The sequence below is a fragment of the Ctenopharyngodon idella genome, chromosome 13 (genome assembly GCF_019924925.1).
Source record: "Ctenopharyngodon idella isolate HZGC_01 chromosome 13, HZGC01, whole genome shotgun sequence".
Lineage (NCBI taxonomy): Eukaryota > Metazoa > Chordata > Actinopteri > Cypriniformes > Xenocyprididae > Ctenopharyngodon > Ctenopharyngodon idella.
In genome coordinates this window covers 32,444,013-32,708,089 of record NC_067232.1, presented here as the reverse complement: position 1 = coordinate 32,708,089, position 264,077 = coordinate 32,444,013, and the positions used below count along the sequence as shown (strand labels likewise).

Below are 264,077 nucleotides of genomic sequence, written 5' to 3'. Positions count from 1 at the left end.
GCCATCCTCATGCCCCCTTTTCAGTTCCGCCCCTCCAAGCAATCTGGGCACTAATCCAGGCACTTCTCAATTTGTCAATTCCACATCTTACATACCACAGTCCAGGGGCGATTCCAAAAGCCGCAATTTCAGGTTCACTTCAGGCAGACAAGTGTGTAATAATTTCAATCAGTTTGGCTGTACTAGACAACGCTGCAAATATCTACATGTGTGTAATTTCTGTGGCGGAGCTCATGCTCGCTCTGTATGCCCTGTCTATCGCTCCTCAGCAAACTCCAATAAAGTATCTGTCTTCACCTATCATTGTCTCCTCTTTAGCACACGAACTGGCGAATCACCCAGACCAAAACTTCACACAGTATCTACTTACAGGTTTAAAGGAAGGTTTTAATCCTGGTTTGGAAATCTTACCTACTACTAGCCTTATTTGCAAAAACCTACAGTCTGCAATAGCTGAACCTGAAGCAGTTGACACCTTAATAGCCAAAGAGCTAGAGTCTGGATTCATGATTGGCCCCTTTGTTTCCCCTCCTTTCAAATTATTTCGGATAAGTCCCATCTGTGTAGCCACAAGGAAATTTTCAGGGGAAAAACGAATAATCATTGGTCTCTCTGCTCCCCACAACAGCACTCATCCAAGCATAAACAGCCTCATCCCACTAGAAGAATTCTGCTTGTGCTACCATAACATAGACCAAGCCATTCATCTAATCAAAAATGCTGGTTACGGAGCCTGGTTAGCAAAAGTTGACATTACTTCAGCATTCAAAGTCATGCCCATACATCCAGATTTTTGGCACCTTTTTAGCATTCGCTGGAAAGGAAAATTCTATTTTGCAGTGTGTTTAACTTTTGGCTGCAAAAGTAGTCCAAAAAGTTTTGACATGCTGTCAGAAGCGCTTTGCTGGATCCTGCAAAACAACTATGCAGTCCCTTGCCTGGTGCATCTTCTGGATGACTTTCTCACCATTTCCCCAAGATTTTTCCCTCCACCTGCTTACTTTTCTACCGTTCAGGAAGTTTTTTCTAAATTGGGAGTTCCACTGTCCCCAGAGAAAATATCAAGCCCTACCACATCTCTAGAGTTACTTGGAATTAACCTTGACTCTGTTAAATTCCAAGCTTCCCTTCCCAAAGACAAAATAGACAGGATAATCGCCATCTCCTCCAATCTGTTTGAAGCTCCTCAGTGCAGCAAACAAGATTGGCTATCCCTGCTAGGCCACTTAAACTACGCCATGCGTATAGTGCCTCAAGGACGGCCCTTTCATCTCCCACTTGCTGTCTCTTGCATCCTCCATTCAGGAATTAGATAATACCATATCTCTAACCCCGTCTTGCCTCGCCAATCTGAATCTATGGATCATGTTTCTAAAACAATGGAATGGCCTTACTTTCTTTTACGATGACATTCAATCTCATCCTAGTGATCTCCCTCTGTTTACAGATGCCACTCCCTCAGTAGGCTTTGGAGGTTTTTACAAGAGTCATTGGTTCGCTTCAACCTGGCCTCCTGAGCTCTCCATGTCAAATCAATGTGCCGCATCCTCAGCTCTTTTTGAGTTATATCCGATTATATATATTATCGTTATAGCTGCCTTTTTGTGGGGTCACGAATGGTCTTCTAAAAGCATAGAATTCCACTGTTCACTGCATTAACAAAGGCCTTTCAAATTCCTCTGAAATCATGCCCGTCTTGAGACGCCTCACCTGGTTATCCGCCTGTAAACAGTTCATCTTCAAAGCCGTTCATATTCCAGGCCATCAAAACCAAATCGCTGATGCACTCTCTCGTTTTCTGTTTCAGAAATTCAGAGCATTAGCCCCGGAGGCGGATCCAGACCCAACCCCACATGCCCCCGATGCAGCAAGAACTCTGGATGCTATGTTTACCCTGGCCTTTTTTGGATTCCTTAGAGTTTCTGAAATTACAACCAATTCTAAATTCAACCCAGCCATCCACCCAACCTTCTCCAACCTACAAATTTTAGACAAGGACACCATCCGTTTCCTCTGATCAACTGATCAATTAAAAAATGGCCATTTCATCCATATCTTCAATCTTCCGACACCCATCCAGCCATATCAATCTCCTTCTTTCTTGCACACAGGAAGGTTCAGATCTGCTCAACCAGCTTTTCATTGACAAGAACAACCTTCCAGTCATTAGGCATTGGCTCCATAAAAAGCTTAAACACATCCTCACCCACTCTGGTATCCAAGCTCACTTGTATTCACCTCACTCCTTCCGCATTGGAGCAGCCACCACCGCAGCCCAAAAAGGTCTGCCAGACCATCAAATTAAGCTATTGGGTCGTTTGGGTCAGTCATACATTCGTTCCAACCTCAGCTTCATCAAACAAGCCCATCTAACTCTCGCTTCTTTTTAAGATAGCTGCCCCACGAAACTCAATCCAACCTATGCCTGCCAAACCTCGCTTAACTTGATACTGCTGCTGCAGTGCTCCGCCTATTTTTGATACTGCCGCTGCAGTGCTCCACATAATTTTGATACTGCCGCCGCAGCGCCTCACCTAATTTAAAACTGCCGCAGCAGTGACCTGCCTATCTCAATACTACCGCAGCAGTGCCGTCTTCCATTCCTGCTTTTCTCCAAGTTTGGGGGGTCTTCTGGATTATTGAAATAATTTCACATGCTGATTCCTTCAATAATCATGAGCTGTTCAAATCCAATAATTCTCACTTGCTGTTAATTCTGCATTTATGTTTTTTGGGGGGCAATCGGAGCTCGAGTAGAATATCCCCTCCGAGCCCCTCTATAGCAGACAGTAAGCCAAATCTGTTTACCACTTACACAAAGATTATATGGACACACAAACTCATGAAGTGAAGTTATTGAACATAATTTCGGGAGGAGTACGCCCATCTAATCTTCCAATTAATACCAAGGTATAAAACCAGCATCTTACCTCTTCTTGTTGTTAGTTCTTTCGGCATCCCTCCTCCTCCCATTCTCCTCATTTTTGTACAGTTTTGCCTGTTATAGGGGGGCAATCGGAGCTCGAGTAGAATATCCTCTCCGAGCCCCTCTATAGCAGACAGCAAGCCAAATCTGTTTACCACTTACGTGAAGATTATATGGGCGCACAAGCTCGTGAAATGTTGTAGTATTATACCAACTGTATAATAGTTCTCACAGAAAATTTGTGTATAAACATGGAGATGTTAAGCTTTGTTTTCCATAGATGGGAAGTGGATGGTTATTTGTTTTGGAAAAAAAGCAGTCCAAATGGCTATATCGCTAAGACTTTCAAAGTCATATGATATAGCTTTGTGTGTGAAATGACACACAATTATGTTTGATAATCTTCCATTCCACCAGAGTGCTCAGATCTCATTTGTAGTCATGATTGTTAAACTTATCACAACACTGTTGGTCACGTGACACATGAGTGGGGTTTGGTGATAGTGACATCAATGGTGGGCACATTTTTTAATTTCAACACAAGTGTGAATGACATTTGAGATCTAATGCCCTTCACTTTCCTTGTACAGAAAGTCCAAAGCACAGACATTCTCATTTTCATCTCACGGAATACTGTAAATAATACAGGGGTAAAATGACATGAGGATTAGGGAATGATGAACTATTTCGGCTGAATTTCTTTAAATCTAGTTTAGATATTATTTATGACTCAGAGAAGCTGTAGGCGTGTATGTGGATAGTGAAATGTTAATGCTTCAGAGAAATTCAAAGATGCATTGGCTCATGGGATATTGTTTCACAGGAGCATGTGTTGGGAATAGGATATGCAGATAGTCTGCAAGAAGAATTTCTTGCTGAGAAGGAGAGAAACAGAATAATAGACGTTCTGCCCCTGGGTAATGATTAGTGAATAATACAGAAAGCATTTGTTATAATATTAAAGTCATTTCCCTCATGATCCCAAAATGATTCATTATAAGCTCATTTGTGAAGCACGTCACAGTTGTAATTAACAGGTAGCACAGGTATTGTCAGTGCAGTATAGGCTACAAAACAGCTCTGCAATAAGGGTCAGCTTGACAATACTGCAGTTTCATTGGCTAAAATTCTCTCTTCATTCTTATATATGTAAACCTCAAAATATAGCTACTTAAAGTGCCCCTATTATGCTATTTTAAAGGTTCCTACTTTTGTTTTTAAGGTCTCCTACAATAGGTTTACATGCATTAAGGTCAAAAACACTTTAATTTTCTCATCATATCCATTGCAGCATCAGCACTTTTCTCACAGTGTCAGAAATGGTTTGATCAAGGATTCAGCTCTACTCTGATTGGTCAGATGGCCCAGTCTGTTGTGATTGGTCGACTACTTACAGCTTGTGGCGGAAACTTAACACACATTACTATATCTGAATTTCAGTTCTGGCTTTTCCTCAGCACTTGATACACAATGATATGAACAGTAACGATGGCGTTGATTTTACCGTATCAATTCCAGTGCAAGTCCTCATCCTTTGGAAGTGCATTTGCTTTCACAGAGCAGAAAACAGCATCTTCTCGACAGGTCGACAACACAAACCAAACTCTTCCAGTCTCAGATACAACTACAGTGTTTGAGGGTCAAAGTAGGTGTTGTTCATGGACAGCCAATGAAGACCGTTAAATTGTTACGTAGGTATGAAACAGGAAGTGAGACTGGAATTACTGACAGCTCATTTCTGCAGTTCAGAATCGCTTCTTTCTTTTGGGAGACAAAAACTCCATTTATCTGCATTTTGATCTTTGAAACTTTGCAGACCTTTTACATTCACAAACAGCTATATTACACACTACATGAAAGGTAATAAAATTTATTCCTTTTTATAGAAAATCAGTTGTGTCATGATTACTTCAGAGAATTGCAATGAGATATATTGCTTATTATAGAATTCATTCAATACTGTAAATTATCAATAACAATTGTTAAGTCTAAAACCCAAGTATGCTTCATTTTTTTTATGTGTACACTAGTGTAAGCTCACAGTAGAACGCACAGCCTTGCAAAGCATACTTCACTTGACTCGTACGCATACACAGGCGTTCGATGCATGCGCAGTTTTGAGCAATGAGTTACAACCCATGTAAATATCTTTGTATTCTTTCATGCTAGCGTTGTACAAATGAGGGTCCTTTCTAACCTCTTCACACAATCTCTCATCTATGTAGGCCTCCACTGTCGCTGTAGCTTGCATGTGTTCTGGTCTGTTCTGTTTATGCAGATTTTCTTTGACTACCTTGTGAATCATCGCCCCCAGGGCACGGTTGTCACCTTGTGGATAAACTAATTACTGCAAAAATAAACTAATTACCTGCACGTGCAGTAATCACATACTCTTCTAATGACAAAATTAGCACCATGTGCGCTGTACGTTGACCCTCGCGTAAGCGTAAAAAGTGTTTTAGTACCGTTAGTAGGCTACCTTTCTTGACCTCAAAAGGTGCAATGTCGTTGCTGCCTATGATACCCTCAGATTTCATCAAAAATATCTTAATTCGTGTTCTGAAGATGAACAAAGGTCTTACGGTTTGGAACGACATGAGGGAGAGTAACTTATGACAGAAATTTCAATATCAACCTGTTACCTATATTTGTGTGTGCTATGTTTATGTATAGAATATCATGCTAGCTTATCAATACACTAACACCCAATGCTATTCTCTTGAGTGCTTCACACGAGGAGCTCTAGAGAGTTTCAAATCAGTCACGTATGAGGTTCTGTTCCTTAGAAGGCAGATCAGTCATTGCTCATGGTACTGTACCTTTAACTAACTGTAATGCCATCACAACATAATTGCAGTATTAAGATTTCATTGAATAGCATAATAATATTTCCACAAGGCAAACACACTGTTAATTCTCTAAATGACTGCATGAATTAGTGTGAGAGGGCATGTTTACTTAAAATTTCCTACCAGTTTTCCCAATATTGATCTTTCCTGCCATCTTCTGGCTAAAAAAAATATCATTGCCACAGTCCACCAGTCTTTGCTGCTGCATCTTTCCCCATGTACTTTGAGCTACAGATTCCCCTATAGCATCATTTTGCTCATTTCATGGGAAATCTGGTGTGCTGTTTGATTCATTTAGGCTATTCACTTAGCAGACACTTTTATTTAAAGTGTCTCAGATGATGAAGTTCATTTCATGCTTTCAAAAATAAATTGATACTGGTAAAACACCTACTATACTGTGTTATTCAGTACTATGTTGCAGAATATCACTTCTGAATGGCCTTCAATGGAGAGCAATGCCTTTCACCAGCAGAATGCGTAGGCCTTTCTTTTGTATGGTTTTATTTTATTTATTTTGTCTCTTTATATTTCAAGTGCAAAAGAAGGTGCAGGGTAGAGTCAAAGACACAGACTTTATTTAACAAGCTTCAGTCATAGTTCATTTGCAGGATTATTGTACATGTGTGTATCATTTAAACCCAACTTGTTATTCTTTCTGATCATTGGCTGATGATTTTCCAATGGTAACTTACAACCATTTAGTCTTAATATCCATGCCATCTGCTCATTTAGATAAAAATAAAAATGGTTTGACTTAAGCATATAAAATGAAGTATGAATTATGTACTTTTTTATTGATATACATCTATGTGACATTTATCTGATTTAGAGTGGGCAGAGTTTGCGTACTCTGTGGTTTGATGACAGGCTAGTACACAGGGAAATCCTCTCTCTGAGACATGCAGAAATCAGGCTGCAGGCTTTCGATGGTACAGTCGGACGTGTCCATGGTGCAAAGGCTGCAGTCGCAGCTGAGAGCCACCGGGTAGGTGATATGGGGGTCCACCCCGGGGGGACAGTCTGGCAAGCGGACCGTCTCATAGCGGACGTCCCGGTAAGTGCACACGTGTTGGTAGACAGTGGAAAATGGGCTCTTGTATACAGGCTCCTAGAAGATAATACACTGTATGTCACCACTGGAAATACTGATGCTTGTATAATATATTATATAATATAATAATATATAATATAGTATAATATAATAGTATAATATAATATAAATGCAAACTAAAAATGGTTTCCATGCAAATAAAACGGAAGTACGCACCTTTGTTAGGCAGTGGCCACTGCAGATGGTGGTCTGAAACACCAGACATTTTGGACAGCCCTCTTTTTCCACCGCGACAGTCTCATTAACCGGCTCACATGGTGGAAGAAAAGAGCTTTGAGCAAATACTAGTAGAACAACTAAACAGAATAAGAGAAGGAGGATGTTTCGAACGACTAGCATCCTGTGGAAGCAAAGGAAGGAAAGCAATTTAATTTTCCTTGAAGCCACACTGAAGCTTTCCCAAGCAAAAAAAATATTACTGCATTAAAAATGTATTGGACTTACTTGACAGGTGTCCCCGTTGCTCAGCAGGCTGTTCGATGTGTTCAGTCACAGAGCATTTATAAAGGCACTGAAACTGAAGCGGTAACCAACAATTAAACTAAAATCTGACCTTAAATTAATCACTCTGATCTCAAGTGGATTATGTGTTTCCATTCTCATGTAACAACTATTTAAATTTGCCAGGTCAGCATGAACAGATAAAAGACACCTGCTGTGCATTCAGTGTCGCTTTGGACAGTTTCATGTACTTTATCTAATCTAAAATGGAGTATTAGTTGGAGCTAAATTCGGTTCCATGGCCTCTGTGTTCAACGCAGGTCAGGAAATGATCAAGGTCTAAGGCCCTGCTCTCAGATTTCACTGTAAGCGAGTTCATTAGTGTTTGCAAGGCAGTAAACACTCAAACATCATATACACTCTTAAAAATAAAGGTTCTTTATTGTCATCTATGGTTCCATGAAGAACCTTTAACATTCCATTCCATTTTCCATTTCCAAAGGTTCTTTATAGTGGAAAAAGATTCTAGATTTTGTTCTTCACACCAAGAAACAGCAACAAAAAAAAGTTCCTTTAAGAACTATGTGCTGAAAGGATTCAGTTCAATTCACATTTATTTGTATAGCACTTTTTCACAATACAGATTGTTTCAAAGCAGCTTTACAGAAAATGCATGTCAACATTACAGGATCTTTGGGGAACAAAAATGGTTATTCTATGGCACTGCTGTGAAAACCACTTTTTGGAGCCTATTTTTAAAAGAGTGTAGCGCCCTTTAAAAATGTTCTCACAGTTACAGTATGATTTCACTGTAGGCTGCCAACTTTTAAGCTCAGCTTGGAGTGAGAATTACTCATATTGAGGTGGGTTGCTGATTTTGCGATTACAAGGCATGGTACATCTACATTTCAGTAAGTTGTACTGTATCTTTCAACATACATGTGTATTTGAAGCAGTGGCGTGCAGTGGTGTTCTGAAATGAGGAGGCATTTTTTATTTATTTATGAATCAAATAAATTCATGTGCATTACTCTTAACGTTGACACATCTTCCTTGTTAAATGAACATTAGATTATATCAAAAAAAAAAAAAAAGAAACCAAATACAATTCTATTTTGTAATTTTACATTAACAATATATTGTAATAAATGTTGTTTAAATCAAAACCAAGTCAATCTCATCAAGTTAGTGTTTTAAGCATTTCTACATTCACTCCAAAATAATAACTAAAGGCAATAATAATTTAAACAATATATTTTATTTGTGTATTGATGTTTTTCTTTTTAATAGTCAACTTAGGCTATTTAGGATCATCAGTCATGCTCCGTAAACACCGTCTGTCACAGACACGAATTGTATTTTTAATTTCACCAAGCTGATTGCACTAAAAATCATGTTTTCAGTCCATTTCAAGTTTGATTTTGACGTGACATAAAGCGGTGATATCTAACTGGGTGATCTGTTTACTTACTTTTCAATTAGTCTTCCCATTGACGCCATTATTTGTTCATTCAAACTGACGCGCGGAACGCGCACATAAACAAGACGCGGGATTTATCGCACAAACCAATCATATCCAATCATAACGCGATGGAGACATTGCCTCCTCTCACGTGACTTTCCCCCATTCATTCTCAATTACCCCCCACAAAACCCACCGCACGCTATAGGGGGTCTAATGGTTTTCTATCGTTTCCTATGACAACAAGGGAGGCATGACTCCTGCTGTAACTTTACCTGCGGGTGTCGCTGTTGGGCAGTGTTTCTTAAGAAATACGAGTGACTTGCGCTCTTTTTAATGTCATAATAATTTGTAATATTTGTGTTTTATATGTAATATTATATCCTATGTAATATCCTTTTTTTTTTTTTTTTTTTTTTTTTTGAGGAGGCACTGCCTCCCTTGCCTCCTCGGAGGAAACGCCCCTGATTTGAAGTGACATGTGGCCAAGTATGGTGACCCATACTAGGAATTTGTGCTCTGCATTTAACCCATTCAAGTGCACACACACAGCAGTGAACACACACACACCGTGAACACACACCCGGAGCAATGGGCAGCCATTGCTACGGCGCCGGGGAGCAGTTGGGGGTACGGTGCCTTGCTCAAGGGTCTCACCTCAGTCGTGATATTGAGGGTGGAGAGAGCGCTGGGAGAGCGCTGGACATTCAGAGCACTGGACATTCAAGAGCGCTGGACATTCATTTTGTGCTGTAACTAGTAGTATAAAGAATGATCGGTTCACGTGTCGCTTGAACTAAGGCGCTACAGTGATCTGTCACGTCATATTAAGGAGCGCCAAAACCACATTCATTGTTTGAATTTTGTAATAAAATAGACAATTTTAAAGCTGAGATTTGTTCCTTTGCTCTATGATGTAGGCTATCTGTGTGGGAAAATTGACGTGTGGCATGAGAATGGTGTGAAAAGTGAAAGGGAAAGTTCACCCAAAAATGAACATTCTGTCATCATTTACTAACCCTCAAGTTGTTCCAAACCTGGATAAATTTCTTTGTTCTGATGAACACAAAAGAAGATATTTTGAAGAATGTTGGTATTCAAACAGTTGATGGACCCCATTGACTTGTATGAAAAAAATACTATGGAAGTCAATGGGGTCCATCAGCTGTTTGAATACCAACATTCTTCAAAATATCTTCTTTTGTGTTCATCAGAACAAAAATTTTTTTTTACAGGTTTGGAACAACTTGAGGGTGAGTAAATGATGACAAAATGTTCATTTTTCTCTGTTGTGCATAGCCTATTTCAAAAATGTCTTCCAAAATATATATTTTTAAAAATTGGATTTGGAATTTGGAAACGGAAAATTATTTATTTTACACTATTTTACATTTTGCCAATTTACCACAGTCACAGTCAGAGATTGTACTGCCACAGTACCGGGCCTCTAAACACCGGAACCAACAATCGCCAGCTAAAGTGTTCCGTCAGGAAGGATTTATCGGTGCAACACAAATGTATTTTTTTATATAACACATATGAACTTGTTTGAATGGTTGTGTTGAAAATTCATCTTGAACATGACTGAGGATGGCGGTAAGAGTCAAGTGAGTGTTATTTTATTCAAGAATTTTAGTTAGATATTTACGCTGTTTATAAGAAAAGGTCATATAATACGCTGCCCACAATTACCTTAACGAAAAGTAACCATGGTTTTATTATAGTAAAATTTTAGTAACCATGTTTTTTTTGTTTGTTTCTTTGTTTGACGGATTGATTACCATATGTATAACCACAGTTTACTACAAATACCATGTTAAACTGTGTAGCTAAACCATGGTTAATTTGAGGTTACCATGAATTCACTACAATAACCATGTTTTTTTTTGTTTTTTTTTTTAATATAATTGTTTTATTTGTAGTAAATCCATGGTGGATACAGAGCATTGAGCCTTATTATACTACATTGTTATGGTCACGTTCACCTTGTCTAGCAACAAAAATGTAACATGGTATTACCATGTTTCTTGTACATGGTACTATGGTATTACTATATGATACTGTAACATGGTACCACTGTACTTTGTTGTAATGGTTATAAGCTCCAGATACTCATATAAACAAGCTGTTAAGTGTACTTTTTGAGTTTTTCAGGATGTCATGTTAATACTATTTCTATTTATTCAGTGAACCCAGAAGTGTAGTGAATGAGAGGCAGAGATACACATTGTAGTTTTCTAATCAGTGGCATTTTATAAAAATGAATTAAAAGAATGTTCAGCCATTAATTCAACCCTAACATTATAACACCCACAGGGCTCGAAGGTCCAGAGTATCCTGGATATCCAGAACACACCGTGTGCTCGGGAATCTATCCTACATGGAGCAGGTGGTTCACTGGTGGCAGGATTGGTGCACTTTTTGGCAACAAGTAAGGGCATGATTCAATTGATCTTGTTGATGATGATGTATCTGTTATATGTCTTTAATGTAATGCTCAGCTTGTCATTCACAGGTCGAGTAAAGAGGTCGTTTGATGTGGGTGTCGCAGGATTCATGCTCACAACGCTGGGCTCATGGTGTGTGTCTCAAAAACAGGCAGGGAAACTGCATATGACGCGCTCATTATAATTGTGTGCAACAAATATTACCTTGATTTATTCATGCTTTTCTAGTAAAATAAAGAAGTTGTCCCTTACAGATATGTAAATATGAAAATGTGCATTAGAATGGGGAAAATTATAATCAATTGTCATTTTAAATGTTAAAAAAATAATCTATAATCAGGAGGTAGGTTTCATGAGGTTCAGCTGTTTATCTCATGCTTTTGTTTTCCAGGTTCTACTGCAGATATAATAATGCCAAGCTGCGTGTTCAGCAGAGAATCATTCAGGACGGCATAAAGAATAAAGTCATGTATGAAGGCACAAATTTAGATCCCACACGGAAAAAGACAGAGGATGAGTAGAAGTTCCTTGTCTGATGCCTTTAATGTGAATGCCACTTTATTTATTGCATAATCAAATATGTCAAATGTTTGTAATAAAAAATTATTTTTTAAATAAAACAAATGCTTTTTATTTTCATTTTGAGAATATGTTGTAGGCAGACTGTCTCTGAAACGCAGAGAAACTAAGTCAAAGTACTATTTGTTAATTTGCAACAGCAAGCAGCACTTTTTTTGACAATGAAATATATTTTCACCGAGCTCTGATTTGAAGGAAAAATACAAAATAAAAGGAGAACACACTAAATAAATAATAGACTTATCCTTTTCCTGCTTGTCAGGTGTTTTAATAGCTGCAGTTCCAGCGTTTAAACACACGATGGCGCACACTTGAATGAATAATGTCACTGCAGGAGGTATTGAAGCAGGATCCATTTGAAAAGATGTTGATTTTGTTTTGTTGAAGCTGCAAAACAGAAAGCTTGACTTTTAAAGGAGTAACATTTATAGTCCACAGAATACAACATACTTTCCTACTTCCTGTGTTATGGTGTCCTATATAATTAGTCTTGAGACGTCTAGTTATGTCACTGCCATATAATGCCATTCAAAAACACTCTGGTTTGAGGTTGATGTGGGGCTGCATGGGACTGAAAAAAAAAAAAACATTGGAAATTGCATTATGAAAAAATATGAGTGGCATTTAAAGAAATATAGCACAATCACATTTTTCAAGCAAGAATTTTACAAAGTTTGTCGGGTAGAAATGACAATATGGATTTTGTTCAAAATTAAGAGACTCTTTCTGGTAACTGACATCGTACCTCACTAAAACATCCTTTCATAACAACTGGTTAAAAGTCATTGCCAAAAAATGGTGTAGAAAAGTGAAATTAGTTCTAAAATAATCTGAAGCAAGTTTGACTGAAGTACTTCAGTCTGCTATAGTTTCTGGTGTCTTAGTAGGTGCCATTTCTTTCGAGTGTGTGTTCACACACTCATTACAGGCACAGTTCTCTTCAAGAGACTTACCTTAATGCTGAAGGTACAACAGTGACAGCAGGAATATCATTTGCTCTCTTTGCACCTACAGTACTTTATTAGTGATCTCAGCACTGTATTGATATACTGTTCTGAACACCCTAACCCTAAACTAAGGCAGTTCATTTAGTCCTTTCAAACTTTCATTTAAACTTTGTTTTGTAGATAACAGCACTTACATTTATGAAAGACTTGCATATCTATGCATCTATATATGTATGATGAATTGTGAGTGGTCTTGTCTTCCTGGCATACAATTTAGTCACCTTTGCTCAGTAACTATTTATGTTACAGTTTGGGTTAATGGCTACTTTTACTGTGAATATGGTGTAAATAGCGTGTCTTATATACTGTAGAAATTTCTAATATGTGGTATACCCTGTGTATCTCAGTGCTGACTTTTGTTTGCTAATGAACTTCAGTTTATCTGTGGATTCTCATGTGCAACAGTGAGAAATCAAGGCATCTGTTGAGTGTAACGGTAAAGGCACGGGCCTCATGGTATGACTTGACAAGTGACGTGGTAATGCAATTTAATTTTATTACACTTTGTTTGCAGGTGAATTTAATTTTAAAACAGAATCACATAATGTGGCAAAAGAGATGTGCTTGCACATTAAAAAAAGAGAAAGAGTTATTATTAGCCTCTGTGTGACCAATGGAATAATGATGGGGAAAAATTATTTTACAAAAAACAGAACTATCTTTAAAAATGTTGCAAAACTAATTACCATTTAACATGTTGTGAAAAAAGACTATTTTATACACTATACATACTTTATTATATACAATACTACTAGAATTCAAAATCACTGCATCATGGTGAAGTTAATAAAAATGCAAATCGTGCTATTTTGATTAATACATAGGCTATTTGTAGTTTCATAGATCATAAAGATTCAAAAACAAAGCTGGCACTACTTCCTTACAAACCCTGCTGTGCTGGTACCATGGTAAAGTGATGGTATTAGATAGCACTGTGGTACATTGGTATAGTGTTAGTGAATTATTACCATATTCACGCCTTTACATGGGATTCCAAAGTACTTAATAGAAAATAATGATACTACCATACCATAATACCGTGTACTTTTTGTTAGTGTTCATGCATTATGCGGATCGATACGTGCTTTACATTGAGGGGTTATGAAGTTTAAATGATCACTCTTGAACAGTGGAGTTCTCTGTGTCTAATTCCACAATCTCCACGCCATTGTGGGAGCTGGAAGTGCTGGCGGCGCGCGCTATCTTCGTGAGGGTCTTCTCGTATGGGGCCGGTAGATAAACCATCAGAAAAACCCCGTCATTCCCATTTTCAGCGCCGTCTTCTTCCTCCAAAGTGGACAGGAATTCAGCTGTGCCGTTAGCGTCGTCAAAATCCAGTGTTATTACTTTGGTCGTGTTCTCTTTGACCCTGAAACATCTTTTGTAAACGAACAAGGCAATTCCGATGAGGAAGAGCAACGAGCCCGTTATTATGACAACACAGAGCGTCACCTCCGCTCTCTCCTCGACCTTGTTTGAAGCCAGCTCGTTCCAGTAACCCTGACAACACATGAGAATAGAAACATAAGAAATCACATGATGATCACAGAGGTCTGTTCTTGAAAGTCACCATTAAATCAAAACTGACCGTTATTATTTTTATGGATTATTGCAGTGATTATTATAAATGATTTATCCATGCACATTATTATTTTTATTTAATTTTAATTCATGTGCCTCATAATCTTTAATCACAATAACCTCCCCTGCCTCTCAGCGACATCTTCCGAAGGAAGCTTCGGAGCGTTATGAATCAGCGTTATGAATCAGCGGTTCGGATCGCGTGTCAAACCGCCAAACTGCTGAAATCACGTGACTTTGGCGCTCCAAACCGCTGATTCGACACGCTGATTGATAACGCTCCGAAGCTTCATGAAGCAGTGTTTTGAAATCGGCCATCACTATATCCGCTTGTTAAGTCGTGACGTAAGGAACGCCGTTTCTGGGTCCAAGCCTCGACTTTCACTTGAGAATGGCATCTCCACGGCCGTTTATGAGCACTATTTATTCATATGAAACATTTAACATTTTAAAGTTAAACATTTTAAAAATACTTACAATCTACACAATAGTCTCTGTGCTCACAGCATCACAGACATTAATATTTTAACGATTTATAAAAGAATCACTGTCTGGCCGTCTGGGATTTTGGTATGGAGATAAAGGTTATGATTATAATTTTTTGGAAGTATTACACCACAATGGTGTGTGTATATTAGCACCATTTTGTTGTTTTCTTGTGGCATGAGATAGAGCGTTTGAACCCGGAAGCGCTGCAGCGTGACGTCAGACTTAACAACCGAATAAGTCGTTATTTTGGTTTTTTTGGCACACAAAAAATATTCTCATTGCTTTATAATATTAATATTGAACCACTGTACTCACGTGAACTGATTAAAATATGTTTTTAGTACATTAATGGATCTTGAGAGACGAAATGTCATTGCTGGCTATGCAGGCCTCACTGAGCCATCGGATTTCAACAAAAATATCTTGAACGGCATGAGGGTGAGTAAATGACATTATTTTCATTTTTGGACTAACCCTTTAATGTGCCCTTACAGTCATATGGACTTACAATGGCTGCCATGTGCACGTGTCTGTTAAGTCCATGAGACCGTAGGGTGTCCCGTTTGTCATTTTAGGTTTTAGAAGGGTGCTCGTGAGCGCCCCCTTTGCGGCTGATATGCACCCTTGATGCACACTTTGCTGAGCCAGTGAGCTCCACAGCAGACTTTTACCCGACAGTCAAAGCACCAATACTGTACGTCACAAAAGCGTGGACTTAGGGTTCCATTTGGGACAGGGCCAAAGTAGTCCACTTTCACAATCTCATTGTTTTCATAGTCGTGCTCTACAAACTATTTTCACTCAAACTTATTTGTTAAACAACAACTGAAAGAGTTGTCAGAAGCTTGGTGAAGGTGACATTAGCCAAGCTTCCATCCACTTTTTGCGCTGTTTTGTTATTGACAAAGTGAACATGCGTAAAAAAAAAAAAAAGATTGAAAATTAGCTGTCTTCCATCCAACTGACCTTTTACCGATAAACTGGTGTGCATAATGACGTCATCCCTAAACAAACGCATTGTCACATAAGTTTTGTTGTATTGCTAAAAAAATCTTCCCTCGAGTCATTCCGTATACATAATTTTACATAAGCTATATCACAAATTATATCGCATCTTTCGCATCCCAAATATTTGTAAAATGCAGAGAGTAATGAGACACTTGGAATTCGCCAGCTTACTATGTTCACAAATAATAAGACTATTACTATATTAGGAAATCAAGGCAGCTCATTTCCTGTAGGCTATGCCAAATTTTAGGTTCCATAAAAAAGATTGGTAGCCTATAAAGTGAAAAGAAACAATCTTGTTCAATGAAACAATCTTTAACGTAAGCCTTGAACATGCAGTCAAGCCAGTCGCAGTTTGACGTGGCCAAGAATGCGTACTACATTCAGATCATTCAAACAAAAAAAGTTATTCTTTCTTGTTTCAGAGTTCAGTAACATCAAATCGATCAAAAACATAAAATCGCTGATTTTTTTTTTTTTTTCAGAGACAGATGCAGCTTTTATTTGTGTATTGTTACAATTAGCTATCAGAACTTAAAAATTAGCATCAGAATATCTTTCCCGGATTTAACTTAAGATAACTCAAATATCCAACTTGTTGCCTAATACAACTTCACATTTAAGTTGACTAAACTTTTTTTTTTTTTTTTTTTTTTTAACTTTTTGACTAAACACTTTAGGTTGAAACAACATTTTTTAAGTTTACAAAATGCAGTTTGACTTTTTCATGTTCAGAACAAAATGAATACATTTTTAACTTGTTAGTCTATAAAATATAAGGAACATCAAATTAAGTTGTGTAATCAAGAAAAAACTGATAAAATTACAAAAATAAGGATGAATGAGAGATAACACGTCTTCCTACCAATAGTAATAAAATCATTTATAGGCCTATACAATTAAATAATATGTATAAAATAGATTTAATGCGCCTTTGAATATTACAGAGAAATGGTGCTTTAACGGGAGCAACACCACAAACGCGGACGCTGCATATAGGCTAATTCTGTCATGTGACACCACATTTATTTGCGTTAAAGCTCCTTTTCTCTACTTGTTTTCCAAACTATTTTTTTTTTTTTTGCAACAAGTATCGACATTATGCTCTAAAGCTAAATGGAAAAATATTGTCGACATTTGCAAAAAAATTATCGATAATTGGCATTTCCATCAGCTATATTGGTAAACATTTTGATGCGCTAAAACTTTTTTTGCAAAAAAAAAAAATAAATTGGATGGAAACCTGGCTATTGAAAAAGCAATTCCTTGAGAAATTGCTTTTGATCCTCTCTAGTGATAAAAATGTTTGTTAAATTTGTAAATGAAGGTGCGACATGTTGTAATTATGAGATTCCAACTTGTAAAAAACATTCACGTCCTCGTTAAGCTCGTAATTACAGCTTGTAAACTGGGAATTTTCTGAAAGCTTCAACTCCACCTGACCACTGCAGATTTCTTTTAGGCGTTGATAGTGTTGCCATAGAAGCACATAATTATGAGTATGAGGATGTGAACGTCATGGGTTGTCATCTCGAAACTACGGTAATTATATGGCGTGAACACAGCATGTAAATGTAAAATGAAGTGTGGTAACCATAGTGTGAATGGATTAATTGACAGTCTGTTGAATTTTTGAAAAATAACGTTCCGCTTTGCATCATGTCTGCATTACCACCTCAGTTGTGCATTATTTTTCTGTAATTCAACAGGTCATCATCAATTGTTCTTTACATATTGCATTCCTGCTTGTGTGATATTGCTCAGATATTATATTACACATATTATATTATTATTGTTATTATAACATTAGTTCCAGCATTAGTTCAGATCTGTTTGAGCCATCAGCATTCAACAGCACTGAGACTTACACCGTATCACTGCTTGTCTGTGTGTGTGAGTGATGGTGACAGATGATGACAGATACTAAATGATTACGATATGAGCCGTGGAATGAATGATCATGCTGTAACTTCTAAATGAAAGCTGTCATATCGAAATGTGATAGGCTACCCCTGGAGGGATGGGTGCAGTTACAAGAAAACATGGTTGATTTACCCCATCTGCTTAGTCTTTAAGCAAAGAAAAGAGTTTTACCTTAAGACGGTTCTCAGTTGATGGCGGTGCGGATGCACCTGCGACCCAGTCATATGAGCCCCGTCCTGCCGGGCCAAACTGTATCCAGCTGCTATCCATAAGCACACGCATGATTGCTCTGTCAGCTCTGCCAGTGAGTGCTGATTATACACTGCTGCATCATCTAGCATTAATGGCTTAGCCTGTGGCCGTCATATGCAAGTAGAAGCTGTTTGACACAAGCAGGGATCAAGAATTGTGCCAGAGCATCCAATCAAAGGGAACTGCTGAACCCAGAGTCTTAACACAACTGGCCTACATACATTACACAGCTGTGGGGTCATCTGGGTCCAGTGCAATGGCTTTGGAAATAGACCTAACTTGTGCTTGCTGCTGAGTTATTTTCCCCAACGACTGACTTTCTTTAGCAAAGAACCAAACACATGTATCACTGAACTTCATGACTTGAGCCACATATGGTCATATACGTGACAAGAATACTTTTTGTGCGCAAAAACAAAACAAAAATAACGACTTTATTCAACAATATCTTCTCTTCTGTGTCATGATCTTATGCTGTTTACGTTTAGCACTTCCAGGTTCTGCATCAGAACGCCGGCTCAGTATTGGCAGATGCTGTTCACGTGAACAGCACAACGCATGTGTGATGCTGATGCAGGAGCCGGACGATAATGAACCGGCGTTCGGATGTAAACTTGGAAGAGCTGCACTGCGTTCACTGTGTCAACTGCGTACGAGACTGACAGGGTAGAGAAGAAATTGTTGAATAAAGTCGTTATTATTGTTTTGTATTTGCATAAAAAAGTATTCTTGTTGCTTCATAACATTAAGGTTGAACCACTGCAGTCACGTCAACTATTTTAACCATGTCTTTAGTACCTTTCTGGACCTTGAAAGTGGTGGTTAAATTGGACGAGTCATATACCTCTCGGATTTCATCAAAAATTTCTTAATTTGTGTTCTGAAGATGAACAAAGGTATTACAGGTGTGGAACGACATGAGGGTGAGTAATTAATGACAGAAATTTCATTTTTGGGTGAACTAACCCTTTAACAATATTACCTCATATTTCACTCGTAATAGTCTATTTATTTATAAATGCATTTTATCCATGCATTCTATCTCTTTAAACATAATGAAATCATACTTTTAAATATGAAACTAAACCACCAGTAGGTGGCGGCAAATCATTGTCTCAATGAGTGAGTCATTGAATCATTCAGTCAAACGATTTGATCAAAACAGCTGATACATTCAGGGTCAAAGCAAGTGGTCAAAGTGGTCATCAAAGTACCGTGAGTATGATTAAAAGGGGCTCCGTATGCTTTCTGCGCAGTACTGTCGAACACACCTACCATCTTTATGAGTAAGTCAGTAAGGCATTCATTAAAAAGATTTGTTCAAAAATGTGAATTCATTCAGTAACGAAACATCACAATGTTGCTTGCTTGGATAAATTCTTGTTTATTGAACTGTTGTATAAAATCAATATGCCATCAATATGGGGCGGGGTGGGTATTGGGGGCCTTCTGTTGCGAGATGGTTGAAACATAGCAAAGGCCGCTACAATGGTTTAAAAAGAAGAAATTGTGTTTTGCTGAATTCTGACCTTAAAGGTATAGTTCACCCAAAAATGAAAATTTACTCTGCCTCAAGCCATCCTAGGTGTATATGACTTTCCTCTTTCAGACGAATACAATCAACGTTATATTTAATAATGTCCTGGCTCTTCCAAGCTTTATAGCAGTGAATAGAGAATGAGATTTTGAAAAGTGCAACCCAAAAAAGCCCAAAAAAGTGCAACCATTCATCATAAAAGATATCCACAGAGCTCCAGGGGGTTAATAAAGGCCTTCTGAAGTGAAGCAATGGGTTTGTGTAAGAAAAATATCCATATCTGAAACTTTATAAACTAAAATAACTAGCTTCTGGCTGTAGCAAATAAGCTCAAAAGGGAAATATGAATAATTATTCATAACTCGTTATGATTAATTATAAATATTTGGATCAGTTAATCGAATTAACTTGAATTAATATTACAATCAATTAATCTGTTTGGCCAGCGAAAACTCAGTATTGATTGTCTCTCAACTCTTCAGAAAGTATATTTTCCATGTCCACAGAAAAATAATGCTTTGTTAGCATATACAGGTGCTGGTCATATAATTAGAATATCATCAAAAAGTTGATTTATTTCACTAATTCCATTCAAAAAGTGAAACTTGTAAACTATATTCATTCATTACACACAGACTGATATATTTCAAATGTTTATTTCTTTTAATTTTGATGATTATAACTGACAACTAAGGAAAATCCCAAATTCAGTATCTCAGAAAATTTGAATATTGTGAAAAGGTTCAATATTGAAGACACCTGGTGTTACACTCTAATCAGCTAATTAACTCAAAACACCTGCAAAGGCCTTTAAATGGTCTCTCAGTCTAGTTCTGTAGGCTACACAATCATGGGGAAGACTGCTGACTTGACAGTTGTCCAAAAGACAACCATTGACACCTTGCACAAGGAAGGCAAGACACAAAAGGTCATTGCAAAAGAGGCTGGCTGTTCACAGAGCTCTGTGTCCAAGCACATTAATAGAGAGGCGAAGGGAAGGAAAAGATGTGGTAAAAAAAAGTGTACAAGCAATAGGGATAACCGCACCCTGGAGAGGATTGTGAAACAAAACCCATTCAAAAATGTGGGGGAGATTCACAAAGAGTGGACTGCAGCTGGAGTCAGTGCTTCAAGAACCACTACACACAGACGTATGCAAGACATGGGTTTCAGTTGTCACAGACAGCGTCAGAAGCGTCTCGCCTGGGCTAAAGACAAAAAGGACTGGACTGCTGTTGAGTGGTCCAAAGTTATGTTCTCTGATGAAAGTAAATTTTGCATTTCCTTTGCAAATCAGGGTCCCAGAGTCTGGAGGAAGAGAGGAGAGGCACACAATCCACGTTGCTTGAGGTCCAGTGAAAAGTTTCCACAGTCAGTGATGGTTTGAGGTGACATGTCATCTGCTGGTGTTGGTCCACTGTGTTTTCTGAGGTCCAAGGTCAACGCAGCCGTATACCAGGAAGTTTTAGAGCACTTCATGCTTCCTGCTGCCGACCAACTTTATGGAGATGCAGATTTCATTTTCCAACAGGACTTGAAGTTCAGTACCTGGTTTAAGGACCATGGTATCCCTGTTCTTAATTGGCCAGCAAACTCGCCTGACCTTAACCCCATAGAAAATATATGGGGTATTGTGAAGAGGAAGATGCGATATGCCAGACCCAACAATGCAGAAGAGCTGAAGGCCACTATCAGAGCAACCTGGGCTCTTATAACACCTGAGCAGTGCCACAGACTGATCGACTCCATGCCACGCCGCATTGCTGCAGTAATTCAGGCAAAAGGAGCCCCAACTAAGTATTGAGTGCTGTACATGCTCATACTTTTCATGTTCATACTTTTCAGTTGGCCAAGATTTCTAAAAATTCTTTCTTTGTATTGGTCTTAAGTAATATTCTAATTTTCTGAGATACTGAATTTGGGATTTTCCTTAGTTGTCAGTTATAATCATCAAAATTAAAAGAAATAAACATTTGAAATATATCAGTCTGTGTGTAATGAATGAATATAGTTTACAAGTTTCACTTTTTGAATGGAATTAGTGAAATAAATCAACTTTTTGATGATATTCTAATTATATGACCAGCACCTGTAATCATTAAATTGACATTGGTTTATAAGCAGATCAGAATCAACTTGCAAGAATGTGCACAAAAGTGTTATTTAACTAAATCACAAACACATAAATAAACTAACAGACACATACACACAAATCACGCATACCTAGGAAATGAGAAAGTGGAAGTGAATGAAACCGTAGAATGACAGAGGAATGGAGCTATGAAAAGAGTCATTTAACGAGCTGGAAGAACCATCAGTTTCTCACTATAAAGCACCTTTGTTAACAAAGGGGTTCACAACTTAATAGTAAATCGCCATTTAGTGTTCAAATGTAAGATACATGCAAATGCCTTAGCTAATCAATATCTTCTGTGTTGAATGAAGAAATGGTAACAAACTTGCGTTGTTAATTTTACTCTGTGGTCGAGGAAGTTGCGCATGACTTGAAGTGAATGGGGCCTGCCAGGTCGGGGGCCGGGTGAGCTCTCACGCGAACAGCTGTCAGTAGAAGCAGCAAGAGCTAGGATGGAACTTTGTGTTGGCCTTTAAGTTCCAATTAGGTCACACCTTTGAGTTTTGGCTTGACCAACGAGAAAGGTGCAGTTTCCAAGCGGGAAAGTTCCTTTGTTTGAAAGTAAACTCATTTGTATGAGGAGAGTAAGCTGGCAGTTTGTGTCCATTTATACTCTGATAAATATAACAAACATACACTGCATTCTATGAGATGGTGATGTCCACCAAAGTGTGAGTCATTAAACAAGGAATATTTTGATAGGAGACACCACCTACATGGGCTACATTATCTAGTAGTTTTATCATCAGGCATGCATAACACTATACAATATACAAACAGTAATAATACACAAAATGTACTGGGGAAATGCATGTTTATTAATTTAGGCAGATCTGTCAATGAATTAGTGGAAAGGATTCCATTTCTATGGACTGCATGTCTGCTTCTTGTAGCCTGTACTTTTCTGTGCAGACACTCTCTCCCAAGTGTCTTTGAAATGTATGAGGGGAGCAAATGGTGATAGATCTCAGTGGGGTAACCAGACAGAGTCTGCATGGGTGAAGAGTTGTAAAGATTAACTTTTACAATTGTATGTTCGATTGATCCAGATGGTGTGGCATAACCTAAAGAGGGCTGTTCTATCAAGACAACCCAGAAATACAGATAAACTAAAAATAGATTTGTGAGGAGGGATGGTCCAAAATGTTATATCACAGTGCATTAACTACTGTTAACAGATACAACTTTTGATCTTGAAAAATTAAAAATGTATTAGTAAATGTTGAGATTAACATTAACTAAAAAAATGATAAATGCTGCAGACGTGTTGATCATTGTTAGTTCATGTTAACTAATGCAGTTAACTAATGTTAAGAAATGAAACCTTATTGTAAAGAGTTACCCATTAATGCATTTGTTAATATCAAGTTCTGGGGAGCATCTAAGTATTATGTATATCTATTGTTTTTAATGATATTTCAGCATTGTATTGCTTTTCAGCATCTGCTTGGTTACAGAAAAACCTGTCTCCTAACAAAAGAAAAAAATTCAAGGCATAAATGAATCCACTCATAAGAGAAGCTCTGTTCTTTTTTCAAATCAGTTTGCAGTGTATGTGCATGTGATTTAAGTAAGCAAGGCTAGTGTCACGTCGAACCTAACAACGCCCTTCAGCCGTCACTTATTCACGACACAGCACAGCCTCGAGTACCTTATAGCTTTTATAAGACAGTTACCACACAATACAAATATTAAAGCCAAAAAAAAAATGTAACAATGCAAATTTCATGAAGTAAACTCTTACTAAAGCCTTCCTTCCACCAGAAAAAATAGTCCCTGACCGTGAACAGCAACAGAAGTTACATTATTACGCCATTAGATGATGGCAAAGACTGTCTTTATGAGTGTGTCAGTCAGTAGCGAAGACTTTTACATTGAAAAGACTGAATTGTTGTAAACACGGAACAAGACGCAACTGAAAAATGCTTTGAATAGTGACTGTCAGTCACGGGAAAACCCCTTAACTGTTAAAAGGACAAGATAATACATCAGACATTTAAACAGATTTTTTATTATGAACACAGGACTGACCTGAAGGAAAATGCTAAATCTGAATGCAGGTAATAAACTCACTCACTCAATCTTTTTCCTACAATACTCTTCTACAGTAAGCTTCAATGAACAATATCAATTGAGAACGAACAGTTTACGTTGCTAAGAGTGGTTGCTAAGGGTGTTGTGTAGTGATACACAGAACCGTTGGGTGAAGCGGTCATAGCCATGTTTTATCGTGAATAAAACACAGCTATTGACCAATCAGAATCAAGGACAGGAACTAACCATTTCATAATAATAAACAGAATAAAGTGGCTAGTCACTCTTGCCAATAAAAAACACACACACACACAGTTTGTAACTCTGCTTATTTATTCTACAACACTTACAACATAAACGATCGTCTAATAAACACTTCAGAAGACATTCAGCATAACGCACATACTGCAGTTGATTGATAGAAGTTTAATAATAAACAGCATGTAGTAAAGTATAAGTACGAGCGCACTCCGTCCAAACATCCACACTAACATATCCTGGCCATAGTATTTAAAATAATGTATGTGTGGTACATTATGAGATCATTACTAGTAGTGCACTGGAAATGGAGATTATGAATTAAACATACGTTAGCAGAGCTAAAATTAAGACATGTTTTGAGTATTACACAGAAATATGCTGTAGCTTGCATTTTTAGGTTTAGCTTAAGTCTGCACAACATAAACCATAGTGTTTTCCTATGGATTTAGACCAAGGTCTCAAATCAATCATTTACAGAAAAAATCCTCTAAAAATATCCCTTGGAGTTTATAAAGTCTGAACATTTTTCACAATCTGTTCAAAGAGAACTTTGTGCTTCCGACTACTTACAAAACCAACACAAATGTAAACTGTACTTCAATTTGTACCTACCTGGAGGAAAAAAAAGAGGAAAAAGTAATAAAGAATAATAAAAAAACCTGAACTCTAGATAAATCAGGCTTTCAACAAAAAAATAAAAAAAATAAAACACCTTTGTTTTGCTAAAAATAAAGTACTTAGTAATAGTTTTTCAGAATTCAATCTCATATTGAATATAAATTTGTCATAAATTTGTCTTTGGTCCCTTTCAACATCCTGTTTAATCTCCCCCTGTTGTTTACGCCAAGCAGTTGCCATAAACTCAACAGAATATGAGCAAATAGAGCCAAGGATTATACATTCTGATTATGATTATGCAACACAGGCTGTGTGCACTGGATATATGTAAAGAATATCTGTATATGGGTCCAGATCTTCCTATAGATCCCATTTCACATATTGAAGTACAGCACAGTAGCCTTTTTTGAAATAACTGTATATGAATTACATTCCATTTCTTTGTAGCTTGTCATATGTGTTGAGCAAATTCCTCTTGATAACACTAAGCATCACAAAATAAATAAAATGCATATCCTTTTTCACACGCACACATACAAATCAACATATACATGATACATGCAGATGATTGAAGACAAAAAATAATATTCAAACAACTGCAGTTCTAGATCAAGGAATAAAGCATATTTGGGATAAAGCATTAAAATTGTATGCATCTAAAAGTGCAAAGATATCCAATTTTAATAAATACAGATTGCAAATAGTCTCCAGTTAAAACTGTCCTTAAATTTCAACCGTTTGAAATAATAGTTTCAGCGAGTGGCTTTTAGACTTTTAAGACAACATACGGTGCAGCTATGAAAAGTATACTATTGTAAATATTTTATTTCTCACTATTTTATTCAAGTTTAGTCAGATGTAATGTTGTTTGGTGAACTCTAAAACTAGTATCTGATATTTAAACCATAGATTCCCATTGGATTTTGGGTAGTGGAATCTATGGTGCACAGTTTCTGGCTGACTGGATGGACGGACATTGGATATTAAACAGAATAATGAGGTTTGAGAACTAGTGCAGTGTTTGTGGATCAGCTTTCGTGTGAATGCGACTCCAATGTTTCCAGATTTACAGACAAAAACAAACTGAGATGAAGCCAACACATCTGGACTACTGATTTTAAACTATAGCTGATATTCTATGAGTATTATACAGACTACAAAAGGACATAATGTCCTGTACAGTGTTTTTGTTCAGAATAAAATAGAAGTCAGAGGAATTGTCTTGAGTTAGATATTTAAAGGCATTGTATATTATGGACATGAAATGTGTTGTCATAATACTACAGTAGCAACATAAAACTGCATTTAAAAAGCACAAGTTCATGCTTTAGATATATTATTCAAAGCATTAACAAAAGTGCAATAAGTTCCACATATCATTGTGCAATGACTTTAACTGGTTGCAATGTTCAGGGGAGTTTAAAGTTGAAGTTTTAAAGGGTTAAATGAGAGAAAAACACCCTGGAAAACAACATACTTCTGTTTATGGCACATGTACATTTAAAGCCAATAAACTTTCAGAGATATAAATAAATAAAAATATAGATTCTGAATATAACAGCATGAATATTGAAGAACATCCACAAAAGGGATTGTATTACACAGAGATCACTGTGCACTACAATAAAAATAGTTAGCAAAGTTAGACAGGTAACAGCGTCAGAATATATGAGCATATGCTGAGGCGAAGAGTAAAGCACATGAAAAAGGCTGGTCATCACAGGATGATGTCATAAACGCGCCCCACCCGCCCGAGCCACTCACGCACCGCCTGCCGCACTCTGAGGTCAGTCACGTGACAGGTCAGCTGACTGATGCAGGGGAACACCGCTGGCTGGAGGCCAATGAATGTGGGGTCCGGCAAGAGCTGGATCTGATTCAGGACTGTGAGGACCATGTTGGTCCAGGCCTGGGCAGGAAAATGGACAAATCCAAGTTTGCATAAAATAATATCAGTCCTATATACAAGAAATCTGCAATTCCAGAAAAAGACTTTTTCATTTAATCACAATTACTTGAAGGTTCTGTAATTTTTTGTAACTTTCTGTAATTTTAAGTGAGTTTATGCTTAAAACAAGAACAAATATCGGTCAATCTGAGCCCATTGGCAGATATTTGTTCTTGTTTTAATCATAAACTGCATTTTGATCAATTTCACAGAAAACAAGACTACATATTTTGTCATTTTGCATCTCAAATAAATGTATCATGATTTAAGAATCATTTGTACTGGAAAAAAGAGAAATACTGAGGAAAAACATCACTTTTTTGCAGTATGATCAGAAGGTACAGTTAAAGTTATTTCCATATTGTAGTGGTTTTGAGCAGAACGATTCAAGCTTTTTTTTTTTGTAAAATGAATTAAAAAGTAATGGATATCTGTTGGAAGTTGTATTTTCAGACTCTGAAGTGCTGCTACAAGTCATTGTGTTTCTCCCTTTTTCCATATAGAGAACATATTGACTTACTGTGTTATCTTAAATTTATTCCTTAAATTTTCTTTACTTGGTCTTAAAAAGATCTTAAATAAGTCTTAGATTTACTTTCATAAAACCTGCAGAAACCCCTAAAGTAGTTATTTTCATTTAAATATTACTATTTAGCTTTAATTCATTATTATTTCTCTTTTAGTCAGTTTAGTATTTAAACTTAAACTTATTTTATTTCATTTAGTTGCCATGGCAACATTTCTAATTTTCATTTAAGTTTAAGTTTCTCATCTAATATTTATATATTATTTTAGCTTTGTTTCAATTAACAAAAATTATTTTTAATAGCTTTAGTTAACAATAACACCACTGGTCGCATCTGGGTTTGTTACATAAAATGGAAGTTATTCTAATTTGTAATCCTGAACCAGAATAACTTCCCCTCCCCCTTGAAGTTCATCTCTTCTCTTCTCTGATGACGAGGGTGGGGCAACCTGTCACTCACATGAGATCCACCAATAGCAAACCACAACCATCCAATCAATTCCCCACAGAAAAAAATGAAGCCCCGCTCTACATTTTTTCTTGTTCAAGAAGCGTTTTACTCGGACAAACGTCACAATAGGGTAGAAAAGACTAGCGCAACTTCCATTTTATGTTGACTTTAATGTCAACTTTGGTAAATGCATTATTCATGATTTTAAAATGATTCATCCACATTGACGTTAGAGGTTTTAGTTTGCTCATGTGATACTGGTAAGTGTACTTCATTTCCGGTCCTGTCTTTCACTCTAAAAAGTAATTCATGGTTGCAAGTTAAAAATTCTCATTTATTGTTATATTTAAACCTTTTAAGTTGCAAACATTATTTTGTAGAGTTCTGTTGACATAATAATATTGATCATAACTTAATATCGTCTGTAATTTAAACTCAAATTTCTGTGTTAATTGGCTTTTTAAAAAAATTAAGTTGTAGTAACGTAATGAATTTGTCTTGATAAAGCAGTGGATTTCTAGTTCCCAGCATGCTTTGCATAGGACTAGAAAATGAGAATAAATGTTGAAATGAAATGTGTTTTTAATGGCTAAATGGTTATATTTTGTCCTGTTTTTAATTGTGTTTATTGCTATGCACTACTTTATTTTATTTCTATAGCCTACAGATTAACTTAATACACTTAAAAATCCAGTTATGGACGACAAGGATAAAATATTTTCAAGTTTTTCAACTTCGAATCTCTTGTTGTCAATTTCTGGCCTCCTAGTGATGGGAAATATGAGCGGGAGTCTACATAGCGTGATTATTTTGACTTTATTTTGTATTTGAACTGCGTGGCTTGGACGCGGCGTCCGTCAAAAATAGACTTGGCGCCTATCTTCAGCGAAGCTGGTGTAAACACAAGCATTGACTAGAGTGGCAGCGATCGACTCCGATGGCCGTGTCGGAGCCGTAACGCGCCGCAGACGTGTGCAGTGTAAATAATGGGGTTAGTGTTTAATGCTGTTATGTTAGACATTTAAAAGAGTTTCTGTAATGTTGAAGTGTTTGTGGTTATCAATGTGCTGAAGAGTACATGAAGGTAAACACTATTGACTCTATAAGCAATGACTGCGCTAATGCCAGTGATGAGTAATATCTTACTTGTTCTTTAAATGTATGTTAATTAAGTTATGTTAGCTTGTGCTATGATAGCTGTGGATTTGAACTGAAATAGAAAAGATTAATTGTTTACAGGGCTACAACTCTGGTAGTTGGAGTGACTTAATTTTTTTGAGTAATCAGCTTAAAAATATGTGTTTATGCTACAAATTATTAAGTTCCTCTAACTCAGTGTAGCTTGTTGTTGGAAAGTAAATTCACTCAAAGTTGTCATAACTCAAAAAAAATGATGCAAACTGTTGCAACACATTATTATTTAGAGTGTACCTGTATCTGTGCCTCAGAGTCTCTGAGTGAGATGTTGTGTGAACTGGCCGTGGAGCCCGATCGAGGTCTCTTCTCTTGCCGCAGTAGCTCGGGCCCCGCGCTGAAGGAGTGACGCATGGGCCCCTGCTCTACTAGTTGCTGGGGCCTCTGGGGTCCTGGGGAGTCCGGGCCACGCAGGGTCACCGCCTCGCCCCTCTTCTCTCCCGGTTTGGCATCTTTGGCATACGTGGTGTGATTGTGCTGCTGCTTGCGTTTCTTGTACTCGATCATAAGCTTGGTGATGGTCTTGTCGGTGGCGATGGTGTACAGCTTGTTTCCCGCACTCTCCCACCATTCCTTCTTACGGGCCCCGTCCCTCCTTTCTCCTCTCAGTTGTGGGAGGGTCGCACTCAACCCACCGGGACTGTGGACCTCCTCTGAGGGTGTCTCGTCAAGGTGCAGGCGGAAGCTGTCCTCTGTGGGTGTCCCGTGGCCCGACAGGCCCCCGGTAGAGGGTGTGGAGGTCTCCGAATTAAAAAGCGGCAAGAAAAAGAGTGGGTCGGCCCGGTGGGTAGGCTGTTCTCCTAGACTACTCTCCAGGTCCAGGTGCATCTGAATGTAGTTGTTGCACAAGTCCATGCAGAGTTTGTGCAGACGTTTGACCAGCCATGCCCAGTCCACGCCGCTGGCGGGCTGCGTGCTCAGAGACGGGATGCGAGTGTGCCACTGCCGCTTCTCACGTGCACGCGGAGGACTCACCTGGGCCATCTCCTCAAAGATATCTTCATCCTCGGAGGAGCACTGCTGTGAAGAGTCAGAGCCGCCCTCCTCTTCCTCACTCAGGATCTTCTTCACCTGCTCCACCGTGATGTTCTCCTGGTTTGTCAGCATTGCACACAGCAAAGCCTAAACACCGGACAGGAAAGCATATTGAGATGGTCCATCATGAACAAAAATATTTACCAGTTAAATCATTCGATTTCATTTTCGCATCCTTACGCTTAAACGTAAACACAAATGAACATAGTAAGGTTTCACACATCTAGAGTGTCAAAACAGCAGCAGCAGCAGAACTGCAACGCCAGAAAAATGTTGGGCTTTCACAGCTTTCTGTTGTGAAAGTAAAAGTGATTACTGTTACTATGCAAAATATCAGAAATTCATAATTCATTAGTACTCATTTATACATATACTATAATATATTACTGTACATTAGAGCTGGGGCAATAAATCGATAGATCGAGAAATGATTCTGGAGATTTTCCGAATCCATCGCGTTTCTCGAATCGATTCTGAGCTTAGTTTTAACAGCAGATGGCACTGCGTGCTTTAGAAACAGCCGTACTCTGCTCTCTTCCAATTCCTTACACACACCACTTCAACCTTTTATAAAATAATTATTCATAAAGTTCAAAAAGGCTGAAGCGAATTACAAGGGTGTTTGCGGTAGGCTGTTTACATTCATCTCACGTCATAAAATCATTCTGAGATACAAGTACATTCTCAGACTCAGCTGAATGCATGAGCGCTCTTCTTCATGAGCATTTGAGCGTGTGGTTCAAAACTAGCCTAGAGCGCCATCTGCTGTTAAATATTAAGCTCAGAATCGATTAGAGAGAAAATCAGGATGCATTTGGAAAATATCCAAATCGATCCACGAATCGCGATACATTGATATATTGACCCAGCCCTACTATACATATATTAATATATACACTGCCCGGCCAAAAAAAAATAAAAAAAATTGCTGTTTGGATTTAAACAGTCAAATGTTTAAGAGTCTATGATTGATCATTATCACAGTATTTATTATGTTTCTAGTATGTTTCTAGCAGTTCTTCTAACCCTAATTGATTTCTTAAACAACCATGTAAGAAGACACATCATGGCCATATTCCAGGATGACAATGTCAAGATTCATCAGGTTCAAATTGTGAAAGAATGGTTGGGAGGGAGGATGAAGAATCATTTTCACACATAAATTGGCACCTCTGAGTCCTCACCTTAAGCATTTGCCTATTTAAATCCAAACAGGGACTTTTTTTTTTCTTTTTTTTTGGCCGGGCAGTGTATACTGTATATACATACATACAGTACTACCGGTCAAGTTTGGAATTAATTTTATGTTTTCGAAAGAAGTCTTCTGCTCATTAAGGCTGTATCTATTTGAACAAAAATACAGTAAAAACAGTAATATTGTGAAATATTTTTTTATAATTTAGAATAAATGTTTTCTATGTGAATATATTGTAAAATGTAATTTATTCATGTGATTAAAGCTGAATTTTCAGCATCATTACTCCAGTCTTCAGTGTCACATGATCCTTCAGAAATCATTCTAATATACTCAAGAAACATTTCTTATTATTACCTTTTTAAAATACATTTACTATGTTGAAAACAGTTTTTGCTGCTTAATATGTTTGTGGAAACTATGATACATTTATTAAATAAAAAGTTCAAAGAACTACTTTTAACATTTGCTAATGTATTTTTGAGAACCTGTTAATTATTGATCATCAATACACACACACACACACACACACACACACATATGTACAGGGGTTGGACAAAATGTGAACACCCATTATTATAAGGTTAATATCATTTGTTGTAGGCTACAGTAAAAAAAAAAAAAAAATACTGATTATCTTTTATATATCTTTGTTGTTTATATTCTCTAGTGTGTATATCAGTGCAGTATAAGTGGTTTTTCAGCAGTGTTTAGTACAAGCCATGAGTGAAATGGGCAAATTGTTAGACGTGCAAAAAGGGCCAATCATTGGCGCCTGTTTAACAAGAACATCTGTAACCTTAACCGCCCAATTGTTGTGTGTTTTAAGAACATCTGTCTTCATGATTATGACTGTGAACACAAAGCATGGCAAGACTTCATCAGGGAAGAAGAATAGAGGGCAAAAACCGAAAGTGAATGACAGGGACCGTTGAACACTAAGGATTGTGTCCAAACAACACAGAACAACTGCGGCAAAGTAATGGCAAATCTCAATATTCACCCTGAAGAGCATGTTTCCACAAAACCTGACCACAGAAAACTTCACAGAGCCAATATCAGTGAAAGAGCTGCAAGTGCTAAAAATCTAATCTCAAAGATGATGTTATGATCATAAAACCTGGACAGCTGGAGCACAAGGATGAACTTCATCATCTGCCTTGGTCAGCTTATATTTATATTTATATTATTAAACTACTGTGGGCAGTTTTGGAGGGAACAGTGAGAAGCAGATTCCCTCCTTCAACATCTCTGAAGCAACTGGCAGATGTTCTGAAAGACTTTCAAAAGTTGTATTAATCTATTGTAATAAAGTTGGAAGCTGTATTAAAGGCAAATTTTGGTAAAACACCTTGTGATGATGAACACATAGGTAATCATCACGTGAACATCAATTCACAGTGTTATTGTGTATATTTATTTATTGGTTATGTTATGATTATGATTTGATATGGGTATAGAGAAAACGTCAATGTCTAGTGTTCAAATTGTTTTGTAGCTGAGTACAAGAAGTGAACAGAGACTTAGGAAGGTTGCATATTTCTTTTATTTTGTACATGTTTATTGTTTAACACATTTCATGGTCTAACTTACCTGTCTGGTCCTGTGTTTGGGAGCATCATGATGACGTGAATATCACCGATTACTCTTAATTAGTGGTTATACCATTTACTGGGACAGAGATTGATTTGAATGCTTTGAAATGGCCATTGTCTTATTTGTAATGTGTATGGGTTATATTTGATCAAAGATAATATTTATGATCATGTTTACATGTTGACATGTGTATGTGATAACACTGTTGCTTTACTAAAGGTGTATTTCTTGTCATGGGTGTTAATCGACCCCTATAGTTGGTAGAATCCGCTAGTGTTCAGCGGGAAGATTGGATATACAAACTTGGTGTTTGGGGGGAAGGGGGCTGGTCGGGCCATGGACATCCAAGGGCTGTTGCTAGTCAAGCCAAATGCTGGATTATGTCTTATTTTGCTGCTCTCAGTATGTGTATGTTTTGTACAGTTTAATTTGAGTACTTTTGTTGGTTTATTTTTATTCATTTGGAACTTTGGGTTGGAGGAGCACGTGTGACGAGACCGCTGTCTGAAATAAAACCACTTGGACTTGAATGATTGCCTAAGTTGTACTCTATTCATTCCATCTTTTCCGGCCTCACGGCAAAAATACATTAAACAACTCAGGTTAGCTGTAAAACCAACAGACACCCGACCACTGGTGGCAGCAGTATTCCGACTAAAGGTGGCAGTGGTTGTAGCAGTTTTCCGACACACCTTAATAAAGAAACATTACCCATTTCCCAGGTGTTCACATTATTTTGTCAAACCACTGCACATACTGAGGTAAGAATGTAACTGTACCTGAAAGTAGATATTGAAGCTCATGGCAGATTGGCGGTATAAGTTAGCAGCTCCACACACCCCTGACACCTTCATGAGCAGATACTTGAGGCCCGGACGGGTGTCAAACTCCCGCGCTGTGCGGTACGAGTCCAGCAGCAGGTCAAAGATGATGGCCAGGTTCTGCATTGAGATGTAGCGGAGGAAGCCTGCGGCTTTTGGCTCTGACACTGCCGTGATTCTGCCCTGGCCCTCAGAGCTCCCAGAACCTTTGACAAACTCTTCTAAGAGGATGTCATACAGGTTCTGCAGGAGTACCTGATGGGACAGCAGACTCACCACCAGAGTCCTGAAGGGAATCCTGCACAGAACAGAATAAAACGATTCATTCAGTTTGATTTAAACAGATTCTTTAGGATCAGAATTTCATTTAGGATCAGGAGTAGTAGTATATGTGTAAAACAGATGTTTTAAACTTTGTAACATAGAATTTAAAGGGTTAGTTCACCCAAAAATGAAAATTATCCCATGATTTATTCACCCTCAAGCCATCCTAGGTGAATATGACTATCTTCTTTCAGACAAACACAATCAGAGTTATATTAAAAAAATATCCTGGCCCTTCCGAGCTTGATAATGGTAGTAAATGGTAACCAACATTTTGAAGCCCAAAAAAGTGCATCCATTCATCTTCTGAAGTGAAGTGATGGGTTTTTGTAAGAAAAATATTCATAGTTACAACTTTATAAACTATAATAACCAGCTTCTGACAAACATCCATACGCAAGTCGACTTACAGCGGAAGAGAAACCTCTGACGCGATGCAAGTCGACTTGTGTAGGCCGTTTGCCGGAAGCTAGTTATTATAGTTAATAAAGTTTTAAATATGGATATTTTTGTCACAAAAAAGCATCGCTTCGCTTCAGAAGGCCTTTATTAACCCCTGGAGTCATGTGGAGTACGTTTATGATGGATAGATGCACTTTTTTGGGCTTCAAAATAGTGAGCGCCATTCTAAAGCTTGGAAGAGCCAGGATATATTTTAACATAACTCAGATTGTGTTCGTCTGACAAAAGATCATATACACTTAGGATAACATGAGAATAAATTATGGGCTAATTTTCATTTTTGGGTGAACTAACTTTAAAAATGAAGTTTCTTTGTTTCTACTCCATGCATACTTTGTATAGAAAAACAAAACAAATGCAGCGTCATGCAGTGTACAACCCTGTTCTGTAAGCAAACAGATCACTTAAAAAGTATTAAACATTACATTAAAATGGAAGTACAGTAAGGCATGCAGATTTTGTTTGCAGTGGCCTTACCCAATTTTTCTGTCAAGCATGCAAAAGAGAATAAGAAAACATACACATGTTACTGTATGATTAAAACATCAGTTCAGTTTTAATCTGTAATTTAACTATTTCATTTTACTTAAAAGGGTCATGAAACCCTAAACCAAATTTTGGATTTTAACAGAGTTGTGTGTGTTGAACATCACAGAAGTATGAGAAAACTAGTTAATTTTAATTTTTGTCTTTGTGTCAACATCACAGAATGTGACGTTTTCTCGTACTATAGTAAGGTGATGACTTATAGGTGTCTCAAAATTATTCATGAGACTGTGTGTCCTTATCCTATGAGAAGATGCCTTAATTATTCACAACAGCATGCGTTGATTTCCTATGACAGGCGCTTCAAACAGTGAGATCGCATACAGTATGAGAGAGATGTATTAATGGATCAAAAATGAGTGTTTATTTTTGCTTTGTAAGAGTTTCTGCCTCGCACAAGTTCTCTTCAAAAACGCAATTCATCCACACTGTGAGTGTAACCGGTCTATACGGCTCTTTAACCAATCAAATGGCTTATAAAAACGCAGCAAAATAAGTCTCAAAAGTTATCAAAGATGCAACGGCGAGTTCAAATATGTATTCGATGCAGAGAACAAAATGTGAATGGTTGTGCATTTATTTGTGCATTAAATTATAGTGTATATTGTGTTGCATCTAATGGTAATTTGCAGCGTGCATTTGTGGGAAGCTTTGATGCTTTTAATGAGAGCAAAATCAGATTCAGAAGCCGTATCTGTGTTGTCAGTCTCCCCTCATCCCCCTCCACTCCACAGCTTAACCACGCCCACTTCTGTAGCATTTTTCTGAACTGTGGTGAGAACTGACTGCTGCTGAAACAGGGTTTCATGACGCTTTAACATTTTATATTGGAGGTTATAAAACTTGGCTCTTTAATATCTGGTCTATGGATTAATTTTACGAATCAGTCACTGAAACCAATATTGATGAACCACTAAACTGAATATTGGGAGTGACGCGTCCCCTCACGTTCTTGCAGTTCTGTATCACGTCATGATATATACACTGCTATTAAAATAATAAATATCATCAGTCTGAGTTTAAATGTCCATCCTCTCACCTCTTCTGAGCTTGACCATTGGACTGCTGATCAGCAGGAAGCTCAATAATCAGCACACAGGACTGAGCATGCTCAAACCCTTCCTTGCTGCTCGGGGTTTTAGGTGAGCACTGTGTATCTAGCATGAAGACCTGGAAGAAGAAAAAAATAATCCAACCATTATAAACAATGGATTATACACACAATAATTAAAGAGCCCATATTATGCTTTTTTACAAAGTCTTGATGATGTTTTTGGTCTCTACTAGCACAGGTTTTCCTGCTTGAATGTTCATTATTTTCCTCATATTCTCCATTGTTGCAGCTCCTCTCTTCCCAGTCTGTCAGTAACGCTCTGTTTAGTTCCTGTCTATATGAAGCCCCTCCTTCTGAAAAGCACAATGTGCTCTGATTGGTCGGCTAAAGCAGTGTGTTGTGATTGGTGTTTGGGAAATGTCCCGCCCCTTACCATAACCGCCAGTTTCAACACACTACTAACTAACTCAACCAGGCCCCGCCCCTTTATTCTGCGTATGAATTATTTAAATAAGGAATATTGTGAAGAAAACTCAAGACTGCAATGGAGGCGTTTCAGGGTGTTCAGAAACACTGACACTGATATAGAGAAGAACTCCTGCTGGAGAGACTTTGTGCTTTGGAACTTTGCAGAGATTTTTCATGCTCAACAACAACAACATTACACAGATGAACATTAAAAAAACATAATGGTCGTCTTTAATGCAATATGCTACATGAGGCTGTGCATTACACTGACTTCACCATGAGTAAAGCAGGGCTGCAACTGAAATTTACATTAAGCTGTACACTACCCCTCAAAATAGTTTAGTGGTCAACCACTACAGGGTTTTCAACTGGCAGATTACAACATTTTAACCTTTGGTCTCATCACAATCTTGAAAATTCAGTTACATCCTTGGGTTGTTGGGCACAACAAGCAAAGCGCGCATGGCAACATGTGATTTATCGCTTTAATAAAACACCAGCTACTCTAATGCTACAGAAATAATTTAATATTTTGCTTCAAGATAATGAAGCCTACTGTATTGTCAGGAACATTCTTTGCATTGTGGCATTTTCATGACTACTTTTAGTACTATTTATTTCTATAGTATAATAAAATATAGTATAGTATAATATTTTCAATGGCAGTGTTGATTCTTGTTCTCACTGAATGTGTGCAGAGCAATATTGTTTTCCAAAGGATTATTTTTTCCAAGGTTTAAGTGTCTTTTGGGGCCCTTAACATACATGTAACACATACAGCAGACTTTGAAATTGTCCAATAAATTTATAACTGAAATGATTGATTCCTGATTGAAGAAATTTTTGCTGTTTTCCTGTTTACTGCTTTGAATCAATCGCTATTGTTTAAAGCGCTATATAAATAAACTTGACTTGTCTTCAAATGTGGCTCATCAAAGCAGATTTTAAAGCCAGAACTATCCATTTTTATACCTGTAGCTTTATTTTCTGACAGTATCAGTATGTTCTAGCAGTTTGAGTTGGTCACTCTACAGGTGTAAATGAGGTGAGGTGCGCGGATGTACCTGTTGAGCCATGGCCCGGATCCTCATGTACTCGGCCTCTGCTGAAGGGGAGTGTGACGGGGCCGCTACTTTCACTTCACACGCATCTCCTGTGAAACTGTCCGAACCGCTCCGGAAACAAGCCAGCAGATTCTACCAGAGAGAAGAGAAGGGATTTAGGAAACAATAACAAAGAAAGACTTGTCTCTTCATGATTTTATAACACTTTTTTTATTAAAAGGGAATGTATGTATATAAATACACACACACACACACACACATACATTACGCTTAATTCAAATATTATTGCAAATTTGTTAAAGATTTTGTAAGCATATTGTGCAGTTGTGCTTGGAGTCAATTGGTTTATTTGTGATGGCAACACAATGAATCATGCCAAATTGTGCGACATCATTTTTGGCCATGCTGTCATACAAAAAAGTTATGAACACATGCAAAAATAAGAGAACTAACAAAATTTTAATAATTGATTATATTGTAGTAAATTTTTTGCTTTTTCCTGTGAACTTTTTAGTTTTTCATAGTGAAATAAAACCTGTAGCTGTAGTTTGCCTTCTTTTGCCAAATAAATACTTTAACCTAGTTTAGTGTTTTGTTCTTCCCTCATTTTGAAAATATTAAAACAAATATAAAATATTTTCCACATATTTTAATGGCTTAATTGAACTTGTAGAGTCATTAAAAACAAATATCCCCTCTGGACATCACTTTTGGCCAATACTGTATATTATATATTAAATACATATAAATTAAATACATTTCTTCTTTTTTGTTTTCCCACTTTTTGGATGCAACTTGCAGAGCAAATAAAACTTGCACTGGTTTATACACACACGTGATACATTAATCCTCTCCCCGTTAAAAACGCTGTACAGAGCAAGCTCTTTAAGTGCTTGCATGAATAAAGCTCTTGCACGTCAGTACTCTGTGCTTGACCTATATCAACATTTCTTATAGCAGCAGTTATATAACTGCAAAAGAGCATCAGCATGTAAGCAGGATATGTGTGTAAGTGAAAGTCTTAGTGAAACTATGAAAGGAAAACCTTTCATTCAGTACACCAGATAGGTCTAGGGTTGGATGATATAGCTTCAGCCTTTTGCCAATATTCAATGTAAACGTATTAGTTTTAATATGGCTTAAAAGGTGAATGAGCTGAACCATCATTTTAACCACAAAGCCATTGTAGTCAAGTAGATTCCCAATGTTTACAGCATGAATGAACTGATTCTTGGAAATGAATCAATCCCCCTCTGTCTTTGATCCTTTTCACTGTTTTAAGGTCTATAATTTTTCTGCCATCTGCAGCCCCAAATGAAATGCAAAAAATAATTAAATAAAAATTTCATCATTGTTTGATGCAATGTTGTTTTTGAAGCAAAACAATGGCTTACTGGCATAGTCTTTAGGAAACTTAATTGCCAAATAAAAAGGAAAATTATTACAATCTAAAGTCTCATTATCACAAAGCATTAAGTTTACACATGTGTATTCAAATTACTGACAGTAGCACCATTTTACTTCTTTCCAGAAAATAGCACAACACTAATCCTCAAAGAAGATTACTCCCTGGATATTAGTTGAGACAGCAAAGACCACATGTGGCCGAAAACTAAGCATGAAGTCTCATCTATTGTCGTAAACAACGACAGAACATGTGTTTAAAAATACTGTGACAATGAATTTTCATGTTCAAAACGATGTAGCTGGCATGTGATTTTACGGAGGCAAAACTTTCCATTACTCTTGTTTTCATTTGTACTCATTGTTTTCATTTTCGTCAGCTTAGAAACAGCTTGTGTGAACCTCAGGGTGCTCACAAAGTCTAGACGCCTGAGAGGCTGATGTAGAGAGCTCAAGAAACGGTTTAGTTTATAGCTTATGGACCATTCTTAATTTTTCACTTTTAACTTCATGAATAGTCATGACAGATAAACTGGTTAGTGGTTAACAGGTAGTTCTGCTAGGCATGCAGAATATATCAGTGAACAACACACTCACTCATCGGCAAATGTAAGACCTCTTAAAAAGATAATTAAGACATTTGTTACACCATTTAAGATATTTAAGACTTTTTACAGCCTTAAATTTCTCCTGGTGTCAAACTCAGCTCCTGGAGGGCCACAACCCAGCTCCAACACACATACCTGTAGCTTTCTAATAAGCCTGAAGGAGCTTAACTCTGCAGGTCTGAGAGTTTGACACCCCTGCCTTAGCAGCTGTTTCCACGAAAATGATTTTGCACTGACACTGGTTACAAAGAACAGCTTTTTGTCAAAGCTCATGCAAGATGTTTGGACAGTGGAGGCTTCAGTAAATGTTATAATGACAGTCACCTTCACAGGCTCCAGGGTAGCTGAGAAAGCGTCCTGCAGGGCACAGCATGCTAACCGCCACATCTCCTCAGTGAAGACAGGCCCTGCTGTTACCAGAACATACCTGGAAATCAAACATAACACATCAAAACTTATTATGTCCACTGCTACTATACTGGAGACATAATAAACTAATCTAATCATATTTTGCAGCATAAATTCAAATTCAAGCCTTCTTTCATTCCTGAATTTTTATCTTGAAAATAACCTGATAAGCACCTGAGTATGGAGTTAATATTGTGCCATAATTAAACAAACAAATCCAGCATTTTGCAAACAAACACAATCTGCTTTGCAAAGGAAAACTCGACTCACAAACAAACAAAGTGATGTGCAAATACAAGGTCAGTTTGAGCGAAAATGCAGAGGAGTAACAAATATATGTATTGTGTTTTACAAATATAAATAAATGAGTCTACATCATATTTCACAAATAAATACAAATCATCCTACAAATGACATGTGACCTTTGAACAAATACCAAATCTAGTGCATACAACACACACCTGTCTGTTACGATTGTAAGACACTTGCCTTTTTCTGAGATCTCTCGGCTTGATTTTCTCACAAATGCAGTTGAGCAACTTCCTCTTCCAAAACAGCAGATGGCGCTTTGCTATGGGTCAATTTACACTAGTCTCCTGAGAGAAGCCCCAAAACATGCGTTTATAATAATAATAATAAACTTTGTTTTATAGTGCCTTTAAAAGTTGCACCTCAAAGCGCTTTACAAGAACATACAAATAAAATACAATGGAATAGGAGAAATAAAAGATAGAAACATACATCAGAACACCTTTCAAGACATTCATAGTTATATATAAAACAAAATAATCATGTAAAGAAAAAAGTTTACAAGGCGTTTACAGCTGACGAAAATGAGTGGTGAACAGGTGAGTGGGGCGTTTCTCAATACCAAGTACGCAAAGTTTGGTAATTCTACATTATCTGCAAAATGCAACAGCAGCAATCTTGATAACATCACTCGACTCGCTCTGGCTACTCCGGTTATCTCTGTATGTATAACCGCCAGAAACATGTTATACAAAACATGTTTTAAAACACCAATCTGCCTCTTTTCATTTTCATTTAAACATATTAATAATAGCCACACAAATTTGGTTCAGGCAACGCTTACATTGATTATCTTCACTGCATGTACAGTACCGGTCAAAAGTTTGTAAACATTAAGGTTTTTTGAATGTTTTGAATGTAGTCTCTTAATCTCACCAAGGCTGTATTTATTTGATCAAAAATACAGTAAAAACAGTAATACTGTGAAATATTGCAAATTAACTGGTTTCTGTTGTAACTTATTCCTGTGATCAAAGCTGAATTTTCAGCATCATTACTGCAGTCTTCAGTGTCACATGATCCTTCAGAAATCATCATACCTGTTCACCACTTATTTTCATCAGCTGAAAACTTCAAGTAAACTTTTTTTCAGGTTAGCCTATATGTAATATATATACAGTAGTCAACATTTGAAGTGGATCAAAACTTGAATTTGAAGTGGACCTTGTTCATAGGACAACTTTGATTAACTTTTTTGATCCACTTTAAATGTTGACTATTGTATATATATATACACATACACACACACACATATATATATATATATATATATATATATGTTTTGAAATGTGTTTGGATGCATGTTTCTATCTTTTATTTCCCCTATTCCATTGTATTTGTATGTTCTTGTAAAGCGCTTTGAGGTGCAACTTTTAAAGGCACTATAAAACAAAGTTTATTATTATTATTATTATTGTTATTATTATTATAAACGCATGTTTCGGGCTTCTGTTGAGAAACTAGTGTAAATTGACCTATAGAAAAGCGCCATCTGCTGTTTTGGAAGAGGAAGTTGCTTAACTGCATTTGTGAGAAAATCAAGCTGAGAGATCTCATAAAAAGGCAAGTGTCAAACAAACACGATCTGCTTTGCAAAGGAAAACTCGACTCACAAACAAACAAAGTGATGTGCAAATACAAGGTCAGTTTGAGCGAAAATGCAGAGGAGTCAAATATATGTATTGTGTTTTACAAATATAAATAAATGAGTCTACATCATATTTCACAAATAAATACAAATCATCCTACAAATGACATGTGACCTTTGAACAAATACCAAATCTAGTGCATACAAACGCACACCTGTCTGTTACGATTGTAAGACACTTGCCTTTTTATGAGATCTCTCGGCTTGATTTTCTCACAAATGCAGTTGAGCAACTTCCTCTTCCAAAACAGCAGATGGCGCTTTGCTCTGGGTCAATTTACACTAGTCTCCTGAGAGAAGCCCCGAAACATGCGTTTATAATAATAATAATAATAATAATAATAATAATAAGTGTCTTACAATCTTACAATCTTACAAGTGTCTTACAATCGTAACAGACAGGTGTGTGTTTGCATGCACTAGATTTGGTATTTGTTCAAACGTTACATGCCATTTGTAGGATGATTTGTATTTATTTGTGAAATATGATGTAGACTCATTTATTTATATTTGTAAAACACAATACATATATTTGTGACTCCTCTGCGTTTTCGCTCAAATCGACGATTGTATTTGCACATCACTTTCTGTTTGTTTGCGAGTCGAGTTTTCCTTTGCAAAGCAGATCGTGTTTGTTTGCAAAATGCTGGATTTGTTTGTTTAATTATGGCACAATATTAACTCCATACCTGAGATACACAGTGATTGTCACATGGTAGAGTGGACTCAAAATTGATTTGATGAGTAGAGTTTGACATCAGCATGTTAAGCTAATGATGCTTGGTGGACATTTCATCCATCACCTTGGATGGATTTTCTCACTGAGCTTGCAAGGTATTTTAAGATGCTGCCTTACAATTTGTCCAAAAGAATAATCATGCTGTCTAACATTTTGAACAACCTTTGCATCAAGAGCTTGCCTACAATGCTGCAGTTCAATATGTTTTGGAACACACACACACACACACACACACACACACACACACACACACACACACACGTTTGTTTTTGTGAATTGTGAGGACATTCCATAGGCGTAATAGTTTTTATACTGTACAAACCGTATTTTCTATCCCTACACTACCCCTACCCCTAAACCTACCCATCACATTTATAAGCCTTTTGAAAAATGGGGACATGGGGTAATGTCCTCATAAGTCACCCTCTCCTTGTAATACCTACGTCATACCCATGTCATTATACAAATTTGTGTCCTGATATGTCACAAAAACACACACACATACACACACAAACACACACACACACACCTAATACAGGAGCAGCCCACTCTGGAAATGGTCTCGGCTGGTTCTGCCACACAGGACACCAGCAGTTTGAAGAGATCTTTCAGCATCAGGTTAATCAGATTCTCATAGCCAATATCTACAAAAACATAAAGTCATACAATTTATATTCACATACACACACATCCTAATTTCACACTTCAAAGTCATCACCAACTTAACCCTCCTGTTACATGTAAATTTCAGCAATGTTTTTGTGTGGGGTCAAAACTCTGTAACACAATATGAACATGTTTAAATACAATTAGCATATTTTTAAGAGATGTCAAAGCTGTTTTGACCCCAGATATTACAGGAGGTTTAAAACTCCTGCACATATCTGTATTAAATATCATGGCACATATTGCACACATCAGGTAGTAGGCTGAATATCATGAAATTGAAATAAGACTCTATATAAACATATATGAACTGTAATTATTGATTTGAGAGTTTTACCTGAATGGATGAAGCTGTGAATATGTTCCACCACCAGTTCACAGGACAGTCCGATGGCATGCTTGAAGTTTGCCGCAGCGATGTCCCAGTACGAGTGGTCGCCATGGCTTCGTTGTAGCCACAGTGACATGACAGGGAGAAGGAGCTGGATGACAGAGAAGATGGCAAAGCCAGGCCCTATGGAGGAGGAAGATGACTGTATGGGTTTGTTTTTGTATCTGCAGCAGTGTGATTGTGACTAGTGTTATTCACAGGTGTCTGACCTGGTATCTTGGTGACCTCACGCAGAAGTTCAAACAGTAGCTCAAGTGTAGGTGGCTGATGCTGACGAGGACAGTTTGACACGGCTGCCGTTAGCTGCTCCAACAGAAGAATCCACACCTGGATCAGACCTGCACATACAAACCAACCACCTTTATGCACCAGTAATACAATGCAAGGTAAGATCTAAGAAATTGTTAGTAGATAATGAGGTAACACTTTACAATAAGGTCTCGTTTGTTAACATTAGTTAATGCATTAACCAACATGAACTAACAGTTGTCACAAATTTTCTCTAATATACATTACAGCATCAGCTCTTTTCTCACAGTGTCTGAAATGGTTCAATAAAGGATTCAGTCTCTCTAAACCCCGCCTTTCCAAAAGAGACGACTCTGCTCTGATTGGTCAGATGGCCCAGTCTGTTGTGATTGGCCGACCACTTTCAGCATGTATTGGAAACTAAAGCCCATTACCATATCTGAATTTCAGCTCTTCCTCAGCACTTGATACACAGTGGTACCAACATAACTCTGGCGTTGGTTTTACCGTATCAATTCCAACACGAGTCTTCATCCCTTGGAAGTGCATGCAAAGTGGATTTGCTTTGGCAGCAGAAAACAGCATTTAAAGTGCATATAAATGCATAAACTCCATTTATATGCACTTTGATCTTTGAAACTTTGCGGACATTTTACAATCACAAACAGCTGCTATAGTACACACTACATGAAATGTAATATCCGAAAAAGCATAATAGGGGCACTTTAAATTCCTAAACCTACACTTCACCATATACTGCAAGTCAATCCGTATCATTTGTGCTATCTTGATATGAATGATACCTCAAACATTAGGTAAAATAAATCACCTGTATCATCGTCAAACTCTGCTAAAACACAGTCCATGCCATCCTCGCTGCTCACGGATCTCTCCTGAGCTCTCATTGGGAGGCTGGCCAGCCGCGCACCCAAGAAAACCGGCTTGGATGGCATCTTATAGATTTTGGCAAGCAGCTGCAAAATAATTCATAATAAACACCAAACTACTTGTGATTCTTTTCGTATGCAAAACTCGTTCTTTGACCCAAATCCACATTACAAAAACATTTGAAAGTGTGTAAATCGTTTATGGACAGAAATCCGTTCATCTTGCCCACCTGTGAACATTTCCTCAAATAGTCCAGGGCAGGCAGGCACAGATCTGTTGAGCTGTATCCACTGACATGAACACAGTCACCAATCTCCTTATAGTCCACTTCTCCTACAAATAATCACACAGCAAGTCTAATTTATACTATATAGAGACTGATAATCAGTTTGAGCTCTATTTTATTTACCCATATTCACATTTTTCTACTTAATCAGATATGTCTGCATCAAAAATTAGGACTAAAACAATAATTAAACATTGGTTCTGCATATTGTGTATATGTTGTGTATATGTTATCGGAAAAAAAATCAGTATCCCTTGTAAAGAAAAAAGTTGAAGTTGAACAATATCTAATATAAAGTGCAATTCTAATTTGAAGGTGCAATATGTAAAATTTTCTGTCCGCTAGAGGTCTATTCAAAACAAAGGCGTAGCTTGATGATGCCAAGTTTGAGCGCGGAATCTTGGGACATGTGGTCTTCACCTCAACGGATGGTTGAAAAGAATAGGGATAGGACTCGGGAAAAAGTCATGTTCATGGATGAGATTATTAACGTTATTGTAGTATGAAGCAGAGCAGGACCAAGTGTTGTGGGAGCTGAACGAGGCCGCTGGAGCGATTGTGCAACACACGCATCACAAGCAGTGGGACTTTTATTATGCCACAGTCACCGGCGCCGCTTCCGCTTTTCCGGTCATGAGTATGAGGTAACGCAGCTCTGTTTATCATATTAGTTACATTTGAGAGTGTTGAAAATGATGTTATAACGTTATTCTGTGCGTTCGCTCGGTGGCTGCTGTGAGACACTTGTTACCGTGCGTTCACACTCCGAACTCCGGAGAGAGCGGCGCGGCGCGTCTTGGACGGTGAGAGCGTCGAGGAGAGTTGAAGTCAGGTCAACTTTATGGTAATGAGCTATGACGCGGTTCAGCAGCAACCAATCGGAATGTAGAGGTCCTCGCTTGAGAGGATACCGATTGTTTGCCACAACTTGTCATTTACATTGACCCTCCTGTCAGTGGCATTTCGAACGCACTGTACAGTGTTGTTGGCAGGGCAGCCAAGGCGCATTTTGAGGCTCTTGCCGGCGGCAGTGTGAACGCATGGTTACACACTGCAGTACGTTAAGCTAAATCGACTTTAGAATATCATAATAATAATTGCTGGATGGCTTGTGTTGATACATGGCATGGAATTAATTTTAAAACGCATTGTATGATGGAGAAAATGCTGTATTACTGTTACTAAAAATGAAGCTGCATCTGATTATGCTATGTTAGCTACTTGACAAAATAGTGTTTTTCTCTGAGGGCTGGTAAATCATGGTACTCGCACAAAAAAAAAAAAAAAAAAAAAAAAAAAATCAAGAAAATTATATTTAAACAATAAGACTAACCATGTTGAGCTATATAACAACAATTAGTTTTCTGTCTATATATTCTGTCAAATATATCAAAACAGTTTTTCCCTTGTCTATTAAAATGTAATATATTAAAGCTTCATTGGTGTTTCCATGGTTTCTACAAAATAAAACCGGAAACCGAGGGTAACGCGGGTATGACGCAATTGATAGGCGACTCCTCACATGTCCCGGAGCATTGGTTAAAACTGCTATTTTCTCAAGATTTACAAATAGTTGGAAACATTTGGCATATTGTAAGTACTCAAGTGAACAAAATATATAACACTGGCCTAGTGGTTTTTGGATATTTTACTGCAAAATTCTTACATATTGCACCTTTAAAGTGAACAATTAACTGGAAATCAATAGAAGCAAAACACACTGTGGTTGATATTGTTTAAAAGAGCAGCTCACCTAAACCTTTCACAAACTTCATAAGGCACATGATGTAGTCAGTGGCCGCGTTGGCAAACACCTGAATGTTGTCTGTGTTGATGAAGGCTTCAAAGACATCAAACACGGGTGCCTGTGACTTCCCTGTATATATGAAGAATGAAGCAGGAATGCATTTCAGATTGATTCACGGTTGATTTTTCTCGTTCGTTGTGACAAACTCCCACTCCATATATGCGCCACAGTTGCCGGAGCTATTTTTCTGACATGACAAGCATGGCGAATGACTTATGTATGCTCTAAAATATTAATCATTATTATAGGTTTATCAAAGTGTATTTGGGTAAAGAATTGGTTTAGAAGATGACTTTTTATGAACAACATTTATCAAAAACCAAACTACATAGTAAAGTTTCTTCCTGGATAAGCTGTGTTTGAAGTTGAACCCGTAACCATGAAGTCTATATTACTGCGCTGCTATTGCTGTGTTGCTTTGCAATCATAAGCCTACAATTATGCTAATGAGCAAGATTACTTGGTGAAATAATTGTCTGTTCAATTAATATTATAAATAAATGTAATTATTGAACTATCTTTTTAGATGTATGATTTGTTGTTTTCGTCTAAATGTGCTGTAGAAATAGGCATGATGACTCCTTTATCCTAACGCTGTTATTGATGCTCATTGCTATAAAAGCAATAATGAGAGGCTGTGCACTACAGTTAAAGGGGGTTACAAGAACAAGTGTGCATACAAGAACATTGTTAGGTAAATGCATGTTCTGAATTAATGCAGGATATATGAAAATAATCAGAGAAAAAACAGATTCTTTGCACAAATAAGTAACAATAAAGTAAACTTCACAGACCCATAGAATATTCTCCTATCAGGTAATCCTTCACATCTGTTTTGTTTCCATGCACAGTTCGGAGAGCACTGAACAGCGGCCTCCAGCCGGACTGGATCTGAGCTGAACACATCTCCACCAGCTCTCCAATGGATGTTATCACCTGTATACCATAACAGACAGATGCATGAGACGCTGCAATTAACCCACTGTAGGGTTTACTACAAGCAGAACATGAAGCACTGTTGAACAAGGGTTTGATTAATCCATCCTTCAGCTTGGCCGTGTGATTTGTCAGAATGTCAGACCTGATCTTGGACGTCTTCGTCGCAGAGCTCCAGCTGCATGATGTGCTCAAAAGGTCTGAAGAGAGCTTCATTAAAATGAAAGTGTGGCAGCTCTGCCCAGCTGCTCAGAACCTCCATCAGAACATCATGGATGAAGGACACGGCCTTCTGGGATACGTGCCGCTCCTTATGACAGGCCGCCTGTGGGGAAAAGGTCAAAAAAAGGGCTGATATTTGAAGTCCTGAACTATATATATATATATATATATATATATATATATATATATATATATATATTACTGCTGTCAATCAATTAAAAAAAAAAAAACTAATTAAAATCACACATTTTTCCGTAATTAATCACACCTAACATTAAATTTTTAATATATTTTTATATTGTAATAATTTCACAATCTCCAAATTAATGTAGAAACAACATAAAGGCAGTATATTTAAAATATTTGATCTAACAGGTAGGAAATATCCAGAATCAAAGCCGCTATCAAACACTTCACAGTACCGCACCACATTCTCTTTTGTGTCTTGTCACGCTTGAATGGTTTAAAAGCATTTGCATGAATAAGAGCGTGATCATATAATGTAACGCTAGCAAATGATGATGGAAAAAATTATGACTTCCTAAAAAGTAACTAATTGTGTTACTTTATATATATATATATATATATATATTTATATAAACTATTAAAGGGTTAGTTCACCTGTTTCAAAACACTGCTTCATTAAGCTTCGGAGCGTTATGAATCTTTTGTGTCGAATCATGATTCGGATCGCGTGTCAATATTTTTTCTTTTTCGATAATCTGTTACACTCTGATGTAAGTCACAATATGGAAAAAAGTATCTGATGCCACTTCTGTTTCATCACAAATTTAAGGATGTATTAGCCACACAAGTTTTTTTTGTTTAGTTTCATACCTCCACCAGGTGGGGCGCCACCACACTCCAGGCTCTCATCATGTGCAGCAGTGGTCTACTCTTGTTCTTCACAATGCGAAGCATGGCCTCTCCCAGCCGGAAGAGGTGGAGGGCGCTGCGCTTGTCCTGGGTTGACTTTGCCTCCCCTTTAATGAAAACACAATGAGGTGAAGGAAAAAAGGGGTTTTAATTAAAACTCCTAAAAAAGTCTAAGGTGCATGACCAAAATCTAGAACTTGTCTGAATACTGTTCTGAAAACCCTGATTTTTTCTGACTTCATGATTTTATAGCAATAAACATAAAAAAACAACAAAAAAAAAAAACATAAAAATAAATGATATTGATAAAACAAAAAATGGCAGCACAGAGTTGCATGTAACAGCATTGCAAATTTAGGCTAAATTAAGGTATTTCTGTGTATTCAATATTTTTTGGGTACCTGGCATGGCTAAGGAATAGTCTCCGGTTTCTGTGACCGAATCAAAGAGTTGCGACTGTGAGGCTTTTCTGAGCTGATGCAGGAATCCCACAAGACCCACTAGGTTGAGTTTACTGACGGCATCCTCAAACAACCTGCAGGACATACACAACAATTACATGTTAAACATGCAAAAATAAACAGACATATACAACGTGGCATATAACACCACTGCGAAATGAAGAGTTCTAGTCTTGGATACTGATCACTCAATACATTGTTACAGCCATGGTAAAATTCACTATATACATGCTGCATAGATCATATTACAATAATTGTAATTGTGAGTTTCCATTTTGTAGAAAATGTTCACATCTGTGTCAAACTAATTTTACAGTTTATATAAATTTGATAAGAAACTAAAACTTGCTTGGTTTCTGAAGTGGATCCACTGGGCTGTTCATTCTAGAAATATCTGTCAGTGGCCGTCTTATTGTCCAGCACAGAGTCAAATCACTTATTTAACAAAGCTTAACTGATCACTAGGAAGTGGTAAACAAATAGACTTTGCAATTTAATGGGTTTTCCTCAGTATGAGATACTGAACATCCTACAGTATATTTCTTAAAGGGGACCTATAAAGCCCTTTTACAAGATGTAATATAAGTCTCTGGTGTCCCCAGAATGTGTCTGTGAAGTTTCAGCTCAAAATACCTCACAGATCATTTATTATAGCTTGTCAAATTTGCCCCTATTTGGGTGTGAGCAGAAACACACCGTTTTTGTGTGTGTCCCTTTAAATGCAAATGAGCTGCTGCTCCTGGCCCCCTTTCCAGAAGAGGGCGGAGCTTTAACAGCTCACGCTTCTGTTGCTCAACAACAACAAAGCTGGAGAATCTCATGCAGCCAAAATGAGGATTGTCAGTAACGGTGTTCAGCCTTACATTGTTCAAACCGGAGTCGACACTGATGGAGAGACTCAGGAAGAAGTTACAACTTTTAGAATGAAACTGGACGTTTCTGAACGGTTAGTGGATAAATTTATGTAGTTGCTGTGGAGTTGATTCAACTCATCGACTAGCATGTGCCGTCATGTTAATCTTTAGTGCAAATCCAGTGTTGAATTGACCCTCGTTTGTGAAGCAGTCCGGCGTAAAATGACAGCAACACTCTACTACAACAACTCTTCCTCTTCTCTAAAGCAGCCCAACATGGCCTCACCCCCTTTGTTGTGTGTTCTCGGGGGTGGGGTTTATGTAAATTTTAGGGTTAGTGATGTCACCAACCCGGGAAGAAGCTCGTTGTAGTCCCTGTATGTTCAAACAGCAACATTACACACTAACTAAAGTTAAAAAAGTGAAATCATAATCAAAGACCCCTTTAATCCTTCTTTTAAAGGCTTTATGCAACTTATTCAATTGTAGCCTTCACAATGTAATTTCTACAACATATAAAAAGGAAGTTACAAGCTCTGCAAAGTGTTGAACTTGCTGTGCCTTTTAAGATCATGTCTTAATTTTCCCGTAGCTCAATGCCAATGTCATGGTTTTGATTCCCATGAATGCATTGTGAATGTAAAAGGTCTGCAAAGTTTCAAAGATCAAAGTGCAGATAAATGGAGTTTTTATCTCCTAAAAGAAAGAAGTGATTCTGAACTGCCTGAAACAAGTTGTCAGTAATTCCAGTCTCACTTCCTGCTGAACCTACAAAGGTTTGTAATAAATTTGCATAATTTCAGCCTATGGTTTTCATTGGTTGCCCACGAACAGTCTACTTTGACCCTCAAACACTGTAGTTGTCGTGTTGCACTGTGTGTACCAGTGTTGATGAAGATCTGAAGCTGAAATTCAGATATGGTAAAGGCCATTTGGTTTCCAACATGCACTGTAAATGGTAGACCAATCACCACAGACTGGGCCATCTGAACAATCAGAGCAGAGTCGGCTCTCAGAAAGGAGTTTAGAGAGACCGAATCCTTGATTGAACCATTTCAGACACTGTGAGAAAAGAGCTAATGCTGCAATGATTATTATAAGAATATTAAAGTGTTCTTGACCTTGGATGAATGTAAACCTATTGTAGGAGACCTTATAAACAAAATTAGGAACTTTTAAAAATAGCATAAATGGGGTGCTTTAAAACAGACGCTACATTTACTTGCCCTAACACAGAGAGCTCTATGGAAAAGACATTAAAAATTCCTACCAAAATATGACCTTACTGGTCCCCCTACTGGCCATTTTCAACATAACTCCAGATAGAAATCAAATGTTTGAAAGATATTTGGAGTTTTTTTAACTGGAAAACCATGAACAGAGCCACATGTTGCACTTCGTTTGAGTTATTCATGTAAAATAGTCATTGATTATTACTTTTGGGTGAACACAAAGTCTGATTACACAAAGTATATCAACATTATCCCATGTTGTTGATAAAACATTCCATTTAACTTAAAAACAAAATGAAAAATGAAGGTGGGGAGAAATAAACAATCTTTGCTTGGTACCTGTCAGCTTGTGTGGAGAGAGTGCAGACGGCTTTGGCCGCACTGGTGCCCGTGAGCAGACTGCCTCCCCGCAGATCCAGTCCTTTACCACGACTGCTTTCCCTCAAGAGTTCCTGAATGGAAAGCGGCTGGATAACTGGATGGCTAAGGCCCAGTTCCAGCTCTGGACTGGCCTCTCCGCTCAACTCCAGCTCCAGGTCCACTGCCACGGCCTGCTGCGCCTGCGTGATGGCGATCGGAGGCTGGGAGCCGCCGTCACTGAAGTGTGTGTGTTCCAGTGAACTGACATACTCAATCACTCTGAGGAATATTAAAACAAACTTTTCCAGTTTCCAGTTATAGCTCAATCATTCTCATCCTTCATTATTTTAATACATAACTCTATATTTATGCATTTGCTCTGAAATGCCTTTTTTCAATAACAAACAAGTACAGTAAATTTAGAATGCTTAATGCAAGTAAAATACAGTAGAAAAACAATTCATTCATATGCACCAATATAACAATGCATATAAATAAACAGCAATATTTGTCTATATAATAAGTAATTATGATTAATTATTTTCATCTAGTTAGTGACAGGCATAAAAACAATTTTATTACTTCACTAAAGATTTGACAGTAAGATCAGATCCTGGTTCCCAAAGAATTGATCTGTGAGTGTTTTACCTGAACACGTGAGGCCAACAATCATGGTTATGGCTGCCCATTTCCAGCCCCACATTGAGTATAGCATCCATGCAGAGCACATGGGCCGTGTGAAGCCTCACGCCCTGACAGCGGCCCATCTGTTCTAGTTTCTGTTCAACACGCTGCTTAACTACAACACAGACACATGCAAAATCATCTAAGGTGAATAAACATAAGTGCAGTAGGGTTTGAACTAGTGATCTGAGGTTAGTAAGTTAAATATTTGAATGAACTGTTAATTCTGCTATTAATAACTCACTAATAATAATCACCAAGGCACCATATATCCAAATATGGCATTTACCCATCGATGCTTCTGTTAGCGCTCATACTGGCAATGAATTTTTTTCTGCTGCCAGTTTATGCCAGCTATTTATGCAACAAAAGTTGTACATATGCTGCACGGTATCAAACAGAGCACAAACACAGTAATGGACTAAATACAAGTATGTTATCAGTGCATTCCTTCACATGACTCTGAATACAGTATGATCATGTTAAATGTGTGTGAGTACCTTGAGCAATGGCATCTCCAGTCTCCCCCAATTCTTTCTCCTCTTTCTCTTCCTGAACACATGATGCTGCTGCCATCTGGGCAAGTGCTGAGGCACAGTTGGCTGCCACACCTAAATGACAGAGAATTAAGGCCCAGCAGACACACCATTTTCATTATTGTCCTATAATGGGAACACTATAACTGAACTGAAATGAAAATGAAGGATTTGTGATGTTACCCAGAGCACAGCTGAGTGCCGCAGCCTTGCGTAGACCATCCAGGCTGAGGCAGATGGTGTCTCTCTCCCTCTGGGTTTGCTCTTTAACTCCCTCTGCTCCTAGAATAAAGGCGAGACCCCTAGAGCTTCCAGCCATGCGCCCTGTGAGCGGCATGGACAGAGTGTCGATCAGATTTTTCCAGCAGCCGGTCAGGATAAAGCGGGCAAATACCACACCTGTCAGAAACAAGGCCATGATAAGAGAATGACAGCTTGACCTTGTGCTGTCAAAGCTTGTGATTTGACACAATTTCCCAATGGATTTAGATTCTCACAATCTGTTCAAGACATTCCCATCTGTCCTCTTCATATGAGAGAGAGCAACATCCTATATAAGTCAGGCTACAAGGGCAGACTACCTTGCTATCCGTCACTGAAGATTACGCGTACTCATTCTGCTGGACTTTTCTGTAGAATTATACATAATATATCACCAGATCCACTAGTTTTCCCTCTGGTTTAAGTACTCACAACTAGATCTTTCAGTGTATCTTAGTGTCTAAGTCACATCAACTAGCTTCTGGAGTACCTCAGGGTTCGGTGCTTGGCCCCCTCTTCTTTTTGAAACACACAACATCACTAAGCACATGGATTTTCCTACCACTGCTATGCTGACAATATGCAGCTCTTCTTGTCATTTCAGAGAGAAGATCCCACAGTGTTAGCATGGATTTCAGTTTGCCTGATAGACATCTCGGCCTGTATGAAAGAATACCCCCTCCAACCTAGCAAATACAGAACTTCTTGTCTTCCCAGCCAGTTCAGTAATTCGACACAACATCACTGTTCAGCTATGCTTTAAAAGGTGATTTTTCACAGACAAGTACAGTAAATTTAGAATGCTTAATGCAATACAGTAGGAAAAAAAAAAACATTTTTATTCATATGCACCAATATAACAAAGCATATAAATAAACAGCAATATTTACCTATATTTTATTAAATTATCTTAGTGTCTAAGTCACTAACTTCAACTAACTTCTTGAGTACCTCAGGGTTCGGTGCTTGGCCCCCTCTTCTTTTTGAAATACACAACATCACTAGGCACATTTTTCCAACCACTGCTATGCTAACAATATGCAGCTTTCTTGTCATTTCAGAGAGAAAATCCCACAGTGTTAGCATGGATTTCGGTTTGCCTGATAGACATCTGGGCCTGTATGAAAGAATACCCTCTTCAACCTAGCAAATACAGAACTTCTTGTCTTCCCAGCCAGTTCAGTAATTCGACACAACATCACTGTTCAGCTACGTTGGTCACAGATAATGCTAACTATGTGAGCCAGGTACTTGTGTTTGACAACCAGATGAACTTAACTGACTACATTGCAAAGGTCACCTGGTCAGACAGTCTCTGTCAAGAAAATGAGACCGTTCCTATCTGAGCATGCTGCAAAACGTGTAATCTCTAGACTGAACTTTAAATATGATAATGAGTTTCAGGTAGTCCCTCCATTGATATGAACTGCATAAATAATAAAGGCTGCGATATTCTATAAGCCAAATCGAAGAACGAACTGGTATTATGTAATTTTAAACAAAATCAGGCCAAAGCGAAGTTTGTTTTGGGAGTTCAAAACAGTTTGCCAAAGTGAACATTCCAGAAAGGTTTACTCTGGCTCGTAAACACCTTCGAACTAGCATTAGTCCACGGTGATAAAAAAACTTTGCCTTCAGTATATCAGGGTCTTAATTATGCAAAAAAGTTGTTTAAAATAGTTTTTATAGTTTATCATATCAAATGTCAAATCAGTGCATTTGTTTTGAGAGCTGACAAAGAAAAGAAACCTCTGTAACCTCTTTACAAATGTGTTTGTGCAAGTGGATATGCATTTAAGCAGTTTCTCACACTGTACCTGCCACCAAGTTGTCACTGCCATTCTTGTCACAGGTAAAGGGCGACTGTGTTGAGGCCTTTCTGATCAGCTGACCACCAATAGCGCTGCTGCCCAGTCCATCAATGTCTGACAATTCACAATATACAAATATGTGTTATACATTTAATCCTTCACACCATAGATTTGTACCAATAATTGCTCATCTGAGACCTCTACAGTTCATAACACACAAAGGAGTATTACCAGTGAGCATGGTGATGAGAGGTAAGGACTGCTCCTCTGCCGAGCCCCAGTATCCCGCCTCTCCCAGCAGGTTTCTCTCCAACACCTGGTTGTAGAGCTCCTCGATCCAGGCCTGAGACAGAACCACCAGAACCCCACTGCTCTGGATCTGACGCACAAACTCCTTCTGCACACACAGACACAGCTCATTCAACATCACCATCAGACTGTGGGGGCTGGGCTTCTGTTAATTCAGAGATGCCTCAGATATTTCAAATTTATGGTAAATTAATGCAGGTTTGCATGAATACCAAAGACACCAGAGCACACGTGGGTTTTCTGTGGTAGTAGTCACAGCAGCATAGTTTGAGGTTCAACAGTAAAGCATAATAGGAAACCAGGTACAATCCATCTGCATTCATCAGAGCCTGACAACTCAGGTTTTCACTGCCCTCAAAACCTGGAGAATGAACCCCACCTATAAGACCACACAATAACATCATATTACTTGCAAATGCACTTATACAAACACCTTTACAGTAAACTTAAAGTGTCTCTAAGGACCTGCTTACACCTGGTATTAAGATACATTTTGGCTGATCGACTCACAAGTAGACAACAGAGACACATACCCATTTACACCTGGTATTTTAATCTTACTTTCAACTTTTGTCTACTTTCAACCACTTCTGTCTGATTCTGAGGGGAGGGTCTATGGGTGGTAAATGTATGTTTTTTTTTTTTTTTTATATATATATATCTTTTGACCTAATGGACAAAATAAGCTTGTGCTATTTACATATGAACAGAAAGACATATGGAGAGCAGCAGCTTTCGTTTCTGCTCTGACAGCCACAAGACCAGCCAGACGGTGTGAATGTGTGTTAGAAATCAGGAATGGTGAGAGAACATTGTGCTTGGTGCATTTTTCATCTAACTTGGGTCTTCAGCCGACAAAGTTTAAATCCCATCTGGCTAGTGCGCTTCCCATAATTACACATTAGGTCAGTAGGCGGAGAGTAGACGGTCTTTTTTGGTTGTTCGAACAAATGTGTTTTCGACTACCTCTGGAATTGGTCAAAAGTGGCCGAAGAGACCTGTATTCAGCATTGTCCACTTGTGATCCGATCAACGAAAATGCATCTTAATACCAGGTGTAAACATGGCCTATTAGTCTGATCTGATGCATGTGGACAACAACAATAATAGTATTTGGTTTCAGTGTTCAATACATGTGAACAAGGTACAATGTACAAACCTCATTGGTTCTTGTGAGTCAAACAAGCATGTTTGAGCTTCTGTTTACCAGATTTGATGAGCTTTATGTATGTGTGTTGATCAATGTTTATGTGAGTAATGGCCTAAATTATACCTCGAAATTATATCTTATCTAACGAAAGACTTATGGGGTTGGAACAACAATGAAAAAAAAGATGACAGAATTTTCATTTTTGGGAGAACTATCCCTTTAAGGGGGGAATGCACTAAACAGTTTCCCAACTTCAGAATTCCTTAAAAAGTGTGTTCGACTTCATGCGGTGCTGCACAGATCGATCGGCGTTTGGCATGAAGCAGTGCATGCCGGTTAGAATCTGTTTTTGTCCGACTTGAGACGGTGCAGACGCCATGTCACTATGATCGATTTGAGATCAGTCGGCTGAGTCTCCAGTGTGGCTGCACGAGCTCTGATGACGACAGCTGCTGTTTCAAGATAGGCCGGATTCACTGATCATGTGTGTTTCATGTTTATTCTGAAACCTTCAGTTCTGCTAATGCTCACAAATCCGTGTTTTTATAACAGTAAAAACTCTTTTCATGTAATCTTAATGTTATATTGTGTCCTTTTTATCAAAATTAACCTGATAAAAAAATGTATTGGTGTTTAAATAGTATTGGCTCATGTTGAACTCGCTGATTGGTTAAATCCAGCCACAGCCGAAGTCAACACACCTAAACTCTACAGGATAGTGGCCCTCCAGGAGCAGGATGGGACACCCCTGGTCTATAAAATGTGGTATAGGTCAGCAGTCTATAAACAGACTATCAGTTCATTATTGTATACAACATTCGGCATGTTACCCGCTTGCAGACCCGAACAGAAGGTGGAAGAGAAGTTCTGCAGTGTCACGTCTACATCCGTGGTGCTGTGCAGTCCCAGCAGGCGTGGCAGCAGAGCAGCTAGAGACTGCACAAAGAGCCGGGCGCTCTGTTGATCCGCTTCCTGGTTCTTCAGCAGTTTTAGGGACAGAGCAGCTGTCCGTAGCGTTCGGTGCCCAGGACAGTCCCGTGGCGTCTGCTCCTCGTCAGCCAGAGAGCAGTTATCAGACCCCATGTCGGACACGTCGGAGCGTCCCGAGTCCTTTTCTGCAGCCATCGAGTACTGGTCACAAGAATCGAACTCTGTGCGCGACATCTCCTGCTCGTCCGCACTGAAGTTACTTTCGCTGTAGCGTGAGCCATGTGAGCGTGTGCGAGACTCCACAGAGAGGAAGTTGGTGATGTCAGGATAGGCCAGGCCGTGGCTGCGCTGCACTACATCAGGAGGGGCCGTACTGGACGGGGCTTCTGGGGCGCCACTTTCTCGCACACATTCTGGCAGGTCCGGGCGAGTTCCCACCGCGGCCCGGCAGGAAGAAGGCGATGGTAGACGCGGTTCCTCCCCACTGTCCTCTGGAGTGGTGTGGCCCATTTCCCCTTCCAGAGTGGTCTGACCCACGTCCCCCTCTAAAGTGGTCTGGCCAGTGTCAGTGGTGACACTGATGCTGATGTCAGGGCTGCGTTCAGTGATGCTGGTCTCCCAGGCGGCGTTCTCAGACGAAAGCACGCGCCGCTGCCAGCGGAAGTCAGCTTCGTTGAGTTCTACAGACTCACGCATTGATTCCGCCCCTTCCTTAAGCTCATCCAATCGCCGCAGCAGCATGCGAAACTGGTCTTGTAGCAGGCCACGCCCTTGACTGAGCTCATCTAAAGCACCCAATAGGGCACAAGCGCAGGAGACGGAGGAGTAGCAGGCCTCAATCCCACCCTTCATGCATGCTTCGGTTATACCATCCATTACCCTGAGAAAATAGGAAAGACGGTGACATTCACTGGTAAAAAGTACTTAAGGAACAAATTTTGCATCAACACTGAAATGAATCAAAATTTAAATGACTCAAGCTGAATAACATCACTACTGTCATCTGTAGAGCTGCTAACATCAATTTCATAATTGATTAATTAATTTGAGTAAAATAATAACACTATGTCTTTTTAGAGCTTCTATACAGCAGAATTTGAATATGTCTCATATTTGATGAAGTTTGCATCATTGATTCTGATATTTCCGTTTATTAATGTGAAGCTGCTTTGAAACAATCTGTATTGTATAAAGCACTACAGAAATAAAGGTGAATTGACTTAAGATACACTTTTAAGGCCAATTACACTGCATCGACATGGTTTTCGTCTGTTGGCGTTTCGTGTTTGTCGGGTTTGAGAAGTGACGTACTGTAATCTGGTGATTGATGACTTTGGTCGGCGTCTGTCGGTGCAGTGTGAATATGCCTTAAAATGTCTGGTTGTCATTGAATTAGAAACAAAATATCTTACAGTTTGAGAAGATCAAGATGTGACTTCCTTTTTGAGAAAGACCTCTTTCTTGTCTCATGCTCAATGACGCATGGACCAGCCAGGTCAAACAAGCGCTGGGGGCTTCCCACAATCTGGAGGTGGCGAGAGGAACAACAGCATGCTTATTAGGACAGAAAACCTCAGTACTCAAGGGGGCAGTAAAGATACATTCAAATGTCTGTGGCATAAAATGAGATGCTTTTGTAATGCCTTTCACATTTCTGGGGTTCTTAGAGAGTCATCATATTTGGGTATACTTCTCTGGTGGAAAAATCTTAGTCCTAGTCTGCTACGGATAGGCTTGACCAGAGTCAAATACCCCCTTGCTTTAGGAGGAAATACTTCTTAGCAAACTTTTAGTCACAATGTCGACTTGTATTGTTCTTGGTTGCAAGAATTCAAAGACTAAACATTTAGTTGGAGTGAGTTATTTTCAGTTTCCAGTGAAGGATCCAGCGTGTTTTAGGCAGCATCTAAAGGCTGCAAATAATTGTAAATATGAAAAAAACATGCTACGGAAAATGTGAAAAACCTCTGTGTTTGTAGTCAACATTTAAACCTGAATGAATATGGACACATTGTTTTATCTAGAGGTCTCCGCAGGATTATGTACCGCTTCCACCCACTCCCACCAAAAATATGTTATATTTTATCCCAGTTTCTGCCCGAAACTTTCATGTTTTGTCCCATTCCTGCCCGCAAAAGCCTGAATGAAGAGGTCTACATATATTTTTCAGTCCTGGTCCGGTTAGATTCTGTCTCATTCCAGTGTCTATAGGCTATTTTTTCCCCAATTTCCACACACACAACACTTCAGCTCTCCAGTTGCAGACATCTGCATGCTGTCATTATTAGATAATTATATTTTGTGGGAGCCCAAGCCCATGAGACATTTCTTTCTCCCGCTTCCTGCACACAAATCAGAATCTTCCCTCCTGTCCAACCCCCTGAAGCAAAACGTCGTCACGTACAGGTAAGAAAGCTGTTGGCATAGTGTTCCATTTTTACCATAATGCTGTTTAAAGAGTAGACATAGTACGAGGCAATTTTCAGTGATAAACCTACACTTACAATGACTGTTTTGTTAATAATCCTCTGTCGATCTGACTGTTCGTGGGTGGGGATACAAACATGCGGAAGTACAATCTGCTGTCAAAAGTCTGCAGAATGACGCATTTTGCATCATTCAGTGGACTTTTGCTGACAAATAAACAGGAATTTCTCAGTCCAGGTAACACTGAGAAAGAGTAAACATTGTTCAGTTACATACACTACCGACAATGTAACTTGTCTGATTCAGCATGTTGAACCACTGTTGGGCAGTTGGTGAGACAGATCACTCTGATTGGCTTAGCTCAGCAAACCAGTGCACAAGAAGAAAAATGAAAGTAATGAAAGCGAGCAAAGTCAAGAGGGCAAACACAGAAGGCTCTTCCAATTTTACATCTTCATCTTACTGAGCATCTCAATATGCAAATATTTTTATAACAACATGTCCGTCTGGAATGAAGAAAGTGAAGACCAACTGATCAGCATGATTCATATTCAAAATGGTAAGCAAGCACAGCTTTGTATACGGTTTGTATATCCGCAGACCTAATTCTGTTTTCCTTTTTGAATTACGACTATAGACTACTGCCACCTGCTGGTATATAGACAGTTTTTTCCTCTCACACAGGTGCAGAACGTAGTTGCCAGCCGAATGCAGTATTTGTGGTGTGTTCAAGTGCAACTTTTGGCCCAGACGCTGGTGACCGTGAAGCTAGTTTTTTGATATAAGTTTAGTGTGTCACAGTCTTATTTGTGAAGATCTCACCTCCTTCATAATCTTAATGGCCTCCACTCTGTGCTGGGGTGGTGGGTAGAGCAGAATACGGTGGTACAGGGACTGCAAAACAGGCTTCATGGACTCGATACAGCCCACCAGACGGACTAACTCTGCTGCCACATAGCAGATGGTGCGAACTACTGGCCCAATCATGCCAGGAGCACTCGATGAGCAGCCAGAACCCCGGCCTTGATCCAAGACCGCCGTCCCTGGTGCCCCATCTGAGTCCTGAGATTGCCCACCATGGGCAGAGGTGATGGTTTTATCACTCGCTGGGTTTCCCATAATCACCACCAGAGTTGGACACAGCTGCTTCCTGTGTATAGACAGTACACACTGATGATGTATAATTGCACCATGTTACTCTCAGAATCATAATAATCACTTTGTAAGACCAATGACGAGGGCGGGGCAATCTGTCACTCACATGAGATCCACCAATAGCAAACCACAACAATCCAATCAATTCCCCATGGACATAATCAAGTCCCGCCCTACATTTTTTTTTCTCATTCCAGAAGCTGTTTCACTTGTATGTAAGTCACTATATGGAAGAAAGACTATCGCAACTTCCATTTCTTGCCAACTTTAATATTTACATAATGTACAAATAACTGAAAATGTAATTAATGTTTTGCCTGGTTTTCTCACTTACAGTCTAAGTTCAAAACATACACATTGATTTAATCAAGTCTCACCAGATGAGGTCAGTGAAATTACGATGTAGGTGCATTGTGGGAGGACAGCTGCTCAGCATAGACAGAATACACTCCAGGTACAACAGCTGCAGCAGCTGGTTTTCACTAAAGAAAAAAAACACACATTTCTCTCATCACATTGATAAAACACTAGCCAGTTACAAAATCATGTACAGTCCTACAACACTTGATGAGGAACAAACCATTAAAAAAGTACATTCTATATAGTCCGAATGTATGTAATTAAATTAAATCCGGGTGTACTACATCTGTTGACTTTTCGTTTTATGAATACTCAAATTTAGACATACTACTCAATTCACGTACTGTTCATATATACTCTATATAGTAAGGAAGTAGGCATATTCTGACACAGAGTATGACAGATTTGAGTCTTGACTATATTATATTTTTACTAATCTTAGCGGTTTATGCAACCGGCCCCTGGTCCCAAGATATGGCTTGTGTTCCTCCTTCAATGCAAGTCAATGGGATTTTAATGCCATTTTATTGTTCATCAGGCAATAATCTTAAAACAAATTAGAAAAGTATTAGCACTCCTCCGCTCAACTAGACACATGATTCGAGGCATCATTCATGCCTTTTGCCAGAAGTTTAATACTTTGAGCGATACATGAGCATTAAGATTTTGCTCAGTAGGAGCTATAGCAAAAGTGATGTTCATCTAAGCAAACACCACTAATAATAGTAATACTAATACTAGTCTACTAATAATGACTACAATAAGTTGATGACATGTAAAGCTTACTTTGAGACAGACTCCAGTTTGTCACAGAAAACAGTGAGCACCCGAACAACATCTTCATACAGCGCATCAGTAGTAGGAGAGACATCTGAAAACATACATAAACATTTACATAACTAACTAATAATTTGCATATAAAAACTGTAAGCAAACAAATAATACAACTGGTGAACATAAACCCCTCAACCAATCACATGCTCCCTTCCTTTCTGCCATTTAAAAAAAAAAAAAAAAAAAAAAACTTTGTGAATATTAATTATAGATCTGACTATGTGCGTAAAACATTCTAGATCTGTACCTAATGAGCTGTTATCTAAACAGCAATTTAAGGCATCTATGTTTTAAAACCAAACCCATCTTTCATAGGACAGAATAGCCTAAAAGACTCCAAATTCAAGTCATGATAAAATGTGTAGTTACTGCATTTTGTCTTTGTATTTCAGCACACTCCCAACAACATAAGTATGCTTCCTTCTAAGATACCTTAAAGGTGCAGTAAGTAATTTCTGAGAAACACTGATGAAAGTGGATTGAACCGAGCACCAAAACACATTAGTAGCCAATCAGCAGTAAGGGGTGTGTCCACTCATGATGGGGGAGGTTCCTGTGTCGCAAAGTGCGTTTGTGGATTTGGGGCGGGGCTATGAAGATAGGGGTGTGATCGTTTGGGGTAGGGGCGTGTTTGTTTTGGTGATTTTAAATATCAACAGAATTTCTCAGAAATTGCTTACTGCACCTTTAATTCGGCTCAGTTCAAGACAGCATTGCATGTATCCCTCACAGAGATGGAAAACACCATTTATAACAAGTCTCAGTTAAAATAAATAAATAAATGACTAACATAATAATAATTATAATATTACATAGAAGATGGTGAATGAGACTAAAGAAATGTTGCTTATATATGTAATTCATTACATACTGAAAAGGATTTTAACAAGAAAATCTTTAAATTTAAAATTGACTATATTTGTGACTGTGATGTATTTTTATGCTTCTTAGATTACTGTGTTATTATCTTAGCAACACACTCATAAGGACTATGACTTGTAAAAAAGGATCCTCTCAGAAAAAGTAGAAACTTTGTATGTAGATTCCAGAACAGAGCTGTGATGGTTTTACTGGCAGCTGTTATCATTAGTAAATGCAATATACTGAACTATGAAAATGGTTGTGGTTTATCAGTAAAATGAAAATTATAAAACGGATAGTTCAATGGATAAGCCATGATGAAAACCTCGTCTTTGTGTGCTTTGTGTGTACCTTTGCGCTGGTGCACAGGTATGCAGCGTTCCTCGCCGTCAACACCCTGTAAGAATCAAACCAGACTCATAACAATGACATTTTCATAACAGCAAATCATGCTTAACATTCTAGAAATGATTGAGAAGTCTTAAAATAAAAAATTAGAGTGTACATCACAAGAGAACTTGTGCACAAAATGCTGTACTGTACAATATCCAGCTTATTACACGCCTACTTAACAAAAAATAAATCTTGGTTTGAGTTGAAATTACTATATTAGAAAAAGAGCACATGATACATATATAAAATGCTCAGCGTAAATGAGTACACCCCCTTTGAAAAGTAACATTTTAAACAATATCTCAATGAACACAAAAACAATTTCCAAAATGTTGACTAGACTAAGTTTAATATAACATCTGTTTAACTTATAACACGAAAGTAAAGTTAATAATATAACTTAGATTACACATTTTTCAGTTTTACTCAAATTAGGGTGATGCAAAAATGAGTACACCCCACACCAAAAACTACTACATCTAGTACTTTGTATGGCCTCCATGATTTTTAATGACAGCACCAAGTCTTCTAGGCATGAAATGAACAAGTTGGCGAAAATTTCCAACATCTATCTTTTTCCATTCTTCAAGAATGAGCTCTTTTAGAGACTGGATGCTGGATGGAGAGTGATGCTCAACTTGTCTCTTCAGAATTCCCCATAGGTGTTCGATTGGGTTCAGATCAGGAGCCACCGAATCACTTTCACCCTGTTCTTCTTCAGAAATGTGTTTAGGATCATTGTCATGTTGGAAAAGTGCACGACGACCAAGGGCACGGAGTGATGGTAGCATCTTCTCTTTCAGTATAGAGCAGTACATCTGTGAATTCATGATGCCATCAATGAAATGCAGCTCCCCGACAGCAGCAGCACTCATGCAGCCCCACATAAGGACACTGCCACCACCATGTTTCACTGTAGGCACCATGCAGTTTTCTTTGTATTCCTCACCTTTGTGACGCCATACAGTTTTGAAGCCATCAGTTCCAAAAACATTTATCTTGGTCTCATCACTCCAGAGTATAGAGTCCCAGTAGTCTTCATCTTTGTCAGCACGGGCCCTGGCAAACTCTAGGAGGGCTTTTTTTGTGACTGGGCTTTAGGAGAGGCTTCTTTCGTGGACGGCACCCATGCATGCCATTCCTCTGCAGTGTACGCCGTATTGTGTCACGGGAAATAGTCACCCCAGTTTGGCTTTCTACTTCTTTAGATAACTGCAGTGAACTTGCATGCCGATTTTCTTCAACCCTTCTCATCAGAAGACGCTCCTGTCGAGGTGTTAACTTCTGTGGATGACCTGGACGTCTCTGTGAGATGGTTGCAGTTCCATCTTTTTTAAATTTTTGTACCACTTTTGCTACAGTATTCTGACTGATAAGTAAAGCTTTGCTGATCTTCTTGTAGCCTTCACCTTTCTGCTGTAAAGAAATTATTTTCTTTCTCAGGTCTCTTCTCTTCCATGTGGTGCCATTGCTGACAGCATGAAATGTGAAGGGGTTTTAACACCCTTTTATAGTCAACTGTCTGCTGGACACCTGTGTAATGAATAATTAGACTCACCTGTGGTTGAATTATTGTTAAATTAGACATTTGTAGTCTAAAATGTAGCTTTGCTCCAGAGACTTTCAGTGGATGTACTCATTTTTGCATCACCCTAATTTGAGTAAAACTGAAAATTTTGTTCTGTAAGTTATATTATTAACCTTACTTTCATGTTATAAGTTAAACAGATGTTATATTAAACTTAGTCTTGTCAACATTTTGGAAATTGTTTTTGTGTTCATTGAGATTTTGTTTAAAATGTTACTTTCAAAGTGGGTGTACTCTTTTACACTGAGCACTGTATATAAATATATATATATATATATGTCAGTCAATGCATTAACTAATGTTAACAAATGAGACCTTATTGTAAAGCGTTACCAAAATATTTGACTACAGAGTTCCACCACTGACCAATCACACAAGCATATTTCAGAGGGCTGTGTAATAAGAGGTTATAGACATGTGACTGATAATCTCTGTAAACGGCTGTGACTCACTGTGTTTTCTTGTCTATGGCGTAGTTGTAGGGTGAGGTCTCCAAGGATCTGGCTGAGAGTGGCCCTGACCGCTGTGTTGATACTGCGTTGATGACAACTCGATATGTACGTCTCGATACACACCTGGAGACACACAAAGATGCAGCAGAGATTTTGAGCAACTTCTAATACCCACCATGACAAACTGCCTTTGTTCTGCTGTGGCAATGAAAGTTACCATCATTCTCGTTGAAAGCCGCTGTAGATATTTTGCACGCCAAATGTGATTATTCCTCTGGTGCTCTTTGGCCATTATTAACAGGAAAATTTTACGGTTTTTTTTTGTTTTGTTTTTTTATTTCACTGCAATGGTACGAAACTTGGTAACGGTTTTGGCACTTGCTATGTGAACACACACAAAAAAATCATGGACATGATTCGAAAAGGTTAAATGGTTCTGAAAAAAAAAAGTCACACTTGTACTGTTCGTGGTCAAAAACGACTGCATTGGAAATGAATGTGAAACAAATTTAATCTAGTGGAAACATCTGGTACTTCGCCTAAACAAATTCTTACTGAAAGCTCATATTTTGAGATATCAACCTCAAATTTGGAGCACAGCTTGTTTAGATCGCCCACACACACGGAAGTACGCGTGACGCTCGTGGTGTTTTCAGTGTCTGCCATATCACTATATGAGGACATGAACACATTAACTTTATTTCCAGAGCCGCTCTGAGAGTCTCTTCAACAGGAGACAGATTAGGGCTGTCGCGATAACCGCAATATCGTAATACCGCGCTATTGACAAGCCAACCGCAGAGGACTGCAAAAACCGCAGCAACCACGATATTTGTTTTCTATTTTTTGAAGGATTATGTCCTTCTCGTTTTACGCTTAATGCATGTGTACTAAATATTAAATAAGTTAATAATGATAGCTTAATGTGTACCATAGTGATTTGTACAGAGGCTCCGTAGATTTGCACTAAAAAAGCCTAATCAGAATGTGAGAGAGATTGACTGAGCGCGTGCGATTACCTGCGTCTGTCCTTCAGGCCGAGACATTCGTGAAAAAGGTTGTGTCCAAAGATAGCAAAATCTCTGCCTTTGCATCGATGTATTACTAGTCAGCTGAGCCTTAAGTGGCGCTCAAACTTAAAATTATTTCAACAGCTTGTTTCTTTATATCTCTCTTTGAATGAATCAGCGTTTTTGAACGTGCAGTTATATATATATATATATATAAGTAAACAGAACAGAATGTCAAAATAAGGGTCTTACATGCATACATATATACATATATATATATATATGGCGGTAATAATCGGTAATCGCGCTATTGAGCCACTCAAAAATACCGCAAGGGAAATTCCTTAACCGCGACAGCCCTAAGACAGATACACACAGAAACCCATTGCTCTTCACTACAACACATCAATATAAAAAAAACTGTGACAGAAACATATTACTATTGTACAGTATATACAGTATTTCTATTATTATTATTATTATTATTTTATTAATAATAATAATAATAATAATACTACAATTATTATAAATATATTTTGTAGTGCAGCTTTGTGTTTGCCAAAAATAAAATGAGTTGTTCATTTTCATTTGATTACATTTTAAAAGTTTTATTAAATTGTTACTGCTTCATGCCTTCATTTGATTACCATTTTATACATTTGTATTAAATCATCAAGCCAGGAAAATTAAAATAGACAACACAGAATTTCTGAAAAAAAATAAAAAAATAAATAACACATTTCATAGGGCCTTATTATTGTAAAAAAAAGAAAGAAAAAAAAAAGAAAAAAGAGAGTAATTATTCAAATGCTTAGACATGAATTTTGATTATCAAAATGTAATTAAACCGAAATCAGGAAAAGGAAAATGGAAAACACAGAATTTTGAAAAAAATACAACAGATTTTTTTTGTTGTTGTTGCATTCATTTAGAAATGCATTTAGATAAGGGAATTTTTATTTCATGACAACTTGGACCCAAGGGCACTAAAACAGTTGGCCATCAATCTATAAGAAAGAAAGAAAGAAAGAAAGAATAATTAAAGATAATTAAAGCTGCAAGCAGTGATGAAAGGGCCCTCGCACCCGTGCCACCGCCACCCGGTGGCTTTAGGAAAACAGAGCACGGTTGGCAATATGCATTTAAATATATAAATATAGGAGGACTACACCAGTCATTTGTATTTGCCACACTTCCTGCTACCAGCTGGTGGCGCTATAACTATAACTAAATTTTGGCATGCAGATGTCTTCAGGCCAGGACACTTATCAAACATGAAGCTTGAGGCAGATTGGACATTGTATGCTTGAGTTACAACACCTTCCTGTTTCATGACGATAATAGCATGCTTTAGCACTCAGCTAGATGTTGCTAGCATGTTTTAGAATGTTTCTAGCATGTTTAGCACTCATTTGCATATTTTAGTATGTTGCTAGAAGTGCATCACAGTGTTAAACATGTCACTTCCTGTTGGCAGTGGGTGGCGCTATTACTATAACTGAATATTGTCATGTAGATATGTTCAGGGCAGGACTCTTCTCACACATGTGAAGTTTGGGGCAGATCGGACATTGTATGCCTGACTTACAACAACTTCCTCTTTCATGACGAAACGTCAAACTTTGTCAGGCCGTCACGGACACGCCCTTCAACGAAAACTCTAGATCTTCACAATTTAACATCGCTAAGGCCTTAAGATTAGACTGACCAAATATGATGTTGTTCTGGTTAAATCTCTATGAGGAGTTAATCACAGTGTAAAACATGACATTTCCTGTTGCCCGCAGGTGGCGCTATGACTGTAACTGAATATTGGCATGTCTTCAGGCCAGGACTCTAATAAAACATGTGAAGTATGGGGCAGATCCGGGGCAGTTTGGGGCAGATTCATGGTGAAACATCGAATTTTGTTTAGGCCCTCAAAAATGCGATTAATTTCGGAGAAGAAGAAGAATTGACCGAGCAATTACAATAGGGTCCTCACACCATCGGTGCTCGGCCTTAATAATCCTGCTGAGCATGTGTTTATTATGTGGAAAGGTCTCTGTTAAGCCTGTCTCTGATCAACAAAGTGACCCTGAAGTGGAATCTTTCATTAAGCAAACAGAAAGACTGACTGCAGAGCATCTGCTGTTGTGTGACTCTGTCATGCTTGGTCGTGGAAAAAGGATCTAAGACGTGGCATCTGTGACCACGATTACCTGTAACCACAGCAACGAATGACACACTGTTGGAAAATTTGTTTCATGACAGAAGTGAGATGTTGGGGGTGAGGGCTTCATCGTGTGATACTGTGACATTCTAGACACGTAATAAAAAACAACTACCTTACATAAAATCAAAACGCTCAGTCAAACTCATTTAGAGGCCCCAAAATAATATCTGGACACAAACATTTGCATGTCTTTGCATTAAATAGAATATATCAAACCAAGTGCCATCTGCAAACAAACACAGCTAGAGCTTTTCTCAGAACTAAATTCATATTTCTAACCCATTTTGCAATGTCTTTTAATCAAATGATGTCAAGGGGGTTTTTAGTGGATGTATGAAGTGGGAGTAACCACAGGCGTAGTTTATCACATTAACTCTGGACAAGTTCCATTTACGTTTGGCAACCATAAATCATACAAACAGCATTTGTCTTTACTTAGATCAGTAGCTATATCAATTGTTTTATTATTTATACCTTACAAACTAACTTTTGTGAAATGCACAATTGTGTTGTAATTATGTTGTTATCTTGTGATACTCTGTAAACCATGGTCTGTCATGGTTTAAAACCGTTTATAAAATGGTTAGTTCCTGTCCTTGATTCTGATTGTTCAATAGCTGTTTTATTCACGATAAAACACGGCTATGACCGCTTCACCCAACGGTTCTGTGTATCACTACACAACACTCTTAACAACCACTCTTAGCAACATAAACTGTTCGTTCTCAATTGATATTGTTCATTGAAGCTTACTGTAGAAGAGTATTGTGAGAAAGAGATCGAGTGAGCGAGTTTATTACCTGCATTCAGATTTAGCATTTTCCTTCAGGTCAGTCCTATGTTCATAATAAAACATCTGTTTAAATGTCCGCTGCAATATCTTATCCTTTTAACAGTTAAGGGGTTTTCCGTGACTGACAGTCACTACTCAAAGCATTTGTCAGTTGCAATTCAGTCTTTTCAATATAAAAGTCTTCGCTACTGACTGACTCACTCATAAAGACAGTCTTTGCTGCCATCTAATGGCATGAAACTGTAACTTCTGTTGCTGTTCACGGTCAGGGACTATTTTTTCCGGTGGAAGGAAGGTTTTTAGGAAAAGTTTACTTCATGAAAGTTGCATTGATATTTCTGGCTTTAATATTTGTATTGTGTGGTAACTGTTTTATAAAAGCAATAAGGTACTCGAGGCTAGTGCTGTATTATGAAGAAGTCACGGCTGAAGGGGTTACTCCGCTTCGCGTCGTACCTAACAACACCCTTCAGCCGTGACTTATTCACGATACAGCACAGCCTCTCGTACCTTATTACTTACTTAATGCACAGATAGTTCCAGTCAGTTTAATCACTGTTTTATTTTAATGTGCTGTTTTCATTGAAACACACACACACACATTTCACTCACACACAGAGATCGGAGATCACGCTGCACACACAGAAACATTCAGGAGCACAGAAACTTGTTATCATCATCACTGCCCCATGACTTATATTAATAACATAGCTTTGCTACTGAATGGCTACATTACATTTCTCAGCAGTGAGGGAGTAGCATTGCTGTTTTTCATTAAACTCACAGCTTCAATGTGTGTAGAGACACTGCACAGACACAGGTAATTCACACACACATCTGTCTCGATAATTAATTCAAATAAATGTAATTTTACAGCAATAATTTATCTTTGTGTCTGATTTAAAGCAGAAAGAATATTAGATCTAATGAGCCATAACTCACGAAAATAACTGCCATTTTAACCCTTCCAGTCAAATTTAGTGCTGCAAACATCAATAACAGCTTTAAAGGAGACCTATTATGCCCCTTTTTACAAGATGTAATATAAGTCTCTGGTGTCCCCAGAATGTGTCTGTGAAATTTCAGCTCAAAATACCCCCCAGATCATTTATTATACCATGCTTTAAATCCACATTTTTGAGTGGAAGGAAAAACATGCTGTCTTTAAATGCAAATGAGCTGCTGCTCCCCGCCCGCTTTCCAGGAAAGCGATTCCTTCAACATCTCCTGCCTGCATCGGATACTCTGCCAAATACTAACAAAACATCTGTTTGGTTTTGATTATCATCTATATTGCGATCACTCTCATGAACATTGCAGTTCTTCATCATAATGAAAGTTTATTATCTGCATGCGTTTTAAAGCTATATCAGTTTAAATTTCTAATTTATCGTTTTCTGAACGTACACGCACAGAAAGCTGGCTGTCAGACGGCACGTCTTGTGAGTATTAAACTAAGTTCTCTTTCATGTCTTATTGTGTTTAAACTGTCAAATACACACAAAGTTCACAAACACAGTCAGTTATGTCTGTTAATGTAAACAGCGGGACAGAAATCCCATGTGTATATTAGATCTGTGGCGCATTCCCTTCAAAAACAAAACTAATCCACTGCGTTCAGCGGCTCTGATGTCGGGAGTACATGAAGACTGTTATGTTCACTCTTACATTCATCAACAAAACACCTCAATCGCTTAGCAGACATTCTTGTTGCTACAGCTGTTGAGACAATGGCGGACAGTGTACAACTCGCTCAGGGCAGAAACTATGCTAATAAGGAAGAGTCCATCAGCAGTTGTGGGCGGGGCCTGGGCAACGTGACGTCACATTGCTCAAAAAATCTATCAGACTGTTGAGGTTTTATGGGGATTAAAAAAAGGAGTGGATGGATTTTTTATCATTATAGGGTGCTAATACACATTTATGTTTAAACACCATGTAAAAGTGGATTTTGCATAATAGGTCCCATTTAACTTTAAATTTACATTAAACTTACATTAGGTCCCGTTTAACTTGTACATTAAACCATTTGAATTTAACTTGTACATTGGACCATTTGAACCGCTTCATGTCCGGTGGTTCTTTGCCTCCACTTCACGCATTACAATTGCAGAGGAATATCCCTTTCTAAAAATAAGCACACTTGCTTTGATATTCTTTTATCAAATGCAGTGTCCAAATACTTTGAGTCTGACGTATGACTGCACATACTTTATTTCAGCCTCGTTCTGTATGGCCGGCTCCCTGGGGCTCCTCAGAACAGTCCTGTGTGAAAATAAGAGACGTCTGGCACTACCAGACCCATTTACACATGATGATGTGCTTTTATGAGCTGTTTATGGCCAACCAGGGGCAAGATAATAAAGTTAGACACACAAAGGAGGGGGAGAAACCCAGTCTACACAGACAGGCAGTGTGAGATCTGATCACTTAGCATGCAACTCTTTGATAGTCTTTGAATTTGCATAATGCATAAAATCTGCATGCATTGTTCATATCTAAAATTTCTCTTAAAATTACAATTAGTGGGGGAAAAAACAGTGGTGTGAAGCAACAAGTGCACTCACAGCATTATGGGGTTAAAAATGTGACAAAGACACAACCACCCTCAATAACTATTTATACACTGAAAAAATATTGTTCAATAAAAAATTACTAGTAAATTTCACAATTAAAGGGTTAGTTCACCCAAAAAATGAAAACTGACTGTGCACTGAAGTGCCACCATAACAATGGCAAAGATTTAAAGCTGTGATTCAGATTCAGATAGACAGAACCAGAGCCGTCTCTGATACTAGGCGGGTCAGATGGGTCAGATTCAGCTTCATTTAGTCTTACATCTTTTTCAGCTTATTTTGCCTCTCAGGTAAACAAAAAACTAGGGTCGTTAAAGGGATAGTTCACCCAAAAATAAAAGTTCTGTCATTATTTATTCACAAATTTCTTTCTTCAGCAAAACACGAAAAAAGATATATTGAATAATTTTTCAACTGTTTATGTCCATAATAGAGGTCTTCACGGGTACACTTGGATCCGAAAACCCGAGGTTCGACCCAAAACCAGAGCAGGTTCGGGTCCAAAACTTTGATGAGTGCCTCGGACACGGGTCAGGTTCAGTATTAGTGGTCTCGGGTAATTTAAAATAAATGTGCTTTTTCCGAACAGAACTGAGAAGACCCGAATTATTTTAAACTATGCTGGGCAATTAACAAAATTTTATTATTTAAAACAATTCTATGACAACATTATCACACAAGTTCTCTCTGGATCCACCCTGCAATTGATTATATGCAAGGTTGCTTCCACATTTGCACTCAGTTGCTCCACATTATTGCCTACCGTTTCAACAAGCACAGTCAGTATGGATTAAAATAAACTTTAATCATCTTATGGTCAGGTAAATAACATTAAGCCAAAAGTTATAGGATGTAATGAGGTACTTGCAGAGTGTACTTGTGTGCTCATTTCAAGTGCATTTTTGAGAAACGCACGTTGAAAAGGAACAAACGTTTGTAACCTCGTACACAGAAATTAATCTTATAGCTATGAGATCCATCAGGAAAAGCCACTTGCTTCATTATGCTGTTTATTCATGCAGGCTTTTCTTTTTTGTGTGCAGAAGCCCTTCACCAGAGATGAGGTTAATGGCGTTGCAGACAACACTAGCAAATCCAAATCCACTGGTCACAATTGAAAGCCGAACTCAGAAATAACTTGTATCCACCAGGCAGGCAATAATATAAAGTAATAATAAATAAGTAAACAAATAAATGAAAGTAATGGACCAGCGGCCAGATCAGTCAGCAGGACACCAGGATTTTTCCTGATTGACTACGGAGCTGCAGGCTGTGCACACGTCAATGGCGTTTACATTCGGGTCCAGAAAATAGGCTAAATGCTGTCTGGTAGGGTCGGACTTGGTTCTAATTTTATCGGGTCTGTCTCAGATCAGTCTTTTTTTTTAAAAAGTGGTTCGGGTTGAGTACAGATTTTAGGACCCGAGAAGACCACTAGTCCATACAATGAAAGTCAATGGGGTCCAAAATGACATTTGACCCCATGTCAACACAATTTCATTGTATGGACAAAAAACACTGAGACATATTTCAATTCTTTTGTGGTCCTCAGAAGAAAGTAAGTCATACATGTCTGGAATGACATGAGGGTGAATAAATAATGACATAACTTTAATTTTGTGGTGAACTATCCATTTAAATCAGCAAAATAGATAGAGATACAAATTAAATAAATACGTCTTCAAGGTATTTTAGGCTACTGTCACTTTAAGACCGAATGCTTGGATCTAATACACTGACACGTGTCTCTTTCATGGATCTGTATCTATAGCCTTTGCACATATCCGGTTTTCACCAAGCTGTTTGCGTTCTCTTAAGCCATAGCCGATTGTATTTACGTGAGATACTCCACATGAGGGGCATTTTGAGAACTGTGTCTGTATTTGACCATTCAGGCGCAAAGAGAACTGAATTCGGTATTTCGCCCTGTCTGAGAGAGCGCTTCTGGTGTGTCATTCTGTGCGATAACACATTGAGTTGTTTTTTCACAACTTACTGTGCATAATAACTTCATAAACTTTTTGAAGATCCTTGTTAAATGTACACACAGGCTTCTTTGACATCTTTGCGTCTGTGATCTCTTCCGCGGTCTCTAATATCCTGCCTTCACTAACTGTAAGTTAACGATAACAAATTGTGATTGGATGGTAATTTTGTTCTCCATAATATAGTATGACGAGATTGGCTACATTTGTTTAGGCTATTCTCGCATGGCAGAAGAATAATACTCGCTTTTATGATCACCTAGCAATGAAGACAATATAGAAAAGAAGAAATACGGGACAAAACATGATTTTTTCATAATAATTGGGGACACTAAAAATGTAGCTGAAATATGGGACTTTCCCGGGACATCTGGTCACCCTAAGTGAAGCGCAACCGTTTTGTGGAACACCACTGTACCAGTTTGACCCAAAACGCTGAAGTAGTGACCAAACTGCTGCATCGTCCTCATTAAACAGCTTCACAGAGCAGCAGTCTTTAATAGTCCTTTGACAAGGACTTCAATGAGAGGGGTGCCAGATTCACTTTAGATTAGCAATTTGCGATTCGCTGCCTCATTCTGTCAGTCAAACGTCAATAAAGCATGTCTTACCTCAGCAATTCTCAAGATGTTGTGCCCATTGATCTCAAAGGTAGAGGAGTAGGTGACACAAAGCAGGACCTACAACACAAGGAACTACAAAACATTAGCCGTTTAATATAACAGCCACTTTGGCATCAGCTTTACCTAAAATGATTCAACACTTCAGTATTAGAAACAGGAGATGAGGAACACAGTGTATCTAGAGACACATGTGTGCCAGTAATGCTGCAAATCCATCCAATTACACAACGCGTGCAGAGCAGACACCGAATTGATTAAGCCTGCTAAGCAACACAATATTTTTTGACACGGACTATTTGAGCTCGGTGCTGGGCAAATCTTTTCTCCACAAACCACATCACACACACTCATGATGAAGGTACAGAGAAACACGGACCTTCATGACCTCCACCTGCAGGTCTTCATGTAGAGCGGGCGTCACCCTGATGGCTTCCAGGATCTGACTCAACAACTGCTTCTCTGGAACCTCCGTTTCCACAGCAACAAAGCAATCCTCACACAGGATCTTCTGTCAAAGCCACAGGACAACAGCAAAACATGAAAATGGCTGAGAAGAGCATGAACTAACAAACATTTTTAAAAAAATGAACACTGGTCATCTTGCCATGTTTGTAAGCTGAATTATAAATGTATCAAATGTGAGTGGTTGCATGCAAAACTTGCCACCACAATGCTAGGCACTCACTGTAAAAACAATGATCATAATTTTAGAAGCTGTTAAAATGTAAAAACCTTTTAATTGGTTAAAGGTAAGTTCAGATCTACTGTAGTAGATCCAATGAGACATATCATGTCATTTTACAGTAAAATACTGTTAAATGTACAGTTTTTGGAAGTGAAAAAGATCACCTTCAGCTTTGTAGGAAAAAACAGATTTTAGACATTTTCTATATTAACATTACTTAAGTTAAAGGTGCAGTAAGTGATTTCTGAGAAACACTGCTGAAAGTGGATTGGACCGAGCACCATAACAAACTTGTAGCCAATCAGCAGTAGGGGGAGTGTCCACTCATGATGAAGGAGGAGAGAGAGTGAGCCAATCAGGAGTAGGGGGTGTGTCAACTCATGATGAGGGAGAAGAGTGAGCCAATCAACAGTAGAGGGCGTGAACACTCATGATGGGGGAGGAGAGAGAGCCAATCAGCAGTAGGGGGCGTGAACACTCATGATGGGGGAGGAGAGATAGTGAGTCGATCAGCAGTATGGGGAATGTCCATTCATGACGGGGGAGGAGAGATAGTGAGCCAATCAGCAATAGGGTCATTTCCACTCATGAAGGGGGAGGAGAGAGAGTGAGCCAATCAGCAGTAGGGGACGTGTCCATTCATGATGAAGGAGGAGGGACAGTGAGCCAATCATCAGTATGGAGCGTGTCCATTCATGATGGGGGAGGAAAGATAGTGAGGCAATCAGCAGTAAGAGGCATGTCAACTCATGATGGGGGAGGAGAGTAAACCAATCAGCAGTAGGGGGCGTGTCCACTCATGATGGGGGAGGAGAGATAGTGAGCCAATCAGCAGTATGGGGCATGTCAATTCATGACGGGGGAGGACAGATAGTGAGCCAATCAGCAGTAGGGGGCATGTCAACTCATGATGGGGGAGGAGAGATAGTGAGTCGATCAGCAGTAGGGGGCATGTCAACTCATGATGGGGGAGGAGAGATAGTGAGTCGATCAGCAGTAGGGGGCATGTCAACTCATGATGGGGGAGGAGAGTGAACCAATCAGCAGTAGGGGGGTGTCCACTCATGATGGGGGAGGAGAGATAGTGAGCCAATCAGCAATAGGGTCATTTCCGCTCATGAAGGGGGAGGAGAGAGAGAGTGAGCCAATCAGCAGTAGGGGACGTGTCCATTCATGATGAGGGAGGAGGGACAGTGAGCCAATCAGCAGTATGGGGCATGTCCATTCATGACAGGGGAGGAGAGATAGTGAGCCAATCAACAGTAGGGGGCATGTCAACTCATAATGGGGGAGGAGACTGAGTGAGCCAATCAGCAGTAGGGGGGTGTCCACTCACAATGGGGGAGGAGAGATAGTGCGCCAATCAGCAGTAGGGGGCGTGTCCATTCATGATGAGGGAGGAGGGACATTGAGCCAATCAGCAGTAGGGAGCGTGAACACATGATGAGGGAGGAGAGACAGTGAGCCAATCAGCAGTAGGGGGCGTGTCCACTCATGAGGGGGGAGGAGAGAGTGAGCCAATCAGCAGTTGGGAGCGTGAACAATTATGATGGGGGAGGATAGAGAGTGAGCCAATCAGCAGTAGGGGAGTGTCAACTTATGATGGGGGAGGAGAGTGTGTGAGCCAATCAGCAGTAGGGGGCGTGTCAACTCATGATGGGGGAGGAGAGTGAGTGAGCCAATCAGCAGTAGGGGGCATGCCCACTCAAGATGGGGGAGGAGACAGAGTGAGCCAATCAGCAGTAGGGGAGTGTCAACTCATGATGGGGGAGGATAGTGAGCCAATCAGCAGTAGGGGAGTGTCAACTCATGATGGCGGAGGAGAGTGAGTGAGCCAATCAGCAGTAGGGGGCGTGTCAACTCATGATGGGGGAGGAGAGTGAGTGAGCCAATCAGCAGTAGGGGGTGTATCCACTTGTAATGGAGGAGGAGAGAGAGTGAGCCAATCAGCAGTAGGGGGCATGTCCACTCATGATGGGGGGGACCTGGGCCCTTTTGGGCTCGTTGACAAACAACCAGCTCTTGCTTGTATATACTCTTGTGTACTGTATGTTCATTTTTTGTTCTTCCTTGTCGTTCATTCGTCATCTTTGTATTATTTTTCGTGAAGGATTATTTTGCTTTACTTCAGCTATGATAAAAAGTTATCCACTCTTCTATTGCGTGTTTGTGCATTTTTGGGCAGAGCAATGAAGGGAGGGGTGTGTTTGTTTGGCTTGATTTCAAATAGCAACAGGGTTTCTCAGAAATCACTTACTGCACCTTTAATTAAATATACACTATGCTATGTGGCTTCAGGGGTGTTATGGATAGTTGTTAGCACGTTGCTATGCAGTTGGTAAGGTGTTCTGGGAGGTTGCTTACTGGCCCGAAACAAAAGATGGCGAGATTCTGCGAGATTCTGGTCCCAAGATATGGTCCATTCATGTCCATGTACAAACATTGCGAAATGAGTTATAAGTTTAACATGCTTTGCTTGGCTTAGCAAATATCATTAAACAAACCAGAGACAAAATATATTGGGTCCTGCTTTATCTTAAGCATACCTAAATAATTTCATATGTCTTTAAACATTAAGTGTTTAGTAATGCACACACCTGCATTCCAGTGAGGGCCGTCTGAGCCAGTTTAGTGTTTTTAGACTCCAGTGCCAATTGAAGAGGGAAGAAACACTTCTCTCTGCAACAAAAATAGTTCACACTTTACACTCCAGAACATGAAAGATAAGACTCAAGAAGAGTATTGAAGCATTTTCTAGTGTCACTGTCTGCCTCTGATGATTCAGAGATCATTTGTTAGACCCTTTGAATAAAGGCACCTGATGTATGAATAAATATAGAAGAAGCTAAAAAAGCAAATCCCATTTCAAAGGTATAGCCAGAAAATTGCTAAGGGAAAATTCTTATGTATTTGGTCATTTTAATACTTTATTAATGCCTTTTCACTGTGTACAAATGAAAGATTTAAAAATAGGAAATGTAATGCAAAACTTAATAAATGTGCTTGTCTATTGTCTTTTATGGATTATGTCTGTATGGATCATAAAGATTATGTGACAAAGTATATCTGAGAAAACACAAATGCTGACAATACAAATATTGCATATGGAATCAAAACACTTGCCTGAGTTTAGATGGTGGGATTTTAACCGATCCATTCTGAGCTTGAAGGGTCTCTGTACAACCACATAAAATGTTATATGACAGTATTATATAAAATTAGAAAACCAAAAGAAAAAACTTAAACACATCCAAACAAATTAACATCCTTTCAATATGAATAAACATTCTCTGAAACCCCATCATTCCTAACTATTCAAAGTAGGGGTGGGCGATATACCGGTAGACACGATTAAACGGTAGAAATTTGTCAACGTGTAGAGATATTGGACTATCGTCTCTATCACAGTTATGCCACGTTGCTGTGCTGTGCCGTCATGAAAGCTTATTATTTGCATGCATTTTAAAGCATTGCGGATTGAAAACAAGTGATTTTAATACGCTGAAACACAACAAGCAGTGAAAGAGAACTCATTTCGCTATATGCACGTGCTGAGAGATGGTTTCTGAGCACTCTCTGAGAGACACGCACACATGAAGCTGATGCTCAGAGCGCGCGAGTACTGAACTGAGTTATTTTTGCCACCTAATTAGGCTTCAATGGTTAAATACACACTCACTTATGTGTCAAAATGCCCATCTTTGCAAGTACCCTCGTAAACACAGTCATTTATGTCTTAAGTTAACGTAAACAGTTGAGAAAGAAAACGCATGTGTAACAGTATATTGGATCAGTGCATTCGGTCTTAAAGTGACAGCAGCCTAATAAACCTGCTGCCATCTGTGTCATTAATGTTAATCAAACAACAAAAAAAGAGAAAATCTCTCAATGCCCTTGACTGAATCACTTTTGTCTCACTTTAATAATATCATACTACTATAGTTTTGCATTAATAAGTGCAGTTAATAATATTACATGTTTATTAATTGGAAATTTGACAGTAAAGCACTGAGCTTGAATTAAGGTGCAGATAAAAAAAAAATTATTTTATCTAAAATTATTAAAAAAAACTTTTATTAACAACAGTAATGTGCAAAAAACAAATTTTTATAAGGAAAAATTTAAATATTCTACTCTTATTAAATGTACCACACTGAACTGACCGACCGCTTCAGTGATTTTAAAAGGAGCGCTCTTTACTTGCTTTCTGTGTAATTTATTCACAATTTGAAAAAGTTTTAGTTTTTCATGAGACTGTATGACTTTTCCTACTTTTCCATATACTAAGGAGTGGAAATGGCTAATAAGCCAATAAGTGCTCCTCTGCCTCCATTTACTGGTTATAGTGGTAAATAAAAATAAAAGTTTGCCACGAAGCATTAGTTTTCCCTCATCTTTTAACTTTTAGTTTTACAAATCACATTTAAAATAACATAAAATTAGTATAAGGATTAGTCATTAATATTCATAAGCCACGCCTTCGTTGGTGGAGGGAAATAACGCAGTGTCGCTACTATCTAATTAATATATACAACTTCTATCTTTGTCATTGGAAGAATACCAAGCAAATTTAACAATTATATTAATAATAGTCATGAAGTAATCTTCGCCATAGTATACTTTAAAAAAAAATTGCTGCACTGGATTTATTATATGGAGCTGAAGTTCTACTTTTCCATATACTAGGGAGTGGAAATGGCTAATAAGCCAATAAGTGCTCTTCTGCCGCCATCTACTGGTTATAGTAGTAATTTCATGTCTTTTTAAATAAAAGTTTGCCACGAAGCATTAGTTTTCTACAGAGCCCCGGACATGACATGCTGGAAAAAAAAAAATTAATATTGCGCACGATTTACTATTTCGTTCCCTCGATTTATAATCGAGGGAACGAAATAGTAAATCGTGCGCACGTTTTAGTAAATCGAGGGAACGAAATAGTAAATCATGCGCACTATTTAATTTTTTTTCTTGCATGTCATGTGCTGGGCTCCGTAGTTTTCCTTCATCTTTTAACTTTTAGTTTTACAAATCACATTTAAAATAACATAAAATTATAATAACATTAAAATTAAAGGTGTGAAAAAGTCCTTGAAAAGTCACTCTCAAAAAGTTTGCATGAACCCTGAAATGAATAATGTAAAAACATTTGACTATTTCTGGGACCATGGTTACAGTTAGTGTATAGTACAGTTAGTGTTACTACATTAAATCCATGGTGAATGTTGGTGATTTGTTTGTGGACTGGAGAGCCTTATATAACTTCATTCATGGCTCAATATTCCTTCTGGTTTCCACGTCAGTGCTGTTTGTGTGACAAAATTTAACAAAATTTATACTATGGCCTCTAACAAAATTTAGTCGCACCGGCCGCAGTCTGGAGCCCTGCAATTTATGTAGGCTAGTATTTCTTATTTCTAGTGCTTGAAGTTTTTCAGGTAGGTCTATTGCTTGTAATTCATTTCTTTGTTTTTATTTTATCACTGACTGTTTATTTGTCAGTATTAGTTTTTGTGTGATATTGAAATTGGTGACAAGAAGTGTGAAATTTCAATGGTATCAAAAATTTGGATGATATAAAAACCTTATTTAAAAAGCAAAAATAACTATATTGTGATATATATCATTATCGTGAAATAAAATTACTCGTATCATGATATAATATTTTGGTCATATCACCCACCCCTAATTCAAAGTGAAACAAAAATGGCACAGAAATCCTATATCAACTTCACATTAAAAAACTATTTCAGATCAGGCCTTGCTATACTGTCATCTGAGCTATTCATTGATCCTGTAAAATGAGCCAGAGTTGCACAGCATCAGTTTTGAGCCCCTGGTCTGTTGGCACAGCATGACTGACAGTTCGTGATATAAAGGTCAATTAAGTGCATGAAGCTCCACATCATCTTAAACTATTGTATAGTATGGACCTGAAGCTGCTATTGCCCATCCACTAAACAGACTATTAGTTAAACACAGAACGAGTCATCTATAACACTTTTAATATGTATTATATTAAAGATTACAATAAATAAAAATATTATCATTTATTATTATTAATACAATTACATTTTTGTTTATTTTCACCAAATATTCTACTACTACTTATAATAATAATAATAATAATAATAATAATGTTGCTGTTATTTTATACATTTCTGGATCATACTATACTCCAGATACTATAGTCACTTAAAAATTAAATTAACCATTAAAAGATTAAATTAACCAATAAAAAGTAGAAGGTTCCTTACAGACTGTCATTTAAAAGTTCTGTGGCTTTGCCATGCCTCAATAATGGTAAAATCATAATTTCATATGATTAACATATTCATGACTGAATTTGCATGGTATTCCAAAGTAGGCTACTCATAGTGCATGTCCAAAAACACACTATTAACATTGCCATGGGACTTTTTCCATTTTTGACTGCATGAATTTTGGAAATAAAAAGGTTTAAAGCCAAACCATTGAACATTATAATAATCAAATACACATGGTTCAAATGCACACAGGTCGCATATACAGTAGGCTCATTGCATGAGTGCCCACTGGAAATAAAACTATTTCATTTTATTTCAGTTTGCATGTTTTCATTCCATGCTTCATGCGGTTTTAAAAAATTCATGTGCAATTTGACAGAAAAGGTCGACACATCCTGTAACAGCTGTTACATTAGGATTCAGCTGCTGTAAATAAACATCCGTGAAAGGCGGGCACTCTTGAGCTCTGACTGTATACTTATATTGCTGTTCTCAAACATTAAAACATTTTTTTAATATGCTGAACTCGTCCCTCTCCGCATGTCAGTCATTCATTCCTCACAGACGCTCAACAAACAGGTGCATCTTCTTACCGCACGCGACACTGCATGAGTCCCGGATCGCTTTATGTTTACTGCCCGATGCCTCCTTCTGGAGCTTGCGGAGAATCTCCTCCATTGCGCTGATGATGATGATAGACAAATGATATGGTGGTACGTGGAATAACAATGATGGTTTCAGGCCTCCTGCCTAAGGCTCAGCATCCCTACAGTCAAGATGATTCACTTTAACAACAGTCATGCGTCACACTGTGCGTCAGTTATTATTATATGCGGGGAAGCCGCTGGTATTTAGTAACGCTGCTGTAAAGAAAATATTGTTTCGACAAAATTAAAGCGGACATCTAGGGTTTTAACTGCATTCTAGAGCACGCATCTGATTTGTGAGGTGGGTGCGCAGCCCTTGTGTCCAGCTACTTCCCGTCCGCGAATTAAGCTACGAAAGCTACTATGGCGAAGGATTAGTAATTAATATTCATAAGCCACGCCTTCGTTGGTGGAGGGAAATAACGCAGCGTCACTACTATCTAATTAATATATACGACTTCTAACTTTGCCATTGGAAGAATACCAAGCAAATTTAACAATTATATGATATTCATGAGGTAATCTTTCGCCATAGTATACTTTATATATTTATTTTTATTAAAGTTCTAGTCGTAATGATTAATGATTATATCACGTCATGTCATATTATTTTCCTTTTTTTATTTATTTATTTTTTATATGCCCCTTTAATTGGCAAATTTAAAGTCACCATGAAATCAAAATTGACCATTCTTGTTTTGTTATTTGTTTTTTATGTGATATGATAAATGATTCATCTGTGCACATTATTTATTTATTTATTTTAATTCGTGTGACCTCGTGATCAAAATAAATTTCCTTCCCTCTTTGCAGCGACATCTCTTCTCCGATGACGTGTTTACTGGCGCGGGGGCGGGGCAACCTGTCACTCACATGAGATCGACCAATAGCAAACTACAACCACCCAAGCAATTCCCGATGATCAAAATCAAGTCCCACCCTACATTTTTCTTGTTCCCGTTTCCTGTTGAAGCTGTTTCACTCGGATACGTCATTGAAGAAAAGACTTGCAACTTTCTGTTTGATGCTGACTTTAATAAACAAAACATTAACAGATTGAGGATAGAGTTATCCCGTTATTTCCAAAGTCGTCTAGAGGATTCATGAAAACACAAGTAAATTTGACAGTAAAACTTAAAGAATGGCTTTTAATGATTTTTGTCTTTTTCTGTGCACATGAAAAATAATTTGAGAGTAGTAAAATTTTTATTTAAATTTGATCTCATTTCGGAGGCTGCGTCCTCTTTTTTATTTATTTTTAATTAACTAGAGAAATCTACAATAACAAACAGAAATTTACATATTAATACACAGTAAAAAAAAAAAAAAAAATGCCAGTGTACAAACCATTAATTCATTAATCAAAAAACTGAATATTCCTTAAAAATATGAGGTAATACTTGCTTTTTTATTTATAATGTTCTCCAAACTGTTGCAGTAGTCTTTAGTCTCCTGAAGAAAATGAATACAATTTGGCTTGGATTCTGACCATTTTTTCTTGTGTATATGAAATTTCCCCAAAATAATAAAAAGTTGTACAATAAAAGTAAAATTATTATTATTATTATTATTATTATTATTATTTTCATTGGAATAATACATTCATATATCAAAATTATTTAATGTAAAGGCTGCGTCCTCCGGAGGTCACATTTGAAGGCTGCATACGTCATCGAGGCGGTCTCATTTATAAAAAAGTAACCGTTAGAGCGCAAAGTAAGAAAGAAATGACAGTATTTTACACCTCACGAGAAATAACAGTCAATTTTATTACGTTCCTTTTTCTTAAATAAGACATCCTTGATGACGTATGCAGCCTTCAAATAGCAGACGGGCAGACTTTTATTTTTAGACTTTTATTTTTAAACCACAGACCGGATGTTGTTTTGCCGCAGCAGCTCAAGCGTCTCCGCGAGCGCTGTTGTCACACACTCATCGTGATGGCTGCCGTGTGGCGAGCTCGCGTATTTGCCCGCTCTGTCGTCCGCTTCTCTGATCGTGATCTGTAAAACATTCGTTGAAAGCACGTCTTTAAACGCGACATTAAAAGAGCTCGCAAAATAAGCTGTTATGGTCAGTAAAAGCTGTTTCTAAGATTAGCGGGGCTGCTAATCAGGAACTAATATTAGCATGTTAGCAGCCATGACGTAGTATAGTCCTGTCACACACATTTGAGTTGTTTTTACTGGATAACAGTCTTAAATAATTATTTAAACGCTTAGCATGTAATAACAATCATGCATTATGTCCATCATTTAAAAAAATGAGCAAATTGATGCATGCATGTTCACAAAGTTTAGCAAATCACGAAACTGGACTTGTATTTAGGTTCACTGCATAATAATTTAATTTGATAGTCGATTATTTGTGTTTTAAATATTTAGTGCAATAATATTTCAGGTGGGTCCTAGTGATTAATGCATGTCAAGGTTTCTGCTAGTCTCTGATTGGTCAGTCTTATTTTTAACACCACGTGGTTATAGTTTTTCTGATCTACGTCACGTCTTTTTATATTGTTTGCACTTTTACCTACTTAACATATCAGGTGAAGTGACTGAATATGTGTTATTTCTAGGCTGAAAGCAACCAAAATACTGATGGCACTGTTGAAGAAGGGGAAGATGAAAATACAGAGGATTCTAATATGCAAGTTAGTGAACCTGGTCTCCTCATTATTATTATTATTATTATTATTATTATTATATTTAAGAATACATATGAAATAAAGTTGCAGATGTCTTTATGTAATAAATTGCTTTCTTCAAATACTTAGAATTGAACTCATTCCTACATCTTGGTTATTGGAAACCTGGAAATATGAGTCAGCATGTGACCAAAATTGATCCCGTTTACTTTCTTAAAACACTTTCCTGGTTTTATTGTGCACAATACATCAGTGCATGTTATTCCAAAGATAATAATTAATGAAACATAATACTTTACTCCACCTCTGAAATGATTGCCCTTTCAGATGACATCACAAATCCCATTTACTTTTTAACCCCTCCCCTCCGGCCATCTCTCCATTCTGGATTGGAACGCATCCAGTCGACTCTCATTGGATAAAATCAAGTCCCACTCTACTTTTCTGCTTCACTTGGAAAAATGCTGCAAATCTCAATACATTTTCTGTCTTATTATAATTGTGTAATGTCTAATCATTGAATAAAGTATAATCATTTATACCAGTGAATTTATCAGTGAATCATTTAAGCCCATGAATTTCAAGGATTTATACCTGATTTAACAATGAAAATCTGCAATTATTTTGAGCATGAAATCAAATTTGACCCTAATTACTTTTTTAAAGCGCCTTCCTGGTTGTGCATAAATCATTACTACATGTTAGTTCATAGAAAAAAAAAAACGACTTTTCTTTATGGCTAATGTCACCATGTCCTCTTACTATTGAACCCCTCCCACCACCTTTTTTTTTCTCTCATTGAAAATCCTGTTTCACTAAAATCTGTGGAAGCTTGTTTCAGCCACGGAATAAAAAAATAAGAAAGGTAATTCCGCCTTTTTAACTCTGTTCTATTTTCTCAGAATTCTGAGATATAAACTTAGAATTGTGGAAAAAAAATTATAATTGTTAGATATAAACTCATAATTTATAACTTGCAATTCTGAATTCGGACTAGTATAAATTAGTAATTCTGAGATAGGAACTCGCAGTTGTTTATAACTCGCAGTTCAGACTTTTTCTCACAATTTCGAGTTTATAACTTGAAATTCTGAATTATATTGAAATTCTGAAAAATTAAAAAAATATATATTGAAATTCTGATATAAACTCGCAGTTCTGTAATAGGAACTCGCAATTGTTTATACCTCGCAATTCAGACTTTTTCTCTCAATTGTTTATTTCTCGCAATTCAGATTTTTTTCTCGCAATTGTTTATATTTCACAATTCAGACTTTTTCTCATAATTGCGAGTTTATATCTCGTAATTCAGACTTTCTCGCAATTGCGAATTTATATCTCATAATTCAGACTTTTTCTCACAATTGTGAGTTTATATCGTAATTCAGACTTTTTCTCGCAATTCCGTTTTTTTTCTTGTAATTGCGAGTTTATCCCTCACAATTCAGACTTTCTCGCAATTGTTTATATCGCAATTCAGACTTTTTCTCATAATTGCGAGTTTATATCTCGTAATTCAGACTTTATCTCGCAATTCAGGTTTTTTTCTCGTAATTGCGAGTTTATCCCTCGCAATTCAGATTTTTTTTCTCGCAATTGTTTATATCTCACAATTCAGATTTTTTCTCGCAATTGTTTATTATCTCGCAATTCAGGCTTTTTCTCGCATTGCGAGTTTATATCATAATTCAGACTTTTTCTCATAATTGCGAGTTTATATCTCATAATTCAGACTTTTTCTCATAATTGCGAGTTTATATCTCATAATTCAGACTTTATCTCTCAATTCAGGTTTTTTTCTTGTAATTGTGAGTTTATCCCGTGCAATTCAGATTTTTTTCTCACAATTGCGAGTTTATATTTCATAATTCAGACCTTTTCTCATAATTGCGAGTTTATATCTCGTAATTCAGGCTTTTTCTCGCAATTGCGAGTTTATATTGTAATTCAGACTTTTTCTCGCAATTGCGAGTTTATATTGTAATTCAGACTTTTTCTCGCAATTGCGAGTTTATATCTCGTAATTCAGACTTTTTCTCACAATTGCGAGCTTATATCTCGTAATTCTGACTTTATCTCGCAATTCAGGTTTTTTCTCGTAATTGCGAGTTTATCCCTCGCAATTCAGATTTTTTTTCTCACAATTGCGAGTTTATATTGTAATTCACACTTTTTTTCGCAATTGTTTATATCTCGCAATTCAGAATTTTTCCTTACAATTATGACTTTATATCTCGCAATTCAGATTTTTTTTTTCGCAATTGTGAGTTTATATCTTGCAATTCAGACTTTCCCGCAATTGTGAGTTTATAACTCGCAACTGTGAGATAAAAAGTCGCAGTGACCTTTTTTATTTCTGTAGCAGACGCAAGCTTCCATAAAAATCTGCCTGATCACAGAAGTAAAATGGGTTTTGAAAGGCTTTTTGTTGTTGACTTCAAAAATCCTGTTATTCATGAATGACTGGAAAAGCCATGGAAGCACATTGGTCAGAAGGCGTGGAAATCCTGAATTTTCTATGAACATAATCTATCAGTGCCTGTTAGACGTGGATCTGTAGCTGATGTTTGATGTTTCAGATGGAGCTCAGTGCTTTTCGGGCCAAGTGGATGTCTGAGCTTCAGCCCAGCTCAGGTGGAAAGAGAAGTCTCCAAAAAACTGCTGAACTGAGGAGGAAACAGGAAATAGCTAAAGAGGAAAAGGTGTGAATTCATGAATATTAATACTGTGTGTTATTGCACACATACTTTGAAAAGAAATGACTTATAGAGTGCAGCAGTGATGATGTGTAAAGTTCGCTTCACTTGACCTTGTATTGTGAGTGATTGTGAATGTGTGCTGTCTTAGGCCCGGGAGCTGTTCCTGAAGGCAGTCGAGGAAGAACAGAATGGAGCTGTTTATGAAGGTTTTCATTCATTTATTTATTTAGATTAGCCAGTTACTTTTATAAATTGATGACTTATAAGTGAAGGCTGGGGCTGCAGGTATAATTTTCCTTTTTTGACTTTTTGCAGCCATCAAGTACTATAAGAGTGCGATGCAGCTGGTCCCGGACATTGAGTTTAGGATCAACTACAGCAGAACTCCTGATCCGGAACGGGGTGGGAGCTAGTAAGTGCTCGGATCACATGTGCTCATCGTGGAAAACTTTGATGCATAGTAGGACAATTGTAAACAGTGTTTTCCAGCCTTGCAAAATTCATGGAAATTAATTAAAAAAAATTGAAAATAAGGTTTCATTTGTTATTATTTGTTAACTGCATTAGTTAACATGAATCAACAATGAACAATACTTCTAAAGCATTTAGTAATCTTAGTTAATGTTAATTCATACATTTACTAATACATTATTACAGCCAAAAGATGTATCTGTTAATGTTAATGGATCTGAGCAAACATGAACTAACAATGAACAGTTGTATTTTTATTAACTAACGTTAATAAAGTTGAATAAATACTGAATCAAATGTATTGTTCATTGTTCGTTAATGTTAGTTAGTGCATTAACCAACGATAAATAATAGGACTTTATTGTAAAGTGTTACCAAAAAATTAGTAATTAATAAATACTATCAAATTTATGGTTAATATACATTTTATATTCATGCTTTGCTGTAAAATATTGGATCATTTTAATATATTTTTTGATAGATATCGCTTTTGTGTAAACCTTATGTGTAGTAAAGCTTGCTTGCAAGCCATGGTAATGTTTGAATTGTGAGAAAACCTTTTTTTAAATGGGACAAATCAGTCTGAATGATTTGTCACTTAATTGGTTTGAATCAAAATAATAATAAAAAAAAGTATTTATACACTTTAGCTTGGAGGACAACGAGAAGGATCGGGAGATAGACGATCTACTGACGTACTTCCAACAGCATCTGATGCTGGAGGACGACACCATGAAGCTGTGTGAGCCTGAGACAGACACATCGCAGGTGCACATCTCAGGTAACTCTCACACTGGAGCTGGTCTGGTTGGATTTCCAGAGTTTTCTTCTTGCCCTGACAGTTCCTTTTTCATATCCACAGCTCTGCCCCTTGAGGTGCTCATGTATATCTTCCGCTGGGTGGTGTCATGTGACCTGGACCTCCGAGCCTTAGAGCAGCTCTCCCTGGTTTGCAGGGGTTTCTACATCTGTGCAAGGTGGGCTCACAGACTCACCAATCATCTGAGTAAACCAGCCTCCCCCTGCATCATAGCAGGTTGTGCTCAAAAAACAAATTCGTTTGCCATTTAATTGTGGGTGTTTTGTTGCAGGGACCCTGAGATTTGGCGGTCTGCCTGTTTGAGAGTGTGGGGGCGGAGCTGCACCAAAATGCTGCCATTTTCATCCTGGAGAGAGATGTTTTTGGAGAGGCCACGTGTGCGCTTTGATGGTAAACGTGTGCGTTTATGTATGTCTTCTTAAATATGTGCAGCATATACAGTGTTAAGTTTATTTAACACTGTGGTCTGGTATTTTTTCCAGGTGTTTACATCAGTAAAACATCATACATTCGTCAGGGAGAGGAGTCTCTTGATGGCTTCTACAGGGCTTGGCACCAGGTGGAGTTCTACAGGTGAGATCTGGGCTTTAAAGGGGTACTCCACTCAAAAATGACAGTTCTGTCAGCATTTACTCTCCCTCATGTGGTTCCAAACCTGTATGCATTTCCAGTGTTTCCAACAGGATTTTGTGAGACTATGAGTGGTGGACTTCGGTCCCGGGACACCAGAGACTTATATTACATCTTGTAAAAGGGGCATTATAGTTCACCTTTAATTAAATCACAACCTTTTGCATTTAATAAGCACACTAAACCAGATGCTTTGGCAAAGCAGTGGCACAAAACGCAACGTTAGAGACCTTTTATGCTAAAAATTAACGTGAAACACTGCATTTCATCTGGTGATGCACAAATTTCTAATACCAAAGTATTAGAGCCCATTTATACCCATTGTATGGATTAAAAGAAAAACTATTGAGGCATTTCTCAAAATATCTTCTTTCATGTTCCACAGTAGAAAGAGTGTCATGCATGTTTGAAAGGACATGAGTGGGTGTAAATGATGACTGAATTTTCATTTCTGAGTGGAGTATCTCATGAATGTCCCTGATCTTTTAGGTACCTGCGCTTCTTCCCTGACGGTCAGGCCATGATGTTGACCACCCCTGAGGAACCTTTGGTCATTGTCCCAAAGCTGCGCAGCAGGAACTCCAGGTGTGTGTCATGGGGCTAAATAACACCTCTGAACTTGACTTGGCTGATAACACATTCTTGTTCATGTGACCTGACGGTTAAATCATTAAAAAGCTTCAATTTCCACAGGATGGATTCCATCATGTTTGGCCATTATCGGCTGTCCCAGGACACAGACAATCAAACCAAAGTTTATGTCATTGTCTCCAAGAGAAAAGAAGAGGTTGGTTTGTCATTTAACAGCGCTGTTCTATTTGTTTGCTGTTTTAATAGCAATAAACCGATTGATTGTCGTCTTTCAGCAGAAGGTGGCAGAGTACCAGAGGAGCCGGTTCTGCAGGCGGAACCCCGTCCCTGAAGCCGAGCGCTCCTTCCATGTAGGACTGCAGTTGTCCTCTGGGAGGCGGCAGCGCTTCAACAAGCTGGTGTGGATCCACCATTCCTGCCACATCACCCACAGGTATCTGATGAGGCCCAATGAAGCTGTTCACGCAACCAATAATGATGTATTAGTGCAGGGGTTTTCGAACTGGGGTCCTGGGACCTCCTGTAGCCTTTGGGCCCATAACAATTGTCTCCTGGACCTGTTGAATTTAAGTAACAGCACTGCTTGGAAGATTTGATCCAGAACAGTCAGTAGGCAGTGAGCATTTGTGTGAATTGTGTAAATTTTTTCTAAACTCCTTTTCCTTTCCTCACTTAGATCAACTGGAGAGACAGTTGTCACTGCATTCGATGTGGATAAAATGTACACGCCTCTGTTTTTTGCACGAGTGAAGAGCTACACAGCCTTTTCAGAGCGTCCGCTGTAGGACGACCCAAGCGATGCATGCAGAAATCCGACCCTCGACCCCTCCAGCCTCTCTACTGCTTCCAGCACAGGCTGTTTCTTATGAATGTACAAGAATGGTGTGACATTTTTAGAGTCCCTCAGTCTTAACTGCAGCGCAAAGCATTACGTTTTGTTTTCATTAGTGTAAGATCTGTTACTCTCTTATTGCAAAGATAAAGATACAATATATATAAGATTGTCTGTAAGAAGTTTCAGTTCAACTGTGATGAATGTTCACTTTGTTTGTGTGAAATTCAGTGAGGAAACATGTCTACTGACAACTGGAACACCCAAATAAATGAGCTATATTGTGTTTTGCTTGTTTTTCATTAATGTATTGAAATTATGTTGCGTAGTACCTGAAAGGGGTCCTTGATTATTTCACTTTTTTAACTTTAGTTAGTGTGTAATGTTGCTGTTTGAGCATAAACAACATCTGCAAAGTTACGACGCTCAAAGTTCAATGCAAAGGGAGATATTTTCTTTTACAGAAATCTGTTTAAGGACTACAACAAACGGCTGGTAGGATCTACAACGAGCTTCTTCCGAGAACACACAACAAAAGGGGTGAGGCCATGTTGGGGTGCTTTAGAGAAGAGGAAGAGTTGTTGTAGTAGAGTGTTGTTATCATGCTGTCATTTTACGCCGGACTGCTTCACAAACGAGGGCCAATTCAACACTGGATTTGCACAAAGATTAACATGACGGCACATGCTAGTCGATGAGTTGAATCAACTCCACAGCAACTACATTAATTTATCCACTAACCATTCAGAAACGTCCAGTTTCATTCTAAATGTTGTAACTTCTTCCTGAGTCTCTCCATCAGTGTCCGACTCCGGTTTGAACAATGTAAGGCTGAACACCGTTACTGACAATCCTCATTTTGGCTGCGTGAGATTCTCCAGCTTTGTTGTTGTTGAGCAACCGAAGCGTGAGCTGTTAAAGCTCCGCCCTCTTCTGGAAAGGGGGCGGGGAGCAGCAGCTCATTTGCATTTAAAGGGACACACACAAAAACGCAGTGTTTTTGCTCACACCCAAATAGTGGCAAATTTGACAAGCTATAATAAATAATATGTGGGGTATTTTGAGCTGAAACTTCACAGACACATTCTGGGACACCAGAGACTTATATTACATCTTGTAAAAGGGGCATTATAGGTCCCCTTGAAGTCAAATTGAAATTGAATTTTTTTTTTCTTATTACACAACACTGGTCTTAAATTGATGAAAGAAGGTCTCTGCGGTCTTTCATCAAAGTGTTTCCAGTTTGGCTGATATCACCAAAGTCCTCTCCTCTAAACACTCTACCACATTCTGGTATGGATCCCTTTTATTCCTGCCAGATAAAATCAATATTTTTCAGCTGGAGCCCCTTAAAGCTGATATCTTTTAAAATAATATACTGAACTTATAAGTAACACTTATAAGTAATTCTGTATTTATCTGTAAACTGGGTAAAAGTAAATAAAGTAAAAGTAAATAAATAAATTCAGCTTAATCGATGTCCAATCCTCATCTAAAATAAGAGTGTGACAGGTGTGGCGTCATCAGTTCTCTCTTCTGCCCCCCACTGGACGAATCCGGAACTACCTGGAAAGTTCATGAACTTGCTGGTGCTGAAGATCACGCGGTATAAAGCCGAGCGACTCGCAGCACTCGAGTCAAATCTGAACGCCTCACGAGTGGACGACACCAGAGAGACTCGAGAACACAAAACCCTGAACATGTTGAGCCTGCATGGATTCCAGCCTTCCTTCAGCTCACTGATGGGAACCGAGTGGCCAGTGCGCAGTCTCTGGCCGGAGATCACAGCTCTTCACAGACACGCAGAAGTGCTGCAGGAGGCGAGGAGCAGCCTGGAGAAACTGCAGCACGAGATCTTTGAGGAGATGCAGCAGGAGGAGATCTATCCAGTCTCCTGCGCAGTGGAGAAAGACGGAAGCCGCTTTGCTTTGACGCTGGACACTCGCGACTTTTCCCCGGAGGAGCTGTCAGTCAGGCAGGTGGGCAGGAAGCTGCAGGTCTGCGGAAAGACCCAGAAGAAGCAGGAGGATCCCGGGAAAGGCTCGTACTCGTGCAGAATCCAGGAGTTCAGACGGGTGTTTGACCTGCCTGAAGGAGTGAATCCTGAGGGATTGTCCTGCTCCATGGCTGATGATGGAAAGCTCTACATACAGGCGCCAGTGAATCAGAGATCTGAAGACGCTGAGAGGAAGATTTCCACTGACTGTGAAGCTGTGAAGACAGTCGAGACACAACATGAAGCCACGACTGATCAGAAGACCGAGTAAAACCCTGATCAACTCTGATGGACTGCCTTAAATGATGTTTCGTTTTGATATAAATCCTGTATAGTTGTACAGTTTAGGTAAAATATCACATTTATATCTGTAAAGTTTGAGTAAAACTTTTTTAAACTTGTTGTATAGTAGTTTGTTTAACATAGCTATACAGTGCAATACTTTTCCTCACATTTGCTATGAAAAATATTTGTAACATTTTGCACAAGCTCCATTTGTTAACTTGAACAAGAACAAAAATGTTGAACTTCTAAAGCATTTATTAATCTTGTATGTTATATATTATGTAGGCCTGTATGTATGTAATATATTGAAATCAAAAATTTTATCTGATAATATAATTTAATGCACCTGAGCTAACATGAGCTAACAATAAACAGATTAAGCACTGTATAGCTCTGTATTATTAAACACTGTTTTGTGACAAATGTTTTGCTCACTGTTATTTTATTATTAGTTATGCATTTACTTACGTTTAATGGGAGTTTATTGTAAAGTGTTACTGAAATATCATGTGCAGAAACCAAATGTAATGAATCAATGCTAAGAACTTGTACTGAAACTCATCTTAAAGGAATGGTGCACATAAAAATTAAAATGAATGTATTTTTTGAAAGTTCAGTGGTTTGTGTTGTTCTCTTCTACAGCCCTTAAAGGATTAGTTCACTTTCAAATGAAAATTGTCCCAAGATTTACTCAACCTCAAGCCATCCTAGGTGTAGCTATATGACTTTCTTCTTTCTGATGAACACAATCTGAGACATATTAATTAATATCCTGACTAGTGCTGTAAATTGATTAAAATATGTGATAATTTCACAGTTAATCTCTAAATTGAAACAACATAAAGAAACAACATGAAGACAGTATATTTACCTCCATCACATCCATAACTCGGTGCTGGGTGATGAAACATGCTTTAACTTGCTATTATCCACCATATCCTCAGAGTTCAGTTCATGCACACTCACCTTAGCTGATGGGACAAGGCTCCACACTATCCCCTCAAATTCCACCAATATTCCCTTTATAGGCTACGTCATTGAGAGAATATTGGTGGAATACGAGGGGGTGGTGTGGAGCTGGCTCACGCACCTGGTCAGACGTGGTTGGTTCAGGCGTTGGTTCTGGCTCGTGTATCATGCCAGGCTCAGGCTCTTTGTCTGTGGTATATAGCATTCTTTCGCTGTATTGCAAGTGCTGGTATTTCCTTCAACAAGCACAAACGTTGTATTTGTTTAAAATTAAACAAGAGAAACAAATGGTGCCAACGACCGCTCAAACACTGAAATATGATTCTTTTGGTGCATGGGCACAAAAAAGCACAAAAGCCTGCACACATCTTGCTTATGAACATGTATCCAAAACACTTTGTCTTTGGACTGTGCACTTTTTTAGTACACAATGAGCAATTTGTTTTTTTATCGCCTCTGATTGAAGGACGTTTTCTCAAAGGACATGGTGTGCGGGCTTCTGTGCTTTTCTTTACTTTGTTTAAAATTAAAGCAATACTGCATGTTACAAAGATTTTATGTGGTTTTGTTGATGCCAAGAGACAAAAATCACTGTAAAGTACAGGCTTGAGTATGTTTAATATTAGATTATATATTTAAAAAAAAAAAAAAAAAAAGTAATATGAATAATGAGTAATAATAAAATGTTTAGAAATTCAATGACATTCATCTGAACTAATTTTGATCTTGTTTGTCCAACAAAAGAAAACAAACAACATTATAATACATCATGACAGCACAATGCCATAAAGCAGATCTTTACACTTCTTAAAAAGATTAACATAGAGGTCACATAAGAATCATGCAGGAGTATACATAATCTATTTACACTTTTCATCACCAGCAATTTATCATACAAGAGCCCCCAATACTCACTGTACTGCAATGACACTTTTTAACTTTTTCAAGGGAAAGATAGTACTCAAGTTATACAGAAGTGAAACGCAGAAAAGTACAGAAAAATGAGAATTTTTATCTAAATATTTAAACTAAATAACATCAGTTAATGCAGATTTGGCCGGCTTGGCCAGGTGGTCTACCTCCTCATTGCTCGCCACATGAGCCAGCACTCATACAGAATGATTATTCCTAATTGGCGTAATATAATTGATCAGGGGGATTTTGTATAAAATGTCTTGCTGTTGCTGATGTAGATTAGCCACCAAAACAAATCTGAAAAAATCATTCAAACCCAAACACAAGAAAAGCTGTCAGATTTAAATGAAGTTGTAAATTAGATAAATTTAAACAACTTGTAAAAGTTTTTTTTTTTTTTGTCTTTTTTTACAGTATCATATCCAAATGGACAAATGAACAATGTAAGATCTTTTAACATTTGATAAGGACAGATGTTTTATACATATTCATAAATGAAAGTTAAAGGAACACTCCACTTTTTTTGAAAATAGGCTCATTTTCCAACTCCCCTAGAGTTAAACAGTTGAGTTTTACCGTTTTCGAATCCATTCAGCCGATCTCCGGGTCTGGCGGTACCACTTTTAGCATAGCTTAGCATAGTTCATTGAATCTGATTAGACCGTTAGCATCTCGTTCAAAAATGACCAAAGAGTTTCAATATTTTTCCTATTTAAAACTTGACTCTTCTGTAGTTAAATCATGTACTAAGACCGACGGAAAATGAAAAGTTGTGATTTTCTAGGCTGATATGGCTAGGAACTATACTCTCATTCAGGCGTAATAATCAAGGATCTTTGCTGTCGTACCATGGGTGCAGCAGCCGCAATGATATTACGCAGGAATGACAGTACAGTTCCTAGCCATATCGGCCTAGAAAATCACAACTTTTCATTTTCCGTCGGTCTTAGTACACGATGTAACTACAGAAGAGTCAAGTTTTAAATAGGAAAAATATCGAAACTCTTTGGTCATTTTTGTGCGAGATGCTAACGGTCTAATCAGATTCAATGAACTATGCTAAGCTATGCTAAAAGTGGTACCGCCAGACCCGGAGATCGGCTGAATGGATTCGAAAACGGTAAAACTCAACTGTTTAACTATAGGGGAGTTGGAAAATGAGCCTATTTTCAAAAAAAGTGGGGTGTTCCTTTAAAGCTGCAGTCCGTAAGTTTTGCCTCTTTGTCGCCATCTCTGTTTGAAACCTGCAATTGCAGTGATTTGTGGAATTATCTTTACGTGGGTAGTGCTTCGGCACGGCTCCTCAGCGCGGATGAATCTAATGTTTTGAGGTGCAGCTGCAGCTAAATTATTATTGTTTTACTTTGTTCTCGAATTGTTAATGCTAAAAACATTAACACTGCGTGACTACGTGTATTTAGTGTGTATTATCGTTATCCATAACTGTATGGATTAAGCGAAAACATGTGCTACTGTAACCTTATTACCCAGTGAACCATTTAAATATCTTACCTGTCCAGCAAGGAAGATTAAAGTCTTTTACTTTTTTTACCACAGTTGTTGATGATGATTGTCGTTTTGAACTTTCTGGATTACAAGCCACCATCTCAAGTTTAAATACATTGCAGCTGCTGCAAGAAGAGGCTACAACTGATGCACCACCAGCAGCATCCACACATGCGACATAGCCAACTAGCCAGGACTCCTTCTTTCTGTTTACAGACATGACGTATTGATGCAAAGACAAATGTCAGCAAACTCGTATTTCCCCCAAATTCCTACCAGTATCAGATTACAAAACATTATTACAAGCTTACCGTTGTGAATCGGGTTAAGGTAAGGAAATAGTTTTGAACACTGGCTGGTTATGTACTGTACTTGCTCAATAATTGATTTTGGATCATTTTTAACCAAAAAAAGTTACGGACAGCAGCTTTAAAAACAACAGACAATCATTTAACTGAAACAAATAGAAATTAACACAATAAAAAAATCTCTCAAATAAAACAAAAATCATAAACAGGAAAAGAATCTTTGGAAGAGAACATGAATGGAACATACAAACCTGAACTCTATTATTTACATCTTTCTGCAGCTTGCAAAGGATCTTTCTCTTTTTATGGGTCGTTTATAAAAATTAAAAATAAAACAATCAGTACAAAAATAGTCCAAATAACTTGCTGCATTTCAAGTGCTCTGATGGCATATTTTGTATGAGGAAGAGAGTGAAATTTTATCTGTTATTCACTGAAAATCTTTCCGCTGATCCCCTCATGAAGTCAGGTCTCATTCAAAAAGATTCATCCAAACTTTGGTCACAAGATGTCTTTATGAGAATTGTATCCTCAGTTGCCCATTTAATGTTGATCATCTGAATGATTGTTTGACTTGCCCCGTCTTTCGTGACTGTCTTTGTCTCTGCTGGGTCGTCACTTAAGGATGTTTCTGCCTCATCTGCGCTTTTAGCGTTGCTCATCGAACTTGCCACACCTTTCTTCTTTGGCTTTGCTAAGGCTTCCCAACTCACCCAAATGATTGCTATGATGCAGAAGATAATAGCCAGAATATAACCTATAATCTTGAAAAAAGAAAGAAAGATAAAAATAGCATAAACTGCTAGTCGTACAAGTTAGTCATCTTTTTTTTCTTTAACCCTCTACAGCACAGTGTTGCCCTCGGGCAATGGAAAGTTTTCTTAAGCCCTATGTTTAGTAAATTTTTCTTTAAATGATTACAACCAATTAGAAAGTTCAAGAAAGTACCAAAGAACAGTCCAGTAAGGTGTGGGAGTCACCATCAAGCACCATTTAAAGGCGGGACGTCCTGTTCTGACACATGGTCACAGGAGCACATGGTGTGAGAAGAAGGTAAGATAATTTGCTTTAGTAATCTTATTTAAAATGACATGAAATGTACATAAAAAATATGTGTGTGCGTGTGAAGGTGTAGAGAAGCCTTTTGTCAGGTTTTATGAAGTTTTTTTATTTTGAATGTTCAGAAATTCAGTTTTTCTTTTCGTTGCCTCAGAACAATGTTGTGCGATAAGGGGTACTTTTTGAGGATGTTTTGGACAATACCTCAGATTGGCCATAATGTGTTATATGAAGGGAAGATGCAGGCTTCCTGTGTGCGCAGGAGTGATGTGAAAAAAACTGTAACATACACCTCTGTTTCACAGCAGAGAAGAACTGCTTTGTTTTGTACGGAGTGAAATCTTATTACATGAAGTACATTATATGGCATGACACACTACATGATACAGACCTATGCATGTATCAAATTCAGTGAAAAAAAAATTTTATCAATAAAATGTTCCCAAATGAACCAAAAAATGATGTGGAATTTTTTTTTTCATGTGCCATCAACATGTGTGCAGTAGAGAGTTAAGTCTGTTCATAAGTTTTTTAAATGAGTTACATAAAAATGTAGATTGGTCTAATCTGATACCGAAAAGTAAGACTGATTAGTTGGTCAAACTAGTTCTTAAGACTTAAATTAAAGTTGCACTGATAAAAGTGTGATGATTTTTTTAGATACTTTAGAAACTTTGCTCATTGTCTAGAAATGGATGATTACCTTCATGGAAATGCAATAAAAACATTCTAAACATTAAACATACTCCATTTGTTTGTAGCTTTCTTTAAGAAATTCAGAAAAAAGTATGTAGAGCAATAAAAACAGGATAATGCAGTCTTAACTTTTCACATATAAAGGACAATTGGATAAAAATCCTGTGATGCTTACCTTTGATGTAAATATCAACTCCCGTGTTTTTTCGTAATATTCAGTCTCATATTCTTCTGGGCTTAATTCAGTGGGTTTGCACCAATTCAAACAATTTGGATGCAGTTCATTATCACAGGCATAGCGTCCAGTCCAGTTTGTTAATCCACATGCAAAATAATCACCATCAATGAAACATATACAGATCCACACAATACCTGGAATACAACAAACTACAAAAACTTTTTCTAGAGATGTTTCACTGTTGTCCTGTCCTTGAGATGTTTCTTTGGTGTCTTTTCCTTGAGATGTTTCAGTGTTGTTTTGTTTTTTACATCTACATTTATATTGACAAGGCCTTAACAATACGAACATTATAACGAAAGCAAAGAGAGCTGGAACAATGAAGATGAAAGCTGATATAGCTTTGTTCCGGTCAGCTTTGCATGGGCATGAAAATTTTACATCCACAATTGCCTGCAAACCCACTAACAAAAAGCTAATTGGAAATGAGGTCACAATACTCATTTTGGTCAGCTGTCTGCCAAACATATTTAAAAGCGGAAAAGAAGGCATCTTCTGAGGTCTGTACTGCACGGTATGTTAATCTGATGACCTTTTTGGTTTCTCCGGTTTGGAATGTATTTGGTCTGGTCCACAAGATTCACATAAAAGAGAAAGAGTTAATAAAATATTGGTCAGATCCCTGTAATGAATCTTCAAATATCAGCCAACTTAGGAGGGGACAAGTTCAGTATTTTTTTTTTTTTTTTTTTTCCACCTGAAGTCTGAGTCAAGTCCTAAGCTGGAGTCCAAGTCAAGTCTGAAGTTTGTAACCCTGGAGTCTGAGTTAAGTGTCAAGTCTTTTGTCACGAGTCAAGTCTCAAGTCAGTAAACATCAGTGGCAGCTCATCATGAGAGGCAAGAGAGGCACAGTCTACACAAAATTTTAAAGTGGAAAATGGGAGGAGGACGATTAATATTAAAAAAAAATTCCTAGTTTTTGATTTCATTTTATGCCTAAGAATTTACATTTCTTGTCTGTAATTTCACTATTGTAACATCATGAAATATTACTGAGTCTAAACCACTGCTGCTCTTCTCCGAATGTGCCAAATTTGCCATTTGGAAAACAGGAAAGACTTTGCCTTTTTTGGTTAAAAGTACTTAGTACTTTCTGCTGTTCAGTGTTGAGAAAAAAGGAGGGCTATCCTCCCTTGATATAACAACCGATCATCACAGAGACTTATGTGATATTAGTTTGAACTGCTGTTTTGCAAGTTTGAAGAGTAGAGATATTGTAGAGATACTATTAGATCACCAACAAATTTACCAAGATACCACTCTACAAATTAAAAATGAAGGAGGACACCATACTTAAAGCTAGGGTATCACATCCTGATACCAATCAATAAAAGAAGTGGTCTAAATATGAAAAAATATTCATATAGTTTAGGACCAGAAAAAGTATGTTCAATCCAAATGCAATGATACAATGTCCTACCTGCTTGTCAACATGTATTTTCATACACTGCGCACCCTGCGGTGCAGATATCATCAAGTTCCATTATGCAGAGTTTTACCAAAGTCCCTTTAAGATAAGTCATTTCAGTCGGCGGCCATATTTGAAATGCCCAAGTGCAGCTCCTATCTTTTTGAATGGGGAAACATCAAATTCTCCAAAACTGTTCACTAAGCTTATGATTAAATTTCATTTTGAAAAACACCAATTAAATCTGACAACAACAATTTCTTAAAGCTTGTTTCTTATGTTCAAATATTGTTTAAAAAAGCTTGTTTTTTATGCTAAACCAGCCAATGTGCATGCACAGTCATGAGCGCGAGTCTGAGAACGCTGCCTGTTTCTATAGCAACCGGAGCTTCTTACGGCAGCTGCAGTTACACGATGACTTTACTAATCAACGATTGGCTCATTCACTTAGAAGGCGGGGCTTCTTGGCCATATTGGGTGTTGCACTTTCTCCTATACATAATTAATAGGAGTGCACCGTCTTCCTAAATAAAAAGTCTTTGGTTGTACAGTTGCTATGCAGAGTTGTATAGTCACAGAGTGCCACTCCTGAATTACACATGAATTACACATTACACACCATGTTGTAACCATAATTACGAGACGGCAACCCATGACGTTTTTCTCTGAGCTGTTCAGACTCAGATGTATGTGTTTCTCTGGCATCAACATCAACGCCTAAATGAATCTGCAGCAGTCAGGTGGTGCATGTCAGAGCTCTTTAAATTGTTTATGTTATGTTTGAGACAAGGTAATTTAAAGCAGTCTCTCATGATACTTTTCACGCTTTTCATGATTTAATACTGGTCAATGACCCAGTGTATCTCTCTTGAGCAGAAGACAGAACACTCAGTGTCCGAATTCACTCACTTGTTTTTTTATTCAGTCCCTCAAGTGGTCTATATCAGTGGACTAATGTAGGGAATAGAAAACAGGGGGTATAGGGGGTGATTTTGAACACAGCCAGAATGCTGGCTTTTTATGAGAGCTGCCAGTAAGCAAGAATAATTCACGATGCGGTACTGTGAGCTGCTGCATAATGCTGAATTGCTGACACTGTGAGAGATAAAGTAAAGAGATAAAGTAAAAAAATCTTCCTCAATAGTTAAAGGATTAGTTCACTTTAAAATGAAAATTAGCCCAAGCTTTACTCACCCTTAAGCCATCCTAGGTGTATATGACTTTCTTCTTTCTGATGAACATAATCAAAGAAATATTAATAAATATCCTGACGCATCCAAACTTTATAATGGTAGTGAATGGTTGTCACTAGCAGGGCCGCGTTATCCTAATGGGCAACATGGGCTGCAGCCCAGGGCCCCGAACACTGTGGGGCCCCCGAGAAAATTCTCTTTTGCATTTTAAAATGCATCGCTGTTACACCCGAATCAAGAGTCACAGGTGCAGCGGACACGCACGCATGAATTGGCAGTGGCTATTACGGGCTTAACCCCAAAGTATACTCCCCGTCCGCGTGCAGCCCAATTTTTGTGATGGCACGGACAGTGTGTGTACTGTACAACAGCCCATGCAAGAGTGAATTGAGTGCTTGAAAACAAAAGTCCACTAGATAGTGCGCAGTGCACACGCCCAACGCGTCTTTCCGCAGCCAAATACTTTCAAAGGCTCGCACGCGCGTCTGTGTGCGAGACAGAAGCCGTGTAGCCTACATATGTTCATAAAAATAAAGTATAATAGAAATAATGTTGTCAATAACTAGGCTATAGCCTATTTATGTTAAATGTACTAAAAATCATTAAGAAGCTGAATAAATGGACAAAAGGGTCCATGCCGTGTCTTAGCGATGATCTATTGTATTTGACCGTCATTTTTAAAGTGGGTTTCTTATGCATGCAGTAATGTAAGTAGTACAGAGTTTCAAATGAGTCATGTTGGTTTTGTGAAAAAATTTTCTGCACGTTTTAAGATACTGCACAAGATGTGAATAAATGTAACTCGGACACTCGCTGGGGTGGATACTTTTTATTCAACGAAATAAACTGCACATAAAACGTGATGGAAACATATTTAAAGAAACTAATAGTAAATGTATTAGGAATAAAATGTGCATTAAAAAAGTCTGTGACAGAATAATTAATCAACTAGAATAATCTTCGGACACATCGCATCTGAAATGATGCTATGATCATTCTGAAATTCCAAAGCCAGAGTCGAATCGGTTAAATTTAATCTTGGACTTATTGAAAATGCTTTTTTTTTTTTTTTTTTTACATTTTTCAAATAGGGGAAGGGGAAGGGGGGCCCCTTTGCGTTCTTTGGCCCAGGGCCCCGCAAAGGCTTAACGCGGCACTGGTCACTAATATGAGCTGAAGAAAGTGCTTCCATCCACAATCATCCATTATATATATGTGCTCCACACGGCTCCGGAGGGTTAATAAAGGCCTTCTGAAGAGAAATGATGCGTTTGTGCAAAAAAAAAAATCCATATGTTATGAAGTTATGAAGTCAAATATTGAGCTTCCGCCAGACCCCCTTTCATATTCAAGTTACAAAGAAAGTGTAAACTGGCGTCGCGTCAGTTAGACTTTTCCCATAAGTTGAATAGGGAAGGCATAGGATGTAGCATAAGCTTTGTGAACTGCAAGAGTTTTACACTTTCTTCGTAACATCAATACAAAAGGTGGTCTGGCGGAAGCTCAATATTTGACTTCATAACTTCTTTAAATTTGGATATTTTTTTACTTCAGAAGGCCTTTATTTACCCCCCGGAGCCGTGTGGAGCACATATTTATGATGGATAGATGTGGATGGATGCACTTTCTTCAGCTCATACTAGTGACCCCCATTCACTGCCATTATAAAGCTCGGATGCGTCAGGATATTTATTAATATTTCTCTGATTGTTTTCATCAGAAAGAAGAGAGTCATATACACCTAGGATGGCTTGAGGGTGAGTAAAGCTTGGGCTAATTTTCATTTGAAAGTGAACTAATCCTTTAAGGTTAAGATTTAAGTCCTTTCTGATGAGTCCGAGTGAAGTCTGAGGTCAATTAAAATGTGACTCAAGTCTGAATCACTAACTTAAGTGCATCCCATCTCTGCATGGCCACAAGTTTTATTTTGAAGGAAACAACTTTTTTTTCTACAGGCATTTTATTTTTACATTCTCATATTTCATTAAAACTATAGATTAACCATAGTGAACTGAACCTGCCCCCTCCAGGGCACCATAGCAAACATCATTTCAGAATTTTTAACATTAGCAATTTGAACAACATGGAAAATGTTTTTTAGAACAAAAATATAAGGTGAATAATGTTTCTTACAGTATTTCTCAATAGATTTGACACATTTTCCCAAACTCAAATAACTGCTTTCAAAACAATTAACAAAGAGGTCTGATTACTTTATCATTGTCTTAAACAGATTGTAAGTTTTCATTCATTTCATACAAATTACAAACCATGTGCATAATTTTCTCAAAACATTGTGTACAACAGTGGTTCCCAAACTGGGGACAGAGGGGGTACGCGAACAAAATGCCGAATTTTGCCGTTCATTTAATTCTTCCCTACCTTAAAATAGCATTAAAACCGATCATGTATTTCTAACAGGCACAATGCCGTAACTATATGACATCCAATCAAAATACCACATTTTTTGCGGTGAAATCTAAAAGCGTCCATTTCACACAAAAGCAGTGTGCATATTGGTGCATATAGGTTGCGTGCAGAGTCTGCTGTCTCAGCAAATCGCGCTACATTACTGCCGTTCTCGACAATGTATACCTGCAGATTTAACACTTACTAGCATGAAGAACAAATAGTCTGGCACAAAAGGTGCATAAAGATCAATTTAAGATTCAAACTCTTGATACAAAACATAGCCTACCTTTTGTGAGTTCTTGTTTTTAATGTTGATAATATTATACGAGCAAGAATGCAAATCCAAATATCCACACTACGGTTCAACAAACAAAAGGGTAATATTAAGTGATGTTCTGGCGGTTTTAGTATTTAAAATAATCACTTTTCACGTTTTTAGCATTGCATATTTCTCTATTGAACATTTTTATTAATGTTATAAAAGTATTCATAAAAGATAAAAAAAAAAAAAAATGCACTAGAAAGTCAATTTAGGGGGCAAATATTGTCCCTTAATGGAAAATTTACTATCTAAGTGGAAGAGAGGGGGTATGCAGAAGGATGGTAAATGCCTCAGGGGGTACTCCACTCTGAAAAGTTTGGGAACCACTGGTGTACAAAATTCTCAACATTTTCAAAATGTTCCCAACAGTTCACACAGCCAACCAAAACTTTAAAAAAAAACTTTTTCAGTTGCTAGCAAGCACCATTCTGAGAAATTAAATAATAAGAACTATCTGACTTTGAGAAGTAGATGTCTGTATTAACATACTATGTTTAGCCTTTCATCCAGACCGTGCTTACTTGCCTGGTTGATCTTCGGCTGCATCTAATTCTGAGGAATTAAATGATAAATACTATCTCACTTGAGAAGTTAGATGTCTGTTAATATAAAATGTTCAGCCTTTCATCCAGGCTGTGTTAACTTGTCTGGTTGATCTTCGGCTGTATTTAATTCTGAGGAATTAAATGATAAATGCTATCTGACTTTGAGAAGTTAGATTTACAATGTTCAGCCTTTCATCGAGACCATGTTTACTTGTATGGTTGATCTTTGGCTGCATTTAATTCTGAGGAAGCCCGGAAACGAGCCCGGAAACGTAGTGGCACTGGGATGCTCGCAGGGTCCCAGAGCAATCAGTTTGGCTATTCCCTGTTGGTTTGCCACTTCAGAGCACCTAATTGGTCGCTTGAGTTATAACGGAGACCAGTCTTGAGAGACTGGTTCTCTTGGCCTCCAGAGAGTCAGTGGCTCACACCTCATCATACAGTGCCCAATTCTCTTTGGTGCCCTCAGGAGACCGGTTTGCTAACCCTGCCACCTCTGGTGCTTCAGTGTGCAGTGATCTCCCGCAAGTTCAGGTCTCAGTGTCCGCCTGGTGATGTTGCGGCACTGGGAGAATCGCCTCCTCCGAGGAGAACTTTAGATAAGCCAGTTTTGGGTATTCTGTGCCAGTCTTCCACTTCAGGGTGCCAAGCTGACTACTCAGAATAACCAGAGACCAGTCTTGAGAGGCTGGTTCCCTTAGTAGACCGTTTGGCAGTGTGAGAACTTCAGTGGGTCCTGCAGATTAGAGAGAAAGGGTACAGAATTCAATTTTGGTTCTTATCTGCCTCAGCTCAATGGGATCCTGCCCACTGTGGTAGTTTCCAAGCAGGCTCTGGTAATGAAATGAGACATCAACTGTACTCCTCCTCCAGGTTCTATAGCCAGTATCATTCTGATATAGGATTGGGGGGGGGGGGGGGGGGGGTTTCGTACAGACAACACATTGGTGGTCGCCTATATAAATCATCAGGGGGGCTGCTGTCACGCCAACTTTGCGAAGTGGCACACCAGATCCTCCTGTGGGCCTAAGAAAAGCTGCTCTCCCCGTAGAGCAACTTATATTCCTGGTTGCCAAAAACAGGGAGCAGATGTCCTGCTGAGGCAGGGGCTGAGGCTCGAGGAATGGAGACTACCCCCCGAGGTGGTGGAGCTCCTATGGGAGTAGTCGAGCAGAGGTGGATCTGTTTGCATCTTGAGAGACGACTCACTGTCCACTGTGGTACTCCTTCTCGCATCCAGCCCCCATGGTACAGACAAGGTTTCATCTGTATGCAATTACCACCGATTGCTCTACTCCAAGGAGTTTAATAGCCCCATTCTGGCCAGGCAAAGTTTGTTCTCGGCCTCATGTCCCTTCTCGGCTGGTTTTCCTTGGGAGATTCCGGTCAGGAGGGACCCTCTCTTTCAGGCAGAGGTCTCAATACTTCTCTCTCACCTGAAGCTATGAAAACGGTGGGCTTGGCCTCTGATGGGGCCCAGCTCATAGATTCAGGTCTTTCAAATGAGGTTGTTGAGGCCATAGATCATTCCAGAGCTCCCTTCACGAGGAAACAATATTCCTTGAAGTGTAGAGTATTCACTTCATGGTGCAGAAATCGCCTGCTGGACCCAGTTGACTGCCCACTTGGTACAGTCCTAAGTTCCTGCAGGAGCGGTTCTCTGCAGGGTTGGCCCCCTCCACCTTTTGTGGCTGCTTACCACATTCCTTTGGGTGGTGTGTCATTGGGGAGAGACCCTTTGGTATCTGATTTCCTCCTTGGTGTGTCGGACCAGGATAGGACTGGGGCACTTGTAAGTATGGAGGCGTGGGTATAAACATTCCCACAGCATCAAAGGAACGTCTCAGGTTATGCATGTAACCATGGTTCCCTGAGAACGGAACGAGACACTGTGTCGCTTTGCCATACTTCCTGCATACCTGTGACCGACTTGCTTCGGCCTATCAGAAGCTAACATTGTTTGGTCTCAGGGTGCTTTGTACCCTCCTGGTCATGACGTCACCCGCCTATGATGTTCTGTCATGCCATTGGAATGATTTCATCACGCAGAGGCGTTCCCACAGTGTCGAAGACGCAGCATCTCTTTCCCTTCTCATGTAACCATAACCTGAGACATTTCCAATTCACCTGTCCTTTATGTTTTTGGATTGTGGTTTAAACCCAGAGGAAACTGGAAAGAACATACAAACTCCACACAGAAAGGCCTCCTGTCACGGCTGTGACTCCAATACTGCACATATGTCATTATACTAGACATGTTTTTGATGTTTTTTTTTTTAATTATTGGTTGTTGTTGTTGTTGTTTTGTAATTATTATTTCTTTAGGATTTTGTTGTTGTTGTTGTTTTATTCTTATCATATAATGAATATTTATGTGAAAAAGAAATCATTCAAACTTTAAAAATAAAAGTTCAAGATATATGTAATGCTTGTGGTTAGTGTTTTTTTAGGTCAGTGTGTTATGAATGAAATGCATGTTTTTTGAATGATAATTGTTGCCAGTTATATGGTGGAAAGAGTTTATTTTGAGACATGAATGAAGTGTTTTGTTGGTCAGAGTGAGTTTTGGAGATGAGATTAACTGTTCTGTAAAGATTCATCTTGGTAATGAAGACTGTATGAAGAGTTTTGTGGCTTCAGTATTGAATAATGCTTGTTAGCAACTGAAAAATAAAAGTAATATATCAGGAAGAAACATTTGTAGCTTTTTTGTTGATTTTACAGAAATCATGAATTCATGCATTCACAGGGTTTTTTTTCTATCTCCCATAATGCACGATAAGAATATATTTTGTGATGTAGATAAAATTATCTGGCCAGTTGAATATTAGAGACATGATCAGTAAAGTTCATTGATTGCAGTACTGTACAACAGAAAACATTTTCTGCATGTTTGTGTATGTAATTTTTTGGGATGGGGGAAAACGTATAAAACAAAACCCCTCATTGAAGAACTTTATGATAAATGTGTATTTTCATTGGTGTATTTGTGTGTTTATAGCCACAAACAACACCTGCAGTTTTGATAATAGCATTTACTTTTAATAAATGCTTACTAAAATAAATTGCTGTGCTTCATTATGCAGTGAATATTGAAATATGTTTTGTCAACATAAGAGTGTTTAGTTTTCTGTGTTAATTGTTGAGTAACTACATTCATTTGAAGAAAAGAGTCAAATCTATTGAGAAAAAAAGGCATTGCTAAAAATTATTTTTAAACTCAAATTATGCAGAGGTGACCATGCTGTTTTACGTACCCTTGTTGTACTTACCCTTGTCTTTTTGTCTCTTCTAAAGTATTGGGAAATTATTTCTTTTTGCTACTCCAGCAACAGAAAGGAGGTGACAGGAAGTGATTTTCACCATACAGAAAGTCCTTTAGCAAAATCCTTGAGATGACAGTGAACCAGAGCTGCACAAAAAAAGTTACCAAACAAAAACTAAAGCAAAAAACGAAAAATTGTAGCCAAACACTTCTTTAAAAAAAGACTACATAAAAACATAAAGAAAAATGTAGCAGGCCAACAGGTGTAATCACAATTCCAAAAATGTACAAAAGTAAACAGAGTCCCAACAGAGATGTGCCCCACTGGTAATGTTTCAGTCCACTTGGTGAAAATCCACTTTTATCTTATCCTGCACTAAAAATGCTGGGTTATTTTGTCAACCCAAATGCTGGGTTCAGCCTGTTTTGTCATTTTATTGAGCTTTTAATATTTTTGCCCAGGTCCTGTGAAGTTTTTCTGTAACTCAGCTGCTGGGTCAATTAAGGTTTGTATTACATTGTATACCTTTCAAATTATTACTGTACAAGTAGGAAAACGTCTGTAGTCTCACATTTTGGCTTTTTTTCTTTACGTCTGCTTGTTTGGAAAGCTAACCTTCTACAAATGCAGCATAGACTGGATCTACACTCAAAGCGAACGACACGTGACCAGGGCTGAAACACACACAACATCGCGACGTTGCAGTGCGCTCCACTGACTACAATATGGATCTATTGATCTATTGATGTATTGTTGATTTCCTGGATGAAATTAAGGTATATATTACATTGTATTCCTATCAAATAATAACTGTACAAAATGGGAAACTGTATGTAGTCTCACATTTGGCCTTTTTTTTTTTTTTACATGTGTGTCGCAGCTAACGTCTGCTTGCTTGGATAGCTAGCATCACAGCTGTGGTCATGCTATGCATTTGATGGGTTGAAATTTAAATGAGACAGGCGAGTTTCCACAAGGTAAAGCTTTTTTTTTTTTTTATGTAACTTTTCAAAAATGAATATATAAAATTGTCATATAATGATCTGGAACAGCCTACTGATAGCAGTTTTTCCACAGATTCCCATTGGCTGATCTTGCTGTTCCTGTCACATCCTAAAATGTTTACTAAATCAATTATTCAATTAAAATATGTATAGGAATACTTTTGCAAGTATTGACTGGTGTGCAGGATTTTCTTTGTTTTTTAGATATTTGACTTTTTTGGACTTCTCTCCAATGCACCTATCCATTACCTACAGGTGTGTGACTGTAATTGTTAATTATTTAAAATGAAAAACCTTCAATATCAGGTTGACTGACCAAGCACTATGTGCTTGGAAAATGGGTTAATGTGTAAAAAACAACAAGCTGAGTTAAAATAACCCAGCATGTGTTCTGTCCAATATTTACCCGGCTGCTGTGTTGCCAAATAACACAGAAATGGTTGTTTTTAAACCCAGCATTTTTTAGAGCCATACAAATAAGCATCTTACTTCACTGGTGTAAAACCTTTGTTGTAAAGCTTCTTGAGGTACCAAATTTGAGTTTTTAATGAGTGAAGGATTTGGTTACTGTCATGAGGATGGAAACAGAGATTACTCAATAAAGACTCTGAATGGGCTGATGGAAGAATGGAAGATTTGGATTAATAGAACTGATTGTGTGTTTGAACATTTAATGGTGCATTTGTGGTGTATTTTATGATAAGATTTTTGTTTTTTTAGCCACAGCCTATTCAGAAAAGTCTTTATATGTCCCACAGTAAACAAAATAAATTTACATTTGATCATTTACATGATAATAATGGTTAAGTGGTTAAATCATGGTTAAATACAGAAATTGTATTTGCTTTAACAAATTTAGCCTTGCTTAAAATGAGGGAATCCTTTGAAATGAGTTGAATATGGCACCAGAATTCATACAGAACAGAATTTCATTTCGAAGTAAGTGAATTTTTACACATTTCATTTCGAAAACATAACAGAATCAACTGATTAATTTCATAAATTAAATACTCATAGATTCATGAGGATTGTTCAAGTTTTTCATATGTTAATTATTTAATTTAGATGCTGTTGAATGTCAACATATGTTTCAATGTCTATGCAAATATATGTAAATGTACATCCACAAACCTCACTTAGTTAAAATGCATAGATTAATTTGTGGGATTCACCCACAGTCAGACGGCATCCCGTCCCCTATGAATCACTTCAGCCAAGAATCTTTAGTGCCCTACCTTGCTGCACAGCAGAAACAGATTCCAGCGTTTCCTTTGCTTTATGTTTATTCACAGCCAGGAGCCTCTTCACAGCAGAGAAACTCACCCACCTAAAGAATCACACAAGTTTATGTACTGTAGGATAAAGCATGGCCAAAGTTAGCATATGACACTGTGATTGATTCTATCCTTTTTATATATAAGCAGTTTCTCTATTGCTATAGGCAGATAAAACTTGATACAGTTAGTGCAGCTGTTGACTAAGTTCTTGCACAAGTATAATACACTGCCCGGACTAAAAAGAGAAAACAGTCACTGTTTGAATTTAAACAGGCAAATGTTAAGAGTCTATAATTGGATCATTATTGCAGTGATTATTATGTTTCTAGCATGTTAAATGTTTGGGAACAGTTCTTTTAATCCTAATTGATGGAAGGTGTAGCTTTTCTTTTCTTAAATAACCATGTAGGAAGTCACATCATGGCCATATTCCAGAATGACAATGTCAAGATTCATCAGGCTCAAATCGTGAAAGAATGGTTCAAAAAACATGAAGAATCATTTTCACACATAAATTGGCATGTCTGAGTCCAGTCTCTGGGATGTGCTGGAGAAGAGTTTACAGAGTGTTCACCTCTTGCATTGTCAATACAAGATCTTGACCAAAAATTGATGCACCCCTTGATGGAAATAACCTCACAATATATTAGGTGCTTTCGCACCGGAGGAAGCTTCTTTCATAGTTCCTAGCAGAGGTGGGTAGTGACGAAAGTACATTTACTTTGTTACATTTACTTGAGTATCTTTTTGGAAAATTTGCACTTTTTAGAGTAGATTTAAATGTGGGTACTTTTACTTTACCCACATTTACCCTCAAATCGGACATGTCCGAAAGAAGCAGTTTTCTCAGTTGTGTACTGGTGATCCGAAAACCGTTGCAACCGATTCTACTCGAGAATGAGATTGAGATTCAAAAGGAGTCGCTTGTTTGCTATCGCTGTAGTTTGATTACGTCAACTTTTTATCTTTATATCACCTTGTTTAGAAATTAAATAAGCTGTCCATGGATTATTTATGAAACAATAAATGTTTAGTTTGATAGTTTTACAAACAATTACAGTTTTTTACAATCACTAGGACACATTTCTGGTGGTCATTTTTCTTTTTTTTTTTACAACCCTTTAACATATTCAAATCATGTCCATGAGCACAACCACACTCCGTATGCATATAGTAGCCTATGCATCTGATCTAGGCTACATGTAATTGAGAGCATTCTAAAAGACTGCTTATGTGTGTTAACAACTATTATAAGCAACACAAGACTTTACAGTTTTTTACAGACGCTAGGACACATTTCTCAATACTTAGGTCACTTTTGCAAAACTCTTCACACAGTGAGCACGATAGAAGTCTATGTGGGCTAAACTGAGGATCAATTATCATTGCTTTGGCACAAAATGCATTCAGTGACTACATCTCTCAAATTTCATGAATTCTTTTCTCACTCAGACACAACAACTGCTAAAACTCTTTGTACGTACAGGCCAATTTGCAAATGCTTACATGTTTTCAAAACTGTTAAACTTAAGTTCAAAACAATAACATAATACAAAACTGAATAAGACAAAAATTTGCTACATTTCTACAGTAATATAGTTATGAAATATATTCTGAATCTAAAAAATCAAATACTATCAAAACAATTAGATGAAACTGAACACCTACACTAGCATTAGTCTTTCAATTTCATTACCATCAATTCAAAAGGGGAAACTTAGGAATAATTTTGTTCTGTAATGTAAACATGGACCATGTAACATAAACTGCAGTGAATTATAAGCAGTAGAGAGTGTCATTCTTGTTTTGTAAAGAAATTTAAAAAAGAAAACATTGTATAATGCTAAATGATGTTAGTGTTTTTAGGTCGATGTTTTATGAGTGACAAAGTGTGTTCGCTCAGTGAAAACCTGTGCTAGTGTTCTGGAAGAATGAGTTGATTTGAGACATGTATGAAGTGTTTTGGTAGATTTGGTGCATTTTGAATGTGAAGTTAACCTCTGTGCCAAGATGAAAGTTGGTTAGGAGAACTGTGTGAAGAGTTTTGAAAAAGTGACCTAGGTATTGAGAAATGTGTCCTAGCGATTGTAAAAAACTGTAATATATATTAAAATATAATTTATTCCTGTGATCAAAGCTGAATTTTCAGCATCATTACTCCAGTCTTCAGTGTCACATGATCCTTGAGAAATCACTCTAATATGCTGATTTGATACTCAGTTATTATCAATGTTGGAAACAGTTGTGCTGCTTATTATTTTTTATAACCTGTGATACATTTTTTCAGGATTCTTTGATGAATACAAATTTAAAGAACAGCATTTATTTAAAATAGAAATCTTTTGTAACAGTATACACTACCGGTCAAAAGTTTGGGGTCAGTAATTTTTTCCTTTTTTTTGAAAGAAATTAATGCTTTTATTCAGCAAGGATGTGTGAAATTGATAAAAAGTCACATTAAAGTGATATTGTTAGAAAAGATTTCTATTTTGAATAAATGCTGTTCTTTTTAACTTTTTATTATCAATGAATCCTGTAAAAAGTATTACAGGATCCCAAAAAATAATAAGCAGCACAACTGTTTCCAACATTGACAATAACTGAGTATCAAATCAGCATATTAGAATGATTTCTGAAGGATCATGTGACACTAAAATAAATAACACATAACAATTGCTGCAATAAAAATATTTATTTTACATATTTACTAAATTAGAATTAATTGAATGCGAAAAAGAAATTTCATGTTATGACCAAACAAAATGTTTATATTTATGTTTGTATATGATACATTTTATATAAATATTATACATTTATATAAATTTCCCAAAATTTCCAATTAATTCCCATAAATTCTCGTAAATTCCCATAAATTCCCGTAAATTCCTGTTAAGTTTTGTGATGGAAATTTTGAACTAATTAATAATGAACTAACATTTCTTTTCTTCTACAGGCCTAATAAGCTAACTTTGAAATAGAGAAATAGTCACTAAGACTGAGTGTTGTAACACTCAGTGAGATCGCATTACAGCGGAGAATTCAAATGTGCGAGCCGTGTGAATGTTTCCCTCAGCACCAATGTTGCCAACTATTTTCAAAGGAAAGTAGCTAAAGCCTGCCCAAAAAGTCGCTAAATGTCGCTAGATGACGTCATGCGTCAATTAGCAAAATCATGACGTCATCACGTCGGTTGCATTCTGCCTGCCTAATATGTTTCCTCTCCTAATCTGTGCTCACATACGTATTTTAATACAATATAATATAATATAGCCGAATGTTAAATAAAGCTGTTCTCATTTCCTATATATATATATATATATATATATACAGTTGCAAGAAAAAGTATGGGAACAACTTGCAGAATCTGTGAAAATGTGCAAAATTTTAACAAAATAAGGGAGATCATACAAAATGCATGTTATTTTTTATTTAGTACTGTCCTGAGTAAGATATTTTACATAAAAGATGTTTACATATAATCCATAAGACAAAAAAATACCTGAATTTATTAAAATGTTTTTGTTCAAAAGTTTATGAACCCTTGATTCTTAACACTGTGTGTGGTTACCTGGATGATCTACGGCTGTTTTTTTGTTTTGTGATGGTTGTTCATGAGTCTCTTGTTTATTCTGAGCAGTTAAACTGAGCTCTGTTCTTCAGAAAAAATCTCCAGGTCCCAAAAATTCTTCAGTTTTCCACCATCTTTTGCATATTTGAACCCTTTCCAGCAGTGACTGAATGATTTTGAGATTCATCTTTTCACACTGAGGACAACTGAGGGACTCAAACACAACTATTAAAAAAGGTTCAAACATTCACTGATGCTTCAGAAGGAAACACGATACATTAAGAGCCGGGGGGTGAAAACTTTTGAACAGGATGAAGAGGTCCAAATTTTTCTTATTTCGCTTGAATATCATTTTTTTTTTCATTTAGTACTGCCCTTTGGAAGCAACAGAAGATACTTGCATGTTTCCTGGAAGACAAATTAAATACAATTTACCTTGATCTTCAAATTCAAAAAGTTTTCACCCCCCATCTATTAATGCATCGTGTTTTTTCTGGAGCATCAGTGAATGTTTGAACCTTTTGTAATAGTTGTGTTTGAGTCCCTCAGTTGTCCTCAGTGTGAAAAGATGGATCTCAAAGTCATTCAGTCACTGCTGGAAAGGGTTCAAATATGCAAAAGATGGTGGAAAACTGAAGAATCTGCAGGACCTGGAGGATTTTTCTGAAGAACAGAGCTCAGTTTAACTGCTCAGAACAAATAAGGGACTCATGAACAACATCACAAAACAAACAAACAGTCGTAGATCATCCAGGTAACCACACACAGTATTAAGAATCAAGGGTTCACATACTTATGAATGGGGTCATTTTAATAAATTCAGCTATTTTTTTGTCTTGTGGATTATATGTAAACATCTTTTATGTAAAATATCTTACTCAGGACAGTACTAAATAAAAAATAACATGCATTTCGTATGATCTCCCTTATTTTGTTAAAATTATTAACATTTTCACAGATTCTGCAAGTGGTTCACATACTTTTTCTCGCAACTGTATATATAATATATATATATTTATTTATTTTATTTTTTTTGTCAGGCAACAGAATGGGTAGTGAATGACTAGCTGGATGAACTGGATGAACTAAAGCTCTGTGATAGTGAGTAATGTAAGTGATAAGCACACGAGAAAAATGGAAATCAAATCGGTAAAACTTAATTCTTTAAATATAAAACAAAGGAGAATCAGATAGTGTTTGGTCCGTGGCAACACTGTGTGCTCGTGTGTAGCTCGCTCATTCACATCTGTCAGACGCCGTGCACTCAACGGTGCTGCTGCTCCTCTCAGCCACTCACTGAACAGAGCAGACGCTGAGACAGGTGTGACGGCAGCGGCAAAGCAAGACCTCGCACTCAAAAGACAGTGCTGGTGGTGACATTTGGAAAGTTACTGAGGTTTGTCCAAAAAGTCGCTAGATTTGTCGCTAGGCGCTTTTTTGTAAAATAGTCGCTAAAGGGGTCTGAAAAGTCGCTAAATCTAGCGACAATGTCGCTAAGTTGGCAACACTGCTCAGCACAGCTAGCACATGAGTGTTGTTTGTATTTTGCTCGCGATGCGGTCAGAACTGGAGTTTGAATACGAACACATGAAAAATACAATTGTTATGATAAGCACGTGGAGCGCGCATATGATCGGTTTCAGCGCGGAGCTCCGTGATGAGCTTAACAACACTAGTCACGTGTAACATAGCACATATACAGAATAAAGTATGTGTTTAAAGTTTTATAGACATATTTAACACATTCTCCTGCACCAAACATTAACCAGCACGCACACATATTTCATCAAGTCTTCTTCAAATGAAATATATGTGCAAACTGGACACTGATACGTGTATCTGAACGCGATGACACGATTATTCTGATGAACAAAAGACATAGTTTAATTTTTGTCCATTCTCTATGTCTTCTTTCTGTGTTAAACTACGTGTTGTTTATCATGAGACTGCAGTGCTCGTAAACGTAATGAAAGTATTATTAGCCCTTTTAAATATTCTTTCGCATTTCTCCCTTGTGCTTGGGAGTTTGTTGTCATTTTCTACGTGCTCATATATTAATATTCATCATTCTGTATAATGAGTGTGGTGAATGTCAGTGCTTCATTGGTTGTTCTCTCCCCTCTTCCTCCCCTTTACACTCCCACTTTTCCAGAGCTTTACACGCCCATTTTAGAGAGTTTTTCCAGCTCAGAGGTGTGAACGACCAGGCTAAACCAGGGGGGTTTCATGACCCTTTAACAGCCGTGTCCCAATAGACCCTTTTCACATGACGTCACACAGCTTCCGTTTGGACTTGAAGCAGTGCATCCTCACTTCCGTCAGCATAGTGGAATACTAGTGCCACTCGAATGGAGTGCACTCAATAGTTGTACATATGCCACAAATGTGGTAGGAGTTGAATACGAAACACTGAAGCCGTACACTTTCTGCTGCCCGTAGTAACGTGCAAACTATGCTGTCTTTGTTGCAGATGAAGCTGTTTATATGCATTTGTGAAATAAACGCACGTTTCCGACATTTACGTGCAGTAAAAAAACCTTTTCATTCAATGCTTAATGTACTACGTATTTCAGTGCCTGTATGTACAATGAAGATCAACATAAGCTTATTCTTTTTAAATATCAAAGTCTATTTTTTCAGTTTTATTTAGATAAATACATAATTTTTTAATTTTACATAATAAAATTTGTGTTTAATATACAGGTGCTGGTCATATAATTAGAATATCATCAAAAAGTTGATTTATTTCACTAATTCCATTCAAAAAGTGAAACTTGTATATTATATTCATTCATTACATACAGACTGATATATTTCAAATGTTTATTTCTTTTAATTTTGATGATTATAACTGACAACTAAGGAAAATCCCAAATTCAGTATCTCAGAAAATTAGAATATTACTTAAGACCAATACAAAGAAAGGATTTTTAGAAATCTTGGCCAACTGAAAAGTATGAACATGAAAAGTATGAGCATGTACAGCACTCAATACTTAGTTGGGGCTCCTTTTGCCTGAATTACTTCAGCAATGTGGCGTGGCATGGAGTCGATCAGTCTGTGGCACTGCTCAAGTGTTATAAGAGCCCAGGTTGCTCTGATAGTGGCCCTCAGCTCTTCTGCATTGTTGGGTCTGGCATATCGCATCTTCCTCTTCACAATACCCCATAGATTTTCTATGGGGTTAAGGTCAGGCGAGTTTGCTGGCCAATTAAGAACAGGGATACCATGGTCCTTAAACCAGGTACTGGTAGCTTTGGCACTGTGTGCAGGTGCCAAGTCCTGTTGGAAAATGAAATCTGCATCTCCATAAAGTTGGTCAGCAGCAGGAAGCATGAAGTGCTCTAAAACTTCCTGGTATACGGCTGCGTTGACCTTGGACCTCAGAAAACATAGTGGACCAACACCAGCAGATGACATGGCACCCCAAACCATCACTGACTGTGGAAACTTTACACTGGACCTCAAGCAACGTGGATTGTGTGCCTCTCCTCTCTTCCTCCAGACTCTGGGACCCTGATTTCCAAAGGAAATGCAAAATTTACTTTCAGCAGTCCAGTCCTTTTTGTCTTTAGCCCAGGCGAGACGCTTCTGATGCTGTCTATTGTTCAAGAGTGGCTTGACACAAGGAATGCGACAGCTGAAACCCATGTCTTGCATACATTTGTGCGTAGTGGTTCTTGAAGCACTGACTCCAGCTGCAGTCCACTCTTTGTGAATCTCCCCCACATTTTTGAATGGGTTTTGTTTCACAATCCTCTCCAGGGTGCGGTTATCCCTATTGCTTGTACACTTTTTTCTACCACATCTTTTCCCTCCCTTCGCCTCTCTATTAATGTGCTTGGACACAGAGCTCTGTGAACAGCCAGCCTCTTTTGCAATGACCTTTTGTGTCTTGCCCTCCTTGTGCAAGGTGTCAATGGTCGTCTTTTGGACAACTGTCAAGTCAGCAGTCTTCCCCATGATTGTGTAGCCTACAGAACTAGACTGAGAGACCATTTAAATGTCATCTTTAAAATCAACTTTGATTTATTTCACTAATTCCATTCAAAAAGTGAAACTTGTATATTATATTCATTCATTACACACAGACTGATATATTTCAAATGTTTATTTTTTTTAATTTTGATGATTATAACTGACAACTAAGGAAAATCCCAAATTCAGTATCTCAGAAAATTAGAATATTGTGAAAAGGTTCAATATTGAAGACACCTGGTGCCACACTCTAATCAGCTAATTAACTCAAAACACCTGCAAAGGCCTTTAAATGGTCTCTCAGTCTAGTTCTGTAGGCTACACAATCATGGGGAAGACTGCTGACTTGACAGTTGTCCAAAAGACGACCATTGACACCTTGCACAAGGAGGGCAAGACACAAAAGGTCATTGCAAAAGCCAGCCTGACTGTTCACAGAGCTCTGTGTCCAAGCACATTAATAGAGAGGCGAAGGGAAGGAAAAGATGTGGTAGAAAAAAGTGTACAAGCAATAGGGATAACCGCACCCTGGAGAGGATTGTGAAACAAAACCCATTCAAAAATGTGGGGGAGATTCACAAAGAGTGGACTGCAGCTGGAGTCAGTGCTTCAAGAACCACTACGCACAGACGTATGCAAGACATGGGTTTCAGCTGTCGCATTCCTTGTGTCAAGCCACTCTTGAACAACAGACAGCGTCAGAAGCGTCTCGCCTGGGCTAAAGACAAAAAGGACTGGACTGCGGCTGAGTGGTCCAAAGTTATGTTCTCTGATGAAAGTAAATTTTGCATTTCCTTTGGAAATCAGGGTCCCAGAGTCTGGAGGAAGAGAGGAGAGACACACAATCCACGTCAGTGATGGTTTGGGGTGCCATGTCATCTGCTGGTGTTGGTCCACTGTGTTTTCTGAGGACCAAGGTCAACGCAGCCGTATACCAGGAAGTTTTAGAGCACTTCATGCTTCCTGCTGCTGACCAACTTTATGGAGATGCAGATTTCATTTTCCAACAGGACTTGGCACCTTCACACAGTACCAAAGCTACCAGTACCTGGTTTAAGGACCATGGTATCCCTGTTCTTAATTGGCCAGCAAACTCGCCTGACCTTAACCCCATAGAAAATCTATGGGGTATTGTGAAGAGGAAGATGCGATATGCCAGACCCAACAATGCAGAAGAGCTGAAGGCCACTATCAGAGCAACCTGGGCTCTTATAACACCTGAGCAGTGCCACAGACTGATCGACTCCATGCCACGCCGCATTGCTGCAGTAATTCAGGCAAAAGGAGCCCCAACTAAGTATTGAGTGCTGTACATGTTCATACTTTTCATGTTCATACTTTTCAGTTGGCCAAGATTTCTAAAAATCCTTTCTTTGTATTGGTCTTAAGTAATATTCTAATTTTCTGAGATACTGAATTTGGGATTTTCCTTAGTTGTCAGTTATAATCATCAAAATTAAAAGAAATAAACATTTGAAATATATCAGTCTGTGTGTAATGAATGAATATAATATACAAGTTTTACTTTTTGAATGGAATTAGTGAAATAAATCAACTTTTTGATGATATTCTAATTATATGACCAGCACCTGTAATACTATTTCTACATGAAGACTGTTAATGTTGTAAAAACTGACTCCTGTACATGGCATTTTACCATAGTAAAAAAAACATCATCATCATTCATCTCTTTATTGCAGAACAAGACTGTCGCATACAAAAATTATTTCTCCAGGGAATAACATGAACACATACTTCCGTTTTGTATTTTCAATACACTTCTTACAAATTATACAATCTTAATATATTGCACCAGTTCAGTTTAAACTGGTATGATGTAAAATGATCTAAAATCTTCACACCATGAATTCTTTGGAGTATATGTGGATGTGTTACTATCAGGTGTCCATTAGGTTACTTGTAAATAAATCTCACAAGAACAATACCGTTATCATAGCCTACCAGTTTCTAAAAATAAAGATTTGTTTTTAAAGACAATATTCTTGTTATTCCAAATAGGCTAACAGATTTGTGTGGACACACAATCATTGTGATAAAACTGACAGCAATTCAAGGACACAACATTGCTAAAGTTTCTGCTCGCGGAAACCCTAAGCAAGGCAGTTACAGAAAGGAAATAATAAATAACGTTACCAAAAGAACCCGACTGTGTAAATTCTTGACATAAACAGTTCGCGTTTAAAGTTATTAAAGCATTTTTCCGAGAAGTCGCCAGCGCAAAGATAATACGGAACTACGGATCCACTGCTTTGCGGATAGGCGGAAGTTAACTGACGTCATTGTGAAAAGGGCCTATTCAGGGGCTATGCATTTCGGAGTGCATGAAAGGGGTGGGGCTTTGGAGTGGAGGGTTGCCAGGTCTGTGCAACAAAACCATCCCAAAAGTAGCGTAATCACAGCACAAGTGTAAAAGTATCCCAATCCCAGACGTGGCAACAATGAACCGAGCGTCATTACATGGCTAGCGGCTGTGTGACAAACAGCTGACAGTTGACATTTATGTGTGCATTTTAAAGTTTTATGACTTTCTATTGAGTTTTCACATGCTTCACTGCCATCGACGATGGGACACTGGACCAAAATATGCATGGTGAAACTGTGTAATGTATATCGTTAGCAACTATTTAACCTTGTTTGTTTTTTATGTTAAATGAAACGTTAACTGTGAAAATAGACACATTCATATTTATACATTTACTCTGTAGTTAAGCTTTATTTAAGTCTAAATTTAAAGTACAGTACTTTAGAATTTTATTCAACTGCACTCCATCTCAGAGACAAATATTGTTTTTATGGAAAAACTGACGTTTTGGACATCATGGACATTACAGTTTGATTTAGATATTAGACTATATATTGGTGAACACGGGGCATATACAGTGGGTACGATAAGTATTCAGACCCCCTTAAATTTTTCACTCTTTGTTATATTGCAGCCATTTGCTAAAATCATTTAAGTTCATTTTTTTTTCCTCATTAATGTACACACAGCACCCCATATTGACAGAAAAACACAGAATTGTTGACATTTTTGCAGATTTATTAAAAAAGAAAAACTGAAATATCACATGGTCCTAAGTATTCAGACCCTTTGCTCAGTATTTAGTAGAAGCACCCTTTTGATCCAATACAGCCATGAGTCTTTTTGGGAAAGATGCAACAAGTTTTTCACACCTGGATTTGGAGATCCTCTGCCATTCCTCCTTGCAGATCCTCTCCAGTTCTGTCAGGTTGGATGGTAAACGTTGGTGGACAGCCATTTTTAGGTCTCTCCAGAGATGCTCAATTGGGTTTAAGTCAGGGCTCTTGCTGGGCCATTCAAGAACAGTCACGGAGTTGTTGTGAAGCCACTCCTTCGTTATTTTAGCTGTGTGCTTAGGGTCATTGTCTTGTTGGAAGGTAAACCTTCGGCCCAGTCTGAGGTCCTGAGCACTCTGGAGAAGGTTTTCGTCCAGGATATCCCTGTACTTGGCCGCATTCATCTTTCCCTCGATTGCAACCAGTTGTCCTGTCCCTGCAGCTGAAAAACACCCCCACAGCATGATGCTGCCACCACCATGCTTCACTGTTGACTGTATTGGACAGGTGATGAGCAGTGCCTGGTTTTCTCCACACATAAAGCTTAGAATTAAGGCCAAAAAGTTTTATCTTGGTCTCATCAGACCAGAGAATCTTATTTCTCACCATCTTGGAGTCCTTCAGGTGTTTTTTCATGTGTCTTGCACTGAGGAGAGGCTTCCGTCGGGCCACTCTGCCATAAAGCCCCGACTGGTGGAGGGCTGCAGTGATGGTTGACTTTCTACAACTTTCTCCCATCTCCCGACTGCATCTCTGGAGCTCAGCCACAGTGATCTTTGGGTTCTTCTTTACCTCTCTCACCAAGGCTCTTCTCCCCCGATAGCTCAGTTTGGCCGGACGGCCAGCTCTAGGAAGGGTTCTGGTCAACCCAAACGTCTTCCATTTTTGAGAGGATTGTGGAGGCCACTGTGCTCTTAGGAACCTTAAGTGCAGCAGAAATTTTTTTGTAACCTTGGCCAGATCTGTGCCTTGCCACAATTCTGTCTCTGAGCTCTTCAGGCAGTTCCTTTGACCTCATGATTCTCATTTGCTCTGACATGCACTGTGAGCTGTAAGGTCTTATATAGACAGGTGTGTGGCTTTCCTAATCAAGTCCAATCAGTATAATCAAACACAGCTGGACTCAAATGAAGGTGTAGAACCATCTCAAGGATGATCAGAAGAAATGGACAGCACCTGAGTTAAATATATGAGTGTCACAGAAAAGGGTCTGAATACTTAGGACCATGTGATATTTCAGTTTTTCTTTTTTAATAAATCTGCAAAAATGTCAACAATTCTGTGTTTTTCTGTCAATATGGGGTGCTGTGTGTACATTAATGAGGAAAAAAATGAACTTAAATGATTTTAGCAAATGGCTGCAATATAACAAAGAGTGAAAAATTTAAGGGAGTCTGAATACTTTCCATACCCACTGTATGTGAATTCACACAGTACTCCTGTCATCACTGGCGCGCAATGAATTGTGGGATAGGGTAGACCGCGAAGTGTCTTGAGATGGACGCTTCATTCCATGGGGAAACGGAGAGGGTGCATTTGAAGTCGCTCTTGAATTACGTCAGCCCTCCTCGTGCCGCGGTGACAATCGCACTTCAAAGGCAGTGAATGGGTACATTAAAATGTGTTGATATACATATTATTAAAATGTCACTTTGTCAATGAAACATCCTAATTTCTGTACAGCTTATTTTTGTGATGCAAGTTAAAAATGAAATGCAGAAGTTGTATATATTATATTTGGAATGTAATTTATTTGTAAATGAGCCGTAGTAATTTCTGTTAATTTTTTTTTTTTTTTTTTTTTAACATACAGGTGCTGGTCATATAATTAGAATATCATCAAAAAGTTAATTTATTTCACCAATTCCATTCAAAAAGTGAAACTTGTATATTATATTCATTCATTACACACAGACTGATATATTTCAAATGTTTATTTCTTTTAATTTTGATGATTATAACTGACAACTAAGGAAAATCCCAAATTCAGTATCTCAGAAAATTAGAATATTGTGAAAAGGTTCAATATTGAAGACACCTGGTGCCACACTCTAATCAGCTAGTTAACTCAAAACACCTGCAAAGGCCTTTAAATGGTCTCTCAGTCTAGTTCTGTAGGCTACACAATCATGGGGAAGACTGCTGACTTGACAGTTGTCCAAAAGACGACCATTGACACCTTGCACAAAGTGGGCAAGACACAAAAGTTCATTGCAAAAGAGGCTGGCTGTTCACAGAGCTCTGTGTCCAAGCACATTAATAGAGAGGCGAAGGGAAGGAAAAGATGTGGTAGAAAAAAGTGTACAAGCAATAGGGATAACCGCACCCTGGAAAGGATTGTGAAACAAAACCCATTCAAAAATGTGGGGGAGATTCACAAAGAGTGGACTGCAGCTGGAGTCAGTGCTTCAAGAACCACTACGCACAGACGTATGCAAGACATGGGTTTCAGCTGTCGCATTCCTTGTGTCAAGCCACTCTTGAACAACAGACAAGCGTCTCGCCCGGGCTAAAGACAAAAAGGACTGGACTGCTGCTGAGTGGTCCAAAGTTATGTTCTCTGATGAAAGTAAATTTTGCATTTCCTTTGGAAATCAGGGTCCCAGAGTCTGGAGGAAGAGAGGAGAGGCACACAATCCACGTTGCTTGAGGTCCAGTGTAAAGTTTCCACAGTCAGTGATGGTTTGGGATGCCATGTCATCTGCTGGTGTTGGTCCACTGTGTTTTCTGAGGTCCAAGGTCAACGCAGTCGTATACCAGGAAGTTTTAGAGCACTTCATGCTTCCTGCTGCTGACCAACTTTATGGAGATGCAGATTTCATTTTCCAACAGGACTTGGCACCTGCACACAGTGCCAAAGCTACCAGTACCTGGTTTAAGGACCATGGTATCCCTGTTCTTAATTGGCCAGCAAACTTGCCTGACCTTAACCCCATAGAAAATCTATGGGGTATTGTGAAGAGGAAGATGCGATATGCCAGACCCAACAATGCAGAACAGCTGAAGGCCACTATCAGAGCAACCTGGGCTCTTATAACACCTGAGCAGTGCCACAGACTGATCGACTCCATGCCACGCAGCATTGCTGCAGTAATTCAGGCAAAAGGAGCCCCAACTAAGTATTGAGTGCTGTACATGCTCATACTTTTCATGTTCATACTTTTTAGTTGGCCAAGATTTCTAAAAATCCTTTCTTTGTATTGGTCTTAAGTAATATTCTAATTTTCTGAGATACTAAATTTGGGATTTTCCTAGTTGTCAGTTATAATCATCAAAATTAAAAGAAATAAACATTTGAAATATATCAGTCTGTGTGTAATGAATGAATATAATATACAAGTTTCACTTTTTGAATAGAATTAGTGAAATAAATCAACTTTTTGATGATATTCTAATTATATGACCAGCACCTGTATGTTTACATGTGTAAATAAAAGAGAATTGTTCTGTTCATTGTTTATTTCTTTTATGCAACTTATAATTTTACATGAAACATTAAACATATACAACATAAACAATCATTTTTTCATCATGTAAATTAAATGTTTCATTTAACATAAAAAACAAACAAGGTTAACTAGTAGTTGCTAACGATATAAAACTAGCATTACATAGTTTAACCATACATATTTTACCTGTTCATATGGTCCAGTGTCCCGTCGTCGCCGGCAGTGAAAACTTTAAAATGCACACACAAACGTCAACTGTCAGCTGTCTGTCACGCAGCCGCTATCCATGTATTGACACTCGGCTCATTGTTGCCACGTCTGGGATTGGGATACTTTTACACTTCTGCTGTGATTACGCTACAAATGCAACCAGAAAACGGCTCTATAGGGGGATTGATGGATCTATGAAGAACCTTTTACAACCATTGAACTTTTTCATTGCACTAAAGATTCTTTATAGCTATGTGGGAAGATGCTTTAGATTATTAAAATATTCTTCGCATAAAGAAAAAAAGTAGTTATTTTAAGAACTGTTGACTGAAAGGTTCTTTAGCAAAAATGGTTCTATTGTATTGCTATGAAAAACTGCCCTTTTGTAACTTTTTTTTTAAGAGTGTACAGAACAAACAATAACAAGGTGAATCTAAAATGTGTAATTAGTATCTCTCCATTTAAAACATCTGCATAGTTCAAAATGTCCATTAACACCGTTTTCTGTTTTCTTTTTATTTCACTCTCTCCGTCTCTGCTGCTTTCACCGACATCTCCACATCCTTACTCCAACATTCACTCTTCTTTCATAACTTCCTTTGTTCATTTTATTGTTATGTTAGCTTGAATTATTTGATGTAATTTATAGCTTGTAATGTAATTGTCCAATTGTTAGTTTAAACAAAATTAAGCTTTCACCACCCTCAACTTGTTAGAGGTCTACCTCAGAGAGCATTAAAACACAACATATGAAAACATTTCCAAGTCAAGACAACATCTGTGGCACATGATTAAAGACAAAACGACTTGCTGAGCTTCTTACTTTTCTTGAATCACACCATAAAATCAGGAACAACAGCCTACCTGCAACTGGTTTGAATTCACTTTGATGTATGCAACTTTCAGAGTCTGCAGACTTATTTACAGTGATGTGCACAGCTCTAGACGTGTAGCTGCATGTTATCTTTTATGAAAATGTTAAACCACATCCTTGCAAACTGCTCCTCCTTTCTTTTTGCAGCCACATTAGCACAGGCCTGATGTTGGATTGATTCTGTGCCACTTTTCATGCGCATGAAATCTTCACATCCATCAATGCATACAGGAAATCTCAGTGGAACAGACATTATAATATTTTAATAACATAGGTTCCCATTTGTTAATGTCAACTAACAACAACAAATGGAAACTTGTTGTGAAGTGTTACAATATTTTTTGCCAAATAATCACCATCAATACAAATATACAGATCCACTGGCAGAATCAGGCAAACCTTTAAAGTAGGCCTTTGGTGCTGCTTAGTTTCTGAGGCTTTCAACTGTTGTCAAGGGATACTCTATCTAAAAATTAAGGGTGTAATACTCACACTAGGCACGGTTGCCTTGAACCGAACCCGAGCACGATTGTCCCCCCTCCCCCACTGGCCCGCACTCACATTGCTCTTTAACGTTCCGTGTTTTTGAATGGAAGAAAACAGGAAGAAATGCACTTTCGCTAAGATAATGCCTAATATAGGCTATTTATAATTTATGCAGCGATTTACAATAGCTCGTATCAGAGGATTATTACAGCTGACAATAATGGAGGAATTTGCAGCTTTACTCGCAAATTACAATTCCTGTTCATCAATAAGGTGAGAATCAGACCCAAATACACTCGAATTAATTACATGAATTGATAAGTGCTTCGCTTCCATCCCCCCGAACTCCTCGAGGACTCCCACGGCGATGTACGGTGATGTCGGCTCACACCCCTGGTCGGATTCTCCGAGGTGCTTCGGCTCCGGGGCGATGTTGAGTTCCGCCTTCCCATCCTCAGGCGCAGGCTCAATCGTCGAAGTCTGCGGGGGGCTCAGGCGTCGTCGATCGCGGTGGTGACGGGCTGGGCTCTGGGTCTGGCGGGGTTCTGGATCGGGACCGCACGCACTCCAGACACTTTAAGACGGCTTTCCTCCAACTAAGTCCGGTTGTGTCTGGAAGGTGGATGATATTGTGGAGGTTTGTCCCGATCCAGAACAGGGTGTTAAAGAATTAGTTCACTTCCGAATGAAAATTTCCTGATTTACTCACCCCCATGTCATCCAAGATGTTCATGTCTTTCTTTCTTCAGTCGAAAAGAAATCAAGGTTTTTGATGAAAACATTCCAGGATTATTCTCCTTATAGTGGACTTCAATGGACTCCACTGTTGAAGGTCAAAATTACAGTTTCAGTGCAGCTTCAAAGGGCTTTAAACGATACCAGACGAGTGTAACGGGGAAAAGAAAATCGTGCCAAAATGTTTGTTTATCTTGTACAATAATTCTAAAATATTAATTGAATAGAATGTATCGAGTACATCTAAAAGAAGGGGATATGGGGACACCTACAGGTGAATAGGGTAATCTATCAGTGAAGTCGGCCATTTTCTCCGCAGTCGCATTAAGCTTTTGAGGAGAATGGTCAAATCTCTCTCCGGTCGAATCGAAATAAAGTGTTGTCATAGATGTTTTTATTTCTCTTTGGGATCAGGGTTGTTCTTTTGAAAGTATTGTGTTTCATGTTTGAGTCATGAGAGATGGAGTTGACGGGTGACTGATGTTTATGCCGAGCTCACTGTTGAGTGCATTGGGAGCACCTGGTGTTCGTTGTGTTTCTGTCTCTGTTTTCTCGTTGCTTGTTTCCTCATGTGTATTTATTTTTGACAGTTATGTGACCGGATGGACTATATTTTACGTCTGTATGGTGTCATTTCATTTATTCCAGGTATGATGTACTAATGTTTGTATAATGTTACGTTTTCTATGTTCAGAAAAAAACAAAACAAAAAGAAACTGAGCTCTTAATTATTGAAAAAAACGATTTATTGATTGTTGAACTGGTGAAAAGAGTTGCATTAAGCTTTTGAGGAGAATGTTATGTGACCGGATGGACTATATTTCACGTCTGTATGGTGTCATTTCATTTATTCCAATAAACGTGAGTGAGCTCAGCGTATGTCTCCGTGTGGTCCTTTCCAGAAGGGTCGAGGCAAAAAAGAACCAGAAAAAGGGGTTACACAAGGAATAAGGGTCTTATCTAGCAAAACGATCGGTCATTTTCTAAAAATTCAAATGTATATGCTTTATAAACACAAATGATCACCTTACGAGTGCTCCGTCTTCCGTATCCTTCAAAAAGCTTACGCTGTATGTCCTACACCTTCCCTATTCAACTTACGGAACGAACGCAGTGCCAGTTCCATTTTTTCCATAAGTAGAATAGGAAAGGCGTAGGAGATAGGCCTACAGCATAAGCTTTTTGAAGAATACGGAAGACGGAAGCACTCGCAAGGCGATCATTTGTGTTTATAAAGCATATACATGTGAGTTTTTAGAAAATGACCTATCGTTTTTAATTAGACATGCACACGCAACATTTTTCCAGCACTTCAAATGTCATTTTTAATGTGATGACCAAAAACATTATTTGTTCATCCATCCTTTTCAAGATGTAGGGAATCCTACAAATCTATCAACATTTAATAGAAAACACTTATATTTAAAAAAAAAAAAAAAAGAAATTAATTACCCTATAACCAACAGATGGCGGCAGAGGAGCATTTATTAGCTATTTCCTGTAATATTTTTTCACTCCATTTTGCTTTTGAATAAATATTAAACATTATAAACTAGGTTTAAAAATAAACTGTCATGGTGAAGTATGAAGTACTCACACAAAATCTCATGAGAAACAATAACTTTTCTTGTGAATGAATTGCACAGAAAGCGATCACCACGCTCTCCCTTCAGAAGCTGTCAGTCAGTGCAGCACAATCTCAATGATTTCAGCACACTTGTGAAAACTCAAATTTTATTCAATGAATCTAGATACTTTTTTTCACACAACAGTATGAAACCTGATGGTTGAACTGAATTTTGGAAACTACTGAGATGTCTTTTTTATGTTGTCTTATGTTTAAATAACTAAATGAACACTAGGCCTGACTATTCAAGTGACTATATTCTGATTATAAACTAAGTATTACACTATTGATGCTGTTAAAGCTACCTCAGGTCATTGAAGATACCGACACACCAACAAGTGACATTTCACCAGAAGATTTCCAGCTGGATTATATTATAGCGGAAGTTCTTAAAGGGAACCCCTGGTATTAAGACTTGTATGGCTTAATATAGTGTAAATGATGTCTCTTACTGAAATATGTAGTAGAAAACATATGAAAGATTTATGTTATTTAAAAAATCCATGACATATTTGGACAATGGGCGGCGCCATTTTGTTTGCGTTCTATGTCGATTACGTCAAATGGTTGCACTCTGTCAGCTACTTACATTACTCTATGGCTATTTTTACCGCAACACAACTCGGAATATAATATATGATGCCTGATTGTGCAGCTTTTGGTTGCAATTTTCAGTTGATGAGTCACAAGAGAAGCGATGTAAGTCTTTACTGCTTTACTAGTGATAAGAAGAGGAGAAAAGAATGGGAAGTTGTAAAGAATGTGGACGAATAAAACTTCCTAAAGATCCGCGTCTTTGGGCCTATTTACACTTGGTCACTTCATGCGTTTTCTCTGATTGGATAGCTATCCGATCGTGAAAACACCAGGTCTATTACATGAATGAATTTTGTTCAGTTAACTGAAAATGGGCGGTGCTTGTTAGTTCCCATCATGCATTGCATATGGCTGGATAAAGAGATAAAATGTTTAAAAATTTGATGTTAATTTATGTGTTTTGCTGTAAGATGAAAACGGGGGATGCTTGATAGTGTTCAGTGTTCACTTTTATTGCAATTATTAGAATGTTTTAAATTTCACTGGGTTACCATTGTAGAGAAGAGTGGGGCATTTGCTTAGGCTGTGGACTGGTGCTTCATATTCAAGTTCAGCTTTGAGCTGAAAGCTAATATTTAATGTGCTAGTGTGTGTGCTATTGTTAGCTAATAGGCTGTTATAGTCAAGTCTAATGAATCAATCATGTAACATATATGAAGTTGAATTGAATGAAAGAACTTATTGGATGAGTAGATGTTTTGAAAGAATGAATCACGAATCGATGAACCTTACAAAATTCACTACTTAATTGGATCACTTAAAAATTACTTAATTTCATCATGTTGAATTTATATTAACAAATTATATATGTATAACTTAATTGATTCATGTGGGACCGATGTACACTATTAAATCATGTAAATTCAACACACTTTTTTTTTCAGTGTAGAAAATAAAATACTATCGGTCAAACACAGGACTTTCATCGCAGGGGTCCAGCCAGGAACATTTCCGTGGGTCATGTGACGGATTGATACAGTCTAGTCTTTTGGCCCATAACAGTTGTGTCTTGGTGCTGTTGAGTTTAAGTGATGTCACTGCTTGAAAGAGTGCTAAATTTGATCCAGAACAGTCAGTAGGCAGTGAGCATTTGTGTGAATTGTGTAAATCTTTTCTAAACTCCTTTTCCTTTCCTCCCTTAGATCAACTGGAGAGACAGTTGTCACTGCATTCGATGTGGATAAAATGTACACGCCTCTGTTTTTTGCACGAGTGAAGAGCTACACAGCCTTTTCAGAGCGTCCGCTGTAGGACGACCCAAGCGATGCATGCAGAAATCCGACCCTCGACCCCTCCAGCCTCTCTACTGCTTCCAGCACAGGCTGTTTCTTATGAATGTACAAGAATGGTGTGACATTTTTAGAGTCCCTCAGTCTTAACTGCAGCGCAAAGCATTACGTTTTGTTTTCATGGCTAGTGTAAGATCTGTTACTCTCTTATTGCAAAGATAAAGATACAATATATATAAGACTGTCTGTAAGAAGTTTCAGTTCAACTGTGATGAATGTTCACATTAAGTTGAAAGGGGTCCTTGATTATGATTTGACTTTTTTAACTTTAGTTAGTGTGTAATGTTTCTGTTTGAGCATAAACAACATCTGCAAAGTTACTACGCTCAAAGTTCAATGCAAAGGAAAATATTTTTTTTACAGAAATCTGTTTAAGAACTACAACAAATGGCTGGTAGGGACTACAACAAGCTTCTTCCCTGGTTGGTGACATTACTAACCCTAAAATTTACATAAACCCCGCCCCCAAGAACACACAACAAAGGGGGCGAGGCCATGTTGGGCTGCTTTAGAGAAGAGGAAGAGTTGTTGTAGTAGAGTGTTGTTGTCATGCCGTCATTTTACGCCGGACTGCTTCACAAACGAGGGTCAATTCAACACTGGATTTACACAAAAGATTAACATGACGGCACATGCTAGTCGATGAGTTGAATCAACTCCACAGCAACTACATAAATTTATCCACTAACAGTTCAGAAACGTCCAGTTTCATTCTAAAAGTTGTAACTTCTTCCTGAGTCTCTCCATCAGTGTCCGACTCCGGTTTGAACAATGTAAGGCTGAACACCGTTACTGACAATCCTCATTTTGGCTGCGTGAGATTCTCCAGCTTTGTTGTTCTTGAGCAACCGAAGCACGAGCTGTTAAAGCTCCGCCCTCTTCTGGAAAGGGGTCTTAATTTGATGACAGAAGGTCTCTGCAGTCTTTCATCAAATGACCAGATTTTTTTTTCCAATTAAGGTTAACAAACAAATTATTCCAAAAGGAAATCACAAGTGGAACGGAAATCAAATTCTTAAGAAATAAAGATCTTATTTTATAATTTTTGACTTTTGACTCAGAGAAACAAATTTGACCAACAGGAATATCACAAGGTTTAGGAAAGGATGCAGTAAATACTGAGGAGTAATTACAGTTTTTAAAAAGCATACATAAACCAGAGAATCAAAATCAATAAAATTCAGACCACCATTATTCTATGAGTTTAATATGACATATGACCTTTTAGTGACAGATCCCTTTGTGTAATAGTTTTGGTAATAATAGCTTTGAAGTTTGCTGAACACCTATGTTCATCTTTAGTAATTAGTATACCAAGATTTGCATTTATTAAAGTTTAAATTTAATCCCGAAGCTTCAGAAAAAGACTGAAGAACCCAAAGCCAATGGAATTTGTGACGAATCATTCAAGAATAAAGCTGTATCATCCGCTAATTGACTAATTTTTATTTTAGTGTTGCCAGCTGTGATACCCTTTAACTGACTATTATTGATATGTGTGCTAAGGAACTGTTACAATTAGGAATAAGTAAGGGGAAACTGGACATCCTTGACGAACTCCTCATTTTAGAAAGAATCTAGGTGAAGTACCATTACTTAATTTGCTGCTTCCGTTTATGTATAGCAAATGGACCATCCTGCAAAAGGAATCGCCAAAGCCAATTTTTGTAGAGCCTGAAATAAAAATTTGTGTTCCAATTTGTCAAAAGTTTTGTAATAATCTAAAAAGAAAATGACGCCATCACTGTCTATTAAATCTGAATAGTCTAACATATCTAGTATGTCCAATCCTCATCTAAAATAAGAGTGTGACAGGTGTGGCGTCATCAGTTCTCTCTTCTGCCCCCCACTGGACGAATCCGGAACTACCTGGAAAGTTCATGAACTTGCTGGTGCTGAAGATCACGCGGTATAAAGCCGAGCGACTCGCAGCACTCGAGTCAAATCTGAACGCCTCACGAGTGGACGACACCAGAGAGACTCGAGAACACAAAACCCTGAACATGTTGAGCCTGCATGGATTCCAGCCTTCCTTCAGCTCACTGATGGGAACCGAGTGGCCAGTGCGCAGTCTCTGGCCGGAGATCACAGCTCTTCACAGACACGCAGAAGTGCTGCAGGAGGCGAGGAGCAGCCTGGAGAAACTGCAGCACGAGATCTTTGAGGAGATGCAGCAGGAGGAGATCTATCCAGTCTCCTGCGCAGTGGAGAAAGACGGAAGCCGCTTTGCTTTGACGCTGGACACTCGCGACTTTTCCCCGGAGGAGCTGTCAGTCAGGCAGGTGGGCAGGAAGCTGCAGGTCTGCGGAAAGACCCAGAAGAAGCAGGAGGATCCCGGGAAAGGCTCGTACTCGTGCAGAATCCAGGAGTTCAGACGGGTGTTTGACCTGCCTGAAGGAGTGAATCCTGAGGGATTGTCCTGCTCCATGGCTGATGATGGAAAGCTCTACATACAGGCGCCAGTGAATCAGAGATCTGAAGACGCTGAGAGGAAGATTTCCACTGACTGTGAAGCTGTGAAGACAGTCGAGACACAACATGAAGCCACGACTGATCAGAAGACCGAGTAAAACCCTGATCAACTCTGATGGACTTAAATGATGTTTCGTTTTTATATAAATCCTGTATAGTTGTACAATTTGAGTAAATTTATCACATTTATTTATTTAAATTTCATGTGGTTTATTTAACATGGATATACAGTGCAATACTTTTCCTCACATTTGCTATGAAAAATATTTGTAACGTTTTACACAAGCTCCATTTGTTAACTTTAACAAGAACAAAAATGTTGAACTTCTAAAGCATTTATTAATCTTAGTTGATGTAATATATTGAAATCAAAAATTGTATCTGATAATATCATTTAATGTACCTGAGCGAACATGAGCTAACAATAAACAGTTGTATATTTATTTTTATTTTATAATAAGATTAAACTGTATAGCTCTATATTATTAAACACTGTTTTGTAACAAATGTTTTGCTCACTGTTATTTTAATATTAGTTATGCATTTAATTACGTTTACTAATGGGAGTTTATTGTAAAGTGTTACTGAAATATCATGTGCAGAAACCAAATGTAATTAATGCTAAGAGCTTGTACTGAAACTCATCTGAAAGGAATGGAGCACCTAAAAATGAAAATGAAACGTATTTTTTGAAGAATGAAGTTCAGTGGTTTGTGTTGTTCTCTTCTGCACTGTAAAAACTGTTACTTAGATTCAACTCAAAAAAATTAAGGCAACATTTTCCAACTACTTTTTGTAAGTTTAGTGAACTTCTTGGTATTTTGAGTTGGTAAAAATCAGTATTATGCATTTTACTGTATGCTAAAAAATGAAGTAGAGTCTACAAGATAAAGCAAAACATTTGAGTTTAACCATTGTGACAAAGAGCAGCATATTGAACAAATCATACTTAGTTAAAATAAGCAACATTTAAAATAAAATATTAAACTTTTGATTTTAATTAATTCATTTACTCTCATTAATTTAGACAAATTATTTCTTCAATCCACTTGAAATAATTAGTTAGCATTGCCATAACTTTAATAAATAAGGAAAGAGAGGTATTTGTTTCCAACGTTTATTACTCTATAACAGCTGACATATACAAACAATTGGGTGCACAAATTTTCTGTAATCAATTTTAATGTTAATGTAACACAATGGTAATGTAAACATTTTAACTTTAAAAATTACAGATACTTCTGACCTCATCTTTAAGTGCAGCATAGAACACCTTCAAAGTGCAATCTGTGTACTCTTAACACTGACATTAAAATACAGTGACTCGACCTGAGCGTTTTACATAAAAGGACTGACTTTAGTGCACAGTACAGTACCGTTTCATATGTATTAAAACATAATAAACTAATACAAGAACACGTTTTAAGTACAATCTGTGCCATATTCTACTAAAACATTTGACAATGAAATAAAATAAAGGGCCTCTGACCTCAGCATTTGACATAACAGAACTGACTTCAGCTCAAGTGCCCAGCAGCTGGAGGCTTATCCAGGAACTGAAGAAGTCTGTGCTTGACTACCACGTTGTTCTCAGTTAAACTGCCCACCGAGCAAGAGTGGTGAAGCAAAGAAAACATCAAAAAAACAAAACAAAAAAAACAATAGCATAATCTTACATATATCCTTACAAGGACATTAAAATAAAACACAGAGAAGCCGGATCACGGCATTTGACACGAAAGAACTGACTTCAGCTTCAATCCATAAGTGCACAGTACAGTATATCTTAGTATGTATTAAAACATTTTACCATAAAATGGTTTACAGGTGCTGGTCATATAATTAGAATATCATCAAAAAGTTCATTTTTTTATTATAAATTATTTTTAAAAATGAAACTTTCATATATTCTAGATTCCCTACATGTAAAGTAAAACATTTCAAAAGTTTTTTTTTTAAATTTTGATGATTAGAGCGTACAGCTCATGAAAGTCCAAAATATTAGAATATTTCCTAAGATCAATCAAAAAATGGATTTGCAAAACAGAAAAGTTCAAGTTCTTTAAAGTATGTTCTTTTGTGCACTCAATACTTGATCGGCAGGACATATTACAGCAAATGACTTGCTCCTAGCACAAATTACAGCATCACTGAAGTGTGGCATGGAAGTGATCAGCCTGTGGCACTGCTGAGGCACTATTGAGCCTTCAGATCATCTGTATATTGTTGGATCAACTGTTTTTTGGATCAACTCATCTTTCTCTTGAAAATATCCCATAGATTCAGGTCAGGCATATTGGCTGGCCAATAAAGCACAGTAATATCATGGTCAGCAAACCACTTGGAAGTGGTTTTTGCACTGTGGGCAGGTGCTAAAGTCCTGCTGGAAAAGGAAATCAGCATCTCCATAAAGCTTGTCAGGAGATGGAAGCATAAAGTGCTCCAAAATCTCCTGGAAGATGGCTGCATTGACTCTGCACTTGATAAAACACAATGGACCAACACCAGCAGACGTCACGGCCCCCCCAAATCATTATTGACTTCAGAAACTTCACACTAGACTTCAAGCAGCTTGGATTCTGTGCCTCTCCAGTCTTCCTTCATACTCTGGGACCATGATTTCAACATGAAATGCAAAATTTACTTTTATCTGAAAAGAGGACTTTCGACCACTGTTCACTGTCTAGTTCTTTTTCTCCTTAGCCCAGGTAAGATGCTTCTGACGTTGTCTCTGGTTCAGAAGTGGCTTGGTAGTCCTTTTCCTGAAGATGTCTGAGTGTGGTGACTCTTGATGCGCTGACTCCGGCTTCATTCTACTCATTGTGAAGCTTAAGTGTTTGAATTGGCTTTACTTGACAGTATTCTCAAGCTTGCGGTCATCCCTGTTGCTTGTGCACCTTTGCCTACCCAATTTCTTCCTTCCAGTCAACTTTGCATTTAATATGCTTTGATATACACTCTGTAAACAGCCACCCCATTCAGTAATGACCTTCTGTGACTTACTCTCTTTGTGGAGGGTGTCAATGATTGTCTCCTGGACCATTGCCAAGTCAGCAGTCTTCCCCATTAGTGTGGTTTCAAAGAACAAAAGATACCCGGAATTTATACTGTAGGGATGGTCATTTAATGAAACTCAAATGTAACTATTCTAATATTTTGAGATACTGGATTTTGGACTTTCATGAGCTGTACGCTCTAATCAACAAATTTAAAAAAAAAAAAAACTTTTGAAATGTTTTACTTTACATGTAGGGAATCTAGAATATATGAAAGTTTCATTTTTTAAAATAATTTACAATAAAAAAATGAACTTTTTCACGATATTCTAATTATATGACCAGCACCTGTATATAACAGAACTTCTGAACTGCAGCCAATGAACAATTAAACATTCAGAACAATCTTCTGAAAAACTCTGAAAAACACAACAAGATTGCCATTTATGAGTGTGAGGCTGGCATTTGACCAACTAACTCAGAAGTTTGTTTTTTAGTGTCATGAATCGGGAGGAAGGCTTTGGGTGCAGTGTGTCAAGTCCCACAAAAAGTCTTTGGAACACTTCAAATGTTTTGCAGAGTTGTGGTGGATACTGCAGGTTCAGAGCATATGTCATCCCCAGAAGCAGGCAACATGCCCTGGCCAGATTTCCAAGATCAGTAAGCACTGGGATTCCCTCAATGATGACGCCCACTGCATCTGGTTCACGGCAGACATATATCTGCATATTGCGCATTTTCAAGTCCTCATGGACACTGCTCTCTGTTTTTCCCTGTATGAGACATAAACGGAACAATAAGTGGCAACAGAGAACGATCTTCAAAAGCCTTCAATAAAATCACACATTAAAAGTTCACTAAAGGTTTTAAGTTTGGTCGAGCCAGCTCCTGCACAAAAAGCCTGGCCTGTTGAACTGGCTTCATAGTACAACTTTCAGTAGAGACTCACTTGCCACAACAATCCTGCTAGACTACATCACATACACAAGTCACCTCCAAGGCCTAAATCCTTAAAGGGGAGAGGGGTTCAGCTGGTAACACATAGGTGTGGTTAAGTAAAGGTATCTGAAAATGCCACTCTTACAATTATATCATCAGATGATTATGACTCCTGCATTAATGTAAAACAAGGATTTTACTTCTGTGAAGCTGCAGTTGAAAAATATGACAGTATTTTTTTTAAATCAAGTCTCCTAGCCACTGGAAGACCAAAAGGTTAATGTTGGACACTGGTTCCTGCACATACATTTGGGTGTTTGTAGGTGTGTTTTTGAACTTTTGACAGAGCCAGACTAGCCATTTCCACCCAATTATAGTATTTGTTCTAAGACAAGCTAACCAATCCCCAACTCCAGCTCCGTACTAAACTCAGACAGACATAAGATTGATATCTGAGGAATAAGTGTTTTTCCCCCAAAAAAGTCAAACTATGCTTTTTAAACAATACTTACATAGTAGTCAGAGATGAGCTCTTGCCCACTCTCTCCCATGTATTCAATGAGGCATCTCAGAGTCACGTCTCTCTTCTTCACCACAGAGGTACTTGGATCCTATAGTTGGTAAGTGAATAATGAAAAACTGAATCTTGCAGGCAATATAACTACAAACGTACAATACCATTATCAGTGTGGGTCTGTACTACCTATTCAACAGAGCTTATATATACAGTGGGTACGGAAAGTATTCAGACCCCCTTAAATTTTTCACTCTTTGTTATATTGCAGCCATTTGCTAAAATCATTTAAGTTCTTTTTTTTTTCTCATTAATGTACACGCAGCACCACATATTGACAGAAAACGTCTCGGGTTACTTGTGTAACCCTGGTTCCCTGAATAGGGAACGAGACGCTACGTCATATGACGTTATGGGAACCTTCTGCGTGATTGCGTCGTGAAGCACTCTTGTATCTAACCAATGATGAGACGAGACGTCAGAGGCGGGTGACGTCACGGACCAGGAAGCTAAAAAGCATACCCAGAACAAAGAACGCTAGCTTCTGGATTATGGCTGAAGCAAGACGCTCACAGGTATGCCAGGGATACGGCAACGCGACGTAGCGTCTCGTCCCCTATTCAGGGAACCAGGGTTACACAAGTAACCCGAGACGTTCCCTTTCATGGGAACTGTCGACGCTACGTCATATGACATTATGGGAACACTGTCCCAACTACGCCGTAGAACCAAGTACCTGTCTGTTATCTTGTAGACAGAACTGACGACCCCGGAGTGGAGCCTATATCCAGGTTATAAAACCTAATAAATGTGTGCTGGGATGACCATCCAGCTGAATCACATGTGTCATTAATGGATATTCCTGACATTAAGGCCTTTGAGGCCGCCATACCCCTAGTAGAGTGGACACGGACAGCTAATGGAGATGGCTATCCGGCCGCCTCATAAGCAAGTGAGATAGCCTCGACCACCCACTTGCTCATTCTCTGCTTAGATGCTGGGCCTCCTTTCTTAGGAGACCCGTAACACACAAACAATTGATCTTTTTTACGCCACAGGGCAGCTCTGTGGACATATGCATCTAAAGCCCTCACTGGGCAGAGCAGATTGAGTTTCTCCTGATCCGAAGTCTCGAAGGGAGGAGGATAGAAGGCCTGGAGCACAATAGGACCTGGGATATTGGTGGGGACCTTCGGCACATAGCCAGGTCTAGCATGAAGGAATGCCTTCACCATTCCTGGGGCAAATTCCAGGTAAGATGGAGCAACTGAAAGTGCTTGTAAGTCTCCTATCCTTTTCAGGGAAGTGATAGCAAGTAAAAAGATAGTTTTTAGAGTGAGGAACTTTTCTGGAACCTCCTCTAATGGTTTGAAGGGAGCCTCGGCTAACCCTTGCGATACCATGGCCAAGTCCCAGGCCGGAACCCTTGTGCGCACTGGAGGCCTCAACCTCAGTGTACCACGGAGGAAGCGTGTGACGAGGGGGTCTTGTCCTACCGAGGAATCCCCCTCAAGAGGAGCATGATAGGCCGAGATAGCCGCAACATAGACCTTTAAGGTTGAAGGAGATAGGCCCTCCGAGAATTTTTCTTGGAGGAATCTTAGCACGAAGCTTATAGAAGAGTGGACAGGGTCCATATTATTTCGTCTACACCAAGTAGAAAATAAATTCCATTTATAGGAATACAAGGGTGATGAGTTTCTTTGAAGCTTCCTCTAGTGGTTTGAAGGGAGCCTCAGCCAACCCTTCTAATACCACGGCCAAGTCCTAGGCCGGAGTCCTTGTACGTACTGAAGGCCTCAGCCTCAGAGTACCACGGAGGAGGCGTATAAAAAAGGGGGGTCTCGACCTACCGAGGAATCCCCCAGAGGAGCATGGCCGAAATGGTCGCAACATAAACCTTCAAGGTTGAAGGGGATAAAAACCATCCGAGAACTTGTCTTGGAGAAATTGAAGCACAAGGCTAATAGAAGAGTGGACAGGGTCCACATTGCTTTGTCTACACCAAGTAGAGAACAGTTTTCATTTATACGCATACAACTTCCTCCTGGAGGGAGCTCTGGAGTGGAGTATGGTCTCCACAACCTCAGTTGGGAGACCAGCATCTATGAGCCTGGCCCCCTCAGAGGCCAGGCCCACAGTCTCCGTAGTTCTGGGCGTGGATGAATTATCATGCCGCCCGCTTGAGACAGGAGGTCCTGCCTGAGAGGAAGCTCCATCAGGGAGCCATCTAGAAGTGACACTAGGTCTGAGAACCATATTTTGGTTGGCCAGTACGGGACTATCAATATTAGACTGACCCCTTCCTGGCATACTTTCTCCAGAACTCCCGGGAGCAGAGCGAACGGGGAAATGCATACAGACGCAGCCTCGGCCACGTCTATACCATGGCATCCAGACCCAGTGGTGCTGGATGAGATAGGGAGAACCACAGTGGACACTGGGTTGATTCCCCTGAAGCAAATAGGTCGACTTCCGCTCGACCAAAGTTTTCCAAAGTGAGCTCCACCACCTCAGGGTGGAGTCTCCATTCCCCGGGCCTCGGCCCCTGCCTCGACAGGGCGTCTGCTCCCACGTTTGATGCCCTGGGATGTAAGCTGCTCTCAGTGAGAGGAGCTTCCAATGGGCCCACAGGAGGATCCAACGGGCCAATTGCATAGTTGGCGAGACCGCAGACCCCCCTGATGGTTGCTATGAGACCACCGACATGTTGTCCGTGCGGACCAACATGTGATGGGCCCTCAGGTCTGGGAGGAAGTATTTTACTGCAAGAAATACCGCCATCATTTCCAGCCGATTTATGTGCCAGGAACTCTGATGGTCCTCCCAGAGACCCTGAGCTGAGCGACCACTCATGATCGCCCCCCAGCCCGTGAGGGAAGCATCCGTCGTAAGCATTACGCGACGACAAGGAACCACCAACACAGGTACTTGGGACAGGAACCAAGGCTTTTTCCACACGACCAGAGCACGAAGGCATCGCCGCGTGACTTTGATCATGCAAAAAAAGATTTCCCCTCGGAGAAAACCCCTTGGTCCTGAGCCACCACTGCAAGGGTCTCATGTGCAGCAGGCCAAAAGGTATCCCGTTGGACGCAGCTGCCATGAGACCCAACAGTCTTTGAAACTGTTTAACAGTGAGTGACTGGCCTAGTTTCACCCCATTCACAGCATTAAGAATGGAACTCACACGAGCAGGAGACAGATGTGCCTGCATCGTGGTGGAGTCCCAAACTACCTTTCTTTCTAAGTAGTTGGTAATTTGAGCCGGAACCAGCACACTTTTCTTGGCATTGAGCCTCAGCACAAGCCTCTTCATGTGTGACAGAACAACATCTCGATGTTGAACTGCCAGATGTTCTGTTTGAGCTATAATCAACCAGTCGTCGATATAGTTCAGTACGTGGATGCCCTGGAGTCTCAGTGGAGCCAGAGCTGCATCCACGCACTTCGTAAATGTGCGGGGTGATAAGGCCGAAGGGAAGAACCCTGGACAGGTAAGCTTTGCCCCCGAAAGCAAACCTGAGGAACTTCCTGTGTTGAGGATGGATGGATACATGAAAGTAAGCATCTTTCAGGTCTATCGCAACAAACCAGTCCTCGGACCTGATCTGTGGGATAACCCTCCATCCTTCTTTGGAACAATGAAGCACTGGTTGTAAAACCCTGACAGCTTGCTGGGAGGAGAACCCCTTCTATAGCTCCTTTTTGCAAGAGCGTCATAACCTCCTGTTCCATTACCAGAGACTGCTCGGGGGCCACCACTGTGGGAAGGACCCCAATAAACTGGGGCGGGCGAGACCCGAATTTGTAACCCTTTTCTATTGTGAGCAGCACCCATTTTGAAATATTTGGGAGAAGTTTCCATTCTGCCAGAAAATTTACTAAGGGAACCAGTCTCTCGAGACTGGCCTCTGGTGTTTTTTGAGCACTTAACTCGGCGCCCTGAAACGGCGAACCGGCAAGGAACAGCCGAATCAAGTGATGACTGGCCCTCCTCGGAGGGTCAGTGGAGACCGCTGCGCCCTGAAGCACACTGGGTGGCAGGGTTAGCAGAACGGCTCCCTGAGGGCGCCAAAGAGGGATGGGTACCAAGTATTTTAATACCCGACCCTCTCTGGAGGGGGCTGCCCTCCAATGTCCCTCGCCACTGGCATCAGGACCTCTTCGAAGCCTTCTTGGTGATAATTACAGTCCACAGATCTGTGTTACCCCACAAAGACTTCAGCTGTGTCGCCTGTCCCTGTCCCCAAGCTTTCTGCGGGGGAGCACGGGTGGCGACACTTTCTTTTAAATTCCTCAGAATTTAATGTATTTCAATGTATTCAATATTTCATTTAATCCTCTAATTAAATGCAGCCAGATTTTTTATTTTTTGAACAGGCTGAATATATTTAGAATACAAAAAAGAATTATAGCTCGTAATAATTCGCAAGGTATTTTAGGGAAAGAGAGAAAGGGAAACTCCTGTCTACTCAGTTCCCTCCAAATATAAATACATATATATATATAAAATTACGGACACGTGATCTATGCGCAGCCTCGGCAAACGCGAGACCCGAGCTATATATTCTTTAACGAAAACTCAATCCTCGTGCTGCCTCGGCAAGCGCGAGATCCGAGCCTTGCGTTAGACTTTTATTCCCTCGAGAATAAAGCCAACAGGAGTGGAGCTAAAAAACTCCCGCTAGTGCATGCTCTTCGGGACATTTTTATGAATGAACACTGCTCACTGTCAGTTGTGAGCTGACGTGCATGCTCCACTCCCAGCAAACAACACATAACCGCGTGTATCCCCACTCGCTTTATAATGTAGCACAGGGGGAAACGCGATTCAAGCTGCTGTTCACTATTGCTATAAACGTGTGATTTTTGAAACACGATATGTGTGTGAGGTGGCTAGTCCTCAGATCGATATCACAATATCCACCTCCTCAGAGCTGGACATGTGAAATACCGGTGCCTCAATCCGGGGGAAGAAACCGTAGAGCGTGCTTCCACCTGGGAGACGGCACTGAACCTGGCAGGTAAGGGCAGAGAAAGGGCGGCGCCCGTCTCTAACCCCTCTGTCAGATCCAATTGTGAACCCCACGAATGGAGCCTCCGCTCTGCCTCAGCAGAAGCGGGACCCGATCCGCGGGGAACACAGGAACACAGTGTTCTGAGAGTGAGTTTTTTTCGCCATAATACGTGTCTTTTTTATATATAAATATATGGATTGGTGTGAGATACTCTTGTCCTCAGACGAAGAGATTGTGACTTGTTTATGTAATAAGACAAACAACACCAAATAAGACACACGATAACACAGAGCGCTTGCTGAAGACAACAGAAGCTAGCGTTCTTTGTTCTGGGTATGCTTTATAGTTTCCTGGTCCGTGACGTCACCCGCCTCTGACGTCTCGTCTCATCATTGGTTAGATACAAGAGTGCTTCACGACGCAATCACGCAGAAGGTTCCCATAACGTCATATGACGTAGCGTCGACAGTTCCCATGAAAGGGAAACACAGAATTGTTGACATTTTTGCAGATTTATTAAAAAAGAAAAACTGAAATATCACATGGTCCTAAGTATTCAGACCCTTTGCTGTGACACTCATATATTTAACTCAGGTGCTGTCCATTTCTTCTGATCATCCTTGAGATGGTTCTACACTTTCATTTGAGTCCAGCTGTGTTTGATTATACTGATTGGACTTGATTAGGAAAGCCACACACCTGTCTATATAAGACCTTACAGCTCACAGTGCATGTCAGAGCAAATGAGAATCGTGAGGTCAAAGGAACTGCCTGAAGAGCTCAGAGACAAGGTTACAAAAAAATTTCTGCTGCACTTAAGGTTCCTAAGAGCACAGTGGCCTCCATAATCCTTAAATGGAAGACGTTTGGGTTGACCAGAACCCTTCCTAGAGCTGGTCATCCGGCCAAACTGAGCTATCAGGGGAGAAGAGCCTTGGTGAGAGAGGTAAAGAAGAACCCAAAGATCACTGTGGCTGAGCTCCAGGGATGCAGTCGGGAGATGGGAGAAAGTTGTAGAAAGTCAACCATCACTGCAGCCCTCCACCAGTCGGGGCTTTATGGCAGAGTGGCCCGACGGAAGCCTCTCCTCAGTGCAAGACACATGAAAGCCCGCATGGAGTTTGCTAAGATGGTGAGAAACAAGATTCTCTGGTCTGATGAGACCAAGATAGAACTTTTTGGCCTTAATTTTGGCTCAGGTTATCAGTGACTACAGAAAACACAGAGCCTTTAACATGTTGTTTCTAAGATTTCCTTTACCCAAAATCTGAACTAAGGACTGGACAGTTGGGATATACTGGAAACTTCTCTTTTCATTTGGTTCAAGGATGTATTCAACAGGCTCAACAACTTCAAATTTTTCTTTATAATACTGTCGCCTTCTAAATGATGATGAAAGAGGACCACCAGCACTAAGTGCTGTGCTTAGTGGATTTGATTTGCACAATTCTTCGACTAGAGATGTTACCAACGTGTCAGCAATTGTACAATTCTTTTTCTTTAAGTGTGAAACAACAATCTCTCTTATTGCAATTATGGATGCAGAACTTGCTATGAAGTGAAGATCATCTACCAGTTCATTAATGCACTGAATTAAAACATTATGAACACTTTCTAATTTCAAAAGGAGGGATGCTATGTACTCTACAACCACATTGCTTCCATCATCCTCTTCATAGTGAGCATCTGAGAGAGAGACTTGATAATTGGCATAATTGTGATCATCATCCTCTTCAGAGGCTTCAAAAACAAGTGACTCCTGTTCAGTTAACTGCCTTTCACAAATAATGCCTGGTTTGAAATTTTTGTGAAGTATGTAGCGTATGCTTCCTGTGTTTGTGTGTCACGAAAGTCCCATACACATTTGTTTGGTGATCGCACCCTGCAAAAACACACTTTACAGTCTCATTATTCTTCAGATGATGACCAATGTGTTCAAAAAACTCCTTTTCGCTAGGGAATCCAGATTTTTGACATAATAGGCAGGTAAAGAAAAGAGTTTTTTTTTGAGGTGAGTTAAGTGAGTCAACTGCTGGATGTTGTCGTGATAAGTGACAGCAGAAGCTACTCCAGTTTTTAAAAGAGCATGGGCAGTCTATATGTATACAAGGCAAGGCATGGCTGTGTCCAAAGGTCCCATGATGCAGTCTATAATGTTTTAGAATATCAGTCTTTGCTGGTACAACAGCGCTGCATAATTTACAAGGCCATCCCATCTGTCATTAAAAAATAGGAAGGGATGATAATTTGTTTTTTTTTTCCTTTTTTCCCAACTCTCAATAACTGACTTTTGGTTACCTTAATTCCTCTAAATGACAGATAACAACAAACCTCTGAAACATTTACCTCAATTCCACCTACTAAAGAGCTTACCTACTCCATGAACTCCTCCTCCCAGTAGATCTGATGGTCTTCTAAAGAAGCAACACAAATGAAAGAAGAGTTTATTTATGAAAATATCAGGATCATTGATGTTATTGCAATGCAAAAGAAATATTTAATCTTTTTACTTGAACAAATGGTTTCAAAATATTTCAGACAAATATATCAACAGATTAAGTTAAAGCGTTTAAAAAAAACTGATAAAACAATGTTAAAGCGGACTAGGTCCATAAACAGCTGCTTTGCTGAACACTTGGCCTGCTGCCAGTCCTATCTTTCTACTTTAAGTCTAACAACTTTTTTACTCTCATTCAAAACAGAATGCGAGGAGAGAGCAACACACACGTATACATATTTACGAATTTTCATGATACCACGTTGCAGAGAGAGAGACGCCAGGAATACAGGTGCTGGTCATATAATTAGAATATCGTGAAAAAGTTCATTTTTTTATTGTAAATTATTTTAAAAAATGAAACTTTCATATATTCTAGATTCCCTACATGTAAAGTAAAACATTTCAAAAGTTTTTTTTTTTAATTTGTTGATTAGAGCGTACAGCTAATGAAAGTCCAAAATCCAGTATCTCAAAATATTAGAATATTTACATTTGAGTTTCATTAAATGACCATCCCTACAGTATAAATTCCGGGTATCTTTTGTTCTTTGAAACCACACTAATGGGGAAGACTGCTGACTTGGCAATGGTCCAGGAGACAATCATTGACACCCTCCACAAAGAGAGTAAGTCACAGAAGGTCATTACTGAATGGGGTGGCTGTTTACAGAGTGATGTATCAAAGCATATTAGATGCAAAGTTGACTGGAAGGAAGAAATTGGGTAGGCAAAGGTGCACAAGCAACAGGGATGACCGCAAGCTTGAGAATACTGTCAAGTAAAGCCGATTCAAACACTTGGGAGAGCTTCACAATGAGTAGAACGAAGCCGGAGTCAGCGCATCAAGAGTCACCACACTCAGACATCTTCAGGAAAAGGACTACCAAGCCACTTCTGAACCAGAGACAACGTCAGAAGCATCTTACCTGGGCTAAGGAGAAAAAGAACTGGACAGTGAACAGTGGTCGAAAGTCCTCTTTTCAGATAAAAGTAAATTTTGCATTTCATGTTGAAATCATGGTCCCAGAGTCTGAAGGAAGACTGGAAAGGCACAGAATCCAAGCTGCTTGAAGTCTAGTGTGAAGTTTCTGAAGTCAGTAATGATTTGGGGGGGCCGTGACGTCTGCTGGTGTTGGTCCATTGTGTTTTATCAAGTGCAAAGTCAATGCAGCCATCTTCCAGGAGATTTTGGAGCACTTTATGCTTCCATCTGCTGACAAGCTTTATGGAGATGCTGATTTCCTTTTCCAGCAGGACTTTAGCACCTGCCCACAGTGCAAAAACCACTTCCAAGTGGTTTGCTGACCATGATATTACTGTGCTTTATTGGCCAGCCAATATGCCTGACCTGAATCTATGGGATATTTTCAAGAGAAAGATGAGAAACAGTCGATCCAACAATATACAGATGATCCGAAGGCTCAATAGTGCCTCAGTAGTGCCACAGGCTGATCACTTCCATGCCACACTTCACTGATGCAGTAATTTGTGCTAGGAGCAAGTCATTTGCTGTAATATGTGCTGCCGACCAAGTATTGAGTGCACAAAAGAACATACTTTAAAATACTTGAACTTTACTGTTTTGCAAATCCATTTTTTGATTGATCTTAGGAAATATTCTAATATTTTGAAATACTGGATTTTGGACTTTCATGAGCTGTACGCTCTAATCATCAAAATTAAAAAAAAAAAACTTTTGAAATGTTTTACTTTACATGTAGGGAATCTAGAATATATGAAAGTTTCATTTTTAAAAATAATTTATAATAAAAAAATGAACTTTTTGATGATATTCTAATTATATGACCAGCACCTGTATATTATGTCCTCATCTTTTTCAATCATGCAGGGACAACAACAGTAACTACAAACCTAGCAGTTCAAGGAACACTCCACTTTTTTTGAAAATAGGCTCATTTTCCAACTCCCCTAGAGTTAAACAGTTGAGTTTTACCATTTTCGAATCCATTCAGCCGATCTCCGGGTCTGGCGGTACCACTTTTAGCATAGCTTAGCATAGTTCATTGATTCTGATTAGACCGTTAGCATCTCGCTCGAAAATGACCAAAGAGTTTCGATATTTTTCCTATTTAAAACTTGACTCTTCTGTAGTTAAATCATGTACTAAGACCGACGGAAAATGAAAAGTTGCGATTTTCTAGGCCGATATGGCTAGGAACTATACTCTCATTCAGGCGTAATAATCAAGGATCTTTGCTGTCGTACCATGGGTGCAGCAGGCGCAATGATATTACGCAGCGCCTCTCACAAATGTCTCAATGGTTGCAAGGCACTCACCCTGTGCAAGCAGGGGGTCACAGGCGCTGCGTAATATCAAAAAATAATATTCTCAACAGCTTAGAAGCACAGTGACCTGATGATTCTGTAATGTTTTTTAGTTACTACAGCATTACTGTAGTAAAACCTAAAACCATGTTTTACTATGTTTATACATGTGAAGACGAGCGGGAGTATACAATACTAGATTAAAAAAAATTATCTAGAGAGCAAATACATGCATATTAACATCGTAAACATTAACCATATTGTGTGACCATATATAATGTGATTAAATGTTAATAAATTAAGTGTATCAGCAGATAGCCATCATAAATCAAATAAGAAATTTCTTAGAAATATATTTTACCTAGCTGACGAGGATCACTGGCTTTGTGTCAAACTCAAATGCAGTTACGCCGGGTTTTTGACCATCGAATGTGTGCAAAATAAAAATGTGTCTATAAAAGATGTAATACTAATATGCACAGGCTATTTATGGCTATTTGTAGGGTATTGGCTATGACTAACTTAAATGGCAAATGCTAGCCCCCTCCCTCTCTCTCCGCCTCCGGTCCGGTCTCCGGCCTCAAATGCACAAAATATGAGCCTTTATAAACATACTAGTGTTTCTTCCGTAAAGACAACATTGTACTTATTCAAACAACAAGATATTTATTTACCGTTGCAAGATGTTCAGCTGCTCTGCTGGGGAACTTCAGTTCGCTGCACTGAGGGGGCGGAGTTAAGAGGTTTGACTGACAGTTTGAGCGGATCCTAAAAGATTTTGTCACAAGCTCTTTTTAATACCTTTAATTGGCTAAATATATTTGTAAATCGACAGACAGACGTAAAGGAAATCTTTTGTCAAACCGTTCCAGACATTGTGAGAAAAGAGCTGATGCTGTAATGTATATTATGAAAAAAATTTTTGACCTTGGATGCATGTAAACCTATTGTAGGAGACTCCAAAACAAAATTAGAAACATTTAAAATAACATAATTGTGGCACTTTAAGAGCTCCAACCCACTTTCATTCACCAAATTAAAATGATCAGATCTTTTTAGTTTTCATAGTGTCTCAGTCCACATTACATTGACACTGGTGTTTTTAAGAAGTCAAACAATTTAAATATAATCAATAATAATAATAATAATAATAATAATATCCAAGTATTATTAGTAGTATCCTCAAGACAGTAATATATTACTATTGTAAAAAAATTGCACTGTAAAATAAATGTAAATCACTTGCAGGAGTTTAACCCTCAAGCTTTTATTCTGATGGAAATCTTCAGTTTCTGTGAAAACAGGTTTACAAATGCATCTCATTACAAATCTATGTGTAATCATCTGTCCACAGAAATGTTAGAAATTATGTGACTGTGAAAATAAAGCAGCTGCTCACTCGAACAGTGAGTGCTTCGCTTTGAAACAGTGCAACAGACTAAATACTTTCATTTAACTTTAAAGGGGTTGATTATGGTTTCACTTTTTTAACTTTAGTTAGTGTGTAATGTTGCTGTTTGAGCATAAACAACATCTGCAAAGTTACGACGCTCAAAGTTCAATGCAAAGGGAGATATTTTCTTTTACAGAAATCTGTTTAAGGACTACAACAAACGGCTGGTAGGAACTACAACAAGCTTCTTCCCAGGTTGGTGACATCACTAACCCTAAAATTTACATAAACCCCGCCCCCGAGAACACACAACAAAGGAGGCCATGTTGGGCTGCTTTAGAGAAGAGGAAGAGTTGTTGTAGAAGAGTGTTGTTGACATGCCGTCAGCTATAATAAATGATCTGTGGGGTATTTTGAGCTGAAACTTCACAGACACATTCTGGGGACAACAGAGACTTACATTACATCTTGTAAAAGGGGTATTATAGGTCCCCTCGAAGTCAAATTGAAATCAAAAACACTTTTTTTTTTCTTATTACACAACACTGGTCTTAAATTGATGAAAGAAGGTCTCTGCGGTCTTTCATCAAAGTGTTTCCAGTTTGGCTGATATCACCAAAGTCCTCTCCTCTAAACACTCTACCACATTCTGGTATGGATCCCTTTTATTCCTGCCAGATAAAATCAATATTTTTCAGCTGGAGCCCCTTAAAGCTGATATCTTTTAAAATAATATACTGAACTTATAAGTAACACTTATAAGTAATTCTGTATTTATCTGTAAACTGGGTAAAAGTAAATAAAGTAAAAGTAAATAAATAAATTCAGCTTAATCGATGTCCAATCCTCATCTAAAATAAGAGTGTGACAGGTGTGGCGTCATCAGTCCTCTCTTCTGCCCCCCACTGGACGAATCCGGAACTACCTGGAAAGTTCATGAACTTGCTGGTGCTGAAGATCACGCGGTATAAAGCCGAGCGACTCGCAGCACTCGAGTCAAATCTAAACGCCTCACGAGTGGACGACACCAGAGAGACTCGAGAACACAAAACCCTGAACATGTTGAGCCTGCATGGATTCCAGCCTTCCTTCAGCTCACTGATGGGAACCGAGTGGCCAGTGCGCAGTCTCTGGCCGGAGATCACAGCTCTTCACAGACACGCAGAAGTGCTGCAGGAGGCGAGGAGCAGCCTGGAGAAACTGCAGCACGAGATCTTTGAGGAGATGCAGCAGGAGGAGATCTATCCAGTCTCCTGCGCAGTGGAGAAAGACGGAAGCCGCTTTGCTTTGACGCTGGACACTCGCGACTTTTCCCCGGAGGAGCTGTCAGTCAGGCAGGTGGGCAGGAAGCTGCAGGTCTGCGGAAAGACCCAGAAGAAGCAGGAGGATCCCGGGAAAGGCTCGTACTCGTGCAGAATCCAGGAGTTCAGACGGGTGTTTGACCTGCCTGAAGGAGTGAATCCTGAGGGATTGTCCTGCTCCATGGCTGATGATGGAAAGCTCTACATACAGGCGCCAGTGAATCAGAGATCTGAAGACGCTGAGAGGAAGATTTCCACTGACTGTGAAGCTGTGAAGACAGTCGAGACACAACATGAAGCCACGACTGATCAGAAGACCGAGTAAAACCCTGATCAACTCTGATGGACTGCCTTAAATGATGTTTCGTTTTGATATAAATCCTGTATAGTTGTACAGTTTAGGTAAAATATCACATTTATATCTGTAAAGTTTGAGTAAAACTTTTTTAAACTTGTTGTATAGTAGTTTGTTTAACATAGCTATACAGTGCAATACTTTTCCTCACATTTGCTATGAAAAATATTTGTAACATTTTGCACAAGCTCCATTTGTTAACTTGAACAAGAACAAAAATGTTGAACTTCTAAAGCATTTATTAATCTTGTATGTTATATATTATGTAGGCCTGTATGTATGTAATATATTGAAATCAAAAATTTTATCTGATAATATAATTTAATGCACCTGAGCTAACATGAGCTAACAATAAACAGATTAAGCACTGTATAGCTCTGTATTATTAAACACTGTTTTGTAACAAATGTTTTGCTCACTGTTATTTTATTATTAGTTATGCATTTACTTACGTTTAATGGGAGTTTATTGTAAAGTGTTACTGAAATATCATGTGCAGAAACCAAATGTAATGAATCAATGCTAAGAACTTGTACTGAAACTCATCTTAAAGGAATGGTGCACATAAAAATTAAAATGAATGTATTTTTTGAAAGTTCAGTGGTTTGTGTTGTTCTCTTCTACAGCCCTTAAAGGATTAGTTCACTTTCAAATGAAAATTGTCCCAAGATTTACTCAACCTCAAGCCATCCTAGGTGTAGCTATATGACTTTCTTCTTTCTGATGAACACAATCTGAGACATATTAATTAATATCCTGACTAGTGCTGTAAATTGATTAAAATATGTGATAATTTCACAGTTAATCTCTAAATTGAAACAACATAAAGAAACAACATGAAGACAGTATATTTACCTCCATCACATCCATAACTCGGTGCTGGGTGATGAAACATGCTTTAACTTGCTATTATCCACCATATCCTCAGAGTTCAGTTCATGCACACTCACCTTAGCTGATGGGACAAGGCTCCACACTATCCCCTCAAATTCCACCAATATTCCCTTTATAGGCTACGTCATTGAGAGAATATTGGTGGAATACGAGGGGGTGGTGTGGAGCTGGCTCACGCACCTGGTCAGACGTGGTTGGTTCAGGCGTTGGTTCTGGCTCGTGTATCATGCCAGGCTCAGGCTCTTTGTCTGTGGTATATAGCATTCTTTCGCTGTATTGCAAGTGCTGGTATTTCCTTCAACAAGCACAAACGTTGTATTTGTTTAAAATTAAACAAGAGAAACAAATGGTGCCAACGACCGCTCAAACACTGAAATATGATTCTTTTGGTGCATGGGCACAAAAAGTTTAACAAAAAAGCACAAAAGCCTGCACACATCTTGCTTATGAACATGTATCCAAAACACTTTGTCTTTGGACTGTGCACTTTTTTAGTACACAATGAGCAATTTGTTTTTTTATCGCCTCTGATTGAAGGACGTTTTCTCAAAGGACATGGTGTGCGGGCTTCTGTGCTTTTCTTTACTTTGTTTAAAATTAAAGCAATACTGCATGTTACAAAGATTTTATGTGGTTTTGTTGATGCCAAGAGACAAAAATCACTGTAAAGTACAGGTTTGAGTATGTTTAATATTAGATTATATATTTAAAAAAAAAAAAAATGTAATATGAATAATGAGTAATAATAAAATGTTTAGAAATTCAATGACATTCATCTGAACTAATTTTGATCTTGTTTGTCCAACAAAAGAAAACAAACAACATTATAATACATCATGACAGCACAATGCCATAAAGCAGATCTTTACACTTCTTAAAAAGATTAACATAGAGGTTACATAAGAATCATGCAGGAGTATACATAATCTATTTACACTTTTCATCACCAGCAATTTATCATACAAGAGCCCCCAATACTCACTGTACTGCAATGACACTTTTTAACTTTTTCAAGGGAAAGATAGTACTCAAGTTATACAGAAGTGAAACGCAGAAAAGTACAGAAAAATGAGAATTTTTATCTAAATATTTCAACTAAATAACATCAGTTAATGCAGATTTGGCCGGCTTGGCCAGGTGGTCTACCTCCTCATTGCTCGCCACATGAGCCAGCACTCATACAGAATGATTATTCCTAATTGGCGTAATATAATTGATCAGGGGGATTTTGTATAAAATGTCTTGCTGTTGCTGATGTAGATTAGCCACCAAAACAAATCTGAAAAAATCATTCAAACCCAAACACAAGAAAAGCTGTCAGATTTAAATGAAGTTGTAAATTAGATAAATTTAAACAACTTGTAAAAGTTTTTTTTTTTTTTGTCTTTTTTTACAGTATCATATCCAAATGGACAAATGAACAATGTAAGATCTTTTAACATTTGATAAGGACAGATGTTTTATACATATTCATAAATGAAAGTTAAAGGAACACTCCACTTTTTTTGAAAATAGGCTCATTTTCCAACTCCCCTAGAGTTAAACAGTTGAATCTGATTAGACCGTTAGCATCTCGTTCAAAAATGACCAAAGAGTTTCAATATTTTTCCTATTTAAAACTTGACTCTTCTGTAGTTAAATCATGTACTAAGACCGACGGAAAATGAAAAGTTGTGATTTTCTAGGCCGATATGGCTAGGAACTATACTCTCATTCAGGCGTAATAATCAAGGATCTTTGCTGTCGTACCATGGGTGCAGCAGCCGCAATGATATTACGCAGGAATGACAGTACAGTTCCTAGCCATATCAGCCTAGAAAATCACAACTTTTCATTTTCCGTCGGTCTTAGTACACGATGTAACTACAGAAGAGTCAAGTTTTAAATAGGAAAAATATCGAAACTCTTTGGTCATTTTTGTGCGAGATGCTAACGGTCTAATCAGATTCAATGAACTATGCTAAGCTATGCTAAAAGTGGTACCGCCAGACCCGGAGATCGGCTGAATGGATTCGAAAACGGTAAAACTCAACTGTTTAACTATAGGGGAGTTGGAAAATGAGCCTATTTTCAAAAAAAGTGGGGTGTTCCTTTAAAGCTGCAGTCCGTAAGTTTTGCCTCTTTGTCGCCATCTCTGTTTGAAACCTGCAATTGCAGTGATTTGTGGAATTATCTTTACGTGGGTAGTGCTTCGGCACGGCTCCTCAGCGCGGATGAATCTAATGTTTTGAGGTGCAGCTGCAGCTAAATTATTATTGTTTTACTTTGTTCTCGAATTGTTAATGCTAAAAACATTAACACTGCGTGACTACGTGTATTTAGTGTGTATTATCGTTATCCATAACTGTATGGATTAAGCGAAAACATGTGCTACTGTAACCTTATTACCCAGTGAACCATTTAAATATCTTACCTGTCCAGCAAGGAAGATTAAAGTCTTTTACTTTTTTTACCACAGTTGTTGATGATGATTGTCGTTTTGAACTTTCTGGATTACAAGCCACCATCTCAAGTTTAAATACATTGCAGCTGCTGCAAGAAGAGGCTACAACTGATGCACCACCAGCAGCATCCACACATGCGACATAGCCAACTAGCCAGGACTCCTTCTTTCTGTTTACAGACATGACGTATTGATGCAAAGACAAATGTCAGCAAACTCGTATTTCCCGCAAATTCCTACCAGTATCAGATTATAAAACATTATTACAAGCTTACCGTTGTGAATCAGGTTAAGGTAAGGAAATAGTTTTGAACACTGGCTGGTTATGTACTGTACTTGCTCAATAATTGATTTTGGATCATTTTTAACCAAAAAAAGTTACGGACAGCAGCTTTAAAAACAACAGACAACAATTTAACTGAAACAAATAGAAATTAACACAATAAAAAAATCTCTCAAATAAAACAAAAATCATAAACAGGAAAAGAATCTTTGGAAGAGAACATGAATGGAACATACAAACCTGAACTCTATTATTTACATCTTTCTGCAGCTTGCAAAGGATCTTTCTCTTTTTATGGGTCGTTTATAAAAATTAAAAATAAAACAATCAGTACAAAAATAGTCCAAATAACTTGCTGCATTTCAAGTGCTCTGATGGCATATTTTGTATGAGGAAGAGAGTGAAATTTTATCTGTTATTCACTGAAAATCTTTCCGCTGATCCCCTCATGAAGTCAGGTCTCATTCAAAAAGATACATCCAAACTTTGGTCACAAGACAAACAAAAGCTGATGTCATTTGATGGCACTGACATCAGAGCGGTTTTGTATCCTATGTCTTTACGAGAATTGTATCCTCAGTTGCGCATTCAATGTTGATCATCTGAATGTTTGTTGGACTTGCCCTGTCTTTCGTGACTGTCTTTGTCTCTGCTAGGTTGCCACTTTAAAAATCTTGCTGCCTCATCTGCGCTTTTAGCGTTGCTCATCGAACTTGCCACATCTTTCTTCTTTGGCTTTGCTAAGGCTTCCCAACTCACCCAAATGATTGCTATGATGCAGAAGATAATAGCCAGAATATAACCTATAATCTTGAAAAAAGAAAGAAAGATAAAAATAGCATAAACTGCTAGTCGTACAAGTTAGTCATCTTTTTTTTCTTTAACCCTCTACAGCACAGTGTTGCCCTCGGGCAATGGAAAGTTTTCTTAAGCCCTATGTTTAGTAAATTTTTCTTTAAATGATTACAACCAATTAGAAAGTTCAAGAAAGTACCAAAGAACAGTCCAGTAAGGTGTGGGAGTCACCATCAAGCACCATTTAAAGGCGGGACGTCCTGTTCTGACACATGGTCACAGGAACACATGGTGTGAGAAGAAGGTAAGATAATTTGCTTTAGTAATCTTATTTAAAATGACATGAAATGTACATAAAAAATATGTGTGTGCGTGTGAAGGTGTAGAGAAGCCTTTTGTCAGGTTTTATGAAGTTTTTTTATTTTGAATGTTCAGAAATTCAGTTTTTCTTTTCGTTGCCTCAGAACAATGTTGTGCGATAAGGGGTACTTTTTGAGGATGTTTTGGACAATACCTCAGATTGGCCATAATGTGTTATATGAAGGGAAGATGCAGGCTTCCTGTGTGCGCAGGAGTGATGTGAAAAAAACTGTAACATACACCTCTATTTCACAGCAGAGAAGAACTGCTTTGTTTTGTACGGAGTGAAATCTTATTACATGAAGTACATTATATGGCATGACACACTACATGATACAGACCTATGCATGTATCAAATTCAGTGAAAAAAAAATTTTATCAATAAAATGTTCCCAAATGAACCAAAAAATGATGTGGAATTTTTTTTTTCATGTGCCATCAACATGTGTGCAGTAGAGAGTTAAGTCTGTTCATAAGTTTTTTAAATGAGTTACATAAAAATGTAGATTGGTCTAATCTGATACCGAAAAGTAAGACTGATTAGTTGGTCAAACTAGTTCTTAAGACTTAAATTAAAGTTGCACTGATAAAAGTGTGATGATTTTTTTAGATACTTTAGAAACTTTGCTCATTGTCTAGAAATGGATGATTACCTTCATGGAAATGCAATAAAAACATTCTAAACATTAAACATACTCCATTTGTTTGTAGCTTTCTTTAAGAAATTCAGAAAAAAGTATGTAGAGCAATAAAAACAGGATAATGCAGTCTTAACTTTTCACATATAAAGGACAATTGGATAAAAATCCTGTGATGCTTACCTTTGATGTAAATATCAACTCCCGTGTTTTTTCGTAATATTCAGTCTCATATTCTTCTGGGCTTAATTCAGTGGGTTTGCACCAATTCAAACAATTTGGATGCAGTTCATTATCACAGGCATAGCGTCCAGTCCAGTTTGTTAATCCACATGCAAAATAATCACCATCAATGAAACATATACAGATCCACACAATACCTGGAATACAACAAACTACAAAAACTTTTTCTAGAGATGTTTCACTGTTGTCCTGTCCTTGAGATGTTTCTTTGGTGTCTTTTCCTTGAGATGTTTCAGTGTTGTTTTGTTTTTTACATCTACATTTATATTGACAAGGCCTTAACAATACGAACATTATAACGAAAGCAAAGAGAGCTGGAACAATGAAGATGAAAGCTGATATAGCTTTGTTCCGGTCAGCTTTGCATGGGCATGAAAATTTTACATCCACAATTGCCTGCAAACCCACTAACAAAAAGCTAATTGGAAATGAGGTCACAATACTCATTTTGGTCAGCTGTCTGCCAAACATATTTAAAAGCGGAAAAGAAGGCATCTTCTGAGGTCTGTACTGCACGGTATGTTAATCTGATGACCTTTTTGGTTTCTCCGGTTTGGAATGTATTTGGTCTGGTCCACAAGATTCACATAAAAGAGAAAGAGTTAATAAAATATTGGTCAGATCCCTGTAATGAATCTTCAAATATCAGCCAACTTAGGAGGGGACAAGTTCAGTATTTTTTTTTTTTTTTTTTTCCACCTGAAGTCTGAGTCAAGTCCTAAGCTGGAGTCCAAGTCAAGTCTGAAGTTTGTAACCCTGGAGTCTGAGTTAAGTGTCAAGTCTTTTGTCACGAGTCAAGTCTCAAGTCAGTAAACATCAGTGGCAGCTCATCATGAGAGGCAAGAGAGGCACAGTCTACACAAAATTTTAAAGTGGAAAATGGGAGGAGGACGATTAATATTAAAAAAAAATTCCTAGTTTTTGATTTCATTTTATGCCTAAGAATTTACATTTCTTGTCTGTAATTTCACTATTGTAACATCATGAAATATTACTGAGTCTAAACCACTGCTGCTCTTCTCCGAATGTGCCAAATTTGCCATTTGGAAAACAGGAAAGACTTTGCCTTTTTTGGTTAAAAGTACTTAGTACTTTCTGCTGTTCAGTGTTGAGAAAAAAGGAGGGCTATCCTCCCTTGATATAACAACCGATCATCACAGAGACTTATGTGATATTAGTTTGAACTGCTGTTTTGCAAGTTTGAAGAGTAGAGATATTGTAGAGATACTATTAGATCACCAACAAATTTACCAAGATACCACTCTACAAATTAAAAATGAAGGAGGACACCATACTTAAAGCTAGGGTATCACATCCTGATACCAATCAATAAAAGAAGTGGTCTAAATATGAAAAAATATTCATATAGTTTAGGACCAGAAAAAGTATGTTCAATCCAAATGCAATGATACAATGTCCTACCTGCTTGTCAACATGTATTTTCATACACTGCGCACCCTGCGGTGCAGATATCATCAAGTTCCATTATGCAGAGTTTTACCAAAGTCCCTTTAAGATAAGTCATTTCAGTCGGCGGCCATATTTGAAATGCCCAAGTGCAGCTCCTATCTTTTTGAATGGGGAAACATCAAATTCTCCAAAACTGTTCACTAAGCTTATGATTAAATTTCATTTTGAAAAACACCAATTAAATCTGACAACAACAATTTCTTAAAGCTTGTTTCTTATGTTCAAATATTGTTTAAAAAAGCTTGTTTTTTATGCTAAACCAGCCAATGTGCATGCACAGTCATGAGCGCGAGTCTGAGAACGCTGCCTGTTTCTATAGCAACCGGAGCTTCTTACGGCAGCTGCAGTTACACGATGACTTTACTAATCAACGATTGGCTCATTCACTTAGAAGGCGGGGCTTCTTGGCCATATTGGGTGTTGCACTTTCTCCTATACATAATTAATAGGAGTGCACCGTCTTCCTAAATAAAAAGTCTTTGGTTGTACAGTTGCTATGCAGAGTTGTATAGTCACAGAGTGCCACTCCTGAATTACACATGAATTACACATTACACACCATGTTGTAACCATAATTACGAGACGGCAACCCATGACGTTTTTCTCTGAGCTGTTCAGACTCAGATGTATGTGTTTCTCTGGCATCAACATCAACGCCTAAATGAATCTGCAGCAGTCAGGTGGTGCATGTCAGAGCTCTTTAAATTGTTTATGTTATGTTTGAGACAAGGTAATTTAAAGCAGTCTCTCATGATACTTTTCACGCTTTTCATGATTTAATACTGGTCAATGACCCAGTGTATCTCTCTTGAGCAGAAGACAGAACACTCAGTGTCCGAATTCACTCACTTGTTTTTTTATTCAGTCCCTCAAGTGGTCTATATCAGTGGACTAATGTAGGGAATAGAAAACAGGGGGTATAGGGGGTGATTTTGAACACAGCCAGAATGCTGGCTTTTTATGAGAGCTGCCAGTAAGCAAGAATAATTCACGATGCGGTACTGTGAGCTGCTGGATAATGCTGAATTGCTGACACTGTGAGAGATAAAGTAAAGAGATAAAGTAAAAAAATCTTCCTCAATAGTTAAAGGATTAGTTCACTTTGAAATGAAAATTAGCCCAAGCTTTACTCACCCTTAAGCCATCCTAGGTGTATATGACTTTCTTCTTTCTGATGAACATAATCAAAGAAATATTAATAAATATCCTGACGCATCCAAACTTTATAATGGTAGTGAATGGTTGTCACTAGCAGGGCCGCGTTATCCTAATGGGCAACATGGGCTGCAGCCCAGGGCCCCGAACACTGTGGGGCCCCCGAGAAAATTCTCTTTTGCATTTTAAAATGCATCGCTGTTACACCCGAATCAAGAGTCACAGGTGCAGCGGACACGCACGCATGAATTGGCAGTGGCTATTACGGGCTTAACCCCAAAGTATACTCCCCGTCCACGTGCAGCCCAATTTTTGTGATGGCACGGACAGTGTGTGTACTGTACAACAGCCCATGCAAGAGTGAATTGAGTGCTTGAAAACAAAAGTCCACTAGATAGTGCGCAGTGCACACGCCCAACGCGTCTTTCCGCAGCCAAATACTTTCAAAGGCTCGCCTACATATGTTCATAAAAATGAAGTATAATAGAAATAATGTTGTCAATAACTAGGCTATAGCCTATTTATGTTAAATGTACTAAAAATCATTAAGAAGCTGAATAAATGGACAAAAGGGTCCATGCCGTGTCTTAGCCATGATCTATTGTATTTGACCGTCATTTTTAAAGTGGGTTTCTTATGCATGCAGTAATGTAAGTAGTACAGAGTTTCAAATGAGTCATGTTGGTTTTGTGAAAAAAATTTCTGCACGTTTTAAGATACTGCACAAGATGTGAATAAATGTAACTCGGACACTCGCTGGGGTGGATACTTTTTATTCAACGAAATAAACTGCACATAAAACGTGATGGAAACACATTTAAAGAAACTAATAGTAAATGTATTAGGAATAAAATGTGCATTAAAAAAGTCTGTGACAGAATAATTAATCAACTAGAATAATCTTCGGACACATCGCATCTGAAATGATGCTATGATCATTCTGAAATTCCAAAGCCAGAGTCGAATCAGTTAAATTTAATCTTGGACTTATTGAAAATGCTTTTTTTTTTTTTTTTTTTTTACATTTTTCAAATAGGGGAAGGGGAAGGGGGGCCCCTTTGCGTTCTTTGGCCCAGGGCCCCGCAAAGGCTTAACGCGGCACTGGTCACTAATATGAGCTGAAGAAAGTGCTTCCATCCACAATCATCCATTATATATATGTGCTCCACACGGCTCCGGAGGGTTAATAAAGGCCTTCTGAAGAGAAATGATGCGTTTGTGCAAAAAAAAAAATCCATATGTTATGAAGTTATGAAGTCAAATATTGAGCTTCCGCCAGACCCCCTTTCGTATTCAAGTTACAAAGAAAGTGTAAACTGGCGTCGCGTCAGTTAGACTTTTCCCATACGTTGAATAGGGAAGGCATAGGATGTAGCATAAGCTTTGTGAACTGCAAGAGTTTTACACTTTCTTCGTAACATCAATACAAAAGGTGGTCTGGCGGAAGCTCAATATTTGACTTCATAACTTCTTTAAATTTGGATATTTTTTTACTTCAGAAGGCCTTTATTTACCCCCCGGAGCTGTGTGGAGCACATATTTATGATGGATAGATGTGGATGGATGCACTTTCTTCAGCTCATACTAGTGACCCCCATTCACTGCCATTATAAAGCTCGGATGCGTCAGGATATTTATTAATATTTCTCTGATTGTTTTCATCAGAAAGAAGAGAGTCATATACACCTAGGATGGCTTGAGGGTGAGTAAAGCTTGGGCTAATTTTCATTTGAAAGTGAACTAATCCTTTAAGGTTAAGATTTAAGTCCTTTCTGATGAGTCCGAGTGAAGTCTGAGGTCAATTAAAATGTGACTCAAGTCTGAATCACTAACTTAAGTGCATCCCATCTCTGCATGGCCACAAGTTTTATTTTGAAGGAAACAACTTTTTTTTCTACAGGCATTTTATTTTTACATTCTCATATTTCATTAAAACTATAGATTAACCGTAGTGAACTGAACCTGCCCCCTCCAGGGCACCATAGCAAACATCATTTCAGAATTTTTAACATTAGCAATTTGAACAACATGGAAAATGTTTTTTAGAACAAAACAACACAAACAAACAAAAATATAAGGTGAATAATGTTTCTTACAGTATTTCTCAATAGATTTGACACATTTTCCCAAACTCAAATAACTGCTTTCAAAACAATTAACAAAGAGGTCTGATTACTTTATCATTGTCTTAAACAGATTGTAAGTTTTCATTCATTTCATACAAATTACAAACCATGTGCATAATTTTCTCAAAACATTGTGTACAACAGTGGTTCCCAAACTGGGGACAGAGGGGGTACGCGAACAAAATGCCGAATTTTGCCGTTCATTTAATTCTTCCCTACCTTAAAATAGCATTAAAACCGATCATGTATTTCTAACAGGCGCAATGCCGTAACTATATGACATCCAATCAAAATACCACTTTTTTCTTGCGGTGAAATCTAAAAGCGTCCATTTCCACATAAGCAGTGTGCATATTGGTGCATATACAGGTGCTGGTCATATAATTAGAATATCATCAAAAAGTTAATTTATTTCACCAATTCCATTCAAAAAGTGAAACTTGTATATTATATTCATTCATTACACACAGACTGATATATTTCAAATGTTTATTTCTTTTCATTTTGATGATTATAACTGACAACTAAGGAAAATCCCAAATTCAGTATCTCAGAAAATTAGAATATTGTGAAAAGGTTCAATATTGAAGACACCTAATGCCACACTCTAATCAGCTAGTTAACTCAAAACACCTGCAAAGGCCTTTAAATGGTCTCTCAGTCTAGTTCTGTAGGCTACACAATCATGGGGAAGACTGCTGACTTGACAGTTGTCCAAAAGACGACCATTGACACCTTGCACAAGGAGGGCAAGACACAAAAGTTCATTGCAAAAGAGGCTGGCTGTTCACAGAGCTCTGTGTCCAAGCACATTAATAGAGAGGCGAAGGGAAGGAAAAGATGTGGTAGAAAAAAGTGTACAAGCAATAGGGATAACCGCACCCTGGAAAGGATTGTGAAACAAAACCCATTCAAAAATGTGGGGGAGATTCACAAAGAGTGGACTGCAGCTGGAGTCAGTGCTTCAAGAACCACTACGCACAGACGTATGCAAGACATGGGTTTCAGCTGTCGCATTCCTTGTGTCAAGCCACTCTTGAACAACAGACAAGCGTCTCGCCCGGGCTAAAGACAAAAAGGACTGGACTGCTGCTGAGTGGTCCAAAGTTATGTTCTCTGATGAAAGTAAATTTTGCATTTCCTTTGGAAATCAGGGTCCCAGAGTCTGGAGGAAGAGAGGAGAGGCACACAATCCACGTTGCTTGAGGTCCAGTGTAAAGTTTCCACAGTCAGTGATGGTTTGGGATGCCATGTCATCTGCTGGTGTTGGTCCACTGTGTTTTCTGAGGTCCAAGGTCAACGCAGTCGTATACCAGGAAGTTTTAGAGCACTTCATGCTTCCTGCTGCTGACCAACTTTATGGAGATGCAGATTTCATTTTCCAACAGGACTTGGCACCTGCACACAGTGCCAAAGCTACCAGTACCTGGTTTAAGGACCATGGTATCCCTGTTCTTAATTGGCCAGCAAACTTGCCTGACCTTAACCCCATAGAAAATCTATGGGGTATTGTGAAGAGGAAGATGCGATATGCCAGACCCAACAATGCAGAAGAGCTGAAGGCCACTATCAGAGCAACCTGGGCTCTTATAACACCTGAGCAGTGCCACAGACTGATCAACTCCATGCCACGCCGCATTGCAGCAGTAATTCAGGCAAAAGGAGCCCCAACTAAGTATTGAGTGCTGTACATGCTCATACTTTTCATGTTCATACTTTTTAGTTGGCCAAGATTTCTAAAAATCCTTTCTTTGTATTGGTCTTAAGTAATATTCTAATTTTCTGAGATACTAAATTTGGGATTTTCCTAGTTGTCAGTTATAATCATCAAAATTAAAAGAAATAAACATTTGAAATATATCAGTCTGTGTGTAATGAATGAATATAATATACAAGTTTCACTTTTTGAATAGAATTAGTGAAATAAATCAACTTTTTGATGATATTCTAATTATATGACCAGCACCTGTAGGTTGCGTGCAGTGTCTGCTGTCTCAGCAAATCGCGCTACATTACTGCCGTTCTCGACAATGTATACCTGCAGATTTAACACTTACTAGCATGAAGAACAAATAGTCTGGCACAAAAGGTGCATAAAGATCAATTTAAGATTCAAACTCTTGATACAAAACATAGCCTACCTTTTGTGAGTTCTTGTTTTTAATGTTGATAATATTATACGAGCAAGAATGCAAATCCAAATATCCACACTACGGTTCAACAAACAAAAGGGTAATATTAAGTGATGTTCTTCCCAGTATTGTCAGTATTTGCTATATTTTGCAACGAAAGCAACAGCAGAATTACAACACAGCGGTGTTTCGAGACCGAATCTGCGGCTTTAAACAAATCGTTCGTGAAAGTCATTGATTGATTCATTGATTCATTCATAAATACAGCCACTTGCTTCATTGAACGAATGACTCGATGACTCATGCATTGATTAAGACAGTGATTTACCGCCATCTACTGGCGGTTTTAGTATTTAAAATAATCACTTTTCACGTTTTTAGCATTGCATATTTCTCTATTGAACATTTTTATTAATGTTGTAAAAGTATTCATAAAAGATTAAAAAAAAAAAAAAATGCACTAGAAAGTAAATTTAGGGGGCAAATATTGTCCCTTAATGGAAAATTCACGATCTAAGTGGAAGAGAGGGGGTATGCAGAAGGATGGTAAATGCCTCAGGGAAAAGTTTGGGAACCACTGGTGTACAAAATTCTCAACATTCTCAAAATGTTCCCAACAGTTCACACAGCCAACCAAAACTTTACAATTTTTTTTTCAGTTGCTAGCAAGCACCATTCTGAGAAATTAAATAATAAGAACTATCTGACTTTGAGAAGTAGATGTCTGTATTAACATACTATGTTTAGCCTTTCATCCAGACCGTGCTTACTTGCCTGGTTGATCTTCGGCTGCATCTAATTCTGAGGAATTAAATGATAAATACTATCTCACTTGAGAAGTTAGATGTCTGTTAATATAAAATGTTCAGCCTTTCATCCAGGCTGTGTTAACTTGTCTGGTTGATCTTCAGCTGTATTTAATTCTGAGGAATTAAATGATAAATGCACTTTCGTACAGACAACACATTGGTGGTCGCCTATATAAATCATCAGGGGGGCTGCTGTCACGCCAACTTTGCGAAGTGGCACACCAGATCCTCCTGTGGGCCTAAGAAAAGCTGCTCTCCCCGTAGAGCAACTTATATTCCTGGTTGCCAAAAACAGGGAGCAGATGTCCTGCTGAGGCAGGGGCTGAGGCTCGAGGAATGGAGACTACCCCCCGAGGTGGTGGAGCTCCTATGGGAGTAGTCGAGCAGAGGTGGATCTGTTTGCATCTTGAGAGACGACTCACTGTCCACTGTGGTACTCCTTCTCGCATCCAGCCCCCATGGTACAGACAAGGTTTCATCTGTATGCAATTACCACCGATTGCTCTACTCCAAGGAGTTTAATAGCCCCATTCTGGCCAAGCAAAGTTTGTTCTCGGCCTCATGTCCCTTCTCGGCTGGTTTTCCTTGGGAGATTCCGGTCAGGAGGGACCCTCTCTTTCAGGCAGAGGTCTCAATACTTCTCTCTCACCTGAAGCTATGAAAACGGTGGGCTTGGCCTCTGATGGGGCCCAGCTCATAGATTCAGGTCTTTCAAATGAGGTTGTTGAGGCCATAGATCATTCCAGAGCTCCCTTCACGAGGAAACAATATTCCTTGAAGTGTAGAGTATTCACTTCATGGTGCAGAAATCGCCTGCTGGACCCAGTTGACTGCCCACTTGGTACAGTCCTAAGTTCCTGCAGGAGCGGTTCTCTGCAGGGTTGGCCCCCTCCACCTTTTGTGGCTGCTTACCACATTCCTTTGGGTGGTGTGTCATTGGGGAGAGACCCTTTGGTATCTGATTTCCTCCTTGGTGTGTCGGACCAGGATAGGACTGGGGCACTTGTAAGTATGGAGGCGTGGGTATAAACATTCCCACAGCATCAAAGGAACGTCTCAGGTTATGCATGTAACCATGGTTCCCTGAGAACGGAACGAGACACTGTGTCGCTTTGCCATACTTCCTGCATACCTGTGACCGACTTGCTTCGGCCTATCAGAAGCTAACATTGTTTGGTCTCAGGGTGCTTTGTACCCTCCTGGTCATGACGTCACCCGCCTATGATGTTCTGTCATGCCATTGGAATGATTTCATCACGCAGAGGCGTTCCCACAGTGTCGAAGACGCAGCATCTCTTTCCCTTCTCATGTAACCATAACCTGAGACATTTCCAATTCACCTGTCCTTTATGTTTTTGGATTGTGGTTTAAACCCAGAGGAAACTGGAGAGAACATACAAACTCCACACAGAAAGGCCTCCTGTCACGGCTGTGACTCCAATACTGCACATATGTCATTATACTAGACATGTTTTTGATGTTTTTTTTTTTTAATTATTGGTTGTTGTTGTTGTTGTTGTTTTGTAATTATTTCTTTAGGATTTTGTTGTTGTTGTTGTTTTGTAATTATTATTTCTTTAGATTTTGTTGTTGTTGTTTCAACTTTTTATTATTTTGCATGTAGATTACAGTACTATATGTAAAAATATACAAAAAACAATTTGCTGCATTTCTCATTCATTCTTTATGCTGTAATACAGCCAGTAAAAATTTAAAAGATCTTATTCTTATCATATAATGCATATTTATGTGAAAAAGAAATCATTCAAACTTTAAAAATAAAAGTTCAAGATATATGTAATGCTTGTGGTTAGTGTTTTTTTAGGTCAGTGTGTTATGAATGAAATGCATGTTTTTTGAATGATAATTGTTGCCAGTTATATGGTGGAAAGAGTTTATTTTGAGACATGAATGAAGTGTTTTGTTGGTCAGAGTGATTTTTGGAGATGAGATTAACTGTTCTGTAAAGATTCATCTTGGTAATGAAGACTGTATGAAGAGTTTTGTGGCTTCAGTATTGAATAATGCTTGTTAGCAACTGAAAAATAAAAGTAATATATCAGGAAGAAACATTTGTAGCTTTTTTGTTGATTTTACAGAAATCATGAATTCATGCATTCACATTTTTTTTCTATCTCCCATAATGCACGATAAGAATATATTTTTTGATGTAGATAAAATTCTCTGGCCAGTTGAATATTAGAGACATGATCAGTAAAGTTCATTGATTGCAGTACTGTACAACAGAAAACATTTTCTGCATGTTTGTGTATGTAATTTTTTGGGATGGGGGAAAACGTATATAACAAAACCCCTCATTGAAGAACTTTATGATAAATGTGTATTTTCATTGGTGTATTTGTGTGTTTATAGCCACAAACAACACCTGCAGTTTTGATAATAGCATTTACTTTTAATAAATGCATACTAAAATAAATTGCTGTGCTTCATTATGCAGTGAATATTGAAATATGTTTTGTCAACATAAGAGTGTTTAGTTTTCTGTGTTAATTGTTGAGTAACTACATTCATTTAAAGAAAAGAGTCAAATCTATTGAGAAAAAACGGCACTGCTAAAAATTATTTTTAAACTCAAATTATGCAGTGGTGACCATGCTGTTTTACGTACCCTTGTTGTACTTACCCTTGTCTTTTTGTCTCTTCTAAAGTATTGGGAAATTATTTCTTTTTGCTACTCCAGCAACAGAAAGGAGGTGACAGGAAGTGATTTTCACCATACAGAAAGTCCTTTAGCAAAATCCTTGAGATGACAGTGAACCAGAGCTGCACAAAAAAAGTTACCAAACAAAAACTAAAGCAAAAAATGAAAAATTGTAGCCAAACACTTCTTTAAAAAAAGACTACATAAAAACATAAAGAAAAATGTAGCAGGCCAACAGGTGTAATCACAATTCCAAAAATGTACAAAAGTAAACAGAGTCCCAACAGAGATGTGCCCCATTGGTAATGTTTCAGTCCACTTGGTGAAAATCCCCTTTTATCTTATCCTGCACTAAAAATGCTGGGTTATTTTGTCAACCCAAATGCTGGGTTCAGCCTGTTTTGTCATTTTATTGAGCTTTTAATATTTTTGCCCAGGTCCTGTGAAGTTTTTCTGTCACTCAGCTGCTGGGTCAATTAAGGTTTGTATTACATTGTATACCTTTCAAATTATTACTGTACAAATAGGAAAACGTCTGTAGTCTCACATTTTGGCTTTTTTTCTTTACGTCTGCTTGTTTGGAAAGCTAACCTTCTACAAATGCAGCATAGACTGGATCTACACTCAAAGCGAACGACACGTGACCAGGGCTGAAACACACACAACATCGCGACGTTGCAGTGCGCTCCACTGACTACAATATGGATCTATTGATCTATTGATGTATTGTTGATTTCCTGGATGAAATTAAGGTATATATTACATTGTATTCCTATCAAATAATAACTGTACAAAATGGGAAACTGTATGTAGTCTCACATTTGGCCTTTTTTTTTTTTTTACATGTGTGTCGCAGCTAACGTCTGCTTGCTTGGATAGCTAGCATCACAGCTGTGGTCATGCTATGCATTTGATGGGTTGAAATTTAAATGAGACAGGCGAGTTTCCACAAGGTAAAGCTTTTTTTTTTTTTTATGTAACTTTTCAAAAATGAATATATAAAATTGTCATATAATGATCTGGAACAGCCTACTGATAGCAGTTTTTCCACAGATTCCCATTGGCTGATCTTGCTGTTCCTGTCACATCCTAAAATGTTTACTAAATCAATTATTCAATTAAAATATGTATAGGAATACTTTTGCAAGTATTGATGGTGTGCAGGATTTTCTTTGTTTTTTAGATATTTGACTTTTTTGGACTTCTCTCCAATGCACCTATCCATTACCTACAGGTGTGTGACTGTAATTGTTAATTATTTAAAATGAAAAACCTTCAATATCAGGTTGACTGACCAAGCACTATGTGCTTGGAAAATGGGTTAATGTGTAAAAAACAACAAGCTGAGTTAAAATAACCCAGCATGTGTTCTGTCCAATATTTACCCGGCTGCTGTGTTGCCAAATAACACAGAAATGGTTGTTTTTAAACCCAGCATTTTTTAGAGCCATACAAATAAGCATCTTACTTCACTGGTGTAAAACCTTTGTTGTAAAGCTTCTTGAGGTACCAAATTTGAGTTTTTAATGAGTGAAGGATTTGGTTACTGTCATGAGGATGGAAACAGAGATTACTCAATAAAGACTCTGAATGGGCTGATGGAAGAATGGAAGATTTGGATTAATAGAACTGATTGTGTGTTTGAACATTTAATGGTGCATTTGTGGTGTATTTTATGATAAGATTTTTGTTTTTTTAGCCACAGCCTATTCAGAAAAGTCTTTATATGTCCCACAGTAAACAAAATAAATTTACATTTGATCATTTACATGATAATAATGGTTAAGTGGTTAAATCATGGTTAAATACAGAAATTGTATTTGCTTTAACAAATTTAGCCTTGCTTAAAATGAGGGAATCCTTTGAAATGAGTTGAATATGGCACCAGAATTCATACAGAACAGAATTTCATTTCGAAGTAAGTGAATTTTTACACATTTCATTTCGAAAACATAACAGAATCAACTGATTAATTTCATAAATTAAATACTCATAGATTCATGAGGATTGTTCAAGTTTTTCATATGTTAATTATTTAATTTAGATGCTGTTGAATGTCAACATATGTTTCAATGTCTATGCAAACATATGTAAATGTACATCCACAAACCTCACTTAGTTAAAATGCATAGCTTAATTTGTGGGATTCACCCACAGTCAGACGGCATCCCATCCCCTATGAATCACTTCAGCCAAGAATCTTTAGTGCCCTACCTTGCTGCACAGCAGAAACAGATTCCAGCGTTTCCTTTGCTTTATGTTTATTCACAGCCAGGAGCCTCTTCACAGCAGAGAAACTCACCCACCTAAAGAATCACACAAGTTTATGTACTGTAGGATAAAGCATGGCCAAAGTTAGCATATGACACTGTGATTGATTCTATCCTTTTTATATATAAGCAGTTTCTCTATTGCTATAGGCAGATAAAACTTGATACAGTTAGTGCAGCTGTTGACTAAGTTCTTGCACAAGTATAATACACTGCCCGGACTAAAAAGAGAAAACAGTCACTGTTTGAATTTAAACAGGCAAATGTTAAGAGTCTATAATTGGATCATTATTGCAGTGATTATTATGTTTCTAGCATGTTAAATGTTTGGGAACAGTTCTTTTAATCCTAATTGATGGAAGGTGTAGCTTTTCTTTTCTTAAATAACCATGTAGGAAGTCACATCATGGCCATATTCCAGAATGACAATGTCAAGATTCATCAGGCTCAAATTGTGAAAGAATGGTTCAGAAAACATGAAGAATCATTTTCACACATAAATTGGCATGTCTGAGTCCAGTCTCTGGGATGTGCTGGAGAAGAGTTTACAGAGTGTTCACCTCTTGCATTGTCAATACAAGATCTTGACCAAAAATTGATGCACCCCTTGATGGAAATAACCTCACAACATATTAGGTGCTTTCGCACCGGAGGAAGCTTCTTTCATAGTTCCTAGCAGAGGTGGGTAGTGACGAAAGTACATTTACCTTGTTACATTTACTTGAGTATCTTTTTGGAAAATTTGCACTTTTTAGAGTAGATTTAAATGTGGGTACTTTTACTTTACCCACATTTACCCTCAAATCGGACACGTCCAAAAGAAGCAGTTTTCTCGGTTGTGTACTGGTGATCCGAAAACCGTTGCAACCGATTCTACTCGAGAACGAGATTGAGATTCGAGAACCGCGAGAGCGATTCAAAAGGAGTCGCTTGTTTGCTATCGCTGTAGTTTGATTACGTCAATTTTTATCTTTATATCACCTTGTTTAGAAATTAAATAAGCTGTCCATGGATTATTTATGAAACAATAAATGTTTAGTTTGATAGTTTTACAAACAATTACAGTTTTTTACAATCACTAGGACACATTTCTGGTGGTCATTTTTCATTTTTTTTTTTTACAACCCTTTAACATATTCAAATCATGTCCATGAGCACAACCACACTCCGTATGCATATAGTAGCCTATGCATCTGATCTAGGCTACATGTAATTGAGAGCATTCTAAAAGACTGCTTATGTGTGTTAACAACTATTATAAGCAACACAAGACTTTACAGTTTTTTACAGATGCTAGGACACATTTCTCAATACTTTTGCAAAACTCTTCACACAGTGAGCACAACAGAAGTCTATGTGGGCTAAACTGAGGATCAATTATCATTGCTTTGGCACAAAATGCATTCAGTGACTACATCTCTCAAATTTCATGAATTCTTTTCTCACTCAGACACAACAACTGCTAAAACTCTTTGTACGTACAGGCCAATTTGCACATGCTTACATACTGTTTTCAAAACTGTTAAACTTAAGTTCAAAACAATAACATAATACAAAACTGAATAAGACAAAAATTTGCTACATTTCTACAGTAATATAGTTATGAAATATATTCTGAATCTAAAAAATCAAATACTATCAAAACAATTAGATGAAACTGAACACCTACACTAGCATTAGTCTTTCAATTTCATTACCATCAATTCAAAAGGGGAAACTTAGGAATAATTTTGTTCTGTAATGTAAACATGGACCATGTAACATAAACTGCAGTGAATTATAAGCAGTAGAGAGTGTCATTCTTGTTTTGTAAAGAAATTTAAAAAAAGAAAACATTGTATAATGCTAAATGATGTTAGTGTTTTTAGGTCGATGTTTTATGAGTGACAAAGTGTGTTCGCTCAGTGAAAACCTGTGCTAGTGTTCTGGAAGAATGAGTTGATTTGAGACATGTATGAAGTGTTTTGGTAGATTTGGTGCATTTTGAATGTGAAGTTAACCTCTGTGCCAAGATGAAAGTTGGTTAGGAGAACTGTGTGAAGAGTTTTGAAAAAGTGACCTAGGTATTGAGAAATGTGTCCTAGCGATTGTAAAAAACTGTAATATATATTAAAATATAATTTATTCCTGTGATCAAAGCTGAATTTTCAGCATCATTACTCCAGTCTTCAGTGTCACATGATCCTTGAGAAATCACTCTAATATGCTGATTTGATACTCAGTTATTATCAATGTTGGAAACAGTTGTGCTGCTTATTATTTTTTATAACCTGTGATACATTTTTTCAGGATTCTTTGATGAATAAAAATTTAAAGAACAGCATTTATTTAAAATAGAAATCTTTTGTAACAGTATACACTACCGGTCAAAAGTTTGGGGTCAGTAATTTTTTCCTTTTTTTTGAAAGAAATTAATGCTTTTATTCAGCAAGGATGTGTGAAATTGATAAAAAGTCACATTAAAGTGATATTGTTAGAAAAGATTTCTATTTTGAATAAATGCTGTTCTTTTTAACTTTTTATTATCAATGAATCCTGTAAAAAGTATTACAGGATCCCAAAAAATAATAAGCAGCACAACTGTTTCCAACATTGACAATAACTGAGTATCAAATCAGCATATTAGAATGATTTCTGAAGGATCATGTGACACTAAAATAAATAACACATAACAATTGCTGCAATAAAAATATTTATTTTACATATTTACTAAATTAGAATTAATTGAATGCGAAAAAGAAATTTCATGTTATGACCAAACAAAATGTTTATATTTATGTTTGTATATGATACATTTTATATAAATATTATACATTTATATAAATTTCCCAAAATTTCCAATTAGTTCCCATAAATTCTCGTAAATTCCCATAAATTCCCGTAAATTCCTGTTAAGTTTTGTGATGGAAATTTTGAACTAATTAATAATGAACTAACATTTCTTTTCTTCTACAGGCCTAATAAGCTAACTTTGAAATAGAGAAATAGTCACTAAGACTGAGTGTTGTAACACTCAGTGAGATCGCATTACAGCGGAGAATTCAAATGTGCGAGCCGTGTGAATGTTTCCCTCAGCACCAATGTTGCCAACTATTTTCAAAGGAAAGTAGCTAAAGCCTGCCCAAAAAGTCGCTAAATGTCGCTAGATGACGTCATGCGTCAATTAGCAAAATCATGACGTCATCACGTCGGTTGCATTCTGCCTGCCTAATATGTTTCCTCTCCTAATCTGTGCTCACATACGTATTTTAATACAATATAATATAATATAGCCGAATGTTAAATAAAGCTGTTCTCATTTCCTATATATATATATATATATATATATACAGTTGCAAGAAAAAGTATGGGAACAACTTGCAGAATCTGTGAAAATGTGCAAAATTTTAACAAAATAAGGGAGATCATACAAAATGCATGTTATTTTTTATTTAGTACTGTCCTGAGTAAGATATTTTACATAAAAGATGTTTACATATAATCCATAAGACAAAAAAATACCTGAATTTATTAAAATGTTTTTGTTCAAAAGTTTGTGAACCCTTGATTCTTAATACTGTGTGTGGTTACCTGGATGATCTACGGCTGTTTTTTTGTTTTGTGATGGTTGTTCATGAGTCTCTTGTTCATTCTGAGCAGTTAAACTGAGCTCTGTTCTTCAGAAAAAATCTCCAGGTCCCAAAAATTCTTCAGTTTTCCACCATCTTTTGCATATTTGAACCCTTTCCAGCAGTGACTGAATGATTTTGAGATTCATCTTTTCACACTGAGGACAACTGAGGGACTCAAACACAACTATTAAAAAAGGTTCAAACATTCACTGATGCTTCAGAAGGAAACACGATACATTAAGAGCCGGGGGGTGAAAACTTTTGAACAGGATGAAGAGGTCCAAATTTTTCTTATTTCGCTTGAATATCATTTTTTTTTTCATTTAGTACTGCCCTTTGGAAGCAACAGAAGATACTTGCATGTTTCCTGGAAGACAAATTAAATACAATTTACCTTGATCTTCAAATTCAAAAAGTTTTCACCCCCCATCTATTAATGCATCGTGTTTTTTCTGGAGCATCAGTGAATGTTTGAACCTTTTGTAATAGTTGTGTTTGAGTCCCTCAGTTGTCCTCAGTGTGAAAAGATGGATCTCAAAGTCATTCAGTCACTGCTGGAAAGGGTTCAAATATGCAAAAGATGGTGGAAAACTGAAGAATCTGCAGGACCTGGAGGATTTTTCTGAAGAACAGAGCTCAGTTTAACTGCTCAGAACAAATAAGGGACTCATGAACAACATCACAAAACAAAAAAACAGCCGTAGATCATCCAGGTAACCACACACAGTATTAAGAATCAAGGGTTCACATACTTATGAATGGGGTCATTTTAATAAATTCAGCTATTTTTTTGTCTTGTGGATTATATGTAAACATCTTTTATGTAAAATATCTTACTCAGGACAGTACTAAATAAAAAATAACATGCATTTCGTATGATCTCCCTTATTTTGTTAAAATTATTAACATTTTCACAGATTCTGCAAGTGGTTCACATACTTTTTCTCGCAACTGTATATATAATATATATATATTTATTTATTTTATTTTTTTTGTCAGGCAACAGAATGGGTAGTGAATGACTAGCTGGATGAACTGGATGAACTAAAGCTCTGTGATAGTGAGTAATGTAAGTGATAAGCACACGAGAAAAATGGAAATCAAATCGGTAAAACTTAATTCTTTAAATATAAAACAAAGGAGAATCAGATAGTGTTTGGTCCGTGGCAACACTGTGTGCTCGTGTGTAGCTCGCTCATTCACATCTGTCAGACGCCGTGCACTCAACGGTGCTGCTGCTCCTCTCAGCCACTCACTGAACAGAGCAGACGCTGAGACAGGTGTGACGGCAGCGGCAAAGCAAGACCTCGCACTCAAAAGACAGTGCTGGTGGTGACATTTGGAAAGTTACTGAGGTTTGTCCAAAAAGTCGCTAGATTTGTCGCTAGGCGCTTTTTTGTAAAATAGTCGCTAAAGGGGTCTGAAAAGTCGCTAAATCTAGCGACAATGTCGCTAAGTTGGCAACACTGCTCAGCACAGCTAGCACATGAGTGTTGTTTGTATTTTGCTCGCGATGCGGTCAGAACTGGAGTTTGAATACGAACACATGAAAAATACAATTGTTATGATAAGCACGTGGAGCGCGCATATGATCGGTTTCAGCGCGGAGCTCCGTGATGAGCTTAACAACACTAGTCACGTGTAACATAGCACATATACAGAATAAAGTATGTGTTTAAAGTTTTATAGACATATTTAACACATTCTCCTGCACCAAACATTAACCAGCACGCACACATATTTCATCAAGTCTTCTTCAAATGAAATATATGTGCAAACTGGACACTGATACGTGTATCTGAACGCGATGACACGATTATTCTGATGAACAAAAGACATAGTTTAATTTTTGTCCATTCTCTATGTCTTCTTTCTGTGTTAAACTACGTGTTGTTTATCATGAGACTGCAGTGCTCGTAAACGTAATGAAAGTATTATTAGCCCTTTTAAATATTCTTTCGCATTTCTCCCTTGTGCTTGGGAGTTTGTTGTCATTTTCTACGTGCTCATATATTAATATTCATCATTCTGTATAATGAGTGTGGTGAATGTCAGTGCTTCATTGGTTGTTCTCTCCCCTCTTCCTCCCCTTTACACTCCCACTTTTCCAGAGCTTTACACGCCCATTTTAGAGAGTTTTTCCAGCTCAGAGGTGTGAACGACCAGGCTAAACCAGGGGGGTTTCATGACCCTTTAACAGCCGTGTCCCAATAGACCCTTTTCACATGACGTCACACAGCTTCCGTTTGGACTTGAAGCAGTGCATCCTCACTTCCGTCAGCATAGTGGAATACTAGTGCCACTCGAATGGAGTGCACTCAATAGTTGTACATATGCCACAAATGTGGTAGGAGTTGAATACGAAACACTGAAGCCGTACACTTTCTGCTGCCCGTAGTAACGTGCAAACTATGCTGTCTTTGTTGCAGATGAAGCTGTTTATATGCATTTGTGAAATAAACGCACGTTTCCGACATTTACGTGCAGTAAAAAAACCTTTTCATTCAATGCTTAATGTACTACGTATTTCAGTGCCTGTATGTACAATGAAGATCAACATAAGCTTATTCTTTTTAAATATCAAAGTCTATTTTTTCAGTTTTATTTAGATAAATACATAATTTTTTAATTTTACATAATAAAATTTGTGTTTAATATACAGGTGCTGGTCATATAATTAGAATATCATCAAAAAGTTGATTTATTTCACTAATTCCATTCAAAAAGTGAAACTTGTATATTATATTCATTCATTACATACAGACTGATATATTTCAAATGTTTATTTCTTTTAATTTTGATGATTATAACTGACAACTAAGGAAAATCCCAAATTCAGTATCTCAGAAAATTAGAATATTACTTAAGACCAATACAAAGAAAGGATTTTTAGAAATCTTGGCCAACTGAAAAGTATGAACATGAAAAGTATGAGCATGTACAGCACTCAATACTTAGTTGGGGCTCCTTTTGCCTGAATTACTTCAGCAATGTGGCGTGGCATGGAGTCGATCAGTCTGTGGCACTGCTCAAGTGTTATAAGAGCCCAGGTTGCTCTGATAGTGGCCCTCAGCTCTTCTGCATTGTTGGGTCTGGCATATCGCATCTTCCTCTTCACAATACCCCATAGATTTTCTATGGGGTTAAGGTCAGGCGAGTTTGCTGGCCAATTAAGAACAGGGATACCATGGTCCTTAAACCAGGTACTGGTAGCTTTGGCACTGTGTGCAGGTGCCAAGTCCTGTTGGAAAATGAAATCTGCATCTCCATAAAGTTGGTCAGCAGCAGGAAGCATGAAGTGCTCTAAAACTTCCTGGTATACGGCTGCGTTGACCTTGGACCTCAGAAAACATAGTGGACCAACACCAGCAGATGACATGGCACCCCAAACCATCACTGACTGTGGAAACTTTACACTGGACCTCAAGCAACGTGGATTGTGTGCCTCTCCTCTCTTCCTCCAGACTCTGGGACCCTGATTTCCAAAGGAAATGCAAAATTTACTTTCAGCAGTCCAGTCCTTTTTGTCTTTAGCCCAGGCGAGACGCTTCTGACGCTGTCTGTTGTTCAAGAGTGGCTTGACACAAGGAATGCGACAGCTGAAACCCATGTCTTGCATACATTTGTGCGTAGTGGTTCTTGAAGCACTGACTCCAGCTGCAGTCCACTCTTTGTGAATCTCCCCCACATTTTTGAATGGGTTTTGTTTCACAATCCTCTCCAGGGTGCGGTTATCCCTATTGCTTGTACACTTTTTTCTACCACATCTTTTCCCTCCCTTCGCCTCTCTATTAATGTGCTTGGACACAGAGCTCTGTGAACAGCCAGCCTCTTTTGCAATGACCTTTTGTGTCTTGCCCTCCTTGTGCAAGGTGTCAATGGTCGTCTTTTGGACAACTGTCAAGTTTTTTGTCTTTTAATTTTGATAATTATAACTGACAACTAAGGAAAATCCCAAATTCAGTATCTCAGAAAATTAGAATATTGTGAAAAGGTTCAATATTGAAGACACCTGGTGCCACACTCTAATCAGCTAATTAACTCAAAACACCTGCAAAGGCCTTTAAATGGTCTCTCAGTCTAGTTCTGTAGGCTACACAATCATGGGGAAGACTGCTGACTTGACAGTTGTCCAAAAGACGACCATTGACACCTTGCACAAGGAGGGCAAGACACAAAAGGTCATTGCAAAAGCCAGCCTGACTGTTCACAGAGCTCTGTGTCCAAGCACATTAATAGAGAGGCGAAGGGAAGGAAAAGATGTGGTAGAAAAAAGTGTACAAGCAATAGGGATAACCGCACCCTGGAGAGGATTGTGAAACAAAACCCATTCAAAAATGTGGGGGAGATTCACAAAGAGTGGACTGCAGCTGGAGTCAGTGCTTCAAGAACCACTACGCACAGACGTATGCAAGACATGGGTTTCAGCTGTCGCATTCCTTGTGTCAAGCCACTCTTGAACAACAGACAGCGTCAGAAGCGTCTCGCCTGGGCTAAAGACAAAAAGGACTGGACTGCGGCTGAGTGGTCCAAAGTTATGTTCTCTGATGAAAGTAAATTTTGCATTTCCTTTGGAAATCAGGGTCCCAGAGTCTGGAGGAAGAGAGGAGAGGCACACAATCCACGTCAGTGATGGTTTGGGGTGCCATGTCATCTGCTGGTGTTGGTCCACTGTGTTTTCTGAGGACCAAGGTCAACGCAGCCGTATACCAGGAAGTTTTAGAGCACTTCATGCTTCCTGCTGCTGACCAACTTTATGGAGATGCAGATTTCATTTTCCAACAGGACTTGGCACCTTCACACAGTACCAAAGCTACCAGTACCTGGTTTAAGGACCATGGTATCCCTGTTCTTAATTGGCCAGCAAACTCGCCTGACCTTAACCCCATAGAAAATCTATGGGGTATTGTGAAGAGGAAGATGCGATATGCCAGACCCAACAATGCAGAAGAGCTGAAGGCCACTATCAGAGCAACCTGGGCTCTTATAACACCTGAGCAGTGCCACAGACTGATCGACTCCATGCCACGCCGCATTGCTGCAGTAATTCAGGCAAAAGGAGCCCCAACTAAGTATTGAGTGCTGTACATGTTCATACTTTTCATGTTCATACTTTTCAGTTGGCCAAGATTTCTAAAAATCCTTTCTTTGTATTGGTCTTAAGTAATATTCTAATTTTCTGAGATACTGAATTTGGGATTTTCCTTAGTTGTCAGTTATAATCATCAAAATTAAAAGAAATAAACATTTGAAATATATCAGTCTGTGTGTAATGAATGAATATAATATACAAGTTTTACTTTTTGAATGGAATTAGTGAAATAAATCAACTTTTTGATGATATTCTAATTATATGACCAGCACCTGTAATACTATTTCTACATGAAGACTGTTAATGTTGTAAAAACTGACTCCTGTACATGGCATTTTACCATAGTAAAAAAAACATCATCATCATTCATCTCTTTATTGCAGAACAAGACTGTCGCATACAAAAATTATTTCTCCAGGGAATAACATGAACACATACTTCCGTTTTGTATTTTCAATACACTTCTTACAAATTATACAATCTTAATATATTGCACCAGTTCAGTTTAAACTGGTATGATGTAAAATGATCTAAAATCTTCACACCATGAATTCTTTGGAGTATATGTGGATGTGTTACTATCAGGTGTCCATTAGGTTACTTGTAAATAAATCTCACAAGAACAATACCGTTATCATAGCCTACCAGTTTCTAAAAATAAAGATTTGTTTTTAAAGACAATATTCTTGTTATTCCAAATAGGCTAACAGATTTGTGTGGACACACAATCATTGTGATAAAACTGACAGCAATTCAAGGACACAACATTGCTAAAGTTTCTGCTCGCGGAAACCCTAAGCAAGGCAGTTACAGAAAGGAAATAATAAATAACGTTACCAAAAGAACCCGACTGTGTAAATTCTTGACATAAACAGTTCGCGTTTAAAGTTATTAAAGCATTTTTCCGAGAAGTCGCCAGCGCAAAGATAATACGGAACTACGGATCCACTGCTTTGCGGATAGGCGGAAGTTAACTGACGTCATTGTGAAAAGGGCCTATTCAGGGGCTATGCATTTCGGAGTGCATGAAAGGGGTGGGGCTTTGGAGTGGAGGGTTGCCAGGTCTGTGCAACAAAACCATCCCAAAAGTAGCGTAATCACAGCACAAGTGTAAAAGTATCCCAATCCCAGACGTGGCAACAATGAACCGAGCGTCATTACATGGCTAGCGGCTGTGTGACAAACAGCTGACAGTTGACATTTATGTGTGCATTTTAAAGTTTTATGACTTTCTATTGAGTTTTCACATGCTTCACTGCCATCGACGATGGGACACTGGACCAAAATATGCATGGTGAAACTGTGTAATGTATATCGTTAGCAACTATTTAACCTTGTTTGTTTTTTATGTTAAATGAAACGTTAACTGTGAAAATAGACACATTCATATTTATACATTTACTCTGTAGTTAAGCTTTATTTAAGTCTAAATTTAAAGTACAGTACTTTAGAATTTTATTCAACTGCACTCCATCTCAGAGACAAATATTGTTTTTATGGAAAAACTGACGTTTTGGACATCATGGACATTACAGTTTGATTTAGATATTAGACTATATATATTGGTGAACACGGGGCATATACAGTGGGTACGATAAGTATTCAGACCCCCTTAAATTTTTCACTCTTTGTTATATTGCAGCCATTTGCTAAAATCATTTAAGTTCATTTTTTTTTCCTCATTAATGTACACACAGCACCCCATATTGACAGAAAAACACAGAATTGTTGACATTTTTGCAGATTTATTAAAAAAGAAAAACTGAAATATCACATGGTCCTAAGTATTCAGACCCTTTGCTCAGTATTTAGTAGAAGCACCCTTTTGATCCAATACAGCCATGAGTCTTTTTGGGAAAGATGCAACAAGTTTTTCACACCTGGATTTGGAGATCCTCTGCCATTCCTCCTTGCAGATCCTCTCCAGTTCTGTCAGGTTGGATGGTAAACGTTGGTGGACAGCCATTTTTAGGTCTCTCCAGAGATGCTCAATTGGGTTTAAGTCAGGGCTCTGGCTGGGCCATTCAAGAACAGTCACGGAGTTGTTGTGAAGCCACTCCTTCGTTATTTTAGCTGTGTGCTTAGGGTCATTGTCTTGTTGGAAGGTAAACCTTCGGCCCAGTCTGAGGTCCTGAGCACTCTGGAGAAGGTTTTCGTCCAGGATATCCCTGTACTTGGCCGCATTCATCTTTCCCTCGATTGCAACCAGTTGTCCTGTCCCTGCAGCTGAAAAACACCCCCACAGCATGATGCTGCCACCACCATGCTTCACTGTTGACTGTATTGGACAGGTGATGAGCAGTGCCTGGTTTTCTCCACACATAAAGCTTAGAATTAAGGCCAAAAAGTTTTATCTTGGTCAGACCAGAGAATCTTATTTCTCACCATCTTGGAGTCCTTCAGGTGTTTTTTCATGTGTCTTGCACTGAGGAGAGGCTTCCGTCGGGTCACTCTGCCATAAAGCCCCGACTGGTGGAGGGCTGCAGTGATGGTTGACTTTCTACAACTTTCTCCCATCTCCCGACTGCATCTCTGGAGCTCAGCCACAGTGATCTTTGGGTTCTTCTTTACCTCTCTCACCAAGGCTCTTCTCCCCCGATAGCTCAGTTTGGCCGGACGGCCAGCTCTAGGAAGGGTTCTGGTCAACCCAAACGTCTTCCATTTAAGGATTGTGGAGGCCACTGTGCTCTTAGGAACCTTAAGTGCAGCAGAAATTTTTTTGTAACCTTGGCCAGATCTGTGCCTTGCCACAATTCTGTCTCTGAGCTCTTCAGGCAGTTCCTTTGACCTCATGATTCTCATTTGCTCTGACATGCACTGTGAGCTGTAAGGTCTTATATAGACAGGTGTGTGGCTTTCCTAATCAAGTCCAATCAGTATAATCAAACACAGCTGGACTCAAATGAAGGTGTAGAACCATCTCAAGGATGATCAGAAGAAATGGACAGCACCTGAGTTAAATATATGAGTGTCACAGAAAAGGGTCTGAATACTTAGGACCATGTGATATTTCAGTTTTTCTTTTTTAATAAATCTGCAAAAATGTCAACAATTCTGTGTTTTTCTGTCAATATGGGGTGCTGTGTGTACATTAATGAGGAAAAAAATGAACTTAAATGATTTTAGCAAATGGCTGCAATATAACAAAGAGTGAAAAATTTAAGGGAGTCTGAATACTTTCCATACCCACTGTATGTGAATTCACACAGTACTCCTGTCATCACTGGCGCGCAATGAATTGTGGGATAGGGTAGACCGCGAAGTGTCTTGAGATGGACGCTTCATTCCATGGGGAAACGGAGAGGGTGCATTTGAAGTCGCTCTTGAATTACGTCAGCCCTCCTCGTGCCGCGGTGACAATCGCACTTCAAAGGCAGTGAATGGGTACATTAAAATGTGTTGATATAAATATTATTAAAATGTCACTTTGTCAATGAAACATCCTAATTTCTGTACAGCTTATTTTTGTGATGCAAGTTAAAAATGAAATGCAGAAGTTGTATATATTATATTTGGAATGTAATTTATTTGTAAATGAGCCGTAGTAATTTCTGTTAATTTTTTTTTTTTTTTTTTTTAACATATGTTTACATGTGTAAATAAAAGAGAATTGTTCTGTTCATTGTTTATTTCTTTTATGCAACTTATAATTTTACATGAAACATTAAACATATACAACATAAACAATCATTTTTTCATCATGTAAATTAAATGTTTCATTTAACATAAAAAACAAACAAGGTTAACTAGTAGTTGCTAACGATATAAAACTAGCATTACATAGTTTAACCATACATATTTTACCTGTTCATATGGTCCAGTGTCCCGTCGTCTCCGGCAGTGAAAACTTTAAAATGCACACACAAACGTCAACTGTCAGCTGTCTGTCACGCAGCCGCTATCCATGTATTGACACTCGGCTCATTGTTGCCACGTCTGGGATTGGGATACTTTTACACTTCTGCTGTGATTACGCTACAAATGCAACCAGAAAACGGCTCTATAGGGGGATTGATGGATCTATGAAGAACCTTTTACAACCATTGAACTTTTTCATTGCACTAAAGATTCTTTATAGCTATGTGGTAAGATGCTTTAGATTATAAAAATATTCTTCGCATAAAGAAAAAAAGTAGTTATTTTAAGAACTGTTGACTGAAAGGTTCTTTAGCAAAAATGGTTCTATTGTATTGCTATGAAAAACTGCCCTTTTGTAACTTTTTTTTTAAGAGTGTACAGAACAAACAATAACAAGGTGAATCTAAAATGTGTAATTAGTATCTCTCCATTTAAAACATCTGCATAGTTCAAAATGTCCATTAACACCGTTTTCTGTTTTCTTTTTATTTCACTCTCTCCGTCTCTGCTGCTTTCACCGACATCTCCACATCCTTACTCCAACATTCACTCTTCTTTCATAACTTCCTTTGTTCATTTTATTGTTATGTTAGCTTGAATTATTTGATGTAATTTATAGCTTGTAATGTAATTGTCCAATTGTTAGTTTAAACAAAATTAAGCTTTCACCACCCTCAACTTGTTAGAGGTCTACCTCAGAGAGCATTAAAACACAACATATGAAAACATTTCCAAGTCAAGACAACATCTGTGGCACATGATTAAAGACAAAACGACTTGCTGAGCTTCTTACTTTTCTTGAATCACACCATAAAATCAGGAACAACAGCCTACCTGCAACTGGTTTGAATTCACTTTGATGTATGCAACTTTCAGAGTCTGCAGACTTATTTACAGTGATGTGCACAGCTCTAGACGTGTAGCTGCATGTTATCTTTTATGAAAATGTTAAACCACATCCTTGCAAACTGCTCCTCCTTTCTTTTTGCAGCCACATTAGCACAGGCCTGATGTTGGATTGATTCTGTGCCACTTTTCATGCGCATGAAATCTTCACATCCATCAATGCATACAGGAAATCTCAGTGGAACAGACATTATAATATTTTAATAACATAGGTTCCCATTTGTTAATGTCAACTAACAACAACAAATGGAAACTTGTTGTGAAGTGTTACAATATTTTTTGCCAAATAATCACCATCAATACAAATATACAGATCCACTGGCAGAATCAGGCAAACCTTTAAAGTAGGCCTTTGGTGCTGCTTAGTTTCTGAGGCTTTCAACTGTTGTCAAGGGATACTCTATCTAAAAATTAAGGGTGTAATACTCACACTAGGCACGGTTGCCTTGAACCGAACCCGAGCACGATTGTCCCCCCTCCCCCACTGGCCCGCACTCACATTGCTCTTTAACGTTCCGTGTTTTTGAATGGAAGAAAACAGGAAGAAATGCACTTTCGCTAAGATAATGCCTAATATAGGCTATTTATAATTTATGCAGCGATTTACAATAGCTCGTATCAGAGGATTATTACAGCTGACAATAATGGAGGAATTTGCAGCTTTACTCGCAAATTACAATTCCTGTTCATCAATAAGGTGAGAATCAGACCCAAATACACTCGAATTAATTACATGAATTGATAAGTGCTTCGCTTCCATCCCCCCGAACTCCTCGAGGACTCCCACGGCGATGTACGGTGATGTCGGCTCACACCCCTGGTCGGATTCTCCGAGGTGCTTCGGCTCCGGGGCGATGTTGAGTTCCGCCTTCCCATCCTCAGGCGCAGGCTCAATCGTCGAAGTCTGCGGGGGGCTCAGGCGTCGTCGATCGCGGTGGTGACGGGCTGGGCTCTGGGTCTGGCGGGGTTCTGGATCGGGACCGCACGCACTCCAGACACTTTAAGACGGCTTTCCTCCAACTAAGTCCGGTTGTGTCTGGAAGGTGGATGATATTGTGGAGGTTTGTCCCGATCCAGAACAGGGTGTTAAAGAATTAGTTCACTTCCGAATGAAAATTTCCTGATTTACTCACCCCCATGTCATCCAAGATGTTCATGTCTTTCTTTCTTCAGTCGAAAAGAAATCAAGGTTTTTGATGAAAACATTCCAGGATTATTCTCCTTATAGTGGACTTCAATGGACTCCACTGTTGAAGGTCAAAATTACAGTTTCAGTGCAGCTTCAAAGGGCTTTAAACGATACCAGACGAGTGTAACGGGGAAAAGAAAATCGTGCCAAAATGTTTGTTTATCTTGTACAATAATTCTAAAATATTAATTGAATAGAATGTATTGAGTACATCTAAAAGAAGGGGATATGGGGACACCTACAGGTGAATAAGGTAATCTATCAGTGAAGTCGGCCATTTTCTCCGCAGTCGCATTAAGCTTTTGAGGAGAATGGTCAAATCTCTCTCCGGTCGAATCGAAATAAAGTGTTGTCATAGATGTTTTTATTTCTCTTTGGGATCAGGGTTGTTCTTTTGAAAGTATTGTGTTTCATGTTTGAGTCATGAGAGATGGAGTTGACGGGTGACTGATGTTTATGCCGAGCTCACTGTTGAGTGCATTGGGAGCACCTGGTGTTCGTTGTGTTTCTGTCTCTGTTTTCTCGTTGCTTGTTTCCTCATGTGTATTTATTTTTGACAGTTATGTGACCGGATGGACTATATTTTACGTCTGTATGGTGTCATTTCATTTATTCCAGGTATGATGTACTAATGTTTGTATAATGTTACGTTTTCTATGTTCAGAAAAAAACAAAACAAAAAGAAACTGAGCTCTTAATTATTGAAAAAAAACGATTTATTGATTGTTGAACTGGTGAAAAGAGTTGCATTAAGCTTTTGAGGAGAATGTTATGTGACCGGATGGACTATATTTCACGTCTGTATGGTGTCATTTCATTTATTCCAATAAACGTGAGTGAGCTCAGCGTACGTCTCCGTGTGGTCCTTTCCAGAAGGGTCGAGGCAAAAAAGAACCAGAAAAAGGGGTTACACAAGGAATAAGGGTCTTATCTAGCAAAACGATCGGTCATTTTCTAAAAATTCAAATGTATATGCTTTATAAACACAAATGATCACCTTACGAGTGCTCCGTCTTCCGTATCCTTCAAAAAGCTTACGCTGTATGTCCTACACCTTCCCTATTCAACTTACGGAACGAACGCAGTGCCAGTTCCATTTTTTCCATAAGTAGAATAGGAAAGGCGTAGGAGATAGGCCTACAGCATAAGCTTTTTGAAGAATACGGAAGACGGAAGCACTCGCAAGGCGATCATTTGTGTTTATAAAGCATATACATGTGAGTTTTTAGAAAATGACCTATCGTTTTTAATTAGACATGCACACGCAACATTTTTCCAGCACTTCAAATGTCATTTTTAATGTGATGACCAAAAACATTATTTGTTCATCCATCCTTTTCAAGATGTAGGGAATCCTACAAATCTATCAACATTTAATAGAAAACACTTATATTTAAAAAAAAAAAAAAAAGAAATTAATTACCCTATAACCAACAGATGGCGGCAGAGGAGCATTTATTAGCTATTTCCTGTAATATTTTTTCACTCCATTTTGCTTTTGAATAAATATTAAACATTATAAACTAGGTTTAAAAATAAACTGTCATGGTGAAGTATGAAGTACTCACACAAAATCTCATGAGAAACAATAACTTTTCTTGTGAATGAATTGCACAGAAAGCGATCACCACGCTCTCCCTTCAGAAGCTGTCAGTCAGTGCAGCACAATCTCAATGATTTCAGCACACTTGTGAAAACTCAAATTTTATTCAATGAATCTAGATACTTTTTTTCACACAACAGTATGAAACCTGATGGTTGAACTGAATTTTGGAAACTACTGAGATGTCTTTTTTATGTTGTCTTATGTTTAAATAACTAAATGAACACTAGGCCTGACTATTCAAGTGACTATATTCTGATTATAAACTAAGTATTACACTATTGATGCTGTTAAAGCTACCTCAGGTCATTGAAGATACCGACACACCAACAAGTGACATTTCACCAGAAGATTTCCAGCTGGATTATATTATAGCGGAAGTTCTTAAAGGGAACCCCTGGTATTAAGACTTGTATGGCTTAATATAGTGTAAATGATGTCTCTTACTGAAATATGTAGTAGAAAACATATGAAAGATTTATGTTATTTAAAAAATCCATGACATATTTGGACAATGGGCGGCGCCATTTTGTTTGCGTTCTATGTCGATTACGTCAAATGGTTGCACTCTGTCAGCTACTTACATTACTCTATGGCTATTTTTACCGCAACACAACTCGGAATATAATATATGATGCCTGATTGTGCAGCTTTTGGTTGCAATTTTCAGTCGATGAGTCACAAGAGAAGCGATGTAAGTCTTTACTGCTTTACTAGTGATAAGAAGAGGAGAAAAGAATGGGAAGTTGTAAAGAATGTGGACGAATAAAACTTCCTAAAGATCCGCGTCTTTGGGCCTATTTACACTTGGTCACTTCATGCGTTTTCTCTGATTGGATAGCTATCCGATCGTGAAAACACCAGGTCTATTACATGAATGAATTTTGTTCAGTTAACTGAAAATGGGCGGTGCTTGTTAGTTCCCATCATGCATTGCATATGGCTGGATAAAGAGATAAAATGTTTAAAAATTTGATGTTAATTTATGTGTTTTGCTGTAAGATGAAAACGGGGGATGCTTGATAGTGTTCAGTGTTCACTTTTATTGCAATTATTAGAATGTTTTAAATTTCACTGGGTTACCATTGTAGAGAAGAGTGGGGCATTTGCTTAGGCTGTGGACTGGTGCTTCATATTCAAGTTCAGCTTTGAGCTGAAAGCTAATATTTAATGTGCTAGTGTGTGCGCTATTGTTAGCTAATAGGCTGTTATAGTCAAGTCTAATGAATCAATCATGTAACATATATGAAGTTGAATTGAATGAAAGAACTTATTGGATGAGTAGATGTTTTGAAAGAATGAATCACGAATCGATGAACCTTACAAAATTCACTACTTAATTGGATCACTTAAAAATTACTTAATTTCATCATGTTGAATTTATATTAACAAATTATATATGTATAACTTAATTGATTCATGTGGGACCGATGTACACTATTAAATCATGTAAATTCAACACACTTTTTTTTTCAGTGTAGAAAATAAAATACTATCGGTCAAACACAGGACTTTCATCGCAGGGGTCCAGGAACATTTCCGTGGGTCATGTGACGGATTGATACAGTCTAGTCTTTTGGCCCATAACAATTGTGTCTTGGTGCTGTTGAGTTTAAGTGATGTCACTGCTTGAAAGAGTGCTAAATTTGATCCAGAACAGTCAGTAGGCAGTGAGCATTTGTGTGAATTGTGTAAATCTTTTCTAAACTCCTTTTCCTTTCCTCCCTTAGATCAACTGGAGAGACAGTTGTCACTGCATTCGATGTGGATAAAATGTACACGCCTCTGTTTTTTGCACGAGTGAAGAGCTACACAGCCTTTTCAGAGCGTCCGCTGTAGGACGACCCAAGCGATGCATGCAGAAATCCGACCCTCGACCCCTCCAGCCTCTCTACTGCTTCCAGCACAGGCTGTTTCTTATGAATGTACAAGAATGGTGTGACATTTTTAGAGTCCCTCAGTCTTAACTGCAGCGCAAAGCATTACGTTTTGTTTTCATGGCTAGTGTAAGATCTGTTACTCTCTTATTGCAAAGATAAAGATACAATATATATAAGACTGTCTGTAAGAAGTTTCAGTTCAACTGTGATGAATGTTCACATTAAGTTGAAAGGGGTCCTTGATTATGATTTGACTTTTTTAACTTTAGTTAGTGTGTAATGTTTCTGTTTGAGCATAAACAACATCTGCAAAGTTACTACGCTCAAAGTTCAATGCAAAGGAAAATATTTTTTTTACAGAAATCTGTTTAAGAACTACAACAAATGGCTGGTAGGGACTACAACAAGCTTCTTCCCTGGTTGGTGACATCACTAACCCTAAAATTTACATAAACCCCGCCCCCGAGAACACACAACAAAGGGGGCGAGGCCATGTTGGGCTGCTTTATAGAAGAGGAAGAGTTGTTGTAGTAAAGTGTTGTTGTCATGCCGTCATTTTACGCCGGACTGCTTCACAAACGAGGGTCAATTCAACACTGGATTTACACAAAAGATTAACATGACGGCACATGCTAGTCGATGAGTTGAATCAACTCCACAGCAACTACATAAATTTATCCACTAACAGTTCAGAAACGTCCAGTTTCATTCTAAAAGTTGTAACTTCTTCCTGAGTCTCTCCATCAGTGTCCGACTCCGGTTTGAACAATGTAAGGCTGAACACCGTTACTGACAATCCTCATTTTGGCTGCGTGAGATTCTCCAGCTTTGTTGTTCTTGAGCAACCGAAGCATGAGCTGTTAAAGCTCCGCCCTCTTCTGGAAAGGGGTCTTAATTTGATGACAGAAGGTCTCTGCAGTCTTTCATCAAATGACCAGATTTTTTTTTTCCAATTAAGGTTAACAAACAAATTATTCCAAAAGGAAATCACAAGTGGAACGGAAATCAAATTCTTAAGAAATAAAGATCTTATTTTATAATTTTTGACTTTTGACTCAGAGAAACAAATTTGACCAACAGGAATATCACAAGGTTTAGGAAAGGATGCAGTAGATACTGAGGAGTAATTACAGTTTTTAAAAAGCATACATAAACCAGAGAATCAAAATCAATAAAATTCAGACCACCATTATTCTATGAGTTTAATATGACATATGACCTTTTAGTGACAGATCCCTTTGTGTAATAGTTTTGGTAATAATAGCTTTGAAGTTTGCTGAACACCTATGTTCATCTTTAGTAATTAGTATACCAAGATTTGCATTTATTAAAGTTTAAATTTAATCCCGAAGCTTCAGAAAAAGACTGAAGAACCCAAAGCCAATGGAATTTGTGATGAATCATTCAAGAATAAAGCTGTATCATCCGCTAATTGACTAATTTTTATTTTAGTGTTGCCAGCTGTGATACCCTTTAACTGACTATTATTGATATGTGTGCTAAGGAACTGTTACAATTAGGAATAAGTAAGGGGAAACTGGACATCCTTGACGAACTCCTCATTTTAGAAAGAATCTAGGTGAAGTACCCAACCCTATCTCACGGCGAATTCGTACTAATTCGTACGAATTAACCAAGTGGCTAAATCGTACGAAATCGTACGATTTGTTCATTGCATTTAAAACAACCTCGTCAAGGCGAATTCGTACTAATTCGCACGACTTAATTACGTGGTTAAATCGTACTGTATCGTACGATTTCTTGTTCGCGTTGAATAAGCGTGACCCAACTCTCCATTGGAAAGCATCGCGATATTAAACAGCAGTTACACGTGCCACATCTCGGTAAGTAGTTTGTCATATGCTGTCCTAATGTCCTAATATAATGTTCTATATAAGTCCATTATATGTTATGTATTAATCAGATCGGCTCCATAATGCTCGCTGGATTTTATCTGCCATCTCTTACCATGTTTTGTTCCAAAAAGTTGAACATATATCGCTAGCTAGGGTGATTAAACGCTAGAGTTAGCGTTAGCTAGCTTCGATCAGTTTATTACGTTCATATTGGTGGAATTATAGAAGTAGTGACCACCACTGTACTTCTATTACTATTTTGAAGTTTTAGCTCAATAACGGCAATGCTTAGCCTACTATGCTTTTACCATAGTTACTGTGGTAATTGGTAGTATAAGTACAGTTACTGCAGTAACTGTGGCTGTACCTTGATATGTGTAGTAAAAGCACAGTCATTGCAGTAGTTGCCATGCTGTTAATACCTTTTATTTAATATGCAAAAATTGTAATTCAGCATTTCTTTTTCTACCTTGCAGTTACTTCAGATCCCACACTACTCCATACAGACTTCCTACAACTTATTAACCCAACGGCTCTTTTAAGAGCCATCTCTTGCAAATCTCTTGTCTCTCTGACACACACTCACACTCTCTCTCACTCTCTCACTCACACACACACACACACACACAGACATACACAGCGACTCTTTCCCCCTCCATTCCTCTTCTCTTCCTTCACCTCTTTGTCTTTCGACTTTTCTTTGATTATTTCTCTTTCTTTCTCTTCTTCAATATGGCATCTTGTCAAAACTCAGGTTTTGACCAATTATGTCAGGAAGCTGCAATTATTACAAGGGAACTTGAACTCAAAGCTGCCAGTGCTGAACTTGAAGCAGCTACCAAGGAGGCTGAAGAAATTCTACTAACCTTCAACCCTCCACCAGTAATGTTGAATACATTTCATTTCAATTTTTTGTTTTGTTTTCATTTAACTACTTTTTAATTCAAATTAATTTGCTGTATTTTTAGCTGTTAATATATTTAAAAGACCTAGCTTATGATCATCTTAGCATTTTGTTTCAACATGAATTTACAAAAGAAAAAATAAGTCCTCTTTTTTTCTAGTTGAAAAAGAAGACCAAACAAGCCTGTAGCACTCGTCTCAGACCAGTCTCTTTTGTAGAGAGGGATGAGTTTGGGCATCTTGTGCCAAAACGGAGAAGGCCAAAACTTACCAAGGCAAACATCTCCAAAGGTACATTTGTTATATTTTGCACAATGTATTCTTGCAGCTTATACATGTTTCTCCTCTCATAATGAGTAGCATCATATTTTGTCTGTTCTGTATGTTTCTATTAATCTTAATCTGTTTTTTAGCTACAACGATTAATAGTCCAGCTATGTCATCATCTTTGGAGTCTGGGCAAGTAGACATTGATCATGGTGAGTAATGACATGAACACTTTTCAAAATAACTAGTCATGCAGAGTTATTAGTGACTTTTTGTTGTTTCATTGTTCTTAGGTGAAATTCCATCACTGCCTTCTCACACTGTTTGGCCAGCAGTTGAAGATATAGGTGTGTATATGTGTATTGTTTAAAGAGTTCTCAGTATAATCACTGCTTTGTAATGATCAGTCTAACCAACTGCCATGAACACTATAATTACTTTAGTTTTTTTCTAATTCAGAAACTCTTCATCAAGAGGTAGAGGATCTATTGGCTGATACTGGAGACATTCAGGGCCCAAATCCGACTTCCTCAAACACATGGTCAGTTCGCATGGCCCAGACTAAAAAGAAGTGGGCAGCTTTGAGGCCAGAGATGGTGGAATCTTTATTAACAGCTGAGTACACAGAGATCAGACAGTGCCAGCACTGCCAACTGAAGCGATCTGTTATCCGCTGTAAAGACTGTGTTCCTAAACAGCTGTACTGTGCAGACTGCGATATTTTGGCCCATGAAAGGAAACTGCACAACCGAGAGACAGATGTAGAAGGATTCTTTCGGGCCATATCCCCATCAACTTTGGTGAAGGTGGATATTGACGGCCAATTCCATTTTGAGGAAAAAGGCATGTAATTCAGTTGTTTTAGAATTTATAATACCTTCATGTGAATCTATCATGTGAATTTCCATGTAATCATAATAATAACGCAGCTATGGTATTTTTGGTAAAGGTTGAATTTTCTAGCCTTACTTTTTTTTTTTTTTTTTCCAGATTGCCTTTTGCCTCTAGCGACACCTGATCAAATTTGCAGCTGTGCCACTGATACCATTGTGGTGTCAGGAGGTAAAAAGGCTATTCTCATTGGAATTGATGGTGAGTCCAGTGTATTTATAAAAAAAAAAAAAAAAAAAAAATTATTGATTATTTTGTTTTTATACTATACATTATTTCAATAGGTCGCTACAATGTCAGCTTGCCAACCTTCACATGCTCAACATGCCATATGAGCAGAACGACCAGCATCCCACAACTGATCAAGTCTGGTTACTGGCCTGCCACAGCAAGCTGTGAAACACTGTATAAAATTGATGTGTTTGTGTCATATGACCACATGAAATTGACTGCTCCTGGACTTTCTAGACAGTCCTTCATCAGTTTATTGGAACAGCGGACGGAGTTCTTTGGCCGAGTATTAATTGAATGAACTACTGAATCATTTCCTTTTTTCTTCTTTTCATGTTTGGAAGTGAGCTATTTCTTACAAGGTTTATGTTTTTTTGTGTGTGTGTTATTTTACAGGATGGAAAGATCTGCACAGATGCTTTTCAAAGAAGTTTTTTCGAATGGAGATACTGCCAGTTCGAAATTGATCAGCTCTGTGGACTGAAAGTGTTTGACTGTCCAGCCTGTTCTCCATTTATGCTTGCTGTGTCAGTAGATGGTAACAGGAAATTGTATCGCTTCAAAAGAGGGTAGGAGAAATTCTATATCAGTGTGAAAAGCATTAAAAAGATATTTAATGCCAATTAGCTTTTCATTAAATAATTATGTAATTATATTCAAGGGCTGAAGATCATGGTCTGTTCAAGGGTGTCTTTGTCTGTGAGGATGAAGATGTTTCCAAGTTCGTGGACTACATTAATAAGAAGACAAAGCACGTAGGTTGTATTGTTTTGTCATAGTGTTTTCTAAAATTGTATTTCCTGAACAAAAAATAGCAATGGACATATTCATGTAAACCCAATAGCAAAATTAAGACCAATGCATTGAATTGTCATATCTTTCTATCTCGCATGGCTTGCAGTAAAGCAAAAATTCAACTAGTGGTCATTTGAAATGTCTGTTGGCATTTTTTCACCCCACATATTTCCTTAGACATTTGTCCACAAACATCATTTAATACAATGTTGTTGGATCATCACATTTCTTTCACCTCTTGATAGTCCGCTGGAAAAGGTGTCTGTGGATCGAGTCAGTGGACTGCAGCACGGGAGTCCATCCCAAAGAAAATCAGCAAGCTGGATGAGGAGGGGATGGAGGTGGCTGTCTGTCGGCATGGTGTGCTGCTGAGAAGTCTGAACATGATGAGGGGGGAAATATTTGCATATCCTTTGTTTCTCCAAAAGGAGCTGACTCCAAGGAATGTTCAGTTCATGTGCACTGACGTAATATGCAAGTACTGGCCATACCTGCAGAGAGTTGTTAATGATTGTCCAGAGCTTTCTCCTCTCCTGCACATGAAGCCATTCCTGTCAGTGATGCATGCAAAGGCCCACTCTTGGAAATGTGAGGTAAACTGTTTTCCAGAACATGAGGGTACCAATTTGTGACTTGTGTATTTATGATCAGTAATTGTGAAATTGTGTGTATATTCTAAAAGATGTGGTTGTTTTATTTGTTAAATATTTGATCTCCATGCACAAGATTAAGTGGGGTGGCCGAAACCAAGAAGGAGCAGGCACCACCTTGGGTGAAGAGGTGGAACAAGTAAACAGCTTCTTGTCGAGAACTGCTATATGCAGTAAATACATGACCAAAGGAGGTAAGTGCATAACTACAAACATATACAATGCAAAGTTACTAAATGGGACTCAAAAAATCCATTCATTTTTAAATGGCATTAGTATTAAACTTTTACCTGACACTTGATCATCCCTAGAGGTGTTAATGCAAGTCCAACATCATTTTCATATCAGTCTTCTAAACGAACCAAAATGGAAAAAATGGTATGCAACATTAATGGGAGCTATCGATTATTTATATTATTTTATATTGTTTAGCTAGGACAGACATGATTACTATCCAGGCCATGGCATGGAATCAACGCAAAATTGACAACCTTGCAAACGTGCTGTCCCGAAGATTAATAAAGGTATGTTTCTAAATTGCTTTTCTCTTTTACAGGTGACAGTTGTAGTCTTTTAGTGTTTAATTTTGATGTAGTATTTGCTGTGGTTCAGTAGGCAAGTGGCAACTATAAAGTCAAAACTGTGAATTCCAAGACCAACTTTATGTATTAATAAAAGAAAATGTATATCCTGTTTTTCCATTTGAAAAGGGTCATTAATCATGTATGCATCTGTCATTAGTTTTTATCTCTTAACAAATGCACTTTATGGTATTGTTCATTAGACAAAAGCACAAATTCAGGAGGAGTCCCTAAACCTTGATGCACTAAAGACAGAGTTTGAAGTAACCGATGACACGCTTAAAGACTGGACCAGTGAAATCCAGCAGTGGGCTGATACAGGTAGGCATATTTTAGATTACTTTAGCACTGTACTTATTGTTTTAACCCTTTCAGTAACAGAACTTTGACTGTAGTGTTGTGTATGACTTTTCTGTTTCTACTTTTTTTAAATTTTAAGCCTCATCCTTATAATCATAATGTACATGTTTATTTCTATTGTAAAAGCATATTTTATCAATAATTTAGCAACAAGTAAGGAGAATGCAAGCAGTCAACAGGGACTCCAGAAGACAATTGAGACTCTTTATGTGAGCATCAGGCAGAGGAAGCGAGATCTTTACCGTCAAACAGGTTAGATCATTTTAAACATTAAATAATTTTAAAGCTTTTAAAGGCCAATTCACACCGCTCAGACAAACACCAACAAATGCATCAAGTCTGTTGGTGTTTGTTTTCACCTGTCTCAACATGTTCAATCAGCATTTGTTGGTGTCTGTTGGGGCAGTTATTTTCATAAATTTCTAAATCTAACGGCCAGCTTGATTGTTGGTGTTTGTTGGCATTAATCTGTGTGGTGTGAATTGGCCTTAAAGGGGAAATATTATCCACCTTTTTTACAAGATGTAATAAAAGAATGTGTCTGAAGTTTCAATTCAAAATATCCCAGGGATTATTTATTATAGTATGTTTTATTTGGGTGTGAGCAAAAACATGGTGTTTTCATGTGTCTCTTTAAATACAAATGATCAGCTGCTTTCACTCCCTTTTCAAAAGAGTGTGTAGCCTTTTATAGCTTGCGCTAGTTTGGATACTCCAGCAACAATAACTGGAGTCTGAAGAATCTCATACAGTGAATAAAATTCCCAAAAAGATTAATACCAACTGTTTGTGATCCAAATTCATATTCAGAACATGTAAGTACCACGTTATATATTGTGAATGTTTGTGTGTGTTTTTTTTACCATACTGTATGGCTAATGTGGCTAAACTTATTGTCTCTGTATTCACAGAGATCAGAGCTATGTCATTAGTTTTGTTTTTAAGTACTAAAAGTGTGCTTCAGAATTATAGACAGTGAGTGTTTTCGGGTTAAAAATAACAAGCTCTGGTCTCTGTGAATACAGTTAGAGACAATGGTAACTTTAGCCACATTAGCACATTCAGAAAGGCGATTTGCGAAAACACACGTTATAAGGTACGGTACTTGCATGTTCTGGATATGAAAAGTTGGATCACAAATAGGGCTGAACGATTAATTGCATTTGTGATAATATCACAATATGATAAAACAAGATTTTTTAAATGCAAAGGCTGCGATTACACTCTGGTCACGTCACGTGACATGCGAGAGAGTAAAGCAGTCTTCAGAGTAAGCATCAACTTGGCATGTTACGCATATAGGCCTGGCCTACAGGAACAGTTTGTTTAACCTAATATTGTGTTGGTCATACTAGGGGTGGGAGAAAAAAACAATGCAACGCGATTCTCTCTCCAACGATTCTGGATCGATTCTGAGCTTAGTTTTTAACCACAGATATTCATAATTACAGCCATCAACAGATTAGTTATAATGTATGAATAGCTGAAACATTATATCACTATCTGCTCTAGCAAGGGTATAAACATGGCGGACTGTGTGCGGCTCCCTCAGGGCAGGATCTATGCTAATAGTGCAGAGATCATTGCCAGTGAATGGGGCTTTTCCCTACAATGATGTCACAGTAGGGAGAAAACTGGAACAGTGCATTTTCAGACACTGCTTCTGATTTATGGGGATTATAAAAAAATAGATTTTTATGATTGTAGGGTGGTTGGTTATACACACGGGGACACAACATTCAAACACCATGTAAAAGTGAATTTTACATAATAGGCCCTTTTAACAATTTCAACACTGGGTTGTGGTGTTTTATAATAGTGAGACCTTGGATAGCACTAAGCTGAAGAACTTTGGGAAAGAAATAAATGTTATGTACTTTAACAAATATGTACAGTATTTTGCAAACTGCTTTCTGAATGAATTTTTTTGCCTATATATATATATATATATAATATATATATATATATATATATATATATAATTTTTTTTTTTTTTTTTTTTTTTTAAATTTAAGAAAGAGTCTTAAATTGCACATATTATGGCATTGCATTGTCTTTTCAGATGGAAACAAAAGAAGACACAAACTCCGTAGAAAAATTTTGGAGGAAAAGGCCAAATTTAGTGCAGCTGTAGATGAGTACAACAGGGAAGCACCTGAAAAGCTGCAGTCAGCTGACACAGTTCTGGCATCTGAGAGCTATGCATGGCCATGGGTACTGGATGAGCGTGGTATGTTATGTTACTCATTCAAATGTATGTACTGTATTTACAGTATGTAGCAGCTTATCTGCTTGCAGTGGATATTGTGTATACCTATTGTGCAGCAGGACATCTTGCATGATTTCAGCAGCATGTTCCCCCAAGACCAAATACAATAACTTATCCATCATAACTTATATTCATCATATCTATCAATATACTACAAACTTATTAAATAAGTTTGTAGTATATTGATAGATATGATGAATATAAATGAGTTGTCATTAATGAAATGTATAATAATACATTCATAAAAATTGTAGCTTTGATAATTGTTTCTGTTTATACATGCAAACGTCAGACAAAATGCTTGTTTAATTTATATTTATTTTTTAATTATATATTTAAACACCTTTGTACAAAGTATATTGATACACTATCCATGTCATTATTTTTGGAAATATCTTCACAGATAATCTTGTCACCAAAAAAAGGGCCTTTGACCAACTGATGCTGCTGAAGCGCCTTACCGAAGAGGAGTGCATTGTCCTGAATGAAATCAGGAATCACTGGAAAAGCCTCAAAAAGGATCTATCTCTTCTAAATGACCTTTCATGTCATGTTGCTGTTGATATAAAAAAGAACAGTAAGCACTACATACTTTTCTGTTAATTTTGTTAAAAACAATATTAACATCAATATGTCTAATATCATGCTCTTTAACTGAATCTCTGTTAATAATCCATAATCACTTTCTTCAACTGGTGAATAAGTTAATTGATGCTGTAAAGTTTGCAGAAAATTAAAGCAGAATAGAACCTCCTTAAAATGACTGATTTATAATTTTGTTTTTTGTTACTTACAGAACAGGACTCTGGACTTTCCAAAAGTGGAATTCTGGGACTTCACGCTCTACTACAGAAAAAACTATGCTACCTAAAAAGTCACATCTCCTCGGTTCAGCAACTGTATGGTAGTGTCCTAGACAATTGTGAGGTGTGTGAGAAACTGCAAGATGATGATTACCTTGACATGGATGAGGATTATATCCAGTATGGTTCAGAGGATGAGGAGGAGGATGAAGATGAAGTTTCATTTGAAATTTAAAAACTTTGTAAATCATTACTGTGGAAAAACTGAGCAACATACACTAATTTATGATACTCATTTAATTTCCATTAAATCTTAGCTGTCTATATTACTTGATAAAACACTGACAAGGTGTTGTGTAAATGTGTAATCCTACTGTTAAATTTCATAATTTACATGGTAAAAATTACACTGTAAAACATTACTTGCACTATTATTTATTGTAAAATAGCTTCTTGATGTAACAAACCTGTAATATTCATGACTATCTGTACATTGTTTTACCAAAATGTACTAAATTCATAACAAATTCAGACAGAGAACCTGCCAACCAATTTTATTGTTTTCAGTATGAGTGTGCTGAAGATTTTATGTAATGGGGTAGATGTTTGAAAATGCATGTACTGTATGTGTTTGCAGTGACCTGTCCAATAAATGTGCTAAACTGCTTTGCTCTAGAGCTGATATGTAACTAAAATGCCTACCTAGGTCCTTTTTCATCCTTGCCCTAATAGACTGATTGACAACTGGTTAATCTGATTTATAGCCCATTTCAGGTGAGTACTATTGGATCTGTGTGTAATGATTCAAACTCAGGATCTTATTTCAGGCTTAAGACTGTTTTCAGAAGCTTACATGTGCCACATCTTTTTAAAAGCCTAAAAACAGCTCAAACATGCAGTTTATTCCAAGCCTTGTCTGTGAAACCGGGGGTAAATGTTTATGTATTTAATATGTGTAATTTAATTAATATATTTAATAAATATTACTTAACCCCATGGTGTATGCAATGGATGAAAACCATTTGGCCCTTGCTTGGAAGAGCCTTACTTAAAGCCTATTTCTACATCAGGTTAACCACACAAAGGAAGCTATCGTTTAAAAATGCTAGTTTACGTTTAATGGGAAATTATAAATGTATAAAACATAACCAAATATATTTTTATAGGAGTCTTATGCATTCATCTCGTTAATAAATTCGCCATATAAAACCGGAAGATTCTGTCGTAATTGACCATATATGTAGACGTGTGCATGGCGCCTCTTTTGCACTGCTTCGTCATTGGCTCCACAGCACCGGCAGGAACCGCTCTGGTTGGTCGATCTTTAAACACCTATTAAAAAGCGCTTCGTGTTGCAAACTACGTTTTGCTGTTAATATTATGCCAGTTATACATTCAGTTAACAATACCACGTTGCTATGTTGAGAGAAATTATCCCATTATCGACATCACAACCCTAACCCTAACCCTAAGCCTAAGCACACACTTCAAAGAACTACAAGTATCAGCGCCATGATTTCACGTTCCACCGACAGAATGGCGGAGGCTTATGGGTAATGTAGTTTAAAAACGTTTACTTATTAAATAAAATAAATTCCATCTTTAATGAATCAATGGATATTTAAATATGTTCATTGGGCAAACCTCTGTGACATATTTAAGAGATAGGCTGAAATTTTGTATTTTACTATGCACACTTTTTAAAACGCATTTATACCACCTTTCTATAAATGTCAGGAAGCTGTATCTAACATTATTTATTAAACACACCATAAAGAGTTGTCCTGCAAATTTTCTTTTAAATACACTAATCAGACTTTGATTTACAGTCATTCAAAGTATGCATTTTTTTGCTCTTCAAGGGGGCGCTACTGGGCCCCAGGGGGTGGAAGGGCAATAAAACCTACACATATGTATTCTCCTCATCATGTACAACAAACTACGTTGAGTCACATTTATATTCTAGAATTTTATCTTTTTCCTATTTTCCATATTTTCATTATGCTTGTATCAGTTTTTGATGGGTATTGTGAGACTCTGATCTGATGAAATGAAAATAAAAATATATATAAAAAGAATCAAAACTTAATCACTTTTACTTTGCAACATTAATATTTATGATATGTTTTACATGCATAATTCTAAATAAATACATGCAGTGGTTATTTCGCTGTGATTTGTCTGAGATACACCTGGCTGTGAATTAACACGTCAAGGGCATTGTCTGGAGTCCTGCCTGCTTACTTCTGTGCAACAAGATAGTGAGGCACAAGAGATTCTTAATTCCTAAGTTATAGTGATCACAGGGGCTGGGACACCATCTGACTGAGTGAGGGCCACCAGAGGATAACAGAGATCTGTGGTGACTGAAGCAGTTTTACCTAGCTTATGCATACAGTGGGAATTTCTACCACAAGCAGTTGTCAAAAATGTTAAAAACTTATATGGCTATATTACATACTGATTATCTCTTTATATATCTGTGTTTTTTAAACAGTGGCAATGGGTGAACCTGAAACAACTAATCCAACTTATATGTACAACAGAAGTTGTCACATTTATTGTTGTAGTGCTTTATACAACAGATTGATTCAAAGCAATCATCTCAGTAATAAACAGAAAAAAATTCAAATATGACATTCAAATTCTATTCAAAGCTGCTCTACTGTAGTGGAATTATTGAGATATTCGTTACATTTAAGAAAGTATTACACAGTCTGACACACCTTGCAATATTACACAAGGCCAATATGTCATTCACTGAGATAACAAGGTACATATTGTTACTATGACATAGATCAAGGTGCAAAAATGCATGCAATATAAATAATTACAATATAAAAGACCTTCTGTAATTTGAAAAAAATTACCTTTTTATCCTCATCTTCTTGCACTTCCTTAAATGCTTCCTCGGTACGGTGTATGTTCTATTTTCTAATGCAGTAAAGGATCCATGTTGATAATGCCCTAGTACATATCCTAGACAAAGTTGTGCCAAAAGTGTCTGTAGAATTATAACCTACTACAGTCCTGTAATGATTTTTGCAGCATTCCTAACAAGTAACTGAAACATGGCATGTTTACTGTATTTACCACAGCATGTTATATCAATGTTACTGCATCATTTTATTAAAAGAATCAGGATACTTTTCTTACAAATCAATCATAAAATAATTTTTTAATGAAACCCCATTTTTAATGTACAACATTAAACACTTCATTTTAGAACACAATACTTTATTGTAGGATGTATTATATGATAGATGCTTTGCTGTTTTGCAAGATTAACATAGGCATGCATCCACTGTTCAAGTACAATGTATTTGTTAAAACAAATTCATTGAAACACAATTACTACTCATATTTTGTATTTATTTCATTATATGCACTGATATGTCAAATGTGTATGAATTTAAACAGAAGCAAATAGTTCGCAAACTACTGTACAGCATCCTCGGACACCCATGTACTCCGCCACTTCTTGCCACTAAGAAAAAAAAAAGAAAGACAGTAGTTGTTATAAAAACTTGAAATCACCCTGTCAAAAGATGTGCCCAGTCTTTTTGACCATTCAATTCGCTCATAGGAAAGTTTAGTTTAACAATGGAAAAATGAGAATTTGACTCAATTTGACTCATGTCCTTCACTTCAATAGTTCAATAGTTTAGTCATAAGTATTGTTATGAAATATAATAATATAAATACACTAAACGTTGTGTCAGAATGATGGCTGGCAATAATTATATGACCAGCAACATTTCTCATGTGCCTGTTTCTTCAAATGGCATTAATAATTAACAATTAACAAAATAATTACATAATTAACAAAAATGAATGTTTTATGATCAAATGAAAGAGGTATCAGTGGCCCTATATGTGCAAATGAAACAATAAATACCAATTTACACATAATAATGCAAAAAAAAAAAAAAAAATTATATATATATATATATATATATACACACACATATACATATACACACACACACACACACACACACATACATACATAATGGGCAATATATGATAATTATAAATAATAATGCAATATTTCTTTATTAAGGTGTTATACCAAAATTTGTGTTAAATACAGCTTCCAAACTTATTATACAACTATTGAATAGTTTCCTGTTGAATGTCATCTATCAGAACATCTGCCAGTTGGCCGGTTAAGGTTACAGATGCTTATGCTAAATGGGCTCTGAAGATTTGCTCTTTTTGGATGTCTGACATATCGCCCATCTTACACACGGCTTGTACCAAATACTGCTGAAAACCACTTACACTGCATTGATATTCAAACTAGAGAAGATAAACAGAAAAAAAATTAAAAAAAGACAAATTGTAATGTTTGTTTTTTCACCAGAGCCTTCACAAATGATATTGACCCCTATGATAATGGGTGTTCAGATTATTTTGTCCAACCCCTGTAAAATTTAGGTCAAAATGACCCTGAAGTTCATGGATGAGTACAATTTTTTAGAACAGTGGTTCTCCTGGAGGCCCTCCAACACTGCACATTTTGCATGTCTCCTCAATCAAACACACCTGATTAAGGTTATCAGCTCATTAGTAGTGACTCAAAGATCTAAAATGTCAGACAAAGGACACATGCAAAACGTGCAGTGTTGGTGGGCCTCCAGGAATGTGGTTGGGAACCACTGTCTTAGAAGAACAATACGGTCAAATAAGCTACCAAATAAAATGTCTGTACTTACCAAGATGTGCAAGGCTGCCAACGAAAAAGATATTCTTTTCTTCCCTTTAAAGAACGGACAGACAAAAAAAATGTATCAAGATCTGTTACATCATTATACTTCAAGCTAAACAGCACAAGGAATAAAATAACTGATTTATGCTAGTTATTTTCATGTACTTGTCAACCTAACAATAATATAATTGGACAATTTACTGGTCAGTGAAACTGTTTAGGGATGTTGCCAGTTACCAGTGCTGTTAACTTACTGTTTCAGTAGCAAAAGTTACATGTAACATTACAATTCATTTGAAGGTTTTAAAGAGGAATAAACAGTAGTAATGAAGTGGCTTTTTTCCTTCTTTATTCTGACCAACCTCCCTATCTCTCTCCCTCACAACCTCTCCATGGTACACATCCTGGCTGCTATGTGAACATTCTGTAATGCAACAACATGCATCCATAATTACAACTGGATTAGTCTTTTTTTTCAGTGTTATGTGTTAATTTTCAAATGAACTGAATGTAGTTCAACAATAAGCATTACAAAGAAGGAAACATTACCATTATGTATTTGTCTCCCCTTTCTCTTTATTGGCTTGTAGAACACATTGGAAATATTGACTGTAAAGGTGGAGTCGTTGGGCACAGAGGTGTGGTCGTTAAATGCAGGGGTGGGGTCATTTGACAAAGAAGCAGTTCCACTGGTCTGAAAGGCGGAGTTGCTGGACACAGATGCAGGGTGATTGGCCGCAGTGGTGGAATTGATGGATGCGAAAGCGGGGTCATTGGACACAGACGGAGGGTCACTGGCTGAAAAGGTGGAGCTTTTAAACACAGAGGCGGGGTCACTGGATGCAGAGGCAGAGGTGTTGCACACAGAGGCGGGGTCACTGGACGCAGAGGTGTTGGACACAGAGGCGGGGTCACTGGACGCAGAGGTGTTGGACACAGAGGCGGGGTCACTGGACGCAGAGGCAGAGGTGTTGCGCACAGAGGCGGGATCACTGGACGCAGAGGTGTTGGACACAGAGGCGGGGTCACTGGATGCAGAGGCGGGGTCACTGGACGCAGAGGTGTTGGACACAGAGGCGGGGTCACTGGATGCAGAGGCGGGGTCACTGGACGCAGAGGTGTTGGACACAGAGGCGGGGTCACTGGATGCAGAGGCGGGGTCACTGGACGCAGAGGTGTTGGACACAGAGGCGGGGTCACTGGACGCAGAGGTGTTGGACACAGAGGCGGGGTCACTGGACGCAGAGGCAGAGGTGTTGGACACAGATGCGGGGTCACTGGACACAGAGGTGTTGGACACAGAAGTAGGGTTGTTCCCTGTAGAGGGTTAAGAAAAAAGAACAGTATTTAACTTAAAATATACACAATTACATATTCATTATAAACCATTATATATATATATATATATATATATATATATATATATATATATATATATATATATATATATATATATATATATATATATATCTCAACACATTCTGTATAATTTATAAAATACTGCTACTTAACTTACCTATACAGCCTATTTGCCTATAATGCTCTAGCTCAGGGTTCACAATCATGTTCCTGGAGATCTTCAGTACTGGTCAAAAATGGAGACATTAATATTTTAATGTTTTTGAAAAAAAAAGGCTCTTCGCTGTTCATCAAGCCTGCATTATTTTACCAAAAGTAAAGAAAAAAACTGTAATATTGTGAAATAGTATTACAATTAAAACAAAAAATAATGGTTTTCCATTTTAATATACTATACGAAACAATTTATATCTTTGATGCAAAACTGAACTTTCAGCATCATTACTCCAGTCTCAGTGTCACATGATCCTTCAGAAATCATTCTAATATGATGATTTACTATCATTGTTGGAAACAGTTGTGCTGCTTAATATTTTTTATAACTTGTGATACTTTTTCAGGATTCGTTGAAGAATAAAATGTTTAAAAAGAAAAGCATTTATTTAAAATAGAAATCTTTTGCAACAATATACTTTTTTTCTCTTTAAAAAAAAAAAAAAAAAAGGAAATAAAGAAATTAATACTTTTTTTCAGTAAGGACATGTTAAATTGATAAAGTGACAGTACAGACATATATTGTTAGAAAAGATTTCTATTTTGAATAAATAAACTTTTTATGCATCACTGAATCCTGAAGACAATATCACAGGTTCAAAAAAAAAAAAATTATATTAATCAGCACAACTGTTTCCAACATTGATAGAAAATCATCATATTAGAATGATTTCTGAAGGATCATGTGACACTCAAGACTGTAATGATGCTGAAAATACAACTTTGAAGTCACAGGAATAAATTACATTTTAAAGTGGTAACACTTTACAATAAGGTTCATTAGTTAAACATTAGTTAATTAATTAACTAACATGAAGTAACCATGAGCAATAAATTTGTAATTGTATTTACTAATCTTCGTTAATGTTAATGAAAATACAGTTGTTCATTGTTTGTTCATGTTAGTTCACAGTGCATTAACTAATGTTAACAAATTCAATTCTTGATTTTAATAATGTATTAGTAAACGTTAAAATTAACATTAACAAAGATTATCAAATGCTGTATAAGTGCAGTTCATTATTAGTTTATGTTAACTAATTAACCTTATTGTAAAGTGTTACCTTTAATGTATATTAATATGAAAAAAACATTTTAAATTGTAATAGATTTTCACAATATGACAGTTTTTTCTGTATTTTTGATAAAATAAATTCAGGCATGATGAGCATAAGAGACTTCTTTCAAAAACATTATAAATAATAATGTGTCCAAACTTTTTGAACAGTAAAGTTCAGCTCCATTTCTGATCAAACTATCACTAATTAAATATACAGACCGCACAGCAACCAAGACACATTACAATACGTGCACAAGAAAATATGTCTGAAGTTTTACATCAACCCATACACGTCTGATGACTGTGAGCTGCATTACATGCAAGACTGAAATGGTGGCTAACAAAGAAATTTCTAACATTAATTTTGATCATGGCTTGTCTTGAAAAATAAAGACAATTTGATTGATGTCATAGAAGTCACACTGCAGGATTGTGTGACACTGCTACAATTTTGTCTGAGGTAAAATCTGATCGCAATGTCCTGTCAGTGAACATGTCAAACTAACAATCAAAGACTACATATTTTAGCCTAGGATCAGAGGAATCTTTTAGTATTTCTAAAATTTGTCCGAGGTGGCCAAATTGTGAACCTGGTTTAAGATCTTCAGGAGCACTTGATAATTAAATACAGTTGTGTTAGATAAGGGTTGGGTCTGAACTCTGCAGGTAGGTAGATCTCCAGGATTGGGCACACCTGCACTAGATCCTTTGTATTTAACCAATCTTCTATCACGCTATACATCACGCTCTTAGGTCACAAATCTTTTGATAGTACATAGAATAGAACTAAAGAAGGTAGAGCGTTTTCACATTTGCTTCCTCGACTCTAGAATAGCCTTCCTGATAATGTGAATCTAGATTACACACATCATATAAATTAGCATTCACTCACTGCATCTATACAAACAATGGTATCTGATGAAGTAGTACGAAATATACCTGATCGTCTTCTGCCTGAAATGCAATGAACTGCAGCTATGTTAATTCTTTTTCATTTGTTTTCCTGATTTTAACAACAGCAACTACAGATTGTGCTAGTTCCAGTCTTTCCGAAGATTTCAGGTAACACTGACAATTGCAAAGATTTCAGATGACTCCAAATTTGGATTGTAATTCAAAACTGTCACATACATTTCTTATATTTTAGTCATTATGAGCAGAAACTGCTTACATTAAGAACAATTTCATTGAGTCAGCTTAACTGAATACATGATATTAACTAACCACATAACATGTATTATATTATAGCTAAATATTAATTCCTGCTATATGGATATTATTTTGACAAAAAAAAAAGGGTTAAAAAGATATGCTCAACCATCTAAAGAGGAGGTACTATCAAAAAACATATGTTCATCTTAATTGAAGAAAAGGTACAACACTCAAGGAAAAAAAAAAAAAAAAAAAAAAAACTTTATTCACTTCCAGGCCAGTAGTTGGTGTCACTTTGTCAAAGAAACACGTAATACACATGTGAACATGTAATACGCATTACCATGATGTCACCATTTTCACAAATTCACATTTTTGTTGTTTATGTGGTGACTGTAAAGGCATTGTTTTCAAAAACTTGCACTTAAAATCCCATTTTCAAAAGCTTGTTTTCATGCCCCAAAATGTCGTTGTCGTGTAAATGAATGGACAAAATGCAAAATGTATAAAATGTTTCCATTTTCAGTTTAAAACAGTGTCATGTAAACAGCCTCTCAGTTTAAAACAAGCAACGTTTTAGCCACTGTCAAGGCCTTCATTAGACATCAAAAACAACTTCATCACACACTGCTTTAAACATTCTTACAATCAGCAGCAGGTGTACTCTACTAACTGTGGGAGTGGCTTTTTTTACAAGATCAAAAGGGAAAAAGAGAAATTTCAATAAAACATACCATAGCCTATTACCTAAATAGGCTCTTTGGGAAACAACAAATCTAAAGTAAAAATCCCAAGTTTCCCTGGACCTATGATTCACATCAATATCTCCTCCCAGGCCTAATAAATGAACTTGTTCAATGTGAAAATAAAAGGACTCACAGATAGAATGTGAATGCTATTTGAAATATTGTGCTACAGGGTTACTAACATCCTCATGTCTTTTGACACTACAATGTTCGCATATACAAGTTCTCAGTTCTCTTGATGTTTTTCAAACATACAACAATCCCCACATGAGAAATATATTGCATACATGACATTGCATAAATTACAGGTGATGAAACTTTTTATAAATACATCTATTTTTGCCTGTTCTAGGGGTGAAAAATATTTCTGCATCCCAGACTTTCAGTAATGGTCTGTACTTAACGACTGTCCAAACTTGGTGACATGGACATCCAAAATATCTAAAGGTGATTGTGAGTAGGTGTAAAGCATTCTGTGATATAGTTGTTCTTGACAAAGGCCTTAACAATGGCTAAAATGTTACTAATTTTAAACTTTTTTTCTCTTCTAGGGCGAGTGTTGCAACTTTTCTTCAATTGACATTATTTTGACACTCATCTACGGCTGATAACAACAATCCTTCCTAATTATAATATAATAATAATAATAATTTTAGAGGAAGTTATGATTTAAATCTATAGATGAATACTAATAAAACACTAACAGTAGTTATGCCACTACATGCACTCTATAAAACATATATTTAGTGTGACATCATAACAATCTTTTGGAGACAAGGGTAAATGAGTAGATATTACAATGAGAAAAGCTTTTCAAATTGTGAATGCAAATGTACAAATAAATACCTCTTGTAACAGCCTCATAAAGCCTCTGCATAACTGGAACTGAGGGATGGCTCTGAATGTACGCACTTTTAACTAAAACTTTTGTAGAGCGGTGCTGGCCTTTCTGTGTTGTGATAAAAAGCATCGGTGAGACACCTAGTAATTCCAACTTATGGAGCTGAGAAGAGAGAACAAAATGTTTTTAAACAAGAGTATACATTAAAGTTAAAAACTCACTTTAGTGCTAACAGGCTTTTTGTTTCAATTTAAAAAAAAAAAAAAAAAAAAGTCATATTAAAATAAAACTTACAATCAAGTCAACAGAATTCATGATTTTGCAAATATTTCCATCTTTTTTTAATTTGGCTGCCCATTGGTAATTAAATTTAAGTTTTTGGTGTTCCAGACTTTTCTTCTGTTTAACTGTTATTCCACAATGTTTACATGATTTGGAGGCGCTGCCGATCTCTTTATAGCAAACAGTACACTGCCGTGTTGTGGCTCCAGGTGCCATGCTTTTGTGTGTGAGAAAATGATGTAATGTCCCTAAAAATCTATAATTAATGTAGGCCTAAGTAAAGCATTGGGTAGGAATAAAAGGTGACAGCAATAATGTGCGTGTGTGTGTGCAAGTGTGAGTTTGAGTGAGTGTGTGAGAGTAAGTGAGAGAGTGAGAGAGAGAGAGAGAGAGAGAGAGAGTGTGAGTGAGTGAGTGAGTGTCAGAGAGAGAGAGAGTGAGTGAGTGAGTGAGTGAGTGAGTGTCAGAGAGAGAGAGAGAGCTTTTGCAAGAGATGGCTCTTAAAAGAGCCGTTGGGTTAATAAGTTGTAGGAAGTCTGTATGGAGTAGTGTGGGATCTGAAGTAACTGCAAGGTAGAAAAAGAAATGCTGAATTACAATTTTTGCATATTAAATAAAAGGTATTAACAGCATGGCAACTACTGCAATAACTGTGCTTTTACTACACATATCAAGGTACAGCCACAGTTACTGCAGTAACTGTACTTATACTACCAATTACCACAGTAACTATGGTAAAAGCATAGTAGGCTAAGCATTGCCGTTATTGAGCTAAAACTTCAAAATAGTAATAGAAGTACAGTGGTGGTCACTACTTCTATAATTCCACCAATATGAACGTAATAAACTGATCGAAGCTAGCTAACGCTAACTCTAGCGTTTAATCACCCTAGCTAGCGATATATGTTCAACTTTTTGGAACAAAACATGGTAAGAGATGGCAGATAAAATCCAGCGAGCATTATGGAGCCGATCTGATTAATACATAACATATAATGGACTTATATAGAACATTATATTAGGACATTAGGACAGCATATGACAAACTACTTACCGAGATGTGGCACGTGTAACTGCTGTTTAATATCGCGATGCTTTCCAATGGAGAGTTGGGTCACGCTTATTCAACGCGAACAAGAAATCGTACGATACAGTACGATTTAACCACTTGGTTAATTCGTACGAATTAGTACGAATTCGCCGTGAGATAGGGTTGGAAGTACCATTACTTAATTTGCTGCTTCCGTTTATGTATAGCAAATGGACCATCCTGCAAAAGGAATCGCCAAAGCCAATTTTTGTAGAGCCTGAAATAAAAATTTGTGTTCCAATTTGTCAAAAGTTTTGTAATAATCTAAAAAGAAAATGACGCCATCACTGTCTATTAAATCTGAATAGTCTAACATATCTAGTATGTCCAATCCTCATCTAAAATAAGAGTGTGACAGGTGTGGCGTCATCAGTTCTCTCTTCTGCCCCCCACTGGACGAATCCGGAACTACCTGGAAAGTTCATGAACTTGCTGGTGCTGAAGATCACGCGGTATAAAGCCGAGCGACTCGCAGCACTCGAGTCAAATCTGAACGCCTCACGAGTGGACGACACCAGAGAGACTCGAGAACACAAAACCCTGAACATGTTGAGCCTGCATGGATTCCAGCCTTCCTTCAGCTCACTGATGGGAACCGAGTGGCCAGTGCGCAGTCTCTGGCCGGAGATCACAGCTCTTCACAGACACGCAGAAGTGCTGCAGGAGGCGAGGAGCAGCCTGGAGAAACTGCAGCACGAGATCTTTGAGGAGATGCAGCAGGAGGAGATCTATCCAGTCTCCTGCGCAGTGGAGAAAGACGGAAGCCGCTTTGCTTTGACGCTGGACACTCGCGACTTTTCCCCGGAGGAGCTGTCAGTCAGGCAGGTGGGCAGGAAGCTGCAGGTCTGCGGAAAGACCCAGAAGAAGCAGGAGGATCCTGGGAAAGGCTCGTACTCGTGCAGAATCCAGGAGTTCAGACGGGTGTTTGACCTGCCTGAAGGAGTGAATCCTGAGGGATTGTCCTGCTCCATGGCTGATGATGGAAAGCTCTACATACAGGCGCCAGTGAATCAGAGATCTGAAGACGCTGAGAGGAAGATTTCCACTGACTGTGAAGCTGTGAAGACAGTCGAGACACAACATGAAGCCACGACTGATCAGAAGACCGAGTAAAACCCTGATCAACTCTGATGGACTGCCTTAAATGATGTTTCGTTTTGATATAAATCCTGTATAGTTGCATAGTTTGAGTAAAATATCACATTTATATCTGTAAAGTTTGAGTAAAACTTTTTTAAACTTGTTGTATAGTAGTTTGTTTAACATAGCTATACAGTGCAATACTTTTCCTCACATTTGCTATGAAAAATATTTGTAACATTTTGCACAAGCTCCATTTGTTAACTTGAACAAGAACAAAAATGTTGAACTTCTAAAGCATTTATTAATCTTGTATGTTATATATTATGTAGGCCTGTATGTATGTAATATATTGAAATCAAAAATTTTATCTGATAATATCATTTAATGCACCTGAGCGAACGTGAGCTAACAATAAACAGTTGTATATTTATTTTTATTTTATAAAAAGATTAAACTGTATTGCTCTGTATTATTAAACACTGTTTTGTAACAAATGTTTTGCTCACTGTAATTTTAATATTAGTTATGCATTTACTTACGTTTACTAATGGGAGTTTATTGTAAAGTGTTACTGAAATATCATGTGCAGAAACCAAATGTAATGAATCAATGCTAAGAGCTTGTACTGAAACTCATCTGAAAGGAATGGAGCACATAAAAATTAAAATGAATGTATTTTTTGAAAGTTCAGTGGTTTGTGTTGTTCTCTTCTACAGCCCTTAAAGGATTAGTTCACTTTCAAATGAAAATTGTCCCAAGATTTACTCAACCTCAAGCCATCCTAGGTGTAGCTATATGACTTTCTTCTTTCTGATGAACACAATCTGAGACATATTAATTAATATCCTGACTAGTGCTGTAAATTGATTAAAATATGTGATAATTTCACAGTTAATCTCTAAATTGAAACAACATAAAGAAACAACATGAAGACAGTATATTTACCTCCATCACATCCATAACTCGGTGCTGGGTGATGAAACATGCTTTAACTTGCTATTATCCACCATATCCTCAGAGTTCAGTTCATGCACACTCACCTTAGCTGATGGGACAAGGCTCCACACTATCCCCTCAAATTCCACCAATATTCCCTTTATAGGCTACGTCATTGAGAGAATATTGGTGGAATACGAGGGGGTGGTGTGGAGCTGGCTCACGCACCTGGTCAGACGTGGTTGGTTTAGGAGTTGGTTCTGGCTCGTGTATCATGCCAGGCTCAGGCTCTTTGTCTGTGGTATATAGCATTCTTTCGCTGTATCGCAAGTGCCGGTATTTCCTTCAACAAGCATTTGTTTAAAATTAAACAAGAGAAACAAATGGTGCCAACGACCGCTCAAACACTGAAATATGATTCTTTTGGTGCATGGGCACAAAAAGTTTAACAAAAAAGCACAAAAGCCTGCACACATCTTGCTTATGAACATGTATCCAAAACACTTTGTCTTTGGACTGTGCACTTTTTTAGTACACAATGAGCAATTTGTTTTTTTATCGCCTCTGATTGAAGGACGTTTTCTCAAAGGACATGGTGTGCGGGCTTCTGTGCTTTTCTTTACTTTGTTTAAAATTAAAGCAATACTGCATGTTACAAAGATTTTATGTGGTTTTGTTGATGCCAAGAGACAAAAATCACTGTAAAGTACAGGTTTGAGTATGTTTAATATTAGATTATATATTTAAAAAAAAAAAAAATGTAATATGAATAATGAGTAATAATAAAATGTTTAGAAATTCAATGACATTCATCTGAACTAATTTTGATCTTGTTTGTCCAACAAAAGAAAACAAACAACATTATAATACATCATGACAGCACAATGCCATAAAGCAGATCTTTACACTTCTTAAAAAGATTAACATAGAGGTTACATAAGAATCATGCAGGAGTATACATAATCTATTTACACTTTTCATCACCAGCAATTTATCATACAAGAGCCCCCAATACTCACTGTACTGCAATGACACTTTTTAACTTTTTCAAGGGAAAGATAGTACTCAAGTTATACAGAAGTGAAACGCAGAAAAGTACAGAAAAATGAGAATTTTTATCTAAATATTTCAACTAAATAACATCAGTTAATGCAGATTTGGCCGGCTTGGCCAGGTGGTCCACCTCCTTATTGCTCGCCACATGAGCCAGCACTCATACAGAATGATTATTCCTAATTGGCGTAATATAATTGATCAGGGGGATTTTGTATAAAATGTCTTGCTGTTGCTGATGTAGATTAGCCACCAAAACAAATCTGAAAAAATCATTCAAACCCAAACACAAGAAAAGCTGTCAGATTTAAATGAAGTTGTAAATTAGATAATTTTAAACAACTTGTAAAAGTTTTTTTTTTTTTTTTTGTCTTTTTTTACAGTATCATATCCAAATGAACAAATGAACAATGTAAGATATTTTAACATTTGATAAGGACAGATGTTTTATACATATTCATAAATGAAAGTTAAAGGAACACTTTTTTGAAAATAGGCTCATTTTCCAACTCCCCTAGAGTTAAACAGTTGAGTTTTACCATTTTCGAATCCATTCAGCCGATCTCTGGGTCTGGCGGTACCACTTTTAGTATAGCTTAGCATAGTTCATTGAATCTGATTAGACCGTTAGCATCTCGCTCAAAAATGACCAAAGAGTTTCAATATTTTTCCTATTTAAAACTTGACTCTTCTGTAGTTAAATCATGTACTAAGACCGACGGAAAATGAAAAGTTGTGATTTTCTAGGCCGATATGGCTAGGAACTATACTCTCATTCAGGCGTAATAATCAAGGAACTTTGCTGTCGTACCATGGCTGCAGCAGGCGCAATGATATTACGCAGCGTCTCTCACAAATGTCTCCAAGGTTGCAAGGCACGCACCCTGTGCAAAAGCAGGGAGTCACAGGTGCTGCGTAATATCATTGCGGCTGCTGCAGCCATGGTACGACAGCAAAGATCCTTGATCATTACGCCGGAATGACAGTACAGTTCCTAGCCATATTGGCCTAGAAAATCGCAACTTTTAATTTTCCGTCGGTCTTAGTACATGAACTACAGAAGAGTCAAGTTTTAAATAGGAAAAATATCGAAACTCTTTGGTCATTTTTGAGCGAGATGCTAACAGTCTAATCAGATTCAATGAACTATGCTAAGCTATGCTAAAAGTGGTACCGCCAGACCCGGAGATCGGCTGAATGGATTCGAAAACGGTAAAACTCAACTGTTTAACTCTAGGGGAGTTGGAAAATGAGCCTATTTTCAAAAAAAGTGGAGTGTTCCTTTAAAGCTGCAGTCCGTAAGTTTTGCCTCTTTGTCGCCATCTCTGTTTGAAACCTGCAATTGCAGTGATTTGTGGAATTATCTTTACGTGGGTAGTGCTTCGGCACAGCTCCTCAGCGCGGATGAATCTAATGTTTTGAGGTGCAGCTGCAGCTAAATTATTATTGTTTTACTTTGTTCTCGAATTGTTAATGCTAAAAACATTAACATTGCGTGACTACGTGTATTTAGTGTGTATTATCGTTATCCATAACTGTATGGATTAAGCGAAAACATGTGCTACTGTAACCTTATTACCCAGTGAACCATTTAAATATCTTACCTGTCCAGCAAGGAAGATTAAAGTCTTTTACTTTTTTTACCACAGTTGTTGATGATGATTGTCGTTTTGAACTTTCTGGATTACAAGCCACCATCTCAAGTTTAAATACATTGCAGCTGCTGCAAGAAGAGGCTACAACTGATGCACCACCAGCAGCATCCACACATGCGACATAGCCAACTAGCCAGGACTCCTTCTTTCTGTTTACAGACATGACGTATTGATGCAAAGACAAATGTCAGCAAACTCGTATTTCCCGCAAATTCCTACCAGTATCAGATTATAAAACATTATTACAAGCTTACCGTTGTGAATCGGGTTAAAGTAAGGAGATAGTTTTGAACACTGGCTGGTTATGTACTGTACTTGCTCAATAATTGATTTTGGATCATTTTTAACCAAAAAAAGTTACGGACAGCAGCTTTAAAAACAACAGACAATCATTTAACTGAAACAAATAGAAATTAACACAATAAAAAAATCTCTCAAATAAAACAAAAATCATAAACAGGAAAAGAATCTTTGGAAGAGAACATGAATGGAACATACAAACCAGAACTCTATTATTTACATCTTTCTGCAGCTTGCAAAGGATCTTTCTCTTTTTATGGGTCGTTTATAAAAATTAAAAATAAAACAATCAGTACAAAAATAGTCCAAATAACTTGCTGCATTTCAAGTGCTCTGATGGCATATTTTGTATGAGGAAGAGAGTGAAATTTTATCTGTTATTCACTGAAAATCTTTCCGCTGATCCCCTCATGAAGTCAGGTCTCATTCAAAAAGATACATCCAAACTTTGGTCACAAGACAAACAAAAGCTGATGTCATTTGATGGCACTGACATCAGAGCAGTTTTGTATCCTATGTCTTTAAGAGACTTGCTGCCTCATCTGCGCTTTTAGTGTTGCTCATCTGAATGTTTGTTGGACTTGCCCTGTCTTTCGTGACTGTCTTTGTCTCTGCTAGGTTGCCACTTAAGAGTCTTGCTGCCTCATCTGCGCTTTTAGTGTTGCTCATCTGAATGTTTGTTGGACTTGCCCTGTCTTTCGTGACTGTCTTTGTCTCTGCTAGGTTGCCACTTAAGAGTCTTGCTGTCTCATCTGCGCTTTTAGCGTTGCTCATCGGACTTGCCACATCTTTCTTCTTTGTCTCTGCTGTTTCCCAACTCACCCAAATGATTGCTATGATGCAGAAGATAATAGCCAGAATATAACCTATAATCTTGAAAAAAGAAAGAAAGATAAAAATATTATAAACTGCTAGTCTTACAAGTTAGTCATCTTTTTTTTCTTTAACCCTCTACAGCACAGTGTTGCCCTCAGGCAACGGAAAGTTTTCTTAAGCCCTATGTTTAGTAAATTTTTCTTTAAATGATTACAACCAATTAGAAAGTTTGAGAAAGTACCAAAGAACAGTCCAGTAAGGTGTGGGAGTCACCATCAAGCACCATTTAAAGGCGGGACGTCCTGTTCTGACACATGGTCACAGGAGCACATGGTGTGAGAAGAAGGTAAGATAATTTGCTTTAGTAATCTTATTTAAAATGACATGAAATGTACATAAAAAATATGTGTGTGCGTGTGAAGGTGTAGAGAAGCCTTTTGTCAGGTTTTATGAAGTTTTTTTATTTTGCATGTTCAGAAATTCAGTTTTTCTTTTCGTTGCCTCAGAACAATGTTGTGCGATAAGGGGTACTTTTTGAGGATGTTTTGGACAATACCTCAGATTGGCCATAATGTGTTATATGAAGGGAAGATGCAGGCTTCCTGTGTGCGCAGGAACACCCAAAGTGATGTGAAAAAACTGTAACATACACCTCTATTTCACAGCAGAGAAGAACTGCTTTGTTTTGTACGGAGTGAAATCTTATTACATGAAGTACATTATATGGCATGACACACTACATGATACAGACCTATGCATTTATCAAATTCAGTGAAAAAATTTTTTTATCAATAAAATGTTCCCAAATGAACCAAAAAATGATGTGGAAATTTTTTTTTCATGTGCCATCAACATGTGTGCAGTAGAGAGTTAAGTCTGTTCATAAGTTTTTTAAATGAGTTACATAAAAATGTAGATTGGTCTAATCTGATACCGAAAAGTAAGACTGATTAGTTGGTCAAACTAGTTCTTAAGACTTAAATTAAAGTTGCACTGATAAAAGTGTGATGATTTTTTTAGATACTTTAGAAACTTTGCTCATTGTCTAGAAATGGATGATTATCTTCATGGAAATGCAATAAAAACATTCTAAACATTAAACATACTCCATTTGTTTGTAGCTTTCTTTAAGAAATTCAGAAAAAAGTATGTAGAGCAATAAAAATAGGATAATGCAGTCTTAACTTTTCACATATAAAGGACAATTGGATAAAAATCCTGTGATGCTTACCTTTGATGTAAATATCAACTCCCGTGTTTTTTCGTAATATTCAGTCTCATATTCTTCTGGGCTTAATTCAGTGGGTTTGCACCAATTCAAACAATTTGGATGCAGTTCTTTATCACAGGCATAGCGTCCAGTCCAGTTTGTTAATCCACATGCAAAATAATCACCATCAATGAAACATATACAGATCCACACAATACCTGGAATACAACAAACTACAACAGCTTTTTCTAGAGATGTTTCACTGTTGTCCTGTCCTTGAGATGTTTCTTTGGTGTCTTTTCCTTGAGATGTTTCACTGTTGTCCTGTCCTTGAGATGTTTCTTTGGTGTCTTTTCCTTGAGATGTTTCAGTGTTGTTTTGTTTTTTACATCTACATTTATATTGACAAGGCCTTAACAATACGAACATTATAACGAAAGCAAAGAGAGCTGGAACAATGAAGATGAAAGCTGATATAGCTTTGTTCCGGTCAGCTTTGCATGGGCATGAAAATTTTACATCCACAATTGCCTGCAAACCCACTAACAAAAAGCTAATTGGGAATGAGGTCACAATACTCATTTTGGTCAGCTGTCTGCCAAACATATTTAAAAGCGGAAAAGAAGGCATCTTCTGAGGTCTGTACTGCACGGTATGTTAATCTGATGACCTTTTTGGTTTCTCCGGTTTGGAATGTATTTGGTCTGGTCCACAAGATTCACAAAAAAGAGAAAGAGTTAATAAAATATTGGTCAGATCCCTGTAATGAATCTTCAAATATCAGCCAACTTAGGAGGGGACAAGTTCAGTATTTTTTTTTTTTTTTTTTTTTCCCGCCTGAAGTCTGAGTCAAGTCCTAAGCTGGAGTCCAAGTCAAGTCTGAAGTTTGTAACCCTGGAGTCTGAGTTAAGTGTCAAGTCTTTTGTCACGAGTCAAGTCTCAAGTCAGTAAACATCAGTGGCAGCTCATCATGAGAGGCAAGAGAGGCACAGTCTACACAAAATTTTAAAGTGGAAAATGGGAGGAGGACGATTAATATTAAAAAAAAAATCCTAGTTTTTGATTTCATTTTATGCCTAAGAATTTACATTTCTTGTCTGTAATTTCACTATTGTAACATCATGAAATATTACTGAGTCTAAACCACTGCTGCTCTTCTCCGAATGTGCCAAATTTGCCATTTGGAAAACAGGAAAGACTTTGCCTTTTTTGGTTAAAAGTACTTAGTACTTTCTGCTGTTCAGTGTTGAGAAAAAAGGAGGGCTATCTTCCCTTGATATAACAACCGATCATCACAGAGACTTATGTGATATTAGTTTGAACTGCTGTTTTGCAAGTTTGAAGAGTAGAGATATTGTAGAGATACTATTAGATCACCAACAAATTTACCAAGATACCACTCTACAAATTAAAAATGAAGGAGGACACCATACTTAAAGCTAGGGTATCACATCCTGATACCAATCAATAAAAGAAGTGGTCTAAATATGAAAAAATATTCATATAGTTTAGGACCAGAAAAAGTATGTTCAATCCAAATGCAATGATACAATGTCCTACCTGCTTGTCAACATGTATTTTCATACACTGCGCACCCTGCGGTGCAGATATCATCAAGTTCCATTATGCAGAGTTTTACCAAAGTCCCTTTAAGATAAGTCATTTCAGTCGGCGGCCATATTTGAAATGCCCAAGTGCAGTTCCTATCTTTTTGAATGGGGAAACATCAAATTCTCCAAAACTGTTCACTAAGCTTATGATTAAATTTCATTTTGAAAAACACCAATTAAATCTGACAACAACAATTTCTTAAAGCTTGTTTCTTATGTTCAAATATTGTTTAAAAAAGCTTGTTTTTTATGCTAAACCAGCCAATGTGCATGCACAGTCATGAGCGTGAGTCTGAGAACGCTGCCTGTTTCTATAGCAACCGGAGCTTCTTACGGCAGCTGCAGTTACACGATGACTTTACTAATCAACGATTGGCTCATTCACTTAGAAGGCGGGGCTTCTTGGCCATATTGGGTGTTGCACTTTCTCCTATACATAAGTAATAGGAGTGCACCGTCTTCCTAAATAAAAAGTCTTTGGTTGTACAGTTGCTATGCAGAGTTGTATAGTCACAGAGTGCCACTCCTGAATTACACTGTGTTCACACCATGTTGTAACCATAATTACGAGACGGCAACCCATGACGTTTTTCTCTGAGCTGTTCAGACTCAGATGTATGTGTTTCTCTGGCATCAACATCAACGCCTAAATGAATCTGCAGCAGTCAGGTGGTGCATGTCAGAGCTCTTTAAATTGTTTATGTTATGTTTGAGACAAGGTAATTTAAAGCAGTCTCTCATGATACTTTTCACGCTTTTCATGATTTAATACTGGTCAATGACCCAGTGTATCTCTCTTGAGCAGAAGACAGAACACTCAGTGTCCGAATTCACTCACTTGTTTTTTTATTCAGTCCCTCAAGTGGTCTATATCAGTGGACTAATGTAGGGAATAGAAAACAGGGGGTATAGGGGGTGATTTTGAACACAGCCAGAATGCTGGCTTTTTATGAGAGCTGCCAGTAAGCAAGAATAATTCACGATGCGGTACTGTGAGCTGCTGCATAATGCTGAATTGCTGACACTGTGAGAGATAAAGTAAAGAGATAAAGTAAAAAAATCTTCCTCAATAGTTAAAGGATTAGTTCACTTTGAAATGAAAATTAGCCCAAGCTTTACTCACCCTTAAGCCATCCTAGGTGTATATGACTTTCTTCTTTCTGATGAACATAATCAAAGAAATATTAATAAATATCCTGACGCATCCAAACTTTATAATGGTAGTGAATGGTTGTCACTAGCAGGGCCGCGTTATCCTAATGGGCAACATGGGCTGCAGCCCAGGGCCCCGAACACTGTGGGGCCCCCGAGAAAATTCTCTTTTGCATTTTAAAAAAAAAATCGCTGTTACACCCAAATCAAGAGTCACAGGTGCAGCGGACACGCACGCATGAATTGGCAGTGGCTATTACGGGCTTAACCCCAAAGTATACTCCCCGTCCGCGTGCAGCCCAATTTTTGTGATGGCACGGACAGTGTGTGTACTGTACAACAGCCCATGCAAGAGTGAATTGAGTGCTTGAAAACAAAAGTCCACTAGATAGTGCGCAGTGCACACGCCCAACGCGTCTTTCCGCAGCCAAATACTTTCAAAGGCTCGCACGCGCGTCTGTGTGCGAGACAGAAGCCGTGTAGCCTACATATGTTCATAAAAATGAAGTATAATAGAAATAATGTTGTCAATAACTAGGCTATAGCCTATTTATGTTAAATGTACTAAAAATCATTAAGAAGCTGAATAAATGGACAAAAGGGTCCATGCCGTGTCTTAGCGATGATCTATTGTATTTGACCGTCATTTTTAAAGTGGGTTTCTTATGCATGCAGTAATGTAAGTAGTACAGAGTTTCAAATGAGTCATGTTGGTTTTATGAAAAAATTTTCTGCACGTTTTAAGATGCACAAGATGTGAATAAATGTAACTCGGACACTCGCTGGGGTGGATACTTTTTATTCAACGAAATAAACTGCACATAAAACGTGATGGAAACATATTTAAAGAAACTAATAGTAAATGTATTAGGAATAAAATGTGCATTAAAAAAGTCTGTGACAGAATAATTAATCAACTAGAATAATCTTCGGACACATCGCATCTGAAATGATGCTATGATCATTCTGAAATTCCAAAGCCAGAGTCGAATCGGTTAAATTTAATCTTGGACTTATTGAAAATGCTTTTTTTTTTTTTTTTTTTTACATTTTTGAAATAGGGTAAGGGGAAGGGGGGCCCCTTTGCGTTCTTTGGCCCAGGGCCCCGCAAAGGCTTAACGCGGCACTGGTCACTAATATGAGCTGAAGAAAGTGCTTCCATCCACAATCATCCATTATATATATGTGCTCCACACGGCTCCGGAGGGTTAATAAAGGCCTTCTGAAGAGAAATGATGCGTTTGTGCAAAAAAAAAAATCCATATGTTATGAAGTTATGAAGTCAAATATTGAGCTTCCGCCAGACCCCCTTTCGTATTCAAGTTACAAAGAAAGTGTAAACTGGCGTCGCGTCAGTTAGACTTTTCCCGTAAGTTGAATAGGGAAGGCATAGGATGTAGCATAAGCTTTGTGAACTGCAAGAGTTTTACACTTTCTTCGTAACATCAATACAAAAGGTGGTCTGGCGGAAGCTCGATATTTGACTTCATAACTTGTTTAAATTTGGATATTTTTTTACTTCAGAAGGCCTTTATTTACCCCCCGGAGCCGTGTGGAGCATATATTTATGATGGATAGATGTGGATGGAAGCACTTTCTTCAGCTCATACTAGTGACCCCCATTCACTGCCATTATAAAGCTCGGATGCGTCAGGATATTTATTAATATTTCTCTGATTGTTTTCATCAGAAAGAAGAGAGTCATATACACCTAGGATGGCTTGAGGGTGAGTAAAGCTTGGGCTAATTTTCATTTGAAAGTGAACTAATCCTTTAAGGTTAAGATTTAAGTCCTTTCTGATGAGTCCGAGTGAAGTCTGAGGTCAATTAAAATGTGACTCAAGTCTGAATCACTAACTTAAGTGCATCCCATCTCTGCATGGCCACAAGTTTTATTTTGAAGGAAACAACTTTTTTTTCTACGGGCATTTTATTTTTACATTCTCATATTTCATTAAAACTATAGATTAACCGTAGTGAACTGAACCTGCCCCCTCCAGGGCACCATAGCAAACATCATTTCAGAATTTTTAACATTAGCAATTTGAACAACATGGAAAATGCTTTTTAGAACAAAAATATAAGGTGAATAATGTTTCTTACAGTATTTCTCAATAGATTTGACACATTTTCCCAAACTCAAATAACTGCTTTCAAAACAATTAACAAAGAGGTCTGATTACTTTATCATTGTCTTAAACAGATTGTAAGTTTTCATTCATTTCATACAAATTACAAACCATGTGCATAATTTTCTCAAAACATTGTGTACAACAGTGGTTCCCAAACTGGGGACAGAGGGGGTACGCGAACAAAATGCCGAATTTTGCCGTTCATTTAATTCTTCCCTACCTTAAAATAGCATTAAAACCGATCATGTATTTCTAACAGGCACAATGCCGTAACTATATGACATCCAATCAAAATACCACATTTTTTGCGGTGAAATCTAAAAGCGTCCATTTCCACATAAGCAGTGTGCATATTGGTGCATATAGGTTGCGTGCAGAGTCTGCTGTCTCAGCAAATCGCGCTACATTACTGCCGTTCTCGACAATGTATACCTGCAGATTTAACACTTACTAGCATGAAGAACAAATAGTCTGGCACAAAAGGTGCATAAAGATCAATTTAAGATTCAAACTCTTGATACAAAACATAGCCTACCTTTTGTGAGTTCTTGTTTTTAATGTTGATAATATTATACGAGCAAGAATGCAAATCCAAATATCCACACTACGGTTCAACAAACAAAAGGGTAATATTAAGTGATGTTCTGGCGGTTTTAGTATTTAAAATAATCACTTTTCACGTTTTTAGCATTGCATATTTCTCTATTGAACATTTTTATTAATGTTATAAAAGTATTCATAAAAGATAAAAAAAAAAAAAAATGCACTAGAAAGTCAATTTAGGGGGCAAATATTGTCCCTTAATGGAAAATTTACTATCTAAGTGGAAGAGAGGGGGTATGCAGAAGGATGGTAAATGCCTCAGGGGGTACTCCACTCTGAAAAGTTTGGGAACCACTGGTGTACAAAATTCTCAACATTTTCAAAATGTTCCCAACAGTTCACACAGCCAACCAAAACTTTAAAAAAAAACTTTTTCAGTTGCTAGCAAGCACCATTCTGAGAAATTAAATAATAAGAAATATCTGACTTTGAGAAGTAGATGTCTGTATTAACATACTATGTTTAGCCTTTCATCCAGACCGTGCTTACTTGCCTGGTTGATCTTCGGCTGCATCTAATTCTGAGGAATTAAATGATAAATACTATCTCACTTGAGAAGTTAGATGTCTGTTAATATAAAATGTTCAGCCTTTCATCCAGGCTGTGTTAACTTGTCTGGTTGATCTTCGGCTGTATTTAATTCTGAGGAATTAAATGATAAATGCTATCTGACTTTGAGAAGTTAGATTTACAATGTTCAGCCTTTCATCGAGACCATGTTTACTTGTATGGTTGATCTTTGGCTGCATTTAATTCTGAGGAAGCCCGGAAACGAGCCCGGAAACGTAGTGGCACTGGGATGCTCGCAGGGTCCCAGAGCAATCAGTTTGGCTATTCCCTGTTGGTTTGCCACTTCAGAGCACCTAATTGGTCGCTTGAGTTATAACGGAGACCAGTCTTGAGAGACTGGTTCTCTTGGCCTCCAGAGAGTCAGTGGCTCACACCTCATCATACAGTGCCCAATTCTCTTTGGTGCCCTCAGGAGACCGGTTTGCTAACCCTGCCACCTCTGGTGCTTCAGTGTGCAGTGATCTCCCGCAAGTTCAGGTCTCAGTGTCCGCCTGGTGATGTTGCGGCACTGGGAGAATCGCCTCCTCCGAGGAGAACTTTAGATAAGCCAGTTTTGGGTATTCTGTGCCAGTCTTCCACTTCAGGGTGCCAAGCTGACTACTCAGAATAACCAGAGACCAGTCTTGAGAGGCTGGTTCCCTTAGTAGACCGTTTGGCAGTGTGAGAACTTCAGTGGGTCCTGCAGATTAGAGAGAAAGGGTACAGAATTCAATTTTGGTTCTTATCTGCCTCAGCTCAATGGGATCCTGCCCACTGTGGTAGGTTCCAAGCAGGCTCTGGTAATGAAATGAGACATCAACTGTACTCCTCCTCCAGGTTCTATAGCCAGTATCATTCTGATATAGGATTGGGGGGGGGGGGGGGGGGGGGGGGGGTTTCGTACAGACAACACATTGGTGGTCGCCTATATAAATCATCAGGGGGGCTGCTGTCACGCCAACTTTGCGAAGTGGCACACCAGATCCTCCTGTGGGCCTAAGAAAAGCTGCTCTCCCCGTAGAGCAACTTATATTCCTGGTTGCCAAAAACAGGGAGCAGATGTCCTGCTGAGGCAGGGGCTGAGGCTCGAGGAATGGAGACTACCCCCCGAGGTGGTGGAGCTCCTATGGGAGTAGTCGAGCAGAGGTGGATCTGTTTGCATCTTGAGAGTCGACTCACTGTCCACTGTGGTACTCCTTCTCGCATCCAGCCCCCATGGTACAGACAAGGTTTCATCTGTATGCAATTACCACCGATTGCTCTACTCCAAGGAGTTTAATAGCCCCATTCTGGCCAGGCAAAGTTTGTTCTCGGCCTCATGTCCCTTCTCGGCTGGTTTTCCTTGGGAGATTCCGGTCAGGAGGGACCCTCTCTTTCAGGCAGAGGTCTCAATACTTCTCTCTCACCTGAAGCTATGAAAACGGTGGGCTTGGCCTCTGATGGGGCCCAGCTCATAGATTCAGGTCTTTCAAATGAGGTTGTTGAGGCCATAGATCATTCCAGAGCTCCCTTCACGAGGAAACAATATTCCTTGAAGTGTAGAGTATTCACTTCATGGTGCAGAAATCGCCTGCTGGACCCAGTTGACTGCCCACTTGGTACAGTCCTAAGTTCCTGCAGGAGCGGTTCTCTGCAGGGTTGGCCCCCTCCACCTTTTGTGGCTGCTTACCACATTCCTTTGGGTGGTGTGTCATTGGGGAGAGACCCTTTGGTATCTGATTTCCTCCTTGGTGTGTCGGACCAGGATAGGACTGGGGCACTTGTAAGTATGGAGGCGTGGGTATAAACATTCCCACAGCATCAAAGGAACGTCTCAGGTTATGCATGTAACCATGGTTCCCTGAGAACGGAACGAGACACTGTGTCGCTTTGCCATACTTCCTGCATACCTGTGACCGACTTGCTTCGGCCTATCAGAAGCTAACATTGTTTGGTCTCAGGGTGCTTTGTACCCTCCTGGTCATGACGTCACCCGCCTATGATGTTCTGTCATGCCATTGGAATGATTTCATCACGCAGAGGCGTTCCCACAGTGTCGAAGACGCAGCATCTCTTTCCCTTCTCATGTAACCATAACCTGAGACATTTCCAATTCACCTGTCCTTTATGTTTTTGGATTGTGGTTTAAACCCAGAGGAAACTGGAGAGAACATACAAACTCCACACAGAAAGGCCTCCTGTCACGGCTGTGACTCCAATACTGCACATATGTCATTATACTAGACATGTTTTTGATGTTTTTTTTTTTAATTATTGGTTGTTGTTGTTTTGTAATTATTATTTCTTTAGGATTTTGTTGTTGTTGTTGTTTTGTAATTATTATTTCTTTAGGATGTTGTTGTTGTTGTTTCAACTTTTTATTATTTTGCATGTAGATTACAGTAGTATATGTAAAAATATACAAAAAACAATTTGCTGCATTTCTCATTCATTCTTTATGCTGTAATACAGCCAGTAAAAATTTAAAAGATCTTATTCTTATCATATAATGAATATTTATGTGAAAAAGAAATCATTCAAACTTTAAAAATAAAAGTTCAAGATATATGTAATGCTTGTGGTTAGTGTTTTTTTAGGTCAGTGTGTTATGAATGAAATGCATGTTTTTTGAATGATAATTGTTGCCAGTTATATGGTGGAAAGAGTTTATTTTGAGACATGAATGAAGTGTTTTGTTGGTCAGAGTGAGTTTTGGAGATGAGATTAACTGTTCTGTAAAGATTTATCTTGGTAATGAAGACTGTATGAAGAGTTTTGTGGCTTCAGTATTGAATAATGCTTGTTAGCAACTGAAAAATAAAAGTAATATATCAGGAAGAAACATTTGTAGCTTTTTTGTTGATTTTACAGAAATCATGAATTCATGCATTCACAGGGTTTTTTTTTTCTATCTCCCATAATGCACGATAAGAATATATTTTTTGATGTAGATAAAATTCTCTGGCCAGTTGAATATTAGAGACATGATCAGTAAAGTTCATTGATTGCAGTACTGTACAACAGAAAACATTTTCTGCATGTTTGTGTATGTAATTTTTTGGGATGGGGGAAAACGTATATAACACCTGCAGTTTTGATAATAGCATTTACTTTTAATAAATGCATACTAAAATAAATTGCTGTGCTTCATTATGCAGTAAATATTTAAATATGTTTTGTCAACATAAGAGTGTTTAGTTTTCTGTGTTAATTGTTGAGTAACTACATTCATTTGAAGAAAAGAGTCAAATCTATTGAGAAAAAACGGCATTGCTAAAAATTATTTTTAAACTCAAATTATGCAGTGGTGACCATGCTGTTTTACGTACCCTTGTTGTACTTACCCTTGTCTTTTTGTCTCTTCTAAAGTATTGGGAAATTATTTCTTTTTGCTACTCCAGCAACAGAAAGGAGGTGACAGGAAGTGATTTTCACCATACAGAAAGTCCTTTAGCAAAATCCTTGAGATGACAGTGAACCAGAGCTGCACAAAAAAAGTTACCAAACAAAAACTAAAGCAAAAAATGAAAAATTGTAGCCAAACACTTCTTTAACAAAGGCTACACAAAAACATAAAGAAAAAAGTAGCAGGCCAACAGGTGTAATCACAATTCCAAAAATGTACAAAAGTAAACAGAGTCCCAACAGAGATGTGCCCCACTGGTAATGTTTCAGTCCACTTGGTGAAAATCCCCTTTTATCTTATCCTGCACTAAAAATGCTGGGTTATTTTGTCAACCCAAATGCTGGGTTCAGCCTGTTTTGTCATTTTATTGAGCTTTTAATATTTTTGCCCAGGTCCTGTGAAGTTTTTCTGTAACTCAGCTGCTGGGTCAATTAAGGTTTGTATTACATTGCATACCTTTCAAATTATTACTGTACAAATAGGAAAACGTCTGTAGTCTCACATTTTTTCTTTACATGCTAACGTCTGCTTGTTTGGAAAGCTAACCTTCTACAAATGCAGCATAGACTGGATCTACACTCAAAGCGAACGACACGTGACCAGGGCTGAAACACACACAACATCGCGACGTTGCAGTGCGCTCCACTGACTACAATATGGATCTATTGATCTATTGATGTATTGTTGATTTCCTGGATGAAATTAAGGTATATATTACATTGTATTCCTATCAAATAATAACTGTACAAAATGGGAAACTGTATGTAGTCTCACATTTGGCCTTTTTTTTTTTTACATGTGTGTCGCAGCTAACGTCTGCTTGCTTGGATAGCTAGCATCACAGCTGTGGTCATGCTATGCATTTGATGGGTTGAAATTTAAATGAGACAGGCGAGTTTCCACAAGGTAAAGCTTTTTTTTTTTTTTATGTAACTTTTCAAAAATGAATATATAAAATTGTCATATAATGATCTGGAACAGCCTACTGATAGCAGTTTTTCCACAGATTCCCATTGGCTGATCTTGCTGTTCCTGTCACATCCTAAAATGTTTACTAAATCAATTATTCAATTAAAATATGTATAGGAATACTTTTGCAAGTATTGATAGTGTGCGGGATTTTCTTTGTTTTTTAGATATTTGACTTTTTTGGACTTCTCTCCAATGCACCTATCCATTACCTACAGGTGTGTGACTGTAATTGTTAATTATTTAAAATGAAAAACCTTCAATATCAGGTTGACTGACCAAGCACTATGTGCTTGGAAAATGGGTTAATGTGTAAGAAACAACAAGCTGAGTTAAAATAACCCAGCATGTGTTCTGTCCAATGTTTACCCGGCTGCTGTGTTGCCAAATAACACAGAAATGGTTGTTTTTAAACCCAGCATTTTTTAGAGCCATACAAATAAGCATCTTACTTCACTGGTGTAAAACCTTTGTTGTAAAGCTTCTTGAGGTACCAAATTTGAGTTTTTAATGAGTGAAGGATTTGGTTACTGTCATGAGGATGGAAACAGAGATTACTCAATAAAGACTCTGAATGGGCTGATGGAAGAATGGAAGATTTGGATTAATAGAACTGATTGTGTGTTTGAACATTTAATGGTGCATTTGTGGTGTATTTTATGATAAGATTTTTGTTTTTTTAGCCACAGCCTATTCAGAAAAGTCTTTATGTGTCCCACAGTAAACAAAATAAATTTACATTTGATAATTTACATGATAATAATGGTTAAGTGGTTAAATCATGGTTAAATACAGAAATTGTATTTGCTTTAACAAATTTAGCCTTGCTTAAAATGAGGGAATCCTTTGAAATGAGTTGAATATGGCACCAGAATTCATACAGAACAGAATTTCATTTTGAAGTAAGTGAATTTTTACACATTTCATTTCGAAAACATAACAGAATCAACTGATTAATTTCATAAATTAAATACTCATAGATTCATGAGGATTGTTCAAGTTTTTCATATGTTAATTATTTAATTTAGATGCTGTTGAATGTCAACATATGTTTCAATGTCTATGCAAACATATGTAAATGTACATCCACAAACCTCACTTAGTTAAAATGCATAGCTTAATTTGTGGGATTCACCCACAGTCAGACGGCATCCCATCCCCTATGAATCACTTCAGCCAAGAATCTTTAGTGCCCTACCTTGCTGCACAGCAGAAACAGATTCCAGCGTTTCCTTTGCTTTATGTTTATTCACAGCCAGGAGCCTCTTCACAGCAGAGAAACTCACCCACCTAAAGAATCACACAAGTTTATGTACTGTAGGATAAAGCATGGCCAAAGTTAGCATATGACACTGTGATTGATTCTATCCTTTTTATATATAAGCAGTTTCTCTATTGCTATAGGCAGATAAAACTTGATACAGTTAGTGCAGCTGTTGACTAAGTTCTTGCACAAGTATAATACACTGCCCGGACTAAAAAGAGAAAACAGTCACTGTTTGAATTTAAACAGGCAAATGTTAAGAGTCTATAACTGGATCATTATTGCAGTGATTATTATGTTTCTAGCATGTTAAATGTTTGGGAACAGTTCTTTTAATCCTAATTGATGGAAGGTGTAGCTTTTCTTTTCTTAAATAACCATGTAGGAAGTCACATCATGGCCATATTCCAGAATGACAATGTCAAGATTCATCAGGCTCAAATTGTGAAAGAATGGTTCAGAAAACATGAAGAATCATTTTCACACATAAATTGGCACGTCTGAGTCCAGTCTCTGGGATGTGCTGGAGAAGAGTTTACAGAGTGTTCACCTCTTGCATTGTCAATACAAGATCTTGACCAAAAATTGATGCACCCCATGATGGAAATAACCTCACAACATATTAGGTGCTTTCGCACCGGAGGAAGCTTCTTTCATAGTTCCTAGCAGAGGTGGGTAGTGACGAAAGTACATTTACTTTGTTACATTTACTTGAGTATCTTTTTGGAAAATTTGCACTTTTTAGAGTAGATTTAAATGTGGGTACTTTTACTTTAACTTGAGTACATTTCTAATGAAAAAGCTGTACTTTTACTTCGTTACACTGGGCGACGTTCCTCTCGTTACTTTATTTTTTTTTAATGCAATACTGTAGGCTTATATGTTAAGAAATGCATAGTTTATGTAAATGCAAGTGTGTTGTCTCTCTTTTTCTTTTTTTCATTAATGATGCACCATTCACAAATGAATCAATCTTTTGAGTCGATTCTGTTCAAAGACTTGATCAAGTTGGCAAAACTGTCTAAATTGGTTCGTGAATCAGTTTGAATGATTTATTCAGTTCCCTGCACCACTGAATCGTCTGAAGTGGTTTCTCACTCTGAGCGTTGGATGAAAAAAAAAAAATATTCAGTAATATTTTTTGATTATTATTTAGAATTTTGAGGATATTTTATGATACTATGCAATATTTATGCAATTTTGTATTAGCTATTTTTCCCCATTGAAAGTAATACACCATTTTTTTCTATTATTTTTTACAATTATTTTTCAATTACAGTTTTTTACAGACGCTAGGACACATTTCTCAATACTTACGTCACTTTTGCAAAACTCTTCACACAGTGAGCACGACAGAAGTCTATGTGGGCTAAACTGAGGATCAATTATCATTGCTTTGGCACAAAATGCATTCAGTGACTACATCTCTCAAATTTCATGAATTCTTTTCTCACTCAGACACAACAACTGCCAAAACTCTTTGTACGTACAGGCCAATTTGCAAATGCTTACATGTTTTCAAAACTGTTAAACTTAAGGTCAAAACAATAACATAATACAAAACTGAATAAGACAGAAATTTGCTAAATTTCTACAGTAATATAGTTATGAAATATATTCTGAATCTAAAAAATCAAATACTATCAAAACAATTAGATGAAACTGAACACCTACACTAGCATTAGTCAGTATGTTTTTTTTTCGCGCTAGGGGTCGCTAAACTCTTCAAAACAATACCAAAGTAGTGATGGGAAGTTTGGTTCTTTTCCGCGAACCGGTTCTTTCGGACAGTTCGTTTCAATAAACCGGTTGAAAAAACCGGTTCATCTGTTCTTTTCCGCTCCGACGTAATGACGTCGCCTATCGCGGGCCGGGATGAAAAAACATTTAACACATTCAAATATATAAAGTCAGTAATCATAACATCAGTCAACTAAAACATCATTATAACCTGAAACGTTTCTTACAATTTAGTTTTGCATCTAAAGCAACCAAACACATATGCAGGCAGTGATGTGCAAACGAGGAAGTTTACAGTTATAAAGTGAATAAATTAGTCTTCATCAGCGCGGAAATTATGATCCTCTTACTATACATAATCCATTACGAATTATTTGTAATTAAATAAACTGACGTTTCACCAGATTGGCCCCTCATTCGAGTCCTCTCATAGCATCAGTTGTCCTATTAGTTCGGTTCAGACGCCGGTGCTGTGCAAAGTCCCTTTAAGTGTTATCAAAGACTATAGAATAACACAAGGCATGTCACTCGTATTGTTTTGAATGGGAGAAAGTGTAACGCTCAATATGGCGGAATAAGTCCCGCCTTCAAAATAAGAGCCAATCGCCGACCTGTAAAGTCATTGCGTCACTGCAGCGGCCGTTAGAAGCACCGGTTTCTATAGAAACAGTCAGACGCGCGCCTCCGAAATGAGGCACAAGAGACGCGCATTTAGGTCTGCGCATGCGCATTAGCTTGATCCAGCCTAAATACTGTTTTTTTGTCATGATTTGAGCGTTTGGAAAAAAAAAAATATGAGACAGTTGTTGTCAGATTTCATTGGTGATTTCAAATATGAAATTTAATCGTAAGGTTGGCGAACAGTTTTGGAGAATTTGATGTTTCCCCATTCAAAGAGATAGGAGCTACATGATGCCCAGGATGCCCGAGAGGCGTTTCAAAGATGGCCGCCGAGTGAAATGACTTGTCTTAAAGGGACTTTGGTGTTATTCTATAGTCTTTGGTGCTGTGACAGATCACACGCTGAATCACGCATGCGCAGTATCATCAGCTCATCGGTTCTCAAATCGGACACGTCCGAAAGAAGCGGTTCTCGGTTGTGTACTGGTGATCCAAAAACCGTTGCAACCGATTCTACTCGAGAACGAGATTGAGATTCGAGAACCGCGAGAGCGATTCAAAAGGAGTCGCTTGTTTGCTCGCTGTAGTTTGATTACGTCAGTTTTTATCTTTATATCACCTTGTTCAGAAATTAAATAAGCTGTCCATGGATTATTTATGAAACAAATAAATGTTTAGTTTGATAGTTTTACAAACAATTAATTGTTTCCAATCTTTAAAAAAAATTAACATGAAAGCACAACTGCACAACTTTTACTGTAATGCTTTTTAAATAACATTAATATAGAAAAAGAAATTTGTAGAACTACTTCTGAACATTTAAGTTCATGTTGCATGTAGTTTCTTTTATGTACAGTGGCCTATATATATTGTATGCTATTAATCTGTTATGGTGTATTTGGAAAAGCACAATAAACTTTTTGTATTTTGAATTAAGTCATAAACATATTTCCAGTATGTTTTATATTATCACACTTTCCGATGTTCAACAAAACTTGACTAACGTGCTTTTCATTCTCTTGAAAAGTTACACGCATGCGCAGTATCATCAGCTGGTTCTCAAATCGGACATGTCCGAAAGAAGCGGTTCTCGGTTGTGTACTGGTGATCCGAAAACCGTTGCAACCGATTCTTGACTCAAGAACGAGAACGGTGACAGGCTGTGTACGTTCGTTCGTGTACGCCGCGCATGCGCACTCATATCAGCTGCTCTGCTGCTCGTGCTCATCATCATCAGTTCTCTCACAGCAGGTAAAGTCAGTGTACTGCTGGAGTAACTGAATAACTCCGGGATGTTGGTTTATTTCGAGTAAGAGGGAGTGTCAGGCACGTCAAAAGTGAGTAACTTTAGTAATTTGTGGATTAGTGCTGGAGAACTGTTTCAAACGATTCAGTCCGAGTTGGTGAACTGGTTTCGACCGGTTCACTAAAAAGAACCGGTTCAAAAGAACGATTCATTTGTGAACCGGACATCACTATAACAAAGGCGAAGATTGATGAATGAGTGTGGACTCATGGAACTTGTCGTCATGTCGATGGATCTAATAATGTTTATGGATGAGTGAATGCAGTGGTGTAGTCTACGTGATACGCAGGTATACGCCGTATACCCACTAGGAAAGGTCAAGGATTTCCATATACCCACTTAAGTAAGTGCGAGGATACGTAACATCCAATAAATCACAATAAGATTTGTGGTTTGTTGCTTTTGACATGAAATAAAGTCTCATATTTCAAATTCTTCCCATTTTACTTCGAAATAAAAAACATAAATACAGTTTTGGCGCTCTTTAATGTGGCATAGACAGATCGCTATAGTTCAAGAGAAGCGGCAGCCTGAAACGCTGATCCTCTCCTCCACTTTAACACTGAAATAAACACGTATGAACATCTCAAGGTATGTTAAAAGATACAGCACAACTTAACGAAATCTGTATCATGTCTCTTGTAATTGCTTATTTAGTGTTTCAGCCGCGGAAAGACGTTAATAACAGCTTGTAAACAATGTCACGTAATGTCACATTTAGGCAACCTTAGAACAAACACATTCAGTGACCATAAACTCGTTAGTCAGCTAGAAAAATTAACTCTACAGAGGAGCATTTAGCTAAATATATGCACTATATTACATATTAATTATAATTTTATAATGTTCTTCAATAGCCTATATACATGTTTGAATAAATCCGTCAAGTTGACAGCCACCATTTAAATGTTTATATTTCAAAAAACGAATTGGAGTAGAAATAATTTTAAAGTTAGTAGTTATTATAACTTTATTATTATAAACATTTCCTTAAGTGTAATTTAAGTTGTAACAAATCAGTTCATTTTAACCTTCAATAACCAACTGATTCCCATGTATATTTTACTGCATTAGTTGATTTTTTTTTCTTAAGAAAATTTGCCATGTACTGTGCCTGATATACAGTATATCCAAAATGACTGATATTGACTCGAATTGCAAGTTAGTGAATTGAAATGCATAACAATGATGACAGACTGGCAGGAAATGTTGCAAAACAGAAAACAAAGACTAAACAGAGTGATATTGTGACATACTGATAAGCCTCTTCTTTTCATTACTGTTATAGTTGCAACTTGCACTCTTAAATGTGCATTGAAAATTGCCAGCTGATAAAACCTATGCTCCAGGGACCATATTCATATAATATCTAAGGCTAAACGTAGATCTTAACTGGCTGAGTTAGATGGTGATTGAGACTAAACAGTAGAAAATCAGTCCAGTGTCTTCAGCTGTAAATGTCATTGGCTATTAAAGTCTTGTGTTGCTTATAATAGTTGATAACACACATAAGCAGTCTTTCAGAATGCTCTCAATTACATGTAGCCTAGATCAGATGCATAGGTGTAATGATGAGTCGACAGAATGTGGATCCATTTGCAGCTGTTTATTAAGAGAACTTACAGAGCAGACAGGGCAAAGGCAGAGGCATAAACTGGGACAGGCAATGGTCGAGGCAGGCGGCAGACAAACAGAGTCAGTGTACAGGCAAGGATCAGGGCAGGCAGCAAACAATCAAAGTCCAAGAAACAGGCAAAGATCAGGGCAGGCAGCAAAGGGTCACAGAGAATAAACAGTCCAAACGATAACAGGTAACAGTCCACGGGAAAACGCTCAGAAATGATCACCAAGGCAAATCAAGACTTCGCGATGTGTGTGTGTGTGAGTGTGATGTGGTGCAGGTGTGTGTGCAATCAGTCCCAGGAATGAGGGCCCATGGGAGACGTAGTCCGAATGAGAACTGATCAGTATTCCGGTGATGGCTCCCTCCGGCGGTCCGGAGGAAGGGCCGAGGGAGCCACATTCGTGACAGAGCCCCCCCCCTGTGAGCGGCTCCAGACGCGAGGAAGCGGACGCCGGGGTCTACCACGTGGTCGAGGGGCCGGTCTCTCCGGATGCGTCCGATGAAATTCCTCTGTGAGTGAGGGGTCCAGGATATCATCCGCATTGACCCAGGATCGCTCCTCCGGGCCGTACCCCTCCCAGTCGACTAAGTACTGTAGTCTCCTACCCCGGCGCCTGGAATCAAGCAGCTCTCGTACTTGATAGGCTTCCTCGCCTTCGATCATCAAGGGTGGGGGGGGAGCGGACCTCGGCTCCCTCTGGCTCCCCTCTCGGGCCCCCGGAGGGTTTCAACAGCGAAACATGAAAAGTGGGAGGGACACGGTAATTAGCAGGCAAATCTAAACGAAATGATACTGGAGTTATTTGTTTGGTAATTTGAAAGGGCCCTACAAACCTGGGACTGAGTTTTCTGCATGGAAGTCTTAGCCGGAGATCTCTAGTGGACAGCCAAACCCATTGACCCACGGCGTACTGGGGACTGGGGCGTCGGTGACGATTGGCCTGCATCTCCTGCCTTCTTACGGCGCGTTGTAGGTGATGGTGAGCTAGATCCCAGGTTTCCTCGCTTCGTTGCATCCACTCAGTGACAGACGGTAGGTTGGATGGTTCCCCAGACCAAGGAAATAGTGGAGGTTGGAAGCCCAGGACGCATTGAAAGGGCGTGACACCAGTGGCAGGTTTTTGTAGGGAGTTTTGGGCGTACTCCGCCCAGAGCAGGTAACGACTCCAGTCAGTTTGATTGCGTTGGCAGTAGGTGCGTAGAAATCGTGTTAGTTCTTGGTTCATGCGCTTTGTTTGGCCATTGGATTCTGGATGGTACCCTGAAGTGAGGCTGACGTTGATGTTGAGGTTCTTGAAGAAGGATGACCAGACTCGAGATGTGAACTGTGGGCCTCTGTCTGACACAATGTCCTCGGGTAGTCCATAGAAACGGAACACATAATTGCAAAGAAGTTCGGCTGTCTCGAATGCTGTGGGTAGCTTGGCCAGTGGTATAAGTCTGCATGCTTTAGAGAAACGATCGATGACTGTGAGGATGGTGGTGTGGCCCTGAGATTCTGGGAGATCAGTGACGAAATCAATGGCAATATGAGACCAGGGACGTTGAGGAATGGGTCACGGTTGTAATAATCCGGCTGGCGCTTGATGAGATGCTTTGGTGGTTTGACAGAGTGAACAGTTGGTGATGAAGCGGGTGGTGTCGGATAGCATAGAATCCCACCAGAACCAGTTTTGTAGCAGGTGGAAGGTGGCCGTGACACCCGGGTGACCTGAGCTTGGGAAGTCATGGACGTGATGCAGTAGTCTGTCTCGCAGCTGTGCTGGGACGTAAGTGCGGTCCAGTGGGCATGTAGGAGGAGGAGTGGTCTGTTCGTTGGCGTGTGTGATCTCGGTGATAATGTCCCATTGAACCGGAGCGAGCAGTAAGGTGTCGGGGATTATGTTCTCTGTGTTCTCTGTCCGTTCCACCTCCTCATGCTGTCGTGAAAGTGCATCCGCCTTGGTGTTTTTGGAGCCCGGTCTGTAAGTTACGGAGAACTGGAAGCGTGTGAAGAATAGTGCCCATCTGGCTTGCCGTGGGTTTAGACGTTTGGCGGAACGCAGATATTCCAGGTTCTTATGGTCAGTGAGAATGGTGAACGGATGTTTGGCTCCCTCCAGCCAGTGCCGCCACTCCTCCAGAGCTGCCTTCATGGCCAGTAATTCCCGATTGCCCACATCGTAATTACGTTCTGCCGCCGACATTTTTCTTGAATAAAAGGCACAGGGGTACATTTTCTCTGGGTTACCTTGGCGCTGGGAAAGAACGGCCCCAATGCCCGTGCTGGAGGCGTCCACCTCTACAATGAAAGGGAGTTCGGGATCTGGATGACGGAGGATGGGTGCCGTGGTGAAGCGCTCCTTTAGCTCGTGGAAAGCCTGTACTGCCTCGGAGGACCAGATGAGGCGTGAGGACTGCCGCTTGGTCATAGACGTTAACGGGGCTGCAACGCCGCTGAAGTTCCGGATAAACCGCCTGTAGAAGTTGGCAAACCCCAAGAAGCGTTGTAATTCCTTCAATGTGCGGGGTTGTGGCCATTCCAGTACCGCCCTCACCTTACTGTCATCCATGGCCACGCCCTCACGGCTGATAACGTAACCCAGAAAGGAGGTGGAGGTTTGGTGAAACTCACATTTCTCAGCTTTTGCATATAGTTTATGTTGAATGAGTCTCTGCAGCACTGCCCGCACATGCTGAACATGTTCCTTGAAAGAGTTGGAGTAGATGAGGATGTCATCTATGTAGACTATGACCCAGCGATTGAGCATGTCACGGAAGACGTCGTTGATAAAGGACTGGAAGACAGAGGGACTGTTGGCTAGCCCGAACGGCATGACGAGGGTCTCGTAGTGACCAGTGGTTGTGGAAAAGGCTGTCTTCCACTCGTCCCCTTCTCGGATGCGGATTAGGTTGTACGCACAGCGAAGGTCCAACTTGGTAAAGTACGCGGCCTGCCTGAGTTGTTCGAGGGCTGGAGGAACTAGAGGCAAGGGATACCGGAACTTGATGGTGATGTCATTTAGTCCACGGTAATCGATACAGGGTCTTAATCCGCCGTCCTTTTTCTTGACAAAGAAGAATCCTGAGGCTGCCGGTGATGTGGACGGGCGGATAAATCCTTTAGCTAGTTCCTCCTCGATGTAGGCTTTCATTGCTGCTGACTCGGGTTGTGACAGGGGAAAGATCCTGCCCTTGGGAGGTGTGGTTCCAGGCAAAAGGTCGATGGCACAGTCCCCGGGACGATGAGGAGGTAGTTCGGTGGACTTGTTCTTACTGAAGGCCACAGCCAGATAGGAATATTCTTCGGGTATGTTAAGTTTCTCCGTGTCAGAATCATGGAGTGCAGCGGCTTGAACTGGCAGAGGAGTGATTTGTTTCAAGCAGTTTGCATGGCAGTTAGCGTCCCATTGTACAATCTGACCTTCTTTCCAGGAAACGTGTGGGTTATGGGTTCTGAGCCAGGGCAGACCAAGGATCACGGGGTTATTGGGTGAGTGGATAACATAGAAGCGGATGAGTTCATGGTGAAGGGCCCCTACTTGCAAGGCGAGCTCGTCAGTGATATGGACCACCTTGCCTCCACCGATGGGCTTCCCATCTAGCGCCTCCACTGTCAACAGGGAATTACAGTCTGTTAGAGAGATGTTATGATCTTTGATGAATGTATCTGACATGAAGTTCCCAGTGGCTCCAGAATCCAGCAGGGCGTGAGTGGATAGACGTTGGCCATTTACGATAATCTGAATGGGAATTTTGAAGCAGTTGGAGGAAGAGTTAGAGTGATGTGGAGAACTCACCGCTTTGGGGTTGGAGGACTGAGGTCGTACGGGGCAGTTAATCTTGACATGGCCAGCCTGGCCGCAATAGAGACACAGGTGTAGTTGTCGTCTCCTTTCTCTCTCTTCGGGAAGTAGCGGAGTGTAGCTGAGTTGCATGGGTTCCAGAGCGGGTCCAGCTGAGGCGGATAGCCGAACGGGTCGTCGGGTACGTAGCAGATTATCAATGTGAATGGCCAGTTCGATGAAAGCGTTGAGCGAGCTTCCCTCATCCCGGCACGCGAGTTCAGCTTGTAATTCCAGTGATAGTCCCCTTCGGAAAAGCAGCTTTAATGTGTCCTCGACCCAGTTCGTTTGAGCGGCGAGAGTGCGAAAGTTCAGCGCATACTCAGCTGCTGTTTGTTTACCTTGGCTGAGAGACAGTAACTGGTCGCCGGCGCTCTTGCCTCCTTCGGGATGTTCGAAAACTTCTTTAAAGCTTCGCAAGAAGTCCTGGAAGGTGGGGAACATGGGGCTGTCATCTCTCCACACCGCGGTGGCCCAATTCAGTGCTTTGCCAGTGAGCAGGGAACACACAAACGATATCCGACTGGATTCGGTGGGATAAAGAGACGGTTGCTGGTTGATGAACAGGGAGCATTGGAGAAGGAACCCCTTACATCTGGCGGGAGTGCCGTCAAACTTTTCTGGGAGCGCTTGGCGAGGATTGACTGCAGGGGAGGCCACGAAGCCTGGATTGGCGGGAACAACGGGCGGCGGCGTGGCGGCTTCGGCAGGGCTGAATCGGAGGCCTTGGAGCGTTTTCACCAGCTCTTCGGTAAGGGAAGTCAAGCAGTTAAGTTGATGTTGATGCACCGCTAGCTGGTTGGCCTGGGCAGTTAATTCAGATGAAATCTGCATGAGGGCTGCTGGATCACTGTTTGGCGAAGTCTTCTGTAATGATGAGTCGACAGAATGTGGATCCATTTGCAGCTGTTTATTAAGAGAACTTACAGAGCAGACAGGGCAAAGGCAGAGGCATAAACTGGGACAGGCAATGGTCGAGGCAGGCGGCAGACAAACAGAGTCAGTGTACAGGCAAGGATCAGGGCAGGCAGCAAACAATCACAGTCCAAGAAACAGGCAAAGATCAGGGCAGGCAGCAAAGGGTCACAGAGAATAAACAGTCCAAACGATAACAGGTAACAGTCCACGGGAAAACGCTCAGAAATGATCACCAAGGCAAATCAAGACTTCACGATGTGTGTGTGTGTGAGTGTGTCTTAAATAGTGTGAGTGTGATGTGGTGCAGGTGTGTGTGCAATCAGTCCCAGGAATGAGGGCCCATGGGAGACGTAGTCCGAATGAGAACTGATCAGTATTCCATTGATGGCTCCCTCCGGCGGTCCGGAGGAAGGGCCGAGGGAGCCACATTCGTGACAATAGGCTACTATATGCATACGGAGTGTGGTTGTGCTCATGGACATGATTTGAATATGTTAAAGGGTTGTAAAAAAAAATGAAAAATGACCACCATAGGAAATGAATGGGAAATACAAAAAATTAAAAACTCAGAGAAACTTTTGGTGGTACAAACTACAATTCAGCCACTGTGCAGACAAAAGTGCACAGCAATGAAGGGGGGACACTCTAAAATGTCAAGAGTGCAGAATAGCCCCCCCCCCCCCCCCCCCCCCCCCCACACACACACACACACACATATATGAACTAGCACACTTTTGCAAAAAGTGTGAAATAAAAACAACAATTCAGCCACAAAGCAGTAAAAAAAAAAAAACAGCAAGGAAGAGGTTACACTCTAAAACATCGAGAGTACAAAACAGACACACCCACTCAAACACACATTCATTTACACACATGCAGAGACACACACACACACAACACACTATTATACACACACATGAACTGGTGTGGCTGTAACAATATGGTCAAATTGAGCCAAAAGACTCAAATAAGATGTTGAAATCAGATCATACCCAGATTTATAAAGCTGTGATAAAGCATACCTGTTCATTTTTGTTACATTTTTTTATTGAATTTTGCTGTTATGTGTAACAAAATGTCCTCTGTGTTCAGGTTTGACTGTAGTAAAATTAATGCAAATCTGACACTTCAAATCAACATTTCAAACAAAAATAATCTAAACTTTGACAAAAAGTAGTCTTTGAGAATGTCTAAGTATAAATCCAAATCCACAACTCAATAAAAATAAGTATTTATGTCTAAAAGCACTAGATAATTTATAAGCCTCTTTATATAAGATAGAACTCTATTCATGGGTTTCATGTGACGTCACTGTGCTTTATCGCTGCCATTTTTGTGTTCGGTCACAGCTGCGCAACCTGTTTCAGTCTATGGTCACAGCAGCTACAACTACCAGAGGAAGGTCAATGAAACACTCCCAGAAGGTTCACAACAAGGTTACAATATGCCTGGAATATGTTGTGCTGTTAGCTGTAATAACAGTCGTCAGAGAAACCCTGAACTACAATTTTATTCGATCCCTAAGGAGTTAGATCGGTGGAATAAATGGTTGGCTTCAATCAGAAGGGACCACACCACTGGCAGGCAAACAGCAATGCACAAGATTAATAACTACTGGGACTGTCATTTACATAACTTTATAATGAGAACTCTATTGTAATAAAATGTTGTGAATTCTCTGTGTTGTTGTTTCAGCATGTTGTTGTGGGAAGTGCACGTTACTTAATGTCAAGAAATCATTAAGTAAAAAGGGAAAAACACTTGAAAGACATTGATATACTGAATTTGATACATGCATAGGTTTGTATCATGTAGTGTGTCATGTCATATAATGCACTTCACGTAAGGAGATTTCACTCTGTACAAAACTTCAAAAAGCAGTTCTTCTCTGCTGTGAAATAAGGATGTATGTTACACTTTTTGCACATCACTTTAGGCGTTCCTGCGCACACAGGAAGCCTGCATCTTCCCTTCTTGTAACATATTATTGCCAATGTGAGGTATTGTGCAAAACATCCTCAAAAAGTACCCCTTTATAGCACAATGTTGCTCTGAGGCAACGAAAAGAATTTCTGAACATGGAAAATAAAATAAAATAACTGACAAAAGGCTTCTCTACACCTTCATGTGCAACGTTTTGCTACGGTTTCCGGGTTGAACGACATGTGCAACGGGGTTTGAGATACATTTTCTCTTGTTTGGTGGGTGTGTCAAAAATGTCAGCCCAATCAGCAGCAACATGTATGTAAACCACGCGGTATTAAAGAGATAGGTCCAAGTAAAGTCGTTTACAAATGTGTCCGCTGCAGCTCGGTATATGGAACAATTGAAGATATTAGAAGATATTTTATAGTAAAAATACAGCATATCAACATGATGATGTAGTTGTATATATTTTTAGCTTCATTGCAAGGCAAGTTTATTTATATACCAAATTTCATACACAATGGTAATTAAATGCTTTACATAAAAATACTACACATATTTATATATTTTGCTATTGTATTGTGGAGTGACACTTTCATAAACTTTTCTATACTCCTCTGATTATATAATGGTAAATATTACAATATCATAGCACAATAATAGTGATCAGCAATAATGATAAGCCTAATGCTAAATAATAATAATAATATAGTCATGTCTCGGAGGTAAGAAGTGGATTATCCTTAACCTGAAATGTTTGTCTTTTTATCCTGAAATGCGAGGCAAATGTTGGATCACAATAATTAGGAACCACAGTTTCCACAAATCCCTTCACTCGATTGGGATGTTCTCTTTTATTCTGGACGGCAAGGGCAGTGACTGTAACATCAAGTGTATTTTGTCAGTATTAAACACGTATTTATACTGATTTCATCAGGCTCCAAAAATTCTTTCCAAAAGAACACAAAGAATGTTCTCAGCTGCCATAGTTGCAACTCTTGTGTCATCAGAACAGGGTGTTCAATGCACCACCTTTTCCGTTTAAAAAATGTTTTGCAACATTTTGTTGTGCTGTTAGCTGTAATAACAGTCGTCAGAGAAACCCTGAACTACAATTTTATTCGATCCCTAAGGAGTTAGATCGGTGGAATAAATGGTTGGCTTCAATCAGAAGGGACCACACCACTGGCAGCCAAACAGCAATGCACAAGATTAATAACTACTGGGACTGTCATTTACATAACTTTATAATGAGAACTCTATTGTAATAAAATGTTGTGAATTCTCTGTGTTGTTGTTTCAGCATGTTGTTGTGGGAAGTGCACGTTACTTAATGTCAAGAAATCATTAAGTAAAAAGGGAAAAACACTTGAAAGACATTGATATACTGAATTTGATACATGCATAGGTTTGTATCATGTAGTGAGTCATATCATATAATGCACTTCACGTAAGGAGATTTCACTCTGTACAAAACTTCAAAAAGCAGTTCTTCTCTGCTGTGAAATAAGGATGTATGTTACACTTTTTGCACATCACTTTAGGCGTTCCTGCGCACACAGGAAGCCTGTGTGAAATTGATAAAATGTGATATTAAAGTGATATTGTTAGAAAAGATTTCTATTTTGAATAAATGCTGTTCTTTTTAACTTTTTATTATCAATGAATCCTGTAAAAAGTATTACAGGTTCTGACCTGACCTTAACCCCATAGAAAATCTATGGGGTATTGTGAAGAGGAAGATGCGATATGCCAGACCCAACAATGCAGAAGAGCTGAAGGCCACTATCAGAGCAACCTGGGCTCTTATAACACTTGAGCAGTGCCACAGACTGATCGACTCCATGCCACGCCGCATTGCTGCAGTAATTCAGGCAAAAGGAGCCCCAACTAAGTATTGAGTGCTGTACATGCTCATACTTTTCATGTTCATACTTTTCAGTTGGCCAAGATTTCTAAAAATCCTTTCTTTGTATTGGTCTTAAGTAATATTCTAATTTTCTGAGATACTGAATTTGGGATTTTCCTTAGTTGTCAGTTATAATCATCAAAATTAAAAGAAATAAACATTTGAAATATATCAGTCTGTGTGTAATGAATGAATATAATATACAAGTTTCACTTTTTGAATGGAATTAGTGAAATAAATCAACTTTTTGATGATATTCTAATTATATGACCAGCACCTGTAATACTATTTCTACATGAAGACTGTTAATGTTGTAAAAACTGACTCCTGTACATGGCATTTTACCATAGTAAAAAAACATCATCATCATTCATCTCTTTATTGCAGAACAAGACTGTCGCATACAAAAATATACAAAGGATTTACAACAGTACTCATTGTGATAGCAGCATTAAATGAACAAAATCAAATTATTTCTCCAGGGAATAACATTAAATGAACACATTCCGTTTTGTATTTTCAATACACTTCTTACAAATTATACAATCTTAATATATTGCACCAGTTCAGTTTAAATTGGTATGATGTAAAATGATCTAAAATCTTCACACCATTAATTCTTTGGAGTATATGTGGATGTGCTACTTTCAGGTGTCCATTAGGTTACTTGTAAATAAATCTCACAAGAACAATACCGTTATCATAGCCTACCAGTTTCTAAAAATAAAGATTTGTTTTTAAAGACAATATTCTTGTTATTCCAAATAGGCTAACAAATTTGTGTGGACGCACAATTATTGTGATAAAATTCTGACAGCAATTCAAGGACACAACATTGCAAAGATAATACGGAACTACGGATCCACTGCTTTGCGGATAGGCGGAAGTTAACTGACGTCATTGTGAAAAGGGCCTATTCAGGGGCTATGCATTTCGGAGTGCATGAAAGGGGTGGGGCTTTGGAGTGGAGGGTTGCCAGGTCTGTGCAACAAAACCATCCCAAAAGTAGCGTAATCACAGCACAAGTGTAAAAGTATCCCAATCCCAGACGTGGCAACAATGAGCCGAGTGTCAATACATGGCTAGCGGCTGTGTGACAAACAGCTGACAGTTGACGTTTATGTGTGCATTTTAAAGTTTTATGACTTTCTATTGAGTTTTCACATGCTTCACTGCCGGCGACGACGGGACACTGGACCAAAATATGCATGGTGAAACTGTGTAATGTATATCGTTAGCAACTATTTAACCTTGTTTGTTTTTTATGTTAAATGAAACGTTAACTGTGAAAATAGACACATTCATATTTATACATTTACTCTGTAGTTAAGCTTTATTTAAGTCTAAATTTAAAGTACAGTACTTTAGAATTTTATTCAACTGCACTCCATCTCAGAGACAAATATTGTTTTTATGGAAAAAATGACGTTTTGGACATCATGGACATTACAGTTTGATTTAGATATTAGACTATATATTGGTGAACACGGGGCATTTATGTGAATTCACACAGTACTCCTGTCATCACCGGCGCGCAATGAATTGTGGGATAGGGTAGACCGCGAAGTGTCTTGAGATGGACGCTTCATTCCATGGGGAAACGGAGAGGGTGCATTTGAAGTCGCTCTTGAATTACGTCAGCCCTCCTCGCGCCGCGGTGACAATCGCACTTCAAAGGCGGTGAATGTGTACATTAAAATGTGTTGATATAAATATTATTAAAATGTCACTTTGTCAATGAAACATCCTAATTTCTGTACAGCTTATTTTTGTGATGCAAGTTAAAAATGAAATGCAGAAGTTGTATATATTATATTTGGAATGTAATTTATTTGTAAATGAGCCGTAGTAATTTCTGCTGTGATTACGATACTTTTGGGATGGTTTTGTTGCGCAGACCTGGCAACCCTCCACTCCAAAGCCCCACCCCTTTAATGCACTCCGAAGTGCACAGCCCCTGAATAGGGACACAGCTAACGTCTTTCAGTGAGTGACGTTATTTTAACGCGTGGCGGCGTGTGGCGTTTACTTAACCCCTGATGGCGCTTATTTACCACCTAACAGCGTTATGAAAACGCCGTTTTAATATTTATACGGTGGTCAAAAGCACGCAAATTGTGATTTGTTTGGCTTTCCATAACCTATTGTGCAGTGGTGGCGCCAGCAACCTGTTCGTCTTGAAAATTAACACCTTTTTTGCGTAGACAGAGTTAACCAGTTTACATGCGCATGCAGAAATATACATTTGATTACATTTTGGAGAACAAACGGAAGAAGATGTGTCAATGTGCATTTGATCATTGTTTGTGTTTAGATGTTCAGCTGTTATCAGCGTGAGCACATGTAAAGAGTTTTCTCTCAAATGTAGTATACGTTATTATTATACAAAGCAAAGGACATGCAATGATTCGATTGTCTCTTCTGTGTTTGTTGCAAAGATATCTAATTATGATAATAATAATTTAAATATCTATCTAAATAATAACATGCTATTGTATTGTGTTGTGTATTTATATATATATATATTAGGGGTGTACATGTGTTCATCCCGAACTGTCATGGTACGGTTCATGCAGTATGTTGAAGAATACAGGCGATCAACACTCCAAACCAAAAGGGGGCACGCACAGTAATGCTTTTTAGCCTAACCTATTTTAACCAGCAATAACGACAAATAATCACAATAAGTTCTGTGTTTTGTTACTTTTGATAAGAAACAAAGTGCCATCTTTCAAATTCTGTCCATTTTATCAGGAGATTCAAACAATAACTGCGGTTTTGACGCTTTTTGATGTGGCGTGACAGATCGCTCAGTTCAAACGGCAGCGCAGAGCCTTCATGTTCATTTCTTTTCACTACTACAGAATGAACATGAAGGTATGTTGAAAGATATAGTACAACTTACTGAAACGTATCGTATCTTGTGTAATCTCTCAATTAGTGTTTCAACCGTGGAAACATGTCAGTAAAACAGTTTGTAATGTTTTTCATGTAGTATTACATTTACCTCAGAAAAGCCATTAACAGCTGTCAACAGCTTGTTAGTTCGATAGAGAAATGAACTGTTTCGCTAAATAAATGCACTATATTAGCCTGTATATTAATTATATTTAACTTAACCTGTTAATGTAAGGCCTAAATGAATCTGTCATGAAAACAAGTTATGACAGCCACTGTGTAAATGATTATATTTCAACAACGAATTGGAGAAACAGAAGTTAATGCAAAAACTGCTGTATGTGTAATTTACATGCTTGCAATACATACATTTTTTATTATTATTTGAGTGTTGATGATTATGTCTAAAAAATAAATAGCAACTGAATTTAATAATTTGGGATCTTTTGTTAATTGTATCCTTTATTATAGTAATGTGCAAGTAAGGCCTCCCTGTAGTTTACAGCATTAGCAGAGATAGATTTTTTTATCCTTAAGAAAATTTTAATTATAATTGAAGACAGAGACACAGTTGGTTCAGTAAAACATTGCTTAATAAAAAAAAAAAGAGAGAGAGAAAAAAATGTTTTGTTTTCTCACCCTGCTGTACCGAACCCCTACCGAACCGTGACTTCAAAACCGAGGTACGTACCGAACCGTCATTTTTGTGTACCGTTACACCCCTAATATATATATATATATATATATATATATATATATATATATATATTTCTATTTCTATGTGTACTTGTACTTTTACTTGAGTACAGTTTTTGGATACTCTACCCACCTCTGGTACTTAGAACTAATGAATAAACCCACTTTTTGGCATGTTTGTACTGCAGGAACTGGGAACGATTTTAGTTCTAGAAACACCTTTTGGAGGAAATGAATTATCTCCTACTTCAGAGTAGGGTGTAACTCAGCATTATAGTGGTCAAAATCGCATTCGGGGGGCGGGAGAAATGGGAACGTGGGGCAACCACAAAGGGCACTTTCACTTTCAAGATCAAATGGGCAAGGGCTCAAGACCAACCCCTTGTGCACGGAACTGCTCAGCACCATCAAATAAAAATGTCAAAATAAAATTCTCAACAACAAGCACGACTTACATAACTACAGAGTTCCTACTGGCGGTGCAAATGCAACCAGAAAACGGCTCTATAGGGGGATTGATGGATGTATGAAGAACCTTTTACAACCATGGAACTTTTTCATTGCACTAAAGATTCTTTATAACTAAGTGGGAAGATGCTTTAGATGATTAAAATATTCTTCGCATAAAGAAAAAAAGTAGTTATTTTAAGAACTGTTGACTGAAAGGTTCTTTAGCAAAAATGGTTCTATTGTATTGCTATGAAAAACTGCCCTTTTGTAACTTTTTTTTTTAAGAGTGTACACAAACATTAACAAGGTGAATCTAAAATGTGTAATTATTGTTGTATAGTATCTCTCCATTTAAAACATCTGCATAGTTCAAAATGTCCATTAACACCGTTTTCTGTTTTCTTTTTATTTCACTCTCTCCGTCTCTGCTGCTTTCACCGACATCTCCACATCCTTACTCCAACATTCACTCTTCTTTCATAACTTCCTTTATTCATTTTATTGTTATGTTAGCTTGAATTATTTGATGTAATTTATAGCTTGTAATGTAATTGTCCAATTGTTAGTTTAAACAAAATTAAGCTTTCACCACCCTCAACTTGTTAGAGGTCTACCTCAGAGAGCATTAAAACACAACATATGAAAACATTTCCAAGTCAAGACAACATCTGTGGCACATGATTAAAGACAAAACGACTTGCTGAGCTTCTTACTTTTCTTGAATCCCACCATAAAATCAGGAATAACAGCCTACCTGCAACTGGTTTGAATTCACTTCGATGTATGCAACTTTCAGAGTCTGCAGACTTATTTACAGTGATGTGCACAGCTCTAGACGTGTAGCTGCATGTTATCTTTTATGAAAATGTTAAACCACATCCTTGCAAACTGCTCCTCCTTTCTTTTTGTTGCCACATTGGCACAGGCCTGATGTTGGATTGATTCTGTGCCACTTTTCACTTTTCAATCTTCACATCCATCAATGCATACAGGAAATCTCAGTGGAACAGATATTATAATATTTTTAGTAACATAAGTTCCCATTTGTTAATGTCAACTAACAACAACAAATGGAAACTTGTTGTGAAGTGTTACAATATTTTTTGCCAAATAATCACCATCAATACAAATATACAGATCCACTGGCAGAATCAGGCAAACCTTTAAAGTAGGCCTTTGGTGCTGCTTAGTTTCTGAGGCTTTCAACTGTTGTCAAGGGATACTCTATCTAAAAATTAAGGGTGTAATACTCACACTAGGCACGGTTGCCTTGAACCGAACCCGAGCACGATTGTCCCCCCTCCCCCACTGGCCCGCACTCACATTGCTCTTTAACGTTCCGTGTTTTTGAATGGAAGAAAACAGGAAGAAATGCACTTTCGCTAAGATAATGCCTAATATATGATTTACAATAGCTCGTATCAGAGGATTATTACAGCTGACAATAATGGAGGAATTTGCAGCTTTACTCGCAAATTACAATTCCTGTTCATCAATAAGGTGAGAATCAGACCCAAATACACTCGAATTAATTACATGAATTGATAAGTGCTTCGCTTCCATCCCCCCGAACTCCTCGAGGACTCCCACGGCGATGTACGGTGATGTCGGCTCACACCCCTGGTCGGATTCTCCGAGGTGCTTCGGCTCCGGGGCGATGTTGAGTTCCGCCTTCCCATCCTCAGGCGCAGGCTCAATCGTCGAAGTCTGCGGGGGGCTCAGGCGTCGTCGATCGCGGTGGTGACGGGCTGGGCTCTGGGTCTGGCGGGGTTCTGGATCGGGACCGCACGCACTCCAGACACTTTAAGACGGCTTTCCTCCAACTAAGTCCGGTTGTGTCTGGAAGGTGGATGATATTGTGGAGGTTTGTCCCGATCCAGAACAGGGTGTTAAAGAATTAGTTCACTTCCGAATGAAAATTTCCTGATTTACTCACCCCCATGTCATCCAAGATGTTCATGTCTTTCTTTCTTCAGTCGAAAAGAAATCAAGGTTTTTGATGAAAACATTCCAGGATTATTCTCCTTATAGTGGACTTCAATGGACTCCACTGTTGAAGGTCAAAATTACAGTTTCAGTGCAGCTTCAAAGGGCTTTAAACGATACCAGACGAGTGTAACGGGGAAAAGAAAATCGTGCCAAAATGTTTGTTTATCTTGTACAATAATTCTAAAATATTAATTGAATAGAATGTATCAAGTACATCTAAAAGAAGGGGATATGGGGACACCTACAGGTGAATAGGGTAATCTATCAGTGAAGTCGGCCATTTTCTCCGCAGTCGCATTAAGCTTTTGAGGAGAATGGTCAAATCTCTCTCCGGTCGAATCGAAATAAAGTGTTGTCATAGATGTTTTTATTTCTCTTTGGGATCAGGGTTGTTCTTTTGAAAGTATTGTGTTTCATGTTTGAGTCATGAGAGATGGAGTTGACGGGTGACTGATGTTTATGCCGAGCTCACTGTTGAGTGCATTGGGAGCACCTGGTGTTCGTTGTGTTTCTGTCTCTGTTTTCTCGTTGCTTGTTTCCTCATGTGTATTTATTTTTGACAGTTATGTGACCGGATGGACTATATTTTACGTCTGTATGGTGTCATTTCATTTATTCCAGGTATGATGTACTAATGTTTGTATAATGTTACGTTTTCTATGTTCAGGAAAAAACAAAACAAAAAGAAACTGAGCTCTTAATTATTGAAAAAAACGATTTATTGATAGTTGAACTGGTGAAAAGAGTTGCATTAAGCTTTTGAGGAGAATGTTATGTGACCGGATGGACTATATTTCACGTCTGTATGGTGTCATTTCATTTATTCCAATAAACGTGAGTGAGCTCAGCGTACGTCTCCGTGTGGTCCTTTCCAGAAGGGTCGAGGCAAAAAATAACCAGAAAAAGGGGTTACACAAGGAATAAGGGTCTTATCTAGCAAAACGATCGGTCATTTTCTAAAAATTCAAATGTATATGCTTTATAAACACAAATAAGGCCTTTCGAGTGCTCCGTCTTCCGTATCCTTCAAAAAGCTTACGCTGTATGTCCTACACCTTCCCTATTCAACTTCCCGTCTTCCGTATCCTTCAAAAAGCTTACGCTGTATGTCCTACACCTTCCCTATTCAACTTACGGAACGAACGCAGTGCCAGTTCCATTTTTTCCATAAGTAGAATAGGAAAGGCGTAGGAGATAGGCCTACAGCATAAGCTTTTTGAAGAATACGGAAGACGGAAGCACTCGCAAGGCGATCATTTGTGTTTATAAAGCATATACATGTGAATTTTTAGAAAATGACCGATCGTTTTTAATTAGACATGCACACGCAACATTTTTCCAGCACTTCAAATGTCATTTTTAATGTGATGACCAAAAACATTATTTGTTCATCCATCCTTTTCAAGATGTAGGGAATCCTACAAATCTATCAACATTTAATAGAAAACACTTATATTTAAAAAAAAAAAAAAAAAAATTAATTACCCTATAACCAACAGATGGCGGCAGAGGAGCATTTATTAGCTATTTCCTGTAATATTTTTTCACTCCATTTTGCTTTTGAATAAATATTAAACATTATAAACTAGGTTTAAAAATAAACTGTCATGGTGAAGTATGAAGTACTCACACAAAATCTCATGAGAAACAATAACTTTTCTTGTGAATGAATTGCACAGAAAGCGATCACCACGCTCTCCCTTCAGAAGCTGTCAGTCAGTGCAGCACAATCTCAATGATTTCAGCACACTTGTGAAAACTCAAATTTTATTCAATGAATCTAGATACTTTTTTTCACACAACAGTATGAAACCTGATGGTTGAACTGAATTTTGGAAACTACTGAGATGTCTTTTTTATGTTGTCTTATGTTTAAATAACTAAATGAACACTAGGCCTGACTATTCAAGTGACTATATTCTGATTATAAACTAAGTATTACACTATTGATGCTGTTAAAGCTACCTCAGGTCATTGAAGATACCGACACACCAACAAGTGACATTTCACCAGAAGATTTCCAGCTGGATTATATTATAGCGGAAGTTCTTAAAGGGAACCCCTGGTATTAAGACTTGTATGGCTTAATATAGTGTAAATGATGTCTCTTACTGAAATATGTAGTAGAAAACATATGAAAGATTTATGTTATTTAAAAAATCCATGACATATTTGGACAATGGGCGGCGCCATTTTGTTTGCGTTCTATGTCGATTACGTCAAATGGTTGCACTCTGTCAGCTACTTACATTACTCTATGGCTATTTTTACCGCAACACAACTCGGAATATAATATATGATGCCTGATTGTGCAGCTTTTGGTTGCAATTTTCAGTCGATGAGTCACAAGAGAAGCGATGTAAGTCTTTACTGCTTTACTTGTGATAAGAAGAGGAGAAAAGAATGGGAAGTTGTGAAGAATGTGGACGAATAAAACTTCCTAAAGATCCGCGTCTTTGGGCCTATTTACACTTGGTCACTTCATGCGTTTTCTCTGATTGGATAGCTATCCGATCGTGAAAGCACCAGGTCTATTACATGAATGAATTTTGTTCAGTTAACTGAAAATGGGCGGTGCTTGTTAGTTCCCATCATGCATTGCATATGGCTGGATAAAGAGATAAAATGTTTAAAAATTTGATGTTAATTTATGTGTTTTGCTGTAAGATGAAAACGGGGGATGCTTGATAGTGTTCAGTGTTCACTTTTATTGCAATTATTAGAATGTTTTAAATTTCACTGGGTTACCATTGTAGAGAAGAGTGGGGCATTTGCTTAGGCTGTGGACTGGTGCTTCATATTCAAGTTCAGCTTTGAGCTGAAAGCTAATATTTAATGTGCTAGTGTGTGTGCTATTGTTAGCTAATAGGCTGTTGACTATTATAGTCAAGTCTAATGAATCAATCATGTAACATATATGAAGTTGAATTGAATGAAAGAACTTATTGGATGAGTAGATGTTTTGAAAGAATGAATCACGAATCGATGAACCTTACAAAATTCACTACTTAATTGGATCACTTAAAAATTACTTAATTTCATCATGTTGAATTTATATTAACAAATTATATATGTATAACTTAATTGATTCATGTGGGACCGATGTACACTATTAAATCATGTAAATTCAACACACTTTTTTTTTCAGTGTAGAAAATAAAATACTATCGGTCAAACACAGGACTTTCATCGCAGGGGTCCAGGAACATTTCCGTGGGTCATGTGACGGATTGATACAGTCTAGTCTTTTGGCCCATAACAATTGTGTCTTGGTGCTGTTGAGTTTAAGTGATGTCACTGCTTGAAAGAGTGCTAAATTTGATCCAGAACAGTCAGTAGGCAGTGAGCATTTGTGTGAATTGTGTAAATCTTTTCTAAACTCCTTTTCCTTTCCTCCCTTAGATCAACTGGAGAGACAGTTGTCACTGCATTCGATGTGGATAAAATGTACACGCCTCTGTTTTTTGCACGAGTGAAGAGCTACACAGCCTTTTCAGAGCGTCCGCTGTAGGACGACCCAAGCGATGCATGCAGAAATCCGACCCTCGACCCCTCCAGCCTCTCTACTGCTTCCAGCACAGGCTGTTTCTTATGAATGTACAAGAATGGTGTGACATTTTTAGAGTCCCTCAGTCTTAACTGCAGCGCAAAGCATTACGTTTTGTTTTCATGGCTAGTGTAAGATCTGTTACTCTCTTATTGCAAAGATAAAGATACAATATATATAAGACTGTCTGTAAGAAGTTTCAGTTCAACTGTGATGAATGTTCACTTTGTTTGTGTGAAATTCAGTGACGAAACATGTCTACTGACAACTGGAACACCCAAATAAATGAGCTATATTGTGTTTTGCTTGTTTTTCATTAATGTATTGAAATTATGTTGCGTAGTACCTGAAAGGGGTCCTTGATTATTAAACTTTTTTAACTTTAGTTAGTATGTAATGTTGCTGTTTGAGCATAAACAACATCTGTAAAGTTACGACGCTCAAAGTTCAATGCAAAGGGAGATATTTTCTTTTACAGAAATCTGTTTAAGGACTACAACAAACGGCTGGTAGGATCTACAACGAGCATCTTCCGAGAACACGCAACAAAGGGGGTGAGGCCATGTTGGGCTGCTTTAGAGAAGAGGAAGAGTTGTTGTAGTAGAGTGTTGTTATCATGCTGTCATTTTACGCCGGACTGCTTCACAAACGAGGGTCAATTCAACACTGGATTTGCACAAAGATTAACATGACGGCACATGCTAGTCGATGAGTTGAATCAACTCCACAGCAACTACATAAATTTATCCACTAACCGTTCAGAAACGTCCAGTTTCATTCTAAATGTTGTAACTTCTTCCTGAGTCTCTCCATCAGTGTCCGACTCCGGTTTGAACAATGTAAGGCTGAACACCGTTACTGACAATCCTCATTTTGGCTGCGTGAGATTCTCCAGCTTTGTTGTTGTTGAGCAACCGAAGCATGAGCTGTTAAAGCTCCGCCCTCTTCTGGGAAGCAGGCTGGGAGCAGCAGCTCATTTGCATTTAAAGGGACACACACAAAAACGCAGTGTTTTTGCTCACACCCAAAAGGGGCAAATTTGACAAGCTATAATAAATGATCTGTGGGGTATTTTGAGCTGAAACTTCACAGACACATTCTGGGGACACCAGAGACTTATACTACATCTTGTAAAATGGGGCATTATAGGTCCCCTTGAAGTCAAATTGAAATCAAAAACAGTTTTTCTTATTACACATTCCTGGTCTTAATTTGATGACAGAAGGTCTCTGCAGTCTTTCATCAAATGACCAGATTTTTTTTTCCAATTAAGGTTAACAAACAAATTATTCCAAAAGGAAATCACAAGTGGAACGGAAATCAAATTCTTAAGAAATAAAGATCTTATTTTATAATTTTTGACTTTTGACTCAGAGAAACAAATTTGACCAACAGGAATATCACAAGGTTTAGGAAAGGATGCAGTAGATACTGAGGAGTAATTACAGTTTTTAAAAAGCATACATAAACCAGAGAATCAAAATCAATAAAATTCAGACCACCATTATTCTATGAGTTTAATATGACATATGACCTTTTAGTGACAGATCCCTTTGTGTAATAATTTTGGTAATAATAGCTTTGAAGTTTGCTGAACACCTATGTTCATCTTTAGTAATTAGTATACCAAGATTTGCATTTATTAAAGTTTAAATTTAATCCCGAAGCTTCAGAAAAAGACTGAAGAACCCAAAGCCAATGGAATTTGTGATGAATCATTCAAGAATAAAGCTGTATCATCCGCTAATTGACTAATTTTTATTTTAGTGTTGCCAGCTGTGATACCCTTTAACTGACTATTATTGATATGTGTGCTAAGGAACTGTTACAATTAGGAATAAGTAAGGGGAAACTGGACATCCTTGACGAACTCCTCATTTTAGAAAGAATCTAGGTGAAGTACCATTACTTAATTTGCTGTTTCCGTTTATGTATAGCAAATGGACCATCCTGCAAAAGGAATCGCCAAAGCCAATTTTTGTAGAGCCTGAAATAAAAACTCGTGTTCCAATTTGTCAAAAGTTTTGTAATAATCTAAAAAGAAAATGACGCCATCACTGTCTATTAAATCTGAATAGTCTAACATATCTAGTATGTCCAATCCTCATCTAAAATAAGAGTGTGACAGGTGTGGCGTCATCAGTTCTCTCTTCTGCCCCCCACTGGACGAATCCGGAACTACCTGGAAAGTTCATGAACTTGCTGGTGCTGAAGATCACGCGGTATAAAGCCGAGCGACTCGCAGCACTCGAGTCAAATCTGAACGCCTCACGAGTGGACGACACCAGAGAGACTCGAGAACACAAAACCCTGAACATGTTGAGCCTGCATGGATTCCAGCCTTCCTTCAGCTCACTGATGGGAACCGAGTGGCACAGTACAGTATATCTTAGTATGTATTAAAACATTTTACCATAAAATGGTTTATATAACAGAACTTCTGAACTGCAGCCAATGAACAATTAAACATTCAGAACAATCTTCTGAAAAACTCTGAAAAACACAACAAGATTGCCATTTATGAGTGTGAGGCTGGCATTTGACCAACTAACTCAGAAGTTTTGTTTTTTAGCGTCATGAATCGGTAGGAAGGCTTTGGGTGCAGTGTGTCAAGTCCCACAAAAAGTCTTTGGAACACTTCAAATGTTTTGCAGAGTTGTGGTGGATACTGCAGGTTCAGAGCATATGTCATCCCCAGAAGCAGGCAACATGCCCTGGCCAGATTTCCAAGATCAGTAAGCACTGGGATTCCCTCAATGATGACGCCCACTGCATCTGGTTCACGGCAGACATATATCTGCATATTGCGCATTTTCAAGTCCTCGTGGACACTGCTCTCTGTTTTTCCCTGTATGAGACATAAACAGAACAATAAGTGGCAACAGAGAACGAGCTTCAAAAGCCTTCAATAAAATCACACATTAAAAGTTCACTAAAGGTTTTAAGTTTGGTCGAGCCAGCTCCTGCACAAAAAGCCTGGCCTGTTGAACTGGCTTCATAGTACAACTTTCAGTAGAGACTCACTTGCCACAACAATCCTGCTAGACTACATCACATACACAAGTCACCTCCAAGGCCTAAATCTTTAAAGGGGAGAGGGGTTCAGCTGGTAACACATAGGTGTGGTTAAGTAAAAGTATCTGAAAATGTCACTCTTACAGTTATATCATCAGATGATTATGACTCCTGCATTAATGTAAAACAAGGATTTTACTTCTGTGAAGCTGCAGTTGAAAAATATGACAGTATTTTTTTAAATCAAGTCTCCTAGCCACTGGAAGACCAAAAGGTTAATGTTGGACACTGGTTCCTGCACATACATTTGGGTGTTTGTAGGTGTGTTTTTGAACTTTTGACAGAGCCAGACTAGCCATTTCCACCCAATTATAGTATTTGTTCTAAGACAAGCTAACCAATCCCCAACTCCAGCGCCGTACTAAACTCAGACAGACATAAGATTGATATCTGAGGAATAAGTGCTTTTCCCCAAAAAAAGTCAAACTATGCTTTTTAAACAATACTTACATAGTAGTCAGAGATGAGCTCTTGCCCACTCTCTCCCATGTATTCAATGAGGCATCTCAGAGTCACGTCTCTCTTCTTCACCACAGAGGTACTTGGATCCTATAGTTGGTAAGTGAATAATGAAAAACTGAATCTTGCAGGCAATATAACTACAAACATACAATGCCATTATCAGTGTGGGTCTGTACTACCTATTCAACAGAGCTTATATATACAGTGGGTACGGAAAGTATTCAGACCCCCTTAAATTTTTCACTCTTTGTTATATTGCAGCCATTTGCTAAAATCATTTAAGTTCATTTTTTTCCTCATTAATGTACACACAGCACCCCATATTGACAGAAAAACACAGAATTGTTGACATTTTTGCAGATTTATTAAAAAAGAAAAAATGAAATATCACATGGTCCTAAGTATTCAGACCCTTTGCTGTGACACTCATATATTTAACTGAGGTGCTGTCCATTTCTTCTGATCATCCTTGAGATGGTTCTACACCTTCATTTGAGTCCAGCTGTGTTTGATTATACTGATTGGACTTGATTAGGAAAGCCACACACCTGTCTATATAAGACCTTACAGCTCACAGTGCATGTCAGAGCAAATGAGAATCATGAGGTCAAAGGAACTGCCTGAAGAGCTCAGAGACAGAATTGTGGCAAGGCACAGATCTGGCCAAGGTTACAAAAAAACTTCTGCTGCACTTAAGGTTCCTAAGAGCACAGTGGCCTCCATAATCCTTAAATGGAAGACGTTTGGGTTGACCAGAACCCTTCCTAGAGCTGGCTGTCCGGCCAAACTGAGCTATCGGGGGAGAAGAGCCTTGGTGAGAGAGGTAAAGAAGAGCCCAAAGATCACTGTGGCTGAGCTCCAGGGATGCAGTCGGGAGATGGGAGAAAGTTGTAGAAAGTCAACCATCACTGCAGCCCTCCACCAGTCGGGGCTTTATGGCAGAGTGGCCCGACGGAAGCCTCTCCTCAGTGCAAGACACATGAAAGCCCGCATGGAGTTTGCTAAGATGGTGAGAAATAAGATTCTCTGGTCTGATGAGACCAAGATAGAACTTTTTGGCCTTAATTCTAAGCGGTATGTGTGGAGAAAACCAGGCACTGCTCATCACCTGTCCAATACAGTCCCAACAGTGAAGCATGGTGGTGGCAGCATCATGCTGTGGGGGTGTTTTTCAGCTGCAGGGACAGGACGACTGGTTGCAATCGAGGGAAAGATGAATGCGGCCAAGTACAGGGATATCCTGGACGAAAACCTTCTCCAGAGTGCTCAGGACCTCAGACTGGGCCGAAGGTTTACCTTCCAACAAGACAATGACCCTAAGCACACAGCTAAAATAACGAAGGAGTGGCTTCACAACAACTCCGTGACTGTTCTTGAATGGCCCAGCCAGAGCCCTGACTTAAACCCAATTGAGCATCTCTGGAGAGACCTAAAAATGGCTGTCCACCAACGTTTACCATCCAACCTGACAGAACTGGAGAGGATCTGCAAGGAGGAATGGCAGAGGATCCCCAAATCCAGGTGTGAAAAACTTGTTGCATCTTTCCCAAAAAGACTCATGGCTGTATTAGATCAAAAGGGTGCTTCTACTAAATACTGAGCAAAGGGTCTGAATACTTAGGACCATGTGATATTTCAGTTTTTCTTTTTTAATAAATCTGCAAAAATGTCAACAATTCTGTGTTTTTCTGTCAATATGGGGTGCTGTGTGTACATTAATGAGGAAAAAAAATGAACTTAAATGATTTTAGCAAATGGCTGCAATATAACAAAGAGTGAAAAATTTAAGGGGGTCTGAATACTTTCCGTACCCACTGTACATATATTTTTTTAATATTTAACCTTAAAATTAATTAGGAGCTGTAAACAAAAATGATTTTTTGCAATATTCACCCAATTAGGCAAGACAAGAGAATAAAGTACCTATTGTATTAATATGCCCCATGCAACATTGTTATCATTTTTACCTCACCTGTATCAGTTCCATTAACAAGTTCTTGATGCGTTGACCAACCGCTCCACCCTTCACACTAAACAGGTCGAGAAGTTTTGGAGTGTACTTGTCCAGCTGGGACATAAACACTGATTCTAGTGGAACTGCAGCACACCTTCGGAATTCTTCATTTATCTGTAATACATCAATTGTTTGACTGTTTTTGGAACACTCAGGATGTGTAAAGAATTGGCAACCTTTCATTTTTATGCAATCCAATACTCCATAAAATATGTGGGGTGGGTCTTCAGTATGTGTTCAGCAAAAAGTGTCTAGCATCACATAAACAACCTTGTTCACTATTATTTGCCTTTTAAAAAAAACTGAGTGAGCAGCATGTCAGTGATAAATCATTTACCTGGAATGGTTCAAAGAGGGCAGGCCATCTTTCTTTAAATTTTGCCACATCTGGGGACTGGACAACCACTTCCATTCTTCTCCAGCTATATGTCCTGGCCATCATGTCATTTATGCTTTTGACGTCCCTTTTCTTGCTGGCTTCTACTAGGCCAAGCCTCACATTCTCAAGGCTGCTGTCTGTTTCACCAGAAAGGTGCTGAGGCAGGTAATTTACTTCTGCCCTTTTTGGTTTCTTGATGTATTTAGCAGGTTTTCTGTCATCTCCCATCTTGTATTTCATTGAGTTTATCAGGAGTTCAGGGCTTCCCATTGCTTTACGTTTGGTACGATAGTTTCCACATTTGTATTTCAGGCTTTGTTGCCACCCATAAATTCCATTAAAAGATCCAGGCTCCTTCAAACAGGGATGCGTTTCTATTAGTGCCTGTGCTACTGCAGACCTCTGGGCATCATTGGGGTACGCTGTGTAGCAAAACATGGCCTCTGCCAGGCGCTCCAAGATATCCGCTTTGACACTGGGTGATGTCAGTAGGGTGCCATCTCTTAAATAAATCTCATTACCTTGACTCAAAGCCAGCTCAGTGTTGTGTGAGAAAGTCAGTGTTATGTTTAGCGGTACATACACTACTTTCAGTGTGTCTTTATCTTTGAGTTCCTTTGTGGTCGTTAGGGTGAAAAAGTTATCAAACTCTTCATCTTTGTACTGAAGACTGATTTCTGTGGTGATGGCAAATTGTTCTTTGATGGCTGCAACCAATTCATCCACAGTTGAGGGTATGCCACTGTTGAGTGTAAGTTTTTTGACCTCGTGATCAGTGAGGACCCGGAATCTGACTGTTGGTTCCATGTCAAAAAGACAGAAGAAACAAATATGTTATACAAAGTCATACTCAACACTGGAGACAGATGTGGCGCTTTAATGTCACCATGAGCTTTCCTGCAACAATATAGGCTGACAGAGGACAAACATCACTAAGGTTTTGTTGTTCAACAAGAGTTATGTGATCGGTCTTCTCAAGATGAAATCCACGATAGTGTTCATCATACCAGGACATGAGTGTTTTCACAATAAAATGCACCTTTTCCCCCAAAAAGGGCAATTTGAACAATCTCTGCAAAATCAGGAAGACCAGCAGTACAATCATAGGCCATGATCATGCCTTTTGAGTACCTTGTTCCATGGAAGGTGACTGTATCAGCCAGCTGTACTTGAGACTGACAAGGAAACAGATGCTTGATTGATTCCTGAACATTTACATGCAGGACATCTAATGGCACTGATGTGACTCTTACAACACTCAGAGCGGGCACAACTGTTGTGGAATGCAGGTGGTGACTTATCATGAGCTGATGCTTTGTGGCCAGAGAAAGGAGAATGTTCTTAAAGTTGCCAGTATGTCTCACAATCTGCTTAAATTGGCTGTGCTTCGCTTCAAACCTCATTGTCCAGAAAGCAATCACAGGTCCAAAAGCATTTATTAATGCAGGATAGTGTTCTAAGAAGTAGTGCTTTGGGATTAACCCTTAATTAGGAAATACTTCTTGGAATCTGTGTCCGTGTTCGGAAATTTTTGAGTCAAGATATGCAACACTTTCTTTGTTGTGGACTGGGGCAACAACAAGTTCAATAATGTCTTTTAAAGACATGAGTAGAAGCCAGGCTGGATCATTCAAAGGTATTCTGTGTCCAATAATGAATGGCAGCAGTCGTATGAGGGCCCAATTTTCATGTGCATTTCCTCCAATCTTCTTTTTTGAGGAAAAGGTTGTAGGCAATGGCTGAGGACAATCAGTTTTGTTAGCCCATTTATACGGAAATTGTGTGATGGCACTGTTAAGTTCACTGAAAGTGAAATATTTCTTTGAGATAAAAACACTGAAGCACAGACCCAATTCCAAGGGAACGATGCCTTCAAAAATGTCGTGCAATATATCGGGTGGATAGCCAGTCGCACAGTGGAAATAGCTCAGATTTTCAGTAAGTGGGCAAGCATTTTTTACACCGTAACAGTGTATCAAAGCAGGATTTTCTTTAACAGTCAATAAATGAGTGGCATGATTCTCTTTGGTCCGAGTAGGAAATGCACCTGACCTCACCTCCTTTCTTTGAAATTCTGATCGCTCTCCAAGACAAAATCTACAAATGAATGGTCCACAAAAATTTTCCACAAGTCCACAAATTGAATGTGCCCCAAGGTTATCAGTGACTACAGAAAACACAGAGCCTTTAACATGTTGTCCAACACTGGAAATGTAGACACCGTCACGCTCCAAAATAGCAATGTCTTTTAACAAAGGAGCAAGCACTTCAGCGTAGCCAAATCTTTTGATGTCAACTGCTTTGCATAAAAGGGCCAAGTATACGGAGTTAAGAGTGGATCGCGATGAATAAGGGATGTTGCCAAAGACCCAGTATACAGCTGTGATTTTATGCTTTTTTCTTGATGTTCCCAGTGGGTTACACATTTCAAAGTCATCTACACATACAGCACAAATGCAATTCTTAGCTCTTCAGAATAAAAGGAATTCTCTTTATAGACTGTACCATCACGGTATGATCCATATTGAATAGATGACAACTGGTCCTGTTCTTTACTCAGAACTTTTTCTCTAAGATTTCCTTTACCCAAAATCTGAACTAAGGACTGGACAATTGGGATATACTGGAAACTTCTCTTTTCATTTGGTTCAAGGATGTATTCAACAGGCTCAACAACTTCAATTTTTTCTTTATAATACTGTCGCCTTCTAAATGATGATGAAAGAGGACCACCAGCACTAAGTGCTGTGCTTAGTGGATTTGATTTGCACAATTCTTCGACTAGAGATGTTACCAACGTGTCAGCAATTGTACAATTCTTTTTCTTTAAGTGTGAAACAACAATCTCTCTTATTGCAGTTATGGATGCAGAACTTGCTATGAAGTGAAGATCATCTACCAGTTCATTAATGCACTGAATTAAAACATTATGAACACTTTCTAATTTCAAAAGGAGGGATGCTATGTACTCTACAACCACATTGCTTCCATCATCCTCTTCATAGTGAGCATCTGAGAGAGAGACTTGATAATTGGCATAATTGTGATCATCATCCTCTTCAGAGGCTTCAAAAACAAGTGACTCCTGTTCAGTTAACTGCCTTTCACAAATAATGCCTGGTTTGAAATTTTTGTGAAGTATGTGGCGTATGCTTCCTGTGTTTGTGTGTCACGAAAGTCCCATACACATTTGTTTGGTGATCGCACCCTGCAAAAACACACTTTACAGTCTCATTATTCTTCAGATGATGACCAATGTGTTCAAAAAACAGCCTTTTCGCTAGGGAATCCAGATTTTTTACATAATAGGCAGGTAAAGAAAAGAGTTTTTTTGAGGTGAGTTAAGTGAGTCAACTGCTGGATGTTGTCGTGATAAGTGACAGCGGAAGCTACTCCAGTTTTTAAAAGAGCATGGGCAGTCTATATGTATACAAGGCAAGGCATGGCTGTGTCCAAAGGTCCCATGATGCAGTCTATAATGTTTTAGAATATCAGTCTTTGCTGGTACAACAGCGCTGCATAATTTACAAGGCCATCCCATCTGTCATTAAAAAATAGGAAGGGATGATAATTTGTTTTTTTTTTCCTTTTTTTCCCAACTCTCAATAACTGACTTTTGGTTACCTTAATTCCTCTAAATGACAGATAACAACAAACCTCTGAAACATTTACCTCAATTCCACCTACTAAAGAGCTTACCTACTCCATGAACTCCTCCTCCCAGTAGATCTGATGGTCTTCTAAAGAAGCAACACAAATGAAAGAAGAGTTTATTTATGAAAATATCAGGATCATTGATGTTATTGCAATGCAAAAGAAATATTTAATCTTTTTACTTGAACAAATGGTTTCAAAATATTTCAGACAAATATATCAACAGATTAAGTTAAAGCGTTTAAAAAAAACTGATAAAACAATGTTAAAGCGGACTAGGTCCATAAACAGCTGCTTTGCTGAACACTTGGCCTGCTGCCAGTCCTATCTTTCTACTTTAAGTCTAACAACTTTTTTACTCTCATTCAAAACAGAATGCGAGGAGAGAGTAACACACACGTATACATATTTATGAATTTTCATGATACCATGTTGCAGAGAGAGAGACGCCAGGAATATATTATGTCCTCATCTTTTTCAATCATGCAGGGACAACAACAGTAACTACAAACCTAGCAGTTCAAGGAACACTCCACTTTTTTTGAAAATTTTCAAAAATCATTTTCCAACTCCCCTAGAGGTAAACAGTTGAGTTTTACCATTTTCAAATCCATTCAGCCGATCTCCGGGTCTGGCGGTACCACTTTTAGCATAGCTTAGCATAGTTCATTGAATCTGATTAGACCGTTAGCATCTCGCTCGAAAATGACCAAAGAGTTTCGATATTTTTCCTATTTAAAACTTGACTCTTCTGTAGTTACATCATGTACTAAGACCGACGGAAAATGAAAAGTTGCGATTTTCTAGGCCGATATGGCTAGGAACTGTACTGTCATTCCGGCGTAATAATCAAGGAACTTTGCTGTCGTACCATGGCTGCAGCAGGCGCAATGATATTACGCAGCGCCTCTCACAAATGTCTCAATGGTTGCAAGGCACGCACCCTGTGCAAGCAGGGGGTCACAGGCGCTGCGTAATATCAAAAAATAATATTCTCAACAGCTTAGAAGCACAGTGACCTGATGATTCTGTAATGATTTTAGTTACTACAGCATTACTGTAGTAAAACCTAAAACCATGTTTTACTATGTTTATACATGTGAAGACGAGCGGGAGTATACAATACTAGATTAAAAAAAATTATCTAGAGAGCAAATACATGCATATTAACATCGTAAACATTAACCATATTGTGTGACCATATATAATATGATTAAATGTTAATAAATTAAGTGTATCAGCAGATAGCCATCATAAATCAAATAAGAAATTTCTTAGAAATATATTTTACCTAGCTGACGAGGATCACTGGCTTTGTGTCAAACTCAAATGCAGTTACGCCGGGTTTTTGACCATCGAATGTGTGCAAAATAAAAATGTGTCTATAAAAGATGTAATACTAATATGCACAGGCTATTTATGGCTATTTGTAGGGTATTGGCTATGACTAACTTAAATGGCAAATGCTAGCCCCCTCCCTCTCTCTCCGCCTCCGGTCCGGTCTCCGGCCTCAAATGCACAAAATATGAGCCTTTATAAACATACTAGTGTTTCTTCCGTAAAGACAACATTGTACTTATTCAAACAACAAGATATTTATTTACTGTTGCAAGATGTTCAGCTGCTCTGCTGTGGAACTTCAGTTCGCTGCACTGAGGGGGCGGAGTTAAGAGGTTTGACTGACAGTTTGAGCGGATCCTAAAAGATTTTGTCACAAGCTCTTTTTAATACCTTTAATTGGCTAAATATATTTGTAAATCGACAGACAGACGTAAAGGAAATCTTTTGTCAAACCGTTCCAGACATTGAGAGAAAAGTATATTATGAAAAAAATTTTTGACCTTGGATGCATGTAAACCTATTGTAGGAGACTCCAAAACAAAATTAGAAACATTTAAAATAACATAACTGTGGCATTTTAAGAGCTCCAACCCACTTTCATTCACCAAATTAAAATTTTAGTTTTCATAGTGTCTCAGTCCACATTACATTGACACTGGTGTTTTTAAGAAGTCAAACAATTTAAATATAATCAATAATAATAATAATAATAATAATAATAATATCCAAGTATTATTAGTAGTATCCTCAAGACAGTAATATATTACTATTGTAAAAAAAATTGCACTGTAAAATAAATGTAAATCACTTGCAGGAGTTTAACCCTCAAGCTTTTATTCTGATGGAAATCTTCAGTTTCTGTGAAAACAGGTTTACAAATGCATCTCATTACAAATCTATGTGTAATCATCTGTCCACAGAAATGTTAGAAATTATGTGACTGTGAAAATAAAGCAGCTGCTCGCTCGAACAGTGAGTGCTTCGCTTTGAAACAGTGCAACAGACTAAATACTTTCATTTAACTTTAAAGGGGTTGATTATGATTTCACTTTTTTAACTTTAGTTAGTGTGTAATGTTGCTGTTTGAGCATAAACAACATCTGCAAAGTTACGACGCTCAAAGTTCAATGCAAAGGGAGATATTTTCTTTTACAGAAATCTGTTTAAGGACTACAACAAACGGCTGGTAGGATCTACAACAAGCTTCTTCCCAGGTTGGTGACATCACTAACCCTAAAATTTACATAAACCCCGCCCCCGAGAACACACAACAAAGGAGGCCATGTTGGGCTGCTTTAGAGAAGAGGAAGAGTTGTTGTAGAAGAGTGTTGTTGACATGCCGTCAGCTATAATAAATGATCTGTGGGGTATTTTGAGCTGAAACTTCACAGACACATTCTGGGGACAACAGAGACTTACATTACATCTTGTGAAAGGGGCATTATAGGTCCCCTTGAAGTCAAATTGAAATTGAATTTTTTTTTTCTTATTACACAACACTGGTCTTAAATTGATGAAAGAAGGTCTCTGCGGTCTTTCATCAAAGTGTTTCCAGTTTGGCTGATATCACCAAAGTCCTCTCCTCTAAACACTCTACCACATTCTGGTATGGATCCCTTTTATTCCTGCCAGATAAAATCAATATTTTTCAGCTGGAGCCCCTTAAAGCTGATATCTTTTAAAATAATATACTGAACTTATAAGTAACACTTATAAGTAATTCTGTATTTATCTGTAAACTGGGTAAAAGTAAATAAAGTAAAAGTAAATAAATAAATTCAGCTTAATCGATGTCCAATCCTCATCTAAAATAAGAGTGTGACAGGTGTGGCGTCATCAGTTCTCTCTTCTGCCCCCCACTGGACGAATCCGGAACTACCTGGAAAGTTCATGAACTTGCTGGTGCTGAAGATCACGCGGTATAAAGCCGAGCGACTCGCAGCACTCGAGTCAAATCTGAACGCCTCACGAGTGGACGACACCAGAGAGACTCGAGAACACAAAACCCTGAACATGTTGAGCCTGCATGGATTCCAGCCTTCCTTCAGCTCACTGATGGGAACCGAGTGGCCAGTGCGCAGTCTCTGGCCGGAGATCACAGCTCTTCACAGACACGCAGAAGTGCTGCAGGAGGCGAGGAGCAGCCTGGAGAAACTGCAGCACGAGATCTTTGAGGAGATGCAGCAGGAGGAGATCTATCCAGTCTCCTGCGCAGTGGAGAAAGACGGAAGCCGCTTTGCTTTGACGCTGGACACTCGCGACTTTTCCCCGGAGGAGCTGTCAGTCAGGCAGGTGGGCAGGAAGCTGCAGGTCTGCGGAAAGACCCAGAAGAAGCAGGAGGATCCCGGGAAAGGCTCGTACTCGTGCAGAATCCAGGAGTTCAGACGGGTGTTTGACCTGCCTGAAGGAGTGAATCCTGAGGGATTGTCCTGCTCCATGGCTGATGATGGAAAGCTCTACATACAGGCGCCAGTGAATCAGAGATCTGAAGACGCTGAGAGGAAGATTTCCACTGACTGTGAAGCTGTGAAGACAGTCGAGACACAACATGAAGCCACGACTGATCAGAAGACCGAGTAAAACCCTGATCAACTCTGATGGACTTAAATGATGTTTCGTTTTGATATAAATCCTGTATAGTTGTACAGTTTGAGTAAAATATCACATTTATAGCTGTAAAGTTTGAGTAAAATTTCATTTATTTTTTTTTAAACTTGTTGTATAGTAGTTTGTTTAACATAGCTATACAGTGCAATACTTTTCCTCACATTTGCTATGAAAAATATTTGTAACATTTTGCACAAGCTCCATTTGTTAACTTGAACAAGAACAAAAATGTTGAACTTCTAAAGCATTTATTAATCTTGTATGTTATATATTATGTAGGCCTGTATGTATGTAATATATTGAAATCAAAAATTTTATCTGATAATATCATTTAATGCACCTGAGCGAACGTGAGCTAACAATAAACAGTTGTATATTTATTTTTATTTTATAAAAAGATTAAACTGTATTGCTCTGTATTATTAAACACTGTTTTGTAACAAATGTTTTGCTCACTGTTATTTTATTATTAGTTATGCATTTACTTACGTTTACTAATGGGAGTTTATTGTAAAGTGTTACTGAAATATGTGCAGAAACTAAATGTAATGAATCAATGCTAAGAGCTTGTACTGAAACTCATCTGAAAGGAATGGAGCACCTAAAAATGAAAATGAAACATTTTTTTTTTTTTTAAGAATGAAGTTCAGTGGTTTGTGTTGTTCTCTTCTGCTACAGTCCTTAAAAACACATTTTCATCCTTCACACTAATGGCATTTTAGTGTCAACAACATTTTGCTGCAGCATTTTAAATGTGTTTGTGATGAACATTTCAGAGATTCAGTCTATGGAAAGGGTATCAGTGAATAAACACAAGAGTTTTTCATACAAATCTACTTCAGAAGTCTTGGAATATACCGCACATGTGACCATAAGAACTAGTTTTGT

At 38.2% G+C, this 264,077-nt stretch overlaps 13 protein-coding genes and 1 long non-coding RNA gene across 38 annotated transcripts; 8 read left to right on the top strand and 6 right to left on the bottom strand.

Moving 5' to 3' along the window:
• Window positions 1-6,331: 6,331 nt before the first annotated feature.
• On the bottom strand, window positions 6,332-7,486 carry lhb (luteinizing hormone subunit beta). Its single transcript, XM_051916219.1, has 3 exons — window positions 7,334-7,486; window positions 7,046-7,229; window positions 6,332-6,886 (listed from the first exon to the last, which is right to left on the bottom strand). The coding sequence occupies exons 2-3, from the start codon at window positions 7,226-7,228 to the stop codon at window positions 6,647-6,649; spliced, it is 423 nt and encodes a 140-aa protein (XP_051772179.1). The 5' UTR covers window position 7,229; window positions 7,334-7,486; the 3' UTR covers window positions 6,332-6,646.
• A 2,747-nt stretch (window positions 7,487-10,233) lies between these two features.
• Window positions 10,234-11,848, top strand: LOC127524581 (cytochrome c oxidase assembly protein COX20, mitochondrial). The gene is made up of 4 exons (XM_051916220.1): window positions 10,234-10,399; window positions 11,109-11,223; window positions 11,308-11,371; window positions 11,631-11,848. The coding sequence occupies exons 1-4, from the start codon at window positions 10,373-10,375 to the stop codon at window positions 11,758-11,760; spliced, it is 336 nt and encodes a 111-aa protein (XP_051772180.1). The 5' UTR covers window positions 10,234-10,372; the 3' UTR covers window positions 11,761-11,848.
• A 12,250-nt stretch (window positions 11,849-24,098) lies between these two features.
• Window positions 24,099-82,585, bottom strand: arfgef3 (ARFGEF family member 3). Of its 2 annotated transcripts, XM_051916177.1 has the most exons (35): window positions 82,185-82,585; window positions 78,448-78,503; window positions 77,926-78,003; window positions 75,020-75,151; window positions 74,632-74,700; window positions 65,442-65,564; window positions 63,360-63,405; window positions 62,100-62,184; window positions 61,331-61,435; window positions 60,621-60,948; window positions 58,784-58,896; window positions 57,272-58,251; window positions 55,504-55,670; window positions 55,214-55,379; window positions 54,989-55,096; window positions 53,094-53,309; window positions 52,875-52,985; window positions 52,339-52,489; window positions 51,670-51,969; window positions 49,185-49,318; window positions 48,745-48,890; window positions 47,831-48,010; window positions 47,544-47,685; window positions 46,696-46,818; window positions 44,886-44,989; window positions 44,598-44,742; window positions 43,729-43,857; window positions 43,466-43,642; window positions 42,992-43,106; window positions 39,683-39,785; window positions 37,347-37,478; window positions 35,800-35,930; window positions 33,387-33,726; window positions 29,019-29,903; window positions 24,099-26,571 (listed from the first exon to the last, which is right to left on the bottom strand). In XM_051916177.1, the coding sequence occupies exons 1-35, from the start codon at window positions 82,267-82,269 to the stop codon at window positions 26,380-26,382; spliced, it is 6,597 nt and encodes a 2,198-aa protein (XP_051772137.1). In that variant the 5' UTR covers window positions 82,270-82,585; the 3' UTR covers window positions 24,099-26,379. The 2 variants fall into 2 exon arrangements, with proteins under 2 accessions (XP_051772137.1, XP_051772136.1); XM_051916176.1 differs by lacking the exons at window positions 78,448-78,503; window positions 82,185-82,585 and adding an exon at window positions 34,692-34,700 and having other exon boundaries at window positions 75,020-75,148; window positions 77,926-78,004.
• Window positions 82,586-84,112: 1,527 nt separating this feature from the next.
• Window positions 84,113-249,957, top strand: fbxo9 (F-box protein 9). Of its 9 annotated transcripts, none has more exons than XM_051916208.1 (13): window positions 84,113-84,311; window positions 84,814-84,888; window positions 87,462-87,584; window positions 87,730-87,787; window positions 87,897-87,993; window positions 88,703-88,833; window positions 88,915-89,029; window positions 89,144-89,262; window positions 89,355-89,445; window positions 89,992-90,087; window positions 90,196-90,289; window positions 90,372-90,526; window positions 249,513-249,957. In XM_051916208.1, the coding sequence occupies exons 1-13, from the start codon at window positions 84,309-84,311 to the stop codon at window positions 249,619-249,621; spliced, it is 1,266 nt and encodes a 421-aa protein (XP_051772168.1). In that variant the 5' UTR covers window positions 84,113-84,308; the 3' UTR covers window positions 249,622-249,957. The 9 variants fall into 9 exon arrangements, with proteins under 9 accessions (XP_051772168.1, XP_051772163.1, XP_051772167.1 ...); XM_051916203.1 differs by having other exon boundaries at window positions 90,369-90,526; XM_051916207.1 differs by lacking the exon at window positions 249,513-249,957 and adding an exon at window positions 186,283-186,563.
• On the top strand, window positions 92,410-93,822 carry LOC127524578 (heat shock protein 30). Its single transcript, XM_051916218.1, has one exon. It carries the CDS (start codon window positions 92,503-92,505, stop codon window positions 93,190-93,192), a length of 690 nt encoding a protein of 229 aa, XP_051772178.1. The 5' UTR covers window positions 92,410-92,502; the 3' UTR covers window positions 93,193-93,822.
• On the bottom strand, window positions 96,020-125,582 carry LOC127524583 (uncharacterized). 2 transcript variants are annotated; one of them, XR_007933095.1, is made up of 5 exons: window positions 125,493-125,582; window positions 110,283-110,374; window positions 108,050-108,189; window positions 98,835-99,463; window positions 96,020-97,668 (listed from the first exon to the last, which is right to left on the bottom strand). It is a non-coding gene; the product is annotated as an uncharacterized LOC127524583 (long non-coding RNA). The 2 variants fall into 2 exon arrangements; XR_007933096.1 differs by lacking the exon at window positions 125,493-125,582 and adding an exon at window positions 125,452-125,470.
• Window positions 132,156-132,901, top strand: LOC127524573 (heat shock protein 30-like). Its single transcript, XM_051916213.1, has one exon. The coding sequence runs from the start codon at window positions 132,240-132,242 to the stop codon at window positions 132,804-132,806; it is 567 nt and encodes a 188-aa protein (XP_051772173.1). The 5' UTR covers window positions 132,156-132,239; the 3' UTR covers window positions 132,807-132,901.
• Window positions 134,680-256,671, bottom strand: LOC127524567 (uncharacterized). Of its 3 annotated transcripts, none has more exons than XM_051916195.1 (4): window positions 255,546-256,671; window positions 255,167-255,322; window positions 253,183-253,281; window positions 134,680-136,477 (listed from the first exon to the last, which is right to left on the bottom strand). In XM_051916195.1, the coding sequence occupies exons 1-4, from the start codon at window positions 256,392-256,394 to the stop codon at window positions 136,178-136,180; spliced, it is 1,404 nt and encodes a 467-aa protein (XP_051772155.1). In that variant the 5' UTR covers window positions 256,395-256,671; the 3' UTR covers window positions 134,680-136,177. The 3 variants fall into 3 exon arrangements, 2 of the variants coding, with proteins under 2 accessions (XP_051772155.1, XP_051772154.1); XM_051916194.1 differs by lacking the exon at window positions 134,680-136,477 and adding an exon at window positions 250,913-252,505; XR_007933084.1 differs by lacking the exons at window positions 253,183-253,281; window positions 255,167-255,322; window positions 255,546-256,671 and adding exons at window positions 137,156-137,254; window positions 144,552-144,789.
• LOC127524576 (heat shock protein 30-like) lies at window positions 149,340-150,613 on the top strand. Its single transcript, XM_051916216.1, has one exon. It carries the CDS (start codon window positions 149,417-149,419, stop codon window positions 149,981-149,983), a length of 567 nt encoding a protein of 188 aa, XP_051772176.1. The 5' UTR covers window positions 149,340-149,416; the 3' UTR covers window positions 149,984-150,613.
• On the bottom strand, window positions 152,760-244,988 carry LOC127524571 (uncharacterized). Of its 11 annotated transcripts, none has more exons than XR_007933093.1 (6): window positions 244,876-244,988; window positions 226,144-226,235; window positions 223,915-224,054; window positions 214,567-215,249; window positions 213,577-213,642; window positions 152,760-154,443 (listed from the first exon to the last, which is right to left on the bottom strand). XR_007933093.1 is itself a non-coding variant. In XM_051916210.1 (5 exons), exons 4-5 carry the CDS (start codon window positions 215,173-215,175, stop codon window positions 213,033-213,035), a joined length of 969 nt encoding a protein of 322 aa, XP_051772170.1. In that variant the 5' UTR covers window positions 215,176-215,249; window positions 223,915-224,054; window positions 226,144-226,235; window positions 244,876-244,938. The 11 variants fall into 11 exon arrangements, 1 of the variants encoding a protein (XP_051772170.1); XR_007933088.1 differs by having other exon boundaries at window positions 213,577-213,637; XR_007933092.1 differs by lacking the exon at window positions 213,577-213,642 and adding an exon at window positions 154,628-154,693.
• On the top strand, window positions 190,446-196,961 carry LOC127524566 (uncharacterized). The gene is made up of 11 exons (XM_051916193.1): window positions 190,446-190,550; window positions 190,634-191,149; window positions 191,242-191,335; window positions 191,621-191,968; window positions 192,102-192,219; window positions 192,458-192,549; window positions 192,810-192,927; window positions 193,114-193,218; window positions 195,029-195,196; window positions 195,639-195,812; window positions 196,032-196,961. The coding sequence occupies exons 2-11, from the start codon at window positions 190,914-190,916 to the stop codon at window positions 196,271-196,273; spliced, it is 1,695 nt and encodes a 564-aa protein (XP_051772153.1). The 5' UTR covers window positions 190,446-190,550; window positions 190,634-190,913; the 3' UTR covers window positions 196,274-196,961.
• LOC127524568 (polycystic kidney disease protein 1-like 3) lies at window positions 199,141-207,813 on the bottom strand. 3 transcript variants are annotated; one of them, XM_051916197.1, is made up of 7 exons: window positions 207,457-207,813; window positions 206,415-206,968; window positions 206,126-206,282; window positions 202,266-202,334; window positions 201,299-202,066; window positions 200,757-200,800; window positions 199,141-199,525 (listed from the first exon to the last, which is right to left on the bottom strand). In XM_051916197.1, the coding sequence occupies exons 2-7, from the start codon at window positions 206,616-206,618 to the stop codon at window positions 199,451-199,453; spliced, it is 1,317 nt and encodes a 438-aa protein (XP_051772157.1). In that variant the 5' UTR covers window positions 206,619-206,968; window positions 207,457-207,813; the 3' UTR covers window positions 199,141-199,450. The 3 variants fall into 3 exon arrangements, with proteins under 3 accessions (XP_051772157.1, XP_051772158.1, XP_051772159.1); XM_051916198.1 differs by lacking the exon at window positions 202,266-202,334; XM_051916199.1 differs by lacking the exon at window positions 206,415-206,968.
• Window positions 207,955-209,260, top strand: LOC127524577 (heat shock protein 30-like). The gene has a single exon (XM_051916217.1). It carries the CDS (start codon window positions 208,039-208,041, stop codon window positions 208,603-208,605), a length of 567 nt encoding a protein of 188 aa, XP_051772177.1. The 5' UTR covers window positions 207,955-208,038; the 3' UTR covers window positions 208,606-209,260.
• A 5,838-nt stretch (window positions 256,672-262,509) lies between the features above and the next one.
• Window positions 262,510-263,633, top strand: LOC127524575 (heat shock protein 30-like). The gene has a single exon (XM_051916215.1). It carries the CDS (start codon window positions 262,596-262,598, stop codon window positions 263,160-263,162), a length of 567 nt encoding a protein of 188 aa, XP_051772175.1. The 5' UTR covers window positions 262,510-262,595; the 3' UTR covers window positions 263,163-263,633.
• Window positions 263,634-264,077: the final 444 nt, after the last annotated feature.

Excerpts from the sequence above, each read along its gene's own strand:
- lhb (XM_051916219.1), bottom strand. The coding sequence starts at position 7,228 with ATGCTAGTCGTTCGAAACATCCTCCTTCTCTTATTCTGTTTAGTTGTT. Across the intron at positions 6,887-7,045 it reads GTGGCCACTGCCTAACAAAG|GAGCCTGTATACAAGAGCCC; the intron begins GTGCGTACTTCC and ends ATTATCTTCTAG.
- LOC127524581 (XM_051916220.1), top strand. The coding sequence starts at position 10,373 with ATGACTGAGGATGGCGGTAAGAGTCAA. Across the intron at positions 10,400-11,108 it reads AGGATGGCGGTAAGAGTCAA|GGCTCGAAGGTCCAGAGTAT; the intron begins GTGAGTGTTATT and ends TAACACCCACAG. Across the intron at positions 11,224-11,307 it reads GGTGCACTTTTTGGCAACAA|GTCGAGTAAAGAGGTCGTTT; the intron begins GTAAGGGCATGA and ends TGTCATTCACAG.
- arfgef3 (XM_051916177.1), bottom strand. The coding sequence starts at position 82,269 with ATGGAGGAGATTCTCCGCAAGCTCCAGAAGGAGGCATCGGGCAGTAAA. Across the intron at positions 46,819-47,543 it reads GATAGGAGAATATTCTATGG|GGAAGTCACAGGCACCCGTG; the intron begins GTCTGTGAAGTT and ends TCATATATACAG. Across the intron at positions 33,727-35,799 it reads AATGGTCAAGCTCAGAAGAG|GATTCCCTTCAGGACTCTGG; the intron begins GTGAGAGGATGG and ends TGTTCTGTGCAG.
- fbxo9 (XM_051916203.1), top strand. Across the intron at positions 87,788-87,896 it reads GAATGGAGCTGTTTATGAAG|CCATCAAGTACTATAAGAGT; the intron begins GTTTTCATTCAT and ends GACTTTTTGCAG. Across the intron at positions 88,834-88,914 it reads ATCGCAGGTGCACATCTCAG|CTCTGCCCCTTGAGGTGCTC; the intron begins GTAACTCTCACA and ends TCATATCCACAG.
- LOC127524578 (XM_051916218.1), top strand. The coding sequence starts at position 92,503 with ATGAACTTGCTGGTGCTGAAGATCACGCGGTATAAAGCCGAGCGACTC.
- LOC127524573 (XM_051916213.1), top strand. The coding sequence starts at position 132,240 with ATGTTGAGCCTGCATGGATTCCAGCCTTCCTTCAGCTCACTGATGGGA.
- LOC127524576 (XM_051916216.1), top strand. The coding sequence starts at position 149,417 with ATGTTGAGCCTGCATGGATTCCAGCCTTCCTTCAGCTCACTGATGGGA.
- LOC127524566 (XM_051916193.1), top strand. The coding sequence starts at position 190,914 with ATGTTTGGAAGTGAGCTATTTCTTACAAGGTTTATGTTTTTTTGTGTG. Across the intron at positions 192,550-192,809 it reads TGTCCCGAAGATTAATAAAG|ACAAAAGCACAAATTCAGGA; the intron begins GTATGTTTCTAA and ends ATTGTTCATTAG. Across the intron at positions 195,197-195,638 it reads ATGGGTACTGGATGAGCGTG|ATAATCTTGTCACCAAAAAA; the intron begins GTATGTTATGTT and ends ATATCTTCACAG.
- LOC127524568 (XM_051916197.1), bottom strand. The coding sequence starts at position 206,618 with ATGGCACCTGGAGCCACAACACGGCAGTGTACTGTTTGCTATAAAGAG. Across the intron at positions 202,335-206,125 it reads TTATGAGGCTGTTACAAGAG|TACTGAAGATCTCCAGGAAC; the intron begins GTATTTATTTGT and ends ATTTTTGACCAG. Across the intron at positions 200,801-201,298 it reads GGGGAGACAAATACATAATG|GGAAGAAAAGAATATCTTTT; the intron begins GTAATGTTTCCT and ends CGTTCTTTAAAG.
- LOC127524577 (XM_051916217.1), top strand. The coding sequence starts at position 208,039 with ATGTTGAGCCTGCATGGATTCCAGCCTTCCTTCAGCTCACTGATGGGA.
- LOC127524571 (XM_051916210.1), bottom strand. The coding sequence starts at position 215,175 with ATGCCTTCTTTTCCGCTTTTAAATATGTTTGGCAGACAGCTGACCAAA. Across the intron at positions 213,393-214,566 it reads AGTTGATATTTACATCAAAG|ATTATAGGTTATATTCTGGC; the intron begins GTAAGCATCACA and ends TCTTTTTTCAAG.
- LOC127524567 (XM_051916194.1), bottom strand. The coding sequence starts at position 256,394 with ATGGAACCAACAGTCAGATTCCGGGTCCTCACTGATCACGAGGTCAAA. Across the intron at positions 255,323-255,545 it reads CCCTCTTTGAACCATTCCAG|ATAAATGAAGAATTCCGAAG; the intron begins GTAAATGATTTA and ends GATGTATTACAG. Across the intron at positions 252,506-253,182 it reads AGCTCATCTCTGACTACTAT|GGAAAAACAGAGAGCAGTGT; the intron begins GTAAGTATTGTT and ends TGTCTCATACAG.
- LOC127524575 (XM_051916215.1), top strand. The coding sequence starts at position 262,596 with ATGTTGAGCCTGCATGGATTCCAGCCTTCCTTCAGCTCACTGATGGGA.